General features: G+C 46.5%; 1 protein-coding gene across 1 annotated transcript; it reads left to right on the forward strand.

Moving 5' to 3' along the window:
• Positions 1–113,060: 113,060 nt before the first annotated feature.
• LOC141273744 (dual specificity phosphatase 29-like) lies at positions 113,061–218,638 on the forward strand. Its single transcript, XM_073686070.1, has 4 exons — positions 113,061–113,131; positions 190,226–190,442; positions 202,247–202,467; positions 218,264–218,638. The coding sequence occupies exons 2-4, from the start codon at positions 190,267–190,269 to the stop codon at positions 218,497–218,499; spliced, it is 633 nt and encodes a 210-aa protein (XP_073542171.1). The 5' UTR covers positions 113,061–113,131; positions 190,226–190,266; the 3' UTR covers positions 218,500–218,638.
• Positions 218,639–288,358: the final 69,720 nt, after the last annotated feature.

The raw sequence follows: 288,358 nt of genomic DNA on the forward strand, positions 1-288,358 counted from the left end.
TGACAGTGTTCAAATAACATGGGGACAGCATGGGAATCGCCCCAGGAAGCATTGCTGACCCCCAGGTCACTGCTGTCAACAACGTGGTCAGAGGTATTAAGCCACTTTTATGGGCTCACAATAAAACGTTCAAAAACTAAACTGAAACTGTTTTCCTGTGAAATATGTTAAGGAACTTCCTTTCCAGGGTAAAGACTTGTGTATAAGGTAAAATAAATAACCAAAAACAAAAATACTCCTCCACACCTTGGGCTATGTTCACAAGTAGCATTTTTTATGCGTTTTTGCACTTTTGTATTGCTTTCAACCGTGACAAATGCATTCACCGGGAAATGTCATTTTAACATTATACAACCTTATCTGGCCATGTGCTGTGTGACACATGCATACAGTGCTGAAAAGACATGGGAACAGCATGGGGAAGACCCCTGGAAGCATCTCTGACACCCAGGTCACTGCCTAAAAGTGTGCCCATCAGAAGTGATCCTTGCCGCATCAGCAGATGCAGACTTGCAACTATCCCCGTGCAAGTCCTTGTCCCAGGGCAGTGTTCAATTGTACCTTCCCCATTCCTTGCAATGCAAGCGCAAATATGCAGCCAACCACCCACCCGCAGGCTGAAATACTATACTGCTAGCTTGCACTTGAAATGGGGACTTTTAGTTTGGAGGAGGCCGAAGCTGGCCACTACCTCATGGCTGCTTCGGCAGTGAGGTCTCCATACTTAGTCCCCAACTGCCACTATTTGTCCCGGTAACCTTCCCCACACTTTTCTTAGCCTGGCCTGCTTTAGGGCAGCATTGGACAAGCCCACCAGACAACCAGACTCCTCCGATGGGCCCTGGCTTCTCCATCAGGGGAGTTGAGAGTGCCAAGGTGAGGAGCATGATGATGATGATAGAAGTTAGCATCTGCTTTGTTTTCTTGGAATGCAAGCATAAGTGTGCAGCCTGCCACCCACCCACCCCCAGGCTGCAATACCATACTGCTAGTTTGCTTGCACTTGAAATGAGGCCTTTTAGGCTTGTGGAGGCAGACGCCGGCCACCATGTCACGGCTGTGTCGGCGGCCTGGTATCCATACTCAGTCCCCAGCCGCCCAGCGGCCGGGTGTCCACACACGGTCCCCAGCCACCAGGGGGTGGCCGGGTGTCTATACTCGGTCCCCAGCCACCCCTATTTGTCCCGGTGCGCCTTGTACACAAGCGCGCATACCAAAACATTACCTGTGCCCTCTCCAGTGCATTTAGTGGGAAGGACAGCCTAACCACAAACACGTGGACAAGTGAATGTGGCCAGGGATGGTCCATCTCACTGATGCCTTCACACTGGGTTAATATTGTGGAAGCCGGGACACAGTTGGACACTGGTATGCAACACATCCTCCAGACATAGAGGATTGCGGGTCCTGTGTCAATCAGGCTTCAACACAAAGTTCAGAAGATAGACAGCAGCAGTGGTCGGCCTCCTACACAACGAGTAAATTATTCATGATCATGAGGCCATCCATCTCCTTAGCTTTCTGTTCCTTGGAATGCAAGCACATGTATGTAGTAGCGGCTAGGCCTGAGGTGGTCAGTCTTTTGGCACATATCCTACCTCCTCCGAGGATTGCTGGATGTTTTCCTGCTACTATCCCAGTTCTATGACTGCCGTTAAAACAAAGCTTCAGGTGATGAATGATGGATGAGGTGGTGGCAAAGGAGAAAGAGCAGGAGGAACAGGGACCATTCACATCAATATCAGGCCAGTCAACCACACATGTCGTGTAGGATATGTTTCTGTACCAAAAGGAGCGGTTCGGCTACACAGTTATAGGGCATACAGTGAGTGCAATGCCTACCAAAAATTTCGAGGCACTCCAATGCCCCTTGGAAGTGACATGGAGGTCAGAGGGCCTTAACTAAACCGTTTTTTCCATTTATAGCAACTGGGTCTCCTGTACACTGTTGGCCTAAGCAGTGAATGGAAGGCTTTCCAAAAAAATATGAGGAAATGCAATGCCCCTTGAAACAGACGTGGATTACAGCGTACTAAAAACCTTCTACTCATTATTGGGGAGTGGGTCTCCCTTAGCGTTCGCCTATGCATTGAAAAGCAAAAGCTGACTAAAATTAGGAGGAAATGCAATGCCCGTTGTAAGAGTCATGGAGGTTAGAGGTAATTATAAACAACATTTCAATGCCCCTTTGAAGAGCTGTGGAGTTCAGAGTGGTTTAACAAGTCACAGTAGCTTAACAAAATGGTTTTAATGCCCCTTGAAAGAGTGGTGGAGGTCGCAGTGAAATAAAAAGACAATATCAATGCCCCTTGGAAGAGTGTTGGAGGTCGCAGTGGAATAAAAAGACAATATCAATGCCCCTTGGAAGAGACGTGGAGGTCACAGTAGCTTAACAAGACGATTTTAATGCCCCTTTGAAGAGACGTGGAGTTCAGAGTGGTTTAACAAGATGGTTTTAATGCCCCTTGGAAGAGACATGGAGGTCACAGTAGCTTAACAAGACGGTTTTAATGCCCCTTGTAAGAGACGTGGAGGTCACAGTGGAATAAAAAGACAATATCAATGCCCCTTGGAAGAGACGTGGAGGTCCCAGTGGAATAAAAAGACAATATCAATGACCCTTGGAAGAGACGTGGAGGTCACAGTAGCTTAACAAGATGATTTTAATGTCCCTTACAAGAGCCATGCAGTACAGCATATTAAAAACATTATTCCCATTATTGGGGAGTGGGTCTCCCATAGTCTTTGCCTATGCCTTCCAAGCAAAAGCTGCCAAAAATTAGGACGGAGGAACTTGCAATGCTGGCAACATGGACCAAGGTCACCCTGGTGGTATAGTGGTGGTGGAGGCTGAGGATAAGGAGAAGAGCAAAAAACAGCCGAAATGAGGAAGCATATACCCATGTGTGGGTGTGAAGCGGTGCAAGGGAATACACCTCCCAAAATAACACAGTGGATTTGAGTTTATGTTACTCTGCTGTCATTTGGTGGTGATGAGAAGTCTGGCCCAATCCAGCCCTTGTTCATTTTGATAAGGGTCAGCTTGTCAGCATTGTCAGTTGACAGGCGAGTGCGCTTATCAGTTATAATTCCCCTAGCGGCACTAAAAACACGCTCCGATAACACGCTAGCGGCAGGGCAGGCCTGGACCTCCAAGGCGTACAGAGCGAGTTCATTCCAAGTGTCCAGCTTGGTTACCCAATAATTAAAAGGCACAGAGGAATCACGGAGGACGCTGGTACGGTCGGCAAGGTACTCCCTCACCATCTTTTGAAACTTTCCACTCCTTGTGAGAGTACCCCGCACCTCAGGGCCTGTAAGCTGAGCGGGTCTCAGAAAACTGTCCCAGAACGTTGACAGTGTTCCCCTGCCTCTGCTGGATTGGAGTTGCGTCTCTCTCACCTGTACGCCTTGGTTGGGCAACAAACTGTGACCTCTGCCGCTAGCGTGTTCAGATGGGAATTTTTTTTAACAGTTCTGCAGCAATGGCCTTCTGGTACTGCCCCATTTTTGTAGATCTCTCCACCTCAGGAATAAGAGAGTGAAAGTTCTCCTTGTAGCGGGGGTCTAAAAGTGTCACCAACCAGTAATGACTGTCACCCAACATTTTGACAACGGTAGGATCACGGTAAAGGCAGTGTAACATAAAGTCAGCCATGCGTGCCAGACTGGTAACGGGCAAGACTTCCGTGTCCTCACCAAGATGACGACTGACCATGCTCTCCTCCTCCTCTTCCTCCCCCCTGTCATCAGGCCACCCACGCTGAACCGATGGTATGACAGTTGTACAGGTACTACCGTCTACAGCGCATGATACCAGCTCCTGTTCTTCCTCCTCCTCCTCTCCCTCATTGTCCCCCAATGCACGTTGGGATGAGATGAGGCTGGGCTGTGTGTAATCGACCGGTACGGCTTCTTGATCCATCTCATCATACTCTGGCTGCAATGCCTCCTCTTTAATTCTCTGCAGAGAGCGTTGCAAAAGACAGACAAGTGTGATGCAGACGCTAATGATGGCGTCATCGCCACTCACCATCTTGGTGAACTCCTCAAAGTTTGTCAGGATGGTACATATGTCAGACATCCAGGTCCACTCCTGAGGTCTTATGTGTGGAGTTGTGACGCCCGGGTGGAGGAGAGAGATGGCATGATCATAATACGTCCGAGTTGGTTGGACTAGGGGACGCCTCTCTCCTTCCCCCGCTTGCTAGCCCACCCTGAGAGTTGGGGTACTCCAAGCCGGGCCAGGTGGATGTAGTCGCGGCCTAGGCCCGGTCCGTGCCCAGGGTTGTCACATTAAAAAGTTAAGGGCTAGGAGGGACGGTGACAGTGCTTCGAGTGGTGTGAAAGACTTCGCCACCTGTGGTGTCTGGTGATGGCCACCAGCGCTGCGGCAGTCCTCTGAGGCAGGATGTAGTGGCAGCTTTGGATGGTGCTACTCCCCACAGGCGGAGCAGGGCCTCAGGGCAGAGACGCGGATGGAGGGAGTAGTAGTGAATTCTGGTGCAGTGCGGTGCAGCGCGGGAATAAAGGACCGGAGGCCATATGGGTAGTCTTCCAGGTTTTACTCACGATAGAGCATGCAGCTGCAAGGCTTCTCCCTGCTCCTCACGGCGCTCTGCGGCCACCAGGACTGGGGGTCCGACAACTTCCGGGTAGTTCAGGTGCTTTGGTCAGGACCCTGTACCAGAGTGTTCCTAGACTTCTTACTAAGTCCTCTCCTGTCCGGGTGTACTACGTGTGGTAAGGCCGGGTCTCCCTCTAGTCTATGCACAGAACAAGGGTACGGGTGGCGAATCCGCTCCATCCGTTACCCGGTGGGATCCACTAAGCCTTCCGGGCTTTCCTGACTAGGGCGTGAAGTGACAAAGTCAGGTATCAGGGGCCGGTACCCCTTTTGCAGCAGGAGTCCCTCTGACTGGGCCAGAATAAAGAGTACAGGTGGCGTATGCCGCTCCATCCGTATTCTCTGGGATCCTTTTGCCTGTGGAGATCTACTCCTCCGCTCCCCTCCAGGCCTTCTTAAGTAAGGACCTTGACCGGAGAGAGACAGCCGTTAACTCTTGCCCGCTCCTCAACTCAAGGCCAGAGTACGAGGACTGTGTCCCCATCAACTGCAGGTTCACACAGAAAGCCACGTTCAGCGATGAAGATCACAATCAAAGACCTTGAACTTAAGATGGCTGACTATTAAATATGAATTTAGTACGTGTAACCTCTAAGTGTGTCCTCCACCCTCACCCACTACTAGGTTCCCCCATCTTTGGTTCCCCCATCTCCACTTATCCCGGCTGGGGCAGCACCCTGGTGCATATAAGCCTCCCCTACAGGTGGGAGGGATGTAGTGATGAATGCTGAGGTGGGGTCCTGACAGCTGCACCATCCTTACCTCGAAGGAGAGATACCACACCTCATTAAAGAGATGCAGTACCCCTGTGGCGATCGAACCCTCAGGGGCACCACATTCCCCCTGGTGAAACACAGCACGTCCGCGGGCTGCAAAGAGAGCAAAAACATGGTACAGACGTTTTTTTTTATGGTTTTTATAACAGTCTAAACTTTCTTCCCATTATGGGAGGCTCAGATTACTTGAACGTTGCATAACAAAATAATACCAAAGTATAAAACATGGAAATAGTAAAATGGAGAGACATTCAGCATGATGGCAGACCGATTAAAGTGCAGTAGGAAAGCGTCAGTTCAGAAGCAAGAGGGACCTGTCCCAAACCCTCAACGTAGGCCCTGGGGTGGCTGCAGGGCATGAAGATCCTGAGTTGGACCTCCAGGAGAGCCACTCCAGACAGGTTTTTATTCTGAGGTCTGAGGTAGTAGTAGAGCCGTTTTGCATAAAACCAATAGGGAGCACCTAAAGAGGTTCAGAACTATATACAAAGAAAGTCTGTCTTCTGCAAATGTCCGCAGGGACTAATGTCTCTCTAATGGGAGGAAAAAGGAAAAGAACATATTAAACCATAACCATTTAACTGCAAAAGTTACAGCCGCCGGGGCCGCTCACTCCAAGTACCCCCACCGGGGAAAAGGTTCATTCCTCCCAACAGAGGCTGGCTGATCCTCCACTGTCAAGCGCGAGGAGAAGTCACTCCTGGACACTTTATGCACATCCAGGGCGTACCACTCCCGCACCCCGTGGTGGCGGATGTACGAGACAAGGTCACCCGGGAAGAGGTTCCGGCCAGGGTGTCCGTTCTTTAGTTGCGGCTCGACGTCCCGCCGGCTGACAAAGACGTCGTGCTTGAACTGGGGACTCCGAATGAAGCCCCATCCCGCTTCCTGGTGGAAGCAGACTACTTGCCCTTCCTCCCGGGGGCTTGGAAAGGCTGCCTCCTCCTGGCGGGCTTTGGATTTTGCAGTCTTGGCGCGCACCTCCAGGCGCTCGCAGCGAATCTCCCTCTGCCGTCGCTCCCTGTCAAACTGGAGGATTTGCTGCTTACATATTTCGCTCCTCCTCCGCGCTTCAGCCCGGGTCTTCTGGGGGAAGCCCATCAGGTCCCCCCCCTGGCTGTCCCAGGCCATCTCCTCCGCCGCCGGCCAGGTAACTGGAGGTGCATGTAGCGGCGACAGCAGGGGTTGCTGCAGGTCCTCGGTACGTGCGGACCAGTCCGGGTTGGGGTCGGTGGACTCCCTAGCAGGCACAAGTTCCTCCGAGACGGGAGGCGGGAGGCAATGCAGGCCTCCGGTGATGGCGGAGGCTTCCAGCTCCGGGGCAAAGACTTGCTCCCAAGTTACAGCGCCAGGTATCAGGTATTCTGACATCAGATCCAGGAGGGGCACGGTGGGCTCAGCGGCCGGGACGGGGGTATCACTCTTACCCAATCCTGGGCTACACACGACCTCCGATGCTTCTTCCTCCTGGGTTGCTGCTCCTTGGCGGCGGACCCGGATCTTCTGCAGCATCCCTTCCCGCCACGCGGCGGATGTTGCATGCTGGGCCTCAGCAACCCTTCGGGCAAGGTCCTGTGTTTCCCTACGGAGGATTTCAGTATCCCCCGGGGTCAGGAACATGCCTCCCTCCTCTCCAACGGCCGTTAACTCTTGCCCGCTCCTCGACTCCAGGCCAGAGTACGAGGACCGTGTCCCCATAAACTGCAGGTTCACACAGAAAGCCACGTTCAGCGATGAAGATCACAATCAAAGACCTTGAACTTAAGATGGCTGACTATTAAATATGAATTTAGTACGTGTAACCTCTAAGTGTGTCCTCCACCCTCACCCACTACTAGGTTCCCCCATCTTTGGTTCCCCCATCTCCACTTATCCCGGCTGGGGCAGCACCCTGGTGCATATAAGCCCCCCCTACAGGTGGGAGAGATGTAGTGATGAATGCAGAGGTGGGGTCCTGACAGCTGCACCATCCTTACCTCGAAGGAGAGATACCACACCTCATTAAAGAGATGCAGTAACCCTGTGGCGATCGAACCCTCAGGGGCGCCACAGAGTCTGACTTGAATATCGACGGCCTTGTTGCAGCTGGTACTCCACAACCGCTCTCTTCTGCTCACAAATCCTTTGCAACACGTGGAGGGTAGAGTTCCAACGTTTGGGGACAACACACACCAGTCGGTGTGCCGGAAGCTGCAAATGCTGCTGCAACACAGCAAGGGCGGCGGAAGCTGTAGCCGACTTCCAAAAATGAGCTGACAGGCGGCGTACTTTGACGAGCATATCTGGCAACTCGGAGTACGATTTAAGAAACCGCTGAACCACGAGGTTAAGCACATGAGCCAGGCATGGTACGTGTGTGATCTCGCCTCGCCTCAGAGCCGCCACCAGATTGCGGCCATTGTCACACACGACCATGCCTGGATGTAGGTTCAGCGGTCTCAGCCACAGATCTGCCTGCTCTTTCACAGCTGTCCACAACTCACAAGCAGTGTGAGGTTTATCACCTAAGCTTATGAGTTTCAGCACAGCCTGTTTCCGCTTGGCTGAGGCAGTGCTGCAGTGTTTCCAGCTTGTAACCGATGTGGTGATATCTGAGATGGAGGCTGAACATGAGGAGGAAGAGGAGGATGCGCAGGAGCTGTACACAGTGGGGGCAAGTCTGACTGACATAGGGCCCGCAATCCTCGGTGTGGGGAGGATGTGTTCCGTCCCAAGGTCCAACTGGGTCCCGGCTTCCACTATGTTTATGACTAGCCCAGGGGGATGGGGACGACTCGGTACCCGGGCCTTTGCCTGGCCTTGGGAATGTCGCGGTGGTCGGCTCTCGGGCCCGTACCCTGGGGTCAGCTTTTAAAAGGGGATTGTTTGTTAATTTTATGAAAGTTCGTGATGCCACCTGTGGTTTCTGGTGAGAATCACCAGCGCTGCTCAGTCCACTGAGGCCGGTGATAAAGCAGCTCGATGGTATAGCTCCCCACAGGTGGAGCTAGGCCTCAGGGCAGCGTACGGAGAAGGGGATGCAGGACAGGCGAGACCCAGCCGGGTCAGAGCAAGAACGGGGACAGACACGGTAGTCACTTCAGTACCTTTTACTGGTGGTAGTTCAGGCACATCCCGGAGCACTGTATGGTGAAGGGAGCATATCAGGATCCTCCCCAATGAGCGGGTGTAGGGTCTCCTGTTTCTTGCCTCTGCGTAGTAAGTTTCTGACCTGCCTGAAGCTAGGACTAACTTTATCTCTGTCCTGCACCGGCTGACATTGTGGTAGGGCCTTCTCTTGGAGTTCATGCTTCCAGCTTATGGGGCTTATGTGTCTCCTGGCTCTGTTACATATCAGCTCTCTGGTGAACCTGGGACCTGTAGTTCTCCAGGGATTCTGGTTATGCCTTACTGGGTTGTAGAGATCCCGGTAAGCTCGGACCCAGTGTCCGGTTTAAGTTTCGGGGTGAGCTGGGTAAGATCCTCTGCCCCCACTGCTACTAACTTTCCACTCGCCTTCAGCCACGCTCGGGCCCTCACTAGGCTACTCACACTAACGGCAGCTTGCCGCGCTTCACCGATCTTATGGCGCCGGCACACCTAAAGCTCACTATCCTGAGCTACAACTGAGTCTGAACTATGCTCCACTGCAGGCTGACCTCGCTCAGGCTTCTCTACTGCAGGAACTCTCTCAACAGACTTGGCTCTCTGTCGACTCCAGACTGCACTACCTAGCTCCACCTTCCCTATTTATATCGCTAACGGGCTCCCTCTGCTGGTCTGAGGTGGAAGGTGGAGATGTGTGAATGTTTATGGGGGCCTCTTGTGGAGGATTCCAGCAATACACCCTTCTAGGATCTGTGGTAGCAAGCGCAGCTGGGCGCCACATTCCCCCCTAGCAAAGCTCAGCACTTCCGGGCTGAAGTACATTTTAAAACAACAATAGTAAACATTAACAATGCAATAACTCTTCCCTTTATGGGAGGCACATTTCTTAAACATTGCATAACAACATAAACAGGTACAAAGCGTCCTCAGAATTCAAGTCTCCTATGGTGAGGTTCCCAGACAGGATGTCCATCTCTCAGGGTAGAGTACTTGGTGGTTTGAGGGACCTGTCCCAAACCCTCAACGTAGGCCCTGGGGTGGCTGCAGGGCATGAAGATCCCGAGTTGGACCTCCAATAGAGCCACTCCAGACAGGTCTTTCTTTTGAGGTCACCTAAAAGGGGCACCCCAGGGAGCGCAACTATATACAATAAATAGTTCTTGGGCTGCACACAGTCCTCAGCCACGGAGTTGTTAGATAAATAAGGAAGTAAATAGGCAAAGTGTCCATATCACTTAAACTATTCAATAACAAAGCAAAGCACAAAATAATATACATATGCATGAAAATACACAATAATACAGTACAATAATACACAATACCCCAGGGGTAACTATCTACACTTGTCAGAAGTTTAACTATTTTACTCAGTGTATCTGACAGGGGGTTGACCTCTCGTTGTACGTGTAGATCTGCGTAGTGCGGTGATCTGTGTGGTGTCAGAGTCTGCATTCTCAGTTACCCTACCAGTTCTACGTGTGACTAAGTTGTAAAACTGCCTTAACCTCTCTCTGGGACTGGCAAGTGTACCATTGGCAGGGCCCTCTTACTCTGCTCCTACCGGGGATCCTTCGTCCGGGGATACTTCTTGAGCAGGCTCTTCTTCAGCACTTACAGGTTCCACTTGCTGTGGAGGGTCTTCTGTCTGTTCGAAAAATTGGAGTATGGGGATGATTACTACTCCTCCTAGTTGGGGCCAATCTGCCGGGAAATCTCCTAAGTCAGTGTGTATCACTGCTTCTTTAGGCTCTTCTGGGATAACGAGAGGCACTTCTTCTTGAGGCTTTAGCAGGTCTGGACACAACTTTAGGTGATCCCTGGACACTGTTGCAGACGTTCTTCCTCCATCTCGACTAATTATGCAGGTCTTCTTATTATCAAATCTTGAATTCAACACAGTGTAGGGTTCCCTCTCCCACTGGTCATCAAGTTTGTGATTTTGTCTTTTCCTTTACGCGGGCGCGTTTTTGTTGTAGTGCGCCTCCTGCTTATCTCTCACCCAAGTGAGACTGTCCTCGACACAGGCCTGTACTCTCCTGTACTGCTCCTGTCTGGTCGTGTCCCAGTCCTCAGTGGTCATATCAGCTTCAGGCTCAACAACACCAAGCTCCAGATCCATGGGCAGCTTTCCTGGCCTTGCCCGCATGAGATATGCCGGAGTGCAATTGGTGGAACTTACTGGTATATGATTATACAGATCTACTAGGTCAGGTGGTAGGTCTGGCCACTGGTTTCTCTCCTCAAGTGGTATGGTCTTTAGCAGGTCGATGATGATGTTATTCATCTTCTCACAGAGACCATGGGTTTGTGGGTGGTACGGTGTAGTTCTTATCTTCTTACACCCGTATAGATGGCAGAACTCCTTGAACAACTCAGCCTCAAAGGCCGGGCCTTAGTCCATCAGCACCTGCTCAGGATAACTATAGCGTCTACATAAATACGCTTGAAACATCTTTGCTGCTGTCTCTGCCGTCAGGTCTTTGACGGGGGCGACCACCAGGAAACGTGAGTAGTGATCCACCATGATCAGAGCATAAGAGTACCCTGACCTGCTGGGGGACAGCTTGACATGGTCCAGGGCCATGATCTCCAGGGTTCGAGTCGTCTTGATGGGTTGCAGGGGTGCCTTCTGGCTGCTGTAGTCTTTTCTTCTAAGACCACAGGGTCCACAGTCCTGGCACCACCGCTCAATGGAGTTGCGCATTCCTACCCAGTAGAATCGACACTTCAGCAGGGTCTCTAGCTTTTTCCAGCCAAAGTGCCCCGCCTGATCGTGGTAGGCCTCCAACACCATTTGGATGTCTGTCTTGGGAACTACTATCTGCCATACCATCTCATGGGTTTTTGGATTGACGTACCTCCGGCACAGCTTCTCACGGTAGATAAACAGCCGGCTTCTCTCGTTCCACAGCTGCTTTACTTGCAGAGACGCTTCTTTTTCCAGGGAGGAACCTTCTTGGGTTATCAGCTCCTTAATGCGGCTTACAACCGGGTCACTGTCCTGGGTCTCTTTCCAGCTGTGGTGAGGCAGGGGGTTTAACGTCTTTCCATGCTGCCTCCTGGAGGCTCATTGCTCGTGGATCATCCCATTCCGGTGAAAGGCAGGTAGCTCAATCTCTTCCAGGTCATCCACTTCTTCTTCCGTGTCTGACTGGTGAGGCATCCTGGACAGGGCATCGGCGTTGGCGTTCTTGCGGCCCGCCCGGTATTTAATTGTGAATTGATAATTTGACAGCCGAGCCATCCATTGTTGTTCCAGTGCTCCTAGCTTAGCTGTTTCAAGATGGGTCAAGGAGTTGTTATCAGTGAAGGCAGTGAACTTACTGGAGGCTAGGTAGTGCTTGAACCTTTCAGTGATGGCTCAGACCAAGGCCAGGAACTCCAACTTGAAGCTGCTATAGTTTTCTGGGTTCCTCTCGGTCGGGCGGAGCTTCCTGCTTGCGTATGCGATTACCTTCTGTTGGCCATTCTGCTTCTGACTTAACACAGCTCCCAGTCGTCCGTTGCTTGCATCAGTATACAGCAGGAATGGTTGGCTGTAGTCAGGGTAGGCTAGAGACTCACCCCCTGGGCCGTGGGGTACTCGGAACCGGGCCTTCTAGTGTACGGTGCTGATGGGGGTAGTAGTGGCAACCCGATCCCGTGGCTCAGGGTGGTCAGACCAGGGGCAGTCTTCTATATGTTTCGTAATGTCCGACTACGCCACCCGTGGATTGCGGTCAGAGTGAACCGCCACTGCAGAGCAGACCGCTGAGGCTGGTGTTGTGGGTGCAGCAGGGAACAGTACAACTCCCCACGGGAGGAGTGCAGCCTCAGGGCAGTGAGCGTAGATGGTGGGGGTCGTGGTGCAGGGCGTCCCAGTACCATTAGTGCTGGCGCGGTAAGGAACACAAAGACAACGTGTTGCAGTCCAGGGTCTTTTACTCACAGTTCGTATACTCCAAGCCACTGCTGTACAGGTAGTGACTGCCCAAGCCGTGCTGCGTCCACCAGGTGAGGGGCTCGGTCAACCCCCAGGCAATTCAGGAGTATGGCACAGAACTCCCTTCTATCCTTCCTTCGGCCGTGCCCCACCAGTGACCAAACTTCTGTCCGGCTGCCTCGGGCCTTCTCTGGGAGAACTTGGCGCCAGCTTCCCTGGCCCTATGTGGTGCCTTCCTAGTAGGTTTAGCGAGGGGTCGCACCAATAGATGATCGCGACCTCCGGTTCTTGGCTGAGGATTATTTGCCTCCACCAACTTGGGATCCGGTACCCTTTTCTTGCCTGACCCGTCACCCGTAATCTCCTGGGTCCTTAGGGTCCCTTCTACCTTCGTGTTCCTGGGCCTTTCTATTCTTTTGGTTCCTTCTCTTTCTGTTCTGTTCCTTTCTCCTTTCTCCCTCTCGCCCTGCCCGTGTCCCTAGGATTGGCTCTGGAGCAGAACTCCAGCGGAGCCTCTGCTCCCCTTCTCCTCCACTCTCACTTCCTCCTCACAGACTCGACTTCTTTCAGAACTAAGATGGTGCCCACCTTTTATACCTCCTCCTCCGTGTCGGAGCCCAGGTGACCTGCATCCAATGAGCTCCTTCCTATGCCCAGAAACCAGCCCCTATCTGCTCCCACATCACTAGGGTTCCCCCCCCTCCCCACTCCAGCCAGGGACATAGTCAGTTGTGGCACCCCAGGGGTCTGGTTGCCACAGTAATAGAAATATTACGTCTGAGAGCAGGTGGGAGGTTTCTCTGGTCAGGAGCCCTAAGCATGCAACACTTCCTGCCCAGACCTGGGAGGGGAGGAATCTGCCCTTATAAACTGGGTCTGGGGTGGGATTAGAGAGTTCAGTCAGAGCCTGGAGACAGTTCCAGACACAGGGAGAGTTACAGTAGGAGCTAGGAGCAGAAGACCAGGGGCTGGAAGCTAAGCAGAAATATAGCTCGCCCTGGCAGAAGAAACCAAGTACCGGACACCGGAGTCCGAGGCTGTGGGGACTGATATCCACCCAGCAGCAGAAACCAGCCGGCAGGGGATTCCAGGTCCTCTGGCCATAGAAGCCCGGAGGCTCAGTCACAAGGAAGGGACCAGCACCGCCATCCAGGAGCGGAGGCTAACAGAAGGCCCCAAGTCACCAGCCATACGGGTGAGCACCACACGGTATACTCAGGGACGTGGGCTACTTCTACCTGCTTACAGCAAGGTAGCCAGAAAGAGTGCAGATAGATGGGGAGGCCTACAACTCCACCTGGCCAGGGGAACTCCTGTTTGCTCGCAGACTGACCAGGCCCCTTATGTTAGCCAGTACGCCCTGGAGGGTCTGCCTTAATATCACCAGTAAAGACCCTGAACTGCACTGCAAAGACTCTGAGTCGTTCCTGCTTCATCGCCGCACCAGCACTACTAGTGCTGGGACTCCCATGCACTATCACCCTCACCATCAACTACACTGCCCTGGGGCTCCACTCTTCCCGTGGGGAGTCACACTACCTCAGCTGCACACACCATCAGCCCCAGCGGTCTGCCTTGCAGCGGCGGTCCGCGCTGACCGCAATCCATGGGTGGCGTAGTCGAACAATTAACCTAAAACCCCCACAAAATACCGCCATCGGCCTGACCACCCTGAGCCACAGGACCGGGTCACCGCCACGGATTCTACAACCCCCAGAGACCCGGCTCTGGGTATCCCACACACGTCCACACTAGGCCCAGGGGTCGAGTCACAGTCGTGCCTGCATACTAAAGGGAGCACCGTAGAGCTGTCCCCCGGAAATGAGGAGTGTATATGTGTGCAGCTAACTGAGCCCTGGTCCATACTCCATCCTTACCCGGGAGTGGAATACCACACCTCTGGTTGAGGTGCAATATCCCTGTAGCGGCCGAACTCTCGGAGCGCTACACTAGGATCTCATCGCCTGTCAGGATCTCCTTCATCTCCTGAAACAACTTGGCTTGCAGAGGGGCTGCTTTCTTAGTGTAGTCTTTAACAAACCTCCGGTAGTATCCTACTAGTCCCAAGAGCTGACGCACCTCCTTGAGGTTCTTCGGCTCCGGACACTTCTGGATGGCAGTGACCTTCTCCGGGTCTGGTGCTACCCCTTCCGGACTGACAATGTGCCCCAGGTACTGTACCTTTTTCTTGAGCAGGTGGCACTTTGAGGGCTTCAACTTCATCCCGTACCGGGACAGTAACTCAAATACCTCTGCCAGGTGCTTCAAGTGGTCCTTATACGTTTTGGAGTACACTATCACGTCATCCAGGTATAGTAACACAGTCTCGAAGTTGAGGTGTCCCAGGCAGCACTCCATCAATCTCTGAAACATTCCAGGGTCATTGCAGAGTCCAAACGGCATACTGTTGAACTCGCAGAGTCCCATCGGGGTAGTGAAGGCCGTCTTCTCCCGATCCTCCTCAGCCACAGCTACTTGCCAGTACCCACTAGTGAGGTCAAGGGTGGAAAAGTAATTTGCAGACTTTAAGGCAGCTAGGGACTCCTCTATGCATGGTAAAGGGTATGCATCTTTATGTGTAATGCGATTTACTTGTCGGTAATCTACACACATTCTCATGCTCCCGTCCTTTTTCCTAACTAGCACTAGGGGAGCTGCCCAGGGACTACAACTATCCCTTACTACCCCCGCCTTTCTCATGTCGTGCAACATTTCCTTAGCCTTCTGGTAGTGTGCTGATGGTATAGGCCTGTAACGTTCTTTGATGGGTGGATGGTCACCTGTGGGGATATGGTGTTGAACCCCCTTAATCCTCTCGAAGTCAAGTGGATGTTTACTGAACACCTGCGCGTATTCTTGAACCAACCGGTGTACACCCTGTTTCTGATGGGCAGGAGTGGTGTCTGTCCCAACATGGAGCTGTTGACACCACTCCTCCACCTGGGTTGCAGGGTCATTATCCTCCACTTCGTCTGGTGAGGTTAAGGACTCCGCCTTGTGAATGCAGTTGTTATTTACAGCATGTAATTTGGCAACAGTGGCATAACGTGGCTATCTGACCTCATCTTCCCCACAGTTGAGAAGACGGACGGGCACCCTCCCATTGCGTACATCTACCATTCCTCTGGCGGTCAAGAGCGTGGGTCTGTGCTCGGAGCAAAGGGGTTCTACTACCGCCTGGTAGCTCTGTCCTCTAAGACCTATGGCGGTTCTACACCAGATAAGCATTTCACTCATTGGGGGGATCACAATGGGTATGGGGTCCGTCACCCGCACATTACCGATTTCACCATCTGTTAACCTTACTTCCTGTTGGCACATCAGGACTCGGATCTCCTTCTGCAGCGCCCTCCTCTGTCCTGGTCTGGCAGTGTCAGCTATCTGTTGGAGCAAGAACACAACTTCTCCCAAACAGTTACCAACAATGTTAGTGCCTAGTACCATATACGGATTGGTATCATCAGGATTAGTCTCTACTACAATTAGTCCCTGGTCCTTCAGCTCCACTCTCCCCACTTTTACTGTCACATTCTTAACCCCGATTAGGTTAAGAGGGAGTCCATTTGAGGCATAAACAGAAAGATTTGGAGCTGGCGGACGTAGGTCGTCCATTGATCAGAACCTCTTGTAGAGGACGTCAGGCATTATGGTTACCTGAGATCCTGTGTCCAGCAGAGCGTGCGTTGGGATGCCGTCCAGCACAATGGACAGGAAAGGTCTTCCTCCGACTAACCTGTTGTACTAGTCTGATGGGCCTGGGGAGTTTACTCCTGGGTGTCGGCCCTCGGCCCCAGGGTTTTCTCGTTTAAAGGACAATTCTGGGTGGTGTGTCCGGTCTTGCAGCAGCGGTAGCAGGTAGGGTCCTTCTGTGGACGGCGCTGGTCACTGATCCTCGTAGAGGGTGGTGTTGTCCTCCTCCTCCTTCGCATCCAGGGGACATCCTCAGGGCTATCGGCTAACAGGATTTTCCCTCCTTCCTCGGGCTTCGTCCGCAGCTGCAGAACACTCAGGACAGTGATCAGGGTTTTGCTCAACTGGCGCACTTCAGAGCGCAGACTGTCCAGCTCTCTAGGGGACGTTGCTGGAACCTTGGCTTCAGCAGCCACTAGGGAAAAGGTGGGTGTAGCAGGCACTGCGGTAGCCCCACCCTGGTAACATTGAATGGCATTTGTTTCCAGGGGCTGCAGTCCTTTTATAGCCATGTCCTTAAGATTGTCAAAGATGGCATCTAGATGATCTAAGGACCACCAACGCACAGTCCTGTTCGCCTCTGGAGACCTCAGTCCCCGGACAAACTGTTCCTTCAGCATTTTGTTTTCATTTTCGATGCTGGTCGGACTAACCTGTTTCAGAGCCCGCAGGGCCCCTTGTAGACGCCAGGCATTGTCCCGAACATTGTCCTCCGGCTGTTGGGAACAGTTATAGAACCTCATCCGGAGGTCCGCCTCAGTATGATCCTCAAAAACAGTCTGTAGCTTTTTAAAGATTGCGGACACTGACTCCTGGTCTGCGGCTGACCATGTTTCCACTTCCCGTTCTGCAGCACCAGTCAGTTGTCCTAATACAACAGCGGCCCTCTGCTTGCCTGTCATATCGTACATGTCCAAGATACCGCATATCTTCCATTTGAATACAGACAGGGTATCTGGTTTGCCGTTATACTGGGGAAGCCACTTTGCTCCAGGAATGTACGGTAGAGTTATGGGGATGACAGGAGTTACAGGCGCTGCTGGTGGAGCGGCCGCCTCGGCCTGCCCGGCGTCGGGCGCGGGTTGAACATCAGGGCTGTTAACCGGTATTCCGGCGTCGTGCTGTTCCTCGGACATGCTGGTGCCCCCCTAGTGAACCGTGGCCTACCTTCTTTTTCTTTTCTTCCGGTAGGCCACAGCTCCGCAGGTGACGGTCTCTTTCAGGACCTTGCGTAGCTTGCGTCCTACATCAGAGCGTTCAGCGACGCTCCTTCCAGGACCTGGCGCTTCCTGGTTTGATGTCGAGGCATGGAGCGTGTCCGGGGCTTTGCGCGCTTTTGGAGGTACGCCCCTCAGTTTCCCACGGTTACACCCTTCTTCTCGCTCGGTGGCCCAACAATGGCGGCAATCTTCACCACAGTTTAACGTACACATTTTTTAATTAAAGGTGCACAGTAATCGGTGGCAATGGGCATAACACTCCATCGTTGCAGCGGGCACGCTATCCTGTTCGTGACGCCAGGAAAGATGACTAGCCCAGGGGGATGGGGACGACTCGGTACCCGGGCCTTTGCCTGGCCTTGGGAATGTCGCGGTGGTCGGCTCCCGGGCCCGTACTCTGGGCTCAGCTTTTAAAAGGGGATTGTTTGTTAATTTTATGAAAGTTTGTGACGCCACCTGTGGTTTCTGGTGAGAATCACCAGCGCTGCGCAGTCCACTGAGGCCGGTGATAAAGCAGCTCGATGGTATAGCTCCCCATAGGTGGAGCTAGGCCTCAGGGCAGCGTACGGAGAGGGGGATGCAGGACAGGCGAGACCCAGCCGGGTCAGAGCAAGAACGGGGACAGACACGGTAGTCACTTCAGTAGCTTTTACTGGTGGTAGTTCAGGCACATCCCGGAGCACTGTAGGGTGAAGGGTGCATATCAGCATCCTCCCCAATGAGCAGGTGTAGGGCCTCCTGTTTATTGCCTCTGCGTAGTAAGTTTTTGACCTGCCTGAAACTAGGCCTAACTTTATCTCTGTCCTGCACCGGCTGACGTTGTGGTAGGGCCTTCTCTTGGAGTGCACGTTTCCAGCTTACGGGCCTATGTGTCTCTTGGCTCTGTTACGTATCAGCTCTCTGGTGAACCTGGGACCTGTAGTTCTCCAGGGATTCCGGTTATGCCTTACTGGGTTGTTGAGATCCCGGTAAGCTCGGACCCGGTGTCCGGTATAAGTTTCGGGGTGAGCTGGGTAAGCTCCTCTGCCCCCACTGCTACTCATTTTCCACTCGCCTTCGGCCACGCTCGGGCCCTCACTAGGCTACTCACACTAACGGCAGCTTGCCATGCTTCACCGCTCTTATGGCGCCGGCATACCTAAAGCTCACTATCCTGAGCTACAACTGAGTCTGAACTATGCTCCACTGCAGGCTGACCTCGCTCAGGCTTCGGAACTCTCTCAACAGACTTTGCTCTCTGTCGACTCCAGACTGCACTGCCTAGCTCCACCTTCCCTATTTATATCCCTAACGGGCTCCCTCTGCTGGTCTGAGGTGGAAGGTGGAGATGTGTGAATGTTTATGGGGGCCTCTTGTGGAGGATTCCAGCAATACACCCTTCTTGGATCTGTGGTACCAAGCGCAGCTGGGCGCCACATTTACCCAGTGTGGCATCAGGGAGTTGTACCGTCCCTGGCCACAAGCACTTGTCCACGTGTCCATTGACAGGTGGACTCTCCCAGTAACTGCGTTGCTGAGGGCACGGCAGATGTTTTGGGACACGTGCTTGTGTAGTGCGGGGATGGCACACCGGGCAAAATAGTGTCGGCTGGGGACCAAGTACCTAGGGACGGCCACTGCCAAAAGGTTGCGGAAGGATTCCGTCTACACCAGCCTAAAAGGCAGCATTTCCAACGCAAGCACTCATGAAATGTGCGAATTTAGGATTGTGGCCTGCGGGGCGTTGGCTGCGAATTTGCACTTTCGTTCAAAGGTCTGGGATATGGACAATTGAACGCTGCGGTGGGACGTGGACGTGGACGTTGATGCTGTTTCTTGAGAAACTGCCGTAACAAGTGAAGGCTGAGAGGAGGGCACATCTTTGCATGCAGTATGGACAGGGGATTGCCTTGCACGCACAACAGGGGGTTCTCTTACACGCGCAACAGCAGAAGAAGCAGTGGTGACACCCGCTGACACTGGTCGTGGACCCTGGGGTTCGCCCCACAAAGTCGGGTGCTTTGCTGACATGTGCCTGATCATGCTGGTGGTGGTCAGGCTGGTAGTTGTGTCACCCCTGCTGATGCTGGCCTGGCAGGTGGTACAACTGGGCTTTTTGGGGTTATCAGCAGAGTCTTTAAAAAAATTCCAGACTCTGGAAGACCTACCGGTTGTAATGGCAGCGTCCCTCGTGTTGGTGTTATGGGGAACGGTTGCCCGACATCTGTCTGCGGCCACCACACTGCTTCTTCCTGCCTGTTTGGGTACTCTGCCTCCCTCCCCCTGTGTGCTTCTGGCCTCGCTCTGCATGTCCTCCTGCCACGTTGGGTCAGTTACTAGATCATCCACCACCTCTTCCTCTTCCACTTCCGCACCACGGTCCTCCTCCTCACTTCGTGGCAATTGTGTCTCGTCATCGTCCACCTCTTGTGACAAATTGCCAGCGTCGCCTTCCTGTGGCCGTGGCTGTTACAAATATTTGGGCACCGCTACATGGGATCTCCTCTTCCACCACTTCAAGCGGAGCAGGTGAGGGGCACAAATATGGAAATGGACCAGTGAACAGCTCTTCAGAGTGTTCAAGTGTGGGATCAGTTGCTGTCTGACGACACTAGGCATGGTGGGAGGAAGGAGCATCAAGGTGAGGAGGAGTATGCGGTCAAGACTCACAGTTACTAAGACTTGACCGTGTGGAAGACAGACCAGAGGTGTTGGTGCCCAGGTGACTGGAAGTATTATCTGCTATCCAATTAATAACCTGTTCACACTGATCAGTTTGCAATAGTGGTGTTGTCATGTGCTTCCCTAGTAAATCGGTCAAGAACTGGGAGCGAGAAGATGTGGCTGATGGTTGTGGCATATTTTCACTTTGGCCACAGCCCCGTCCTCTACACGCACCATCACCAGAACGTCCAGTTCCACGTCCCTTGCCACGCGCCTTGCCCATTGTAAATGAAGTAAAATAGCTTACACTCGCACTATCAATGGCAAAATGGTAATAAAAAGGAGATTAGAACCGTGGAAGAGGAAAACCACAGTTCTAGTTCTCTGGCCTACACTAGAATCTTTTAAACAGATATATTTGTGTCTGAACAGTCAGCGAGACACTCAAACTGTTTTTTTATGGAAAAAGGCAAAAAGGTGGATAACACCCAGATTTGAACCGTGGAAGAGGAAAACCATAGTTCTAATTTCCTGGCGTATAACCGACTTTTTTAAATAGATATATTTGTGTCTGAACAGTCAGCGAGACACTCAAACTGTTTTTTTTATGGAAAAAAGGCAAAAAAGTGGATAATACAGAGATTTGAACCGTGGAACTGCAAAAGCACAGTTCTAGTTATCTGGCCGAAACCAGACTCTTTTAAACAGATGTATTTGTGTCTGAACACTCACAGACACTCAATTTTTTTTTGGGGGGGGGGATACCAAAAGGTTAATAAGACGGGTATTTGTACAGTCTGACTGAGGAAAAAAAAAAAGAAGGATTTAGATAAAAAAAGGATTTTTCCTGGCCCCTGAGACCTGGGGCTAAGTCTAGCAATTTGAGCAGCAGCTGCACACAAGACTGTAATGCAGTGTTTGTTGGTATAACCACTGTGTCTCCTATACAGCCTGCCTGCCTGATATCTGGGAAGGATATTAGTCCTCAGAAGGACTGTTTGTTTGATTTTGCAGGCTTTAGAGACTCTACACTACCTATTTCACAGTATAAATCTCTCCCTAGCTCAGCAGCACTCTCCCTACACTGTCTGATCCGGAGCGACTGTGTCCAAGATGGCGACGCCCGGTTTTAAATACTCGAGGTGACGCTGTGCGGCCAGCCAATCACTGTAATGTCCACAACCAACATGGCTGCAGAATTACAGTGACTGGCTGGCAATCCCAGCATGTTCATTGGCTCTGTAAAGAGCGCCAAACATGCAGGGCGGAGACCCGAGCTCCCGCCACAGTAGCCAGAAAATGCTCGGTGCTCGTCGAACATCCCGAGTAGTGAGATGCTCGGGCGAGTACCGAGCAGAGTCGAGCATGCTCGCTCAACACTATTAATTTTAATATTGAGAGATAGAATATCCAAAAAAACATCAAGAAAATCACATTGTATAAATTTGATAAATTCATTTGCATTTTGCAGTGAGAAATAAGTATTTGATCCCCTACAATCCATTATGAGTTCTTGCTCCTACAGACCAGTTAGATGCTCCTAATCAACTCGTTACCTGCACGAAAGACAGCTGTCTTACATAGACACCTGCATAAAAGACTCCTGTCCACAGACTCAGTTAATCAGTCAGACTCTAACCTCTACAACATAGGCAAGACCAAAGATCATAGACCTGCACAAAGCTGGAATGGGCTACCAAATCATAAGTAAGACGCTGGGTGAGAAAGAGGTAACTGTTGGTGCAAATACAAAATGAATCAACATCAATTCGGGGCACCATGCAAAATCTCACCTCGTGGGTTATCGTTGACCATGAGAAAGGTGGGAGATCAGCCTAAAACTACACGAGGTGAACTTGTTAATGATCTCAAGGCAGCTGGGACCACAGTCACCAAGAAAACCATTGGTAACACATTACGCCTTAAAGGTTTAAAATCCTGCAGTGCCCCAAAGGTCCCCCTGCTCAAGAAGGCACATGTACAGACCCATCTGAAGTTTGCCAATGAACACCTGGATGATTCTGTGAATTATTAGGAGAAGGTGCTGTGGTCAGATGAGACAAAAATTGAGCTCTTTGGCATTAAGTCAACTCGCCGTGTTTGGAGAAAGAGAATTGCTGCCTATGACACAAAGAACACCGTACCCACTGTCAAGCATGGAGGTGGAAACATTATGTTTTGGTGGTGTTTCTCTACTAAGGGCACAGGACTACTTCACTACATCAATGGATGGAGCCATGTACTGTAAAATCCTGAGTTTCAACCTCCTTCCCTCTGCCAGGACATTAAAAATGGGTCGTGGCTGGGTCTTCCAGCAAGACAATGGCCCAAAACATACAGGCAAGGCAACAAAGGAGTGGCTCAAAAAGAAGCACATTAAGGTCATGGAATGGCCTAGCCAGTCCCCAGACGTTAATCCCATAGAAAACTTATGGAGGGAGTTGAAGCTCTGAGTTGCCAAGCGACAGCCTCAAAATCAGAATGATTTAGAGATGAGATGCAAAGAGGAGTGGACCAAAATACCTCCTGACATGTGCGCAACCCTCATCATCAACTACAAAAAATGTCTGACTGCTGTGCTTGCCAACAAGAGGTTTGCCACCAAGTATTAAGTGTTGTTTGCCAGAGGAATCAAATACTTATTTCCCACTGCAAAATGCAAATAAATTTACCTAATTTATACAGCCGACCACCCACCCACCCACAGGCTGCAATACTATATTGCCAAATTTTTGACAGCTCCTTGCACTTGAAAAGTGGCCTTTTAGGCTCGTGGAGGTGGAAGCTGTCCACAATCTTATGGCGGCAGCGACCGGGTATCCATACTCTGTCCCCAGCCACCACTATTTGTCCCGATGTCGTCTCCGCCTTCCACAAGCACAGGTCCTGCAACATTACCCATGCCCTCCCCAGTGAACTTACTGGGAAGGACCACCTACCCACAAACACGTGGTCAAGGTGGTCTGTGAATGTGGCCAGTCCACAGTTTTTTTTTTTGCTGAGAGGTGTATTTCACCACAGCCATATTGTTTAGCTTGGTGAAAGGACTTGGAAAACCATATCTACTCCTGCTGTCATTTCTCCCAGGAAGTCCTCTAAAGCTGCTTTCACTTGAAATTGGCCTTTTACTCTCGTGGAGGCGGAAGCTTTTCACAACCTCATGCCAGCGGCGGCTGAGTGTCCATACTCGGTCCCCAGCCGCCACTATTTCCCCCCGTATTGTCTCCGCCTTCCACAAGCACGGGTCCCACAACATTACCCGTGCCCTCCCCAGTGCACTTACTGGGAAGGTCCGCCTAACCACAAACACGTGGTCAAGTGAATGTGGCCAGGGACGGTATGGAGCCAGTCCACAGCTTTTTTTGCTGAGAGTTGTATTTCATCACAGCCATATTCTTTAGCTTGGTGAAAGGACTTGGGAAACCATATCTACTCCAGCTGTCATTTCTCCCAAGAAGCCCTCCAAAGCTGCTTGCACTTGAAATGTGGCCTTTTAGGCTCGTGGAGGCGGAAGCTTTTCACAACCTCATGCCGGCGGCAGCCGGGTGTCCATACTCTGTCCCCAGTCGCCACTATTTCTCCTGGTATCGTCTCGACCTTTCACAAGCACGGGTCCCACTACATTACCCGTACCCTCCCCAGTATACTTACTGGGAAGGACCGCCTAACCACAAACACGTGGTCAATTGAATGTGGCCAGGGACGGTACGGAGCCAGTCCACAGCTTTTTTTTGCTGAGAGTTGTATCACACCACAGCCATATTCTTTAGCTCGGTGAAAGTATTAGCATAGAGGGAAACCGTATCTACCCTGCATGTCATTTCTCCCAGGAAGTCCTCTAATGCAGCTTGTTGCAGAAGCAATGGCATCCTGTCAAACATCAGCTCGCACTTGTCGGTGGTGCTTCGACACACAAACATCTTTCTTTGCGCCTTTCATTTCATGACTACAGAGTTGGGCAATGGCCTGATCTGCAATGGGGTTTGAGAAATAACATGCATAAGCACATCCAATCCACATTAAAAAAGCAGCCATAAAGTGTCCGGAAACCTTCCCACACACTTTTCTTAGCCAGGGTTGCTTTTCAGCACAGTTGGACGGGCCCACCAGAGAACCGGAGACTCCTCCGGTGGGCCCAGGCTTCTCCTTCAGGAGAGTTCATAGTGCCGAGGTGAGGCCATGATGATGATACAGGCCACCATCTGCTTAGTTTTCTGTTACTTGGAATGCAAGTTCAAGTATGCAGCGAGCCAAACAGGCCGCAATACTAAGCTGCCAGATTTCTGGGCAGCTGCTTGCACTTGAAATGTGGCCTTTTAGGCTTGTGGAGGCAAAAGCTTTTCACAACCTCATATCGGCGGCAGCCGGGTGTCCATACTCGGTCCCCAGCTGCCACTATTTCTCCCAGTATTGTCTCCGCCTTCTACAAGCGAGGGTCCCTGAACATTACTGCTGGTACTTTCCTGTGAGAATCTGCTTGCCTCCTACCAGCCTGGAATATTTCCAGTAAACTATGGTACAACGCCATATTATTAGCACTGTCCCCAGTACCAGTAGTGACGCCACCCCCAATTTCCTTCTCAGAAATTTTATTTGGTAGACTGAGTGGCTGCTAAAATACATTAGTTTCTCACAAAGGAGCTGAAGATAGAGTGGCAATAGGTGCAAGTTTCTCCAGCCTGTTAGATATCAGAGGGTGAACGGCAGCACATTGCATCAGTGGTTAGCACTGAAGCTTTGCAGCGCTGGGATCCTGGGTTCTAATCACAGCAAGTACAACATCTGAAAGGAATTTGTATGTTCTCCCTGTGTTTGCGTGGGTTTCCACCTCAGTAAAAAAGCAGCCAGAGTGTGTCTGGGAACCTTCCCACACACTATTCTTAGCCAGGACTGCTTCTCAGCAGGGTTGGATGGTCCCACCAGAGAATCCTCTGGTGTGCTCTGGCTTCTACATCAGGAGAGTTCATGATAGTGCGGCGCCCCATGGGCCGGTTGCCACAGTAGTGCTGCCTCCTTCACCGGAGGTGATATTACGCTTGGAAGCAGGAGGAGCTCCCCACGTCAGGTAAACCCCTCATGCACACACAGGTTCTGATCCCTGACCTGAAGGGGGAGCTCTACACCCTATTTTGGGGAGCTGCCTTTTCCAGCTGGGGGGAGGAGTTAGTCAGTGAGTGTGAGAGGGAAGGAAGAGGGGGAGAAAGCAGCAGAGGGAGAAGGAGAAAGTTCTGGGGAGCAGAACAAGTGAAGAGCTCACCCCAGGCAGCGGAGCAGAGGACTCCAGAGTCCTGGGTTGTACGGACATTGCACGTCCCGGCAACCGAATCTGGGGAACAGGAGACTGCAAGTTTCCTGGCCACAAGCAGAGGCCCGGCAGCACCCAAGACCGCAGTACCCGTTATAGGTTCGCACCGCCTGCTAGTACAGAGTTTAGGGCAGAAGTGAAGAAAAGGGACCGCATGATAGCTCACAGGCAGCGAGGCCCGCAACGGAAAAGTGCAGCAGGCAGGCCTCCAAACCCACCTGACGGGGTGGACTCCAATTGCTTCCGGGCTGACTGGACCCTCCTGGACCTAGTGACCAGTGCCCCAGACTCCACAGCTTTCTCTGCAGTAAAGGTAACCAGACTGCATTCCTCGTGTTTGTCTTCTTCTGTGCCTCCCCACAGCTGTGCTACCACCGCGACTATCATCACTGCTGCTGCTCTCTGCATCCTGTTTCGCCCGCTGCCATTCTTCATATAAGCTTTCTCAATCCCTGGGGGCCCGCTTCATCTGTGGGAAGTGTTTCCTCCCAGCTGCTATACCATCTATCCCCCATGGTCCACACAGTAGCGCTGGTCATCCCTGAGCAGGCACCACAGGTGGCATCACATAGAGACTGCAAATCCCCTGTAAATACTCCCTTCATCTGCTCGGCCATGGCCACGGAGCTGGGCCACTTCCACCGTGACCTCCCTGGAAGACTGCCGGCTCGACTACCGAGTACCCTAGGCCCTTACGGCTGCTGCAACTGGCGTCACGAACAGGATTTACGGACCCCGTTAACTTGGTCCTGTGTGCCACAAAGACTGTGTATAACTGTATAAACCGCAGCCATTACTGTAGCACATGCAGAGTTAATGAGATGTGGGGTGTCCCATTGTGAGAGGAGCCTCAGAAACGGCGCCCAAATAGGCCCCTCCCCTTGCATAGACTGTACCAGAGTTGTCTGTCACTCAGGCTGAAAGGCGCCAGCCTTCCCCTTTGCATCAGACTGAGGGGGGAGATTGTCACCTCCCCCTGCAGAGGGCTGTGTGATCCCATTCATCCATCCAGCTGCTGCAGCCCTGTGCTGTGTGATTCCATCCATCCAGCTGCTGCAATCCTGTGCTGTGTGATCCCATCCTTCCATCCATCCAGCTGTTGCAGCCCTGTGCTGTGTGATCCATCCACCCATCCGACGATCCCAGCTGCTGCTGCCCTGTGAATACAATACAAGTGTAAGAAGCTGTGCTGCAAGAGTGCGGCTGTATAGTGACCAGCAGAGCAGTCTCAGTGACCGGCTGTGCAAGGATCAATGACATAAGTATCCGGAGCGGTGAGTCCTACCCCGGCAAGGGTGAACTAGGGGGGGAGAAAGATGCCCAACTTAGGTGAAGATCCAACGGCGGGTGCTGCCGCAGCCTGCATAGTTCTACTGTCTATGCCATATATCCCAGGAGCCTGGTTACCACAATACTCAGGGGAGTCGCATACCCGTAGCAATTTCAAAGAGAGACTGCGTAGCCTGTTTACCCATTGGCCAAAGGGCAGAAGGTCAGCATTCTAATCGGTCAGCTAATTGGTACCGCGCAGAGAGAAGTCAAGTCCTGGCCGGACACTGATAAACGGACAGTCAATCACATCTTAACAAAACTGCAAGACACTTTTGATACCCGCACTGCAGCAGAAATAAAAATGCGGTTCTTTGGCTGCAAACAAAGGGTGAAGGACAGTGTGAGAGGCTATGCCCTCAACCTCCCGGAGACTCTGCGAGCCATTAAGCAGATTGATGCTGACAGCGTACAGGAGGACAGACTATTAACAGTGCAATTTATAGAAGGACTGCTGTCTACCATGCATAATGTCCTTACAAAACCCTGACATGAAATTTGCTCAATTTAAGGACAGGGCAATCCATGTGCTACGAGAGACGACCCCTAATGATACCGCGCCCACTAAACGCCCAGCAATACTCTACCACCAGGAGGCAGTGTCTTTGCCCCAGGAACCTGTTGAGGCTGATGCCCTGACACTGTGTAACAAATCCTCTGCAGACTTACGCCTACAGGTACAAGAACTAACCAGAAGTGTGGCTGGTTGGCAAAAACAGTGCAGTCTCGGCAAGTGTCTTCCCCTACAGAGGAGATCCAGCTGGCCTCGAGTCCAGATGAACTGCCGTGGCGACGGCAGAAGATGATCCACCCGCACCAAAAGAAGAGGCACCAACTGCTACGACCCAACCGGGCGGCCCATCTGCCGATGCTGCGACAAGGTGGATCACATCGCAAGGTGGTGTCCATTAAACGAACAACCCCTGGGGCAGAGGACCAATGACCAACCCCCTAGGAGTAAAGCAACTTGGTCCACATAACGGGAGGGACAAGTACATAGGGGAATGGCCAATCCTGCCCGTCGTGATTGATGACATTCCATTGAACGCTCTCTTGGACACTGGTTCCCAAGTGACCACGATGCCTCATATCCTTTACAAACACTATTGGACTGACACTGACCTTACCCATCGCCCTGATGATGACTTGACTATAGTAGCAAGTAACGGTCAGCCCTTGCCTCAGGTGGGGTATAAAGAGGTGACCATTAAGGTGGGGAGAGTGGAACTTGAATCGCAGAGTTTGATAATTGTGGATATTGATAAACGTGAATGCCATCCCATGATCACCCTAGGTACAAACATTATTGAAAACTGTCTTGGTGAGATAATTGTGTTGTTACAGCAGGTAGCTGAAACCGCCAACTTCGGACAACAACGAGTCCTGCACAAAGAGATTAGAGCACTCATGCAAAGACAACAGGTAGAGTTGTCCGGTGGAGAGATTGGCAGCGTAAGGGTGAGTGACCCATACCCCATTGTGCTATCCCCCAAGAGTGAAATGATGATATGGTGTAGGGCAGCCATGGGCATCAGAGGTCAAGACTACCAGGCCTTGGTAGAGCCCGTTTACTCTGACAGCAGACCCACTATCCTGAAGTGGTGGATGTCAGAAAGGGGAGGGTTCCCATACGAGTATTAAATTGTGGGGAAAAAGAGGCCAACTTACCCAGGTATGCTACAGTAGCCAAGTTCTTTACTGTTAGTAATAACGCAATCCAGGCAGTAGAACCCTTGGACCCGTCTGAAACGACGGAAAACAATGGCTCCTCGGGACAGTTGGAGGACTGGTGTCAGAAACTGCACATTGGTACTGATTCCACCCCTTCACATCAGAAATATGGGGTCTACCAGGTAGTCCAGGAATACGAAAGGGTATTCAGTAAGAACCCCCTTGATTTTGGGCAAGTAAAAGGAATCTAACACCATATCCCTACGGGAGACCACCCCCCTATTAAAGAGAGATGCCGTCCTGTCCCTCCGGCTCACTATCAGTGTGCCAAGAGCATGTTGCGAGAAATGAAAGAGGCAGGAGTAATAAGGGATAGTTGTAGCCCCTGGGCAGCCCCCTTGGTACTAGTCAAAAAGAAAGATGGTACCATGCGTATGTGTGTAGGCAGATAAATCGCATCACCAATAACGATGCCTATCCCTTGCCGCATATCGAGGAGTCGCTAGCTGCCCTGAAATCAGCTAAATGCTTCTCGACCCTAGATCTCACCAGTGGGTACTGGCAGGTTCCCATTGCAGAGGCAGACAAGGAGAAGACCGCATTCACTACACCAATGGGCTTATGCGAGTTCAACTGTATGCCAACTGTAACGTCCCTGGAAGGTTCCAGAGGTTAATGGAGTGTTGCCTTGGGCATAAGAACCTTTGAAACGGTACTGTTATACCTGGACGATGTCATTGTCTATTCCAGAACCTATGAAGACCATTTGAAACACCTGGCCGAGGTGTTCGAAGCCCTATCCAACTTTGGTCTCAAGGTGAAGCCGTCCAAAAGTCATCTCCTGAAACCCAAGGTACAATACCTAGGCCATGTTGTGAGCGCGCAAGGCGTGGCACCAGACCCGGATAAAGTCACTGTCATCAAGGACTGGCTGAAGCCAACTACCATTCGTGAGGTACGACAATTTCTAGGGTTGGTTGGCTATTGCAGACGATTCATCAAGGGCTTTACCAAGATAGCCACACCCCTTCAGGACCTCTTGGTGGGCCACTCCAAAAAGGCGAAGACCAAGAGCCCTCCGATTGAGTGGGACGACAGGGTGGAAGAATCCTTCAACCACTTGAAGCTAGCTCTCAAGGGAGAAGAAATCCTGGCTTACCCCGACTATGGTCAGCCATTTATCCTGTACACAGATGCCACCAACGTTGGGTTGGGAGCCGTGTTGTCTCAAATGCAGAAAGGCAAAGAGAGGGTCATCGCCTATGCCAGTAGGAAGCTTCGCCCTACCGAAAGAAACCCCACCAACTACAGTTCCTTCAAGCTGGAGTTCCTGGCCATAGCCTGGGCACTGACTGAGAGGTTCAAACACTACCTTGCCTCCTCCAGATTTACAGTCTTCATGGATAACAACCCGCTGACGCACCTGGAGACTGCGAAGCTTGGTGCCCTAGAACAACGATGGATGGCTTGGCTGTCTAACTATGATTTTTTGATCAAATATCAGGCGGGAAACAAGAACGCCAATGCCGATGCTTTGTCCCGCATTCTGAACTTACCAGACTCGGGAGAAGATTTGGAAGACCTCAAAGAAATTGAGATGCCGGCCTTCCACCGCCAGGGTGCTTCCCAATGCTCCCATTGTGTGAAAAACAAGCAGTCGGCTGTTCAAGAAGTCTCTTTCAACCCATTGCCCCACCATGGATGGGCAGAAACGCAGGACAGTGACCCGTCCGTCCGCATGGTGAAAGAACTGCTGAGCCAAGTCAATTCGTCCCCAGCCCTGGATGCACCACCAGAAGCCTTGCAGCTGTGGAAGAAGAGAGCCAAGTTGTTCTTTTATGAAGGTAAATTGTGCAGAAGAACCTTCAACTCCCGCACGCAAGAGCTGGTATGGCAGATAGTGGTTCCATAGAAGGATGCGCCAATGGTCCTGGAAGCTTAGCACGACGGGGCAGGACACTTCGGGTGGAAGAAGTTGGAGGTCCTGATCCATGAGCGTTTCTTCTGGATGGGCATGAGAAGGTCTATCGAGAGGTGGTGTTGAGAGTGTGGCCCATGCAATCTAAGACGAAGAGATCGTGGTAGCCAGAGAGCCCCCTTACAACCCATCGTCAGAAGACAACCTCTTGAAACCGTGGCCCTGGACCATGTGAAGCTGTCTCCGAGTTGGTCGCGATACACCTACGCCTTAACGATTGTGGACCACTACTCCCGTTTCCTAGTGGTTGTACCAGTCAAGGACCAGACGGTGAGGATAGCTGCTAAAGCCTTTCAAGAGCACGTCTGTCGACCTCATGGCTATCCTGAGCAAGTCCTAACAGCTTTTGAAGCGGAGATATTTCAAGAATTCTGCAACCTGTACGGCTGTAAGAAAATTCGGACAACACCTTATCACCCGCAAACCAACGGTCTGTGTGAAAAGATGAACCTGGTAGTGATTGACTTGTTGAAAACCGTACCTCTGGAAGAGCGCAACCGGTGGCCCGAGAAGTTACCAGACTTGGTGGACCTGTATAATCACATTCTGGTGAATTCGACCAACTGTACCCCAGCCTACCTGATGCGGGCAAGACTGGGTAAACTTCCCATCGACCTGGACATGGGTGTACTAACACCAGCAGCAGTACAGCCAGACACAGACTGGGACACTGAAAGACAGCTACAGTACCGTAAAGTTCAACAGTGCGTGGAAGAGAGTCTATTGCGAGCCATACATAAACAAGAGAAAGATGACAATCAGCAAGCCCCTGCCGCTCCCTTGTCACCAGGATAACAGGTGCTGAAAAGAAAGCGGAGAATTTATAAGCTGGATGAGCAGTGGGAGGCTGAGCCGTATACCATCTTGCCCTCTCACTTTGACCACAGTAAGGTTTGCCTCATTACTAAAGATGGAGGGAGAACTTCTGCGACTGTATCTAGAGACCACCTGAAAGTGTGCCCAGATCAACTGCGTGAAGGAGGTAGAGGTCAAGACACTCCTCAACAGATAGAGGTCGAAGGGAAGGTCTGCACCGTATTAGGAGAATTTCCTCAGTCTTGGACTCAGGTAAACCAGGCAGTGGTAGTACCAGTCTTGACATTTCCACCGATGACTTCACGAGAAACAGCAGAGACCTTGGGTCCTCGTGAAGACCAGTCGGCCCCAGAAACAGATGCCTAATCAGCAGCGGATCAGGAAAATTTACCCCCTGCTAGCGGTGAATTTGTTGTGCTCATGGTGAGTCAAAGAGGTCGTAGAAGACTACCAAGTCTACCTGTGCTACGTCAGACTAACCGTAGTGTAGTCCACAGTGAGCCTACCACACCTGCAGTAGACACGTCAGATTAAGAAAGGTCAACAGAACCACCAGTGTTGCGTAGATCGCAGCGTAGTACACTAGGTCAGACCCCAGTTCATTACAAGCATGGTTTATAGAGTATTAAAAGAGTTAGCAAATGTACATATGACCAGGTTAAAATGTTGAAAAAGCTTGTGCCCACCCGTACTAGGTAATGAGAGACCCAGTAATCACTAGTCGTAAACTACCTACAGAGACTACTGTATAAACTTCTAAGCTAAATTGAATAAGTGTACATACTACCTGTTAATGGATAATTGGGCCATAGGACTAGGTGTGGCAAGGACAATGAAAAAAAAAAAAGGGAGGTTCGCATCCAACCCTGACCTCAAAAAACCGTCGGCGAGGCCGAAGAACCAGGTCAAACCATGGTCTTTGTGCCCTGTATCCACGCCCAGTGACGAAGTTTGAGGTGGATTGGGGCGGTTTCCACCGAGCTGCACTACAAACCTGTGAGATAACGCCCTGGATAGGCGTTATCACGGGCACCTTGTTGAATGGTTTATATTTTGCATTTTTCTGATTTTTTTGTACTTTTTGCATATTTGATAATAATGTATCGTTTAAGAAATGCGCCTACCCAACAGGGAAGAAATTGTTCATTGTTAACTTGCACCCTTATGTCTTTACAGTCCGCGACGTACTTTGCTTCACTAGGGGAGAATGTGGTGCCCCATGGGCCGGTTGCCACAGTAGTGTTGCCTCCTACACCGGAGGTGATATTACGCTTGGACGCAGGAGGAGCTCCCCACGTCAGGTAAACCCCACATGCACACACAGGTTATGATCCCTGACCTGAAGGGGGAGCTCTACACCCTATTTTGGGGAGCTGCCTTTTCCGGCTGGGGTAGGAGTTAGTCAGTGAGTGTGAGAGGGAAGGAAGAGGGGGGAGAAAGCAGCAGAGGGAGAAGGAGAAAGTTCTGGGGAGCAGAGCAAGAGAAGAGCTCACCCCAGGCAGTGGAGCAGCGGACGCCAGAGTCCTGGTTTGTACGGGCATTGCACGTGCCGGCAACCGAATCTGGGGGACAGGAGACTGCAAGTTTCCTGGCCACAAGCAGAGGCCCGACAGCACAGCGGTGTAACTAGAGCCCAGAGCTGCACCCAAGACCGCAATACCCATTATAGGTTCACACCGCCTGCTAGTACGGAGCTTAGGGCAGGAGTGAAGAAAAGGAACCGCATGATAGCTCACAGGCAGCGGGGCCCGCAACGGAGAAGTGCAGCAGGCAGGCCTCCAAACCCACCTGACGGGGTGTACTCCGTTTGCTTTCATGCTGACCGGACCCTCCTGGACCTAGCGACCAGTGCCCCGGACTCCACAGCTTTCTCTGCAGTAAAGGTAACCAGACTGCATTCCTCATGTCTGTCTTCCTCTTCTGCGCCTCCCTGCAGCAGTGCTACCACTGCGACTATCATCACTGCACCGTTTCCCCCGCCGCCATCCTTCATATAAGCTTTCTCAATCCCTGGGGACCCGCTTCACCCATTGGAAGTGTTTCCTCCCAGCTGCTATACCAGCTATCCCCCAGGGTCCACACAGCAGCGCAGGTCATCCCTGACCAGGCACCACAGGTGGCGTCACATAAAGACTACGAATCCCCTGTAAATACTCCCTTCATCTGCTCGGCTAGGGCCACGCAGCTGGGCCACTGTCACCGTGACCTCCCTGGAAGACTGCCGGCCCGACTACCGAGTACCCTAGGCCCTTACTGTCACTGCAACAGCGCTAACTTTGCAGCTGCTATGGGGCTCTTGAGCGGGGGAGAAAGGTGAGCCCTCAAAATCAAATCCCCTGTTGGGCCCAATGTTTTTCAATCTGAAACAGCTTCTCAGTGGGAGTTGTATTTCACCACAGCCATATTCTTTAGCTCGGTGAAAGGACTGGCATAGAGGGAAACCGGATCTACTCCGGCTGTCATTTCTCCGTAACCAGGTTCCGCCCATTGTCACACACGACCTTGCCTGGCTGTATGTTCAGCGGTGAGAGCCACAGATCAGGCTGCTGTGTTACAGCTTTCAACAACTCTGCAGTGCTGGGCAGTTTGTCACCTAAGCATTAAGCATGTTATCTTCAGCCCAGACTGTTGCCGCTTGGCCAAGGCAGTGCTGCAGTGCTTTCAGCTTGTGACTGATGTGGCAATTTCGGAGATGGAGGAGGAGGTGCAGGAGCTGAGCAATGTGATTACATTGAGGTTACATTGGCGACTCTGTTTTTTATACTAAAGAAAGATCCTACTGTTTTTATTTTTAACGTTATTTTTTAAGACAAATGCATTCATTGGGAAATGTCATTTTAGCATTTTACAACCTTATCTGGCAATGTGGTGTGTGACACATCATCAGACACATCCAGTTTAATTTACGATGGAGGGACTCTGAAAGTCACAAAGCCTATTTTTGTAGAGCCATCAGGCGGCCCTTACTATTCTTAAAAGGCCAGTAGTCGACCCTCGCTATTGTTAGAGAGCCATCAGCCGGCTACGCTTTGTTGTTCCCATTATTAACGAGTGGGTCTCCTATAGTGGTAATGCCCATGCTGTGACTGCAAGGGCTGCCAAAATTTGGGAAAAACCCCACTAACAATTTAAAGACACATAGAGCAAGGCCACAGTAATGACATATTTCCATTACAAAGGAGCAGGTGTGCTATACCGTTATAGGGTATGCAGTGAATCCAACTCCTGACCAAATTTAGAAAAAAAGCACTAAGAATTTAAAGACACATAGAGCAGGGCCACAGTAACGAGTACGACATGTTCCCATTAGAAAGGAGAGGGTCTGCTATACAGTTATAGGGTATGCAGTGAGTCCAACGGCTGACAAAATTTAGGAAAAACCCACATTAAGAATTTAAAGACACATAGAGCAGGGCCACAGTAACGAGTATGACATGTTCCCATTAGAAAAGAGAGGGTCTGCTATACAGTTATAGAGTATGCAGTGAGTCGAATGGCTGACCAAATTTAGGAAAAACCCCACTAAGAATTTAAAGACACATAGCGCAGGGCCACAGTAATGACAAATTCCCATTAGAAAGGAGAGGGTCTCCCATAGTGTTGGCATATGCAGTGAATGCAAGGGATGAAAAAAAAATAGGAGGCACTCCAATGCCCCTTGGAAGAGACTTAGAGGACCTCATAAAAAAATGTTCCCATTAGAAAGGAGAGGGTCTCCTATACTTGTAATGCCCATGCAAGTGTATGGGCTGACAAGCATTTACCCCTGGGGGGTATACATGAACATATTGTATAAAAAAAATTTTTTACGGGCATCATAAACGCCCTTTAAAAAAATTATGTGGGTGTTGCATCACGGACCACGGTCACCCTGGTGATATGGTGGTGGAGGATGAGGATGAGGAGAAGGAGGACAAGAGCAAATAGCCAAAATCAGGAAGCGTATACCCATGTGTGGGTGTGAAAACGTGCATGGGAATACACCTCCCAAAAAAAGACACTGGATTTGCGCTTATGTTGCACTGCTATCATTCAGTGGTGTTGAGAAGTCTGGCCCAATCCAGCCCTTGTTCATTTTTATAAGAGTCAGCCTGTCAGCATTTTCAGTTGACAGGCGGATGCGCTTATCAGTTTTAATTCCACCAGCGGCACTAAAAACCCGCTCTGATAAAACGCTAGCGGCAGGACAGGCCAGGACCTCCAAGGTGTAGAGAGCCAGTTCATTCCACGTATCCAACTTGGATACCGAATAATTATAAGGCACAGAGGAATCACGGAGGATGTTGGTATGGTCGGCAAGGTACTCCCTCAGCATCTTCCCAAACTTTGTACTCCTTGTGAGAGTACCCCGTGCCTCAGGGCTTGTGCAATGGGAGGGGCTGAGAAAATTCTCCCAGAACTTTGACAGTGTTCCCCTGCCTCTGTTGGATTGGAGCTTTGTCTCTCTCGCCTGTAGTCCTTGGTTGTCCAACGAACTATGACCTCTGCCGCCAGCGTTTTCAGATGAGAATTTTTTTAATAGTTCCGCAACAAGGGCCTTCTGGTACTGCCCCATTTTTGTAGACCTGTCCGCCTCAGGAATAAGAGATATAAAGTTCTCCTTGTAGCGTGGGTCTAGAAGTGTCACCAACCAGTAATGACTGTCACTCAAAATTTTGAGAACGCGAGGGTCATGGGAAAGGCAGCGTAACATAAACTCAGCCATGTGTGCCAGACTGCTAACAGGCAAGACGTCCGTGTCCTCACCAAGAGGACGAGAGACCATGGTCTCCTCCTCCTCCTTCTCCTCCTCCTCCTCTCTGTCCTCAGGCCATCCACGCTGAACAGACGGTTTGACAGTTGTGCAGGTAGTACCATCTTTAGCGCATGAAACTAGCTCCTGTTCTTCCTCCTCCTCCTCCTCTTCCTCATTGTCACCCAATGCACGTTGGGATGAGATGAGGCTGGGCTGTGTATAATCACCCTGTATGCTTTCTTGCTCCATCTCATCGTGCTCCGCCTGCAATACATCCTCTTTGATTGTGAACAGAGAGCGTTTCAGAAGACAGAGAAACAGGATGGTGGCGCTAATTATGGCATCATCGCTGCTCACCATCTTGGTGGAGTCCTCAAAGTTTTGAAGGATGGTACATAAGTCTGACATCCATGTCCACTCCTGAGGTCTTATGTGTGGAGTCTGTACTGAATACCGACAGCCTTGTTGATGCTGGTACTCAACAACTGCCCTCTTCTGCTCACAAATCCTTCCCAACATCTGCAGTGTAGATTTCCAACGCGTGGGGACATCACACACCAGTCTGTGAGCCGGAAGCTGCAAACGCTACTGAAACACGGCAGGGGCGGCGGAAGCTGTAGGTGACTTTCTAAAATGGGCACACAGGTGGCGTACTTTAACAAGCAGATCCGGCAGCTTGGGGTAGGATTTGAGAAATCGCTGAACCACGATGTTAAGCATATGGGCCAGGCATGGTATTGACGCGCCCCTGGGCCTGTGTCGCGCTGCGTTGCGCACGCGGGAGCTTACCCGGAGCCGGATCTGTTGAGGGTTGTAGTCTCGTGGCGGTGATCCGGTCCGTGCCCAGGGAGTCAGACTAAGTGGCGCTGTTTTAGCGGTAGATGTTGGACGACTACGCCACCCGTTGAGTGCAGCCAGGGAGCTGCTGCTGCAGGGCAGACCGCTGAGGCCGGTGGTAGGATTGTGCAGCGTGATAGTATAACCCCCAACGGGAGGGGTATGGCCTCAGGGCAGCCGACGTGGATGATGGGGGTAGCAGGAACCACTCGGAGACGGTACTGTGTAGTTCAGGGTCTTTACTGGTGACAAAGATAGACCCTCCCGGAGTACTGGCTAGCGATTGGGGCCTGGTCAGTCCTTGAGCAGATAGGATCTCCCCTGGCCAGGCGGAGTTGTAGGCCTCCCAAACTAACGATACTCTTCTGGCTACCTTGCTAGAGGCGGGTATAAGTAGCCCACGTCCCTGAGTGTACCGTGTGGTGCTCACCCGTATGGCCGGTGACTCGGGGCCTTCGGGTTTCTGGGCCAGAGGACCTGCAATCCCCTGCCGGTCGGTTTCTGCTGCTGGATAGGAGTTAGTCCCCACAGCCTCGGACTCCGGGTCCGGTGATAACTTCTCAGTCAGGGCGAGCTCTGCAGCTGCCAGCCCCTGACTCCTTGTAACACTGCTCCCACAGAGCTCCTGTTGTTTCTTCCTATATTTGCTTCTTTTCTCTGCTTCTTCTCTACTCACTAACCCTGCCTCAGCCCTAGGTTTATATAGGGGAAGTTCTTCCCCTCCCAGGACTGGGCAGGAGGTGTGGCATGCATAGGATCCCTGACCAAGAGACCTCCCACCTGCTCTCAGACATAACATTGCTGTTACTGTGGAAAACCAGACCCCTGGGGTGCCACATTCCCCCCTAGTGAAATTTAGTACTCCGGGACTAAACATATTTTAGAAAAACATAACAAGATATAACAATAACAATAAAGAAACACATAAAGGTGGTCACGGCATGTCCGTAACCGGGTGCAGTCTTTGAAGAAAGCAAGGTGTCCATTTCACCAAAACAGGGAGACGTAACCAGGTAGGGGTCTGTCCTGCCCCGAGTCCTTAACAGTCTTTAGTCCGTCCTGGGTTACGCTCCAACTATGTACAAAGGATTCCCGGTAAATCCACCAAGGACTCCTAAAAATAACTAGAAACACATAATTATACACAAGCAACAATAAACAGGTAACCACAAATAAAACAATTTATACACTTCAAATCCTCCAACGTGCGGGTAACTGGCCCCTAGTGGCCCTAGTGGACCTACGGAGCTGACTGTCTGGCCCTGAACTACAGGGTGTAGGAGCTGTTAAGGGTAAACTGGGCAGCGGTCTACGGGCCCTTTGGCTCACTAGGGATATGGCAGGCTCACTGCAAGCAGAGGGTTGATCCTCCTGGTCTGCTGGTGTGGGGTCTTCTGCCTCCTGGACCGGCTGTTCTTCCAGCTCTACCTGTTGCTCCGTAGGTGCTTGGGATGCTGGTTGGAGGAAGGTGAGTACGGGTACCACAACTGCACCATTGACTTGAGTCCAAGACTGAGGGAAGTCTCCGAGCACAGTACTAACCATATCTTCCCTTTCCTCTACAGGTCGATGGTCTTCTTGTTCCTCTTCAGGGTTCCGTAGCTGTTCAGGACACTTCTTCAGGTGATCCCGGGATACAATGGCTGTGGTCTCCCCTCCGTCTTTACTGATGGTACAGACCTTCGGGTTGTCGTGGCTTGAGGGCAGTACGGTGTACGGGTCCTTCTCCCACTGGTCGTCCAACTTGTGGAGCCGTCTTTTTCTCTTCAAGACCTGCTCTCCGGGTACCAGGGGAACAGCGGGAGCATACTGGTTGTAAGTTTTCTCTTGTCTTTCCCCTGCTGGATCTGGGACAGCACGGCTCCTAGCCCGATGTTACTTGCGTCGGTGTAGAGGATAAAGGGCTGGCTGTAATCCGGGTACGCCAGGATTTCATCCCCCGTGAGGGCCATCTTCAGCTGGCGGAAGGACTCCTCTTCCAACTTCTCCCATCTGAAGGGCGGCTTCTGGTTCTTGGCCTTCCGGGACTGGCCTATCAGGAGGTCCTGCATAGGAGCTGCCTTTTTGGTGAAACCGGGGATGAACCTGCGGTAGTAGCCTACCAACCCGAGGAACTGCCGCACTTCCTTTACACTGGAGGGACTTGGCCATTCCTTAATTGCGGTGATCTTATCAGGGTCGGGAGCCACTCCGTCAGCGCTCACCACGTGTCCCAGGTACTGCACCTTTGGTTTCAGGAGGTGACACTTGGAGGGTTTCACCTTTAGGCCGTAGCTTGCCAGAGCTTCGAACACTTCCGCCAGGTGTTTCAGGTGGTCCTCATAAGTCTTAGAATATACGATGACATCGTCCAGGTACAACAGGACCGTCTCGAAGTTTCTATGGCCCAGACAGCACTCCATTAATCGTTGGAAGGTTCCTGGTGCATTGCAGAGTCCGAACGGCATGCAGGTAAACTCGCTAAGTCCCATCGGGGTGGTGAATGCGGTCTTCTCCCGGTCCGCCTCTGCTACAGGAACCTGCCAGTACCCACTAGTGAGATCCAAGGTAGAGAAGAAGTTAGCAGATCTTAAAGCAGCCAAAGACTCCTCTATCCTTGGTAAGGGGTACGCATCCTTGTGTGTGATACGGTTGATTTTCCGGTAATCTACACACATCCTCATGGTGTTGTCTTTCTTTTTGACTAAGACTAGTGGAGCTGCCCAGGGGCTACAGCTATCCCTGATCACCCCAGCCCCCTTCATGTCTCTAAGCATCCCCTTGGCGTGTTGGTAGTGTGCAGGGGGTACGGGTCGATACCTCTCTTTTATGGGAGGATGGTCTCCCGTGGGGATGTGGTGTTCTACCCCCTTGACTCGCCCGAAGTCTAACGGGTGTTTACTAAACACTCTCTCGTACTCTTGAACCACCCGATAGACTCCCTGTTTCTGATGTGAGGGAGTGGAGTCAGTACCCAAATGTAGTTGCTGACACCAGTCCTCCATTGTTTTCTTAGAGCCGTTACCTTCCTCCGGGTGAGATGGAGGCAAGGGTTCCACAGATTGTATAGCATTTTGGTTAATGGTATATAATTTGGCTAGCGTGGCATACCGGGGCAGGTACACTTCCCTCTTCCCGATATTGATTATGCGAACGGGCACCCTCCCATGGCGTACATTAACCACCCCCCGTGCTGTCAAGATGGTGGGCCTACTGTCTGAGTAAACTGGTTCTACCATTGCCTGGTAATCTCTACCTCTCAGACCAATAGCTGCCCGGCACCAAATCATCATTTCACTTTTTGGGGGCATGGCAATAGGGAAAGGGTCACACATTCTCACGCTACCAATCTCACCGCCGGAGAGTTCCACCTGTTGCCGTCGCATCAGTGCCCGGATCTCTTTTTGGAGCACTCGCTGCTCGCCGGAGCTGGCGTTCTTGGCAACCTGCTGTAAAAGGAAAATCACCTCTGCAAGACAATTTTCAATTACATTAGTTCCTAGAGTTATCTTTGGGTGACTCTCGTGTTTGTCAATGTCTACAATGATCAGTCCCTGTGCTGCCAGTTCAACTCTACCAATTTTAATGGTCACCTCTTTAAATCCGATCTGTGGCACGGGCTGACCATTGCTGGCGATGATACTCAAGTCGTCGTCAGGGTAGCGGGTAATATCCGAGTCATTCCAGTACTGCTTGAAGAGCACGTACGGGATGGTGGTGACCTGTGACCCGGTGTCCAGTAGGGCACTTATAGGAATGCCATCCAGTACCACAGGCAAGACTGGACGTCCTCCCACATATTTGTCGCGCCAGTTCTATGGGCCTGATGATCTTTTTCCTAGGGGTTGGCCCTCTACCCTAGGTTGTGCCAGTTTAAAGGACAGTACCTTGCCATATGTCCGGGTTGATTACAGCGGCGGCAGATGGGTCGTCCGTCCTCGTTGTATCGGTCGCTGGGTCTTCCTCTGGCCGGTGGGGTCCTCCTTGGTCGACGCCACGGGATGTCCTCCGGTCCAGATGCCAGCTGGATCTTCCCTGGAGTGGAAACCTGTAAAGACTGCACAGTTCGGGTTAGCGCAGCAACGCTTTTAGCTAGCTCTTGGACCTGATGGTGCAGGTCTGGAGCCGAGTCATTGTTCAAAGCCTGCGCATCAGCTCCCACAGGCCCTGCCGACAAAGGCGCCGCCTTCTGGTGGTAGGTGGTAGTGGGGCGTCTGTGGGTCACAACGCCACCTGGTGCCGGTTCTCGGAGCACCCGGATGGCTCTGTCCTTGAACTGTGCAAATCCCAGATGAGGGTCCTGTAAGGCCATTGCCCGCAACTGGGTTCGGTGGGCATTGCAATATAAACCCTCTATAAATTGTTCAGTTAACAGCCTGTCCTCGTCTCCCACGCCGTCAGGGTCGGTCTGCTTAATGGCTCTCAGGGCCTCTTGTAGGTTCAGGGCATAGTCCCTTATACTCTCATGTGCCCGCTGTTTGCACCGGTAGAATCTAAGCTTGATCTCGGCTGAGGTGCGGGTATCAAAGGTGTCCCTCAGCCGGGTTAGTATCCCTGCGACAGTCCTCCCCCCAGGTGGCCAGGACTTTACCTCCCTTTGGGCTGCCCCGGTTAATTGGGCCACCAGGATGCTCACTTTTTGCTCCTCTGTGAGGGGGTACACCTGGAAGAGGCTATCCAGCTTTTCTCTAAAGTCATGCAGGGTATGTGACTCCCCTGAGTACTGGGGTAGCCAGGCTGCCCCCGGGATATAGGGCATGGTGAAAGGCATGACCGCAACAGCGGTTGTCGCTGGCGGGGGTTGAAGCGGTGAAGCTCTCCTCCGTATCCGACATCCTTCTCCCCCCTAGTGGACCGTGGCCTACCTTGCGATGATCCTCTTCCGTAGGCCGCGGCTCCGCAGTGGATCGTCAGGGTTGAGGACCTTCCGTCGCGCTCCTGTGACGTCGGCGTCTGCTGGGCTCCTTCCAGGACCTTACGCAACGTTCGGACGTGAGGCGGGGCTTCAGTTCTCGCGCGCTTTCGGAGTCCACGCCCCTCTTCTTCCCGCGCGGCGTCCTCAAGATGGCGTCCAATGGCGGGAAAACTCCACGTGTGGCGGGAAGAAGGCTGAAGATGGCGCCGGATGGCGGGAAAACTCCACCGATGGCGGGAAGGAAGCGGAAGATGGCGCCGGATGGCGGGAATCTTCACCACAGGTAAGTTTGAACAGTCTTTTTCAGGCACGCAGTACCCGGTGGTTGCGGGCACGAGATCCTGCCGACTACGCCAAAAGTTGACGCGCCCCTGGGCCTGTGTCGCGCTGCGTTGCGCACGCGGGAGCTTACCCGGAGCCGGATCTGTTGAGGGTTGTAGTCTCGTGGCGGTGATCCGGTCCGTGCCCAGGGAGTCAGACTAAGTGGCGCTGTTTTAGCGGTAGATGTTGGACGACTACGCCACCCGTTGAGTGCAGCCAGGGAGCTGCTGCTGCAGGGCAGACCGCTGAGGCCGGTGGTAGGATTGTGCAGCGTGATAGTATAACCCCCAACGGGAGGGGTATGGCCTCAGGGCAGCCGATGTGGATGATGGGGGTAGCAGGAACCACTCGGAGACGGTACTGTGTAGTTCAGGGTCTTTACTGGTGACAAAGATAGACCCTCCCGGAGTACTGGCTAGCGATTGGGGCCTGGTCAGTCCTTGAGCAGATAGGATCTCCCCTGGCCAGGCGGAGTTGTAGGCCTCCCAAACTAACGATACTCTTCTGGCTACCTTGCTAGAGGCGGGTATAAGTAGCCCACGTCCCTGAGTGTACCGTGTGGTGCTCACCCGTATGGCCGGTGACTCGGGGCCTTCGGGTTTCTGGGCCAGAGGACCTGCAATCCCCTGCCGGTCGGTTTCTGCTGCTGGATAGGAGTTAGTCCCCACAGCCTCGGACTCCGGGTCCGGTGATAACTTCTCAGTCAGGGCGAGCTCTGCAGCTGCCAGCCCCTGACTCCTTGTAACACTGCTCCCACAGAGCTCCTGTTGTTTCTTCCTATATTTGCTTCTTTTCTCTGCTTCTTCTCTACTCACTAACCCTGCCTCAGCCCTAGGTTTATATAGGGGAAGTTCTTCCCCTCCCAGGACTGGGCAGGAGGTGTGGCATGCATAGGATCCCTGACCAAGAGACGTCCCACCTGCTCTCAGACATAACATTGCTTTTACTGTGGAAAACCAGACCCCTGGGGTGCCACAGTATGTGTGTGAGTTTCCAGCCATTGTCACACACGACCATGCCTGGCTGTAGGTTCAGCGGTGTGAGCCACAGATCTGCCTGCTCTTTCAGAGCTGTCCACAACTCTTTATCATTGTGCGGTTTGTCACCTAAGCATATTAGCTTCAACACAGCCTGTTGCCGCTTAGCCGAGATAGTGCTGAAGTGCTTCCAGCTTGTGACTGATGTGGTCTTTTCAGAGCTGAAGGCTGAAGAGGAGGAGGAGGCTAAGGAGGATGAGGTGCAGGAGCTGTAGACTGTGAGGGCAACCCTGATTGACCTAGGGCCTGCGATCCTTGGCGTCGGGAGGACATGTTCCGTCCCAAGGTCCGACTGGGTCCTGGCTTCCACTATGTTAACCCAGTGTGCCGTCAGTAAGATGTACTGTCCCTGCCCACAAGAACTTGTCCATGTGTCCGTGGTTAGGTCGACTTTCCCGGTAACTCCACTGTTGAGGGCACGGCTAAGGTTTTGGGACACGTGATTGTGTAATGCAGGGATGGCACACCGGGAGAAATAGCGGCAGCTGGGGACTGAGTACCGAGGAATGGCCGCCGCCATCAGGTTGCAGAATGCTTCTGTCTCCAAGAGCCTAAAAGGCAACATTTCAAGCGCAATATGTCGTGAAATGTGGGAATTTAGTAGTGTGGCCTGTGGGGTGTTGGCTGCGTATTTGCGCTTGCGTTCCAAGGACTTGGGTATGGACAACTGAACGCTGTGCTGGGACAAGGACGTGTGCGTGCTTCCTGATGCTGCTACTTGAGAGTGTGCAATGACAGGTGCAGGCCAGGAGGCATCTTCGCATGCACCATGGACAGGGGATTGGCTTACATGCACAAGAGCAGACGAAGCAGTGGTGCCACCCGCTGATGTGGCACCCAGCTGCGCTTGGTACCACAGATCCTAGAAGAATGCATTAATGGAATCCTACACAAGAGGCCCCCATAAAAATTCACACATCTCCACCTTCCACCTCAGACCAGCAGAGGGAGCCCGTTAGGGATATAAATAGGGAAGGTGGAGCTAGGCAGTTCAGTTCCTGCAGAGTGAGACACAGAAACAGGTCAGTCTGCAGTGGAGCTCAGTTAGTCTGGAGTGCACAGAGAGTGAAAAGCTATGTGTGCAGAGAAGCACTTGGGTTGCTGTGTAGGCAGGCTAGGCCTCCAGCGGTCCTGAAGCCCAGTCTAGACTCAGGAGCTCAAGTAAGTGAGCCCAAGGTGTGCCGACGCCTGTAAGAGCAGTGAAGAGCGGCAAGCTTCCGTTAGTGTGAGTAGCCTAGTGAGGGCCCGAGCGTGGCCGAAGGCGAGTGGAAAGTGAGTAGCAGTGGGGGCAGAGGAGCTTACCCAGCTCACCCCGAAACATATACCGGACACTGGGTCCGAGCTTACCGGGATCTCTACGACCCAGTAAGGCATAACCGGAATCCCAGGTTCACCAGAGAGCTGATACGTAACAGAACCAGGAGACACATAGGCCCGTAAGCTGGGAGCGTGCACTCCAAGAGAAGGCCCTACCACAACGTCAGCCGGTGCAGGACAGAAATAAAGTTAGGCCTAGCTTCAGGCAGGTCAGAAACTTACTACGCAGAGGCAAGAAACAGGAGGCCCTACACCCGCTCATTGGGGAGGATCCTGATATGCACCCTTCACCCTACAGTGCTCCGGGACGTGCCTGAATTTCCATCAGTAAAAGGTACTGAAGTGACTATCGTGTCTGTCCCTGTTCTTGCTCTGACCCGGCTGGGTCTCGCCTGTCCTGCATCCCCCCCTCCGTACGCTGCCCTGAGGACTAGCTCCACCTGTGTGGAGCCATACCATCGAGCTGCCTTATCACCGGCCTCAGTGGACTGCCGCAGCGCTGGTGATTCTCACCAGAAACCACAGGTGGGGTGACGAACTTTCATAAAATTAACAAACAATCCCCTTTTTAAAGCTGACCCCAGGGTACGGGCCCGGGAGCCGACCACCGCGACATCCCCAAGGCCAGGCAAAGGCCCGGGTACTGAGTCGTCCCATCCCCCTGGGCTAGTCACAGACACTGTTCCTGGACCCTGGGGTTCGGCCCACAAAGTCGGGTGCTTTGCTGCCATGTGCCTGATGATGCTGGTGGTGGTCAGGCTGGTCGTTTTGCCACCCGTGTTAATACTGGCCTGGAAGGTGGTGCAAATGGCCTTTTTGGGTTATCGGCAGAGTCTTTAAAAAACAAACAGACTCGGGAAGACCTAATAGTTGTACTGGCAACTTCCTTTTTGTTTGTGTTACGGGGAACAGTTGCCTGCCTTCTGTCTGCGGCCACCACACTGCTTCTTCCTGCCTGTTTGGGTGCTCTGACTCCCTCTTCCTGTGTGCTGCTCTCCTCACTCTGCATGTCCCCTTGCCAGGTTGAGTCAGTGACTTCATAGTCCACCGCTTCGTTTTCCACTTTCTCCTGCCAGGTTGGGTCAGTTACTATATCATCCACCACATCGTCTTCCACTTCCGCACTCTGGTCCTCCTCCTGATTTTCTGGCAATTGTGTTTCATCATCGTCCCCTCTTGTGACACTTTCCCACCATCGCCTTCGTGTGACCGTGGCTGCACAAATATTTGGGCATCGCTACATGCGATCTCCTCTTACCCCTCTTCAAGTGGACTGGACGAGAGGCCCGAATCTATAAATGGAAAAGTAAACAGCTCTTCGGAGTCTCCAAGTGTGGGATCAGTTGTCTCTGGGCACTCGGCATGGTGGGAGTAAGGAGGTTCAGGGTGAGGAATATGCGGTCCAGACTCACAGCTACTGAGACTTGACCGTGTGGAAGACAAGGTAGTGGTGGTGGTGGCTAACTAACCGGAAGCATTATCTGCTATCCAACCAATAACCTTTTCACACTGCTCTGTGTTCAATAGTGGTGTTCTGCGGTCCCCTATTAATTGGGACAGGAAGGTTGAGCGAGAAGATCTGGGTGTTTGTTGGGGCACAATTTCAGCTTGCCTACAGTCTCAGCCTCTGCATGCACCATCACCATCACATCCAGTTCCCCGTTCCTTGCCATGTGCTTTGCCCATTTTAATGGAGGACAATATCTTCCATGTTCACTACAAATGACTGAATTTGAAGCGAACTTATATGTGATCCGTGTGACGGACAAACCAGTTTTAAATACCTGGCCTGTAGGTAACTATTTTGAACAGCAAACTGGTGTCAATAGCTTCACTGACACACTGAAAAAAATTTAATGGAGGACAGAAATGGCAGTATTTTCTGAAAACGTATATGTGATCCGTGTGACAGAGAAAACACAGTTTTACATACCTGGCCTGTAAGTATCTATTTTGAACAGCAAACTGGTGTCAATAGCTTCACTGACACACTGAAACAAATTTTTAATGGAGGTCAGAAATGGCAGTATTTTCTCAAAACGTATATGTAATCCGTGTGACGGACAAACCCCAGTTTTAAATACCTAGCCTGTAGGTAACTATTTTGAACAGCAAACTGGTGTCAATAGCTTCACTGACACACTGAAACAAATTTTTAATGGAGTTCAGAAATGGCAGCATTTTCTGACAATGTATATGTGATCTGTGTGACGGACAAACCATAGTTTTAAATAACTGACCTGTGGGTAACTATTTTGAACAGCAAACTGGTGTCAATAGCTTCACTGACACACTGAAATTTTTTTTTAATGGAGGCCAGAAATGGCAGTATTTTCTGAAAATATATATGTGATCCGTGTGACAGAGAAAACACAGATTTAAATACCTGGCCTGTAGGTAACTATTTCGAACAGCAAACTGGTGTCAGTAGCTTCACTGGCACACTGAAAAAATGTTTTAATGGAGGCCAGATATGGCAGTATTTTCAGCGCAATTATATGTGATCCATGTGACGAACAAACCACAGTTTTAAAATAGCTGGATTTTTAGCGCTGTAATATGGAAAGGACCTGGCTGTATTCTGCAGCGCCAACAAGCAAATGGCGCAGAAAAACAGTGTTCTCTGGATTGCTTTTTAAGCAAATAATAAGGATTAAGATCCAAAAAAAATTATTCCTGGCCCCTGAAACCTGGGCCTATTTCTAGAAATATCTAACGGCAGCAGACAAAACTGGAATGGAGCCTCTGGTGCTATATGCACTGCAGTCTGCTATATACCCTGCCTGCCTATATACACTGCCTGCCTGATATCTCTGCAGATGGATTAGTCCCCAGAAGGACTGTTTGTTGAGATGGATATGTGTCTCTAATATAATTTGGTACACCTACACTAACTAGAAACAAGCAAATCTCTCCCTAGCTCAGCAGCACCTCTCCCTACACTGTCAGATTCCGGAGTGACTGTGACGAGCATGGCGGTGCCAGGTCTGATATAGACCTGATGACGCTGTGCGGCCAACCAATCACTGTAATGTCACAACCAACATGGCTGCGGCATTACAGTGAGTGTCAGGCAATCCCTGCATGTTCATTGGCTCTGTAAAGAGCGCCAAACATGCAGGGAGGGGACCCAAGCTCCCGGCGAGCAACCCCAGAAATACTCGGCGAACGCCGAGTATCTCGAGCAGTGAGATGCTCGGGCGACCACCGAGCAGTAGCGAGCATGCTCGCTCATCACTAGTAATCTGTTACCAATGGTTTTCTTGGTGACTGTGGTCCCAGCTGCCTTGAGATCATTAACAAGTTCCCCCCGTGTAGTTTTTGGCTGATCTCTCACCTTGATCATGATCAAGGATACCACACGAGGTGAGATTTTGCAGGGTGCCCCAAATCAATGTCATTTTGCATTTCTTCCATTTTCTTACTATTGCACCAACAGTTGTCTCCTTCTCACCCAGCGTCTTACTTATGGTTTTGTAGCCCATTCCAGCTTTGTGCAGGTCTATGATCTTGTCCCTGACATCCTTAGAAAGCTCTTTGGTCTTGCCCATGTTGTAGAGATTAGAGTCTGACTGATTAATTGAGTCTGTGGACAGGAGTCTTTTATACAGGTGACTATGTAAGACAGCTGTCTTTAATGTAGGTAATGAGTTGATTAGGAGCGTCTAACTGGTGTGTAGGAGCCAGAACTCATAATGGTTTGTAGTGGATCAAATACTTATTTCTCACTGCAAAATGCAAATAAATTGATCTAATTTATACAATGTGATTTTCTTGATTTTTTTTAGATATTCTATCTCTCAATGTTAAAATTAACCTATCCTTAAAATTATAGACTGTTCATGTCTTTGTCAGTGGGCAAACTTACAAAAACAGGAAGGGATCAAATACTTATTTCCCCCACTATATACAGTATATATACAGTATATATATATATATATATATATATATATATATATATATATATATATACACATATACACCTAGTATACTGGACAGAAGTGGTACTGTTCAGCATATATATACAGATACTTAGATTTACACCCCACAGGCAATATATATATATATAAATATATATATATGTATATATATACTGTATATATATATATATATATATATATATACAGAACAGACCAAAAGTTTGGACACACCTTCTCATTTAAAGATTTTTCTGTATTTTCATGACTTTGAAAATTGTACATTCACACTGAAGGCATCAAAACTATGAATTAACACATGTGGAATTATTTACTTAACAAAAAAGTGTGAAACAACTGAAAATATGTCTTATATTCTAGGTTCTTCAAAGTAGCCACCTTTTGCTTTGATGACTGCTTTGCACACTCTTGGCATTCTCTTGATGAGCTTCAAGAGGTAGTCGCCGGAAATGGTTTTCACTTCACAGGTGTGCCCTGTCAGGTTTAATAAGTGGGATTTCTTGCCTTATAAATGGGGTTGGGACCATCAGTTGTGTTGTGCAGAAGTCTGGTGGATACACAGCTGATAGTCCTACTGAATAGACTGTTAGAATTTGCATTATGGCAAGAAAAAACAGCTAAGTAAAGAAAAACGAGTGGCCATCATTACTTAAAGAAATGAAGGTCAGTCAGTCTGAAAAATTGGGAAAACTTTGAAAGTGTTCCCAAGTGCAGTTGCAAAAACCATCAAGCGCTACAAAGAAACTGGCTCACATGAGGACCGCCCCAGGAAAGGAAGACCAAGAGTCACCTCTGCTTCTGAGGATAAGTTTATCTGAGTCACCAGCCTCAGAAATCGCAGGTTAACAGCAGCTCAGATTAGAGACCAGGTCAATGCCACACAGAGTTCTAGCAGCAGACACATCTCTTCAACAACTATTAAGAGGAGATTTTGTGCAGCAGGCCTTCATGGTAAAATAGCTGCTAGGAAACCACTGCTAAGGACAGGCAACAAGCAGAAGAGACTTGTTTGGGCTAAAGAACACAAGGAATGGGCATTAGACCAGTGGAAATCTGTGCTTTGGTCTGATGAGTCCAAATTTGAGAATCTTTGGTTCCAACCACCGTGTCTTTGTGCGACGCAAAAAAGGTGAATGTATGGACTCTACATGCCTGGTTCCCACCGTGAAGCATGGAGGAGGAGGTGTGATGGTGTGGGGGTGCTTTGCTGGTGACACTGTTGGGGATTTATTCGAAATTGAAGGCATACTGAACCAGCATTGCTACCACAGCATTTTCAGCGGCATGCTATTCAATCCGGTTTGCGTTTAATTGGACCATCAATTATTTTTCAACAGGACTATAACCCCAAACACACTTCCAGGCTGTGTAAGGGCTATTTGACCAAGAAGGAGAGTGATGGGTGCTACGCCAGATGACTTGGCCCACTTACTAAACCTGACAGGGCACACCTGTGAAGTGAAAACATTTCCGGCGACTACCTCTTGAAGCTCATCAAGAGAATGCCAAGAGTGTGCAAAGCAGTCATCAAAGCAAAAGGTGGCTACTTTGAAGAACCTTTAATATAAGACATATTTTCAGTTGTTTCACACTTTTTTGTTAAGTATATAATTCCACATGTGTTAATTCATAGTTTTGATGCCTTCAGTGTGAATGTACAATTTTCATAGTCATGAAAATACCGAAAAATCTTTAAATGAGAAGGTGTGTCCAAACTTTTGGTCTGTACTGTATATTGGTGTCTGACCAGTCAGGGAGACACTATTACAGGTTTTTTTTAAGCAAAAAATGCCAAAAGCAGGATAATACAGAGATTTGACCCGTGGAACTGCAAAACCACAGTGATAGTTATGTGGCGTACACCAGACAATGGCAAAAAAAGCAGGATTATTATCCTGACAAAAGCTGGATAATACAGAGATTTGACCCGTGGAACTACAAAACCACAGTTCTATTTTTCTGGCCTACACCAGACTCTTTTAAACAGATATATTGGTGTCTGAACAATCACAGACACACTCATCTTTTTTTTTGGGGGGGGGGATACCAAAAGGTTAATAAGACGCGTATTTGTACAGTCTGATTGAGGGGAAAAAAAAAAAGGATTTAGATGAAAAAAAGAAAGTATTTTTCCTGGCCCCTGAGACCGGGGGATAAGTCTAGCAATTTGACCAACAGGAGCACACAGGACTGTAATGCAGCGTTTGCTGGTATAACCACTGCGTCTCCTATACTGCTATATAGCCTGCCTGCCTGCCTGATATCTGGGATGGATATTAGTCCTGAGAAGGACTGTTTATTTGATTTGGCAGGCTTTAGAGACCCTACACTAACTATTTCGGAGTATAAATCTCTCCCTAGCTCAGCGGCACTGACCCTACACTGGCTGATCCGGAGCGACTGTGTACAAGATGGCGGCGCCCGGTTTTAAATACTCGAGGTGACGCTGTACGGCCAGCCAGTCACTGTAATGCCCACAAACAACATGGCTGCGGCATTACAGTGACTGGCTGGCAATCCCTGCATGTTCATTGGCTCTGTAAAGAGCGCCAAACGTGCTGGGCGGAGACCCGAGCTCCCGCCCGAGTAACCCGGAAATGCTCGGTGCTCGCCGAGCATCCCGAGTAGTGAGCTGCTCAGGCAAGTAACAAGCAGCGTCGAGCATGCTCGCTCAACACTAATTATTATGTTACAAGGATGATTGCGCAATCCAATAGAAAACCAGACGGAGGCAAAGCTCTGTATGGGGGGATTCAAGAATCTCTAACCCCGTTTATTTCTACTTAGCATTTTATATTGTTCAGAGTATATCAATAGCCAATCACCTACACCCATACTACAATCTTGAACCAATGTTAGTACAATTATTAAGGAAATACACATATGGTCATATTATCGTAAGTTCGGTGTACGATGGAAAGTTACAAGGTTACACATCCCGGCTCAGACTAGCTAGATAACAGGAGCAGGGTGTCTCATAGAATGTTCCTGAGAGAAAAGGTTAGTGTGGGAAAGTTGCATGTGAATCAAAAGGAAAGAAGGAAAGAATGTATGTTATGCAAAGAGCATAATAACATGATTTTGAAGCAAGCAGACAAAATGGAGTTGCCATAGCATGAATATCAATATGTCCTTTACATTTCCCCCCTAAAAATTATGTTATTATCAACGATAGAGGTGCTTTCCCAGGGTCATGCTTTGAGCCTGAGGGACATCGGTCTTCACTCAATTAGTGCCCTTGTTACCAATTGAGGCTGTCGCGGCATGTCCATCCCCCCCTTGTTCGTTGATATAATCATAAAGCTCTGATATTCAGACGTGAGGTTGGTCGGGGCAAGCAGGTAAAGGTCATCATTCCCTTGTCGTCCAGGTCCTCAATGCTGGTTACATCTGGGAGGTCTGTGTATAGTAGCACTGGATGTTGGTTGACAGCGTCCTCCTTGCTCTCTGATGATTGGCAGGTTTTCCTCATGCAAATCGGGATACAATAAAAGACTAGTTTTAGTAAAACATATATTAACAAGATGCAAGCAGCAATATGCAACACTCCTTGTAATATTCCAGCAATCCATCCACAAATCCCTTTAAACCAATTAGCAGGATTGAAAAAGGAAAACGTATCAGACCACCCACTGTCTTTGGTCAATTCATTATGTTTGTTATATTCTTCCCTGAGTTTCCTAATGGCTTCCATTTTAGTCTTTAACCGTATGGTAGAGTCGGTGTCAATATAGTGACAACAGGCTGGGCATTTAACCTGACACATCCCTCCTTGAGCAGCTGTCAAATAGTCCAGCACTAACGTATGTTGATTAGCTACTATAATAAGTTGATTCTGCACTGCAACAGTAGTATTAATTACTACCAATACACTACAAATCTGGTCATCTAAGTAACCAGTGACTTCCACTAATTTGTCCCACATTTGTGTTACCATATAGTAGAGGAAGACAGTACTGGCTATCTTATTGGGTATACTCATTTGTACTAAATGAGGTCTTCCTGGTGGGTGTGGGGTGTTGTCCTTAGCACGTTCATAGATGGTATGAAGAGGGATGGCTCTCAAATCTACTTTACTATGGGGAATAAGATAAGTGGCTGCAGTTAGCCGGGCCAACGTACAAGTCCCCCCTACTCCGACTGGGAGCCATTTATACGCATTATTCCCGCAGACCCAATATATAGCTGATGGCAGATCCCATAAAGCAATAAAGCAGAGTGCTGTAATACTAATTTATGTACCAAATCGATAAAAACGGTGTTATTTGATAACATGCACCATGAAGGCATTTGTCCCAGCGGGCTACAATATCCAACATCCGGATTGCCACATGTTGGATCACTAGGCTTATATTCAGAAAATTAATTTTTTACTGCTGTTGGGGTTGTCAGGAGCACTTGGTATGGTCCGTCATACAAAGGTTCTAGTCCGTGTTTCCAAACATGCCTCTTCACATACACATAATCCCCAGGCTTGGGGGTATGACAACCTTCTGCATCAGCTGGATCTGGAATAGAAGATGATACTAACGCATGGGTGTTAGTTAGTGCTTTGGCAAGCTGAATCACATACTGTACAAAATAATCCGTTTCTTCTGATAATTGTTTTGGGGTAAATCGAGCTATAGCTGGTTGTGACCCAAATAGTATCTCATAGGGTGACAGTTTGTGTTTCCCTATGGGGGTGGTGCGTATGTGATATAGTGCAATGGGAAGGAGCTCAGGCCACTGGGCCGTAGTCTCCTGCATCATTTTGGTTAATTGCCTTTTCAGTGTGCCATTCAATCTCTCCACCTTGCCACTTGACTGTGGATGGTAAGGAGTATGTAACGCCACTGTTGATCCGATCATGGTAAGTATTTCTTGATATACGCATGAGGAAAAGGCTGGTCCTTGATCACTTTCGATAACTTCTGGAACTCCATACCGGCAAACAACTTCAGAGACCAGCTTCTTGGCAGTGGTAAGGTTGCAGCCTCTACCAAGGTATCTTCAGTTGTGACAGCATATCCAGTATGAAACCTGCCAGAGGTATCGGCATTTCTGGATCCATCTGTATATCTTTGTAAGTTCTGGATCATCCAAGGGTACTTTCCCCACTAAAACAAGTGGAGTAGAGTCCGTAGTAATTTGTTCCAGATAATCATGCGGTGGAGCCTCTTTCCCCTCTCCTTCAGGTGCTGGTAGCAGGGTGGCCGGGTTGATGGTGGTGCACCGGTGTAATTTCACATTTTCTGGCAAAATCAATGAACACTGCAGCCGCAGGTGTCTCTGTGTGGACAGATGTTTAGGTTGCTGTGAAGCCAAAACAGACGCAATATCGTGTGGAGCATAAATGTGAGTCTCATGTCCAAGGATGATGTCCGCCATCTTCTCAAGTAACTGCTGTGTGGCGTGAACCGCTCGTAGACAGCAGCGGGAGGCCCTGGCTACCGGGTCCAGATACGCTAAGTAATAACCGACTGGGCGCTGCAGTGTCTCTGCGTGAGTACCCCGGCTGCATGCCCTCCTGTCTCTTAGACATACAAATGGAAAGGTTGAGCATAATCCGGGTTTCCAAGGGCAGGGTCTGTCATTATCTTTGTTCTTGGTGGTCCTTGTTATTTACATCAGCCAGAGTGTCTTCTTTTAGTGCATCATATAAGGGTTGCATCAGACGTGAGGCGTCTGGGATCCATTGTCTGCAATATGTACATAGTCCAAGGAACCGTTGCAGCTCTATGGGATCTTTTGGGAATGGTAGCAGGTAGATGGCCGTTTTCCTTTCTTCTGTGAGATGTCTGGCACCCTGAGTAAGGCAGTGGCCTAAGAAAACCACTTGACCAAGGCAAAACTGAAGTTTCGAGGCTGAGACTCGACAATTCAGTTTTGCTAGATGCTTGAGGAGGCTAACACTGGCCCTGATGGACATTTGCTCTGTGCGGGGCACACAAAAGAAGATCATCCACATATTGTAATAGTACTACCTCAGAGTTGTCCAGCTGCCACGGCAGCAGACAGCTAGACATGGAAACTGATTAGGGCTATTCTGCGCTCCCTGCGGCATCACCGTCCAAGTCAATTGCCTGCCCTGATATGTAAATGCAAACAGAAACTGACAGTCTTTGTGTAGTGGAATGCTAAAAAAGGCGTTTGGTAGATCAATTACTGTAAACCAGGCCGCGGTAGATGGTATTTGTGAGAGAAGTGTATGTGGGTTAGGCACCACAGGAGTTTCCAAGACTGTCGCTGCATTTACTGCCCTCAAATCCTGCACCAATCGATAAGCAGGCGGCTGCCCCGGCTGGGACTTTTTCTTTAAGGGAAACAACGTCGTATTGCAAGGGGAGATGCAGGGGATTAGTGCCCCTTTCTCTAACAAGGTCTGAATTTGCTGCTATAGACCTTGATCTTGTGCATGTGTGAGCGGGTACTTGTCACGCTGTCTCTGTATACTGGAGGTAGGGGGCCTAAGCTGACCCTAAGCTGGGGCCCTGACTAATCCCTCTACCTGGAGGTACTGTTAAAGGTACAGAGGTCCAGGCCGCCAGCGTAACCCCTACCTCCTGAGGATCCCTGCACCTAAGTAATCTAGTCCTGAGAAGGACCCCGATCACAACAAAGGGGACAGGTAATAATATGCCAACACTCAGTACTTAGACAAACGAGACAGTACAAGGGTAAAACCAAAACCACCTTGCATACAAAAACTACACAACTACAACAGAGGGAACACCAACGGGAAAGGAGATAAATGATAAAGCGAGGAAGGGAAAAATCACTCCAAATACACTTATCTCTGAAACTCCAAATACTACGATCCGCTCTGTTAGTCTGCATGAAATGCTTTCACCGACAACTTCCCTAACAGACCAGCAGACATATGAAGGAATCTCACTACTGCAGAATTGATTGCAGCTGGGCGAGGCTGGACCTTGTCTAGCACAGAGAGAGAGAGAGTTAACTCCCTCACTGCCAAAAAAGCACAAAGCACCAAAAACTCAGCTGCGAGAAGTCAGGCTGTGCAATCGTGACGATCTTCGTGGCGACACAACCATGACAGTACCCCCCCTTCTACGAGGGGCCTCCGGACCCTCAGGGCCAGGTTTATCCGGGTGAGTCGTGTGGAAGGCCCGAATTAACCGGTCTGCGTTAATATCTGACGCAGGAACCCACATCCTCTCCTCAGGACCATACCCCTTCCAATGAACCAGGTACTGAAGGGACCGACGATTAAAGCGTGAATCGATGACCTTCGATACCTGGAACTCCAAGTTACCATTGACCACCACTGGAGGCGGTGGTAAAGGTGACGGTATCACCGGCGCCACATACCTCTTAAGCAACGATCTGTGGAACACGTTGTGAATTTTAAACGTAGGGGGGGAGATCAAGACGGAATGCCAACGGATTAATTATAGAACTGATCCTGTACGGCCCGATGAACCTGGGACCCAGTTTCCAGGAAGGAACCTTAAGTTTTATATTCTTAGTAGTGTTGAGCCACCCCCGTAGTGTTCGAGTTCGGTTCGGTTCGTCGAACACCCATGTGTTCGCCGAACTGTTCGTCGAACTGTTCGTCGAACACCTTCGAACACCGTTAAAACCAATGGCAGGCAAACAAAAACACATAGAAACACATAGAAAACACCTTCAAAGGTGTCCAAAAGCTGACAAACTGCTCAGAAGACACAACTAACACATGGAAAAGTGACAAGTACATATAGTCATGCGAAAAGAAAAGAGGTGGAGGAGTAAAAGGAGGGGGAGACACAGATATAGGCATGTCATGCCCTTCTAAAATCCAAAAAGTGAGAAGCCGAGACGGCCAGTCCGCTCCTGCCCGTGCCACCTCCGTGTCGCCGGGTTTGTGCCAGAGCCGCGGTGAACCCTGATGGCCAGCCCCCCTCTCCCAATACTGGTGCCTGTCCGCTGGTGGGTCGAGAGAGCCCCCCTGTGGTGGAGGCAGCTCTAAGCTTTTTAATTTAAATTGTCCCTCTAATTTGAATGAATACACTTTAAATCCATTTACAAGGATCTATTGGAGGGCAAGTCTCATGCCAGCAGCCGCGTAATTCCAGCTCCAGTAGCGTCCACTAAAGCTGCTGCAGTTAAAAAGCTTTTATAAGGATCGAGCTCGGCTGTCCACCGCAAGGCATCCTACTGCCAGTCCCAGCCCCTATGCCTTGGGGTGCCTCCTGATGCTCTTCACTGAGTATCCCGTGGTCCCGAAGCATTTCCTTTGAAAAAATTAAGTGTCCAAACTACAGGTGGTGTAGCTTGCTTAACAGCCGGGATAATCCGCTGACTAGCAGACACTGCTACTAGGCACAAAGTATTTCCTGGGCTAGATGCAGTTAAAAATTTGTAAGTAGATACTCTCGTTGGATGCTGAGAAAGCATTCCATAGAGTCTCCTGGCACGCCATATATGATTCTCTTAAAAAGCTTGGGGTAGGGGTCTAGGGGACCCTTTTATAGCCAAAATCACGGCCCTGTATCACAATACGTCACCTAGGCTGAAGATAAATGGAACTGTAGCACCGAGGGCTCGGTTGCTACAGACGTATTGCACCTCACCCAGAGGTGTGATATCTCACTCTCAGATAAGGATGGAGTGTGGATCAGGACCCGACACCTGCATGCATTACACCACATTGCCGTGGGGCAGGGCGACCATTATGCCCCTGAGATGGGCACGACAGTCCCTGTCCCTGGCTGGAGTGGGGGGAGGGAACACTGAGGAAGGGGAACCCTGCAGTGCAGGAGCAGGGAGGAAGCAGTTCCTGGGTGCATTGAGAAGGGAGTATAAAAGGTGGGCACCATCTTAGTTCAGTGCAGAGAAGTCTGAGCAGAAGTGGCAGGGAGCAGGGGCTCTGCATGAGCTCTGCTCCGGAGGCGGGCCTAGTAACAGAGGCCCAGGCCTGCAAGAGGGAGAAGGAAGGAAGAGGAGCGGAGAAGGCTCCAGGAACGAGGAATGAAGGGATCCCAGGGGTGCGGACGGGCGAGTCGCCACCGCACGCCCGAATCCACCTGCGTGGAGGGGGTCAGGCCAAAGGGGGAGACCGGTCCCCGAACTAGTGGAGGCAGGAAACCGGAGGCTCTGACATTTTATGTGGCGCAGCCCCTTGCTCCACCCGCTAGGAAGGCACCACATAGGGTCAGGGAAACTGGCGCCAAGTTTACCAAGAGGAGGCCCGAGGCAGCCAGACAGAAGTGTTGGTAAGAAAGGCCAGACAAAGGACACACAAAGGGGGTTCTGTGAAGCGCTCCAAAGTTATCTGGGAGTTGTCTGAGGCCCTCACCTGGTGAGCACAGTACAACGTGGGCAGCCGTTACCTGCAGAACTGTGAGTAAAGGCCCTGAACTGCATCACTGACTCCGTGTCGTTACTGCTGCTGCCCTGCACCATCACCCCCATCCTCCGCATACACTGCCCTGAGGCTATACTCCTCCCGTGGGGAGTTATGCTACGCTCTGCTGCACCCACAACACCAGCCTTAGCGGTCTGCCCTGTAGAGGCGGTTCACTCTGACCGCAATCCACGGGTGGCGTAGTCGGACATTTAAACATCAAAACCACATAAATAGTTCCGCCACTGGTTTGACCGCCCTGAGCCACGGAACCGGATCGCCGCCACGAAGACTACAACCACCAGCATCCACCAAAAAGGGTCCGGCTCCGGGTGTCCCAAGGCCCAGGGGGTGCGTCAGAACATTTTCATCACCTTTCACAATCACCAATGGGACAAGGCAGGGATGTCCTCTGTCCCCTCTCTTATACATCCTAGTGACGGAGCACCTGCTCTCATCAATTCGCCATAACCCCAATATTAGGTGGATTGAGGTGGGAGGCACCGAGTACAAGTGCTCTCTATTTGCTGATGATGTCCTAGTATATATCACTCAATCACATATATCCATCCCTGCTGTTATGGCTGAAATAGATCACTTTGTTACATGGTAAAATTTTAAAATCAATGCAGCGAAGTCTGAGGCCCTCGATGTCTCCCTCCCTAAATCCATATAGGATTCCATCCAGTCCAACTTTCCCTTTGCCTGGCCCTCACAGGGTATCAAATACTTAGGAATTCCTATTCATAGAGACCTCTCCCATCTATGTTATCTTAATTTTGGGCCCTTTATTGAACAATTCCATACAGACCACGGTTGGCAAGTTAGAACTGTAAGATTCACTACGTGAACCACTGGTGTTTTGTGGAAAAGCACATGTACACCGCGTTCCAAATTATTATGCAAAAAGTGTTTAGGAGTGATAAGGGAAGAATTTGTTTGTTTGTCAGTTAAACTCATTGATGGTGATGTGTGTCAGGGCTCTTTATATCACTGTAAGCAATTGCAGACACCTGTGCTAATTAGTTTGGCAGGTGTGTCCAATGAAAGGCAAGACTACTTAAGAAGGCTCTCTCACATTATTAAGCAGCCTACATTTTCTGCCAAAATGGGAAAGAAAAAGGATGTGTCGGCTGCTGAGAAGCAACAAATTGTGGAGTGTTTAGGTCAAGGCATGACTACAATCAACATTGTGCGATGATCAGGATGAAGTGTCTTGGCAATCAAGAAGTATGTAGCTGATTCACAGTACACACGTGTGCGTGCTGTAGACTCTTTCCTACAGGCAATTACGTCAGGTTGAAAGAGCAGCGGCAAAAAAGCCTTGTCATAGCAGCAGACAAGTTTTTGAAGCTGCTTGTGCCTCCAACGTCCCCCGAACAACAAGATGCAGGGTCCTTCAGAGGTTTGCAGCTGTGCATACGCCATCCTGTCGACCTCCTCTATCCACTTCACACAAGCAGAAACGGCTCCAGTGGGCCAAACATTACATGAAGACTGATTTCAAAACTGTTTTGTTCACGGATGAGTGCCGTGCAGCGCTCGATGGTCCAGATGAATGGAGTGGAGGATGGCTGGTTGATGGACACCCCACGCAAACACGGCTACAGCGCCAACAAGGAGGAGGTGGAGTAATGTTTTGGGCTGGAATCATGGGGAGAGAGATTGTCGGCCCCTTTAGGATCCCTGAAGGCGCTAAAGATGAACTCCATAATGTATGTGGATTTTCTCAAACAGCACTTCCTGCCATGGTTCAAGAAGAAGAACCGTGTATTTCACAGCAAGATCATTTTTCTGCATGATAATGCACCATCTCATGCTGCACATAAAACATCTGCATCTCTGGCTGATATGGGCATAAAAGGGGACAAACTTATGGTGTGACCCCCATGCTCCCCTGACCTCTACCCCATTCAGAACCTTTGGAGCATCATTAAAAGGAGTGTCTATGATGGCGGGAGGCAGTTCACATCTAAGCAACAGCTCTGGGAGGGTATTCTGTCCTCATGCAAAACAATTGAAGCAGAAACCATCCAAAACCTGACAAATTCAATGGACGAGAGAGTTCAGAAGCTCCTTTCGAACAAGGGGTCCTATGTGAAAATGTAACATCACCTAGAATAAAGTTTTGAGTTGAAAACTGTTTGATTTCAGTTTCTAACAACCTGCTAATGCTTATAATTTCAAAAATGACCATTTTTTTGGTCTTTATTAAAATGAAAAGGTTGATCGAAAAGTTTGGGGGATCTAAGAGTGTGGCAACCCAGTAGTCATGATTACTTCGAATTCTGACAATATGAGGGTCATGCTGCAGGTACTGCAGCAAGAAGGCACTTATGTGTCTTGCGCATCTCGGAGCCCCAAAATTATTTTCCGGGCTAGATGCAGCTAAAAATTATTTTTAATTTTAAATCTGGTGAAGCTTATTATAGATGGCCTAATAGGATCAGTGCTGCACACTGCTACAAAGCCCAAATTATTTTCCAGCAAAGATACAGATAAACATGATTAGTAATTTGAAAGCTTAAAACGGTTGGTAGGGTGATTTTAACCAATCATCAAGCTTTTACTCTCCCCAGGATGACACAGGGGTAGAAAAGTCGTTTCGGATCCATGATTTGTTCATCTTTATGAACGTGAGTCTGTCTACATTATCAGTGGAGAGCCGCGTGCGCTTATCTGTCAGCACACCACCAGCAGCGCTGAACACACGTTCAGACAGAACGCTGGCTGCGGGGCATGACAAGATCTCCAAGGCGTAAGTGGCTAGCTCCGGCCATTTATCCAGATTGGAAGCCCAAAAAGAGCAAGGGTCCAGTGACACAGTCGTGGCTTCAATGTTTACTTGGAGATACTCCTGTACCATCGTCTCTAGGCGTTGACTATGTGTCAGACTTCTTGTCTCCTGTGGCCTTGCAAAGGATGGGCTAAAAAAGTGGTGAAATGATTCCGCAAAATTGATGTTACCAGCAGATACTGTGGTTCTGTTACGGTTTGAGTGCTGAACACTTGACGGTCCCACGGTTGGCAAGTTGGAACTGTGAGATTCACTACGTGCACCACTGGTATTTTGTGGAAAAGCACATGTAAGATTCTGCAACAGTCTCTGCTGATACTCCTGCATGCGTGCATCCCTTTCTATGGCAGGAATAATTTCTGCAAATTTACTTTTGTACCGGGGATCTAACAGTGTGGCAACCCAGTAGTCAGGATTATTTCTAATTCTCACAATTCGAGGGTCATGTTGCAGGTAGTGCAGCAAGAAGGCACTCATGTGTGTTGCGCATCCAGGAGCACCAAGTCCCTGTTGTGTTGGTGGCGAGGTAACAATCATGCTTCCTTCCTCTGTCCTCTCCCCCCAACCTCGCACAACAGAAATGTGATCAAGGTCTCCCTCATCTGATGAGTCTTCCATCAGTTCGTCCTCCACTTCTTCCTGGGCTCCTGCACCTTCCTCACTAGTTTGGCTGCTACCATGCGCCCTGGTAAAATCATCTCCCCCACCCTCACATGCCTGCCGCCTTGGTGCTGCCGACCGTCTGGACCTTGCAGATGTTAGCCCTTCCGCATACAACTCCTCCTCCTCTACTTCCTCCACCTCCTCTTGTGCCACCACCTGACTCCGAATTCTGTTTAACATGTGCTCCAGCATGTAAATCACCGGAATAGTCATGCTGATAATGGCATCGTCAGCACTAAACATCTTCGTCGCCATTTCAAAACTGTGCAGAAGGGTGCATAGGTCCCTGATCTGAGACCACTCCTCCAGCGTGATTTGCCCCACCTCTGAATCTCGTTGGCCCAGGCTATACGTCAGAACGTATTGCACCAGGGCTTGTCGGTGCTGCCACAGTCGCTGCAACATGTGCAGAGTTGAATTCCACCGGGTAGGCACATCGCATTTTAGCCGGTGAAGTGGCAGGCCCAACGACTTCTGTAGAGATGTAAGTCGCTGAGCTGCGGGATGCGAACGGCGGAAGTGAGCACACAGCGACCGTGCCCTCTGCAGAAGGCCATCTAGTCTGGGATAGTGGGCTAAAAATTGCTGGACAACCAGGTTCAACACGTGAGCCATACAAGGCACGTGTGTGACATTGCCCCGGCGAAGGGCCGCACCCAGGTTTGCAGCATTGTCGCACACGGCCTTCCCTGGTTTCAGGTCCAGTGGAGACAACCATTCATGAAATTGGTTCTCCAGAGCTGACCACAACTCCTCAGCTGTGTGACTCACATTTCCCAGACATTTCAATGTAAAAACCGCCTGATGACGTTGAGCCCTACTGCCAGCATAGTAAGGAGGTGTGCAGGATCCCTTCTGCGCAGTTAGAAAGCTTGTGGCATGACCAGACAGGCTTTGGGTGCAGGTGGAAGACCGAGAGGAGGTTGAGGAGGCAGAAGCAGTGGAGGAACTTTGACATAAAGAGGATTGACGCACAACTCGTGGGGACGGCAAGACTTGGACAGCAGCCCCTTGTCCTGCTGTCACCATAGTTACCCAGTGCCCAGTCAGCGACATGTAACGCCCCTGTCCATGCCTACTCGTCCAAGTGTCTGTGGTGAAATGCACCCTGTCACACACAGAGTTTCTCAAAGAAGAGGTGATGTTGTGTGCGACATGCTGGTGGAGCGCAGGCACACCTTTCTTTGAGAAGTAGTGCCGACTGGGCATCTGGTACTGGGGCACTGCGACGGACATAAGGTCTCGAAAATCCTCTGTGTCCACCAGGCGGAAAGGCAGCATTTCTGTAGCCAAGAGCTTGCAGATGGTGAAATTCAACCTCTTAGCTTTCTCATGGCTAGGAGGAAATGGTCTTTTACTTGTCCACATCTGAGGGACCGAGGGCTGGCTATTGTGCTTAGACGGGGTTGATAAGGGTGTCCCCGGCAAACTGCCGGTCTGTGAGGAAGATGCAGGCGGACATGTTAGGTTGCCTTGATCCAAAGGTGGTGCTATCGATGTCGGACAGCGCTCAAGACCAGCTGGTGTTACCACCTCCAAAGAAAATGATGACCTGCCAATCACGCTGGCTGTTGCGGGTAAAGAGGTGGCAGGTCTGCGCCCCAAAACAGGTGTGACTGCTGTCCCCCCAGTCACAGAGGATGAAGAGGCCGCGGATGCACAAGATATGGCAGACGGTGGTTGGCCCGGCCGGCTAGGCCGCATTGTAGCACACTGAGCTTCCCACTGCAACTTATGCTTCATGTCCATGTGCCGGTTCATGCATGAAGTACTCAAACTATGTATTTTTTGGCCTCTACTTAGCTTTTGCTGACAAATGTTACAGATAACACGAGTTGGGTCATCTTTATCGATCTGAAAAAATGCCCAGGCTATGCAAGGCTTAGCACCCATGCGACCTGAAGAGCCACCACGACTTGTGGTGAGAGGCAGAGTTGTGTTTGAGGATGCAGTTGTTGACGTGCTTCCAGTACTACGTCTCTGTCCAGGAAGGCGCAACCTGACCTCGTCGTCACTAGCATCTTCCTCCACCTCCTCTGCTGACCTCATCTCTTGGCTGACTGTGGGTTGACAGTAAGTGGGATCTCCGACCTCATCATCATCACCCTGTGCGTTATCACACCCGTCATCCTCAGAGCCAACCTGTTCCTGCCCTGACAAAAAACTAAAGTTGTCGCTCCAATCAGGTATTTGAGTCTTATCATCGTCTTCCTCATTGTCTCCACCAACAGGAGTTACAGTTTGGGAATGAGGGTCTACATTATGGTCAGAACCTTCTGCGTCTGGTCCTGGATCCGACTCATAAAGATTTTGGGCATCAGTGCAGATCATTTCCTCGTCTGGATTCACAGAAGCGCTGGAGTCGACCCCTGATTCCCAGGCTATAGTATGAGTAAACAGCTCTGCAGACTCAACCATCTGTTCTACCTCATACTCAGACGGGCAGCTGGAGATTTGGGAGCTGTGAGGAAGCAAGTGCGATTTGGGTGACACCTTTGAGGACTGGAGTATTTGTGATGTTGAAGTTGATGTGGAGGAGAGCCCACTTAAAGGAGCACTTGATATCCGTTGAAGCACCTGCTGTTTTTGTGCCTCATCTGGAATTTGTAGCGATTGGCGTGGCCGTAAGAAAGGGATCTTATCACATTGTCCGCTAAAAGAAGTAGACATTTTAGTTTGGCTGGAAGATGGTCTTTCTTCTGCACCTACCCCACGGACACAACCTTTTTTCCCCTTCCCAACACGCCTATTCCCCTTTCCACCAGCAGCAGGCCTTTTTCCACTCATTTTGGTGGTTAACTAATTCACAACTCTGGAGTTGTTTGCACAAAAAAACAATGGATGGTAACCGAGCAGAGCTGAGTGGCCAAACTGTGGTATTAGGCCAAAACTATTGGCTGGGTTAGATGCAGAAAAAAATTATTTTTAATTTGCAACCTGATGGAGGTCAGTATAGATGGACTAATAGACCAAGTCCCACACACCGCTAGAAGCCCAAATATTTTTTCAGAGCTAGATGCAGAAAATTTTTTTATTCAATTTGCAACCTGATGGAGGTCAGTATAGATGGACTAATAGACCAAGTCCCACACACTGCTAGAAGCCCAAATATTTTTTCAGAGCTAGATGCAGAAAAAAATTATTTTTAATTTGCAACCTGATGGAGGTCAGTATAGATGGACTAATAGAACAAGTCCCACACGCTGCTAGAAGCCCAAATATTTTTTCAGAGATAAATGAAGAAAAAAATTATTTTTAATTTGCAACCTGATGGAGGTCAGTATAGATGGACTAATAGACCAAGTCCCACACACTGCTAGAAGCCCAAATATTTTTTCAGAGCTAGATGCAGAAAAAAATTATTTTTAATTTGCAACCTGATGGAGGTCAGTATAGATGGACTAATAGAACAAGTCCCACACGCTGCTAGAAGCCCAAATATTTTTTCAGAGATAAATGAAGAAAAAAATTATTTTTAATTTGCAACCTGATGGAGGTCAGTATAGATGGACTAATAGACCAAGTCCCACACACTGCTAGAAGCCCAAATATTTTTTCAGAGCTAGATGCAGAAAAAAATTATTTTTAATTTGCAACCTGATGGAGGTCAGTATAGATGGACTAATAGAACAAGTCCCACACGCTGCTAGAAGCCCAAATATTTTTTCAGAGATAAATGAAGAAAAAAAATTATTTTTAATTTGCAACCTGATGGAGGTCAGTATAGATGGACTAATAGACCAAGTCCCACACACTGCTAGAAGCCCAAATATTTTTTCAGAGCTAGATGCAGAAAAAAATTATTTTTAATTTGCAACCTGATGGAGGTCAGTATAGATGGACTAATAGAATGATGCTATGCCCAAAAGATTTTACTTCACTAGGTGCAGTAAAAAAATTGGTATTCTATACACAGGTGGTATATCTTGCAACACAGATAGGCTACTCCACTGACTAACACACTCTGCAATAGGCCAAAAAGGATTAGCTTTGCTAGATTCAGCCAAATGCTGTGAAAAAAACTTGCACAGCACTGGCACAGACCTGCCTGGCAAAAACTGATAGGAACTGATGTAACCTAGTCCTGAAAAGGACTCCAATTACAATTAGTCTTTACTCCCACAATCTATCTATTTAAGAGCACAGACCTGCTTGATAAAAGTCGTAGGAAATGCTGTAACCTAGTCCTTAAAAGGACTGCAATCACAACTATTCCCTACTCCCAAGCTATCTGTATATTTGTGCGAAAATTGGCTTGAAATTAACAAGGTATAGCGCACACAGCAACAGCGGTGCCGTCTAACACGCAGCTGCAGCAGTGAGAAAATGGTGGCGACGGGGAAAATGGCTTGGTCTTATAGGGCAAGGACATGTGACATACACTGCCAATCACACATGCCCTTGCTTGTGTGAAAAAAAGCACTTCGCTCCGTGTGTGCGCTGCTGATAGGCTGACAGATTGCACCTCCCCACTGCAAATGCGGGAAAGAGAAAAAAAAATGGAGATCTTCATTGTTCCTGCAGAGATCCATCCCCTGCCCCTCCCCCCGCCCCGCTGTACACTCAAACTGCGTATTAACATTAATTTTCATCATTACTGAGAAAAAATCCAGTTATGATTTTGGTGCACGAACAGTTATCGAACATAACCTCGAACAGCCGAATTTTTCTCAAATTGTTCGTGTTCGCCGACCGGCTCGAACACCGCCCAAAACAGCTCGAATTTGAGATTGGCGAACAGTTCGAGTAGAACAACGCTCATCTCTAATTCTTAGTAGACAACCATACCAGATCGTTCACACTTAGGTCCGGACCAGACACTCTCCTCCTGTCAGCCATACGTTTGTAACGGTTCCCCATAGTACTCAGATTATTCAGCACCCCTCTCCATACAGAAGCGAGTGATGACGAAAATCGTTCCTCCTCAGGAACCCCCGAAGAGCCCCCTCTACTGAAAGTACAAAACTGGGGGTGAAAACCATATGCCCCAAAAAACGGGGACTTACCAGTGGACTCGCTCCGCCTATTATTAAGAGCAAACTCCACCAGAGGTAAGAAAGAAGCCCAGTCCTCCTGGTTCTCTGACACAAAACACCGGAGATATGTCTCCAAACTCTGGTTCAGACGTTCCGTCTGACCATTGGTCTGGGGATGAAAAGCCGATGAGAACGACAAATGCATCCCCCGCCGAGTACAAAATACCTTCCAGAACTTGGACACAAACTGAGACCCCCGATCCGACACCACATCGGAGGGTACCCCATGAAGCCTCACAATCTCCCCAATGAACACCTGCGCAAGAGTTTTATCATTAGGAAGAGCAGGAAGAGCGATAAAATGTGCCATCTTGCTGAACCTGTCTACTACAACGAGAATGACAGTTTTACCCGAAGACGGCGGGAGGTCCGTAATAAAGTCCATAGACAGATGAGTCCAAGGACGCTCCGGGATCTTCAAAGGTAAGAGGGCCCCAGACGGACGGGTATGTGGGGTCTTAGAGCGCGCACAAACCCCACAGGACGCAACAAAAATTACCACCTCCTTATGTAAGTTAGGCCACCAAAACCGACGCGAGAGGAGATCCACAGTTGCTTTACTCCCTGGGTGTCCTGCTAAAGCTGAGTTATGGTGTGCCTCGATCACCTTTTGTCGTAGCTGATCTGGAACAAACAGTCTCCCTGGAGGTCCAACAGGGGCGTCCTCCTGAGCCTCCAATACCCCCTCCTCAAGCTCAGAGCATACTGCCGACACCACCACACCCTCTTGAAGGATAGGAACCGGGTTATCCGTATTCCCGGCCCCAGGGAAACTACGAGACAAGGCATCCGCCTTCACATTTTTTGACCCAGGACGAAACGTAACGACAAAATTAAACCTAGTAAAAAACAACGACCACCTGGCTTGTCTGGGATTCAGACATTTTGCAGACTCCAGATAAAGCAGGTTCTTGTGATCGGTGATGACGGTGACCGGATGGACTGCCCCCTCCAAAAAATGGCGCCACTCCTCAAAAGCTAACTTAATGGCCAAGAGTTCCCTATTGCCGACATCATAATTCCTCTCGGCGGACGACAATTTTTTAGAGAAAAAGGCGCACGGATGCCACTTACCAGGGGACGAACCTTGTGACAACACTGCTCCCACCCCTACCTGGGAAGCGTCTACCTCTACAATGAATGGCTGTGACGCATCAGGTTGAATGAGTATGGGTGCCGAGGCAAAACATTTTTTCAAGGAGGAGAAAGCTTGACAAGCCTTGTCAGACCACCTAGAAAAATCCGTCCCCTTTTTTGTCATGTCAGTGAGAGGTTTAACCATGGACGAGAAATTACGAATGAACTTCCGGTAATAATTAGCAAACCCCAGGAAACGTTGTAGTGCCTTAAGATTCTCAGGCAGATCCCACTCAAGAACTGCCCGCACTTTCCCAGGGTCCATACGAAAACCAGACGCTGAAACCAGGAAACCTAAAAACTGGAGTTCCTGTACGGCGAACACACACTTTTCCCATTTAGCATACAGTTTATTATCCCGCAAGATCTGTAACACCTGCCTAACGTGCTCCTGATGAGACACCAGATCAGGCGAGTAAATTAAGATATCATCCAGATATATGACAACAAACTGTCCAACCAGGCGGCGAAAAATGTCATTAACAAAGTGTTGGAACACCGCCGGGGCATTAGTCAGACCGAATGGCATGACAAGGTTCTCATAATGCCCCTCCAGAGTGTTAAACGCCGTCTTCCACTCATCCCCCTCCTTCATTCTAATCAGATTGTACGCCCCCCTGAGATCCAACTTAGAGAACCATTTGGCGCCCACGATCTGATTAAAGAGATCGGGAATAAGTGGGAGCGGGTACGGATCTCGGACCGTAATCCGATTAAGTTCACGGAAATCCAGGCAAGGGCGTAGGCCTCCATCCTTCTTCTTCACAAAGAAGAACCCCGCGGCCACCGGGGAAGATGAAGGTCTAATATGCCCCTTAGCCAGACTTTCAGAAATATAATCCTTCATGGCCTGCCTCTCAGGACCAGAAAGGTTATACAACCTAGATTTAGGTAACTTGGCCTCAGGGTGCAATTTAACAGAACAGTCATACTCGCGATGAGGAGGTAGTTCCCGACACCCCTTCTCCGAGAATACATCCTCAAAGTCCACCAAAAATGGAGGCAAGACCCTAGGAGTGACAGCACCGATGACCGTATTCATGCAGTTTTTATTACAGAAATTACTCCATTGGCTTATCTCTCTGGATTGCCAATTAATAACCGGGTTATGCTTAGTTAACCAAGGAAGGCCCAACACTATAGGAGCGGGAAGACCCTCCAACACGTAGCAAGACAACAGTTCTTTATGTATCGCCCCCACTTGAAGTTTTACGTTATGCACAACATGCAAAAAACTTCCCTGACCGAGGGGCCTGGCATCGATCGAGAATATGGGGATGGGTTTAGCCAACTCACTCAAATGCATACCTTGAACCCGGGCAAGCCGAGCGTCCACCAGATTAGCCCCGGCCCCACTATCTAAAAGAACAGATATCTTCTCAGTTCTCGTACCCACCACCACCTCCGCCGGTACGAGAAACTGAGATGACCCCAGGGACGAAATACCTACTCCCAGATTGCCGTCCACCACACAACCTGGGATTAAAAGTTTTCCGACGACTCTTTACTCTGCAAAGGACGGGATGGACACCCCCCAATAAAATGTCCCTTTCTCCCGCAGAAGAAACACCTTCCAGTCTTGTGGTGTGCCACCGGTCCCCTCCCCCGAAATGATGTCCCTCCTAATTGCATAGGCTCCTCTGGACTGACCAGGGGAACCACCATAGGAGGGGACCTTGTAGGAGGTGGAGTCATCACAGGGGGTGGAGTTATCCCGCACCTCTCCCGAAGCCGTCTGTCAATGTGAATAGCAAGGGCCATAGCGGCTTCCAGTGACGCGGGAGAGTCATACTGTGCCAACACATCCTTTAATTTGTCGGATAAACCTTGACAAAACTGGCTCCTAAGAGCCGGGTCATTCCACTGGGTGTCAGTGGCCCACCTACGGAACTCCGAACAGAATTCCTCCGCCGGACGATCTCCCTGCTGGATCCTACGTAACTTAGATTCAGCAAGGGAGATCCGGTCCGGGTCATCATATACAATACCCAGAGCAGCAAAAAACCTATCCACTGACTGGAGAGCCGGGGAGCCCGGGGGAAGAGAGAACGCCCAAGATTGTGGGTCCCCTTGTAGGAGCGAGATGACAATTCCCACCCTTTGTTCTTCACTCCCCGATGACCGAGGCCGCAGCCGAAAGTACAACTTGCATGCCTCTCGAAAAACAAAAAACTTGTCCCGCCCCCCAGTGAACCTGTCAGGGAGAGCTACCTTAGGTTCTGGTCCGGCTTGCTCCTGGGGACACAAAACCTTGGACCTAACGTCCGCCAGCTCCATGGACAAACTCTGCAACTGCCGAGCTAGACCGGCTACTGGATCCATGGTAGCTGGAGAAAATCTAAGGGGTCGGTGAAAATGTCACGCTGTCTCTGTATACTGGAGGTAGGGGGCCTAAGCTGACCCTAAGCTGGGGCCCTGACTAATCCCTCTACCTGGAGGTACTGTTAAAGGTACAGAGGTCCAGGCCGCCAGCGTAACCCCTACCTCCTGAGGATCCCTGCACCTAAGTAATCTAGTCCTGAGAAGGACCCCGATCACAACAAAGGGGACAGGTAATAATATGCCAACACTCAGTACTTAGACAAACGAGACAGTACAAGGGTAAAACCAAAACCACCTTGCATACAAAAACTACACAACTACAACAGAGGGAACACCAACGGGAAAGGAGATAAATGATAAAGCGAGGAAGGGAAAAATCACTCCAAATACACTTATCTCTGAAACTCCAAATACCACGATCCGCTCTGTTAGTCTGCATGAAATGCTTTCACCGACAACTTCCCTAACAGAGCAGCAGACATATGAAGGAATCTCACTACTGCAGAATTGATTGCAGCTGGGCGAGGCTGGACCTTGTCTAGCACAGAGAGAGAGAGAGTTAACTCCCTCACTGCCGAAAAAGCACAAAGCACCAAAAACTCAGCTGCGAGAAGTCAGGCTGTGCAATCGTGACGATCTTCGTGGCGACACAACCATGACAGTACTGGATTGATCAGCCAACTTATCCTGAGCCCATATTTTAAGGGCTTGACAGAAGTCAACCTCACTCTCATACGTATTGGCATCTAATACTCTGTCACACACTGATCATTATGATCTTCCTCATACACATTCTGGGTGTAGTGTGTATTGCGGCCTGTATTCCGGGTGTGCCAAGATGGCCACCACCAGAAGGAAGCACACTACACGAAGGGTGCGTTCCACTGGGAAGGAGCACACCCACTGACATCTGGTCAGAGGCCGGAGGTGATGCAATGGGTATAGTAACATGGCCGCTGCAGGATGAGGATGGGGCACTAGGAGTGGCTTGGGTAGTAGCGAGGGGTGGGCCTCTTGGACGGGGTGCGTGACATGCAACACAATAATTTGCTAACAATGGATTCTGCTGGCCACAATTAGTACAGGTCAATCCCCCCCCCCCACGTCCGCCATTATCGGGCGGTGGCTGGAGAGCAGTATCTTTGTAATACACATAACATGGCATCTTTCCCTTATTGTGTGTATTTTCTTCCTCCACCCACCCTTCTTTGACAAATTCTCTGCTGTTCTATACCAAGCCAAAGCTGTTTGTAACAATCCTTTATCTTCTAGCTTGCCCTTTTTCTTCTTCATAATTAACCAGCCCTTATCTGGTAGCTCGCATATTTTAGTTAACTGTTTAAGTTTCTGCGCATACTTTTTCCCTTCCTACGATAAACTCAGCGCAGCCTTTTTTTCCACATCAGCCAATCTTTGTTACAGCGCTAGATAATTCTCCCTTCTTGACATAAAAATAATTACAACAACCAGGCTTCGTCTCCTCCTCTATTTCAACATACCCCTCACCACAAATCTCATGTGCAACTTTCCTAAACTTTTTCAGCATCATCCAGCAATCCACAGTCAACTAGTTAACAACTTAAACACTTTCGGTGCATTCTTAAATGATCTTTTCCCTTCTCGACTGACCATGATAGTCATCACATCCTCTCCCTCCTGCGGGGGAGACACTCTCTTTCTGCTCCACGGAAACATTGATTAAACACTGCACTGCTGCCTTTCAACTGACAAAAGATCCTTGATTTGTGCACAATACGAGTCCGGCCGGCCTCAGCTGCTGCTCGACTGACTTCACCCCTCCCATCGGGGGAGTCACGTATGGCTCTAGGTGAAAGGAGGAGAGTTCTCGTCCGCAGCTCTCCGGACACTAGATATAGTTATATCTGTGTGCGTGTCCTACCCAATATTCAATCACCTGCTGCGACTGAACTTAACAGTGTTCAGTCTCCTAAGGATCTTTGTCAGAAGTTAAGGCAGATTCATACAATATTCACTTGTCAATCCGAGGTGGTATTGTTTTAAAAGTTATCAATATCAGACCCCTAATGGGACTACACCCCTATAGTCTCACCTCTGACTATATCCAACCAGGAAGTCCGGAGATACTGCAAACAACCACGCACCACATGGAAACCACGCCAAGCGGTCAGTATCACTAGTAAATAACTCATGCACTTACCGTGGCTTTTGTGGGGGATGATCAGTCCCAATTCCAGTGGGGGAGGTCGAAAGCAAGTCTCTCTTTGTGGATGTCCAGGGGTGGTAGGGCGTCCCTGGTTAGGGATCCGAGTCACGGCACCAAGCTGTTGAGGGAGGGCAGTAATGACCCTTCACGGTTGACCAAGTGAGTGTCAAATTATTATGTTACGAGGTTGATTGTGTAATCCAATAGAAAACCAGACGGAGGCAAGGCTCTGTATGGCGGGATTCAAGAATCTCTAACCCCGTTTATTTCTACTTAGCGTTTTATATTGTTTTGAGTATATCAATAGCCAATTACCTACACCCATTGTTACGGATCAGGGTGGTGAAACCTCTGTGCTGCGGTGCACCAGAGGGGTGTAACTAGGTATCAACTCGGACTGACCAAGTCCGTACGGCGGCTCAATCGACTCTGTGACCAGGGAAGGACCAAGCAGAGGGACCAGGTGCTACTCTGGGGACTGACCTTGTATGAGAGCAGGTGACTCCCACAGGTCAGAAGGCAGGGACTGACCGGTACAGCAGATGAGCATGGCAGGCAGGCTGACGGGTGATCCGAGCAGACGGACTGGCAGGCACGGCAGGTAACAGGCAGGAGCCTATGGGTAGGCTGTCAGGCAGGCACGGCTGGTGACAGGCAGGGGCCTCTAGGTAGGCTGTCAGGTGGTCACGGCAAGTGATGGGCAGGAGCCTCTAGGTAGGCTGTCAGGTGGTCACGGCAAGTGACGGACAGGAGCCTCTAGGTAGGCTGTCAGGTATACACGGCAGGTGCAGGCAGGAGCCTCCAGGTAACAGGCAAGTTCTCCAGGTAGGCAAGCTAGCCTAGCCCATAGACAGACTGGTGGGTTTGACCGTAGGCAGACCGTCGGGCTGGAGAGTGTCCATGGCAGGCGGAGACAGGTAGCAGGTGAAGGCTCCGGATAAGCGGACTGGCCAAGCCCATAAACAGACTAGCAGACTGGGCTGTAAGCAGACTGTCGGGCTGGACTGGTAATCAGGCTGGCAGACTGGACTGATAGTCAGACGGACTGGACTGGTAGTCAGACAGGCAGCAGGACCTGTGGGGTGAAGCAGAGTTTAGCATACAGAGCAACAACTTTGCACGGGCACCTCCATATTGGAGGAGGTGCCTTTTATAGGGGAAGTCCTCCAGCCATTTGCCGGGGACATTTTAGGATGGCTCGCGCGGCCCCTTTAAGAGAGAGGGAGCGCGCGCGCGCCCTAAGCACAGAGACGGGGAGGCTGCATGCAGCAGCTGCAGGGAGGCCAGAAGACACCGGAGCAGGACCGCGGCGGTAAGGGGGACGGCGTCTCTGCCGGGCAGGAGGCAGAGACACCGATGCTGCACCCATACTACAAGCTTGAACCAATGTTAGTACAATTATTACGGAAATACACATATGGTCATATTATGTTCAGTGTACGATGGAAAGTTACAAGGTTACACATCCCTGCTCAGACTAGCTAGATAACAGGAGCAGGGTGTCTCATAGAATGTTCCTGAGAGAAAAGGTTAGTGTGGGAAAGTTGCATGTGAATCAAGAGGAAAGAAGGAAAGAATGTATGTTATGCAAAGAGTATAATAGCATGATTTTGAAGCAAGCAGACAAAATGGAGTTGCCATAGCATGAATATAAATATGTCCTTTACACCTGAAGCCCCTCCCACAAGTTGGATTGGCTTGATGGGCACTTTTTGCGTACCATACGGTCAAGCTGCTCCCACAACAGCTCAATGGGGTTGAGATCTGGTGACTGCGCTGGCCACTCCATTACAGATAGAATACCAGCTGCCTGCTGCCGGCTTCTTCCCTAAATAGTTCATGCATAATTTGGAGGTGTGCTTTGGGTCATTGTCCTGTTGTAGGATGAAATTGGCTCCAATCAAGCGCTGTCCACAGGGTATGGCATGTCGTTGCAAAATGGAGTGATAGCCTTCCTTATTCAAAATTCCATTTGCCGTCTACAAATCTCCCACTTTACCAGCACCAAAGCAACCCCAGACCATCACATTACCTCCACCATGATTGACAGATAACGTCAGGCACTCTTCCAGCATCTTTTCAGATGTTATGCGTCTCACAAATGTTCTTCTGTGTGATCCAAACACCTCAAACTTTGATTCGTCTGTCCATAAAACTTTTTTCCAATCTTCCTCTGTCCAATGTCTGTGTTATTTTGCCCATATTATTCTTTTCCTTTTATTAGCCAGTCTCAGACATGGCTTTTTCTTTGCCACTTTGCCCTGAAGGCCAGCATCCTGGAGTCGCCTCTTCACTGTAGACGTTGACATTGGCGTTTTGCGTGTACTATTATTTAATGAAGCTGCCAGTTGAGGAGCTGTGAGGCATCGATTTCTCATACTAGAGACTCTAATGTAATTGTCTTGTTGCTCAGTTGTGCAGCGGGGCCTCCCACTTCTCTTTCTACTCTGGTTAGAGCCTGTTTGTGCTCTCCTCTGAAGGAAATAGTACACCATTGTAGGAAATCTTTAGTTTCTTGGCAATATCTCGCATGGAATAGCCTTCATTTCTAAGAACAAGTATAGACTGTCGAGTTTCACATGAATTTCTCTTTTTCTGGCCATTTTGAGAGTTTCATAGAACAAACAAATATAATGCTCCCGATTCTCAACTAGCTCAAAGGAAGGTCAATTTTATAGCTTCTCAAATCAGCCAAACCGTTTTCAGCTGGGCTAACATACTTGTGCAAGGGTTGTCTAAATATCCATTAGCCTTCTTACACAGTTAGCAAACACAATGTACCATTAAAACACTGGAGTGGTGGTTTTTGGAAATGGGCCTCTATACACCTATGTAGATATTGCAAAAAAAACAAGAAGCTGGAATAATCATTTACCACATTAACAATCTATAGAGTGTATTTCTGTATTTCTGATTCATTTAATGTTAGCTTCATTGAAAAAAAAATCTGCTTTCCTTTCAAAAGTAAAAAAATAATGAAATTTCTAAGTGACCCCAACCTTTTGAATGGTAGTGTATATATATATATATATATACAGTACAGACCAAAAGTTTGGACACACCTTCTCATTTAAAGATTTTTCTGCATTTTCATGACTATAAAAATTGTACATTCACACTGAAGGCATCAAAACTATGAATTAACACATGTGGAATTATATACTTAACAAAAAAGTGTGAAACAACTGAAAATATGTCTTATATTCTAGGTTCTTCAAAGTAGCCACCTTTTGCTTTGATGACTGCTTTGCACACTCTTGGCATTATCTTGATGAGCTTCAAGAGGTAGTCACCGGAAATGGTTTTCACTTCACAGGTGTGCCCTGTCAGGTTTAATGAGTGGTATTTCTTGCCTTATAATTGGGGTTGGGACCATCAGTTGTGTTGTGCAGAAGTCTGGTGGATACACAGCTGATAGTCCTACTGAATAGACTGTTAGAATTTGTATTATGGCAAGAAAAAAGCAGCTAAGTAAAGAAAAACGAGTGCCCATCATTACTTTAAGAAATGAAGGTCAGTCAGTGCGAAAAATTGGGAAAACTTTGAAAGTGCCCCCAAGTGCAGTTGCAAAAACCATCAAGCGCTACAGAGAAACTGGCTCACATGAGGACCACCCCAGGAAAGGAAGACCAAGAGTCACCTCCGCTTCTGAGGATAAGTTTATCCGAGTCACCAGCCTCAGAAATCTCAGGTTAACAGCAGCTCAGATTAGAGATCAGATCAATGCCACACAGAGTTCTAGCAGCAGACACATCTCTACAACAACTGTTAAGAGGAAACTTTGTGCAGCAGGCCTTCATGGTAAAATAGCTGCTAGGAAACCACAGCTAAGGACAGACAACAAGCACAAGAGACTTGTTTGGGCTAAAGAACACAAGGAATGGACATTAGACTAGTGGAAATCTGTGCTTTGGTCTGATGAGTCCAAATTTGAGATCTTTGGTTCCAACCACCGTGTCTTTGTGCGATGCAGAAAAGGTGAACGGATGGACTCTACATGCCTGGTTCCCACCGTGAAGCATTGAGGAGGAGGTGTGATGGTGAGGGGGTGCTTTGCTGGTGACACTGTTAGGGATTTATTCAAAATTGAAGGCATACTGAACCAGCATGGCTACCACAGCATCTTGAAACGGCATGCTGTTCCATCCGGTTTGCGTTTAGTTGGACCATCATTTATTTTTCAACAGGACAATGACCCCAAACACACCTCCAGGCTGTGTAAGGACTATTTGACCAAGAACGAGAGTGATGGGGTGCTACGTCACCAGACCTGAACCCAGTCGAGATGGTTTGGGGTGAGCTGGACCGCAGAGTGAAGGCAAAAGGGCCAACAAGTGCTAAGCATCTCTGGGAACTCCTTCAAGATTGTTGGAAGACCATTTCCAGTGACTACCTCTTGAAGCTCATCAAGAGAATGCCAAGAGTGTGCAAAGCAGTCATCAAAGCAAAAGGTGGCTACTTTGAAGAACCTAGAATATAAGACAAATTTTCAGTTGTTTCACACTTTTTTGTTAAGTATATAATTCCACATGTGTTAATTCATAGTTTTGATGCCTTCAGTGTGAATGTACAATTTTCATAGTCAAGAAAATACAGAAAAATCTTTAAATGAGAAGGTGTGTCCAAACTTTTGGTCTGTACTGTATATATATATACTGTATGTACAGTATATCATAACTGCTGAGCGGCACGAAATCTTATTTTTTTACCAGATTGTACACTGACCTATGTTATTCAATGAGGCAGTGCAGATAAACATTTATTTTCTCATACCAATTCGGTGTGAGAAAAAAATCGTAGTATGCTGCGTTTTGACTCTGAAATTGGATAAGACTCACCCATTCAAGTCTATGGGTTAGAGAAAAAAAATCGGATGCCAGTTTAGCATCCGATTTTTATGGATACATTACACTTCTGTAATATAGGAAATTGTAAATGAACAAGTGAGAAGAAAATCGCCCCACTTTTCTGGATGAAAATTGGACCCATTATTTTTATACTGTCGTGTGAATCAATCCTAATTCCAATACTGATTACACCCAGTATACTGAACAGAAGTGGTACTGTTCAGCATATACAGTATATACAGATACTTAGATTTACACCCCACAGGCAATAAAAATATATATATATATGTATATATATATATATATATATATATATATATATACAGTACAGACCAAAAGTTTGGACACACCTTCTCATTTAAAGATTTTTCTGTATTTTCATGACTTTGAAAATTGTACATTCACACTGAAGGCATCAAAACTATGAATTTACACATGTGGAATTATATACTTAACAAAAAAGTGTGAAACAACTGAAAATATGTCTTGTATTCTAGGTTCTTCAAAGTAGCCACCTTTTGCTTTGATGACTGCTTTGCACACTCTTCGCATTCTCTTGATGAGCTTCAAGATGTAGTCACCGGAAATGGTTTTCACTTCACAGGTGTGCCCTGTCAGGTTTAATAAGTGGGATTTCTTGCCTTATAAATGGGGTTGGGACCATCAGTTGTGTTGTGCAGAAATCTGGTGGATACACAGCTGATAGTCCTACTGAATAGACTGTTAGAATTTGTATTATGGCAAGAAAAAAGCAGCTAAGCAAAGAAAAACGAGTGGCCATCATTACTTTAAGAAATGAAGGTCAGTCAGTCCGAAAAATTTGGAAAACTTTGAAAGTGTCCCCAAGTGCAGTTGCAAAAACCATCAAGCGCTACAAAGAAACTGGCTCACATGAGGACCGCCCCAGGAAAGGAAGACCAAGTGTCACCTCTGCTTCGGAGGATAAGTTCATCCGAGTCACCAGCCTCAGAAATCGCAGGTTAAAAGCAGCTCAGATTAGAGACCAGGTCAATGCCACACAGAGTTCTAGCAGCAGACACATCTCTACAACAACTGTTAAGAGGAAACTTTGTGCAGCAGGCCTTCATAGTAAAATAGCTGCTAGGAAACCACTGCTGAGGACAGGCAACAAGCAGAAGAGACTTGTTTGGGCTAAATAACACAAGGAATTGTTAGACCAATGGAAATCTGTGCTTTGGTCTGATGAGTCCAAATTTGAGATCTTTGGTTCCAACCACAAAGTCTTTGTGCGAGGAAGAAAAGGTGAACGCATAGACTCTACATGCTGGTTCCCACCGTGAAGCATGGAGGAGGAGGTGTGATGGTGTGGGGGGTGCTTTGCTGGTGACACTGTTGGGGATTTATTCAAAATTGAAGGCATACTGAACCAGCATGGCTACCACAGCATCTTGCAGCGGCATGCTATTCCATCCGGTTTGTGTTTAGTTGGACCATCATTTATTTTTCAACAGGACAAAGACCCCAAACACACCTCCAGGCTGTGTAAGGGCTATTTGACCAAGAAGGAGAGTGATGGGTGCTACGTCAGATGACCTGGCCTACACAGTCACCAGACCTGAACACAATTGAGATGGTTTGGGGTGAGCTGGACCGCAGAGTGAAGGCAAAAGGGCCAACAAGTGCTAAGCATCTCTGGGAACTCCTTCAAGATTGTTGGAAGACCATTTCTGGTGACTACCTCTTGAAGCTCATCAAGAGAATGCCAAGAGTGTGCAAAGCAGTCATCAAAGCAAAATGTCGCTACTTTGAAGAACCTAGAATATAAGACATATTTTCAGTTGTTTCACATTTTTTGTTAAGTATATAATTCCACATGTGTTAATTCATAGTTTTGATGCCTTCAGTGTGAATGTACAATTTTCGAAGTCATGAAAATGCAGAAAAATCTTTAAATGAGAAGGTGTGTCCAAACTTTTGGTCTGTACTGTATATCACAACGGAGCAACTCTTTATTAGCCCATGTGGCAACATCACAGTTCCATAGCAGAGAAATGTTCTGTTATGAATCCAAAACATTGCCACATGGGCTAATAAAGAGTCCTCCATGTAACATACCTGGCGGCGTCTTTGCATAGTGGTCCATCTCCCACTGTGCAAGAGCGCGCACTTGAGAATGTCTCTCTGGCTTCCCTCCATGCTGTTTGTTTGTGTCTGTTTCTGCTGCTTAAGGGCGGCGCCCGATCACTTCCTGCTTTTTGTACCTGCTGTGGGTCACACCCCTTGTGCGTCCTCAGCCTATTGCTGTCTGTCACCTGGTATTTAACCCAGCTGCTCCAATCAATCCCTGCCTGAGCATCTTGCCCTGTCAGTTGGCTTTTGTCTCTGACATGCCAGGTCCTGTCTATGTTACCTGTCTTGCAGTATCTGTTCCCATGTCTGTATTGTGTCCTATCTGTGTACCCTAACCTGCAGTCTGTACACGTTCCTTGCCTGTCTGTTCCACCTTCCTGGAGGCTGTATTTCCAGGCCAGTCTGAACACGCTCCTTGCCTGTTCGTCCCGCCTCTCTGGGGGCCGTATTCCCAGACCAGCTCCTGTATCCCGCTGCAGTGTCGGTCTCCTCCGTACACTCAGTTCCAGTCTGAACTCTCTCCTATCTTTTACCTGTTTTGCCTCTATGTCCGTCCCTTCCCTTTTCCTGCATTGTCTGAACCTGTACCTAACTCCCTCTTGTTGTCGCTGTACTTCAGTTGTGAGTTTTGTGCTCTCTCGTTACTTCTTTGTAAGTATCTAGTTTGTTTCTGGTTCCGCCTTTCCCTTCCTGCCTGTCCTGTGTGAACAGTGTCCTGTCTCCTCTGCCCAGCTCTGACCCTTTGCTTGCTGCTCCGGCAGTCTCGCTCTGCTCCCTCTTTCTCACTGCTCCGGCAGTCTCGTTCTGCTCTCTTCCTTTACCTCACTGCTCCGGCAGTCTCGCTCAGCTCCCTCTTTCTCACTGCTCCGGCAGTCTCGTTCTGCTCTCTCCTTCTTTCTCACTGCTCCAGCAGTCTCGCTCTGCTCCTTCTTTCTCACTGCTCCGGCAGTCTTGTTCTGCTCTCTCCCCTTTGCTCGCTGCTCTGGCAGTCTCGCTCTGCTCCCTCTTGCTCCGGCAGTCTGCTCTTACCCTTTGCTCGCTGCTCCGGCAGTCTCGCTCTGCTCTGACCCTTTGCTCGCTGCTCCGGCAGTCCTACTCTGCTCTGACCCTTTGCTCGCTGCTCCGGCAGTCCTACTCTGCTCTGACCCTTTGCTCGCTGCTCCGGCAGTCCTACTCTGCTCTGACCCTTTGCTCGCTGCTCCGGCAGTCTCGCCTTGCTCCCTCTTGCTCGCTGCTCCGGCAGTCTCGCCCTGCTCCCTCTAGATTGCTGCTCCGGTAGTTTGCTCGGACCCTTTGCTCGCTGCTCCGGCAGTCTCGCTCTGTTTCCTCTTGCTCACTGCTCCGGCAGTCCTACCCTGCTCTTACCCTTCGCTCGCTGCTCCGGCAGTCTCGCTCTGCTCAGACCCTTTGCTCGCTGCTCCGGCAGCCTCACTCTGCTCTGACTCTTTGCTCCGCTCCTGGCGGCCTCGTCTTGCTCTGCTCTTGCCCGCCGCTCCGGGCGGTCTCAACCTGCTGTGTTTGTATACCGCTTCTGTGGTTCTGTTCCAGAAGTCCCAGTCTGTACTGGGTCCTATCCTCTCTGTGCTCCAACCTGTTGTACCTGCCAGTACCTCCCTGTCTGCATACCAGTGTGCCAGCCTAAACCTTCCAGTTCCTGTATTCCCCGGTGTGGGCCAACAGCCGTGTCCGGAGTCTGACCTGGAGTAGACCCTGGTCCCTCTGCTCGGTTCCTCCCTGGTGCACTGGCGTCGTATGCCGTCGTGCGATCTTGGTCGGATCGGGCAGACACTTAGTTACGCCCCTCCAGGCACTCTCCGGTACGGTACAGTGGAATCACTACAATCACACGCACACGCCGCTCAGCCAGGGCGTGTGCATTACAGCATGCTCAGGCCATGGTTCCCGTTGAGCCCCACGGCCTTCGCTCTCTGAGACGTTTTCTAGTGAATACATGCATTAAAAATAAATAAATAATTTTTTTTTTCCTTAGCTGAGTTCCAGGCGAATTACGCACCCGTCCAGATGGATCTATCAGCTCTCGTTCCTGCGGATCCGCCACGTTACTATGGGGATCCAAGACAGTGTCGTGCATTTGTGGAGCAATGCATGCTACACTTCAAGTTCTACCCTCTATGTTTTCCCACAGATCGGGCTAAGGTGGGATTCATGATGTCTTACCTAGCGGGTGATGCCTTGAATTGGATCACCCCCCTATGGGACGTACAGGATCCTATCGTCCTGGACATAATGGCCTTCCTGGTGGCCTTTCTAATGGTCTTCGATGATCCTAACCCGGAGGCTCCTGCTGAAGCTTCACTTCCCAATATCCCGGAGCAGCCCCGATGGGTACTGTGTATGGGTAGCGCAATAGTCCTCCAGCCCAATGAGACTACTGCCCACCCAGAATCCTCACAGGGTGACTACTAGAGATGAGCGTTGTTCTACTCGAACTGTTCGCCAATCTCAAATTCGAGCTGTTTTGGGCGGTGTTCGAGCCGTTCGGCGAACACGAACGATTTGAGAAAAATTCGGCTGTTCGAGGTTATGTTCGATAACTGTTCGTGCACCAAAATCATAACTGGATTTTTTCTCAGTAATGATGAAAATTAATGTTAATACGCAGTTTGAGTGTACAGCGGGGTGGGGGGAGGGGCAGGGGATGGATCTCTGCAGGAACAATGAAGATCTCCATTTTTTTTTCTCTTTCCCGCATTTACAGTGGGGAGGTGCAATCTGTCAGCCTATCAGCAGCGCACACACGGAGCGAAGTGCTTTTTTCACACAAGCAAGGGCATGTGTCATTGGCAGTGTATGTCACATGTCCTTGCCCTATAAGACCAAGCCATTTTCCCCGTCGCCACCATTTTCTCACTGCTGCAGCTGCGTGTTAGACGGCACCGCTGTTGCTGTGTGCGCTATACCTTGTTAATTTCAAGCCAATTTTCGCACAAATCTACAGATAGCTTGGGAGTAGGGAATAGTTGTGATTGCAGTCCTTTTAAGGACTAGGTTACAGCATTTCCTACGACTTTTATCAGGCAGGTCTGTGCTCTTAAATAGATAGATTGTGGGAGTAAAGACTAATTGTAATTGCAGTCCTTTTCAGGACTAGGTTACATCAGTTCCTATCAGTTTTTGCCAGGCAGGTCTGTGCCAGTGCTGTGCAAGTTTTTTTCACAGCATTTGGCTGAATCTAGCAAAGCTAATCCTTTTTGGCCTATTGCAGAGTGTGTTAGTCAGTGGAGTAGCCTATCTGTGTTGCAAGATATACCACCTGTGTATAGAATACCAATTTTTTTACTGCACCTAGTGAAGTAAAATCTTTTGGGCATAGCATCATTCTATTAGTCCATCTATACTGACCTCCATCAGGTTGCAAATTGAATATAATTTTTTTCTGCATCTAGCTCTGAAAAAATATTTGGGCTTCTAGCAGTGTGTGGGACTTGTTCTATTAGTCCATCTATACTGACCTCCATCAGGTTGCAAACTGAATATAATTTTTTTCTGCATCTAGCTCTGAAAAAAATATTGGGCTTCTAGCTGTGTGTGGGACTTGTTCTATTAATCCATCTATACAGACCTCCATCAGGTTGCAAATTGAATACAATTTTTTTCTGCATCTACCTCTGAAAAAATATTTGGGCTTCTAGCTGTGTGTGGGACTTGTTCTATTAGTCCATCTATACTGACCTCCATCAGGTTGCAAATTAAAAATAATTTTTATCTGCATCTACCTCTGAAAAAATATTTGGGCTTCTAGCTGTGTGTGGGACTTGTTCTATTAGTCCATCTATACTGACCTCCATCAGGTTGCAAACTGAATATAATTTTTTTCTGCATCTAGCTCTGAAAAAATATTTGGCCTTCTAGCAGTGTGTGGGACTTTCTCTATTAGTCCATCTATACTGACCTCCATCAGGTTGCAAATTAAAAATAATTTTTTGTCTGCATCTAGCTCTGAAAAAATATTTGGCCTTCTAGCAGTGTGTGGGACTTTCTCTATTAGTCCATCTATACTGACCTCCATCAGGTTGCAAATTAAAAATAATTTTTATCTGCATCTACCTCTGAAAAAATATTTGGGCTTCTAGCTGTGTGTGGGACTTGTTCTATTAGTCCATCTATACTGACCTCCATCAGGTTGCAAACTGAATATAATTTATTTCTGCATCTAGCTCTGAAAAAATATTTGGCCTTCTAGCAGTGTGTGGGACTTTCTCTATTAGTCCATCTATACTGACCTCCATCAGGTTGCAAATTAAAAATAATTTTTATCTGCATCCAGCTCTGAAAAAATATTTGGCCTTCTAGCAGTGTGTGGGACTTTCTCTATTAGTCCATCTATACTGACCTCCATCAGGTTGCAAATTAAAAATAATTTTTTGTCTGCATCTAGCTCTTAAAAAATATTTGGCCTTCTAGCAGTGTGTGGGACTTTCTCTATTAGTCCATCTATACTGACCTCCATCAGGTTGCAAACTGAATATATTTTTTTTCTGCATCTACCTCTGAAAAAATATTGGGCTTCTAGCTGTGTGTGGGACTTGTTCTATTAATCCATCTATACAGACCTCCATCAGGTTGCAAACTGAATATAATTTTTTTCTGCATCTACCTCTGAAAAAATATTTGGGCTTCTAGCTGTGTGTGGGACTTGTTCTATTAGTCCATCTATACTGACCTCCATCAGGTTGCAAACTGAATATAATTTATTTCTGCATCTAGCTCTGAAAAAATATTTGGCCTTCTAGCAGTGTGTGGGACTTTCTCTATTAGTCCATCTATACTGACCTCCATCAGGTTGCAAATTAAAAATAATTTTTATCTGCATCCAGCTCTGAAAAAATATTTGGCCTTCTAGCAGTGTGTGGGACTTTCTCTATTAGTCCATCTATACTGACCTCCATCAGGTTGCAAATTAAAAATAATTTTTTGTCTGCATCTAGCTCTTAAAAAATATTTGGCCTTCTAGCAGTGTGTGGGACTTTCTCTATTAGTCCATCTATACTGACCTCCATCAGGTTGCAAACTGAATATATTTTTTTTCTGCATCTACCTCTGAAAAAATATTGGGCTTCTAGCTGTGTGTGGGACTTGTTCTATTAATCCATCTATACAGACCTCCATCAGGTTGCAAACTGAATATAATTTTTTTCTGCATCTACCTCTGAAAAAATATTTGGGCTTCTAGCTGTGTGTGGGACTTGTTCTATTAGTCCATCTATACTGACCTCCATCAGGTTGCAAACTGAATATAATTTTTTTCTGCATCTAGCTCTGAAAAAATATTTGGCCTTCTAGCAGTGTGTGGGACTTTCTCTATTAGTCCATCTATACTGACCTCCATCAGGTTGCAAATTAAAAATAATTTTTTGTCTGCATCTAGCTCTGAAAAAATATTTGGCCTTCTAGCAGTGTGTGGGACTTTCTCTATTAGTCCATCTATACTGACCTCCATCAGGTTGCAAATTAAAAATAATTTTTATCTGCATCTACCTCTGAAAAAATATTTGGGCTTCTAGCTGTGTGTGGGACTTGTTCTATTAGTCCATCTATACTGACCTCCATCAGGTTGCAAACTGAATATAATTTATTTCTGCATCTAGCTCTGAAAAAATATTTGGCCTTCTAGCAGTGTGTGGGACTTTCTCTATTAGTCCATCTATACTGACCTCCATCAGGTTGCAAATTAAAAATAATTTTTATCTGCATCCAGCTCTGAAAAAATATTTGGCCTTCTAGCAGTGTGTGGGACTTTCTCTATTAGTCCATCTATACTGACCTCCATCAGGTTGCAAATTAAAAATAATTTCTTGTCTGCATCTAGCTCTTAAAAAATATTTGGCCTTCTAGCAGTGTGTGGGACTTTCTCTATTAGTCCATCTATACTGACCTCCATCAGGTTGCAAACTGAATATATTTTTTTTCTGCATCTACCTCTGAAAAAATATTGGGCTTCTAGCTGTGTGTGGGACTTGTTCTATTAATCCATCTATACAGACCTCCATCAGGTTGCAAACTGAATATAATTTTTTTCTGCATCTACCTCTGAAAAAATATTTGGGCTTCTAGCTGTGTGTGGGACTTGTTCTATTAGTCCATCTATACTGACCTCCATCAGGTTGCAAACTGAAAATAATTTTTTGTCTGCATCTAGCTCTGAAAAAATATTTGGCCTTCTAGCAGTGTGTGGGACTTTCTCTATTAGTCCATCTATACTGACCTCCATCAGGTTGCAAATTAAAAATAATTTTTATCTGCATCTACCTCTGAAAAAATATTTGGGCTTCTAGCTGTGTGTGGGACTTGTTCTATTGGTCCATCTATACTGACCTCCATCAGGTTGCAAACTGAATATAATTTTTTTCTGCATCTAGCTCTGAAAAAATATTTGGCCTTCTAGCAGTGTGTGGGACTTTCTCTATTAGTCCATCTATACTGACCTCCATCAGGTTGCAAATTAAAAATAATTTTTATCTGCATCTACCTCTGAAAAAATATTTGGGCTTCTAGCTGTGTGTGGGACTTGTTTTATTAGTCCATCTATACTGACCTCCATCAGGTTGCAAATTGAGTATAATTTTTTTCTGCATCTAACCCAGCCAATAGTTTTGGCCTAATACCACAGTTTGGCCACTCAGCTCTGCTCGGTTCCCATCCATTGTTTTTTTGTGCAAACAACTCCAGAGTTGTGAATTAGTTAACCACCAAAATGAGTGGAAAAAGGCCTGCTGCTGGTGGAAAGGGGAATAGGCGTGTTGGGAAGGGGAAAAAAGGTTGTGTCCGTGGGGTAGGTGTTAAAGCAACAGTAACATCTGCAGAAGAAAGACCATCTTCCAGCCAAACTAAAATGTCTACTGCTTTTAGCAGACAATGTGATAAGATCCCTTTCTTACGGCCACGCCAATCGCTACAAATTCCAGATGAGGCACAAAAACAGCAGGTGCTTCAACGGATATCAAGTGCTCCTTTAAGTGGGCTCTCCTCCTCATCAACTTCAACATCACAAATACTCCAGTCCTCAAAGGTGTCACCCCAATCGCACTTGCTTCCTCACAGCTCCCAAATCTCCAGCTGCCCGTTTGAGTATGAGGTAGAACAGATGGTTGAGTCTGCAGAGCTGTTTACTCATACTATAGCGTGGGAATCAGAGGTCGACTCCAGCGCTTCTGTGAATCCAGACGAGGAAATGATCTGCACTGATGCCCAGAATCTTTATGAATCGGATCCAGGACCAGACGCAGAAGGTTCTGACCATAATGTAGACCCTCATTCCCAAACTGTAACTCCTGTTGGTGGAGACAATGAGGAAGACGATGATGAGACTCAAATACCTGATTGGAGCGACAACTTTAGTTTTTTGTCAGGGCAGGAACAGGTTGGCTCTGAGGACGACGGGTGTGATAACGCACAGGGTGATGATGATGAGGTTGGAGATCCCACTTACTGTCAACCCACAGTCAGCCAAGAGATGAGGTCAGCAGAGGAGGTGGAGGAAGATGCTAGTGACGACGAGGTCAGGTTGCGCCTTCCTGGACAGAGACGTAGTACTGGAAGCACGTCAACAACTGCATCCTCAAACACAACTCTGCCTCTCACCACAAGTCGTGGTGGCTCTTCAGGTCGCATGGGTGCTAAGCCTTGCATAGCCTGGGCATTTTTTCAGATCGATAAAGATGACCCAACTCGTGTTATCTGTAACATTTGTCAGCAAAAGCTAAGTAGAGGCCAAAAAATACATAGTTTGAGTACTTCATGCATGAACCGGCACATGGACATGAAGCATAAGTTGCAGTGGGAAGCTCAGTGTGCTACAATGCGGCCTAGCCGGCCGGGCCAACCACCGTCTGCCATATCTTGTGCATCCGCGGCCTCTTCATCCTCTGTGACTGGGGGGACAGCAGTCACACCTGTTTTGGGGCGCAGACCTGCCACCTCTTTACCCGCAACAGCCAGCGTGATTGGCAGGTCATCATTTTCTTTGGAGGTGGTAACACCAGCTGGTGTTGAGCGCTGTCCGACATCGATAGCACCACCTTTGGATCAAGGCAACCTAACATGTCCGCCTGCATCTTCCTCACAGACCGGCAGTTTGCCGGGGACACCCTTATCAACCCCGTCTAAGCACAATAGCCAGCCCTCGGTCCCTCAGATGTGGACAAGTAAAAGACCATTTCCTCCTAGCCATGAGAAAGCTAAGAGGATGAATTTCACCATCTGCAAGCTCTTGGCTACAGAAATGCTGCCTTTCCGCCTGGTGGACACAGAGGATTTTCGAGACCTTATGTCCGTCGCAGTGCCCCAGTACCAGATGCCCAGTCGGCACTATTTCTCAAAGAAAGGTGTGCCTGCGCTCCACCAGCATGTCGCACACAACATCACCGCTTCTTTGAGAAACTCTGTGTGTGACAGGGTGCATTTCACCACAGACACTTGGACGAGTAGGCATGGACAGGGGCGTTACATGTCGCTAACTGGGCACTGGGTAACTATGGTGACAGCAGGACAAGGGGCTGCTGTCCAAGTCTTGCCGTCCCCACGAGTTGTGCGTCAATCCTCTTTATGTCAAAGTTCCTCCACTGCTTCTGCCTCCTCAACCTCCTCTCGGTCTTCCACCTGCACCCAAAGCCTGTCTGGTCATGCCACAAGCTTTCTAACTGCGCAGAAGGGATCCTGCACACCTCCTTACTATGCTGGCAGTAGGGCTCAACGTCATCAGGCGGTTTTTACTTTGAAATGTCTGGGAAATGTGAGTCACACAGCTGAGGAGTTGTGGTCAGCTCTGGAGAACCAATTTCATGAATGGTTGTCTCCACTGGACCTGAAACCAGGGAAGGCCATGTGCGACAATGCTGCAAACCTGGGCGCGGCCCTTTGCCGGGGCAATGTCACACACGTGCCTTGTATGGCTCACGTGTTGAACCTGGTTGTCCAGCAATTTTTAGCCCACTATCCCAGACTAGATGGCCTTCTGCAGAGGGCACGGTCGCTGTGTGCTCACTTCCGCCGTTCGCATCCCGCAGCTCAGCGACTTACATCTCTACAGAAGTCGTTGGGCCTGCCACTTCACCGGCTAAAATGCGATGTGCCTACCCGGTGGAATTCAACTCTGCACATATTGCAGCGACTGTGGCAGCACCGACAAGCCCTGGTGCAATACGTTCTGACGTATAGCCTGGGCCAACGAGATCCGGAGGTGGGGCAAATCACGCTGGAGGAGTGGTCTCAGATCAGGGACCTATGCACCCTTCTGCACAGTTTTGAAATGGCGATGAAGATGTTTAGTGCTGACGATGCCATTATCAGCATGACTATTCCGGTGATTTACATGCTGGAGCACATGTTAAACAGAATTCGGAGTCAGGTGGTGGCACAAGAGGAGGTGGAGGAAGTAGAGGAGGAGAAGTTGTATGCGGAAGGGCTAACATCTGCAAGGTCCAGACGGTCGGCAGCACCAAGGCGGCAGGCATGTGAGGGTGGGGGAGATGGTTTTACCAGGGCGTATGGTAGCAGCCAAACTAGTGAGGAAGGTGCAGGAGCCCAGGAAGAAGTGGAGGACGAACTGATGGAAGACTCATCAGATGAGGGAGACCTTGATCACATTTCTGTTGTGCGAGGTTGGGGGGAGAGGACAGAGGAAGGAAGCATGATTGTTACCTCGCCACCAACACAACAGGGACTTGGTGCTCCTGGATGCGCAACACACATGAGTGCCTTCTTGCTGCACTACCTGCAACATGACCCTCGAATTGTGAGAATTAGAAATAATCCTGACTACTGGGTTGCCACACTGTTAGATCCCCGGTACAGAAGTAAATTTGCAGAAATTATTCCTGCCATAGAAAGGGATGCACGCATGCAGGAGTATCAGCAGAGACTGTTGCAGAATCTTACATGTGCTTTTCCACAAAACACCAGTGGTGCACGAAGTGAATCTCACAGTTCCAACTTGCCAACCGTGGGACCGTCAAGTGTTCAGCACTCAAACCGTAACAGAACCACAGTATCTGCTGGTAACATCAATTTTGCGGAATCATTTCACCACTTTTTTAGCCCATCCTTTGCAAGGCCACAGGAGACAAGAAGTCTGACACATAGTCAACGCCTAGAGACGAAGGTACTGGAGTATCTCCAAGTAAACATTGAAGCCATGACTGTGTCACTGGACCCTTGCTCTTTTTGGGCTTCCAATCTGGATAAATGGCCGGAGCTAGCCACTTACGCCTTGGAGATCTTGTCATGCCCCGCAGCCAGCGTTCTGTCTGAACGTGTGTTCAGCGCTGCTGGTGGTGTGCTGACAGATAAGCGCACGCGGCTCTCCACTGATAATGTAGACAGACTCACGTTCATAAAGATGAACAAATCATGGATCCGAAACGACTTTTCTACCCGTGTCATCCTGGGGAGAGTAAAAGCTTGATGATTGGTTAAAATCACCCTACCAACCGTTTTAAGCTTTCAAATTACTAATCATGTTTATCTGTATCTTGACTGGAAAATAATTTGGGCTTTGTAGCAGTGTGCAGCACTGATCCTATTAGCCCATCTATACTAAGCTCCACCAGATTTAAAATTAATAATAATTTGTAGCTGCATCTAGCCCGTAAAATAATTTTGGGGCTCCGAGATGCGCAAGACACATAAGTGCCTTCTTGCTGCACTACCTGCAACATGACCCTCATATTGTCAGAATTCGAAGTAATCATGAGTACTGGGTTGCCACACTCTTAGATCCCCCAAACTTTTCGATCAACCTTTTCATTTTAATAAAGACCAAAAAAATGGTCATTTTTGAAATTATAAGCATTAGCAGGTTATTAGAAACTGAAATCAAACAGTTTTCAACTCAAAACTTTATTCTAGGTGATGTTACATTTTCACATAGGACCCCTTGTTCGAAAGGAGCTTCTGAACTCTCTCGTCCATTGAATTTGTCAGGTTTTGGATGGTTTCTGCTTCAATTGTTTTGCATGAGGACAGAATACCCTCCCAGAGCTGTTGCTTAGATGTGAACTGCCTCCCGCCATCATAGACACTCCTTTTGATGATGCTCCAGAGGTTCTGAATGGGGTAGAGGTCAGGGGAGCATGGGGGTCACACCATAAGTTTGTCCCCTTTTATGCCCATATCAGCCAGAGATGCAGATGTTTTATGTGCAGCATGAGATGGTGCATTATCATGCAAAAAAATGATCTTGCTGTGAAATACATGGTTCTTCTTCTTGAACCATGGCAGGAAGCGCTGTTTGAGAAAATCCACATACATTATGGAGTTCATCTTTAGCGCCTTCAGGGATCCTAAAGGGGCTGACAATCTCTCTCCCCATGATTCCAGCACAAAACATTACTCCACCTCCTCCTTGTTGGCGCTGTAGCCGTGTTTGCGTGGGGTGTCCATCAACCAGCCATCCTCCACTCCATCCATCTGGACCATCGAGCGCTGCACGGCACTCATCCGTGAACAGAACAGTTTTGAAATGAGTCTTCATGTAATGTTTGGCCCACTGGAGCCGTTTCTGCTTGTGTGAAGTGGATAGAGGAGGTCGACAGGATGGCATATGCACAGCTGCAAACCTCTGAAGGACCCTGCATCTTGTTGTTCGGGGGACGTTGGAGGCACCAGCAGCTTCAAAAACTTGTCAAGGCTTTTTTGCCGCTGCTCTTTTAACCTGACATAATTGCCTGTAGGAAAGAATCCTCAATTTGCCCTTATCAGCACGCACACGTGTGTACTGTGAATCAGCTACATACTTCTTGATTGCCAAGACACTTCATCCTGATCATCGCACAATGTTGATTGTAGTCATGCCTTGACCTAAACACTCCACAATTTGTTGCTTCTCAGCAGCCGACACATCCTTTTTCTTTCCCATTTTGGCAGAAAATGTAGGCTGCTTAATAATGTGAGACAGCCTTCTTAAGTAGTCTTGCCTTTCATTGGACACACCTGCCAAACTAATTAGCACAGGTGTCTGCAATTGCTTACAGTGATATAAAGAGCCCTGACACACATCACCATCAATGAGTTTAACTGACAAACAAACAAATTCTTCCCTTATCACTCCTAAACACTTTTTGCATAATAATTTGGAACACAGTGTACATGTGCTTTTCCACAAAACACCAGTGGTTCACGTAGTGAATCTTACAGTTCTAACTTGGTCTGTATGGAGTTGTTCAATAAAGGGCCCAAAATTAAGATAACATAGATGGGAGAGGTCTCTATGAATAGGAATTCCTAAGTATTTGATACCCTGTGAGGGCCAGGCAAAGGGAAAGTTGGACTGGATGGAATCCTATATGGATTTGGGGAGGGAGACATCGAGGGCCTCAGACTTCGCTGCATTGATTTTAAAATTTGACCATGTAACAAAGTGATCTATTTCAGCCATAACAGCATGGATGGATATATGTGATTGAGTGATATATACTAGGACATCATCAGCAAATAGAGAGCACTTGTACTCGGTGCCTCCCACCTCAATCCACCTAATATTGGGGTTATGGCGAATTGATGAGAGCAGGTGCTCCGTCACTAGGATGTATAATTCTTCACTTTCTGATTCTTCACTTTCTGACTCCGGAGGGTGTGGACATGCCTGTCTGCCTCTCTGCTAGATTGTGGAGACAATACGGCGCCGGACTACTGGCAGCCCATTGGAGCAGCAGAAGCTTCTTCTTTATTTCAGTTACAGTTTTGTTACAGTTATTTTATTTTATTATTTTATTACCTTCTCTGGATTGCAACGTTCCTGTATACTCGTCTATTGGGGATGGAAGATACAACACTTCCCACACTATCAACTGCTGCTGGGCACACAGCACGAGATCTGCACCTGGATCTTCTTCCACCATTTACAAGTCTCCTGCAGGTACAAACACTCTGGGGCACGCAATACGGACCATCTCAGCTAATGCTACTGAAGGATGCATGCTGCTACCCACAGCCTGTGACAGGGATACAGCCATATGTGAGTGGTGGAGGTCACTGCATACGATTTGCCATGGAGAGGACTGGTGTGACGGGTGGAAACAATGACGGGATGGTGGACCCTAGGTCTGTTGCTAAACGAGCAGTGTATTCTAGGGATCGTCTTCTGGAACTGCGCAGGATAAAGTCTTCTCCAGCAGTGGCAATACTGAATGTTCCACGGGAAATAAGGAGACCTTTCAGAGGCTGCAGAGCAGGCAAGAAGATCAAGTCCTGGAGGAGAAGGTTTAAACCAGTGGTCCCATCCATTATCATGGGTAACGTACGATCGCTGGGAAATAAGTCGGATGAACTGCTGGCTCTGAGTAAGACCCAGAAGGAGTTTAGGGAATGCAGTCTCATGTGCTTTACAGAAACCTGGCTGCATGAGGAGGTCCCAGATTCACGTTTCTCGGTACCAGGGTTTCAAATGGTTCGGGCTGATAGAGAGAGAGTTAGATGTGGCAAGAAAAAAGGTGGAGGAGTGATACTCTACATTAACAACAGATGGTGCAATCAGGGGCATGTAACTGTTAAGGAGAAACATTGCTGTCCAAATATTGAACTGTTAGCAGTGGGCCTCAGGCCTTACTATCTGCCTAGAGAATTCACTCTTGTTATTGTAGTTGTGATGTATATACCACCATGTGCGAACCCAGAGGCTGCTGGGGATGTGTTGTCAGGGGTGATGGCCCAGCTTCAGACTAAACACCCAAACTCTCTAACTGTAATTTCTGGGGATTTCAATCAAGTAAAGATCTCATCTGCAATACCAAAGTTCTATCAATATGTCAAATGTCCTACACGGGACAACAACACACTGGATCTCCTCTTTGCTAATGTTAAGAATGCTTATTCATCAGCTGCATTACCCCCCTGGGGAAATCTGACCACAACCTCATACTATTGTCTCCTGCTTACCAACCAGACGTCCGCAAACAACCAGTGACAATTAAAAAGATAAGGAAGTGGTGTCCAGCAGCAGAGGAGGCATTACAAGACTGCTTTGATTGTACAGACTGGGAGGTGTTGTGTACCATTAATGAGAATTGTGATGTTAATGAGATTACTGGCAGAGTTACTGATTACATCAACTTCTGTATGGACATTGTAGTACCTGTTCAAGAGATTCGGTGTTATGCAAACAATAAGCCATGGATTACGAAAGAGTTGAAACATTTACTAAACATGAAAAAACTGGCTTTTAAAAGGAAGGACAAGGAGGCATTGAAAATTATACAGCGAGACCTAAAGGGGAAAATTAAGATTGCCCGTGAGGCATTCAGAGTTAAATTAGAAAATCAATTTGCACAAAAAAGCTCCAGAGAGGTGTGGGCTGGAATGAAGCTAGTGACTGGGTTTAAGGCAAGGTCGGAGCAGGGGGGTGGTGGACTTAGAATGGCTAATGAAATGAATGAGTTCTTCAATAGATTCAGCAATAAAGGTGCGGTAGCAGCAGGGAAGGGGGAGGAGGCCGGGGAATAACTAGCTAAATTAACAGGGGGTGAAATAGATCATTTCTCGGTCTCCAAAAATGTCGTGAGGGACCAGTTTAGTAAGCTGGCCATTGGCAAAGCAGCAGGGCCTGACGGTCTCAGTCCACGTGTCCTCAGAGTGTGTGCAAATGAGTTGTGTACTGTCTTCCAGCATCTCTTTAACCAGAGCTTACAATCAAAGAGAGTACCAGTGCTATGGAAGACTTCCTGCCTGGTGCCGGTTCCCAAGACTACCTTCCCGGCTTCCCCGGGGGACTATAGACCGGTGGCCTTAACATCGCATGCGATGAAGTCCTTGGAGAGAATAGTACTTGCTCACTTGTGTCCGAGGGTGATGGCGCATACTGATGCTCTTCAGTTTGCGTACCGGCAGGGACTGGGGGTGGACGATGCTGTAGCGTCTCTGCTACAAACAGTACATTCCTTTTTGGACAATGATTGAACCACAGTGCGTGCTTTGTTCTTTGATTTCTCTAGTGCGTTCAACACATTACAGCCACTCTTACTGCGTGGAAAGTTGATTAAAATGGCGGTGGATGAGGGACTTGTGAATTGGATAATTGACTACCTGTCGGATAGGCCACAGTTTGTTAGGTGGGGGACGGCTACATCAGATAGTGTACTGAGCAGTGTCAGAGCCCCGCAGGGAACAGTGCTGTCGCCATTCCTCTTTACATTGTACACAGCTGACTTTCAGTATAAATCAGACCGTTGTCACCTCCAGAAGTACTCGGATGACTCTGTGATAGTTGGCGGTATTGGGAAGGACCAGGATGAAGAGGAATATAGAAGGGTGGTTGCGGACTTTGTAGTATGGTGCCAGGCTAACCATCTAGAACTAAATGTTAAGAAAACCAGGGAGTTGGTGATGAGCTATGGAAGGTGCAAGAAGGTATGCCTACCTGTTACCATTGACGGTCAGGATGTGGAGATGGTGGACAGTTTCAAATATTTGGGGGTTTACCTGGATAGCAAGCTAGACTGGAAGTGCCACATGGAGAAGGTCTACAAGAAGGGGATGAGTAGATTGTACTTCCTAAGGAAGTTAAGGTCTTTTAATGTGTGTGGCAAAATGCTTGAGGTGTTCTACCAATCCATTGTGGCTAGTGCCACCTTTGCGGCAATAATTTGCTGGGGTAACAGTGTGCGTGTTGCTGACGCCAACAAGCTCAACAAACTTATAAAGAAGGCTAGCGCAACGGTGGGCCTACAGCTTGGGACTTTTGAAGAGGTGGTAGAGGATAGGATTAAGAAGAAGTGCAGAGCTATAATGGGCAACAACACACACCCGCTTTATGAACTGTTTGCGAAACAGAAGAGCACATTCAGCAATCGCCTAATACAACTAAGGTGTAAAAAGGAAAAACACAGGAGATCGTTTGTTCCAACAGCTATGGGGGTGTTTAACAAATGTCTGAAAAGCAATGTCTAAAGCATTCCAAATGTTATGTTATCATATGTGTCATGTTCGAGATCTGTGTTCTGCTGCTGTGATACCGCAATTTCCTCCGGGATAAATAAAGTATATCTTATCTTATCTTATAAGAGAGGGGACAGAGGACATCCCTGCCTTGTCCCATTGGTGATTGTGAAAGGTGATGAAAATGTTCTGATGCACCCCCTGGGCCTTGGGACACCCGGAGCCGGACCCTTTTTGGTGGATGCTGGTGGTTGTAGTCTTCGTGGCGGCGACCCGGTTCCGTGGCTCAGGGTGGTCAAACCAGTGGCGGAACTATTTATGTGGTTTTGATGTTTAAATGTCCAACTACGCCACCCGTGGATTGCGGTCAGAGTGAACCGCCGCTGCAGGGCAGACCGCTGAGACTGGTGTTGTGGGTGCAGCAGAGCGTAGCATAACTCCCCACGGGAGGAGTATAGCCTCAGGGCAGTGTATGCGGAGGATGGGGGTGATGGTGCAGGGCAGCAGCAGTAACGACACGGAGTCAGTGATGCAGTCCAGGGCCTTTACTCACAGTTCTTATTATCCAGACCACGTCTGCAGGTAACGGCTGCCCACGTCGTACTGTGCTCACCAGGTGAGGGGCTCAGACAACTCCCAGATAACTTTGGAGCGCTTCACAGGACCCCCTTTGTGTGTCCTTTGTCTGGCCTTTCTTACCAACCCTTCTGTCCGGCTGCCTCGGGCCTCCTCTTGGTAAACTTGGCGCCAGTTTCCCTGACCCTATGTGCTGCCCTCCTAGCGGGTGTAGCGAGGGGCTGCGCCACATAAAATGTCACAGCCTCCGGTTTCTAGCTGAGGGTCGTTTCCTGCCTCCACTTGTTTGGGGGACCGGTCTCCCCCTTTGGCCTGACCCCTCCATGCAGGTGGATTCGGGCGTGCGGTGGCGACTCGCCCGTCCGCACCCCTGGGATCCCTTCGTTCCTCGTTCCTGGAGCCTTCTCCGCTCCTCTTCCTTCCTTCTCCCTCTTCCAGGCCCGGGCCTCTTTTACTAGGCCCGCCTCTGGAGCAGAGCTCATGCAGGGCCCCTGCTCCCTGCCACTTCTGCTCAGACTTCTCTGCACTGAACTAAGATGGTGCCCACCTTTTATACTCACTTCTCAATGCACCTGCTTCCTCCCTGCTCCTGCACTACAGGGTTCCCCTTCCTCAGTGTTCCCTCCCCCCACTCCAGCCAGGGACAGGGACTGTCGTGCCCATCTCAGGGGCATATTGGTCGCCCTGCCCCACGGCAATGTGGTGTAATGCATGCAGGTGTCGGGTTCTGATCCACACTCCATCCTTACCTGAGAGTGAGATATCACACCTCTGGGTGAGGTGCAATACCTCTGTAGCAACCGAGCCCTCAGGGTGCTACAGTTCCATTTATCTTCAGCCTAGGTGATGTATTGCGATACAGGGCCGTGATTTTGGCTATAAAAGGGTCCCCTAGACCCCTACCCCAAGCTTTTTAAGAGAATCATATATGGCGTGCCAGGAGACTCTATGGAATGCTTTCTCAGCATCCAACGAGAGTATCTAATTACAAATTTTTAACTGCATCTAGCCCAGGAAATACTTTGTGCCTAGTAGCAGGGTCTGCTAGTCAGCGGATTATCCCGGCTGTTAAGCAAGCTACACCACCTGTAGTTTGGACACTTAATTTTTTCAAAGGAAATGCTTCGGGACCACGGGATACTCAGTGAAGAGCATCAGGAGGCACCCCAAGGCATAGGGGCTGGGACTGGCAGTAGGATGCCTTGCGGTGGACAGCCGAGCTCGATCCTTATGAAAGCTTTTTAACTGCAGCAGCTTTAGTGGACGCTACTGGAGCTGGAATTACGCGGCTGCTGGCATGAGACTTGCCCTCCAATAGATCCTTGTAAATGGATTTAAAGTGTATTCATTCAAATTAGAGAGACAATTTAAATTAAAAAGCTTAGAGCTGCCTCCACCACAGGGGGGCTCGCTCGACCCACCAGCGGACAGGCACCAGTATTGGGAGAGGGGGGCTGGCCGTCAGGGTTCACCGCGGCTCTGGCACAAACCCGGCGACACGGAGGTGGCACGGGCAGGAGCGGACTGAACGTGTCGGCTTCTCACTTTTTGGATTTTAGAAGGGCATGACATGCCTATATCTGTGTCTCCCCCTCCTTTTACTCCTCCACCTCTTTTCTTTTCTCATGACTATATGTACTTGTCACTTTTCCATGTGTTAGTTGTGTCTTCTGAGCAGTTTGTCAGCTTTTGGACACCTTTGAAGGTGTTTTCTATGTGTTTCTATGTGTTTTTGTTTGCCTGCCATTGGTTTTAACGGTGCTCGAAGGTGTTCGACGAACAGTTCGACGAACAGTTCGGCAAACACACGGGTGTTCGACGAACCGAACCGAACTCGAACACTACGGGGGTGGCTCAACACTAGTGACTACGCTCTCCGGAATACTTCTCCCAACCTCAAGAGGCAGTCCAGACGTGCTAGACGTAGAGGCAAGCCGTCACGCCAGGGTCTGTCCTCCCTGAGACCTCCTGACCCCAACCTTGAAGTCCCTACTGAAGCTTCATCTCCCTGTATCCCGGAGAAGCCCCAACGGGTAATGTGCGTGGGTAGTGCACCAGTTCTCCTGCCCGAAGAGACTGCTGCCCACCCAGAATCCACACCGGAGGACCCCCTGTTGCCTCCTGAATCCCCCGGGATACCACTTGATGACAATTGGAGAGAGACTTCCCTATACTCTGCACCTGATACCTCGCCCGCTTCGTCCAGTGAGTCCGACCTGGTGTTCTCCGAAGCAGAGGTTACCCCCGAGTCTCTACACCCCTCCGATCAGGCGGAGGATCTCCAGTTGTCTCCTGAACCCTTCAGGGTGCTACCTGGTAGCGAATGGACAGAGACTTTCCTATACTCGGTACCTGATACCTTGGCTGCTTCATCCAGTGAGTCCGACCTAGTGTACTCCGAAGCAGAGGTTACCCATGAGTCTCTTCACCCCTCCGACCTGGCGGAGGACCTCCAGTTGTCTCCTGAGCCCTTCGGGGTGCTACCTGGTAGCGAAAGGACAGAGACTCTCCTATACTCTGTACCTGATACCTTGCTCGCTTTGTCCAGTGAGTCCAACCTAGTGTACTCCGAAGCAGAGGTTACTCCCGAGTCTCTACACCCCTCCGATCAGGCGGAGGACCTCCAGTTGTCTCCAGAACCCTTCAGGGTGCCACCTGGTGGTGAATGGACAGAGACTTTCCTATATCCTGGATCTGATACCTCGCTCGCTTCGCCTAGTGAGTCTAACCTAGTGTACTCCGAAGCAGAGGTTATTCTTGAGTCTCTACACCCCTCCGACCAGGCGGAGGACCTCCAGTTGTCTCCAGAACCCTTCGGGGTGCCACCTGGTGGTGAATGGACAGAGACTTTCCTATACTCGGCACCCGATACCTCGCCTGCTTCGTCCAGTGTGTCCGACCTAGTGTACTCTGAAGCAGATATTTTCCCCGAGCCTCTGCACTCTTCTGACCCGGCGGAGGTCCTTCAGTTGTTTCCTGAATCCTCCGGGGTACCACCAGATAACAAAGAGACAGTGACTTTTTCTCAGCCTGTACCTGATAACCCGTCTATTTCTTCCTGTGAGTTTGACAAGATGTACCTCGAAGCAGAGATTACCCCCAAGTCTCTGCTCCCCTCCAACGCGGTGGAAGACTTCCAGTTGTCTCCTGTACCCTCTGGGGTGCCACCTGAAAATATGTGGAGAGAGACTTCCTTGTGTGCTGTTCCTGGTACTCCACCCGTTTCGTCTGTTGCTGAGGAAGGCTGGATAGGAGGTAGCATCCTAGCTAACCAGATGAGACCAGTTTTTCCTGTGGACAGTGGAAGTGATCTCCTTGAAGTGAAGGATTGGCCCTCGAATTCCCTGCGGAAGATTCTGGCAGGCCTGAAGAAGGGGGGGTACTGTAACATACCTGGCGGCGTCTTTGCATAGTGGTCCATCTCCCACTGTGCAAGAGCGCGCACTTGAGAATGTCTCTCTGGCTTCCCTCCATGCTGTCTGTTTGTGTCTGTTTCTGCTGCTTAAGGGCGGCGCCCGATCACTTCCTGCTTTTTGTACCTGCTGTGGGTCACACCCCGTGTGCGTCCTCAGCCTATTGCTGTCTGTCACCTGGTATTTAACCCAGCTGCTCCAATCAATCCCTGCCTGAGCATCATGCCCTGTCAGTTGGCTTTTGTCTCTGACATGCCAGGTCCTGTCTATGTTACCTGTCTTGCAGTATCTGTTCCCATGTCTGTACTGTGTCCTATCTGTGTACCCTAACCTGCAGTCTGTACACGTTCCTTGCCTGTTTGTTCCGCCTTCCTGGAGGCTGTATTTCCAGGCCAGTCTGAACACGCTCCTTGCCTGTTCGTCCCGCCTCTCTGGGGGCCGTATTCCCAGACCAGCTCCTGTATCCCGCTGCAGTGTCGGTCTCCTCCGTACACTCAGTTCCAGTCTGAACTCTCTCCTATCTTTTACCTGTTTTGCCTCTATGTCCGTCCCTTCCCTTTTCCTGCATTGTCTGAACCTGTACCTAACTCCCTCTTGTTGTCGCTGTACTTCAGTTGTGAGTTTTGTGCTCTCTCGTTACTTCTTTGTAAGTATCTAGTTTGTTTCTGGCTCCGCCTTTCCCTTCCTGCCTGTCCTGTGTGAACAGTGTCCTGTCTCCTCTGCCCAGCTCTGACCCTTTGCTTGCTGCTCCGGCAGTCTCGCTCTGCTCCCTCTTTCTCACTGCTATGGCAGTCTCATTCTGCTCTCTTCCTTTACCTCACTGCTCCGGCAGTCTCGCTCAGCTCCCTCTTTCTCACTGCTCCGGCAGTCTCGTTCTGCTCTCTCCTTCTTTCTCACTGCTCCAGCAGTCTCGCTCTGCTCCTTCTTTCTCACTGCTCCGGCAGTCTCGTTCTGCTCTCTCCCCTTTGCTCGCTGCTCTGGCAGTCTCGCTCTGCTCCCTCTTGCTCGCTGCTCCGGCAGTCTGCTCTTACCCTTTGCTCGCTGCTCCGGCAGTCCTACTCTGCTCTGACCCTTTGCTCGCTGCTCCGGCAGTCCTACTCTGCTCTGACCCTTTGCTCGCTGCTCCGGCAGTCCTACTCTGCTCTGACCCTTTGCTCGCTGCTCCGGCAGTCTCGCCCTGCTCCCTCTTGCTCGCTGCTCCGGCAGTCTCGCCCTGCTCCCTCTAGATTGCTGCTCCGGTAGTTTGCTCTGACCCTTTGCTCGCTGCTCCGGCAGTCTCGCTCTGTTTCCTCTTGCTCACTGCTCCGGCAGTCCTACCCTGCTCTTACCCTTTGCTCGCTGCTCCGGCAGTCTCGCTCTGCTCAGACCCTTTGCTCGCTGCTCCGGCAGCCTCGCTCTGCTCTGACTCTTTGCTCCGCTCCTGGCGGCCTCGTCTTGCTCTGCTCTTGCCCGCCGCTCCGGGCGGTCTCAACCTGCTGTGTTTGTATACCGCTTCTGTGGTTCTGTTCCAGAAGTCCCAGTCTGTACTGGGTCCTATCCTCTCTGTGCTCCAACCTGTTGTACCTGCCAGTACCTCCCCGTCTGCATACCAGTGTGCCAGCCTAAACCTTCCAGTTCCTGTATTCCCCGGTGTAGGCCAACAGCCGTGTCCGGAGTCTGACCTGGAGTAGACCCTGGTCCCTCTGCTCGGTTCCTCCCTGGTGCACTGGCGTCGTATGCCGTCGTGCGATCTTGGTCGGATCGGGCAGACACTTAGTTACGCCCCTCCAGGCACTCTCCGGAACGGTACAGTGGAATCACTACAATCACACGCACACGCCGCTCAGCCCGGGCGTGTGCATTACACTCCACTTTTTTCACAATTAATCAAAGTGCTCTTATTTTCATACACTGTATACATACACACACAAGAGCAGATATTGAGAATAACACAATGTACACAGGACAGGAGAAGTATACACAGCATACACAGCTCCACAATATATGCTACAATCAATTATATACACAGCGCCACACTATATACTGTGCTAAAGAATATAGTGTGGAGCTGTGTATATAGTGTAGAGAAGTGCCCGTGTATATAGTTTGGATTATACACTATATACTATACACACAGCACCATACTGTATAAACATCTCTACACTCATAGGCGAATGAGGGCACATATTGTAATGAGGGCAATCTGGGCTACCGCCCGGGGCCCCGGGGCTTCGGGGGGCCCGGGACTCTAGGGGGTCCATGGCCAGATTGCCCTCATTATAATATGTCTAAAAGCAAGGAAAGTGAAAAACCTGCACCACCTGCAAGCAGCTGCAATAGTCAGTGCAAAGCTGAACATGTACAATGCAGACACCTAAATAGGACTTGGTAACATTTCAGGTGAAAAAGCTCATAAAAAAATTTAAACAGTCCAAAACAACCATAAGAAAGAAAAATGAGCTGCACTCATCAGTCCTTAAAAGCAGTATCTTTATTCCATAAGAATAAAAAGTCCGGCAAGCAGGGAGAGCGGGGAAGAAAAAAGCAGACAACAGCTGTTTCGCGTGAAGAGGCTTCTACAGGTCTGTGTTACACACAAAACATGACATCACATCCTTTATATGCAAATTAAACAAGAACACATGATCACAAAAATAAAAAAACACAAATCAGAACAGAATCATAAAAACATAGAAAAATCCAGACAATCATTTAAGCCCAATGGACCATTAGCATTCAGGCGAATGATCCATTTAGTTTCGATTTGAAGCAGCAGCTTATTCAGATTGCCGCCTCTACTGGGAAAATGAAGCTGTTCTAAGCCAGCAAATCTCAATGATTTAGGGTCAGCATTATGAAATTCAGTAACATGCTTAATAAATCTTTTGGAGCCCTTTTGGGTTTCTAGGGAATGTAAATGCTCCCTGATCCTAATAAATAAAGAACGTATAGTCTTCCCTATGTAAAAAAAAATTACAAGGACAAAAAATTACATAAACAATATTCTTGGACCTACAGGTAATGAAATCCTTAACAAAATGTGTAATCGGGCCAATACGCAAGGGATTAGTCGTGAGGTGCAGATTACAAAAAGAACAAGAAAAGCATCTAAAATTCCCAGAGGGAATGTTTTTCTGCAACCAATTTTAGATTCCACTGGAAGTCTGTGTTTACTGACTAAGTCTCCTATATTCTGACTACACATGTAGGATACTATAGGTTTGTTTTTGGCCACTGATAATAAATCTGGATCAGACTCCAAAAGATGCCAATTGTTCAAAATGGCTTTTTTAATCGTGTCATTAATGGGACTATGTTTGAAATGAAAAACAAACCGTTTAGTAGCCGTTTGTGCATGATGGAAGGGTGAATTATAGCGTTTTAATAAAAGACTATCTCGTGTAAATTTTTGTGCTTTCTCAAGTGCGGTATTTAGTTCATATCTAGAATAACCACGAGCAAGAAAGTTGTTTTTCAACTCTTAAGCCTGATCAAGAAAGGTTTGGTCAGAAGTATTCAATTTAAGCAGACAGAGAAATTGTCTGTATGGAACCCCAGATTTAGTCTGCACTGGATGAGCACTATTATAATGTAACAAAGTGTTACCAGCTGAAGGTTTTTTAAATAATTTTGTGTGAATGGTATTATTTTCAATTGAAATGGAAACGTCCAGAAAATCAAGAAAAAGTCCTCCAAAATTCGCAGTAAAATTCATATTAGCTGTATTTGTGGTGTTCAAAAACTGAACAAAAGACGTAAAATCTTCTGTGGTACCCGACCAAACGATGAAAATATCATCAATATATCTTAAAAAAGATCTAATATACTTAATAAACGGATTTTTGCAGGAAATGATAAATTGCGTTTCAAAAAAAGATAAAAAAATATTTGCATAGACACACGCTGCGGGTGTGCCCATCGCAGTCCCGATATTCTGGCGGTACCATTGGTTCTGGAACTGAAAACAGTTATTTGAGAGCACAAAATCAAGACTTTCTAAAATAAAGGAGGAAAATTCCTCACTTTTATTAGACTGCATCAGGAATTTTTTTACTGCCTCCAACCCTAGTGCTTTGGGGATGCGAGTGTATAAACTGGTAACATCTATAGAACATAGAGAAAAATCAGGTTGCCAGTTTACCTCCTTTAGAGCAACCAGAAAACTATCAGTGTCCTTTATGAAAGAAGGTATTTTTTGTAGAAACGGTTTTAAAAGCCAATCTATATATCTCGAGAGAGGCTCCAAAAGGGAGCCCACCCCTGAGACAATAGGGCGGCCTGGGGGCATTTTGGTACACTTATGAATTTTTGGTATAGTAAGTATACCAATAAGGTCTCAATGGGAATTCTGGCAGAAGCTTTTCAGCAGTAGATTTAGATAGAACGCCTTTCTCTACGTATTTTCATAATAAAGATCTCAATAAATTTTTATTTTTAAATGTGGGGTCACTAGATAAAGGTGTATAAGTATTGGAATCTGCCAATTACGACAATGACTCTGCCACATAGAAATCTCTATTAAGTAATACTATTTTACCACCTTTATCTGCTTTACGTACAACAACATCCTTCCAAGATTTAATTTCATTCAAAGCCGATTTCTCATTTTGTGACAAATTAGAAAGCGGGGGTACATAAATCAATGATTCAACCTCCCGGATAACACGATCCTGAAAGGTGTCAGTAATATTACCAGGACTAATGGGAGGTAGAAAAGAAGACGAGATGCCACCAGTGAAGGCTGCATTCTCATTACCGGCAGGTAAGTCAGACAAAACCTCATAATCAGCATCAAAATCAGCATCAAAATCAGCAGGAGAAAGCAAGTTTCCTGGAAGAACTAGTTCCCACTGACTGTGGCCTTAATCTTACGGATCATGCGTCATCTGTCTGTGCTGTCCAAGGGACTAAATTTTTGTTTACCTGGAGCTTTTGATCCAGTGGATTTCAGAGTCAATTTGTTTAAAGCCGTCAGAAAGATACATCTGCACAAATATTTTTCTAACAAAAAAAGTGATAGCCGTGTTTATGCACCTCTTGAGTGTGAGACTCCTTGCAGCTCTGACATCCTTGGCTTTTATGTCAATGATCCTGCAGACCAGCATATTATGGATGATGCACTTGTTTTGGCTAATTTGAATACCATTCCACCAGCTGATTTTGATGCTGATTTTGATGCTGATTATGAGGTTTTGTCTGACTTACCTGCCGGTAATGAGAATGCAGCCTTCACTGGTGGCATCTCGTCTTCTTTTCTACCTCCCATTAGTCCTGGTAATATTATTGACACCTTTCAGGATCGTGTTATCCGGGAGGTTGAATCATTGATTTATGTACCCCCGCTTTCTAATTTGTCACAAAATGAGAAATCGGCTTTGAATGAAATTAAATCTTGGAAGGATGTTGTTGTACGTAAAGCAGATAAAGGTGGTAAAATAGTATTACTTAATAGAGATTTCTATGTGGCAGAGTCATTGTCGTAATTGGCAGATTCCAATACTTATACACCTTTATCTAGCGACCCCACATTTAAAAATAAAAATTTATTGAGATCTTTATTAAGAAAATACGTAGAGAAAGGCGTTCTATCTAAATCTACTGCTGAAAAGCTTCTGCCAGAATTCCCATTGAGACCTTATTGGTATACTTACTATATCAAAAATCCATAAGTGTACCAAAGTGCCCCCAGGCCTTTTGAAGCCTCTCTCGAGATCTATAGATTGGCTTTTAAAACCGTTTCTGCAAAAAATACCTTCTTTCATAAAGGACACTGATAGTTTTCTGGTTGCTCTAAAGGAGGTAAACTGGCAACCTGATTTTTCTCTATGTTCTATAGATGTTACCAGTTTATACACTCGCATCCCCAAAGCACTAGGGTTGGAGGCAGTAAAAAAATTCCTGATGCAGTCTAATAAAAGTGAGGAATTTTCCTCCTTTATTTTAGAAAGTCTTGATTTTGTGCTCTCAAATAACTGTTTTCAGTTCCAGAACCAATGGTACCGCCAGAATATTGGGACTGCGATGGGCACACCCGCAGCGTGTGTCTATGCAAATATTTTTTTATCTTTGTTTGAAACGCAATTTATCATTTCCAGCAAAAATCCATTTGTTAAGTATATTAGATCTTTTTTAAGATATATTGATGATATTTTCATCGTTTGGTGGGGTACAGCAGAAGATTTTACGTCTTTTGTTCAGTTTTTGAACACCACAAATACAGCTAATATGAATTTTACTGCGAATTTTGGAGGACTTTTTCTTGATTTTCTGGACGTTTCCATTTCAATTGAAAATAATACCATTCACACAAAATTATTTAAAAAACCTTCAGCTGGTAACACTTTGTTACATTATAATAGTGCTCATCCAGTGCAGACTAAATCTGGGGTTCCATACAGACAATTTCTCTGTCTGCTTAAATTGAATACTTCTGACCAAACCTTTCTTGATCAGGCTTAAGAGTTGAAAAACAACTTTCTTGCTCGTGGTTATTCTAGATATGAACTAAATACCGCACTTGAGAAAGCACAAAAATTTACACGAGATAGTCTTTTATTAAAACGCTATAATTCACCCTTCCATCATGCACAAACGGCTACTAAACGGTTTGTTTTTCATTTCAAACATAGTCCCATTAATGACACGATTAAAAAAGCCATTTTGAACAATTGGCATCTTTTGGAGTCTGATCCAGATTTATTATCAGTGGCCAAAAACAAACCTATAGTATCCTACATGTGTAGTCAGAATATAGGAGACTTAGTCAGTAAACACAGACTTCCAGTGGAATCTAAAATTGGTTGCAGAAAAACATTCCCTCTGGGAATTTTAGATGCTTTTCTTGTTCTTTTTGTAATCTGCACCTCACGACTAATCCCTTGCGTATTGGCCCGATTACACATTTTGTTAAGGATTTCATTACCTGTAGGTCCAAGAATATTGTTTATGTAATTTTTTGTCCTTGTAATTTTTTTTACATAGGGAAGACTATACGTTCTTTATTTATTAGGATCAGGGAGCATTTACATTCCCTAGAAACCCAAAAGGGCTTCAAAAGATTTATTAAGCATGTTACTGAATTTCATAATGCTGACCCTAAATCATTGAGATTTGCTGGCTTAGAACAGCTTCATTTTCCCAGTAGAGGCGGCAATCTGAATAAGCTGCTGCTTCAAATCGAAACTAAATGGATCATTCGCCTGAATGCTAATGGTCCATTGGGCTTAAATGATCGTCTGGATTTTTCTATGTTTTTATGATTCTGTTCTGATTTGTGTTTTTTTATTTTTGTGATCATGTGTTCTTGTTTAATTTGAATATAAAGGATGTGATGTCATGTTTTGTGTGTAACACAGACCTGTAGAAGCCTCTTCACGAGAAACAGCTGTTGTCTGCTTTTTTCTTCCCCGCTCTCCCTGCTTGCCGGACTTTTTATTCTTATGGAATAAAGATACTGCTTTTAAGGACTGATGAGTGCAGCTCATTTTTCTTTCTTATGCTCATTATAATATGTGCGGCGGCGCCGCGGCACATACCGGCAGTCAGAGGCGGGGGGCCCCCGGACCGCTCCCCCAGCAACGGCGCACGGCAGCAGCTTCTTCTTTAGCCAGGCCAGCACTGCACCTGTTAACTTCCCTGTGTGCTGGCCCGGCACTGCTACTTACCACCGAAGAGGAGCTGGACGACGGGAGCTGGGGGATGGTGAGTGAGTGTGTGTGTGTGTGTATGTGTGAGTGAGTGTGTGAGAGTGTGTGTATGTGTGTGTGTGTGCAGGTAGATATCATTGTGTGATGTCTGTTTATATGTATTTTTGTGTTTCAAATCTGTTTATGCGTGTATGTATGTAAATGTCTGTATATGTTTGTGTGTGTGTGCGTGACTGCATGCTGTCTCTGGGGGGGCACCGTGCAGCCTCCTGCTGTCTCTGGGGGAGCGCCGTGCGGCCTCCCGCTGTGTATAGATGGTGCCATGCGGCCCCCTGCTGTGTATAGATGGCACCGTGCGGCCCCCTGCTGTGTATAGATGGTGCCGTGCGGCCTCCTGCTGTGTATAGATGGCGCCGTGCGGCCCCCTGCTGTAAATAGATGGCTACATGCGGCCCCCTGCTGTGTATAGATGGCTATGTGCGGCCCCCTGCTGTGTACAGATGGCTACATGTGGCCCCCTGCTGTGTACAGATGGCTACGTGCGGCCTCCCGCTGTGTATAGATGGTGCCGTTCGGTCTCCCGCTGTGTATAGATGGCGCCGTGCGGCCCCCTGCTGTGTATAGATGGTGCCGTGCGGCCTCCTGCTGTGTATAGATGGCGCCGTGCGGCCCCCTGCTGTGTATAGATGGTGCCGTGCGGCCTCCTGCTGTGTATAGATGGCGCCGTGCGGCCCCTGCTGTGCATAGATGGCTACGTGTGGCCCCCTGCTGTGTATAGATGGATACGTGCGGCCCCCTGCGGTGTACAGATAGCTACGTGCGGCCCCCTGCTGTGTACAGATGGCTACGTGCGGCCTCCCGCTGTGTATAGATGGCACCGTGAGGCCTCCTGCTGTGTATAGATGGCACCGTGCGGCCCCCTGCTGTGTATAGATGGCGCCGTGCGGCCCCCTGCTGTGTATAGATGGCGCCATGCGGCCTCCTGCTGTGTATAGATGGCTACGTGCGGCCTCCCGCTGGGTATAGATGGCTACGTGCGGCCTCCCGCTGTGTATAGATGGCATCGTGCGGCCACCTGCTGTGTATAGACGGGTGCGGCCCCCTGCTGTGTATAGATGGCGCCGTGCAGCCTCCTGCTGTGTATAAATGGCTATGTGCGGCCTCCCGCTCTGTATAGATGGCGCCATGCGGCCTCCTGCTGTGTATAGATGGCGCCGTGCGGCCTCCTGCTGTGTATAGATGGCTACGTGCGGCCTCCTGCTGTGTATAGATGGCTATGTGCGGCCTCCCGCTGTGTATAGATGGCACGGTGCGGCCTCCCGCTGTATATAGATGGCTACGTGCGGCCCCCTGCTGTATATAGATGGCTACGTGCAGCCTCCCGCTGTGTATAGATGGCAAAGTGCGGCATCCTGCTGTGTATAGATGGCGCCGTGCGGCCCCTTGCTGTGAATAGATGGTGCCGTGTGGCCTCCTGCTGTGTATAGATAGCTATGTGCGGCCTCCCGCTGTGTATAGATGGCTACGTGCAGCCTCCTGCTGTGTATAGATGGCTATGTGTGGCCTCCCGCTGTGTATAAATGGCTACGTGCGGCCTCCCGCTGTGTATAGATGGCTACGTGCGGCCTCCCGCTGTGTATAGATGGCTACGTGCGATCTCCCGCTGTGTATAGATGGCACCGTGCGGCCCCCTGCTGTGTATAGATGGCACCGTGCGGCCTTCCGCTGTATATAGATGGCTACGCGCGGCCTTCCGCTGTGTATAGATGGCTACATGCGGCCTCCTGCTGTGTATAGATGGCACCGTGCGGCCTTCCGCTGTGTATAGATGGCTACGTGCGGCCTTCCGCTGTGTATAGATGGCTACATGCGGCCTCCTGCTGTGTATAGATGGCTATGTGTGGCCTCCCGCTGTGTATAGATGGCTACGTGCGGCCTCCTGCTGTGTATGGGAGGATTGTGGCAGCTCATATTGTGTGTAGGATCTCATACTGCATATAGGGGATGTCAGCATACTTAATTGTGCTCAATATTAAGTCATACAATTAATGTAAAAAAAAATATTATAATTAATATATTAATATTGTGCCAAATTAATTTCACGTGAATTATCACATGATCTATCACAGGGGATCATGTGACATGTCACGTGATACATCAGGTGTGTGTGTGGGTGGGGGGCCCGCGCCTTTTAATCTGCCCGGGACCCTTGCTACTCTTAATCCACCCCTGTCTACACTATATACTATATATACACACAACTCTACATTATACACTATATTAAGACAGGATTAAACTATATACTATATTTTGCTGAATACATCCCATAGGAGACACACATATATATCATATAGGAGACATCGCAACATTATATAGGTGATACTGCGACTGCTGTATGTACAATATATAGGTGTTAATAAAGAAGAGTTGAATCAATTGGTGTGTTATACCCCTACATGAAGTGTTTCAGTGCGGGTTATCTGCAACTATCACTGGGTATCATAAAAACGACCATGGAAAAAAGGTTCAGTACCAGAAAAACTCAATTCATATAAAAATAAAGTACTTAAGAACCAAGATATAAAAAGTAGAATATTTTATTAAATACAAAGAATCAATAAACTTAAACACTTAACATTAAAACTTACAGTGGGAAACCACAAGATGGCAGCACAAACCCATCAAAAAGGATCATACATTACCTATTACTGGGCAGTGCTACCAGCTCCTTACGCCAAAACGTGCGTAGGGGCTGGTAGCACTGCCCAGTAATAGGTAATGTATGATCCTTTTTGATTGTTTAGTTTATACTTCTATGCAGGGACAACGGATTGTCCTGTATGTCAGTTTACTATATTAGAAACTAGGTTTCTCCCCATGACTTAAGTTCCCTGCTTCACTACAAACTTTACTTCCTTTCTCTTGCTTTCAGTATTATGGGCTTGTGCTGCCATCTTGTGGTTTCCCACTGTAACTTTTAATGTTATGTGTTTAAGTTTGTTGATTCTCTTGATGATTGACCACAAGTTCTCAATGGGATTAAGATCTGGGGAGTTTCCAGGCCATGGGCCCAAAATCTCTATGTTTTGTTCCATGAGCCATTTAGTTATCACCTTTGCTTTATGGCAAGGTGCTCCATCATGCTGGAAAAGGCATTGTTGGGCGCCAAACTGCTCTTGGACGGTTGGGAGAAGTTGCTCTTGGAGGACATTCTGGTACCATTCTTTATTCATGGCTGTGTTTTTAGGCAAGACTGTGAGTGAGCCGATTCCCTTGGCTGAGAAGCAACCCCACACATGAATGGTTTCAGGATGCTTTACAGTTGGCATGAGACAAGACTGGTGGTAGCGCTCACCTCTTCTTCTCCGGATAAGCTGTTTTCCAGATGTCTCAAACAATCGAAAAGGGGATTCATCAGAGAAAATGACTTTGTCCCAGTCCTCAGCAGTCCACTCCCTGTACCTTTTGCAGAATATCAGTCAGTCCCTGATGTTTTTTCTGGAGAGAAGTGGCTTCTTTGCTGCCCTCCTTGAAACCATCCCTTGCTCAAAGAGTCTCCGCCTCACAGTGCGTGCAGAAGCACTCACACCAGCCTGCTGCCATTCCTGAGCAAGCTCGGCACTGCTGGCAGTCCGATCCCACAGCTGAAACAGTTTTAAGATACGGTCCTGGCGCTTGCTGGTCTTTCTTGGGCGCCCTGGAGCCTTTTTGACAACAATGGAAGCTCTCTCCTTGAAGTTCTTGATGATGCGATAGATTGTTGACTGAGGTGCAATCTTTGTAGCTGCGATACTCTTCCCTGTTAGGCCATTTTTGTGCAGTGCAATGATGGCTGCACGTGTTTCTTTAGAGATAACCATGGTTAACTGAAGAGAAACAATGATATTAAGAACCAGCCTCCTTTTAAAGTGTCCAGTGATGTCATTCTTGCTTAATCATGACTGATTGATCGCCAGCCCTGTCCTCATCAACACCCACACCTGTGTTAATGGATCAATCACTAAAACGATGTTAGCTGCTCCTTTTAAGGCAGGACTGCAATGATGTTGAAATGTGTTTTGGGGGTTAAAGTTCATTTTCTGGGCAAATATTGACTTTGCAAGTACAGTAATTGCTGTTAAGCTGATCACTCTTTGACATTCAGGAGTATATGCAAATTGCCATTACAAAAAATGAAGCAGTAAACTTTGGAAAAATTACTATTTGTCTCATTCTCAATACTTTTGGCCATGACTGTACACAGCAGTCGCAATATCACCTATATAATTTATAAAGACTACTGTATATTATACCTTATATAGGTGATACTGCGACTGCTGTGTATAATCGCAGTATCACATACCATATACACAGTAGTCACAGTATCACATACAGTACAGACCAAAAGTTTGGACACACCTTCTCATTTAAAGATTTTTCTGTATTTTCATGACTATGAAAATTGTACATTCACACTGAAGGCATCAAAACTATGAATTAACATATGTGGAATTATATAGTTAACAAAAAAGTGTGAAACAACTAAAAATATGTCTTATATTCTAGGTTCTTCAAAGTAGCCACCTTTTTCTTTGATGACTGCTTTGCACACTCTTGGCATTCTCTTGATGAGGTTCAAGAGGTAGTCACCGGAAATGGTCTTCCAACAATCTTGAAGGAGTTCCCAGAGATGCTTAGCACTTGTTGGCCCTTTTGCCTTCACTCTGCAGTCCAGCTCACCCCAAACCATCTCGACTGGGTTCAGGTCTGGTGACTGTGGAGGCCAGGTCATCTGGCGGAGCACCCCATCACTCTCCTTCTTGGTCAAATAGCCCTTACACAGCCTGGAGGTGTGTTTGCAGTCTTTGTCCTGTTGAAAAATAAATGATGGTCCAACTAAACGCAAACCGGATGGAATAGCATGCCGCTGCAAGATGCTGTGGTAGCCATGCTGGTTCAGTATGACTTCAATTTTGAACAAATCCCCAACAGTGTCACCAGCAAAGCACCCCCACACCATCACACCTCCTCCTCCATGCTTCACGGTGGGAACCAGGCATGTAGAGTCCATCCGTTCACCTTTTCTGCGACACACAAAGACACGGTGGTTGGAACCAAAGATCTCAAATTTGGACTCATCAGACTAAAGCACAGATTTCCACTGGTCTAATGCCCATTCCTTGTGTTCTTTAGCCCAAACAAGTCTCTTGTGCTTGTTGCCTGTCCTTAGCAGTGGTTTCCTAGCAGCTATTTTACCATGAAGGCCTGCTGCACAAAGTCTCCTCTTAACAGTTATTGTAGAGATGTGTCTGCTGCTAGAACTCTGTGTGGCATTGACCTGGTCTCTAATCTGAGCTGCTGTTAACCTGCGATTTCTGAGGCTGGTGACTCAGATAAACTTATTCTCAAAAGCAGAGGTGAATCTTGGTCTTCTTTTCCTGGGGCGGTCCTCATGTGAGCCAGTTTCTTTGTAGCGCTTGATGGTTTTTGCAACTGCACTTGGGGACACTTTCAAAGTTTGCCCAATTTTTTGGACTGACTGACCTTCATTTCTTAAAGTAATGATGGCCACTCATTTTTCTTTACTTAGTTGCTTTTTTCTTGCCATAATACAAATTCTAACAGTCTATTCAGTAGGACTATCAGCTGTGTATCCACCAGACTTCTGCACAACACAACTGATGGTTCCAACCCCATTTATAAGACAAGAAATCCCACTTATTAAACCTGACAGGGCACACCTGTGAAGTGAAAACCATTTCCGGTGACAACCTCTTGAAGCTCATCAAGAGAATGCCAAGAGTGTGCAAAGCAGTCATCAAAGCAAAAGGTGGCTACTTTGAAGAACCTAGAATATAAGACATATTTTCACTTGTTTCACACTTTTTGTTAAGTATATAATTCCACATGTGTTAATTCATAGTTTTGATGCCTTCAGTGTGAATGTACAATTTTCATAGTCATGAAAATACAGATAAATCTTTAAATGAGAAGGTGTGTCCAAACTTTTGGTCTGTACTGCATATATAGTATATACAGCAGTCTATATATATTATATAGGTGATACCGCGACTGCTGTGTATACATTATATAGGTGATACTGCAACTGCTGTGTATACATGTTACATAGGTGATACTGCGACTATACACAGCAGTCACAGTATCATCTATATAATGTATATACAGCAGTCTATATACATTATACAGGTGATACTGTGAGTGCTGTGTATACATAAAAAAAGGTTCCCTCTTGGGACTCACCCAGATCTCTGAGATGGGTGGAGGATGAAGAACTAAAGCGGGTCCAGCTTCAGACATGCAGAGGAGTGAATCCCTGGGATTGGTGAGTAGTGCTCAATGTTCTGAAGCTGGTACTGGCCAGCATCAGACAGGAAGAGGCTGAGCCATGTACGCGCCGCGGTGGCCTTTTCAAACTTCTGAGTAAAGGCCCTGTGTGCGCGCGCTCAAGGGCTGCTGCTGCAGCGTGCACGCGCTGACAAGGGAAGCTGCTGCGGTGCGCACGTGCTGACAAGGGCAGCCACAGCCCTTGTCAGCGTGTGCAAGTAAGACAGCGTGTGCAAGCAGGGCCTTTATTGAGAAGTTTAAAAGAAATGGAGACCCACTTTGTAGTTCAGAGCCGCTGCCTCTGCTGCTACTCCTGTGTACCTGAACTGTATCCTAATTAGTTTTGTGACCAGAGTGACAGTGACTTGCCTGCGCACAAGATCCCTGCAGTTTAATGACCATAGACAGGAGGAATAAGTGCGCCCTTGTGTAAAAAGTGAAGTGCGCAATAGTAGGTCAGATAAGTTCCAGGGGGTTACATGGTCTGTCTAGATAACAGTACTGTTTCTTAACTTGAAGATAAAAGTTAACATGACATTTATTGTCTGTAGAAAATAAGTGTGATTTAAGGGCCTCCTGGCCCCTAACAGGCTTGTCTAAGAAGCATAGATGAGTTCACCCCCCCCCTTTCTGCAAGCTGCTCCACCTCATCACCAAGGTCAGAGTCAGCAAATCCAACCCTAAAAATAGCCCTGCTCCCAGTAGCAAGTTTTTCAGAGTGGCTCAGTCAGACTGGGTCTGCAGAACACTCAGGTACATGGATGGGGGTCTTTGGGAAAATAGAACGATGGGGTTAAAACTGGTACTAGGAAGACTAATCTAATTAACTCTGGCTTTTAATCTGTTCTTTTGCGCAAGGCCACAGCCCCACTATCAGTATTTGGTCAGTATTCGGTCAGTATTTTTTCTTAGGAGTGGGAGATAAAATCAGTTGAGGAACAATCAGAGAAAAGGTATAATAGAAACAATTCTGCATTTATCATCCACTCCTGGTTTTGGTTCCCACTCCTGAGAAAAAATACTGACCGAATACTGGCTAAATACTGATAGTGGGGCCGTGGCCTTAGATAGACAACTGCAGATAGACAATATATGATATTATGTTCTTGTACATTCTGAGAAACTTAAGTGGCCAACTATAGGAACTGTACAGAGGGGTGGTTTTCTAGCTGAAGTATGTCCTGTAGATATCCATGTAAATCTCGGAATATAGCAATGCACTTGTCAGTAAGTGAAATACATGTAGCCAACTGCAATGTCAATGCTATTATTGTATTAATGGACCTGTCGCAAAAAATGTGAGCATCTACATTACAACAATTTATTTCTTCATCTGTTCACAATTAATGAGATATTTGTCTGTTAAGATACTAATACCTTTTGGATTTGTAGGTTACAGCCAAATAATATATATATATATATATATATATATATATATATATATATATATATATATATATATACAGTGGGAACGGAAAGTATTCAGACTATTTAAATTTTTCACTCTTTGTTTCATTGCAGCTATTTGGTAAATTCTAAAAAGTTCATTTTTTTCTCATTAAAGTACACTCTGCACCCCATCTTGACTGAAAAAATCAGAAATGTAGAAATTTTTGCAAATTTATTAAAAAAGAAAAACTGAAATATCACATGGTCATAAGTATTCAGACCCTTTGCTCAGTATTGAGTAGAAGCACTCTTTTGAGCTAGTACAGCCATGAGTCGTCTTGGGAATGATGCCACAAGTTTTGCACACCTGGATTTGGGGATCCTCTGCCATTCTTCCTTGCAGATCCTCTCCAGTTCTGTCAGGTTGGATGGTGAACGTTGGTGGACAGCCATTTTCAGGTCTCTCCAGAGATGCTCAATGGGGTTTAGGTCAGGGCTCTGGCTGGGGCAGTCAAGAATGGTCAAAGAGTTGTTCTAAAGCCAATCTTTTGTTATTTTAGCTGTGTGCTTAGGGTCATTGTCTTGTTGGAAGGTCTTCGGCCATGTCTGAGGTCCAGAGCATTTTGGAAGAGGTTTTCATCCAGGATATCTCTGTACTTAGCCGCATTCATGTTTCCTTCAATTGCAACCAGTCGTCCTATCCCTGCAGCTGATGAACACCCCCATAGCATGATGCTGCCACCACCATATTTCACTGTTGGGATTGTATTGGGCAGGTGATGAGCAGTGCCTGGTTTTCTCCACACATACCGCTTATCACCAAAAAGTTCTATCTTCGTCTCATCAGACCAGAGAATCTTTTTTCTCATAGTCTGGGAGTCCTTCATGTGTTTTTTGAGCAAACACTATGTGAGCTTTCATATGTCTTGCACTGAGGAAAGGCTTCCTTCGGGCCACTCTACCATAAAAGCCTGACTGGTGGAAGGCTGCAGTGATAGTTGACTTTGTGGAACTACATTTCTGTTTTTTTCGGTCAAGATGGGGTGCAGAGTTATATACTGTATATATATATATAAATATTTCTGTGTTATGTTACCAATTACTAATAGATTAAAGGTCTTTAAGCTGTGATGTTTTTTTTTTGTCCCTAACAAATTGGTGGATGTGGTTGTGTTTTTATTTTTTGGTTTGTTTTGTTTTTATTTTGTTTTGTTTTTTTAAGAAAATTATTATCTATGACTGCAGATGGGGGAATGTTATGGTATTTTCAAAAGTTTTAGAATTCTATGGACAAGTAGTAAATACAGGGATTTTTTTTTAATATAGTTTTCAAGACACTACCCAAAACTATTAGGAGGTTCCCCCTTTTAAAACATCGTTCTGTGTTATACGGATATAATTAGGCACTTAGAGTGATGCATGGGGCCTTTTTGTACATTGGAATGTTGTCAATTACGTACAAAAGTGTGTATAGAAAATTGTGGCATGCACCATCACATTCTGTGTTATGGAGGAATTACCCTCTAAAATCATCATTTCTAGGGAGGAAAATGTCTATTGTAGGCTCCATGATAGGTAGCCACAGACTTTTGTATCACAGTAATGCTTCCCACACACAGATATACTATGTGCATGATGCGTTGACACAATATTTTACAGAACATTTAACAAAAAACGCAATTTATCAGCATTGCTTCGAGTCTTGTACTCTGCTGTATTGCACTAACATGAGGGTTCATCAGCTATTTTGACTTAAAATATTCATGTGTAAGTTTATCACCATAACATATGCATTATAAAAGCACGCTATAAATGTAGCACAGAATCAATGGAACATGAGTTGACAGATAACAACAAGTGATGAGTGAGCCTGCTCGCCACTACTCGGTACTTGCCTGAGCATCACTGTGCTCGACATGCTCAGCTCTCGGTGAGTATTTCTGGGGTTGCTCGGCGGGTGCTCCGGTCCCTGCCCTGCATGTTTGGCGCTCTTTAGAAAGCCAATGAACATGCAGGGATTGTCTGCCATGCACTGTAATGCCGTAGCTATGTTGGTTGTGGCATTACAGTGATTGGCTGCCCGCACAGCGTCATCAGGTCTATATAAGACCTGGTGCCGCAAAGCTCGTCACAGTCTAACCCAGAAACAGGCAGAGTAGGGAGAGATGCTGCTGAGCTAGGGACAGAATTGGTGGTGTAATGGTTAGATATAGGTATTCTACAGCAAGATATATATCCATCTGAACTAACAGTCCTTCTGAGGACTAATCCAGCTGCATATATTCAGTGGTGAAGGTGATAGCAGGAGTTAGGCAGGCAGGCAGGGTTTGTGGCAGTATATACAGCACAACAGGGTCCATTGCACGTTCTGTCTGCTGCTGCTGTTACAGCTATCCGTAGACATAGCCCCAGATATCAGGGGCCAAGGCTAATTTTTTTGTTATCTTAATCCTGATTATTTGCTTAAAAAGCAATCCAGAGTATACCATTTTACTGTTCCATTTGCTTGTTAGCAGAATACAGCCATATTTTTTTCATTTTATTTGCATGACTGTATTGTGGAAGCAGAGAAACTTTTTTCAATGATCAGACGTGATCCCATATGACTGCCGTAATAATGCAGATATTTTGTGGAGCGTGCCAAATATTCCACTGAATTTAAAGTCAGCCAGCTGTGTTTTTTTTGAACCAATTGACACTTGGTCGCTGACAAATACCATACTATTAGGTGACTGCCTGAAACCGTGGCCATCAGACGTGATCACATATGACTGCCGTAATAATACACAAATTTTGTGGAGCATGCCAAATATTCCACTGAATTTAAAGTCAGCCAGCTGAGTTTTGTTGAACCAAATGACACTTGGTCGCTGATAAATACTATACTATTAAGTGACTGCCTGAAACCGTGGCCATCAGACGTGATCTCATATGACTACCGTCATAATACAGAAATTTTGTGAGCGTGTCAAATATTACACTCCATTGTATATAAGGCCAAAGAAATAATAAAAAAAAAAGTTATGGACTGTGGAAGATATGACCAGAATGAACATTCATCTTGAGCTGATGATACCACCTAGCAGCATGCAGTATAAGGCAATAATACCTGGCTGGATCGGTGTAATACGCTATCCATACTGCGATACCTTACCCATAAAAGAATTTACAATAAGACAGTTAATATTCTAGATTATAGAATCTATTTGAATTGTCCTTCCCATTATTAAGGAGTGGGTCTTCTATACTGTTATTGCATATGCAGCAATTTCAAGGGCTGCCAAAAATTAGGACGCACACCAATACACATTTGAAGAGACGTGAAAAAATAAATAAATAAATAAAAACACAGTAGGATCTTTCTTTAGTATAAAAACCAGACTCACCAATGTAACCTCAATGTACTCACAATGTTCAGCTCCTGCACCTCCTCTTCCTCCGGTTCGGCCTCCATCTCCGAAATGACCACATCAGTTACAAGCTGGAAGCACTGCAGCACTGCCTTGGCCAAGCGGCAACAGGCTGTGCTGAAGATAATATGCTTAATGCTTAGGAGACAAACCGCACACTGCTGCAGAGTTGTTGAAGGCTGTAACGCAGTGGCAGATCTGTGGCTCTCACCGCTGAACATACAGCCAAGCATGGTCGTGTGTGACAATGGCCGGAACCTGGTGGTGGAGAAAATGACAGCCAGAGTAGATGCGGTTCCCTGTATGCCAGTCCTTTCATCCGACATAAAGAATATGGCTGTGGTGCAATACAACTCTCTCCGAAAAGCAGCCCTGGGTAAAAAGAGTCTGTGTGAAAGTTCCTAGACACTATATGGCTGTTTTTTTACTGTGGATTGGACGTGCTTATGTATGTTATTTCTCAAACCGCATTGCAGATCAGGCCATTGCCCAAGTCTGTAGTCGTGAAATTCAAGGCGCAAAGAAATATCTTTGTGTGTCGAAGCACCACCGAGAAGTGTGAGCTGATGTTGGGCAAGTTGCCATTGCTTATGCAACAAGCTGCATTAGAGGACTTCCTGGGAGAAATGACAGCCGGAGTAGACATGGTTTCCCCTGAATATGGCTGTGATGAAATACAACTCTCACCAAGAAGCAGTGTCAGACTGAAGAGCATTGGACCCACCAGAGGATTTGATTCTGAGGGCCCACTTTTCTACCCCACTCAAGAGCCCCATAGCAGCTGTAAAGTTTGCGCTATGATTGAACTCTCCTGAAAGAGAAGCCAGGGCCCACCGGAGGATTCTCTGGTGGACCGGTCCAACCCTGCTGAGAAGCAGCCCTGACTAAGAAAAGCCTTTGTGAAGATTCCTGGACACTCTATGGCTGCTTTTTTACTGAGGGGAAAACCCACGCAAACACAGGGAGAACATACAAAATTCTTACAGATGTCCTTGGTGGGATTTGAACCCAGGACCCCTGCGCTGCAAGGCTTCAGTGCTAAGTTAACCACTGAGCCACAGTGCTGTCCTCTCTGTTCTCCCTCTGATATCTAACATGCTGGAGAAACTTGCACCTACTGCCACTCAGTATCTTCAGCACCTTTGTGAGAAACTAATGTATTTGGGCAGCCACTCAGTCTACTAAATAAAATTCCTGACAAGGAACTTGTGCATGGCTTCGCTACTGGTACTGGTGGCACTGCTAACACCATAGTGTCGTGCCATAGTTCACTGGAAATATTACAGGCTGATAGGAGCCAAGCTGATTCCCACAGAAAAGTACCAGCAGCAAGCTAAGGAGATGGTGGCCTTTATCATTATCACGACCTGCAAGGTTTGCACAATGAACTCTCCTGAAGGAGAAGCCAGGGCCCACCGGAGGAGTCTCCGGTTCTCTGGTAGGCCCATTCAACCCTGCCGAGAAGCAGCCCTGGCTAAGAAAAGTCTGTGGGAAGGTTCCTGGACACTCTATGGCTGCTTTTTTTACTGTGGACTGCGTTCAGAAATCTATAAGATTGCAATAATCCTGACATTTTTGGGACCGTGCCAAATATTATACTCCATTTAAACTGTGCCAGTTGTGTGTTGTTCAACCTATTTACACTTGGTCACTGACCAATACCATACTACAAGGCCAATGCCTAAAACTGTGGTCATCAGATGTGATCCTTTATAGTACTGCGGTACTAATCCTGACATTTTTGGGACCATACCAAATATTATCCTCCATTTAAAGTCTTCCAGTTGTGTGTTGTTCAACCTATTCACACTTGGTCGCTGACCAATGCCATACTACAAGGCCACTGCCTAAAATCGTGGTCATCAGACGTGATCCTATATTACTGTGGTACTAATCGTGACATTTTTGGGAGTGTGCCAAACATTATACTCCATTTAAAATGGGCAAGGCGAGTGGCAAGGGACAGGGAAGTGGACGTGACGGTGAACGCAGAGGCCGAGGCCGTGGGCAAGCTGAAATTGTGCCTGCTGAAGGAGCACAACAAGCACCCACATCATGTCACCCTACCTGTCCCACTTTATAGGGGGCCGCGGAACACCACTATTGAAGTCAGAGCAGTGTGAAAAGGTTGTTGGTTGGATAGCAGATAATGCTTCCAGTCAGTTTGCCACCATCACCACCCTGTCTTCCACACGGTCCAGTCTCAGTAGCCATGAGTCTGGGCCACATATTCCTCACCCTGATCCTCCTTCCTCCCACAATGACTAGTGCCCAGAGACAAGTGATCCCACACTTGGACACTCCGAAGAGCTCTTCACTTTTCCATTTATAGATTCAGCCTCTCGCCCAGCCCGCTTCATGCGGGGCAAGAGGAGATCGCATGTGGCGATGCCCAAATATTTGAGCAGCCATGGTCACACAAAGGCGACAGTGAGAAAGTGAAATTACTATCGCAAGAGGTGGATGATGATAATGATGAGACACAAATGCCAGCAAGTCAGGAGGAGGCCCAGGATGCGCACCTGGAAGACGAGGTATTAGACGATGAAGTCACTGACCCATCCTGGCAAGGTGACATGCATAGCAAAGATAGCAGCACAGAGGGGGAGGGAGGTGTAGCACTACAACAGGCAGGAACAAGCAGTGGGGTGGCCACAGGAACAAGGCGGGCAGCTGTTCCCCGGAACTCCAACACGAGGGAAGTTGCCAGTCCAACTGTTGAGTTTTCCAGAGTCTGGCTTTTTTTCAAAGACTGTCCAGTTAACCCAAAAAAGGCCATTTGCAACATCTGCCATGCCAGAATCAGCAGGGGCAGCAAAACTACCAGCCTGACCACCACCAGCATGCTCAGTCACATGACAGCAAATCACCCGACTAGTTGGGCCGAACGCTAGGATCCAAAAACAGTGTCTGCGGGTGACACCACTGCCGGTTCAGCTGTTGTGCGTGCACGCCAATCCCCTGTCCATGGCGCAGACGAAGATGCCTCCTGCCCTGCACCTGTCATTGCACACTTGCAACCACCACCTTCAGCAACCACGTCCATCTCCTTGTCATAGTGCATCGTTCAGTTGTCCCTACCCCATCCTTTGAATGCAAGCGCAAATACGCAACCAACCACCCACAGTCCACAACACTAAACTGCCACATTTCTCTAATGATTGCACTTGAAATGTTGCCTTTTAGGCTCCTGGAGATGGAATCTTTCCGCAACCTAATAGCAGCTGTCGGTACTCGGTCCCCAGCCGCCACTCTTTTTCCTGGAGTGCCGTCCCAGCCTTACACAAGCACGTGTCCCAGAACATTACCCGTGCCCTCAACAACACAGTTACTGGGAAGGTCCACCTAACCACGGACACGTGGACAAGTGCTTGTGACCAGGGACGGTACATCGCACTGATGGCACAATAGGTTAATATAGTGGAAGCCGGGACCCAGTCGGATCCTGGGACGGAACACGTCCTCCTGACACTGAGGATTGCGGACCCTGGATTAATCAGGGATGCCACCACATTCTACAGCTCCTGCACCTCCTCCTCTTCAGCCTCAGTCTCCAAAATGACATCAGTCAGAAGCTAGAAGCACTGCAGTACTCCCTCGGCCAAGTGGCAACAGGCTGTGCTGAAGTTAATATGCTTAGGTGACAAACCGCACACCGCTGCAGAGTTGTTGACAGCTGTAACAGAGCAGGCAGATCTGTGGATGTCACCGCTGAAACTACAGCTAGGCATGGTCGTGTGTGACAATGACCAGAACCTGATGGCGACTCTGAAGCTTGGTAAACTTGCACACGTACCATGCCTGGCACATGTGCTCAACCTAGTGATTCAGCGGTTTCTCAAAACCTACCCGGATCTGCCTGAGCTGCTTGTGAAAGTAGGCCACGTGTGTGCCCATCTCAGAAAGTCACCTACAGCTTCCGCCGCCCTCGCCGTGCTTCAGCGGCGTTTGGAGCTTCCAGCTCACCAACTGGTGTGCAATGTCACCACACTTTATAACTCAATGTTTATAACTCAATGTTGGGAAGGATTTGTGAGCAGCAGAGGGCAGTTGTTGAGTACCAGCTTCAACACGCTCATCTGTATTCAGGTCAGCCTCCGCACATAACAGCTGGAGAGTGGGAATGGATGTCTGACATCTGTGCCGTCCTCCAAAACTTTGAGGACTCCACCAAGATGGTGAGCGGCGATGACTAGAGATAAGCGAATATGTTCGAAAAACTATCGCCAATTTCAAATTCGGCATGAATACTGCACATTCGGATTCGTGTTCGGAAACACAAGCATTTTTTCTTAAAATCTGTAAAATTCGGTAAAAGTACAGGAAATGATTGCGTTGCCACTAAAGAATTTTTATTACTTTGTGTCACGGGTGTGTCAGATGTGACAGACAGTCGCCCTGCAGTTCGTTGCAGAAGATCTCTTCGTTTGGCATTACAGACACCTTCTTAGATGTTTCACACTAGGTCCCAGTGGCTACCTCCCTCCTGCTCTAATTGACACCCTTCGCTGGGTGTTTGAATAGTTTCACATTGCTACAGGGCGGTGCCGGTGATATTCACATGTTTCCTTGTGAAAGCTTGGAGCAAGTGCAGTCTGTTTACTTCCTCTCTGGTGCTAAGAGGACATATGTGTTATCTCTCTAAAGTCGGCTCAAGCTATCTTTCCCCGTGTCTGTCTACCCTGTTGTCTTTAGCTGTTAGTGGGGATCAACTAGCTCTCATCCTCCCCCCTTCCTTATCCATGGCTAAGTGCTAGGGAAACACAGGGATAGGTTTCTGTACGACGATTGGTGAAGAACCAATATGGGGACGGTGGGGGACACAGGGTAATATCAGATAAGCCTAGGAGGTCTCCACTCCCCCCCTTTCCCTAGAGTCTGGGCTCCCTTCCCCTCTTCCCTTTGTGTTGCACTTAGTCTTTCCCACACCTTGCGTGACACTTTGGCTATGGTAGTAGTGGTGTTCGATGAGCGGGGAGGACGTGTTTGATGAGAGGAGGGGCTGGTGAGAGCTCAGAGGAGCTCAGAATAGCAGCATGAATGTAATTTTTTTTTCCCTAAGGTTATGTGGGAAAATTGCGGCTAGCCAATCAGGGCGCAGGAAGCATCCACAATCTAGAGACACAAGGACTGGTGCCATTGGCTGCTGAAATCACATGTTCCTATCTATATAAAGAGCGGCCATGTTCTTTTAGTGCCATTTTGTGACTATAAGAAATCAGAGAGGATACTCCTGGTCTGCTTTTTTTTTCTTGTGCCATTAGTGAGGTCCATACAAAGACAGCAGGGCACATTTCATAGAAGTCTGTTGTGCACTGCTTCTATTGTGCTCCATGCATGAGTAAACCTTTAAAAATCTATTTTTTTCTCTTACTAACGTGAAGCAGCAAGCCATATCTCACCTTCTCACTTTGTGGTGGTGAAATTCAGATGTATGCACAGCTCATGCAGAGTAAAAAAATCATTTTTTTTCTATATCTAATGTGATGCAGCACACCATAGCTCACCTTGCCATTTTGTGGTGGTGAAATTGAGCTGTGTGCAGAGCTGGTGCAGAATAAAAACATCTATTTTTTTTCTGTGACAAACGTGATACAGCAGGCTAAATCTGAGTTTGAAATTTCTTGGAGCATATATTCTATTATATACAGACCTCATCCACAGTAACAAATAAACTTTCATCTGTTACTTACATGATATAGCAGGCTAGATGTCAGTTTGAAATTGTTTGGAGCATATCTTCTATGTTATACAGGCCTCATCCAAACTAAAAAAATACTTTCTTCTGTTACTAACGTTATTTAGTAGGCTAGATGTCAGTTTGAAATTGTTTGGAGCATATATTCTATGCTATACAGGCCTCATCCACACTAAAAAAATACTTTCTTCTGTTACTAACATGATACAATGGGGGAGATCTCAGTTTGAAATTGTTTGGAGCGTATTTTTTATGTTATACAGGCCTCATTCATTCTAAAAAAAACATTCTTCTGTTACTAACGCCATACAGCAGGCTAGATGTCAGTTTGAAATTATTTGGAGCATATCTTCTATGTTATACAGGCTTCATCCACACTAAAAAATACTTTCTTCTGTTACTAACGTCATACAGCAGGCTAGATGTCAATTTGAAATAGTTTGGAGCATATATTCTATGATATACAGGCCTCATCCACACTAAAAAAAATACTTTCTTCTGTTACTAACGTCATACAGCAGGCTAGATGTCAGTTTGAAATTGTTTGGAGCATATATTCTATGTTATACAGGCCTCATCTACACTAAAAAAAATACTTTCTTCTGTTACTCACGTGATAAACTAGGGGAGATCTCAGTTTGAAATTGTTTGGAGCTTATCTTCTATGTTATACAGGAATCATCCACACTAAAAAAATACTTTCTTCTGTTACTAACGTCATTCAGTAGGCTAGATGTCAGTTTGAAATTGTTGGAGCATATATTTTATGCTATGCAGGCTTCATCCACACTAAAAAAAATACTTTCTTCTGTTACTAACATGATACAGTGGGGGAGATCTCAGTTTGAAATTGTTTGGAGCGTATCTTCTATGTTATACTGGCCTCATTCACACTAAAAAAAACTTTCTTCTGTTACTAACGCCATACAGCAGGCTAGATGTCAGTTTGAAATTGTTTGGAGCATATATTCTATGTTATACTGGCCTCATCCACACTAAAAAATACTTTCTTCTGTTACTAACATAATACAGTAGGGGAGAGCTCAGTTTGAAATTGTTTAGAGCATATATTCTATGTTATACAGGCCTCATCCACAGTGAAAAAAAATACTTTCTTCTGTTACTAACGCCATACAGCTGGCTAGATGTCAGTTTGAAATTGTTTGTAGCATATATTCTATGTTATACAGGCCTCATCCACACTAAAAAATACTTTCTTCCGTTAATAATGTCATTCAATAGGCTAGATGTCAGTTTGAAATTGTTTGGAGCTTATCTTCTATGTTATACAGATGTCATCCACACTAAAAAAATACTTTCTTCTGTTACTAACGTGATACAGTAGGGGAGATCTCAGTTTGAAATTGTTTGAAGCATATCATCTATGTTATACAGGCCTCATCCACACTAAAAAAAATACTTTCTTCTGTTACTAACATAATACAATAGGGGAGATCTCAGTTCGAAATTGTTTGGGACATATATTCTATGTTATATAGGCCTCATCCACATTAAAAAAAAATACTTTCTTCTGTTACTAACAGCTGTAAGCTGTTGCTGACTAAAAAAAAATTTTTTTTTCAGTTGCCAACTTGATACAGCAAACCATATTTCACCTTGTCATTTAGCACCGCTGAAATTCAGCTGTGTGCAAAGCTGGTACAGAGCAAAAAATCTATTTTTTTTGTTGCAGATAGCGTGCTACCACACTATCTGAGCAACATGAATGGGAAAAAGAGAGGTCGTGGTGGAAGGGGGAATAGGCTTGGTGTTCAAGGTATACGTAGGGTAGGTGGTAATGTTAGTGAAAGCACTAGTGAACCAACACTGTAACGTCCTATCCAAAGACAGCTGACAATTTCTCTTACTGGATGGGCTACTCCACTCCCTTTCTTTGGCAGCCGCACAGCGGTACGTCTTGTTGAGGGCCAGAAAGAATATGTGCTCCAGCGGATGACAAGCGCTGCATCAAGTGCCCTCTGCTACTCTTCCTCCACCTTAACATCACACACAGTACAGTCCTCAGAGGTGGCACCCCAATTACCCATGTTTTCACCCGCATCACATCTCTCCAACTGCCCAACTGACTGTGGGGAACCACAGATGGGCGAGTCTGCAGAGCTGTTCACACATTCTATTCCGGTGCATCAGAGGTCTGATCCAAAGCATCACAGACTCAAGAGGGGGAAAGCATATGTAGCAATGCCCAAAAATTTTTTCAGTTGATCCGGGCCCGGACTAAGTAGGGTCCGAGCAGAATCCAAATCCTCATCACCAGACGTTAACCCCTGGGGGTGGGCATGGATGGGTTGGAAAACTAAACAAATACACACCAGAACATGGATAACTAAATAAATAGACAACAGGCTTTGGAAACTAAACCACTAGATACCAGAAGATGGAGAACCAAACTAATAGACAACAGGGGTTGGAGAACTAAGCTACTAAACAGCTAAGGTTGGAGAATGAAACAAATACACACCAGAACATGGAGAACTAAACTAATAGAAAACAGGGATTTGAGAACTAATAGACTACAGTGGTTGGAAAACTAAACTACTAAACAGCTAGGGTTGGAGTACTAAACTACTACACACCAGTGGATGGAGAACTAAACCACTAGAAACCAAGGTGTCACTAGACAGCAAGTGTTGGAATCCCCAAGGTTTGTGGGAGAAACCTCTGTATCTAACACTTCCTCCACTGCTTCTGCCTCCTCCACCACCTCAGGGTCTCCATCTGTGCCCTCAACCTCTGCCTTAATGAGACACACCTTCCAGCAGTGCAGATAGAATTCCCCCTACCTCCGCACTGCGCAGCCAGGGCTCACCGCAATCAGGCAATGTTAAAATTAATAGGCCTTGGAGATCGCAGTTATACAGCTGAAGAGTTGTGGACAGCTCTCCAGGCTGAGTTTGACCAATGGCTGTCTCCGTGTGCAATAATGGTGCAAACCTGGTGGCGGCCCTACACCAGGGCAACCTCACACACGTGCTTTGCATGGCTCGCATCCTCAACCTGATGGTACAGCAATTTCTCAGCCACTATCCCGGCCTGGATGCGCTGCTGCAGAAACCACGGTCTCTGTGTGCTCACTTAAAACTATAAAAATAGGAAGTTTAGTATAAAAACCAGACTCGCCAATGTAACCTCTTAATCCTCGCAAGCTTCAGCACAATGTTCACAAGGTAGATAGCAGCAGTGGTCGGTCATCTAGACAACGAGCAAACTCCTTCAAGATGATAGAGGACACCATCTCCTTAGCTTGCTGGTACTTTTCTGTGGGAATAAGCTTGTCTCCAACCAGTCAGGAATATCCAGTGAATGGCACGCCACGGTTTGGTATTAGCACCCAGTACCAGAAGCAAAGCCATCCACATTTTCCATATCTCAGGAATTTTATTTGGTAGACTGGCTGGCCAAACATTACTTTCTCACAAAGGAGCTGAAGACACTGAGTGGCAGTAAGTGCTAGTTTCTCCAGCATGACCTGTTTGTTAGTGTTAGATATCAGAGGGAGAACAGAATTGGGCTTTGCCAATGTGCGAGATTGCTCTTACGTCTTATAGATTGCTGGAGCCAGTCCACAGTAAAAAAGCAGCTAAACAGTGTCCGGGAACTTTCACACAGACTTTTCTTAGCCAGGGCCGCTTCTTGGCAGGGTTGGACGGGCCCACCAGAGAACCGGAGACTCCTCCAGTGGGCCCTGACTTCTCCTTCAGGAGAGTTCATAATGCAAACCTTGCAGGTCGTGAATGATGATAGAGGCCACAATCTCCTTAGCTTGCTGCTGGTACATTTCTGTGGGAATGAGTTTGTCTCCAACCAGCCTGGAATATTTCCAGTGAATTATGGCACACCATGGTTTGGTATTAGCACCCAGTACCAAAAGCAACGCCATCTACAATTTCCTTCTCAGGAATTTTATTTCATAGACTGAGTGACTGTCCAAACATTAGTTTCTCGCAAAGGAGCTGAAGATACTAAGTGGCAGTAGGTGAAAGTTTCTCCAGCATGTTAGACCAGAGATTACGTAAGGAAATATATCGGGAGATTAGTTCACAGATGTACGCAGGAAAAGGCTTATGGATAGCTTTGTAGGTCAGTGTTAGTGGTTTGAACTGGATACACTGGGCAAATGGGAGCCAGTGAAGGCATCTTATAGATTGCAATCTTATAGATTGCTGGAGCTAGTCCACAGTAAAAAAGCAGCCATATAGTGTCCGGGAACCTTCCCACAGACTTTTCTTTGCCAGGCCTTCTTCTCGGTAGGGTTGCACAGGCCCATCAGAGAATCAGAGACTCCTCCGGTGGCCCTGACTTCTCCTTCAAGAGAGTTCAGAGCGCAAACCTTGCAGCTGCTATGGGGCTCTTGAGCGGGGGAGAAAGTTGGGCCCTCAGAATCAAATCCTCTGGTGGGCCCAATGTTCTTCAGTCTGACACTGCTTCTCAGTGAGAGTCGTATTTTACCACAGCCATATTCTTTAGCTCGGTGAAAAAACTGGCATAGAGGGAAACCGTATTTACTCCAGCTGTCATTTTTCCCAGAAAAGTCCTCTAATGCAACTTGTTCCATAAGCAATGACAGCCCGTCCAACATCAGCTCACACTTCTCGGTGGTGCTTCGACACACAAAGATCTTTCTTTGTGCCTTGAATTTTATGACTACAGAGTTGGATAATGGCCTGATCTGCAATGCGGTTTGAGACATAATGTGCATAAGCAAAGCCATGGTTTAAGCCACTGAAGGTCATCATTAAGCGAAACTCATACAGCTTTCGCACCGCCTGAAAGAGGGGTGTCAAGACTTCCAAAACAGCCAAGACTTCCCTGTCCTAACCAAGAGGACGACTGTCCATGTTCTCCTCATTATCACCCAATCCGCGTTGAGATGAAGCTGGGCTGTGTAACATCACCCTGTATAGTTCCTTGCTCCGCCTGCAATGCCTGCACTTTAATTATGAGCAGCGAGCGCTTCAGTAGACAGAGAAGCGGTATGGTGACGCTAATTATGGCATTATCGTCGCTTACCAACTTGATGGAGTCCTTAAAGATTTGGAGGACAAACAGATGTCAGACGCCCATGCCCACTCATCAGCTCTTATGTGCGGAGGCTGACCTGAATTCTAACGGGCATGTTGAAGCTGGTACACAACAACTGCCCTCTGCTGCTCACAAATCCTTCCCAACATCTGCAACGTTGATTTCCAACATGTGGTCACATCACACAGCAGTTGATGAGCTGGAAGTTGCAAATGCTGCTGAAGCACTGCCAGAATGGTGGAGGCTGTAGCTGATCTTCTGAAATGGGCACACAAGCGTTGGACTTTCACAAGCAGCTCTGGCAGATCTGGGTAGGTTTTTAGCAACCACTAAACCACTAAGTTAAGCACATTTAGTGCTCGCTCATCATTAATGTGTACCCCTGTATGGAGAACAATATCAACATCAAAGAATTAAAAGATGAAATATAGCCTGCTTTATATACCACAGTAGAAAGAAAACCAATTTTTATTTTATCATGTGTACCCCTGTGAGAACAATATCTGCACCAAAGAATTAAAAGATGAGATGTAGCCTGCTTTATATATGACAGTAGTAAGAAAACCAATTTTGATTTAGTCATATGTACCCTTGTATGGAGAACAATATCAGCACCCAAAAATTTGAAACTGACATCTGGCCTGCTGTATAACGTTAGTAATTGAAGAAAGTATTTTTTTTTTACTGTGGATGAGGCATGTATAACATAGGAGATATGCTCCAAACTATTTCAAACTGAGATGTCCCCTACTGTATCACATTAGTAACAGAAGAAATATTTTTTTTTTCTGAGGATGAGGCCTGTATAACATAGGAGATATGCTCCAAACTATTTCGAACTGAGATGTCCCCTACTGTATCACGTTAGTAAAAGAACAAAGAATTTTTGTCCCGTATGGAGAACAATATATGCACCAAAAGATGAAATATAGCCTGCTTTATATACCACGGTAGTAAGAAAACCAATTTCTATTATATCATGTGTACCCCTGTGACAACAATATTTGCACCAAAGAATTAATTTAACTAGAGTAGAAGTAGTATAATAGAGACCGACAACTCTTCCACTACAACCAACCCAGTAGATGGAGACCCAATCAGGATTTTCCACATTTCCAAAAATTTGTGGCAGACACCAGTAAAGTGGCATCAATTTCAGTACAGTAGAAATAGTAAAAGTAGGACCAACAACTCTTCCACTACAGCCAACCGAGCAGATGGAGACCCAATCAGGACAGTTCACATTTTAAAAAATTTGTGGTAGACACCAGCGAAGTGGCATCAATTGCAGTAGAGTAGAAGTAGTATAATGGAGACCAAAACCTCTTCCACTACAGCCAACCCAGCAGATGGAGACCCAGCAAGGAGTGATCACATTGCCCTAAATTAGGGCCTAACACCAATGAAGTGGCATCAATTTCACTAGAGTAGAAGTAGTATAATGGGGACAGACACCTCTTTCACTACAGCCAAACCAGCAGATAGAGACACAATCAGGAGTCTTCAAATTGAAAAAAAAATAGGGCCTAACACCACCAAAGTGGCATCAATTGCAGTAGAGTAGAAGCAGTATAGTGGGGACTGACACTTTTTCCACTACAGCCAACCCAGCAGATGGAGACACAATCAGGAGTCTTCAAATTTAAACAAATTAGGGCCTGACACCACCGAAGTGGCGTTCATTTCACCAGAGAAGAAGTAGTATAATGGAGACCAAAACTTCTTCCACTACAGCCAACCCAGTAGATGGAGACCTAACTAGGAGTGTTCACATTTCCCTAAATTAGGGCCTAACACCACCGAAGTGGCATCAATTTCACTTGAATAGAAGTAGTATAATGGAGACCAACACCTCTTTTACTACAGCCAACCCAGTAGATGGAGACCCAATCAGGATTCCCCACATTTTCAAAAATTAGTGGCAGACACCAGCGAACTGGCATCAATTTCAGTACAGTAGAAATAGTAGAATTAGGACCGACACCTCTTCCACTACAGCCAACACAGTAGATGGAGACTCAATCAGGAGTGTTCACATTTAAAAAAATTAGGGCCTGAAACCACCAAAGTGGCATCAATTTCACTAAAGTATAAGTAGTATAATGGGGATTGACACCTCTTCCCCTACAGCCAACCCAGCAGATATAGACACAATCAGGAGTGTTCACATTTAAAAAAATGATGGCCTAAGATTACCATTTCCATGGCCAACAGATTGCAGATGGTGGAGTTCAACCTCTTAGCTTTGTCATGTGTAGAAGGAAACAATCTTTTATGTGACCACAACTGCGGGACCAAGGGATGGCTGCAGTGCTGAAAGAGGGTGGAGTACGGTGAATCAGACAAACTGCTGGACTCTGAGTGAGGAGATAGTAACATAGTAACATAGTTTTTAAGGTTTATCCAGAGGAAGGCAAAAAAAAACCATGTGGCAAACACTAAGCTCCACATTGGGGAAAAAAATTCCTTCCTGAATCCACATATGGAAATCAGACTAGTTCCCTGGATCAACGCCCTATCAAGGAATCTAGTATATATAACCTGTAATATTATACTTTTCAAGAAAGGCATCCATGCCCTTCTTAAATTTTAGTAGTGAATCACTCATTACAACATCATGCGGTAGAGAGTTCCATAGTCTCACTGCTCTTACAGTAAAGAATCCCCATCTGTGATTATGATTAAACCTTCTTTCCTCCAGACGTAGAAGATGCCCTCTTGTCCCCGTCTCAGGCCTCAGAGTAAAAAGATCAGTAGAAAGGTCTTTGTACTGTCCCCTCATATATTTGTACATAGTAATAAGATCATCGCTAAGCCTTTGTTTTTCCAAACTAAATAACCCCAAGTATAATAACCTGTCTTGGTATTGCAGACCCCCCAGTCCTCTAATAACCTTGGTTGCTCTTCTCTGCACCCGCTCTAGTTCAGCTATGTCTTTCTTATACACCAGAGACCAGAACTGTACACAGTATTCTAAGTGTGGTCGCACTAGTGACTTGTATAGAGGTAAAATTATGTTCTCCTCATGAGCATCTATGCCTCTTTTAAAGCATCCCATTATTTTATTTGCCTTTGCAGCAGCTGCCTGACACTGGCCACTAAACGTGAGCTTGTCAACCACCAATACACCCAGGTCTTTTTCATTGACAGTTTTGCCCAGTGTTTTGCAATTAAGCATATAATTATACATTTTATTTCCTCTGCCCAAGTGCATTACCTTACATTTATCCCCATTAAAGCTCATTTGCCATTTATCAGCCCAAGCTTCTAGTTTACATAGATCCTCCTGTAATATAAAATTGCCCTACTCTGTATTGATTACCCTGCAGAGTTTAGTGTCATCTGCAAATATTGAAATACTACTCTGCATGCCCTCTACAAGGTCATTAATAAATATGTTAAAATGAAGCGGGCCCAATACTGACCCCTGTGGTACCCCACTGTTAACTGTGACCCAGTCTGAGTGTGTTCCATTAATAACCACTCTTTGTTTCCTATCACTGAGCCAGTTCTTAACCCACTTACATATATTTTCCCCTATCCCCATTGTTCTCATTTTATGTATCAACCTTTTGTGTGGAACCATATCAAAAGCTTTTGAAAAGTCCATATACACAACATCCACTGCATTTCTTTGGTCCAGTCCGGAACTTACATCTTCATAAAATCTGATCAGATTAGTTTGATAGGAACGGTCCCTCGTAAACCCATGTTGATATTGGGTCATGAGGTTATTCTTCTTCAGATACTTTAGTATAGCATCTCTTAGGAAACCCTCCAGGATTTTACCCACAGTAGAGGTTAAGCTTACTGGCCTATAATTTCCAAGTTCGGTTTTTGTCCCCTTTGAATATTGGCACCACGTTTGCTATACGCCAGTCCTGTGGTACAGACCTTGTTATTATGGAATCTTTAAAGATTAAAAATAATGGTCTATCTATGACTTTACTTAATTCAACCGTTGGAAATTTGCCTTCCTGAAGTTTAGTGTCTTTGTAACCCCTGTACTGCACATCTTATTAAAGGATACATGAAAACGTATTATTTTGTGATCACTATTACCCAAGTGTCCCGCAACTCGTATATTTGATATGCAGTCTGGCTGTTGGTTAATAACAATAATAATAATTTTTATTTTTATAGCGCCAACATATTCCGCAGCACTTTACAAATTTTAGGGGGGACTTGTACAACAATACAGAATAAACATAACTCATATCGAAAGGAGTGAGGGCCCTGCTCGCAAGCTTACAGTCTATGAGGAAATGGGGGAGACACAAAAGGTAGAATGTACATATATTGTATAATGCAGCCTTGATATACTATATAGGATAAATAATACATGGACTGGTCGCCTGCCAGTATGTGTGCAGTCCTGACCGAGGCTATTATGTGCATGGTTGGTATGAACCTGAAATTGAAGAAGATTTTAATATGAGGGAAAACTGGGAAGGACAACTGGGATGGACAGATAGTGTGTGGAGGCGATTCGCCAGTCTAAAGAAATGGGTTTTTAGGGTCCGCTTGAAACTGTGGGTATTGTGAATTAATCGAACTGTCCTGGGTAATGCATTTCAAAGAATTGGCGCAGCACGTGAGAAATCTTGGAGACGGGAGTGGGAAGTTCGGATTATGGAGGATTTAAGTTTTAAGTCACTGGCAGAATGGAGGGCACGTGTAGGGTGGTAGACTGAGACAAGGGAGGAGATGTAGGGGGGTACTGAAGCATGGAGCGCTTTGTGGGTAAGCATAAAAAGTTTAAATTGAACTCTATATTGGATGGGTAACCAATGCAATGACTGGCACAGGGAAGAGGCATCGGTGTAGCGGTTGGCGAGGAATATGATCCTGGCTGCTGCGTTAAGGACGGATTGGAGAGGGGAGAGTTTAGTAAGAGGGAGCCCGATAAGTAGAGAGTTGCAGTAGTCCAGACGAGAATGAATAAGAGCTACAGTAAGAGTTTTTGCTGAGTCAAAGGTGAGAAAAGTCCTGATTCTTGAGATGTTTTTGAGGTATAGATGACATGAACGAGCGAGTGATTTGATGTGAGGAGTGAAGGAAAGATCTGAGTGAAAAAATTACCCCAAGACAGCGGGCTTGTTGCTGGGGAGTAATGGTTGAGCCACAAACGGAAATGGCAATATCGGGCACAGGTAGGTTAGTGGAGGGAGGAAATACGAGTAGTTCAGTTTTTGACAGATTCAGTTTTAGACACAGGGAGGACATAATGTTAGACACAGCAGAAAGACAATCACTGGTCTTTTGTAGTAATGCAGGGGTGATGTCCGGAGCAGAGGTTTATAATTGGGTGTCATCAGCATATAGATGGTACTGAAAACCGAATCTGTTGATTGTTTGTCCAATGGGAGCGGTGTATAAGGAGAAAAGAAGGGGGCCTAGGACTGATCCTTGAGGAACCCCTACAGTAAGGGGAAGGAGAGAGGAGGAGGAGCCGGCGAAAGACACAGAGAAGGAGCGGTCAGAGAGATAGGAGGAGAACCAGGAGACAACAGTGTCCTTGAGGCCGACAGTGCGGAGCATAGAGAGAAGGAGCTGGTGATCCACAGTGTCGAATGCTGCAGAGAGATCCAGGAGAATCAGCAGGGAATAGTGACCATTAGATTTAGCTGTTAGTAGATCATTAGAGACTTTAGTGAGGGCAGTTTCAGTAGAATGTAAACAGCGGAAACCAGATTGTAAAGGGTCAAGAAGAGAGTCGTCTGAGAGATAGCGGATTAGACGGGAATGGACCAGGCATTCCAAGAGTTTAGAGATAAATTGTAGATTAAAAACAGGTCTGTAGTTGGCCGTGCAGTTCTGGTCAAGGGATGGTTTTTTAAGTAATGGATGTATGCTGGCGTGTTTAAAAGAAGAGGGAAAGATACCAGATGAGAGGGAGAGGTTGAAAATTTTAGTTAGGTGAGTGGTGACAGCTGGAGCAAAGGACTGAAGGAGATGTGAGGGAATAGGGTCACTGGTGCAGGTGGTAGGGCGAGAAGATGCAAGGAGTCTGATCACTTCATCTTCCGTGACTGGTTCGAAATCAGAAAGTGAGCAAGATACAATGTGGCGGGGGAGAGCATGCAAAACGTTTGGGGATTGGGAGAAAATTTCCTGATGGATATAGTCAATTTTTTCTTTGAAATAATTGGCCAGATCGTCTGCGCTGAGGTCGGTGATCGGGGCCTGTGCTGTTTGATTGAGGAGAGAATGAAACGTGTCAAAGAGTCGTTTAGGATTATTGGAAAGTGAGATTATGAGGTTGTTAAAGTAGGTTTGTTTGGAGAGGTGAAGCGCAGAGTTATATGTTTTCAGCATAAATTTATAATGGAGGAAATCTTTGGGCAGATTAGATTTTCTCCACAGCCTTTCAGCGCACCTGGAACACCGCTGGAGAAGACGTGTTTGAGGCGTGTGCCAGGTTTGTCGCCATCTATGTCAAATTGTTCTTTGTGTAGGAGGTGCGGCTTCATCCAGGGCGCATAGCATTATTTCGTTATAATGCTTCAATGCAGAGTCGGGACATGAGAGGGAGGAGATTGGGGCCAATGATGATTGCAACTTTTTCATAAATTTCTGGGTGTTAATGGCCCGTATAATTCTATAAGTGTGGAAAGTGGGGGTTCTTGAGTAGAGTCACAGTTCTTGACAGAGAATGAAAGAAGATTATAGTCAGTACAAGTCATGTACTGAGCAAAGCCAGGAGAAGATCAGGTCCAATGTGTTCCCGTCCTCATGTGTAGGAGAATTAGCAAGCAGTGAAAGGCTGAAGGAGGAGGTTAGTGATAAAAGGTGAGCGGCAGATGGGGAAAGAGGATCGCCAATTGGGATGTTAAAATCTCCCATGATTATCGTGGGGATGTCGCAGGATAGAAAATTTGGAAGCCAGGCAGAAAAGTGATCCAGGAACTGACGGGAGGGACCCGGAGGGCGATAGATAACCGCCAATCGCAGGGCGAAGGGCCGGTAGAGTCTGACTGTGTGAGCCTCAAAAGAAGGGAAGATAAGGGAGGGTACTGGGGGGATAACCTGAAAAGTACATTTTGTTGAAAGAAGCAGACCAACACCTCCACCTGATCTGTTGTCAGGTCTCGGAGTATGAGAGAAGTGTAGGCCACCATAGCAGACAGCTGCAGCGGCGGTGGTGTCCGACTTCTGGATCCAGGTTTCAGTGAGAGCCAGAAGGTTGAGGGAATTAGAGAGGAAAAAGTCATGGATGTAAGACAGTTTATTACATGCTGAGCGCGCATTCCAAAGGGCACAGTTGAATGAGACAGAAGATATGCAGGGAATATTAATGAGATTAGCAGGGTTTCTGAATGTAACCGGGAAAGAGTTAGTGTTATTACTGGAGGGTCCTGGATTAGGAGAAATATCACCTGCGACTAAGAGAAGGAAGATACAGAGAGTGAGCAGATGGTTGAGTGATTTGTGAGAGTGTTTGGTGGGAATGAATGGATCTGTGTGGTATAACATTGTGAAGAGAGCATGACAGCTGTACATAGGAGAAGAGAGGAGTGAGGGGTTAATATGGATGAAGTGTGCCGAATTTGTGGGAGAACGGTGAATGTGGATGATTGTAGCAGCCAGAATATAAAAGGCACAGATACAAATGGTGAATACTGTTTGCCAAAAAGATGACCTGGAAGCAAGTTTGTTTAATTGTCTTGCATGTCTTACCTGTCTCCTGCCCTGTCCAACTGCCATATCTAACTGCCGCAGCACTTTGATAAATTATGGCACTTCAATAAAGTATGCATAAATGCTATATGCATAAATGCCCCCGCATAAATGCTGCCCCTTGACTATGTCTCAATATATAGGGACGTATCTGCTTAGATCTACACAGATTTAACTCGTTAGCAATCAATCAACTAGCTTAAGACTACAGGAGACCATAAAACTGCAGAAAAAAAACAGACTGGCAACTCTACATGGATCATAAACTGTTAAAGTAAGTGTGATGACCTTAAAGTATCATGGATTAAACAACGTAGAGGAGTGAGAAATATATACCAGTGATAGGCTGCAGAGCATTGCATGGAGGTACAAGGCAGTTTTCAGAATAGATCACACATAGGAGTGAGAAATATATACCAGTGATAGGCTGCAGAGCATTGCATGGAGGTACAAGGCAGTTTTCAGAATAGATCACACATAGGAGTGAGAAAGGTCTAGCAATGCCCCTCTTCTTGTTGGGTCCTGAACCAGTTGTGAAAGGTAATTGTCTCTCATAGTTGTCAAAAACCTATTACCTTTGCTGGAACTACAGGTTTCTGTAGAGATGTTACTGTCGATTGCAAAAGATATGGTGTGCTCGTTGATACAAACACAGCAGGAATGTCCGCTTCTATTACAACTGACGGGCTCTCATTCAGCCTGACTGGAGTGCGTATACAACTTTCAGGTATACAACGGGTATACAACGTGCAAAAAGAGGTAAAGTGGTAAAAGAGGAGGAAAAAGCAGCAGATGCGTTTGATGGGGCGGCTGATGGTTGTTTATTGAAAACCAATTTTGAGTTTATCATGTTTGTGTACCCCTGTGTGGAAAACAATATCTGCACCAAAAAATTAATTTCACTAGAGTATAACTATTATAGTGGAGACCAAAACCTTTTCCACTATTGGCAACCCAGCAGATGGTAGACCCAGCCAGGAGTGTTCACATTAAAAAAATTAGGGCCTGACACCATCGAAGTGGCATCAATTTCAGTAGATTAGAAGTAGTATAATGGGGACCGACACCTCTTCCACTACAGCCAAACCCAGCAGATGGAGACTTAATCAGGAGTGCACCATCCTCTCCAGTCTTTCACTACATGTCAGACTTGTACTCTGTTGTGCTGGTGCACGAGCTGGTCTGGAAAATATATGAAAGCACTCACAGAAATTGCTTCGGCCACTTATACTACTGCTGCTGCTAATATTTTGTCATTGACAAATTGACGTACTGGAGGTTGGAAGTTTAGAGCTGCGATGCACACTCTGTGCCTCATTGCTGTCTTGGGAAAACCTATCTTAAGGTTTGTAAAAGCGTGTTTCGATACTCCAGCATCCACGGGTCCTTTTCCAGGGTGGTAAGCATCTGGCAAAATTTACTCTTATAACGTGGATCTAACAGTGTGGCAACCCTGTAGTCAGCACTATTTCGAATCATAACTATACGGGGATCATGTTGCAGCAAGAAGGCACTCATATGTGGGGCTCTTCCATGAGGTTCAAGCCCATGCTGTGTTGGTGGCTGGGTAACTCTGATGCTTGTTTCCTCTGTCCCCTCCTGCCAAACATGAACAAAGAGGGGATGATTATCCTCTTCATCTTTTGACTGTTGCTCGCCCATCACCTCTTCCTCCCCCATTTGTTCCTTGACTCTTGCACCTTCACTAACAGTTTGTCTGGTATCAACAACCCCCCTCAATCACAGTGATCCACTCTCCCTTAACACCCTGAGATGTCCCCTACTCTATGACATTAGTAACAGAAGAAAGTATTTTTTTAGTATGGATGACTCCTGTATAACATAGAAGATATGCTCCAAACTATTTCAAACTGAGATGTCCCCTGCTGTATCACATTAGTAACAGAAGAAGGTTTTTTTTAACGGTGGATGAGGCCTGTATAATATAGGAGATATGCTCCAAACTATTTCAAACCGAGATGTCCCCTACTGTATCACGTTAGTAACAGGAGCAAGTATTATTTTACTGTGCATGAGGCCTGTATAACATAGGAGATATGCTCCAAACTATTTTGTCCCCTGCTGAATCACATTAGTAACAGAAGAAAGTATTTTTTTTACTGTGGATGAGGCCTGTCACACCTTGGAGGTTTTATCATGTCCTGCCGCCAGTGTTCTCTCAGAACGTGTCTTCAGCACTGCTGGTGGTATCCTGATGCATAAGCGGAGCCGGCTGGCCCCTTAAAGTGTAGACCGCCTAACTTTCATCAAGATGAACAAGTCATGGATCTCCAAGGACTTTTGCTCCCCAATGGCAGACAGTACAGACTAGACAATGTTCTAGTTTTTAGTGTGCTGCATTGATCTCGCGTAATTGCAGTCTTTGATATCTTTAGTGTGGCTTCTGTGCCTGCTGTTGCTGCTACTGCAGATGTTAACACTAATTTTGGGAAATGTGAACACTCATGGTTGGGTCTCCATCTGCTGGGTTGGCTGTAGTGGAAGAGTTGTCAGTGCTAATTATACTATTTCTACTCTAGTGTTATTGATGCCACTTCGGTGGTGTCTTACACTAATTTTTGGAAATGTGAACACTCCTGTTTCGTTCTCCATCTGCTGGATTGGCTGTAGTGGAAGAGGTGTCAGTCCTAATTATACTATTTCTACTCTAGTGAAATTGATGCCACTTCGGTGGTGTCCACCACTAATTTTTGGAAATGTGAACACTCCTGGTTGGGTCTCCATCTGCAGGGTTGGCTGTAGTGGAAGAGGTGTCAGTCCTAATTATACTATTTCTACTCTAGTGAAATTGATGCCTCTTCAGTGGTGTCTGCCACTAATTTTTGGAAATGTGAACATTCCTGTTGGGTCTCCATCTGCTGGGTTGGCTGTAGTGGAAGAGGTGTCAGTCCTAATTATACTATTTCTACTGTAGTGAAATTGATACCACTTCGGTGCTGTCTGCCACAAATTTTTAAAAATGTGAACAATACTGGTTGGGTCTCCATCTGCTGGGTTGGCTGTAGTGGAAGAGGTGCTGGTCCTAATTATACTATTTCTACTCTACTGAAATTGATGCCACTTTGATGGTTTCTGCCACTAATTTTTGGGAATGTGGAGGCTCCTGTTGGGTCTCCATCTGCTGGGTTAGCTGTAATGGAAGAGGTGTCGGTCCTAATTATACTATTTCTACTCTACTGAAATTGATGCTACTTTGGTGGTGTCTACCACTAATTTTTGGAAATGTGGACTCCTGTTGGGTCTTCATCTGCTGGGTTGGCTGTAGTGGAAGAGATGGCATTCCTAATTATACTATTTTTACTCTGGTGAAATTGACGCCACTTTGTTGATGTCTGCCACTAATTTTTGGACATGTGAACAACCCTGGTTGGGTCTCCATCTGCTGGGTTGGCTGTGATGGAAGAAGTGTCGGTCCTAATTATACTATTTCTACTCTAATGAAATTGATGCTACTTTGGTGGTGTCTACCATTAATTTTTGGAAATGTGGAGACTTCTGTTGGGTCTCCATCTGCTGGGTTGGCTGTAGTGGAAGAGGTGGCATTCCTAATTATACTATTTTTACTCTGGTGAAATTGATGCCACTTTGGTGGTGTCTGCCACTAATTTTTGGGAATGTGAACACTTATGTCATATGGAGACTCCTGTTGGAACCCCATCTGCTGGGTTGGCTGTAGTGGAAGAGGTGTCAGTCCTAATTATACTATTTCTAATCTAGTGAAATTGATGCCACTTTGGTGTATGCCCCTAATTTGGTCTGTTTTGGCAGCTTTTGGGCTTGTTTGAAGGTGTGTATGCATTTGATTCTTGCCTCCCATTTAATAGAATGGCGTTCGGCTATGTTCGGCGAATATTTGAGGAATAAATTGGCGAATATTGCAAAAATCGGCGATCGTAATCAGAACCAAACATTGAAATCAGTTTACAATCGTCGAGTTCTGGTTAGTAAAGAGGTGATATCAGGTCCAGAAAGGTAGATCTGCGTGTCATCAGCATAGAGGTGATACTGAAAGCCGTGAGACTCTATGAGCTGTCCCAGACCAAAGGTGTAAATGGAGAAGAGCAGGGGTTCTAGAACTGAACCTTGGGGGTTACCGACACATAGGGGACGAGATGAGGAGGTGGTGTGTGAATGGGAGACACTGAATGTCTGGTCAGTTAGGTATGAAGAGATCCAAATTAGGGCCAAGTCTACGATGCCTAGACAGTGGTACACTTTGTAGATCAGGGCCAGAAAGAACATGGGAGGAGTCCTGAGGAGATAATTTGCATATTCCCACTGCATTTTGGGGTAAGTGAAGAGTCTCCACGAGCTCAAAGAACACTGGATTTTGGCTGTTGGAGCTGAAAAGAGGACATCGGCATTTTGAAGCTTTTTTTTTAAGCTTTTTTCACTGTTTTCAGAACATTAACAATAAGAACATGGAAGAGTCCAGGAGCCATTTGGTGAGCTGCATATCCTGCTACATGTTCACAGACTTGCCAGTGGAAAAGCCAAACTTCACATGCCAGAAATGCAAGCTTGTGTCCCTGTTGGAGGAAAAGTTGCGAAATCTAGAAGAGAGGTTAACTACCTTGAAAATCATTAAGGAAGGTGAAGAGTTCTTAGACAGAGCAGAATTATCTCTTCATGATTCAGAAAGAGAAGAAATTCGAACTGCACCTGACGAAACAGAGGAATGGAAGCATGTGACCCACAGAAGCAGGAGGATCGAGAGGCAGTCAGCACCCATACTGCTCTGGAACCAGTACCAGGCTCTCATGCAGGAGAACCATGAAGAAATACAGCAAAATAAGACTTTGCCAGCAATGAATAACCTTGTAAGCCCTCAGAATCCTCCTGGATGGAGAAAGAAGAATGTTGTGAAGAAGAAACGGAGAGTGGTGGTCATGGGGGATTCCCTGTTAAGAGGAACAGAGGCCGCTATCTGCAGACCAGACATAACCTCAAGAGAAATGTGCTGTCTTCCAGGAGCAAAAATTAAAGATGTGTCTGACAGGATATCAAGACTCTTCAGACCTACAGATCACTACCCATTCCTGCTAATACATGTGGGGACAAATGACACCGCAAGAAAGGACCTGGAAACCATCTGCAGTGACTTTGAAGACATAGGCAAGAAAGTGAAAGAATTGGGAGCGCAGGTGGTCTTCTCATCCATCCTCCCAGTGGATGGCCATGGAACAATGAGGTGGAATAAGATTCTACAGGTGAACAACTGGCTACGTCGATGGTGCCGTCAACAAGGATTTGGATTTCTGGATCACGGAATGAATTACCTATACGATGGACTACTTGCTAGAGATGGGGTGCACCTTACGAAGACTGGAAAACATGTATTTGGAAGTCGCCTTGCTACACTCATCAGAAGAGCTTTAAACTAGAACAATGTGGGAAGGGAAGCAAAAGGCCAGAAAAAGCCACACAGCTGACAAATACTATTGAGATCTCTGCTACTGGAAGTGGAAAGGAAGAACAAAGACAAAAAAATCTAAATAATAAAAATATGGGAGGAAGAGAAACCAATCACAAACTAAAATGTTTTTATACAAATGCACAAAGCATGGGCAACAAACAAGGAGAATTGGAACTACTAATGCAGGAAAAGGAATATGATGTCATTGGAATCACTGAAACTTGGTGGGACGATACACATGATTGGAATAAAAGGCTAAAAGGATACAACTTATTTGCAAGAAACAGACTTGATAAACGAGGAGGAGGTGTCGCATTGTATGTTAGAAAAGCGTATATCTGCACAGAGATTGAAGCTTCAGAGACTGGGAGTTCTGTGGAAACTGTTTGGGTAAGAATACAAGGAGAGAACAACGGAAAGGACACCATTGTAGGCATTTACTACAGGCCACCTGGGCAAGCTGAAGATATGGATGAACTCTTTATGTATCAAATGACCAAGTTCTCCAAAAAATATGACGTAGTGGTCATGGGAGATTTCAACTATCCAGACATTTGTTGGGAATCTCTCTCAAGTAAAACTAACAGGTCAAGCAAATTCTTATCCTCTCTTGCTGACAACTTTATCTTCCAAAAGGTAGGGGAGAAAACAAGGGGATCTGCTACTTTGGATCTAATCCTTATAAACAGGGAGGAAATGGTTGAGGAGGTAAAGGTGGCTGGGACCCTAGGAGGCAGCGATCATGCTATTATAGAATTTTGGATAACTAGAGGAGGAAGACATGTGAAGACTCAAACTTCAAGGTTAGATTTTAGAAAGGCAGATTTTAAGAGACTCAGAAAGAGAATAGGAGGGATCCAATGGCTGGATGTCCTTAAGGACAAAAATGTCCAGGAAGGATGGGAAATTTTTAAAAATGAGATTCTCAAAGCACAATCGTTAACAATCCCGAAAAGTAGGAAGAATGGGAAGCATTTAAGGAAACCAGGATGGATGAACACAGAACTTAAACACATGCTAAAAAGAAAGAAAGAAATGTTTATTAAATGGAAAGAGGGAGGCATATCTAAAGAAGATTATAATGCAGTCTGCAGATCCTGTAGGGCACGTATCAGGTTAGCTAAAGCTGACAATGAATTAAGGCTTGCAAGAGATGTCAAAAGCAATAAAAAAGGATTTTGGGGGTATGTCAAAAGTAAAAGAAAAGTCAAAGATGCTATAGGATTTTTACAGGATGAAAATGGAGAAATGGTAAGAGAGGATGTTGAGAAGGCCGAACTTTTTAATTCCTATTTTGCATCTGTTTTCTCTCAGAAAGAAAATGTAACATCAACTGATCTTCACTGTCCTTTTAAAGGAATAGAGGAATCCAAGTTATCTGTAAACAGAAAGATTGTGAGGGAATATTTAGCTAACATAAATGAGTTCAAGTCTCCAGGTCCAGATGAATTACACCCCAGAGTACTGAAGGAGATCGTAGAAGAAATTTTAGAACCACTCTCCATAATCTTTGAAAATTCTTGGAGAACAGGAGAAGTCCCAGAAGACTGGAGAAGAGCAAATGTTGTTCCTATCTTCAAAAAGGGGAAGAAGGTGGACCCAGGGAACTATAGGCCGGTGAGTCTGACTTCTATACCAGGAAAGATCTTTGAACAAATTATTAAACAACATGTATGTAAGTACATGGATAAGAATGAAGTGATTAACCAGAGTCAGCATGGGTTTGTAACTAACAAGTCATGTCAGACTAACTTAATTTCCTTCTATGACAGAATCACTGACTGGGTGGATCAGGGAAATGCTGTAGATATAGTATATCTTGACTTCAGCAAAGCATTTGACAAAGTATCTCACACCATCCTTATTGAAAAAATGACCAAGTATGCAATGGACCAGGCAACTGTTAGGTGGATTCATAACTGGCTTAGTGATCGGACTCAAAGGGTGGTTGTAAATGGCTTCACATCCAGCTGGATGAATGTCTCAAGTGGGGTACCACAGGGCTCCGTCCTGGGACCTGTATTGTTCAACATCTTTATCAATGATTTAGATGAAGGAATTGACGGTAAACTGATTAAATTTGCTGATGACACAAAGCTAGGAGGGATAGCTAATACTAGAGAAGAGAGAGAGAGGATTCAAAAAGACCTAAATAAACTGGAGCAGTGGGCAGCAACCAACAGAATGGTTTTTAACAGGGAAAAATGCAAAGTACTACATCTGGGCAATAAAAATGAAAAAAGCATATACAGAATGGGAGGAATAGAGCTAAGCAACAGTACATGTGAAAAAGACTTAGGTATACTAATAGATCATAGACTGAACATGAGTCAACAGTGTGATGCAGCAGCAAAAAAGGCAAATACAATTCTGGGATGTATTAACAGAAGCATACAGTCTAGATCACGTGAAGTCATTATCGGTCTTTACTCCTCTTTGGTCAGACCTCATCTGGAATACTGTGTACAGTTTTGGGCACCACATTTTAAAAAAGACATAGACAAACTGGAGCAAGTTCAGAGAAGAGCGACCAGAATGGTGACTGGTCTGCAAACCATGTCCTATGAGGAACGGTTGCAGGATTTGGGAATGTTTAGCTTGCAAAAAAGAAGACTTAGAGGAGACTTAATAGCTGTCTACAAATATGTCAAGGGCTGTCACATTGTAGAAGGATCATCTTTATTCTCATTTGCACAAGGAAAGACTAGAAGCAATGGGATGAAACTAAATGGGAGGAGACACAGATTAGATATTAGAAAAAACTTTTTGACAGTTAGGGTGATTAATGAGTGGAACAGGCTGCCACGAGAGGTGGTGAGTTCCCCTTCAATGGACGTCTTCAAACAGAGGCTGGACAGACATCTGTCTGAGATGATCTAGTGAATCCTGCTTTGAGCAGGGGGTTGGACCAGATGACCCAGGAGGTCCCTTCCAACTCTACCATTCTATGATTCTATGATTCTATGATTCTATGTGCTCCACTACATGACAAGCGCTGCATCAAGTGGCCTCTGCTCATCTTCCTCTACCTTAACATCACACACAGTACAGTCCTCAGAGGTGGCACCCCAATTACCCTTGCTTTCCCCCGCTTCGCCCACAACTCTCCAACCGCCCAACTGACTGTGAGGAACCACAGATGGGCGAATCTGCAGAGCCATTCACACATTCTATTCCGGGGCATCAGAGGTCTAATCCAAAGCTTCACAGACTCAAGAGGGGGAAAGCATGTGCAGCGATGTCCAAAATTTTTTTCAGTTGATCCGGGGCCGAATGAAGTAGGGTCCGAGCAGAATCCAAACCTTCGTCACCAGACCTCAACCCCTGGGCATGGATGAGTTGGAGAATGAAACAAATACACACCAGAACATGGTGTTGCGCGACCAAGTGCAACAATCAGACATAGATCTCCTGTTGAGTCTAGAGGAACCATTTTCCACAAATAAATGTCACCTAATTCCAACCCCCATTCTGCCATTTACAGGAGGTACAAGCTCCACATTTATGCCACCAGTCAGCCCAGGGAATTTAATAGATCTCTTCCAGGAGAAAGTGATCTCGGATGTAAAGGCTCTATTATATAATAAATCTCATGATAATTTAAATACTGGTGAGAGAATCGCCCTCAGAGAAATTCAATCATGGGAAGATGTTGTCGTCTGCAGGGCGGACAAAGGAGGCAATATCGTGCGTCTTAAAAAAAAAACAACACAATACGTGGCTGAATCAATGAGACAGCTTTCTGATTTGAATACTTGCAAGAAATTAACACAAGATCCTACACAAAAGTTCAAAGGAAAATGATGCACTTTATTGCAAACCTTTGTGGAAAACGGTACCCTATCTACGAAAGCTGCAGAAAAACTAATATCGGATTTTCCAGAAAAGCCGCATTGGTATTGCCTCCCGAAAGTCCATAAGTCCCTCCATAATCCCCCCCGGCCGCCCGATTATTTAGGAAATAGGCTCCTTAACAGAATCCCTTTCTAAATATTTAGATTGGTTACTGAAATCTCTTTTAGAAAGCATACCTTCTTTTGTAAAAGATACAGGGGAATTCTTGAGGATACTACAAGGTTTTGACTGGCAGGAAGATTGGTCTATGGCGTCCATTGATATGGAATGCCTGTACACCCGCATCCCCCAAGATGCGGGTGTACAGGCGATCTGCAATATTCTGGGAAAGATAGGGAAAGATACATTGATTTTGCCAGGGAAAGCTTACTGTTCATACTGTCCCATAATGCCTTTAAGTTTGGTAATACCTGGTATACCCAAATCATTGGAGCAGCAATGGGTACTCCCGTCGCATGTACCTTTGCAAATTTATTAGTGATGAGCGAGCATGCTCGCTACTGCTCGGTGCTCGCCTCGGGTCCCCTCCCTGCATATTTGGCACTCTTTAGAGAGCCAATGAACATGCAGGGATTGCCTGCCATGCACTGTAATGCCGTAGCCATGTTGGTTGTGGGCATTACAGTGATTGGCTGGCCGCACAGTGTCAGACCTGGCGCCGCCATGCTCGTCACAGTCACTCCGGATCAGACAGTGTAGAGAGAGCTGCTTGTGTGCCAGGGACAGATTAAAAAGCCATACAGAGAACTCCGTTTTTCTGCGCCATTTGCTTGTTTTGGGGGAGGTGCTGCTGCGTCAGGGACAGATTTGCTTGTGTATTAGGTAGTGTAGGGAGAAAAAACGTACATTACACATATCCATCTTAACAAACAGTCCTTCTGAGGACTAATCTATCTGCAGAGATATCAGTCAGGCAGGCAGGGTGTATAGGCAGGCAGTGTATATAGCAGACTGCAGTGCATATAGCACAAGAGGCTCCATTCCAATTCTGCCTTCTGCTGCTGTTAGATATCTCTATGCAAAGGCCCAGGTCTCAGGGGCCAGGAATACTTTTCTTTGGATCTTAATCCTCATTATTTGCTTAAAAAGCAATCCAGAGAACACCATTTTTTCTGCGCCATTTGCTTTTTGGCACTGAAGAATACAGCCAGGTCCTTTCCATATTAGAGCGCTAGAAATCCAGCTATTTAAAAATGTGTTTTCTCCGTCAAACGGATCACATATACGTTGTCAGAAAATACTGCCATTTCTGGCTTCCATTAAAAATTTCCTTTAGTGTGTCATTGAAGCAATTCACACCAGTTTGCTGTGCAAACTACTTACCTACAGGCCAGGTATTTAAAACTCTGTTTTCTCCGTCACACGGATCACATATACGTTGTCAGAAAATACTGCCATTTCTGGCCTCCATTAAAAATTTCCTTTAGTGTGTCATTGAAGCAATATGCAAATTGCCTCTTCAGAGAAAAAGAGGACTTGCACTATATAGCGCCACCTATTGGAAGTAGCAATCCTACAAGTCACAATCAACCCTTTAACGAGTCGTGCAATATGACTTAGGATAAAAGCCAAATCAGAATCTCAATTTGCAGACATGGTATTTCGGGCTGTTGGCCCTCGTCAGTGCAAAGTATAGCTGATTTGGCTAGGTGAGAGGCTCTGGACTGAGGTCTAAGGGGTAGCATTTCTCCTTATGGAGAGTGACACACCAGCTCTGGAACGTCAAGGTAAGGAGGCTTATTCGCCATGCAATGATCCTCTGGGAAATTTAATATGCAAATTGCCTCTTCAGAGAAAAAGAGGACTTGTACTCTATAGCGCCACCTATTGGAAGTAGCAATCCTACAACTCACAATCAACCCTTTAACGAGTCGTGCAATATGACTTAGGATAAAAAGCCAAATCAGAATCTCAATTTGCAGACACAGTGTTTCGGGCTGTTGGCCCTCGTCAGTGCAAAGTATGAGAACTGATTTGGCTAGGTGAGAGGCAATTCACACCAGTTTGCTGTTCAAACTAGTTACCTACAGGCCAGGTATTTAAAACTCTGTTTTCTCCGTCACACGGATCACATATACGTTGTCAGAAAATACTGCCATTTCTTGGCTCCATTAAAAATTTCCTTTAGTGTGTCATTGAAGCAATTCACCGCAGTTTGCTGTTCAAACTACTTACCTACAGGCCAGGTATTTAAAACTCTGTTTTCTCTATCACACGGATCACATATAAGTTTGTTCCAAACTCAGTCATTTGTAGTGAGCGTGGAAGATACTGTCCTCCATTTAAAATGGGCAAGGCACGTGGCAAGGGACGGGGAACTGGACTTGATGGTAATGGTGCATGCAGAGGCCGAGGACAAGGCCGTGGGCAAGCCGAAATTGTGCCACAACAAACACCCACATCCTCTCGCCTGACCTTCCTGTCCCAATTTCTAGGGGACCGCAGCACACCACTATTGAACCCAGAGCAGTGTCAAAAGGTTGTTGGTTGGATAGCGGATAATGCTTCCAGTCACTTAGCCAGCATCACCACCACCCTGTCTTCCACACGGTCAAGTCTCAGTAGCCGTGAGTCTGGACCGCATATTCCTCACCCTGATCCTCCTTCCTCCCACCATGCCGAGTACCCAGAAACAACTGATCCCACACTTGGACACTCTGAAGAGCTGTTTATGTTTCCATTTATATAGATTCAGGCCTCTCGTCCGGTCCACTTGAAGCGGGGCAAGAGGAGATTGCGTGTAGCGATGCCCAAATATTTGAGCAGCCACGGTCACACGAAGGCGACGGTGGGAAAGTGTCACAAGAGGTGGACGATGATGAGACACAATTGCCAGAAAGTCAGGAGGAGGACCAGGGTGCGGAAGTGGAAGACAAGGTGGTGGATGATATAGTAACTAACCCAACCTGGCAGGAGGATATGCAGAGCGAGGACAGCAGCACACAGGGGGAGGGAGGCAGAGCACCCCAACAGGCAGGAAGAAGCAGTGTGCTGGCCGCAGACAGAAGGCAGGCAACCGTTCCCCGTAACACCAACATGAAGGAAGTTGCCAGTACAACTGTTAGGTCTTCCCGAGTCTGGTTGTTTTTTAAAGACTCTGCCGATAACCCCAAAAAGGCCATTTGCACCACCTGCCAGGCCAGCATCAGCAGGGGTGGCAAAACGACCAGCCTGACCACCACCAGTATGATCAGGCACATGGCAGCAAAGCACCTGACTTTGTGGGCCGAACCCCAGTGTCCAAATACAGTGTCTGTGGGTGGCACCACTGCTTGTTCCGCTGTTGTGCATGCAAGCCAATCCCCTGTCCATGGTGCATGCGAAGACATCTCCTACCCTGCACCTGTCGTTGCACACTCTCAAGTAGCAGCATCAGGTAGCACGTCCATGTCCTTGTCCCAGCGCAGCATTCAGTTGTCCATACCCCAGTCCTTGGAACGCAAGCACAAATTTGCAGCCAACGCCCCACAGGCCACACTACTAAATTCTCACATTTCACGACTGCTTGCGCTCGAAATGTTGCCTTTTAGGCTCGTGGAGACGGAAGCATTCCGCAACCTAATGGCGGCGGCCGTCCCTTGGTACTCGGTCCCCAGCCACCACTATTTCTCCAGGTGTGCCATCATTGCATTACACAAGCACGTGTCCCAAAACATTAGCCGTGCTCTCAACAATGCAATTACCGGTAAAGTCCACCTAACCACGGAAACGTGGACAAGTGCTTGTGGGCAGGGACGGTACATCTCGCTGACGGCACACTGGGTTAACATAGTGGAAGCCGGGACCCAGTCGGACCTTGGGACGGAACATGTCCTCCCAACGCCAAGGATTGCGGGCCCTAGGTCAATCAGGGTTGCCCCCACGGTGTACAGCTCCTGCACCTCATCCTCCTCAGCCTCCTCCTCCTCTTCAGCCTCAATCTCCGAAATGACCACATCAGTCACAAGCTAGAAGCACCGCAGCACTGCCTTGGCCAAGCGGCAACAGGCTGTTCTGAAGATAACATGCTTAATTGACAAACCGCCCAGTGCTGCAGAGTTGTTGAAAGCTGTAACACAGCAGCCTTATCTGTGGCTCTCACCGCTGAACATACAGCCAGGCATGGTCGTGTGTGACAATGGGCGGAACCTGGTGACAGAGAAATGACAGCCGGGGTAGATACGGTTTCCCTCTATGCCAGCCCTTTCATCAAGCTAAAGAATATGGCTGTGGTGAAATATAACTCCCACTGAGTAGCTGTTTCAGATGGAAAAACATTGTGCCCACCAGAGGATTTGATTCTGAGGGCTAACCTTTCTCAGCCGCTCAAGAGCCCCATAGCAGCTATAAATTTAGCGCTATCATGAACTCTCCTGAGGTAGAAGCCAAGGTACACCAGAGGATTCTCTGGTGGGACCGTCCAACCCTGCTGAGAAGCAGTCCTGGCTAAGAAAAGTGTGTGGGAAGGTTCCCAGACACTCTATGGCTGCTTTTTACTGAGGAGGAAACACATGCAAACACGGGGAGAACATACTAAGTCCTTGCAGATGTTGTCCATGCTGGGATTTGAACCCAGGATCCCAGCGCTGCAAGGCTTCAGTGCTAACCACTGATCCATTGTGCTGCCGTTCACCCTCTAGTATCTAACAGGCTGGAGAAACTTGCACCTGCTGCCACTCTATCTTCAGCTCCTTTGTGAGAAAATGTATTTGGGCAGCCACTCAGTCTATCAAATAAAATTCCTGTGAAGGAAATTGGGGATGGCTTCGCTACTGGTACTGGGGGCAGTGCTAATACCATGGTGTCGTACCATAGTTTGCTAGAAATATTCCAGGCTGGTAAGAGGCAAGCAAATTCCCACAGAAAATTACCAGCAGTAATGTTCAGGCCACATTTCAAGTGCAAGCAGCTTTAGAGGACTTCCTGGGAGAAATGACACGCAGGGTAGATACGGTTTCCCTCTATGCTAGTCCTTTAACCAAGCTAAATACAACTCTCAGCCAAAAAGTTGTGGACTGGCTTCGTACCGTCCCTGGCCACATTCACCTGTCCTGAAGAAGAAGCCAGGGCCCACCGGAGGAGTCTCCGGTTCTCTGGTGAGCCCGTCCAACCCTGCCGGAAAGCAGCCCTGGCTAAGAAAAGTGTGGGGGAAGGTTCCCAGACACTCTATGGCTGCTTTTTTAATGTGGATCTGCCATGCTTATGCAAGTTATTTCAAAGCACCACCGACAAATGCGAGTTGATGTTGGACGGGCTGCCATTGCTTCTGCAACAAGCTGAATTACAGGACTTCATGAGAGAAATGACACGCAGGGTACATACGGTTTCCCTCCATGCCAGTCCTTTCACCGAGCTCAATACAACTCTTAGCAAAAAAAGTTGTGGACTGGCTCCGTACCGTCCCTGGCCACATTAACCTGTCCACGTGTTTGTGGTTAGGCGGTCCTTCCCAGTAAGTGCACTGGGGAGGGCACGGGTAATGTTGTGGGACCCATGCTTGTGGAAGGCGGAGGCGATACCGGGAAATATAGTGGCGGCTGGGGACCGAGTATGGACACCCGGCCGCCACCGGCATGAGGTTATGAAGTGCAAAGAGCTGCCCAGAAATCTGGCAGTTTAGTGTTGCGGCCTGTGGGTGGGTGGGTGGGTGGCTGTTTTTGCATACTTGCACTTGCATTCCAAGTAACAGAAAACTAAGCAGATGGTGGCCTCTGTCATCATCATGGCCTCACCTCGGCACTATGAACTCTCCTGAAGGAGAAGCCAGGGCTCGCCGGAGGAGTCTCCGGTTCTCTGGTGGGCCCCTCTAACCCTGCCGAAAAGCAGCCCTGGCTAAGAAAAATGTGGGGGAAGGTTCCCGGACACTCTATGGCTGCTTTTTTTAATGTGGATCGGCCATGCTTATGCATGTTATTTCTCAAAATGCATTACAGAGCAGGCCATTTTCCAACTCTGTATTCAAGAAATTAAATGTGCAAAGAAAGATGTGTGTGTGTGTGTGTGTGTGTGTCAAAGCACCACCGACAAGTGCGAGTTGATGTTGGATGAGCTGCCGTTGCTTCTGCAACAAGTGCAATTACAGGACTTCCTGGGAGAAATGACACGCAGGGTTTCCCTCTATGCCAGTCCTTTCACCGAGCTAAATACAACTCTTAGCAAAAAAAGTTGTGGACTGGCTCCATACCGTCCCTGGCCATATTCATCTGTCCACGTGTTTGTGGTTAGGCGGTCCTTCCCAGTAAGTGCACTGGGGAGGGCACGGGTAATGTTGTGGGACCCGTGCTTGTGGAAGGCGGAGGCGATACCGGGAAATATAGTGGCGGCTGGGAACCGAGTATGGACACTCGGCTGCCACCGGCATGAGGTTGTGAAAAGCCTCCGCCTAAAAGGCCACATTTCAAGTGCAAGCAGCTGTCAAAAATTTGGCAGTATAGTATTGCAGCCTGTGGGTGGGTGGCTACCTGCATACTTCAGTTTGCATTACAAGGAATGGGGTAGGGACAACTGAACGCTGCAGTGGGACAAGGACGTGGACGGTGATTGTTGCAAGTCTGCAATGACAGGTGCATGGCGGGAGGCATCTTCACATGCGCCAAGGATCCCTAATGATGGGCACACTTTTAGGCAGTGACCTGGGAGTCAGAGATGCTTCCAGAGGTCTTCCCCATGCTGTTCCCATGTCTTTTCAGCACTGTATGCATGTGTCTGATGATATGTCACACACCACATGGCAAGATAAGGTTGTAAAATGTTAAAATGACATTTCCTGGTGAATGTATTTGTCTTGGTTGAAAGTAATTCAAAAGTACAAAAACGCATCAAAAACGCTACGTGTGAACATAGCCCAAGTTGTGGAGGAGTATTTTAGTTTTTGGTTATTTATTTTGCCTTATATACAAGTCATTACCCTGGAAAGGATGTTCCTTTACATCTTTCCCAGGAAAATCCATTTTGGTTTCGTTTTTGTCTGTTTTATTGTGAGTCCGTAAAAGTGGAGTAATTCTCTGACCACTTTGCTGACAGCAGTGATCTGGGAGTCAGAGATGCTTCCAGGGGTCTTCCCCATGCTGTTCCCATGTCATTTGAGCACTGTTCCCATCAATTTGGACAATTTTTAGGCGCTCTGCAGACCGCCGGGGGGAGCCACCGGAAAAATGCTTGAGTTTCCCATAGACTTATATTGGGCTCGTTGCTCAGATCGAGCACCCGAGTATTCCAATTTGCTCGACCCAAGCAACGAGTACCCGAGCATTTTAGTGCTCACTCATCACTAAAATTTATTTTTGGCTATATTTCAAGAAATACAGTACAGACCAAAAGTTTGGACACACCTTCTCATTTAAAGATTTTTCTGTATTTTCTTGACTATGAAAATTGTACATTCACACTGAAGGCATCAAAACTATGAATTAACACATGTGGAATTATATACTTAACAAAAAAGTGTGAAACAACTGAAAATATGTCTTATATTCTAGGTTCTTCAAAGTAGCCACCTTTTGCTTTGATGACTGCTTTGCACACTCTTGGCATTCTCTTGATGAGCTTCAAGAGGTAGTCACTGGAAATGGTCTTCCAACAATCTTGAAGGAGTTCCCAGAGATGCTTAGCACTTGTTGGCCCTTTTGCCTTCACTCTGCGGTCCAGCTCACCCCAAACCATCTCGACTGGGTTCAGGTCTGGTGACGTAGCACCCCATCACTCTCGTTCTTGGTCAAATAGTCCTTACACAGCCTGGAGGTGTGTTTGGGGTCATTGTCCTGTTGAAAAATAAATGATGGTCCAACTAAACGCAAACCGGATGGAACAGCATGCCGTTTCAAGATGCTGTGGTAGCCATGCTGGTTCAGTATGCCTTCAATTTTGAATAAATCCCTAACAGTGTCACCAGCAAAGCACCCCCTCACCATCACACCTCCTCCTCAATGCTTCACGGTGGGAACCAGGCATGTACAGTCCATCCGTTCACCTTTTCTGCATCGCACAAAGACACGGTGGTTGGAACCAAAGATCTCAAATTTGGACTCATCAGACCAAAGCACAGATTTCCACTAGTCTAATGTCCATTCCTTGTGTTCTTTAGCCCAAACAAGTCTCTTGTGCTTGTTGTCTGTCCTTAGCTGTGGTTTCCTAGCAGCTATTTTACCATGAAGGCCTGCTGCACAAAGTTTCCTCTTAACAGTTGTTGTAGAGATGTGTCTGCTGCTAGAACTCCGTGTGGCATTGATATGATCTCTAATCTGAGCTGCTGTTAACCTGAGATTTCTGAGGCTGGTGACTCGGATAAACTTATCCTCAGAAGCGGAGGTGACTCTTGGTCTTCCTTTCCTGGGGTGGTCCTCATGTGAGCCAGTTTCTCTGTAGCGCTTGATGGTTTTTGCAACTGCACTTGGGGGCACTTTCAAAGTTTTCCCAATTTTTCGCACTGACTGACCTTCATTTCTTAAAGTAATGATGGGCACTCGTTTTTCTTTACTTAGCTGCTTTTTTCTTGCCATAATACAAATTCTAACAGTCTATTCAGTAGGACTATCAGCTGTGTATCCACCAGACTTCTGCACAACACAACTGATGGTCCCAACCCCAATTATAAGGCAAGAAATCCCACTCATTAAACCTGACAGGGCACACCTGTGAAGTGAAAACCATTTCCGGTGACTACCTCTTGAAGCTCATCAAGATAATGCCAAGAGTGTGCAAAGCAGTCATCAAAGCAAAAGGTGGCTACTTTGAAGAACCTAGAATATAAGACATATTTTCAGTTGTTTCACACTTTTTTGTTAAGTATATAATTCCACATGTGTTAATTCATAGTTTTGATGCCTTCAGTGTGAATGTACAATTTTTATAGTCATGAAAATACAGAAAAATCTTTAAATGAGAAGGTGTGTCCAAACTTTTGGTCGGAACTGTATATGTTTACAGTAGTGCTAATCCCTTCCTTAAATTTATCAGGTCATACCTACCATAGATACGTCGCTGACGTGTTCTTGGTACGGTGTGACACAAAAATGAAATTTGATGAATTTGTCTGCTATTTAAACACACAGAACACCGTGAATATGAAGTTCACCTCTGTTTTTGTAGGGAATAACTTGGACTTCGTGGATGTGCGTATTTCCATATCAGAAGGTCAGATTATAACGGAGTCCATTAGAAAAAACACTACAACAAACATGCTGTTGCATCATAATAGTTATCATCACACAAAACATGGGCTTCCCTATAGCCAATTTTTAAGATTGCGTAAAATAAAAAACATAAATGAGAAGTTCACGGATCAGGCAAGTGATCTAGCAGATAGACTATGCAATAGAGGTTAACCTACAAAAGTTATTAGTGAAGCTCTCTCTAATGCAAGCAAAAAAACTCAGAAAGAATTATTAACCAATCGGAAAAAATTCCAGAGTGTTAAAGAACAAAAATTCATATTTAATTTTAAATTTAAGCCCATGACTAACATTGCGCTATCAGAAAAAAATTGGTATTTATTGGAAAATGATAAAGATCTTGCAGACAGAGCTCCACTAAAACCCATCATCTCCTATAGAAGATGCCATAATCTCGGAACTTCACTAGTTCACAATAGATTCGTTGAAAAAAACATCGACATGGTTGGAAAAAATCCCCTGACAGGGAATTTTAAAGTCCGACATTGTTCTTTCTGTAATCTTCATAATACCGGAAAGGTAATCAGAATAGGTGCTACCACACACATGTTGAAAGAATATGTATCATGTAGAACGAAATTTGTTGTTTATGTGTTATTATGTCCCTGTCCATTCTTCTATATCGGCAAAACTATTAGACCGTTATTTATTAGGTTCAGAGAACACCATAACTCGATTATGTCAGGTAAAGGCTCTCCAAGACTAATACAACACATAAGAGAGTGTCATGATGCCAATGCTTAACGCATTAAACTACCAGCTCGAGGAGGGAATCATAATAAATTATTATTAAGATGGGAAGCTAGATGGATATTAAATACCAAAGCCCAAGGTCCGCTCGGACTGAATGAAAAGTTAGATCTGTCTGTTTTCTGTAAGATGCTAGAAATTGTAATGCATGTCTGCAATTATTGGAATTGTTTTAGAACTGTTTATGTTTTAATTATTCACACATGTGCACTTAATATTTAAAAGGAAGTTGTGATACGTCACACTTACCTTTGGACCCGTAGAAGCATCGGAAGGTTGCGAAATTGCCATAGTCCTCTGCTCCCCTGTCCCCCGCACCTCCCTCCAAGGATCCTGCCACATGCCGACCGCCACCATGTTTTGCATTTGAAAATAAAGGATTTTTCCATGAAGATTCAGTGAGTGCTGCCTTTAACTTTTTTTTTTTGGGCTACCTGCACCAGCAGACGAAACTTCGAGCACATGAGCTGAGACGTATACAGGTGTCTGCTGAGAGTGATCAACAGTGTGGTGCTGTAGTACTTCTCTCACCCTGAACAGAACATGGAGAACTAAACAAACAGACGACAGGGGTTGGAAAACTAAACAAATAAACAGCTAGGGTTGGAGAACTAAACTACTACACACCAGGGGATGGAGAACTAAACCACTAGGCACCAGAAGATGGAGAACTAAAATACTAGATGACAGGGGCTGAAGAACTAAACTACTAAACACCTAGGGTTGGAGAATGAAACAAATATACACCAGGGGATGGAGAATTAAACCACTAGACACCAATGTGTCACTAGACAGCAAGTGTTGGAATCCCAAAGGCTTGTGGGACAAACCTCTGTATCTAACACTTCCTCCAGTGCTTCTGCCTCCTCCACCTCCTCTATGGCCTCCACCTGCGCCCTCAGCTACTGCCTTAATGAGACACACATTCCAATAGTGCAGATAGAATCCCCCCACCTCCGTACTGCGCAGCCAGGGCTCACTGCAATCAGGCAGTGTTTCAACTAATATGCCATCAATATCGCAGTCAACCTGATCAAGAGCTGTGGACAACGTAGTGTGGTGGTGTTCACACTGTGCGGTAATGAGGCAGTGACCCAAGGAAAATTCAACTGAAATGTAAAAATTGAAAAAACTCACAACTTAAATGAAAATGATGTCCTTTTCTTAAATCCGGTTTGGTCAAATAGCATGACCAAGTCCAAACTTTTACTTTTATTTTTCACTGCAAGCACAGCTGTTTCTGTAATTGCAATGCACTCCAACGTTGCCACTCAATATGCCTCTATGCGTATCCTGGGGTATACATACCATCCCTCGCATATGATCCACTTAAATGCCTCACAACAGCTATCCATGCTGAGTTTGAGCAATGGCTGTCTCCACTGAACCTGGAGCTCGGGAAGGCCGCGTGCAATAATGGTGCAAACCTGGTAGCGGCCATACGCCGGGGCAACCTCACACGTGCCTTGCATGGCTCGCGTCCTCAACCTGATGGTACAGCAATTTCTCCTCCACTATCCTGGCCTAGATGCTCTGCTGGTCTCTGTGTGCTCACTTAAAACTATAAAAATGAGTAGGATCTTTAATATAAAAACCAGACTACTAGACAACGAGCTAACTCCTTCATGATGATAGAGGCCACAATCTCCTTAGCTTGCTGGTTATCAAGAATAATTTGGAGATTTGTGTCAGCTCTGGTTATGCTGTAATTTAAATGTATTTTTTTCCTTTTGGTCCAGCAAGAGTTAATGTAAGTCCCTTGCTGTCAGCCTTTTGTTAGCGGTCCGCTGATGTTGGTTGGTGCCACTCCCACCTCCCTTTAAATAGCCACATGATCCATCAGCTGACCACCGGTTATAGTCCATTCTATGCTGACCTCTTTGAAGGAGCCAGTCTCTGGAGAAGATGTGGTGTCCCTAGTAATTACAACGGTGAAGTTTTCTGTTGGAGAGATAAGTGTATTTTATGTTGTTATCGTCCCATTGTTTGTCTTCCCCTCCTTGTGTTGTCCTACTGTAGTGGTGAGACTAGTGTCTTGCTGGCCTGCGCACTAGCCAGGTTAAGTCCAGGGCTAGCTAGGGCTTAGGCACGTGATCACGCACGGGGGGACGGACCCGTCCAGGGACGATAGGGGAGCTTAGGGACAGACACAGATTGTCAGGAGGTGTGCCTTCCCTTGTTCGCTACCGCTAGGGCCCTTCTATCCCCTCTGTCTCCCATTGCATTCGTATGTTGACACTGGTACTTTTCTGTGGGAATGAGCTTGTCTCCAACCAGCCAGGAATATTTCCAGTGAATTATGGCACGCCATGGTTTGGTATTAGCACCCAGTACCAGAAGCGAAGCCATCCACAATTTCCTTCTCCTGAATTTTATTTGGTAGACTGAGTGGCTGCCCAAACATTAGTTTCTCATAAAAGAGTTGAAGACATTGAGTTAGATATCAGTGGGAGAACAGAGAGGGCAGCACGGTGGCTCAGTGGTTAGCACTGCAGCTTGCAGCACTGGGGTCCTGGGTTCAAATACCAGCAAGTACAACATCTGCAAGGAGTTTGTATGTTCTCCCCGTGTTTGCGTGGGCTTCCCCCATGTTCTCCGGTTTCCTCCCACACTCCAAAAACATACAGAATGGAATGTTGATTGTGAGCCCCAATGAGGACAGTACCAATAATGTCTGTAAATTGTCTGAATTGTAAAGCTCTGCAGAATATGTTGGTGCTGTATAAATAAAAACATTATTATTATTGTAGATCTTAACTGTTAGAGATAGCTGGAGCTAGTAAACAGTAAAAAAGCAGCCATACAGTGTCCGGAAACCTTCATACAGACTTTTCTTAGAGAGGGCTGCTTCTCGGCAGGGTTGCATGGGCCCACCAGAGAACCAGAGAATCCTCCCGTGGGCCCTCGGCTTCTCCTTCAGGAGAGTTCATAATGCAAACTTTGCAGGTGCTATGGGGCTATTGAGTGGGGGAGAAAGGTGGGCCCTCAGAATCAAATCCTCTGGTGGGCCCAATGTTCTTCAGTCTGACACTGCTTCTTGTTGAGAGCTGTATTTCACCACAGCCATATTCTTTAGCTCAGTGAAAGGACTGTCATAGAGGGAAACCGTATCTACTCCAGCTGTCATTTCTCCTAAGAAGTCCTCTAATGCAGCTTGTTCCATAAGCAATGGCAGCCCATCCAACATCAGCTCACACTTCTTGGGGGTGCTTCAACACCCAAAGATCTTTCTTTACGCCTTGAATTTCATGACTACAGAGTTGGGCAATGGCCTGATCTGCAATGCGTTTTGAGAAATAACGTGCATAAGCAACGCCACGGTTTGGTCCCTGAAGTTCATCATTAAGCAAAACTCATACAGCTTTCCCACAAACTGAAAGAGGAGTATCAAGACTTCCAAGACAGCCAAGACTTCCCTGTCTTCACCACGACTGTCCATATTCTCCTCCTCATTCTCCTCCTCATTATCACCCAATCTGTGTTGAGATGAGATGAGGTTTGGCTATGTAGCATCACCCTGTATAGTTCATTGCTCCACCTACAATGCCTCCTCTTTAATTGTGAGCAGCGAGCATTTCAGTAGACAGAGAAGCGGTATGGTGACACTAATTATGGCGTCATCGCCGCTCACCATCTTGGTGGAGACCTCAAAGTTTTGGAGGATGGCACTGATGTCAGACATCCATGCCTACTCATCAGCTCTTATGTGTGGAGGCTGACCTGAATTCCAACGTTTGTGTCGAAGCTGGTGCTCAACAACTGCCTTCTGCTGATCACAAATCCTCCCCAATATCTGCAACGTTGATTTCCAACGTGTGGTGACATTGCACACCAGTCGGTGAGCTGGAAGCTCATCACTAATGTGTACCCCTGTATGGAGAACAATATAAGCACCAAAGAATTAAAAGATGAAATGTAGCCTGCTCTATATACCATGGTACAAATAAAACCAATTTTGATTTTGTCATGTGTACCCCTGTGTGGAGAACAATATCTGCACCAAATAATTAATTTTACTAGAGTATATCTATTATAATGGGAACTGACACCTCTTCCACTACAGCCAACTCAGCAGATGGAGACCCAACCAGGAGTCTTAAAATTGAAAAAAATTAGGGCCTGACACCACCATTTCTGTGGCCAACAGATTTTAAATGGTAGAGTTCAACCTCTTAGCTTTGTCATGCGTAGGAGTAAGCAATCATTTACGTGACCACAACTGCGGGACAGAGGGCTGGCTGCAGTGCTGACAGAGAGAGGGCGGAGTACGGTGAACCAGACAAACTGCTGGACCATGAGTGAGATGCAGGCGGAGATGTTACGGTGGATTGATAAAGTTCTCCGAGATCGGTCAAAAACAGCAGGCATGTTCGCTTCCATTACAGCTCACGGGTTCTTACTCAGCCTATCTGGAGTGGGTAAAGAACCAGATGTTCTGTGGTCGGAGACCTGCGTGACAATATTTGGCACGGTAACAGAGGAGGAGGAAGAACCAACAGATGTGGTTGATGGGGCAGCAGATGCAGTTGATGGGGCGGCTGATGGTTGTTGAGGTCCACTGATCTGCATTTTATCGCAGTGAGATTGCCAGAGCAACGCATGTTGATTGTGCATGTGAATGTTCATGCATGTAGTAGTCAAATTATTGCACTTTTTCCTTCTACTGAGTTTTTTCTTGCAAAATTGCCAGATAACGTGAGTTGGTTCATCCTTTGCAGTGTCAAAAAAGGCCCAGGCTAGGCAACCCTTGCCGCCCCTGCGAGCTGCAGATCCGCAACCAGTGCTGGTCACTGCCACAGTTGTGGCTAAGGATGCAGTGCTCGTCGCGGTTGCATCACTGCGTCAAGTTACTCACAGCAAAAAAATTTTTTTTACTCTGCATACAGCTGAATTTCAACACCACAAAATGACAAGGTGACATATGGCGTACTGTATCACGTTTCTCACAGAAAAAAAATTTTTTTTTACTCTTGCTAGCAATTGAAAAAAATTTTTTTACTTAGTCTGCACACAGCTGAATTTCAATGCCCCAAAATGACAAGGTGGCTTTTGGTGTGCTGTGTCACGTTTCTCACAGAAAAAAATATTTTTTTTCACTCATGGTAACAACTGAAGAAAATTGTTTTTTTTTCTGTCAGCACCCAGCTGAATTTCAATGCCACAAAATGACAAGGTGACATATGGTGTACTGTATCACGTTTCTCACACAAAAAAATAGATTTTTTTACTCAGCATACAGCTGAATTTCACCCCCACAAAATGACAAGGTGGGCTTATATGGCTTGCTGTATCACATTAGCAAGTGAAAAAATAGATTTTTTAAGGTGTACTCGTGCATGGAGCTCAATAGAAGCAGTGCACAACAGACTTCTATGACATGTGCCCTGCCCTGCTGTCTTTGTGTGGACCTCATTAATGGCACAAGAAAAAAAAATCTGCTGAAAGGTCGATTTCACAGCCACACAGGACACTAGCTATCTAAACCATCTGACTTAGAAGCAACCGCCTATCTAACTAGCTGAAATTTCTCAGTATGCAGTAGCAGCATCAGCATGCAGCCTCAGTGACCTGTTGTAATCACAAAATGATGCTAACACTACATGTCCGCTTTTTATATAAAGAGGACGTGTGATTTCAGCAGCCAATGGCATAAGCCCTTGTGTCTGGAGAGTGTGGATGCTTCCTGCACCCTGATTGGCTAGCCGCGATTTGCACACATAAAGTTAGGGGGAAAAAAATAAAATAAAAATTACAAGTGCACCGCTCCTCTGAGCTCTTCTGAGCTCTCCCCAGCCCCTCTCCTCATCAAACACGTCCCCCCACTCATCATACACCCCCACTATGCTAGCCAAAGTGTTAAAAATACTTTCGCTGCAACGCAATAATTTCCCGCACTTTTTCACCAAATTTTACAGATTTTTGCCCATTTTAATAAAAAATGCTTGTGTTTACGACCACAAATTCAAATGTGTTATATTCGTGCCGAATTTGAAACTTACGATCGTTTTTCGAACATATTGCTCATCACTAGTCTGGGACAGTTTTCTCAGCCCATCCCAGCGCCCAGGCCCTGAAGGAGGGAAAAGTTTTGGAAGATGCTGAAGGAGTACCTTGCCGACCGTACCAACATCCTCTGTCATTCCTCTGTTCCTTATTACTATTGGGTATTCAAGCTAGAGACGTGGCATGAACTGTCTCTCTACGCCTTGGAGGTCCTGGCCTGCCCTGCCACTAGATTTTTGTCAGGGCGAATTTTTAGTGCCGCCGGGGGTATTATAACTGATAGGAGCATCCGCCTGTCAACTGAAAATGCTGACAGGCTGACTCATCAAAATGAACAAGCGCTGGATTGGGCAGACTTCTCAACAGCACCAGATGATAGCAGCAGAACATAAAGTCAAATTCAATGTTTTTTTGGGGGGGGTTATTCCCATGCACCTCTTTACACCCAGACATGGGTATGCGCTTCCTGATTTTGTCTATTTTATGCCACCCACCTCCTTCTCCTTCTCCTCATCCTCTACCACCATATCAACAGGGTGGCCATCATACAACACCCACATTTTTTTAAGGGTGTTTCTCATGCCCACAGGAAATTTTTTTAGAGGCCTACCTCTAACATTCTGTATGTTATACAGTATGTTCATTACCGCAGGGGCAAATGTTTACACTTATGCATGGGCATTACCAGTAAAGGAGACCCACATCTTAATGGGAACATTTTTTTTTAATGAGGACCTCCTCTACGTCTCTTCAAAGGGGTATTGGAGTGTGTCCACATTTTTGGCCGCCCTTGCAATCACTGCATTAGTATTACCAGTATAGGAGACACACTCCTTAATAATGGGAACAATTTTTTAATGAGGCCCTCCTCTACATCTCTTCAAAGGGGTATTGGAGTGTGTCCAAATTTTTGGCATCCCTTGCAGTCACTGCATGAGCATTACCATTATATGACACCCACTCCTTAATAATGGGAACAATTTTTTAATGAGGCCCTCCTCTACGTCTCTTCAAAGGGTTATTGTAGTGCGCCCAAATTTTTGGCAACCCTTGCAGTCACTGCATACACAATAACAGTATAGGAGACCCACTCCTTAATAATGGGAACAGCAAAGCATAAGCGGCTGATGGCCCTCTACCAATAATAAGGGACGACTGCTGGACCTCTAACAATAGTGAGGGGCACCTGATGGCCTTGTAAAACTAGGCTTTGTGACTTTCACAGTCCCTCCTTCATAAATGAAACAGGAAGTGTCTGATCCTATCTCACACACCACATGGCCAGATAATGTAGTAAACTGTTAAAATTACATTTACTAGTGAATGTATTTTTCATCGCTAAAATCAATGCAAAAGTGCTAAAACGAATCAAAAACGCTACGTGTGGAGGAGCATTTTTGTTTTTAGTCATTTATTTTGCTTTATATAGAAGTCATACCCTGGAAAGAATGTTCCTTAACATTTTTTCCAGGAAAATCCACTTTGGCTTTGTTTTTGTCAGTCCATAAAATTGGCGTAATACTCTGACAACATTGTTCATAGTAGTGTCCTGGGAGTCAGAGATGCTTCCAGGGGTCTTTCTCATGCTGTTCCCATATCATTTGAGCACTGTTTCAATCAATTTGTCCAATTTTTAGGCCCAATTTTTAGGTCGGAAAAATGCTCGAGTTTCCCATTGACTTACATTGGGCTCGTTGCCCGGGTCGAGCACCCGAGCATTACGATTTGCTCGACCCTAGCATTTTAGTGCTCGCTCATCACTAATGAATACATACTGTATGTACATGCCATTTTTTTGTTATTTGATCCCATAAATTTAATTTCTGCCTATGTTTCTTCACTTCACCAACTTAAACTATTTAGTGCTGATGCATCACACACAAATTGGATTACAAAAATATTTAAACACAGGTTGTAATGTAATAAAACAGATAAAAAGAATAGGGGATGAATACTTTTGCAAGCCACTATAAAATGTTTAGAGATCCACTATTATCACTGGGGAATGTGGCATATAATTATCCATTTCTCAAGTGAATGAAGTGAATGGCCTACAATTTTAATATGAGATCGGACCTAGTCTGCCAAAGTAGGAGCTGCTAATAGTTAGCAGCTCTCCACTCTGGCTCATAGGGAGGTCCCAAATTCTTTATTGCAGTATAACTTATGAACTAGGATGGTCTTTGCAACACGAACCCTGTAGAGAGGCGATGAAGGTATGATAAATTGGTTACCTTTTTTAATTATGGAACAATAGTAGAGCTCTCTCAATCAAACCATTCTTTATGGTATTCATATCATAGGTTGCATGTAGGGACTGTGTCAATGATTTATGGTTCATCTAACAGATAAAAGGAAAAACTCTTTTCTAAGGTGATGGTGGGCTTCTTTGTTTACATGTCTGGTACAAATGCAATTTTCCTATAAATTTAAGTAGCGGTATTGGAAGTGTTTCTGCGCTCTCTGGAATACGACAGTACTATTTTCCTATAATTAACATTTATACAGTAGCATATGAATTTGATGTCTAGCTGTTCTGTCTCAAGAAAATATGTGTCAGCTAAGTATGGGTTGTACTTCGGTATTAAAGGGGTTATTCCAAGGTTACAATTTATCTTTGATCACTAGAGACCACTGCTGGTACCTCCACTAATTAAGCTAACAGGGGTCCAGTGTTCCCTATACCACCTATATCGTTTGTATCAGCATAATCATATAGCAAAGTTATATTATGAGCTATATAATCATGGCAATAAATCATATTCAGCATTTTCTATATATTATTTGATTAATGATAGTACATGAGCACATTAATATTAGAGTGCCTAATTATAACCTCAGGAATAGTACAGCACAGAAATTCTGTTCCCTGGAGATTTTTTCAATTACAGTTAATCTATAGCACTAGCTTACAACCCTCTAGACACAATATTAATTTTTTATGAGAGCAAAATAAAAAGGTACACATACAGTTGACCATGTAAGCGTCACGCCAGTGACTCACACAAGTGGTAAGTGCCGCCCTACTCATTGCGGTCATCGCTCTGCTCTCTTGGGCTGTCTCGTTGAGCTGCTTCTTGCAGCATTTCCAACACTGCTGCATCCTCCTGCTGCTGGTGAGTGTCCACCTGGCTATAGGTAGGCACGGCCAGATTCTGCAGGAATTTAATACCACTGTGTCCTACAAAGGTTAACCTTCCTTTGCCTATCCCCAAGCAGTAGGGGGTTTATTAGACGGCTTCTCCTATCATTCCTCACCTGATCTAGGTTCTAGTTCAGTTCTTGTCTAGTTTAGTGGAGGATGCTCTCTTGTATTGTCTCTCCTGTTTTCTGACCCGGCTAACCTACTCATTTATTCTGATTTTATTCTGATTTCTCTGTTCCTAACCTCAGCTACATATATTGCACCTAACCATAGAAGAACATCACGATCAAAAACCCAAAAATATTTTTGAATATAAAAATATACTTTTATTAAATAAGATATAGACAACTGATACACAGGTGGTGCAAAACACATACAAAAATTGTAAGGAAAATAAGATGTTTTTTTCAACAAATATTTTTCATGAATATTTCATGAACCAAGGGGTGGACGTGCGGCCCCGCTGTGAGCTCCCATATCCTGTGGTCCCGTGTCTGGGTATGATATTTTCTATATATCAAATGTATACAATTGAATGCACTATTTAGTGATTATTAGTATGCACTTGCCACCATTACTAATTGCTATACCTTGGACACCTAAACTCTAAGATCTACAATGATTTGACCTCAGTGTCTATCTACGGGGTACTCATTGGTCGTACACATGGCTATGGAGCTTCATGTGGATTGCACACAAAGGGCTTCACATGTCCCGTACTAAGATTAATTTTTATAGTGTATGTGTTTTGCACCACCTGTGTATCAGTTGTCTGTATCTTATTTAATAAAAGTATATTTTTATATTCAAAAATATTTTTGGGGTTTTGATCCCTGATGTTCTTCTATGGTTATGTATCAGTTGCGATTTTAGCCTTGCTACTATAATATCCACAGGTGCGATTTACCTTGAGTTATGCATAAAGTAGTATAAATATGCACCAGTTGAAAAATACAACCATATATATTGCACATGTGGTGCCTGCCCTGACCTCGCTCGGATTGTCTCACCACATCTTTGCCTTCATCCACCTGTTCCTTTTAATCATGTCTCTGGCCCCTACAGTCAAATGCTGCACACCCAGGGACTGCCCTGGATTGGTACCTGCTGCGGCATAGACTATCCTCAATCTTCAGAGGCTCTGAGGATTACCAGGTAGTACTTACCCTCCCGGGTAAGCCCGGCCTGTAGCACAGTGGGTCCATACCCACGAGCGTTACAGTAACCACATCAATTAAATGAAGAATCAGGGAAGATAACTGGCTCATTGGGGAACAGGTGAATTCCCCGAGGGCCCCTGTGCAGGCGTGTCCCTCCTCTCTATATGAGCAGTAGTTGGCACAATACACTTCATTCACTATGTACAGACAAAGAAAGAATCACATCATTCATTTAATAAACTACCCAGTGTATTATATAAAAGTAGAGGTAAATTTGTGAATGAGGATAATGTAATATTTGCATGTAGCCAAAAGGTGTGCGTCCAGAGTCAATGTTTCTGGTGGCTCTTGGCATCCCAGTTGGGCACTATATATTCACATGTACTTTTTGGAGCAGATTCTGCTCTAAAATATTCATGAAAAATATTTGTTGAAAAAACATCTTATTTTCCTTACGATTTTTGTCCATGTGGAAAAATAAGCAACATGTCCATATTTGTGCCTTTTCTTCTTGAGAAAAAAAACACTCCAAATTTGACTACCAAATCAATCGAAGCAGAGAAAAATACCCCATACACACACTGCATCAAAAAAATCTAAAAATAGTTATGTTTTTTATGTCACAAAAACCTATCATATGTGTAATAAGAAGCAGTGATATCACTGATGAGCCCTTGAAGGATGTGCCATTAATGAGGAAAGACTGCCATCTGCTGGCCACGTGAAATCAAGCGGAACCAAATTGTGCTGGAAGATTTGCAGGGGAACCGACTTTGTGTGCTGGACCTGATCAGGTGACCCAGAGGAGGACTTCCTTGATATAAAAGCCCTCTATGCCAGATCGCAGGGGGCTTTGGCGCCAAGAGAGCACAAGATGCAGATGTGCACAGGAGAAGATGCTGCAGACAGAGTGACAGGCAACAGCAGGAATCGCGTGCCAGCAGGGTGCTGGCTGCTTGCAGACAAGGTATAGACGACATCCAGTGAGATTCAGGGTCCAGACTGTGCTGGTCAAAACCAGGACCTGTGCCCTACACTGGTGAAGCCTCGAAGACCAGACGTCGCCTGTCAGGAGCCGTCATCCAGTGCTTTCGCCCTAAGCCCAAAAGACTTCCGCCGAATGTCAAGCTGAGAAGATCCGCCAGAAAAGGCACGCCTGCGATTGCGGAGAGACAATGCAAGTGAGCAGGGATGTCACAACCAACTATAACCTACGGTACCGGGGTCGGCTGGGATTAGGACAACAGGTTGGGAGGGGGCCGGTTGGTGCGTGGGAAGCTCAACATGCTTTAATAGACTACGTCAGAGAAATACGGTACTTGCGGCCTAGTAGAAAAACCCGATGACCCCTGCTAGGGCCAAAGCTGCAGAAGGAACTTGCGTGGTGACTCCTACGAATGGGTGGACCACCCTGTTAAAGGGACATTAACGTTATATAGTGAAAGACTTTATTTGATATTCCAAGCTTATAGTTATTTGGTTAATTGTTTATTTGCCTAGTTACTAACACCAATTGTTAAGAGTTACTTTAACCCCTTCACCCCCGAAGGTGGTTTGCACGTTAATGACCAGGCCAATTTTTACAGTTCTGAGCAGTGTCACTTTATGAGGTAATAACTCTGGAACGCTTCAACGGATCCAACGGATTATGAGACTGTTTTTTCGTGACATATTGTACTTCATGATAGTGTCAAAATTTATTCGATATGACTTGTTTTTATTTGTGAAAAAAAATCTGAAATTTGGCGAAAATTTTCAAAATTTTGCAATTTTCAAAATTGTAATTTTCATGCCTTTAAATCAGAGAGATATGTCACACAAAATAGTTAATAAATAACATTTCCCACATGTCTACTTTATATCAGCGCAATTTTGGAACCAAATTTTTTTCTCGTTGGGAAGTTATAAGGGTTAAAAGTTGACCAGCGATTTCTCATTTTTCCAACAAGATTTGCAAAAACACTTTTTTAGAGACCACATCACATTTGAAGTGACTTGGAGCAGCCTTTATGACAGAAAATACCAAAAAGTGACACCATTCTAAAAACTGCACCCTTCAAGGTGCTCAAAACCACAATCAAGAAGTTTACTAACCCTTCAAGTGCTTCCCAGGAATTTTTGGAATGTGGAAGAAAACAATGAACATTTAACTTTTTCTCACAAAAATGTTACTTTAGACCCAATTTTTTTTATTTTTGCAAGGGTAACAGGAAAAAATTGACCCCAAAATTTGTTGTGCAATTTCTCCTGAGCACGCCGATACACATATATGGGGGAAAACCACTGGTTTGTCACCAGGCAGGGCTTGGAAAGGAAGGAGCGCCATTTGACTTTTTGAATGTAAAATTTGATTGAATAATTAGCGGATGCCATGTTGCATTTGGGGAGCCCCTGATGTGCCTAAACAGTGGAAACCCCCCACAAGTGACATCATTTTGGAAACTCTACCCCTCCGGGAACTTATCTAGATGTGTGCTGAGCACCTGGAACACCCAGGTGCATCACAGAAGTTTATAACATTGAGCCGTAAATAAAATTTTCACATTTTTCCCACAAAAATGTTTTTCAGCCCCCAATTTTGCATTTTTATAAGCGTAACAGGAGATATTGCACCATGCAACTCATTGTGCAATTTCTCCTGAGTAAGCCGATACCCATATGTAGGATAAAACCACTGTTTGGGCGCACGGCAGGGTTCGGAAAGGTAGGAGCACCATTTGACTTTTTTATTTAAAATTTGCTTGAATAATAAGCGGACGTCATGTCGCGTTTGGGGATCCCCTGATGTGCCTAAACAGTGGAAACCCCCATAAGTGACACCATTTTGGAAACTATACCCCTCAATGAACTTCTCTAGATGTGTGGTGAGCACCCTGAGTCCCCAGTTACTTCCCAGACATTTGTAACGTAGAACCGTGAAAATAAAAAAATCTAACTTTTTCCACAAAAATGATCTTTTAGCCCCAATTTTTTTATTTTACAAAGGGTTAGAGGAGAAAATGGACCCCAAAAACTGTTGTTCAATTTCTCCTGAGTAAGCCGATAGCCCATATGTGGGGAAAATACACTGTTTGGGCTCACGGCAGGGTTCAGAAGGGAAGGAGCACTGTGCGACTTTTTGAACGCAAAATTGGCTGGAATTGAGAGCGGATGCCATGTCGCATTTGGAGAGCCCCTGATGCACCTAAACAGTGGAAACCCCCCACAAATGACCCCATTTTGGAAACTAGACCCCTCAAGGATTTTATCAAGGGGTATAATGAATATTTTGAACCCAGAGGTACGGCACAGAATTTAATAACATTAGGTCATCATATTGAATAAGTTGTCATTAGTCTTGAGTGCACGTGCTCGCTACTTGAGTTTGCTTCGGGTTTGCACCATGTATTGCGGGTGCTCAAGTGACATGCTCGAGTCCCCGCCCTGCATGTTTCACCGTTGTTAAACATCCAAAAAAAAAACATGCGGGGATCGCTTGTGCATGGCAGGCAATCCCCGCAACATTTTTTTGGGCTGTATAGCAGCTGCGAAACATATGGAGACTCGAACATGTCACACGAGCACCCGCGATACAGTGCATACCCGAGCACCCGATGCATCATAATTTTTTTTCTTTACTTTTGAAACAATCCCAACCCCAACACAACCCTAACCCCAACCCTAATACAACCCCATCCCTAGCACAACCCTAACCCTAGAACAACCCTAACCCTAGCAGAACCGTAGAGTTTATTTTTTACGCCGTTTCTCGTGCGGTATAAGTGATTAGACGACTTTATTCTTTGGGTCGGTGCGATTACAGCGATACCAGATTCATATCGAGTTTTTATGTTTGGCAGCTCTCACACACTAAAAGACACTTTTTTTTGCAAAGCCTAGTTTTTTCAATCATGTTTCCACATTTTGTCCGACAGCCATGTAAGGGCTTGTTTTTTGTGGGACGAGTTGAAGTTTTTATTGGTGCCATTTTTGGACAAATTATATTTTTTGATCGCTTTCTATTCCGATTTTTGGGGAGGCAAAATAAACAAAAACCAATAATTCAGGAATTGTTTTTTGTTTTTTTTTATGCCGTTCCACGTGTGGTAAAATTGATATGGCAGCATTATTCTTTGGGTCAGTACGTTTACAGCATTACTACATTTATATCTTTTTTTCATTTTTTGGCGCTTTTACACAATAAAAACTCTTTTATAGAAAAAAAAAATTTGCATCGCTTTATTCTGAGAGCTATAACTTTTTTATTTTTCAGCTGACGGAGCTGTATGGTGGCTTGTTTTTTGCGGGAAAGATGACGTTTTCAGCGGTAACATTTTTATTAACATTCGTCTTTTTGGTCACGTTTTATTCCATTTTTTGTTTGGCGGTATGATGATAAAGCATTGTTTTTTATTTATTTTTTTTACCGTGTTTACTAAAGGGGTTAACTAGTGGGCCAGTTTTATAGGTCAGGTCATTTTGGATGTGGCTATACCAAATATGTGTACTTTTATTGGTTTGGTTTTTTTTTCCTAATAATATTTATTTATGGATACAGTATATTTTTATTTTTCTGGATTATTTTTTCCTTTCATTTTTTTTTCACTTTCTGACATTGTTTTTCACTTTTATACTTTGTCCAACTATTGGACTTTCATTTTTTTTTTTTTTTGCAGGCTGATCGCTTGGAAAGCATAGAGATGCAGCAGCAGCAGCATCTCTATGCTATGCAGGCTCTCAGCCCTGCAGCACAAGTTACTTTGATCGCACAAAGTTATCAAAGTAACTTCTTGATGCCTGGTGACCCGGATGTCGTCACAGCGTGGGTCCCAATTCAAGGTAAGATGGTCTCTCTTACCTCTCCTTGCTCCTGGAATGCTGCGATCAACTTCAATCACAGCATTTTGAGGGTTAATGTGCCGGGAGCAGTGCGGGACCACTCCTGGCACATAGCACCGGGTGTCAGCTGTCAGAATCAGGCGGCGATCGTCCCGCACAGCTTTTGTGCAGGCGTGATAACATTGTGCGTAATAGTATGTACCTGGTTCATAAGGCCCAGGGCACAGGAACGTACTATTACTGACAAGTCAGTAAGGGGTTAAATTACTGTAAAATTACTACTGCATTTAAATAGAATTATATCTATCACTGACTGTTTGACAGCTCTAATACATGTGAGGAATGCTGGAAAAACAGGCATTCCTCACATGTATTAAATCTGTCAAACAGTCGCAAATCATGTTCACGGAGCGACAAAAACTTAAAGCCCGAGCACGCTATAAATACTCGGTGCTCGGCAGAGTATACTCGGCGAAAGGGTTAACAAAACATACTCGCTCCTCACTACTGACTGTTATTGCCTTGTGTTCTCTGTGGGTTGCATCCAGACACCTGCATAACATATGTCCTGGACAACCCAAGCAGCTGCTCTTCACCATCAACTACAGCCTGTTATGCAATATTTTATGACAGCTAAACTGCAGTGCCAGTAAGACTATATTTTGGGCTTATTCACGAATAAATCCACATGGAATTTCACAATATTTAATCTAAAATGAAGATGAACTTTTTATGTAAATGAAAATACATTTAGTATTAAAACAGTAGATTTCTGAGATCAATAAATAATTTGACCATTTCCATATTGAGCATGTTGCTGTATTACAGGTATTAGTTTACCAACTATAATTAGACTCGTTGTACAGCTTAGAGTATGTAGAGCTGAATCATGTCAGCTATGAATCATTGTCAAAGTCTTGAGTAAGGAGGTTGCTGACCTTGTCACTCAGTGATTTTAAGATGATTCTTTAGTAATACCAATCTGAAGCCCACTCATTCATTGAACTGCCAACTACATACAACTATATTTCAGAAAAACAAGGACAATGACAGCTGCTTTCAAATAGAACCTAATTCCTAAACCTCTTCAGCCTTGGATGGCTGTTCATAATAAAGTTTGTATTTGGACAAGAAACAAATAAGAAGTGTGCCTCTGCTTTTAAACCATATCCTCCTGTACGCTATGCTTCTAAAATGTCACTACTTGTATGTATTCATACATTTGGAAAAGAAATAACAGAGGAACCAGAATTAATGGAAAAATGATAATAACTTGCCTGCTTACAAGATTAATGATTTCTTAATAACCAGGCACAGACTATACTAGAGATGAGCGGATCTCTTGAAATTCAAATTCACCAACTTCGTCAAATTTTCCCAAAAATTTGATTTTCAGCGAATAATTTCGGGCGAATCACATAAATAAAAAGCCTCTAATTACCTGAAAAATATGTGGAGCACACTGTGAGTTCCCCCTGAAGTAAATTGAACATGTTTTGAGCTCTGTAATACAAGCACAACCTTTCTAATGTCTAAACGACTTCCACTTATCTGTTAGGGGAAAGCAGATGTTAAAGTGAATCTGTCAGCAGATTTTAGCTATATAGTCTGAGGGCAACATGATGTAGGGGGAGAGAGCCCGATTCCAGTGATGTATAACTTACTGGACTGCTTGGTGTATCCCTGCTTTCTCTCTTGTAGATGTAGGAAAGGAAAGAATACTAAGTTGTGTATAACCCTGCCCACACTCCTGATTGGCAACCTCTTGTGCACACCAAATTGCCAGCAAGCTGGTAATCAGTGATGGCAGCAGGGTTGCACACATTAACCAGACTGCCTTGTATGCAAGATGTAGCTCTGTAGTGTTAATTTCCTTTTAATAAAATACTGATTGCATTGAAACTACAACACGCAGCCTAATAAATGACACATCAGGCTCTTGTGTCCTATAGTATGCTGCTCTAATCAGAAATAGCGAAAACCTGCTGACAGATTCCCTTTAACCAGAGGTAACTAACAGCCTATTAAACAACACACTGCAGAATAAGACTTTTTAGACTACCTGAATTGTATAAATGGTCTAAAAATTACCACTTTGGGGGAAGACAAATTCATGTATTTCTGTTGTTTATAGGCAGGTGGTGCAAACACAAAAAGCTTTGGTATTTTCGCACAGTTGGTTGCAGCAATTATACCTGTTTGGAGGGTATGAAGAGTTTTGCACTTTGCTAAATAAAGAAGCAATAGCTTTTTTATGACCCGTCCAAAACTTATCCTTTTAACAGGGAGACAAAATAGGTGTGCAATACTGTTTTGAATGGAATGTGAAGAAGTAATGATCTGCAATTGATTTGGTCGGCAACTGGTTTGCTAATAATAAAATCATTAGGCAATTACAAAGGCTTTTCATTAACCATCCAAAAATGATCTCTTATTTCTGGAAACAAAACAGTGGCACTGTTTTGAACGTGAAGAAATTCTGGCTTGTTGTTATCAAGCCTTTTCAAAAACTAGCACTATTTTCTGAGTGGTTTCTTGATGGTACAAAAACATGAGCTTCCCAGCATCAACACTATGAAACACTGTGGGCAGTCAAGAAGTGTGTTGTTGGTGTGTTTGTGCAGGGGTTGTGGCAAGAGAGTCAGATAAGACTAGGCAGACCATAAAATGTTTGAAAGTGTAGGGCCAGCAACAGCCCCTGTAGCAGCAATACATCCTAGCACTATGAAACACAGTGGGCAGTCAGGACGTGTGTGGATGGCATGGCTGTGCAGTGTCTGTGGAAGGAACAGCATGGCAGGGAGTTTAGAGGCGGCAGGAAATTAGATTTTTGGCAGTTTAGCACCAGCATCAGCAGCCCTATTGTAAAAAAAAAAAAAAAGTTTTGGCACCGTGTTAATCAGTTAAAAAGAGATTGATTACTGTTGTAGTTATGAGACCTTTTAATGGCTAACAAACATAAAAGAAAGTGATGTTAAAAAAGCAAACTTTCGAGACTACTTAGGACTCTTCATACCATGCCCGATGAAGAGACCTAAGAAGTCTCAAAAGCTTGCTTTGTAATGTAAGGGGTCCAGAGACTGTGGCTGAAGGTCACATCTGTGCCCCACCACACTACAGAAAAAGGGGTGTCCTGGCTAGGATTGTGTGTTGTTACCTTAGCTAACTGAAATTGCAAACTGAATACTGACGATTGACAAGGCATGCCAGGACCTAATGGATAAGAGATGAATGAGAGAGACCAGTGTACAAAAATAAACTTTCCTTTACTGAACAAACTACTAAAACATATGTACATCCAGTAGCGGGCATGGCACTTTACAAATACATTCCCTGCGTAGATCAGAGGTATGAGCTTGACGGTTACATGTGGTGGCACATTTCTGACTTTGCTTGTTACACTAAAAGATCAAGTTACTATGAGGGCCTCCAACTTCTCTTCTTCTGAAGATCCCACCAGTCATGGTGGGTCAATACAGCCATTCACCACTATACTCGACTTCCCATTAATGTGGGCCACCTGGATGTGGGTGCGTCGCTGCATTCCCATAAATGTACAAGTATTATACTTGTTGCAACTCCATGGAGTTAATGTGTCCCAGCCTGGTCAGTCTCTGTTTAGACTCTGAGGTCCAGCTACACTCTTATCTAGTATAGATAACGCTTGCTGCAGGTACTCACTTGCCTACTTTGAAGGATTTCTTCTGCCACTTGATACTCGATTACTTCAGAACTTACTACCCGGATATGGTCCTCTCTCTTTAATACACACAACAACCTTAAAATGGTTGTCAACTACAAGGACAAACCTTTCTCAATTTGAATGCTTGCTCCCGTTAAAATAAAACACTTATAGTCACCTCCGGTCTTGGCACCATTCCAGAGGTGTCGGCACTCGCGTTCCCTGGGCTCATGTGAGGTTGTTACATCATGCGAGCCCTATGCCCAATCAGCACTGGCTTCACTGTCCATGCCTTCAGACAAATCGAACATCAACAGGAAGTCAGGGATGCAGCTGCTGTCTGACTTCCTGTTGATGTTTGATTCGTTCAAAGGCGATTTGACCACTGTTTTGGTACCTCAGGGGCTCTGCCAATGTGAAATGGCACCCTCAAACCATTCTAGCAAAATCTGAACTTCAATATGGCGCTTCATCCCTTCTTGGCTTACTCAGGAGAAATTGCGTAACAAATTGTACCAGTCATTTTCTCCTTATTACTTTAGTAAATTAAAAATTTGGGGTCAAAGCAACATTTTGGAGGAAAAAAATGATAATTTTTCATTGACTCAGCCCAATGTTATACTGTTCTGTGAACTGCCTGAGGGTTAGAATGCGCACTACACCCCATAATGAATTCCTCAAGAGGTGTAGTTTCCAAAATTGGGTCACTTGTGGGCAATTCTGCTGTTTTAGCATGTCCGGTGACTCTTCAAATATGACATTGCATATTCCAGCCAAAATAGAGCTCCAGATATTCAATTGGCGCTCCTTTCCTTCTGAGCCCTGTCATGTGTCCAACCAGTAGTTTTCCACCACATATGAGGCATCGGTGTACTCAGGAAAAATTACACAACAAATTATATTGTCCATTTTCTTCTGTTACCCTTCTGAAAATGAAAAAATTGGGGCTGAAGCAACTTTGTTTAAGAGAAAAATATATTTTTTAATTTTCACAGCTCAACTTTATAAAATTCTGTGAAGCATCTATGTCCAAGGTACTACTAGCACGCACAGTTCAGTGTCTCTGCTGCTTGACAGGCTGAAAACTAACATCATGCCAGCGTTCAGCCTGTCAAGCAGATGTAGCAGAGCTGGCACACCGCGGGACATAAATGGATTATTATCTGCATGTCAGAAAGGTGAGGAATATGGTTGTTGTTGTTTTTTAACTCATTTATAGGGGACAAGGGCATCTGGAGGATTATCTTCCCATCGGGGACAGGTGAGTATTATGTTGCTTCATTATTTTATTTTTGTTACAACAGACATGGGCTTCAATTGAATGGGCATACAGGTGAGTAGAAGTGTGCTTTTATTTTTAAATAAAGGAGTCTGTGTCATTATTTAAAATAAAATACTTCATTCTGGGTATTTTTTTTTTACAATTTGATTATGTAGTTAGTAATGGGTGCCTCTTAAAGACGCCTCTCCATTACTAACCTGGGCTTCATGTCAGCTGCCAATAAAAGGCTGACATGAACCCCAACCCTATTAGCCCACTTGCCACCGCATCAGGGCAAATGGGAAAAGCGGAGGCTAAGCGCTAGAATTGGCGCATCTTATGGATGCGCCATTTCTGGGACCGCTGAGAACTGATATTTTTAGCTTTGGAGGGGGCCAATATCCATGGCCCCTTCCTAGGCTATTAATATCAGGCCGCAGCTTTCTGCCTAGCCTTTGCTGGTTATTAATTATAGGGGGGCCCAACGTAAACAGCTGTAGGCTTAATGTTACGCACAGATTAGGAAAGACAAAGCAAAGGGATGAGGGGAAGGAAGCCCAGACACTAGGGAAAGGGGGAAGTGGAGACCTCCTAGGCTGATCTGCAATCACTCTGTCTTCCCCTACCGACCCTATATTGGTTCCTCACCAATCTCCGCACAGGAACCAATCCCTGTATTTTCCTAGTGCTTGGCCCTGGATAGGGAAGGGGGGATGAGCGCTAGTCGATCCCCACTGACAACTAAAGACAGCAAGGTGAGATAGACACGAGGGAAGTAGCTTAGCTTGAGTCAACTTCAAAGAGATGGCATGTCCTCTTAGCACCAGAGAGGGAGTAAGAACTGCACTTGCTCCAAGCCTTCACAAGGGGTCATGTGAATATCACCGGCAACTTTGTGTAGCAACCAGGAAGTATTTAAACACTCAGGCCTGATTGTCAATTAAAGCAGGTGGGACGTAGCCACTGGGTCCTAGAGTGAGACAGCTAAGAAGATGTCTGCAATGCCAGACGAAGGGATCTCCTGCAACCAACTGCAGGGCGACTGTCTGTCACATTTGACACCCCTCCTCTACAAGTGGCCTCCGGACACTCAGGACCAGGTGTCTCAGGATAAGAGGCGTGAAATGAACAAACCAACCTGGGAGCTTTCACCTCTGAGCGTTCACCCCTGATGCTGAAACCCACATCCTCTCTTCTGCACAATAACCCTTCCAGTGCACCAAGCATTGTAGGGAAAGATGTTGGAGACTAGAATCTACAATCCTCGAAATCTGAAACTCAAGCTTACCATCAACCATTACTGGGGGCAGCAATAGGGGTGAGCGCTCAAGAGGTTCCACATATTTTTTGAGTAAGGACCTGTGGAAAACATTGTGGACCTTAAGGGCCTGAGGAAGCTCAAGATGAAACACTGCAGGGTTAATGACGGCGGTTATTTTATAGGAACCAATAAACCTAGGTCCCAGCTCCCAAGAAGGAACTTTTAATCTTATATTTCTGGTAGACAACCACACAAAGTCATTCACATTCAGGTCCGGACCAGGCAAGCGTTTTCTGTCTGCCATACATTTAGGTTAAGTGCCAACGTAGCGTTTTTGTAGCGTTTTTTGCGGCGTTTTTATGGCTGCGAAAACGCTTGAAAAACAGTCTGCCATGCAAAGCAATGTGAATTCGGATGTGCTGTGCACATGATGCGCTAATTTGCGCGCCGAATTCGCATTGCGTTGCAAAACGCAGCATGACCATTTCTACCACGATTACGCTACAAATTCGCGGCCATTGAGGAACATTGAAACGCAGCAAACCCGCAGGTATATGTGGATTTGCTGCGTTTCAATTTAATTCAATGGCCGCGAATTTTCAGCGTAATCGCGGTGCGTGTAGTACCCGGGATGAAGAGGAGACTATAACTCCTCTTCATCCCGGCTACCACGCGGTGAAAAAAAGAAATAAAAAAGTAAAAAATAAACAAAACCTGTATATTCACCTCTCCGGCGACCCCCGGCCACGTCCTCTCTGCTTGGTGTCCCGCGGTGTACTGTCAGGACCTGCGGTGACGTCATTTAGTCACCTGATAGTCACGTGACCGCTGACGTCGGCATACAGGTTTTTTTTTATTTTTAACGTTTTAATTCTCTTTTTTTTACTATAGATGCTGCATTTAAAGCATCAGTTGTTCACACATTATAAATCCATGCCGGTTGCATGGATTTATATTGTGTGACCAACTTGTCAAGCACTTTTCCAAGTGATGCTCAAAATCGCTTGGAAAACTGCTTGAAAAAACACATGTAAAAACGCTGAAAAAACGCTTCTCTCTGGCAGAAAAAACGCATGTGAAATCCGCATGCAAAAACAATTTTTTTCTGCCAGAGAGAAGCATGTAAATCTGCATGCGTTTTTTTCTGCCAGAGAGAGGCAAAAACGCTCTGCATCAAATCTGCTACGTGGGCACATAGCCTTATACCTGTCTCCCATGATCTTTAAATTACTTAGGATCCCCCGCCACACCGAGGAGAACAACGAAGCAAAACGTTCCTCCTCAGGAACTCCCGAAGCTCCTCCCCCACTAAAGGTACCAAACTGTTGGTGGTAACCGTATGCACCAAAGAACGGTGACCTGCCAGTGGATTCTTGACGATGATTATTAATGGCAAATTCTGCCAGCGGTAAGTAGGATGCCCAATCCTCCCGAGTTTCGGAGACTAAACACCTGAGGTAGGTCTCCAAATTCTGATTGACACGCCTGGTCTGTCAATTCACCTGAGGGTGGAAGGCAGAGGAAAAGGACAGCTGCACCCCCAGTCGAGAACAGAATGCCTTCCAGTACTTGGAAACAAACTGGGTCCCCCGATCTGACACCACATCGGAGGGAACCCTGTGAAGCTTCACGATCTCAATTATGAACACCTGAGCAAATGTCTTGGCATTTGGAAGTGGCGGTAATGCGACGAAGTGAACCATTTTACTGAACCTACCTACTACCACCAAAACCACCGTTTTGCCTCCAGAAACCGGTAGGTCAGTAATAAAATCCATGGACAAGTGTGTCTATGGCCTACTAGTGATAGATAGCGGAAGAAGAGTACCAGACGAATGGGTATGCGAAACCTTAGAACGCGCGCAAATACTACAAGATGATACGGGTTCAATCACATCCCGATGCAACCCTGGCCACCAAAAACGATAATTTTTATTTCAAAATTAAATTATCTTTGAATCCGAATATCAAGTTCCATCATCATCCTTCAGGAGAGCATATTGCTGGGAAAAACATTTACAAAGTGGTATCGCCCATGAAAGCACTGTCCAGTGCTCTCATCAGCTCCCAGATTTCTGCAGCAAACTGAATGGAAAGAGGAATGGAGTGATCCACTGATTGGATTTACATGCTTTACCTCAAGACACCAAGTAGGTGAGTGGATTTATACTGAGTATATACCCTTGGAATCTAACTACTACACTTAGAAGCCTGCGCTTCCTATTTTCTCTCCCTACAATCCCCTCTTGTTTCGCCAAAAACTATGAGAGAGGAGGTCCACGGTTGCCTTACCACCTGGATGAGCAGCAAGCACAGAGTTCTTTAATGATGTTCCTTAATTACTTTACGGTAAAGATTAGATGGTACAAATAACCTTCCTGAAGGGCAGGAGGCAGGGGCATCCCCCTGAGCCTACAACACCTCACCCTCCAGTTCAGGATATAATGCCGAAATGACTACCCCCTTCTGTAATATCGGGGCAGGGTTCTCATGGTCACCGCCACCAGGGAAGCTCTGGGACATAGCATCAGCCTTGACATTTTTGACCCCTGGACGAAAAGTGACAGCAAAATTTAATCTAGTAAAAAACAGGGACCATCTGGTTTGCCTAGGGTTGAGATGTTTAGCTGACTGGAGATATGACAGGTTCTTATGGTCAGTAATAATAGTAATAGGATGGACAGCCCCCTCCAACCAATATCGGCATTTTTCGAACACCAATTTGATCGGCAAAAGTTCCCTATTACCCACGTCATAATTTCTCCAAGCCGAAGACAATTTTTTAGGAAAGAAGGCGCATTCATGCCATTTACCAGGGGACGGACCCTGAGACAACACAGCCCCAACCCCCACATCCGACGCATCAACTTCCACAATAAAGGCTTGGGAAACATCGGGTTGACTGAGTATAGGTGAAGTGGCAAAATGATTTTTTAAGGAAGAAAAAGCCTGGAGAGAGGCATCCGACCATTTGGAAAAATGAGACCCCTTCTTTGTCATGTCAGTAAGGGGTTTCACAATTACTGAGTAATTTTGGATGAATTTACAGTAAAAATTAGTAAAGCCCAGAAAGCGTACAGCCTTCGGGTTCTTGGGATGGTCCCAATCAAGGATTGCACGGATCTTCTCCAGATCCATCCAAAAACCTGAAGATGACAACAAGTACCCCAAAAACTGCACCTTCTGAACGGCGAAAACACATTTTTCCAGTTTGGCATAAAGTTTGCTGTCCCTTTATATCTGGAGCACCTGTTTAACATGCCCCCAATGTGTCTCAAAATCAGGTGAGTAAACCAAGATATCGTCCAGACAGACCACTACAAACCTCTCCACCAAATTATGGAAAATATAATTTATGAAATACTGGAATATCGCAGGTGCATTGGTCAAACCGAAAGGCATAACCAGACTCTCGAAATGCCCTTCAGGGGTATTGAATGCTGTTTTCCATTCATCCCCTTCTCTGATTCTAACTAGATTCTAGACTCCCCTTCAATCCAACTTGAAGAATACCTCAGCTCCTACAACCTGGCTGAACAAATCAGGAATCATAGGAAGAGGGTATGGATCTCGGATGGTAATTTGATTTAATTCCCGGAAATCTAAACAGGGACGTAGACCGCCATCTTTTTTCTTCACAAAGAAGAACCCTGCCGCCACAGGCGAAGATGAGGGCCTAATGTGTCCCTTCTCCCGACTCTCTGCAATTAAATCCTTCATGGCTTCTCTCTCAGGGCCAGAAAAATTATGCAGTCTGGACTTTGGTAGTTTAGCTACGGGGGTCAGATTAATAGGACAGTCATATGCACGATGAGGAGACAAATCCTGAAACCTCCTCTCAGAAAAAACGTCCTCAAAACCAGACAGAAAAGCAAGTAATATTTCTGACAGTAGCAAGGGAAATATCTAAACAGTTCTCATGACAGTAATCTCCCCATTCAATAATCTCCCCAGTTTGCCAATCCACCAACGGATTATGTTTCACCAGCCAGGGAAGACCCAAAACAATTGGGGTGGGAAGACTGTTCAGGACATAGCAATGGATTATTTCACAATGAACCGACCCCACCCTAGTTTTATATTATGTACAATGTGAGTGAATGCTTTCTGCAACAGGCACCGAGTCGATGGTGAAGATAGAAATAGGTTTAGCTAAAGTACAGCAAGCCAGACCATGAGTTTTCACAAACTCAGCATCAACCATGCTGACTCTGGCTCCACTGTCAACTAACACAGAAATGTTCTTGATTTTCCTCTCTAGCACCATCTATGCTGTCAGGACAAACCAGGAACTGCAGGTTGGCAACAAATTCACCCCTTGCTTATCCAACTCCAGACTACCAAGAGTTAATCGAGGCTCTTTTTGTTTAAGAATTGAAAGACAGGTCCCAATAAAATGTTCCTTTTTCCCACAAAAAAAATACTCCTTTTTTCTTAAGAATTTCTGGGGAAACGTATGATGTAAAGGCACTCCCTAAATACATGGGCTCCTCCATCACCCCCAGTACTGGTTCACTGCCAGACCGCTCCCCCATCAGAGGTACACAACCCCAACAAGAAGGCCCCAGGGAAGGTGGTCTCACCCGTCTATCCCAAAGGCGTCTATCAAGACGTATGGCCAATGACATGGCAGCCTCCAAGGCCTGAGGGGTTTCATATACTGCCAAGGCATCTTTCAACCTTTCAGTAAGACCCTCACAAAATTGTCTTCTAAGTGCTGAGTCATTCCATTTAGAATTCGTTGCCCATCTACGGAATTCAGAACTGTACATCTCCTCTGACCGATTCCCCTGCTGAAGGCGACATAGCCTAGACTCAGCTAAGGCGACTCGGTCAGGGTAAAGAGACTGCTATTCACAGGCACCGGGTGACTGAGACGCTTATCAGAGCCACCGAGTCTCACTGGTAGTGTTGAGCGAATTTGTTCGGCATTTCAAATTCATGTTCAGGGTTTCGGCTTGTTCACGCCAAAAAATCAACTCCGCCCACGAACATCCCTGATTTGCCACGCTGTAACGCAAATAACATCTGCATGACAGCGTGGCAAATCAGGGATGTTCGTGGGCAGAGCCAATTTTTTGGCGCCAACAAGCCGGAACCCCGAACACAAACACAAATTTGAAATGCCGAACAAATTAGCTCAACACTATTCACTGCGCTCAGCGAGACCCGGCAACGATGATGAGCGTTGATGTCCCTACCCGGCGCCTGTGAATAGCAGGAACCATTCATTCCACAGGTAAAATTATTTTTGAGCTTAGTGAAAGGGAGTCATCAGTCAGTCTAATGACAATTAGACTGCATAAACATTTATATAGGGGACATAAAGCCAGGCATATATAGTTCAGCATAATATTTGTTGGAAAAGCAACATTTATTTATTATGCAAATGAGGACACTTCTGTGCACTCTTGGTGTGGCCTAAGCACTTATTTATATTGCTTTTGCTTATATAGCGCGATCATATTCTGCAGTGCTTTACATACATTATTATCACTGTCCCCATTGGGGCTCACAATCTAAATTCTCTCTCAGTAAGTCTTTGGAGTGTGGGAGGAAACCAGAGAACCCGGAGGAAACCACACAAACATGGGGAGAACATACAGTCTCCTTGCAGAGGTTGTCCTAGATGCTTCATTATGACCTAATATTTGAAAATTAAAGCCAGTCCCTTGTTGTGACGGGAGCTAGTTACCCCATCCGCAGATGTCCAATCTTCTTCTGCAGGCCCCTGACATGGAAAGGCTTCTCTTACACTGGGATATATAAAATATGACTATCGCACAGTGTCTCCAAGATTGCCTTAACTTTTATTCTCACAAGCAGGTTTTATAGAGAATCACACAGGCTATTTTTAGCACCCATTGTTCTCACCAAGTAATACCCACAGTAGGCTCCCAGACAGCAGTTATGCAACAACCCATTAATCAGCACATTGTCTGTTTGCCACTGCTAAGTGAGCACAGGAAGGTGGGGGCCAGGAGTGCTTCGGTCACATCACAGCATGTCCAACAATATGCGATCACAATATTCACCCCACTTTATAACATTATGTCCCATTATCTGCATAGGTGCTACGACAACCCCCATGGGGCAAAATCCTGGAGTACGGGGTTGATCCGTCACACATGTCTTGATTGAAAGTAATCCGTTGCTAAGACCTAGCACTATCTAATGTCAGCTCCCCGACTGCGCTTGCGCACCGACATTGGAGGAACACAGCAGCATGCTCCAAGTGTCAGTCCGGGTGTGCACAAAATGTGGCTGTGGGCCCTTTCTGACACCTAGATCCTGTCTGTCTGCAGCTGCCACTCGATGCACCTGGAAGTAGTGAGCAAGCGGCTTCAGTAAGGAGGGGGACAAGGCAGTGTGATGTGCTGTCTGCTCACTTCAAAGCCCTTCGTCCTCATTGAATCTGCAGCCAAAAACAAGCATCAAGTAGGCATCAGAACACACCTGCAGTCACATTGTGTGCGAACCCACAATGACACTAAAAATGCTACTGTGCTCTTTCAGTGTCAGGGTACAAGCGCAGAAATGTGAAGTAATTTTAGACAGCATTTACTCTTATCAAAGGACCTCTGTCAATTAAGACAAGGGACTGGTTTTAATAAGCAAATAGGAGGGGGTAATGGGACACCAAGGCATAGGCCATGCTAAGGGTGCACAGAAGCTCTCTCATTTGCATATAAAAAATAAAATATTACATTAAAACTCTATATGCCTGGGCTGTGTCACCTATATAAATGCGAATGCAGATTAATTGTTATTTTAGGGGTGAAAGACTCCCTGTAAATATCATTGTTCTCATCGACACATTGTGCCGTGTACACATGTGCTGCAGAGAACTATGCTTTTATATGTGCACAGGACGATCATGTTAACGATCATTCTGTGCACATGAAAGTGAGGCCACAACAGGCTATTAAGCGACTACCGATTGGCGTCATATAGCAGATCAGCGGTCGTTTAAAGGCTGCAACTGACCAATGTCACCTTAGATCTAAGTTCTCTGGTCTTCTGTAGCACATTCCAAAACAGTGTCATTATAATGCCTCCTGAATAAAAATAACCACCCATGCTGTGCCCTAAATAAGCCCTATGCTATGCCCCCAAATAAATAATTGCCCATCACTGTGCTTCCTGAGCAAAAAATGACCCCACACTGTCTTATTCTTGTACATGGTCTCCACAGTATTCTCTTCTATAAAATGTTCCCTCATACTGAGCCCGCGTTTTCCATTACGAGCCCTCCATTCTACTCCATTCTTCATACCAAGCCACCCATGCTACCCCTTCTCCATACAGAGCTCCCCTAAGCTACCCCATTTTCCATACCGAGCCCCCCCCATTCTCCATACGGAGCCCCCCATTCACCATACTGAGCAATGATGCAATGAGCATCCGCACTTGGTTTGAACAGTCGCACTTGGTTTGAACAGTCATTCTGTGCTGACAATGTCCCTTTAACATTTTTAGGCTACATTCACATCACAAACATGGAATGGAAGCACTCCAGACATACTGTATACGCTAAACATGTCAATTCTCTCCAAGAGAGTGAACTTTTCTTTCACATCATACTGAAAAGCTCTGTGAAATAATCACTTTAATAAAGGGAGACCTAAAAAAACTTTTACTGTACAGTTTTTAAAAATAGTCTGTCAAGGATCATTTGTTAGTGATCTGTACCACATGGATGATGTCAGGGGTCACACAGCTGAGTGGAGGGGGGGCTACTTAGTAACATTTGCTTGTAAAGACTGAAATTACACTCCTAAGTCCTGCTCAATAGTTCTTTGGTCACTTGACCTAACACTGAGCAGGATTTTTAGTGATCAGCAGAATGAATGCTGTGGGGAATATCTCGTAACACACATGCATAATTAGTTACACCACGAAACAACTGTTTATGGGCTTTAATAGTGATTACTTCGGACAACCATTAATAACCTCATTGATAGCAGCCAAGACATGAAAGTGTGTGTATTTCTGGACCTGGTGCTCATACTCGATGCTGAATAAATCACACTGTTTTAAACATTTTGTTTCCAATTTTTAACCATTTGCATATCAGTAACATGTGTAGCCATCCTGTGATTTCCACAATTTCATGACTTTTCTTTCTTGGTGCTGCAATATCAGTGTTGACGAGTATAGTTTTAAACTTGTTTTTTTTCATCTTTTAATTTATTTTGTAACCTACTTATGGCAATTGAACATACAAGTGCTTCTCACTAAATTAGAATATCATCAAAAAGTTAATTTATTTCAGTTCTTCAATACAAAAAGTGAAACTCATATTATATAGTCATTACAAACAGAGTGATCTATTTCACAACTCGGCACAGACGGCAACAACCTTGGCACACACTGCAAACACGGCGCTCCAGGTGTACCGAACGGATGAGGAGAAAATCTAATCTGGCCGAAGATTTCTTTCATTATAAATTTATGCTTAAAACATATAACTCTGCCCTTCACCTCTCCAAACAAACCTACTTTAACAATCTCATAACCTCACTGTCCAATAATCCTAAACGCCTCTTTAACACTTTTCACTCTCTCCTTAATCAAACAGCACAGGCCCCAACCACCAATCTCAGCTCTAATGATCTGTCCAATTATTTCAAAGAAAAAACTGACCATATCCGACAGGAAATTTTCTCCCAATCCCCAACTGTTAGGCATGCTCCTCCCTCCCACATTGCATATTGTTCACTTTCTGATTTTGAACCAATCACGGAAGAAGTGACCAGGCTCCTTGCTTCCTCTTGCCATACCACCTGCACCAGTGATATCTTCTCCAGTCCCTTTCTCCAGCTGTCATCACTCACCTAGCTAAAATATTCTCCCTCTCTCATCTGCTATTTTTCCCTCCTCTTTTAAACACGCCAGCATACATCCATTACTTAAAAATCCATCCCTCGACCAGAACTGTGCTGCTAACTACAGACCTGTTTCCAATCTTTCCTTAATCTCTAAACTCCTGGAACACTTGGTCCACTCCTGTCTAATCCACTATCTCTCAGATAACTCTCTTCTTGACCCCTTACAATTTGGTTTCCGCTCTTTACATTCTATGAAACTGCACTCACTAAAGTCTCTAATGATCTACTAAAAGCCAAATCTAATGGTCACTACTCCCTGCTGATTCTCCTGGATCTCTCTGCAGCATTTGACACTGTGGATAACCAGCTCCTGCTCACTATGCTCCGCTATATTGGACTCAAGGACACTGTTCTCTCCTGGTTCTCCTCCTACCTCTCTGACCGCTCCTTCTCTGTGTCTTTTGCTGGCTCCTCTTCCTCCACACTTCCCCTTATTGTCGGGGTTCCTCAAGAATCAGTCCTAGGCCCCCTTCTTTTCTCCTTATACACCACTCCTATTGGACAAACAATCAGCAGATTCGGTCTTCAGTACCATATCTATGCTGATGACACCCAATTATACACCTCTGCTCCGGACATCACCCCTGCATTATTACAAAATACCAGTGGTCTTTCCACTGTCTCTAACACTATGTCCTCCCTCTATCTAAAATTGAATCTGTCAAAAACTGAACTACTCGTATTTCCTCCCTCCACTAACCTACCTGTGCCCGATATTGCCATTTCCGTTTGTGGCTCCATCATTATTCCCCAGCAACAAGCCCGCTGTCTTGGGGTCATACTTGATTCCGATCTTTTCTTCACTCTTCACATCAAATCCCTTGCTCGCTCGTGTCATCTACACCTCAGAAACATCTCTAGAGTCAGAACTTTTCTTACCATTGACTCAGCAAAAACTCTTACTGTAGCTCTTATTCATTCTCATCTGGACTATTGCAACTCTTTACTAATCGGTCTCCCTCTTTCTAAACTTTCCCCTCTCCAATCCATCCTGAATGCAGCAGCCAGAATCATATTCCTCGCCAACCGCTACACTGATGCTTCTTCCCTGTGCCAGTCATTGCACTGGTTCCCATCCAATACAGAGTTCAATATAACCTTATCACTCTCACCCACAATGCTCTCCATGATTCAGCACCCCTCTACATCTCCTCCCTTGTCTCAGTCTACTACCCTACCCGTGCCCTCCGTTCTGCTAATGACTTAAAACTAAAATCCTCCTTAATCCGAACTTCCCACTCCTGTCTCCAAGATTTCTCACGTGCTGCGCCAATTATTTGGAATGCACTACCCAGGACAATTCGATTAATTCCCAATACCCACAGTTTTAAGCGTGCCCTAAAAAACCATTTCTTTAGACTGGCCTATCACCTCAACACACTTATCTAACTGTCCCAGTTTGACCCATATTAAAATTTTCTTCAAAATCATGTTCATACCATCCTTGCACTGAATAGCCCCTGTCTCTACTGTACACATACTGGCTGGCGACCAGTTCATGTAGTGTTATATACTTACCCTATTTAGTATATTAAGGCTGTATTATACAATATATGCACATTTTACTTTTTGTGTCTTCCTATTTCCTTATAAACTGTAAACTTCCGAGCAGGGACTTCACTCCTATTAATATCTGAGTTATGTTCCTTCTGTAATGTCTTTTTGTCTGTTCAAGCCCCCCCCTAAAATTGTAAAGTATTGCGGAATATGTCAGCGCAGTAAAAATAAAAATTATTATTATTATTATTATTATTTCAAGTGTTTATTTCTGTTAATGTTGATGATTATGGCTTGCAGCCAATGAAAACAAAAAGTCATTATCTCAGTAAATTAGAATACTTTTTTGAGGAGCTGCCCACTTACTAAAGGCTATGATACTTTTCCAGCACGGACCACCATTTTCATCAATATTATTATTGTGTGTTATTAGTGATTTACTTTTTATGTTTTACATAGTTCTGCTTACTTGTTAGTATGTAAGATTCACTTGTAAAATGTCCAGCATTCGACTAATCTCATCTTAATCTCAGGAGTCCATTGTTTCAACAGCCAATAATCTCATTAGGTGAGTGTAGATTGTAGACACAGTGGAGCCATTGCCACAGGGGGTCTTACAGGCAGTCTCAGATGAAGGCTTCTAGAATATTCTTCATTGTTTTAGCAAACAGTAAATGCTTAAGGGGAAGGCTGTCATCACCTCTGAGCTGGGAGGGGGCTGACCCCAGGGAAGGAGAGGAGAGACATTTTTTAGTCTAGGGTTGGTGGAAGGATGCCAGAGGGTTAGGATCTGTGGCTGTGGACCTGGAGCTGATGGATGGATGGCTTACTGAGTGTTGAAGATCTGTTATGAACTAAAATGGATAAACATGCTTCAGTTGTGGATATGTCATTTGGATTTTAACTTTATTCAAGGACTGCTGCTACTGGATATCTGTGCTTTCATTGTTTTATCTGTCGTCTGGAGGATCATGGACTGTGGCTACAGACTATACTGGCTGGAGATACGAAATCTGTGGGCCAAGCAAAAGTTGGGAGACAGTGGGTATCACCTGATACAAAGCCAGTGGAACTACTGATTCCAGGTTGACAACTTAAGGACTGAGAGAACAGTATTTTGGCCATTTTTTTGGAATTGCTGCATTACCATGGAAGTGATTAATAAAATATTGTTCCATTGTTAACCTGCCTAGGTGATTACTTACAACCCACAACCTCAGATCTCTACAACTTTATAACAGCTTGAAAAATGTTTTTAAAATCCGAAATGTTGGGCTACTGAAATGTATGTTCAGTAAATGCACTCAATACTTGTTTGGGGCTCCTTTTGCATCAATTACTGCATCAATGCGGCGTGGCATGGAGGCGATCAGCCTGTGGCACTGCTGAGGTGTTATGGAAGCCCAGGTTGCTTTGATAGCAGCCTTCAGCTCGTCTGCATTGTTGGGTCTGGTGTCTCTCATCTTCCTCTTGACAATACCCCATAAATTCTCTATGAGGTTAAGGTCAGACAAGTTTTCTGGCCAATCAAGCACAATGATACTGTTCTTTTTAAACCAGGTATTGGTACTTTGGCCGTGTGGACAGGTGCCAAGTCCTGCTGGAGAATGAAATTTCCATCTCCAAAAAGCTTGTCGGCAGTGGGAAGCATGAAGCGTTCTAAAATGTCCTGGTAGACGGCAGCGCTGACTTTACTCTTGATAAAACACAGAGGACCTACACCAGCAAATGATATGGCTCCCCAAACCATCACTGATCGTGGAAACTTCACACTAGACCATTTTCTCCTGTTACCCTTTTGGATATAAAAATTTGGGGCCAAATAACATTTTTGTGGGAAAAATTTAAATTTTCATTTTTTCCTTCCACATTGCTTTAATTCCTGTGAAGCACCTTAAGGGTTAATAAACTTTTTGAATGTGGTTTTGCGCACTCTGAGGGGTGAATATTTTAAAATACTGTCACTTTTGGATATTTTCTGTCATATAGACCCCTCAAAGTCTCTTCAAATGTGATGTGGTCCCTAAAAAAATTGGTTTTGTAAATTTTGTTTAAAAAATGAAATATTGCTGATAAACTTTCAACCCTTCTAACTTCCTAACAAAAAGATATATATTTAAAAAATGATGCTGATTTAAAGTAGACATGTAGTAAATATTATTGATTATCTATTTTGTGTGGTATGACTATCTGGTTTAAGGGCGTAAAAATTAAAAGTTTGAAAATTACAAAATGTTCACTTTCTTTGTCAAAATTTTAATGTTTTCATAAATAATTGCAAATCATATCGACTAAAATTTACCACTAACAATAACCACAATGTCTCATGAAGCAAAATCTCATAATCACTGTTGCAGCGTTCCTGAGTTATTACTTCATAAAATGACACTGTCAGAATTGTAAAATTTTGCCTGGTCAGGGAAGTGAAAACAGGCTTGGGGTGAAGGGGTTAAAAATGAAAATGGATTTTCTTTTTCATTCAAGTGTAGCACCAAAATAGTTAACAAACTTCATATATGTAGTTTTAAATACTACGAGAGGTACAGTTTTTAATATGGGGTAATTTATGGGGCTTCTAATATATAATCCCTCAGAGCCACTTCAAATCTGAATTGGTCCTCAAATCTGAATTGGTCCAAAAGAAATAGGTTTTGAAAATGTAATTGAAAATAGAAATTGACGCTAACTTCTTCTAACATGTTAAAGTGTCCTACCATCCCAAAAAATCCTTAAAAATCAAAGTATGTGTGTAAAAATGATGCCAACATAAAGCAGACAAATGGTAAATGTTATTTGTTAAATATTTTGTGTGGTTTAACAATCTGTTGTAAGTGCATAAATAGTAAAAGTTTAAAGATTGCAAATGTTTCTAGAATTTCAGCAATTTTCAGATATATTGACTTTGGCCATGGCCCCACTATCAGTATTTGGTCAGTATTTTTTCTCAGGAGTGGGAGCCAAAACCAGGTGAGGAACAAGCATAGAAAAGGTAGAATAGAAACAAGTCACCAATTCTGCATTTATCACCCACTCCTGGTTTTGGCTCCCGCTCCTGAGAAAAAATACTGACCAAATACTGATAGTGGGGCCGTGGCTTTAAAATCAGAATAATTTGGGTCTGGCAAAGCATTCAATAGATACTTATTACCACATAATGTAACAGGATTTGGTTCATTAAAGCTTTTACAACAGTATTCTGGCATAAAAAGCTATGAAAAGTCGAAAAATATTTGCACTACTCAAGAGTACACTAAATTTTTCTACTTTTGTCATTTTCATCCAACTCTGACAAAGTGGGTGAAGCTGAGTGGGTCAGGGGCGTGGCAACCCATATTTATGACAAGCATTGGTGTTTGCAATGTCACAAATCTAACTCTAGGAGGGACCAGACAAGGATTTGGGTTGAGGCGCAGGCAACTTGTCCGATGATCAAGCACACCTCCTCATCAAAAACGGTTGGGACCACAGAATTGAAAAAACTGGTCTGTGTCAGGAAGGTCAAAATTGGTTGCAATGAAAAGGGACTAATTTTACAAACCCATTTATGTGATTGCTTCTTGGCATACATTTTGACCTAGCATTGAGAGCTATTACTAATATGTTTTGGGTTTACATTGAACAGTCACAGCATTTGTAAAATGGAATATAGATGTATTCTATCTGCCACAAACCAAATTGGCTAGTCACAACTTTAAATTGCACATTTTTACCTATATAGGGACCATAGGACATTATTCTATGCCAGGTGCCTAAGCAAGAATGCCGGCTGACACAGTGAACCGGAAGAAGACAAATGCATATGCAGCTGTGGCTGTGGATCCTGATACTGGATACAGCACTCCTGGGGCATTCGAGCTAGAAAGACTATTTTGGCATGGAGCAGCTAAATTTTCCCATGTTGATGAAGTTTTCCCCAACTTGTATATTGGAGATGAGTAAGTATAGTCATATTGAGCTTATGCCATAATTATGTAGAAACCAAAGGTTATTAGAATTTCTGACATATACATTTTTTTAAAGTTCATTTGTACATTTATAACACTGTTCAACACTGGTATGTAGCAGAAACATAATTAATCTTATGTAATTTTCAGATGTTCAACATGAAAATGACATTGAAAATGCTAGATCAGTTCTTCTTTGGAAGTTGCAGAAGGAAAAAGGAAAAAACACAGAGTTTTCTTTTGTTAGAAATGTACATGCTTCAAATACGATATCTTTTTGTTTGCCTCTTGTATTCCATTTCTAAAGTGTCTCTTTTGATCAGCGGCGTAACTAAAGTTTTATGTGCAAAATTTGAATCAGGGTTCCCACCAGCAAGTTGGTCAGATGTAGGGGCCACTGTAATAATTTCCCACGTCTTGGTCCATTCCTGTAATAATGTCCCTCGTCCTGGCCCCTTCCTGTAAAAATGTCTTTCGTCCTAGGCCCCCATCTTGTAATAATGAATTCCAAAACTATTGGGACTCCACAGTAGAGGTGGGGCACAAGGAGGGTAAATAGTGCAAAATCAGAGAAGTCCCAGCACTCACAGAAGGTGTAACCTTTAATCTTTATTACATCACACTAATCCAACTGAAGGTTCAGCCCGAGCTTTCCACAGCAGTACACAGAGAAAGGATATCTATACAATGTATAATGAAGTTTAAAGGAAATGACATCACAGAAATCAGTGTTAATTGAGGAATCTCGAGAAAATACATGGATAGAAATAATGATATTAGCAAAACAGAGTTGTAGTGGCGATACAAATCTATAATATAACGGGAGATGCGTGTCTCTGTCTGTAGCCTTTATAGACTGCACAAGCGCAACATGCCTGCACAGTCTGGCTCCAGACAGAAGCATGCATGGAGCCGTTACAGGTAAGAGGAGTGTATGGCACCGGAGATCACGGTATGCGTAGGCACTGAACGCATACCGCGATCACCGGCGCCATATTTACATACTTATCTGACCGGGAGGAGCGTTGCCGCAGTGTCTCTCTTTGCTGGAGACCAGGGCAGGAGTGAGGTGTCAGAATCGGCCATGCGCATAGCGCTATCCTGCGCCATTTTACTAAGGACACATTTGCAGTGTGTCTTCAGCAAAATGGTGCCGGACAGCACGGTATGAGCATGCGCGTACTCCGACGCAACACTCCTCCCACGGCCTCTGGCAGAACAGGACATCGCAACGCTGGAGCACATGGAAGAAAGGTGAGTATAAGAGTTTATTTTTTGTATGTCTGCAGCGTGAAAGGGATGAGGGGTGCCATACATAACAGGATTGGGGGGTGAGGGGGCCACACATACCAGGATTGGGGGATGAGGGGGCCACACATACCAGGATTGGGGGATGAGGGGTACCATACATACCAGGATGAGGAATGGGGTGCCATGCATACCAGTATGAGGGGTGCCACACATACCAGGATTGGGGGGTGAGGGGACCATGCATACCAGGATTGGGGGGTGAGGGGACCATGCATACCAAGATTGGGGGGTAAGGGGACCATGCATACCAGGATTGGGGGGCGAGGGGACCATGCCTACCCGGATTGGAGGGTGAGGGGTGCCATGCATGCCAGAATAGGAATGCGGGGTACCATGCATACCAGGATAGGGATGAGGTACCATGCATACCAGGATAGGGATGAGGGGTACTATACATACCAGGATAGGAATGCGGGGTACCATGCATACCAGGATGAGGGATGGGGTGCCATGCATACCAGGATGAGGGGTACCATACATACCAGAATTGGGATGAGGGGTACCATGCATATCAGGATAGGGATGAGGGGTACCATGCATAACAGGATAAGGGATGGGGTGCCATGCATACCAGGATAGGGATGAGGGAGCCATATATACCAGGATTGGAATGCGGGGTACCATGCATACCAGGATGAGGGATGGAGTGCCATGCATACCCGGTTTCTGGGATGAGGAGGCCATACATACCAGGATTGGGGGATGAGGGGTATCATGCATAGCAGAATGAGGGATGGGGTGCCATGCATACCAGGATGAGGGGTACTATACATACCAGGATAAGGATGAGGGGTACCATACATACCAGGATGAGGGATGGGGTGCCATTCATACCAGGATTGGGGGATGAGTAGTGCCATGCATACCAGGATAAGGGATTGGGTACCATGCATACCAGGATTGGGGGATGAGGGGTGCCATGTATACCAGATTTAGAATGAGGGGTGCCGTGCATACCAGGATGAAAGATGGGGTGCCATGCATACCAGGATTGGGATGAGGGGTGCAATGTATACCAGATTTGGAATGAGGGGTTCCATGCATACCAGGATTGGGATGAGCGGTGCCATGCATACCAGGATTGGGATGAGGGGTGCCATGCATACCAGGATAGGGATGAGGGGTACCATGTATACCAGTATAGGGATGAGGGGTACCATGCATACCAGGATGAGGGATGGGGTGCCATGCATACCAGGATAGGGATGAGAGGTACCATCCATACCAGGATGAGGGGTACCATACATACCAGGATAGGGATGGGGTGCCATGCATACCAGGATAGCGATGAGGAGTGCCATGCATACCAGGATGGGGGTGAGGGGTGCCATGCATACCAGGATGAGGGTGAGGGGTGAAATGCATATCAGGATTGGGTATGAGGGAGCCATGCATACCAGGATGAGGGGTGCCATGCATACCAGGATTGGGGGTGATGGGTGCCATGCATAGCAGGATTGGGGGTGATGGGTGCCATGCATACCAGGATAGGGGGTGAGGGGTTCCATGCATTCCAGGATTGGGGATGAAGGGTGCCATGCATACCAGGATTGGAGGTGAAGGGTTCCATGCATACCAGGATTGGGGATGAGGGGTGCCATGCATACCAGGATGGGGATGAGGGTTGCCATGCATACCAGGATAGGATGGTGGGGACAGGATGGGGGCAGCACAAATACCAGGATGGGGGCAGCAGAAATACCAGGAGGGGGCAGCACATACCAGCATGGGAGACCATATACCAATAAAAATGCTCGCCACCCAGGCGTAGAATGGGTTCAATAGCTAGTAATATATGACCACATAATTCCCAGTAATTTAGAGAAAAAAAAATGATCTGAGAAACATAAATAACACAGAAATAAATATAGTACAGTATAAATCACGGTTTATATTAAAAAGTTATTGTTTTATTCATATATAGAAAGGAACTTAGATCAATGATTACATATAAATCAAGAGGGGAAAATGTTTCTGACCCTGAAACCTTAAGTATCAGAATGCTGAAAAATAATACAAATTCATACTGTCTGTATATAAAAAAAAAATCTGCCTAGGTGTATGTAGACTTTATTACTAAATATCAACTAATTAATTAATTGATCAGAATCTTCTGACAAAAAAGTAATAATATAAAAAATTATGTATTTATCATGTCCCCTAAATACAACAAATATCAAATGTCAACACTAAAATGCCATAAATACATTTATTTTACATACTCCTGAACAGTGTATAAGTACAGATTGTGTGGTATCCTAAGGGAAACTAGGAGAGAGGAAGGTCATGTAAATAGCTATGAATATATGATTCTGTGCTAGATTCAGTACTTCTTGAATAATAGTAAATGGTATACAGAAAACTACCCATTTAGTTACAGTAAATATACAATCATCACAGTCTATTATATATATTAAATCTTCAAAACAACATTGTTAATTGAGATATTATCAATAACGATCCATCAGAAGAGTTAGTGTCGTATATGTTGTATTGATATACCGCCAACATGTCTTTAGAGTCTAGAGAGAAGGGAAAAAAGGAGAAATGGGATTTTACATCAATCCATTCAATTCATACTCTCGGTTTAATCCCTTTGGGTGCAGGGTTTGCAATGTATGGATCCAAAAGGCTTCTTGATAACTTCTCCGCCTTCCTGGCCTCTTCCTGTAATAATGTATTTTGTCATTAGTCCCATCCTATAATAATATCCCTTGTCCTGGCCCCTTCCTGTAATAATGTCTTTCTTGCTGGGCCCCATCTTGTAATAATGTCCCCTATCCTGTAATATTGTCCCCCATCATGTAAAAATGGAATTAGTCCTGTAAAAAAGTCAACCATCATGTACAGTTGAAACCAGAAGTTTACATACACTATATAAAAAGACACATATGCATGTTTTTCTCAATATCTGACATGAAATCAGAATAAACTTTTCCCATTTTAGGTCAATTAGGATTACCATAATTTTTAACATTTGCCAAATGCCAGAATAATGAGGGAGAGAGAATGTTTTAAGGCATTTTTATTTATTTATTTATTAATTTATTTTTATTTATTAAAAAATTGCAGATTTAATAATTTTTGTTCATGCCTACTACTATAGAAAAAAATAAACAGTGATCAAAAAGTAGCATGCACTAAAAACTGGTACTAATAAAAATTAAAGCCCTCATACAGCTCTATCTATGGAAAAATAAAAAAAGGTATGGGTATTTTGTTTGTTTTGTCTCCAAAAAGTTAATATAAAGTGATCAAAAAGTCAAATGTACTACAAAATGGCACCAATGAAAATTACAGCTTGTCCTGCAAAAATAATCCTGTGCACCACATGCCCAATTTTTCCTCAGACCAAGTGGTCCATGTAAAATCACGGAGACATGTCCAATATTGATCCAAGTGTCAGATCAAACTCGGTAATTCAAGTTTATGGGTCCGTGAGAAAAATCCGTCACCTCTTGGATGCCATCCATGTATTGTCCAATTTTTCACCGACTGATAGGAGAAGCTTTAGAAACTTTTTTTTTTCTCATAAGTAAACCAAACTCTGATCAAAATCACTGATGCAACTCATTTTGTTTTTCTCGTACATCAAGAAAGCTGATGTCTGAATAAGGCCTAATCCTGAAAAAAAACAAGGTTTCATATAACTATGTTGCCAAAAAAATAAAAAAAGTTATGGCTCCTGGAACGCAACAATAGAAAAGTGAAAAAAGGTCAGTTATAAAGGCCAAAACTGGCTGTGACGCCAAGGGGTTAAAGAGGAATTCTCACCAGTTCTAACATGTCCAGTTTTTGCTCTTATTTTTTTCCTGCCGCTCCTCTGAGTATTAAATTTTTTGTTGCTTTTTTTTACATCTGCCATACGGCTTCATAGATCTAGGCCTTTTTATGTATCGCTAATTGCCAGGACGTCCCTCCTGACAGCACCACCAGGAGGTAATCCTTCTTATCCTTGATAGAGACAGGAAACACATAAAGGTTAAATAGCCCTTCCCCACCACCACCCTCCAGTGTTTTTCCTGTCCCTATCAGGGACAAGACACAAGAAGAGAGATTCTACAACTTCAAGATTTCTGGAGGCTCTAGGTTATCAGGGGGTTCAAAAACCTTACCTTCCCCATTGAAAAGTCAAGCCGATACCTCCTAAGGTCCCTCCTCAGTGCAGTAGAGCCGGCTGCTCTCAGAAACAGCCTATATCTCTCTAGAGGGCTCTGGGCTCCTGCTGCCATGCCAGAATCAGTGCAAGTTTGCTGGTGATTCGGGCGGCTGGACCACGTGGGACGCGCTCCGGAGGTTTTCCGGCGGGGGCGTGTATGGATTCAAGGACCCACGTGGCTGGCACGCACTTCCAGGCACATGCACTCCCCGATGACGGACTTCGGGTGCGCATGCTGCGGCTGGAAGTTGCGATGCCAGCCGGTGCTTCTGGGAATACCAGCAGCCCCTGCGTTCTGGCCTGCTTTCCAGCCTGGAACGCAAATGGTGTGGGGGGATAGTCCCAGGGCAGTGTCAGTCGGCATCCAGATGAGTCAGGCTTCCACTCACTGGAGGACCAACATCCTTTGTGCTCGTCGTGCGTTCCACAATGGGATGCACAGGGCACAGGGGAAGGATATTGACCTAGGATGCTGTAGCAAAGGGACCTAATCCAGGATTGGCAGCAGATGGGGCTCAGAAGGATCTGACGAATTAGATGATCTGAAGCCAGGTGAGACAACTATTTAAAGCAATAATTGGTTAGCTAGGCTATCAGGCTTCCCTTATCATGGAAGGCCAGACAGCTAGCCGGTCAGTGGTTCAGTCCATAGAACCATCCCTGGAACACGTGAGTAGGGCCCAAGCAGGATCACTCTAACCTTTTGTTGTAGCATAGCATAAATAGTGTTTATATTTCTTTTTAGGGGGAAACACCTAGGTGCTCCACTTCAGCTACTAGGAAGAAAGCTAGCAGATGTGCTACTTGTAATGTTAGACTCCCAGGGGGCTACAACAAGAAGCTCCACGAGGACTGTATTGCTAAAGTCCTCAAAGACGAACAGGCCTCACTCCTAACCAGTATGAAGGCTATAATTAGGGAAGAGGTGTAGAGTACAGTATCTGCCCTCATGCCACCGCAGTCCCCGAGGCCTAAGAGATCTAGGTGGAATATAGACTCTAGTTCAGAAGAAGGGGAATTATCCTACTACTCTGACCAGGAGACGGAAGAGGGTAAAAGCCCACGGCATTTCTACCTGAAGGGAAAAAGAAATACCTGTTTGCATCAGAGGATACAGACGCACTCCTACAGGCAGTCAGCGACATTATGAAAACAAAGGATCTCTCTGAGCCATTATCTGTCCAGGACCAGATGTTTTGTGGCCTAAGAGTCCGCAGGAACAGGGTTTTTCCGGTAAATAAACATATCCGGGCAATGATCCTGGAGGAATGGGAAGATGTGGGAAAAAAGTTGGTCATCCCAAGGGATTTTAAATCAAGGTATGGGAAGAGACTCCGAGGATCGACATCCCAGTGGCCAGGGTAGCTAGGAAGACCGCTATACCCTTTGAGGATTCTTCCAGTCTAAAGGATCCAATGGATAAAAGATTGGAGGATCTTCTTAAAAAGAACTGGGAATCCTCTTCAGCCATTATTAAGACAAATATTGCTGTTACCTCAGTCGCCAGATCAATATCTCTTTGGGTAGAGGAGTTGTCAGATCATTTAAGAACAAAACTCCTAGGAAAGAAATATTCTGAAATCACTTCCCTTGCTGAAGATGGCAACTGATTTCATGGCTGATGCCTTGGTGGAGTCGATTCAGTTTGCTGCAAGAAACAGTGCACTGTCCAATGCAGCAGGTAGAGCTCTCTGGCTGAGAACTTGGTCAGGGAATACGCATTAAAAAAATAAACAGGTATTTTGGCCAGTCCTGGATGAGCTTCTAAAAAAAGCTTCCAATAATAAGAAAGGATTCCCTGAAGAAAAACCAAGGAGGATGCCTTTCTTTAGGAAAACATGCTCTCATCCCAGACAAGACTATAAAGGAAAGGGGACATTGGGAAGCTGGAGCTACCCCAAAGGCGGTAGAGGAAGAGGCTCCTTTCATAAATAAGGATCCGGCACCAACAGACAATGACGCCAGAGGAGTCGGGGGAATACTTCTATATTTTTCTGGAGGCTGGCAAGAGATAACCAAAAATCAATGGATTCTGCAGACAGTCTCTGAGGGATACAGGATCGAGTTCACCTGTACACCACCTGAAAAATTATGCCTAACATTGGGCCAATCTCCAAAAGACCATCAGAGGCTCCTAGAGAACATGAAAGAACTCATGAGTTTAAAAGTAGTGGTACAGGTACCACGTGCCCAACAATATCAGGGCCACTACTCACGTCTATTCTCCATAAAGAAACCAGGAGGAGAGTTCCGAATGATAACTTAAAACCACTATTCAGTGAGTTCTTTACAAACAGTTCAAGATGGAATCCCTAAAATCCATCATACTTTTAACAAAGAAGAATTCAGTAATGAGCACGTTAGACCTAAAAAGTGCCTATTATCATGTCCCCATACATCCGTCATGCTAAAAATTCCTCAGATTCGCAGTAAAGGATCAAGGGAAAATACAACATCTTCAATTTTGATGCCTTCCGTTCGGTCTCTCCTCTGCACTCCAAATCTAGCTGATGGTAGAGATAATGGCTTTTCTAAGGAAGAAAGACATCCTAATCATCCCATATTTAGACGACCTGCTACTAATAACAGACCAGATGAGCTCCCATCTATCCACAACCATTTCAGCTGTGGAAGGTCTGGGATGGCTGATAAATCTAAAGAGAATCAAAACCAGAACCAGAAAAGAGGAATATTTTCCTGGGAGTTTTTCTGGATTCCGAGCTGCAGTGCTCCTTCCTGCCAAAATAGAGACAATCAGGAGAGAAATTCAATCTATCCAGAAAAAGAAAAGGATCTCGATAAGGAAAGCAATGAGGGTTCAGGGCCTGATGGCCTCATGTATCTCCAGCATCCAAGTAAAGTAAATTCCATTCAAAGGCTCTACAACGATAGATTCTATCTTCCTGGGATAGCAGAACAGTGACACTGGACATCAGGATGAGATTATCAGCAGAAGCAAAAAAGTCTCTATCCTGGTGGACGATTCCAACAAATCTCACACGAGGCAGACCCTGGTTCATCTCACCTTCTGTAGACATCACTACAGATGCAAGCCACACGGGCTGGGGAGCTCACATAGAAGGCCATTATCTTCAGGGAATATGGCCTGCAACAGTAAGAGGACGATCTTCAAATTACAAAGAGCTCAGGGCAGTGTGGTTAGCATTACACAGATGTCAGGCACATCTAAAAGGTCAGCACATCAAAATATTTTTGGACAATCAAGTCTCCTTCCTCCTTCATCAGGGAGGGCCAAAGCATTATCATCTTCAGTCGATATCAGAAACAATATTTTGTTGGGCAGAAGACACGGTCAGATCAGTCACTCAATCACAGCAGTATACCTAAAAGGAACAAGAAATCAGGTGGCAGATTACCTGAGCAGGAAAACAGCTCACCCCTCAGAGTGGTCTCTGAGCGAAGAAGTTTTTCTTCAATTGACACGTTGCTGGGGTATGCTGAGAGTAGATCTATTTAACTCAAAACAAAACACAAAGACAAAGAGGTTCTTTTCACTGAACCCAAGAGACAATCCAGCTGGAATAGATGCTCTGTCCCAGAGATGGGATATGGATCTAGCATACGCTTTTCCACCCCTCACATTAATTCCAAAAGTGTTTAAAAAAATTCAAGAAAACCTGGCAACAGTGATTTTAATAGTTCCCTACTGGCGCAAAAGGAGCTGGTTTTCCCTGTTAAGGAGAATGTCGCTAAAAGACCCGATACTTCTGCCCACAAGACAGGAGCTTCTGTTTCAGGGTCCACTGTACCATCATTATCTGGAGATGCTACGTCTATCGGCCTGGATCCTGAGAAGGAGATTCTAAGATCAAAAGGTCTCTCAGAGGCAGTCATTTCCACAATGCAAGGAAGCAGGAAGCCGGTGATTTTAGCCATCTATCTGAAGATCTGGAAGAAGTTTTCTTCGCAGAGTAAGAATCCAGTTTCCATCACATCAGGACCAGACATTCCAGAGATACTAGATTTTCTTCAAAAAGAGTTTGATAAGGGGCTGAGTCCCAATACTCTATGGCTGTGTGCCCACGATGCGTTTTTTAAGCGTTTAGGCAGCGGCAAAAACGCTGCAGAAACGCTTAAAAAACGCATGGCAGAAGGTATGCCATGTTCCTCAATGATAATCCGCATGTGCTGTGCACATGCTGCGGAAATTTCCGCTGCGGGTTATCATTGCGGAAAAAAAAGCAGCACTACCAACTATTTTGCGGAAGCGCTGTGTTTTCGCCGCCATTGACTTTCATTGGAACGCTTGGATTCCGCATCACTGGATCTGTACATGTGAAATCCAAACGTTTCAATGTGCGGATGGTACCCAGGTCTAGAGGACAGGAGACTCTAATCTGGACCCGGGTACCACAGAACCTGTAAAAAAAAGAATAAAATAAAAGATAAATATTATATTTACCTTCTGATGGCCGGTGGATCAGTGTAGTGTACTGCTAGCTGCCGGCAAGCCAGGACGGATCGAATAAAGACTGCGGGGGCCATCGGAATGGAAGTATAGATGTATTTTTTTAATGTTTTACCATTCTTTAAGGTCACACTATATAAAAAATCCATGCCGTTTGCATGGATTTATATAGTGTGACCAAGTTGACAAGCACTTTCCAAGTGATGCTAAAACCGCTTGGAAAGCGCTTGTCAACCCGCATGCGGAAATGCATGTGAAGAACGCTTCACATCCGCATGTCCCTGGCAGGAAAAACGCATGTACAATCCGCATGCGTTTTTTATGCCAGGGAGATGCAGAAATGCTCAGGAAAAAATCCTGAGCATTTCTGCATCGTGGGCACATAGCCTAAAGGTACAAGTATCAGCCTTGGGGTCTTTCTTTGACTATCCACTAGCAAATCACCCTTGGATAGTCTGATTCATTAAAGCTATTAAACATCTCAGACCCACAATAAGGTGCTCGGGGCGCCCATGGGACCTGAATCTAGTATTAAACGCTCTATGCAAGAAACTATACAAGCTTTTGGATCAGGCAGAATTACAATTCATGACCTTTAAGGCTGTCTTCCTTGTTGCAATAACTACAGCAAGATGCATTAGTGAGATCCAGGCCCTTTCTATTAAAGATCCATACCAGATGATCCAGGAAGATTATCTCGTCCTAAGATTAAACCCAGCATTCCTACCTAAGGTAGCTACCGATTTCCACAGGAGTCAGGAAATTGTCTTGCCTTCCTTCTGCCAAAATTCTACCAATCAGAAAGAACTTTCTTTCCACTCCCTGGATGTTAGAAGAACGATTCTGCAATACCTGAAGATCACAGAAGACTGGAGAATTGATTCAAACATTAATATCCAATTCGGTGGAAGAAACAAAGGAAGGAAAGCATCAAAATCTACTCTCGCTAGGTGGATAAAATCAACGATCAGCTCAGCTTACATTGAAGCAGGAAAATCTCCCTGGAGAACATCAGAGCTCACTCAACACGAGCAATGTCTGCTTCATGGGCTTCTGTGGATCAGATCTGCAGAGCAGCGATCTGGTCAAATCTAAGTCCTTTTTGTAGACATTGCAAATTGGACGTTCTGTCAAATCAACAGCCGGCCTTTGGGAGGAATGTCCTCCAAGCAGTAATCACACCCTAAAGGAGTTATTTGATATTCCGCCTAGTGGTGCTGTCAGGAGCAACGTCCTGGAAAGTAGGAATTAGTCCTACCGATAATGGTATTTCCAGGAGTCCATCATGACAGCACCATTACATTCCCTTCCCTTGGATTTTCTGTCTGTTACGTGAAGTAGACGTGTATGGAAGGAAATTCAATAAACATATTTGTTGCATCCATCCTGGTGTGATACTTGAGAAATCACTGGAGGGTGGTGGGGAAGGGCTATTTAACTCTTCTGTGTTTCCTGTCCCTATCAAGGATAAGAAGGATGACCTCCTGGTGGTGCTGTTATGATGGACTCCTGGAAATACCATTACCGGTAGGACTAATTCCTACTTTTATGATCTTTACCAAGGCGGCGTAGCTCACACAATTCTTTGGCATGTGTCTTTAAGCTGCTCTGCATTATTACCCAAAGATGGTAATGACAGTGAAAATTTGTACTAAATTTAAATGCCCATATCTCTGGAACTGTATGGTGAATAAAAAAGAATAGAATAATCAGGGGAGCAGCGAGAATAAGATTAAAACTCGCTGCTACTTTTGACCTGATAACATGTCCTCTTTAAACTGTCATAAATACCCTCATGCTCAGAGGTACTGCACAGGGAATAAGCAAAGTTTTGGTGGAAAATCTGCAATTGTTTAAGTCAGTTTAGTTCATTATTGTCATTAAATTTTGCTTTAGGAAAACTGCATTGGACCGCTATGGTTTGGAGAAAAATGGCTTCACTCATGTTCTGAATGCAGCACATGGGCGCTGGAATGTGGACACTGGAGCAGAGTATTACAACGATATGATTGTGGAGTATTATGGGGTAGAAGCAGCAGACCTACCCAGCTTTGATCTTAGTCAATTTTTCTATCCTGCAGCTGAATTCATACACATGGCACTAAACAAATCAAACAGTAAGTATAAGTTTTAAGTAAGCAACATGTACTTTTCGTGCGCCCATTATTGAAAATAATAGCACTCCAAATCCTCTACTTTACATCTCACTTTAAATGAAAAATACAATGCAGCTATCACTAGGGGATGCTCAGTGTACAGGGATCTATGTAGCTCAATGGAAGCCATAAAAATCCCTATGCAGCGAGTTCCCCCTAGAGGTAGCTGTAGGCAAACACTATTACTATGCGATGTTGCGCTGCAGCAGTTTTCTCCCAGAAAGCATTCCTCAGGTCTCTGTGTTTGAGGCCAAGCAGACTTGATTTAGTACATTTTACTGAGTCACGTGATATGATATGATTATTCAGAGTGGATGAATGTCTGAGAGGAATCATTTGTATATCATGTGACCATTGAAATGATTTTTAAATCATTAAAAAGGTTCTCCACTTTCAGGAAAATAACAGCGCAGCTAGTCATCCTCTCTGGTCTAGCCCTAGCTCCCTGCTGCTTCTCCAGTCTCAGTATTTTGGCTGCAGTGGCAACATCATGTCACCAGTGTGCATCACCACTGCAGCTAATCACTAGTGTCTGTGTTGAAGTAGACAGCATAAGCCACTAAGCTCAATGATTAGCTGCAGCAGTGATATATGCTGTCAACGTGTCAACACCACTGCAGCCAAAACTCTGAGGACTGCTCGTCACAGTCTATGCCATCAAACAGGCAGAGTAGGGAGAGGTGCTGCTGAGCGAGGGAGAGCATTGGCACTTATTTTAGGCAGGAATTCCACGCCACTATTATTTATTTCATCTACAGTAACAGTTTCTGATGAACATTAATACTGCTGACAGCAGTAGATAGGCAGAGTTTGTGGAGAGCTATTATAGTACAGAAAAGGGTTCATTGCAAGTTTTTTCTGCTGCTGGAACTCATATCAATAGCCCTAGATATCAGGGCTAATAATATTCTTTTTGCTCTTAATCCTGATAATTTTTCTGAAAAGCAATATAATACACCATTTATACTGGTCCTTTTGCTTTTTAACAGCATACAGACAGATTTTGTTGATTTGAATAGCATTGCTGTTTAGTGCAAGTAGAGAAACTGGTCTATCATCAGAGGTGATGAAATATTACTGCGGTAATAATCCTGAATTTTTTTGGAAGCTGTCAAATATTATACTCCATTTAAAGTGTGCCAGTTGTGCGTTCAAAACATATCAAGACTTGGCCGCTGACCAGTAGCATCGCTATAACGCCACTGCATAGAAACTTGGTCATCAAATATTACTGCAGTGATAATCCTGACATTTTTTTGGAAGCTGCCAAATATTATACTCCATTTAAAATGGGCAAGGCACGTGGTAAGGGATGGAGAAAGTGAACGTGATGCTGATGGTGCATGCAGAGGCCGAAGCCGTGGACAAGGTGAAACTGTGCCTGCTGCGGGAGCACAAGCACCCACATCATGTCGACCTAGCTTCCTTTCCTACTTTCTAGGGGCAGCGGAACACCACTCTTGAAGCCAGATCATGAGAGGCATGAGGAGATCGCATGTAGCGATGCCCAAATATTTGAGCAGCCACGGTCACAAGAAGGCGACGGTGGGAAAGTGCAATTACTGTCGCAAGAGGTATATGATGATGAGACACAATTGCCAGAAAATCAGGAGGAAGATCCGGGTGAATACGTGGAAGACAAGGAGGTGGACGATGAAGTCACTGACCCAACCTGGGAAGGTGATAAGCACAGCAAGGACAGCAGTGCAGAGGGGGAGGGAGCCATAGCACCACAACAGGCAGGAAGAAGCAGTGGGGTGGCCACAGACACAAGGCAGGCAAGTGTTCCTCAGAACACCAACAAGAGGGAAGCTGCCAGTCGAACTGTTAGGTCTTCCCGAGTCTGGCTCTTTTTTAAAGACTGTCCAGTTAACCCAAAAAAGGCCATTTGCAACATCTGTGATGCCAGCATCAGCAGGGGCAGCAAAACTACCAGCCTGACCACAACCAGCATTCTCAAGCACATGACAGCAAAGCAACCGACTAGTTGGGCCGAACACCAGGGTCCAGAAACAGTGTCTGCGGGTGACACCACTGCCTGTTCCGCTGTTGTGCTTGCACACCAATGCCCTGTCCATGACGCAGGAGACGATGCCTCCCACTCTGCACCTATCGTTGCACACTTGCAAACATCAGCAACCACGTCCATGTCCTTGTCACAGAGTACAGTTCAGTTGTCCCTACTCCAGTCCTGGGAACGCAAGCACAAATACGCAGCCACCCATCCACAGGTCACAATACTAAACTGCTACATTTCCAGACTGCTTGCACTGGAAATGTTGCCTTTTAGGCTTGTGGAGATGGAAGCTTTTCGCAACCTCATGGCAGCGGCCATCCCTCAGTGCTCGGTCCAAAGCCGCCACTATTTCTCCCGGTGTGCCATCCCCATCTTACACAAGCACGTGTTTCAGAATATTACCTGTGCCCTTCCCAACGCAGTTACTGGGAAGGTCCACCTAACCACGGACACGTAGACAAGTGCTTGTGGCCAGGGACGCTACATTTCACTGACGGCACACTGGGTGAATATTGTGGAAGTCAGGACCCAGTCGGACCCTGGGATGGAACACCTGCTACCAACTCCGAGGATTGCGGGCCCTGGTTCAATCAGGGTTGCCCCCACCTTCTACAGCAGTTGCTGCAGTTCCTCCTCCTCTTCAGCCTCCATCAACGAAATGACCACATAAGTTGCAAGCTGGAAGCACTGCAGCACTTCCTCAGCCAAGCGGCAACAGGCTCTGCAGAAGCTAATCTGCTTAGGTGAAAAAACGCACAACGCTGCAGAGTTGTCGAAAGCTGTAACAGAGCTGTGGCTCTCACCCCTGAACCTACAACCAGGCATGGTCATGCGTGACAATTCACCAGAACCTAGTGGCGGCTCTGAAGTTTGGCAACCTCGCACACGTTCTATGCCTGGCACATGTGCTCAACTTAGTGGTCCAGCAGTTTTTCAAAACCTAACCTGATCAGCCTTAGCTGCTTGTGAGAGTATGACGCGTGTGTGCCCATTTCCGAAAGTCAGCTATAACTTCCGCCGCCCTGGCAGTGCTTGAGCAGCGTTTGCAGCTTCCTCCCCACCGACTGGTGTGCGATGTCACCACGCGTTGGAACTCAACGTTGCATATGTTGGAAAGGATTTGTGAGCAGCAGAGGGCAGTTGTTGAGTACCAGCTCAAACACGCCCGACGGTATTCCGGTCAGCCTCCGCACATAAGATTGGATGAGTGGGCATGGATGTCTGACATCTGTGCGATTCTCTAAAAGTATGAGGACTCCACCAAGATGGTGAGCGACGATGACGCCATAATAAGCTTCACCATCCCGATAGGTGCAGAGTGGGAGGCACCGTCTCCTGCGTCATGGACAGGGCATTGGTGTGTACTGAAATGCTCACTGCTCACAATTAAAGAGGAGGCTTTGCAGGCAGAGCACGATGAGAGGGAGCGAGAAACTATACAAGGTGATGCTACACAGCCCAGCCTCATCTCATCTCAATGCAGATTGGGTGATAATGAGGAGGAGGTGGAGAAAGAGGAGGAGGAACAGGAGCTTGTTTCCTGCTCTACAGATGGTACTAACCACACCACATTCACCCCGTCTGTTCAGTGTGAATGGCTTGAAGAGGGGGAGGAGAGGGATGACTACGAGGAGGACCAGGAGGATGATGAGGTGGAGAACATGGACTGTCGACCTCTTGATGGGGGCAGGGCAGTCTTGGCTGTTGGAAATCTGGCACACAGGGTCGGCGCCAGCACCCAGTGCACCCGGGCAAGTGTCGGGGCCCTGGACTAACATGGGGCCCATTCACTGTTGGGGACACCATTTGCGCGGAACTACTTCTTCAGGTGGAGGGAATCCAAATGCCTTCAAGGAGGAAGGCTACCACATGGTTGTGCACAACTTTGACACATGCTGTGCACAACTTTGACGAGCCAAAGCATGTGGACGTGTAGAACATCATGCACTCCATCCAGAACAAGGAGGGAGGTAACATGTGCTGGCAGTGCAGACAGCAGAGAGGAACTTGACACTGCTTCCCCTCCCCCTGGGCAGAGGATCAGAGCTCTGCAGTCTGCAACACTCCTGTGTCTACTTTGCCTGGGCAAGAAAAGTGGTGTGTGGTGTAGGGACCCCTCAGGAAGAGCATGGTGATGGTGGCTGTGCTGATGAGCCGGCAGGGATTTTTACATAGTGTCTGCAGATAAGGATGCATCAACAAAGCACACAAGAAACCCAGGTCTGCTGCAGCTGTATGTAGAATATTAACCCTTCACTTCCAGAACTGAGAGCACTGTAGCTACTTGATTGCTAGATCTGGCCCAGATCTCTGCATTACCAGTCGTGTGACTACATACCCTGAGCAAGGCTAAGTGTCTTGTTAGTGTCCCCTCCTAGTTCTAGGGAAATCATTTTAAGTGTGACAATGAGTGTGCATGTACTTTTATATAGGACTGACGGCTAAGCTGATGATAGTGAAGCAGCTTTAAAGTACATGAGAAACTTACTTCTGCTCCATCTGTGTGTAGTTCCAAAATATTAACCCTTCAAATCATACACTACACATCCAGAACTGAGAGATAGGCACTGTAGCCACTTATTTGCGCTTATCCAAGTAGGTGATTCAAGTACAGAGATGCAGCAGAGCTGAGTTTGTCCTTGGCACGGTTCAGTCTTAGCTTCTCCCAGGGCAAAGGTTCAGGTCTCTGCACCAGTCCTGGATCTTCATACCATGGTCACGGCTAAGTGGTTTATTAGTGTCCCCTGTAGTTATATGGAGATCCTGATGACTGACAATGAGTGTGCATGTAGTTTTACAAAGGACTGACTGTTGATGATCATGATACAGCTTCAACATACATGAGAAACATAGGTCTGCTCCATCTGTACTATCCCATGTAGTGTACGCTCCAGAATGAATCCATCCAGAGAGGTAAGAGACCCTTGTCTGGGCAGAGGCAACAGAGCTTAGTTTGTCATTCGCACAGTACAGTGTGAGCTCTGCTTTCCTACACTTGGGGCACAGTCCAGATCTCTGCACCAGTTCTGTGTCTACATACCCTGGTCAGGGTACAGAGACTTGCTAGTGCCCCCCTTGCACCCAGGCACATTCCTTGCTTGCAGCCTCTAGCTGGACCTCTAGTATTGGAGATGACGATGATTGTGATCAGGGGTGGATTAAGAGTAGCAAGGGCCCCGGGCAGTTTAGAAGGCGTGGCCCCCTCACACACACACACACACACACACACCCACACACACTTGATGTATCACGTGACATGTCACATGATCCCCTGTGATAGATCATGTGATAGTTCACGTGAAATTAATTTGGCACAATATTAATTATAATATTTTTTTTTAGGCTGTGTGCCCACTATGCGTTTTTTAAGCATTTCCGCAGCGGCAATTCCGCTGCAGAAACGCTTAAAAAACGCTTGGTAGAAGGTCTGCCATGTTCCCCAATGATAATCCGCATGTGCTGTGCACATGCTGCGGAAATTTCCCCTGCGGATTATCATTGCGGAAAAATCCGCAGCACTACCAATTATTTTGCGGAAGCGCGGCGTTTTCACCGCCATTGACTTTCATTGGAACACATGGAATCCGCATCACTGCATCTGTAGATGCGGAATCCAAGCGTTTCAATGTGCGGATGGTACCCGGGTTTGGAGAAGAGGAGACTCTCCTCCAGACCCGGGTACCATAGAACCTGTAAAAAAAAGAATAAAATAAAAAATAAATATTATACTTACCTTCTGATGGCCCCCGGTGTCTTTATCCGATGCGTCCTGGCTTTCCGGCAGCTCGCGATGGTCTGAAAAGGACCTGCCGTGACGTCATTTAGTCATGTGACGGGTCACGCGACCGCTTATTATATATATATATATATATATATATATATATATATATACAGTACAGACCAAAAGTTTGGACACACCTTCTCATTTAAAGATTTCTCTGTATTTTCATGACTATGAAAATTGTACATTCACACTGAAGGCATCAAAACTATGAATTAACACATGTGGAATTATATACTTAACAAAAAAGTGTGAAACAACTGAAAATATGTCTTATATTCTAGGTTCTTCAAAGTAGCCACCTTTTGCTTTGATGACTGCTTTGCACACTCTTGGCATTCTCTTGATGAGCTTCAAGAGGTAGTCACCGGAAATAGTTTTCACTTCACAGGTGTGCCCTGTCAGGTTTAATAAGTGGGATTTCTTGCCTTATAAATGGGGTTGGGACCATCAGTTGTGTTTTGCAGAGGTCTGGTGGATACACAGCTGATAGTCCTACAGAATAGACTGTTAGAATTTGTATTATGGCAAGAAAAAAGCAGCTAAGTAAAGAAAAACGAGTGGCCATCATTACTTTAAGAAATGAAGGTCAGTCAGTGAGAAAAATGGGGCAAACTTTGAAAGTGTCCCCAAATGCAGTTGCAAAAAACATCAAGTGCTTCAAAGAAACTGGCTCACATGAGGACCGCCCCAGGAAAGGAAGACCAAGAGTCACCTCTGCTTCTGAGGATAAGTTTATCTGAGTCACCAGCCTCAGAAATCGCAGGTTAACAGCAGCTCAGATTAGAGACCAGGTCAATGCCACACAGAGTTCTAGCAGCAGACACATCTCTTCAACACCTGTTAAGAGGAGACTTTGTGCAGCAGGCCTTCATGGTAAAATAGCTGCTAGGAACCCACTGCTAAGGACAGGCAACGAGCAGAAGAGACTTGTTTGGGCTAAAGAACACAAGGAATGGACATTAGACCAGTGGAAATCTGTGCTTTGGTCTGATGAGTCCAAATTTGAGATCTTTGGTTCCAACCACCGTGTCTTTGTGTGACGCAGAAAAGGTGAACGGAGGGAATCTACATGCCTGGTTCCCACCGTGAAGCATGGAGGAGGAGGTGTGATGGTGTGGGGGTGCTTTGCTGGTAACACTGTTGGGGATTTATTTAAAATTGAAGGCATACTGAACCAGCATGGCTACCACAGCATCTTGCAGCGGCATGCTATTCCATCCGGTTTGTGTTTAGTTGGACCATCATTTATTTTTCAACAGAACAATGACCCCAAGCACACCTCCATGCTGTGTAAGGGCTATTTGACCAAGAAGGAGAGTGATGGGGTGCTACCCCAAATGACCTGGCCTCCACAGTCACCAGACCTGAACCCAATTGAGATGGTTTGTGGTGAGCTGGACCGCAGAGTGAAGGCAAAAGGGCCAACAAGTGCTAAGCATCTCTGGGAACTCCTTCAAGATTATTGGAAGACCATTTCCAGTGACTACCTCTTGAAGCTCATCAAGAGAATGACAAGAGTGTGCAAAGCAGTCATCAAAGCAAAAGGTGGCTACTTTGAAGAACCTAGAATATAAGACATATTTTCAGTTTTTTCACACTTTTTGTTAAGTATATAATTCCACATGTGTTAATTCATAGTTTTAATGCCTTAAGTGTGAATGTACAATTTTCATAGTCAAGAAAATACAGAAAAATCTTTAAATGAGAAGGTGTGTCCAAACTTTTGGTCTGTACTGTATATATATTGTGACCAAGTTGTCAAGCACTTTCCAAGTGATGCTAAAATCGCTTGGAAAGCGCTTGTCAACCCGCATGCGGAAATGCATGTTAAGAACGCTTCACTTCCGCTTGTCCCTGGCAGGAAAAACGCATGTAATATCCACATGTACAATCCGCATGCGTTTTTTCTGCCAGGGAGATGCAGAAATGCTCAAAAAATATCCGAAGCATTTCTGCATCGTGGGCACATAGCCTTACATTAATTGTATGACTCAATATTGAGCACACGTAGCCATCTATACACAGCAGGGGGCCGCACGGCGCCATCTATACACAGCAGGGGGCCGCACATAGCCATCTATACACAGCAGGAGGCCGCACGGCGCCATCTATACACAGCAGAGGGCCGCACGGTGCCATCTATATACAGCAGGGGGCCGCACGGTGCCATCTATACACAGCAGGGGGGCGCACGGTGCCATCTATACACAGCAGGAGGCCGCATATAGCCATCTATACACAGCGGGAGGCTGCACGGTGCCATCTATACACAGCAGGGGGCCTTACGGCGCCATCTAAACACAGCAGGTGGCCGCACGGTGCTATCTATACACAGCAGGGGGCCGCACGGCGCCATCTATACTCAGCAGGAGGCCGTACGCAGTCATTCACGCAGTCACACACACACACAAACATATACAGACATATACATACACGCATAAACACATTTGAGACACAAAAATACATATAAACAGACATCACACAATGATATCTGCCTGCACACACACACATACTCACACTCTCACACACACACTCTCACACACTCAGTCACACATACACACACACACACAGACTCATCATCCCCCAGCTCGGCTCCAGTCCTCCTGCTCTTCTATACACATCAGGAGGATGCACGGTGGCATCTATACACAGCAGGGGGCCACACGTAGCCATCTATACACAGCAGGAGGCCGCACGTAGCTATCTATACACAGCGGGAGGCCGCACAGCGCCATCTATACACAGCGGGAGGCCGCACGTAGCCATCTATACACAGCAGGAGGCAGAACGTAGCCATCTATACACAGCAGGAGGCCGCACATAGCCATCTATACACAGCAGGAGGCCGCACAGTGCCATCTATACGCAGCAGGGGGCCGCACGGCGCCATCTATACACAGCAGGGGGCCGCACGGTGCCATCTATACACAGCAGGGGGCCGCACGGTGCCATCTATACACAGCAGGAGGCCGCACGTAGCCATCTATACACAGCAGGAGGCCGCACGGTGCCATCTATACACAGCAGGAGGCCGCACGGTGCCATCTATACACAGCAGGGGGCCACACGGTGCCATCTATACACAGCAGGAGGCCGCACGGCGCCATCTATACACAGCAGGAGGCCGCACGTCACCATCTATACACAGCGGGAGGCTGCACGGCGCAATCTATATTCAGCAGGAGGCTGCACGCAGTCTCTCATGCAGTCACACACACACACAAACATATACAGACATATACATACACACATAAACACATTTGAAACACAAAAATACATATAAACAGACATCACACAATGATATCTGCCTGCACACACACACACATACACACACTCTCACACACACACTCTCACACACTCACTCACACATACACACACACAGACACACACAGACTCACCATCCCCCGGCTCGGCTCCAGTCCTCCTGCTCTTCTCCGGTGCAGCACTGATGGCCGGGCGCGCACTGTGTGACGTCTCAGCTAGGAGACACGGCCGCGCACAGGGCCGTGTCTCCTACCAGTGACGTGGCCGGGCCTGCACAGGGAAGTTAACTTCTGCAGTGCTGGCCCGGCCGAAGAAGAAGTAGCGGCCGTGCGCCGCTGCTGGGGGAGCGGTCCGGGGGCCCCCCCGCCACTGTCTGCCGGTATGTGCCGCAGCGCCGCACATATAATGAGGGCAATCTGGCCATACACACCCTGGAGCCCCGGGCCCCCTGGAGGCTCGGGGCCCCAGGCGGTAGCCTAGATTGCCCTCATTATAATCCGCCTATGATTATGATGAACTGACAGTTGATGATAATGTTGCTTCAAAGTAGATGTACAGTATATAGATGTAGAACATTAACCATTTGCATCATTCACTACATCCACAAATAAGGAAAGGACCTATAAGTGCCACTTGCTTGTAGGCACTTTTTATTTATAGAAGAATACACTACATGACACAACTACAATACTGTACATTACAGGATACAAAACATAAGCACAAAGTTCCAGAACAGAACAAGAGGACACAAAACACCGAACTAGAAGCAAAATAAATTAACCAGAAATAGGAGAAGATTTGACCTACTGAGAAGGACAAAAACAAACAAAAATTAGAACAAAATTAAAGAAACAAAATAACCATCACCACAGGAACATATACACTTTTTTTTTTTTTTTTACATAAACAATAATAAATGTTATAAAATCCTATAAAACCACCGGCCCAGCTTCATTCATACTACTATATACAAACCCACACAACAGTCACACTATCCTATATACACTTAAAACACGCCGTCCTATATACAATATTATATACAATAAAACCACTATAAACACAATACACTAACTCTAAATATACAATACAAAAACAACAACGTATATACAACCGGAAATAGAACTAATACTAACCAACTGGTCCCACTGCCTTACCTTACAGTCACACACCCTTATTGCACCTCATTGCCACTTGCTTGTACCCACCCCCTGCAGATGGGTGACTGGTGTAGAAAGAAGCTGCAGGGCTGAGTTTGTCATTTGGTACAACTCATATTGTCATCATATGTGTGCTGTTTAACACATGACTGAGATTTGACGATAAGGACTTGCATAAATTCCCCCTGCTGTACGGTATTGTAGAATTTACAATGGATATCGTGATATCATGTAATGTAAGAACTAAGTGAAATCTTGGCCTTGGACTATATCTATATTGCTCTGCAGTATCTCTGCATCATGAATTGTGGTATGAGTTAAAGGGGCCACTGAGACTCTCTTGCCAAGGGCCCACGAAAACCTGGAGCCGGCCCTGCTGGCATATATGGCTGGGTTTATGTTCCGCTGCCTTTCCCGTGACCCTCGCGTTGTAAGCATTTTGGGAAACAGTATTTACTGGTTGGTCACACTGCTAGACCCACGCTATAAGGAGAACTTTCTATCCCTCATTCCCGTAGGTGGAGAGGTCTAATAAAATGTTGCAGTACCAGAAGGCGTTTGTGGAAGAATTATTAAAAAAATTCCCATCTGACAACGCTGGCGGCAGAGGTCACAGTTCCTTGGACAACCAAGGAGTACAGGCGAGGGAGACACAAACCAGATGCAGCAGAGGCAGGGGAACACTGTCAAAGGTCTGGGACAGTTTCCTCAGACCTTCACAGCACCCAGGCCGAGATGCGCAGGGTCATCTGATAAGGAGGGATAAGTTTTGGAAGATGCTGAAAACTACCAGTATAGGAGACCCACTCCTTAACCCCTTACTTACCGGGGACGTATTAGTACGCATATTTGCGTACCCTCCGTTCAGTGAGGGCTGCTGCGCTGAGCCCTCACTGAACGGAGCACATGTCAGCTGATTCTTACAGCTGACATGTGCCCGCAACAGCCGCGGGTGGAATCGCGATCCACCCGCGGCTGTTAACCAGTTAAATGCTGCTGTCAATCTCCGACAGCAGCATTTAACGCGCGCTTCCGGGTAGCGCGTCATAAGCCCCGCCCACCGGCGACCCCGTCACGTGATCGCGGGTCGCCGATGGGCGTGCATGACAACCCAGGGTCTGCAGCAGACGCCTGTGGTTGTCATGATCTTGTCGCTATGAGCGCCACCTAGTGGTCGGCGCTCATAGCACAGGACCATTTCTGCTGCATGCAGGGGACCTGCTCGTCCCCTGTATGTAGCAGAGGCGATCGGACAGTTGCTGCTTCCAGTCTCCTATGGAGACTATAGAAGCATGCAAAAAGTAAAAAAAAAAAATTTTTAAAAATATAAAAAAAAATAAAAAAATATAAAAGTTTAAATCACCCCCTTTTCGCCCCATTCAAAATAAAATATATATAAAAAAACCCACATACACATATTTGGTATCGCCGCGTTCAGAATCGCCCGATCTATCAATATAAAAAAAAAAATATTCTGATCGGTAAACGGCGTAGCGAGAAAAAAATTCTAAACGCCAGAATTACGTTTTTTGGGCGCCGCAAAATTGCAATAAAATGCAATAACGGGCGATCAAAACATCGGATCTACCCCAAATGTTATCAATAAAAACGTCAGCCTGGCACGCAAAAAATAAGCCATCAACCAGCCCCACATCACGAAAAATGGAGACGCTACGGGTCTTAGAAAATGGCGCTATTTTTTTTTTTTTTTTTTTTACCAAATTTTGGAATTTTTTTTCACCACTTAAATATAAAAGAACCTATACATGTTTGGTGTCTATGAACTCCTAATGACCTGTAGAATAAGAAGGGCAGGTCAGTTTTAGCATTCAGTGAACATGGTAAAAAAAATAAATAAAAAACAACTGTGGTATTGCACTTTTTTTGCAATTTTACCGCACTTGGAATTTTTTTCCCGTTTTCCCGTATAGGATATGATAAAACTAGTAATGGCGTTGAAAAGTACAACTCGTCCCGCAAAAAATAAGCCCTCACATGGCCATATTGACCAAAAAATAAAAACGCTATGGCTCTGGGAACAAGGGGAGCAAAAATGAAAATGCAAAAACGAAAAATGCTCCGGGGCTTAAGGGGTTAATAACGGGAAGGCCAATTCAAATCGATTCTATATTCTACAATATTACCTCTCTTATCTGCAATTTGTGTACGGGTGAGCTATTGCACTAGGGATAGCGTATTACACGCATCCAGCCAGGGATTTTTGCCTTCTACTCTTTGCTGCTGCAACCAAACAAAAAATAAATAAATAAATTATATTCCCTATTGATACCACTGTTAGCTGCATTTACAATAGGGACAGGTGATAGGTGGTAAAATCGGCTGGAAATGAGTGTTCATTCAGGTCACATAATCTCTTCCACAGTGCATAACTTGATTGACTTTTTCCATGCACTCATTGACTGATTCTTAATTTTTCATGGTGATCTGTACCCACAAATTCATGAAAGCATGCAGGGTTGCTTGCATTCCCTCCCAGTTTGTTGCTGCCACGTACCCAAATAAACTCTTCGGAGCCTGTTAAAATCTATTTTATATTCTCCCATATTATCTGCAATTATATTCTCTCTTATCTTCAATTCATGTACGGGTGAGCTATCGCACTATATATATCGTATTACACGCATCCAGCCAGAGATTATTGCCTTACACTCCTTGCTGCTGCAAGCAAGTCAAAAAATAATAATTCTATTCCCTATTGATACTGCTGTTAGTTGCATTTAGAATAGGGACAGGTGCTAGGTGGTAACCTCTGCTGGAAATGAGTGCTCATTGTCGTCGCATACATCTCTTCCACAGTCCATAACTAGATTGTTTTTTTTCCATACACTCATTGACCGATTCATAATTTATAAGGTGATCTGTAGTCAGAAATTCATCCATATTGGTAGAAATTTTTACATTTTGACAGAAATTAATCAAAGTTAACAAAATTTAATGTGTCATTCGCAGTTTCTCTACAGCTTCTGTATGTAAGAGGTAGTGGTGGGAGACTTGACGCTACTGGAGCTGGAATTACCACTTCAGAACTCTCCAGTGCTTTGATGCCATAAATTTCTGGGTGCTTCTTGAAGTATGTTTGGGGTCATTGTCCTGCTGGAAGACCCGTGACCTAGGATGCAAACCCAGCTTTCTGACACTGGGCAGCATATTGCGACCCAAATTTTTTTGGGAATCTTCATATTTCATGATGCCTTGTACACAGTCAAGGTACCCTGTGCCAGAAGCAGCAAAACATCCACTAAATATCTTTGAACCTCCACCATAGTTGACTGTAAGTACTGTGTTGTTTTATTTGTAGGCCTCAGTCCATTTAAAGTAAACAGTTGAATGATGTGCTTTATCAGAAAGCTCTATCTTGGACTCATATGTCTCCAAAACACCTGCTGACCCTCTAAAAATAGTGGAGACCGTATGCTGGCTCTCTATAAATTGTGAGGGCCGCCTGCTGGACATCCAAGTTTCAAACTTTACAGAATATATCCTAAAAATAAAATTTGACCACCTCAGATGGATACGTTATATTTCATTAGCAATATATGGCCATGCAAAGAATAGCCACCTGCTGGCCCTCCAAGTTTCGAACTTTACAGTATTAATACGAAAAAGAAAATTTGCCCACCTCAGATGGATAAATTATATTGCAGTAGCAATATACCGCTATGCAATGCATAGTTGGCTGCTAGCCCTATAACAATAGTGAGGGCCAACTGCTGGCCCTCTAACATTTGTAAGGGCCGCCTGATGGCCCTCTGCAAATAGTAAGGGCCACTTGATGGCCCTGTAAAAATAGAGTTTGTCACTTTCAAAGTCCCTCCTTCAAAAATGAAACAGGATGTGTCTGATCATGTCTCAAACACCACATGGCCTGATAAGGTAGTAAAATGTTAAAATTACATTTACTGGTGAATGTATTTTTCACCATTGAAAGAAATGTGAATGTACAAAAACACTGCATATGAACATAGCCCAAGGTGTGGAAGAGCATTTTTTCTGTTATTTATTTTGCCTTATATACAAGTCATTATCCTAGAAAGAATGTTTCTTAACATTTTTTCAAGGAAAACCCATTTTATCTTCATTTTTGTATGTTTTATTGTCTGACTGTAAAAGTGGCGTAATACTCTGACAACATTGTTCACATATAACATTAATTATCCTTATATCCGAATAGCCCTAATAAACAGGACATCACTTCTTATCAATTAACACATTCAAACAAAAATTCTCCTGTAGTATATTTTCAATCTTAACAAAAAAAATAGAAGTGACCACAATATCAGCTCATAAAAAATATTTTTTCTTAGAATTTATTTAAAACATATTTAAAATCAAGAAAAGGGTACTAGAAAAATAGTAGTACTATAAGCAATATAGGTAAACACAACAGGCTTGTGGTCTAATTTGCTCTACTGTGAACTGCAAAGCACAGCACAAAAGATTTTCACTATAGGGCTATACCCCTAAAGTAACTGCCCGTGTAATGACAAATTGAGTTTATAAATGAGCTAATGGGGTAGAAAATAGTCTAAATTGAAAAAAAGCTATATGCTCTTAATGTAACATGTTTAAACCACCAATTGAATGCAATTTAGTACTTCTATTTTTTTGTGAGCACTATATGGCGGTTTAAACATGGTATATTAAGAGCATATAACTTTTTTTCAAACTAGACTATTTTCTACCCCGTTAACTCATTTACAAACTCAATTTGTCATTACACGGGCAGTTACTGTAGGGGTATAGCCCTATAGTGAAAATCTTTTGTGTTGTGCTTTGGAGTTCACAGTAGAACTAATTAGACCACAAGCCTGTTGTGTTTACCTACCATATATTGCTTATAGTACTGCTATTTGGAGCACCAGTCCTTCAATTTTTCTAGTCCCCTTTTCCTGATTTTAAATATGTTTTAAATTAATTCTAATTAAAATATATTTTATGAGACGATATTGTAGTCACTTCTATTTTTTTGCCAACTTTGAAAATATACTTCAGGAGAATTTTTGTTTGAATGTGCAACATTGTTCACAGCAGCAACCTGGGATTCAGATATGCTTCCAGGGGTCTTCCCCATGCTGTTCCCATGCCATTTCAGTACTGTTTCCATTGATTTGACCAATTTTTAGACCCCCTCCTGACCTCCAAGGGGGGGCGGCTGGAAAAATGCTTGAGTTTCCCATTGACGTCCATTATACTCGTTACTCGGGTCGAGCACCCGAGCATTACGATTTGCTCGACCCGAGTAACGAGTACCCGAGCATTTTAGTGCTCGCTCATCACTAATCAGCAGTAATAGAAGAATTGCAGCCGCCTGAAAACCACATTTTTTTTAAATGACATTCACTATAGTGTAGGGTACATCAAAACCATTGTGTGTGAGAACCTTGCCAGATCACTGTCACTTCTTGTGTTACCCTTAGAGCAACAATATAGTCCATATTCAATTAAAGAAAAACTACAGGTTTTTACAGTAAAACTAGAAGCTTTACACAGTAAACAATGCCATTTTTTTTGCAGGTAAGGTGTTAGTCCACTGTGCGATGGGCCGGAGCCGCTCTGCCTCTCTTGTTTTGGGTTATTTGATGATCTATGAAAAAATGACAGTTGTTGATGCAATTACACAAGTTTTGAAGCATCGCTGTATACTTCCCAACCGCGGTTTCCTCAAGCAGCTACGTCAGCTGGACATTCAACTGGCCTTGGAGAAGCGAGCTGCACGGGATGGTGAAAATAGTTTTGACAAGAGTGAATGATAAAGGAGAATAATCCAAGATCAGAGTTTGTGATGTAAATCTAACACGCTGCAAATTTAGTTTAGTTTCTCTTTCAATTTTATGCTTCCATCATACAGGTACACCTTCATTGCAATCATGAGATCTGTCAGGTCCCAAACTATGTTCTGTTGTAGGTATGGGAATACTTCAATACTGGCATTGAGAAAGATTCGTTAGATTTCCAAATTACATCATTTTAAGAGAGTATGTTTACCTATAGTCTTACAGAAAGTTGTTGTCCACCACTTCTGAATATCCTGATGATGGAATACCAAGGGGCAGCAGGAAATGTCACAAAAATGTATACTAAAACTGTGCTGAATTAAAAGTATTTTTACTTGATTTATCTAATTGTTTATACGTCTGATATCCTGTGACGCACTCTCTATATTTGTTTACATTATTTATATATTTAATTACTATTAAAGTGACTTTATAACTGCATTATTGTGTATGTATTGATAACAAATAGAGTTTCCCCCTACAAAACACTACACAGTGTTTTCACTTGGCCATAACTGTGTACCAATATTCAAAGATCAGACAGTCTATTCTTTCATTACACATAATGAAATGGCACATTTATAAATTATTGCAGAATTATGGTAACACAGCTTCACAGGCTAAGACAAATGTGTAATGGATGCGGGATTGGCATCTTCTGATTCTAAATTGGAAAGAGACTTACATATGTAGCCACCTCTCAACTCAAGTTCCAAAATGCACAAAAATAAAAATGAAAAATGTATACTCATCTTGGGTGATTCTTAACTATGAGTTGAGCGAATGTTTCAATATTCGGTTCGGATTACGATCGGCGAATTTGCAATATTCGCCAATTTATTCGTCGAATATTTGCCACACATTGCCGAACCCCATTGGATTCAATGGGGGGCAAAAACAAACGCATACACAACACCTTCAAGTGCCATCAATTGACCCAGAGTACAAGTACTATAATTATTATTTATTATTATAGCGACATTTATTCCGTGGCGCTTTACATGTGAAAAGGGTCACCAACTGTTACAAGAGGAGAGAGAACCCTGCCCGCGAGGGCGCAAAAACAATCTACAAGGGATGGGTGAGGATACAATAGGTCAGGGTATAGCTTGTAGTGCAGCGGTATGGTGGAGCAAGTGTTGCTGCAGATTGTATGCTTGTCAGAAGAAGTGGGTCTTCTTCAGCTTCCTTTTCAATGTTTCCTCGGTAGGCGATGGTCTGATGTGCTGGGGTACAGAGTTCCACAGTAGGGGAGATGCACGGGACAAAACTTGTATGTGATTGTGGCAAGAAGAGATAAATGGGAAGTAGAGAAGAAGATCTTGGAAGGATGGGAGGTTGCATGCAGGCAAGTACCGGGAGACTAGATCACAAATGTATGGAGGAGACAGGTTTTGAATGGCTTGGTATGCCAAAATTAGGCTTTTCAACTAGAGTCTCTGGCCAACGGGGAGCCAGTACAGGGATTGACAGAGGGGAGAAGCCGGGGAATAGAGGGGTGAAAGGTGGATTAGTCGGCCAGTACAGTTTAGGATAGATTGGAGGGGTGCGAGAGTGGTAGAAGGGAGACCACAGAGCAGGAGTTTTCAGTAGTCGAGGCGGGAGATGATGAGGGCGTGCACTGGTGTTTTTGTAGATTCATGGTTGAGGAATGTGCGGATACCAGAGATATTTTGGAGTTGGAGTCAGAAGCAAGTGGAAAGGACTTGGATCTGATGTTTGAAGGACAGATCGTAGTGAGCAGCCATTGACTTTGATGGATGGGTTAGTTGGGGGGGTGAATGAGATGGTGGAAAGATGATGAATTTGGTTTTATCTATGTTAAGTTTTACAAATCTAGCAGAGAAGAAAGATGAAATAGCGGACACACATTGTGGGATTCTGGTTAGTAAGGACGTGATATCAGGTCCAGAGAGGTAGATCTGTGTGTCATCAGCATAGAGGTGATACTGAAAGCCGTGAGACTCTACGAGCTGTCCCAGGCCGAAAATGTAGATGGAGAAGAACAGGGGTCCTAGAACTGAATCTTGGGGGACACTGACACATGGGGGGCGAGATGAGGAGGTGGTGTGTGAGTGGGAGACACAATGTCCGGTCTGTTAGGTAAGAAGGAATCCAAGATAGGACCAAGTCGGTGAAGCCAAGACAGCTGTACACTTTGTAGATTAGGGCCAGAAAGAACATGTGCTCCAGTAGATGACAAGCGTTGCATCAAGTGACCTCTGCTCCTCTTCCTCCACCTTAACATCACACACAGTACAGTCCTCAGAGGTGGCACCCCAAATACCATTATTTTCCCCCATGTCACAACTCTCCAACTGCCCAACTGTCTGTGGGCAACCACAGATGGGAGAGTCTGCAGAGCTGTTCACACATTCTATTCTGGGGCATCAGGGGTCTGATACAAAGCTTCACAGACTCAAGTGGAGGAAAATATGTGTAGCGATGCCCAAATTTTTTTCAGTTGATCTGGGGCTGAATGAATTAGGGTCCGAGCAGAATCCAAACGATCATCACCAGACGTTAACCCCTGGGCGTGGGCATTGATGGATTAGAGAACAAAACAAATACACACCAGAACATGGAGAACTAAACAAATATACAACAGGGGTTGGAAAACTAAATTACTAAACAGCTAGGGTTGGAGAACTAAACTACTAGAAGCCAAGGTGTCACTAGACTGCAAGTGTTGGAGTCCCCAAGGCTTGCGGGACAAACCTCTGTAGCTAACACTTCCTCCAGTGCTTCTGCCTCCTCCACTTCCTCTAGGGCCTCCACCTGTGCCCTCAAACTCTACCTTAATAAGACACACATTCCAACAGTGCAGATAGAATCCCCCCACTTCCATACTGCGCAGTCAGGGCTCACCGCAATCAGGCAGTGTTAAAATTAATATGCTTTGGAGATCGCAGTCATACAGCTGAAAAGTTGTGGACAGCTCTTCAGGCAGAGTTTGAGCAATGGCTGTTTCCACTGAACCTGGAGCAAGGGAGGGCCACATGCGATAACGGTGCAAACCTGGTGGCAGCCCTACGCCGGGGCAACCTCAAACACGTGCCTTGCATGGCTCGCATCCTCAACCTGATGGTACAGCAATTTCTCTGCCACTATCCTGGCCTGGCTGTGGTGCTGCAGAAACCACGGTCTCTGTGTGCTCACTTAAAGCTATGAAAATTAGCAGGATCTTTAATATAAAAACCAGACTGCTAGACCAAGAGGTAACTCCTTCATGATGATAGGCCACCATCTCCTTAGCTTGCTGCTGGTACTTTTGTGTGGGAATGAGCTTGTCTCCAACCAGCCTGGAATATTTCCAGTGAATTATGGCACGCCATGGTATTAGCAGTGCACCCAGTACCAAAAGCGAAGCCATCCACAATTTCCTTATCAGGAATTTTATTTGGTAGACTGAGTGGCTGCCCAAACTTTAGTTTCTCACAAAGGAGCTGAAGACACTGAGTGGCAGTAGGTGTAAGTTTCTCCAGCATGACCTGTTAGTTATTGTTAGATATCAGAGGGAGAACAGAATTGTGCTTTGCCAAGATGCCAGATTGCATCTTAAGTCTTATAGACCCTGCCTTTGTGGGCTTACATTCTACAGGATGGTGGGAAAGAAGACAGTAGGTTGGGGGGTTGCAGTAGCTCTGGTGGTGTTGGGGTGGCAGCGAGGTAATGGCAGGCTGTAGGCTGTCTTGAAGAGATGAGTTTTCAGGTTCCATCTGAAGGATCCGAATTTGGTGGCTAATCGGACGTGTTGAGTCACAGAATTCGAGAGGATTGCGGATATTGGGAGAAGTCTTGGAGGCGATTGGGTGAGGAACGAATAAGTGTGGAGGAGAGAAGGAGGTCTTGGGAGGACCGGAGATTATGTAAGGAAATATATCAGGAGATTAGTTCAGAGATGTGCAGAGGAGAAAGGTTAGTTATGGATGGCTTTGTAGGTCAGTGTTAGAAGTTTGAACTGGATACACTGGGCAATTGGGAGCCAGTGAATGGATCTTATAGATTGCTGGAGCCAGTCCACAGTACAAAAGCAGCCATAGAGTGTCCAGGAACCTTCCCACAGACTTTTCTTAGCCAGGGTTGCTTCTCGGCAGGGTTGGACGGGCCCACCAGAGAACCGGAGAATCCTCCGGTGGGCCCTGGCTTCTCCTTCAGGAGAGTTCATAGCGCAAACCTTGCAGCTGCTATGGGGCTCTTGAGCAGGGGCAGGGTCGGACTGGGGTGTCTGGGACCCACAGGGGGAATTGACTCTAGAGGCACACCCTACAACTATATGCAAATGGTTAACCATATATTCATCAGGTGCATAGTAATAAACCACTCTACCCAAGTTTGGGTCCCAAAATATGAGAAAGTGGAAATATATGCCACTCCATACGATAAATATGCATGCTACCACAAACCACAGGAGTTTTGTTGGCAATAGTAAAAAGGCAAATATTTTATTAAACATATACAGACATGGGACATACAAGAAGGAACAACCCGGCATGAGAAGTGGGGCTGCATAAATGCATATATGTAGATAAACCAATCATAAAGAGTAAAAGTAACAATGGATAAAAACAAGTGCCACAATATTAAACCCTTCGTGGGATAGTTGTCTGAGTGCTGTATACGGTAAAAGTCTAAAGAAAGTCTAAAGTCTAAAGAACATTTTGTATATTTAGTATAACAATCGTATCAGCACATAGACTCCTAAAATCAAAATTCAGATCATGATATTGCACGCTTACCCATTGTTAAATAGCAGCCACACAAGAAAAAAATCCCCAACGCACGTTGTTGCGCCCAAACCTAATCCTTTTGGGTCAAGGGGACCAAGAAAGGGATGCGTGCCATGTGGTCACTGTCTGGCATGCACCAATGTCTCTCGCAGTACTGAGTTCTCTAATTCCTCGGGAAGCCGCAATTATAAAATTAATGAATACATCTCATGTGGGACCTCTAATGTTGTATACCATGCAACCTGCGGGTGTGGAAAAATATACATCGGACTCACATCTAGAGAAATGCGGGTGAGGATTAGGGAACATGTGAGAGACATTGGTGCAGCAAGGACGGTGACAGACATCCCTTCTTTAAAAACTATCCCACGCCATTTTAGGCAACATCATGATAGTAACCCCAAAACCTTCATGGTACGGGGAATTGAGGCCATCCATGGTGGCATCCGAGGAGGCAATATAAAAAAACTTCTAGCTCAGAGAGAGGCCAAATGGATAATAGAACTGGGAACTATGTTTCCCAATGGCCTTAACGAAACGTTAAGCTTCGCCCCGTTTTTGTGAACAACAGTAACCCTTTGGTACATTTATTTTTATTATTTTATGTTTTCACATTTTTAATGTTTTATTATGCTTCTTGTCCTGTGTATATTTATTTTTTTCTTTTTCTTCCATAGCTTGATTTATTATCCTGCATCATGAATTGGCATCACCCTTCAATTTATGAATTCATACCACTCTGACTGGATTTACAATTGTCATTTGGTGCCTTCTCTTTTAAATATATGTATTAGTTGTTGCCATTAATCTGTGTTGAATGGTGTGCGCGTGTGTGCTGCGCTGTCTGTTGTCCCCGCTCCGCCCCCGGCATCTTTATGGAGCCTGTTTGTTGTCTGGGAGCTATGGTTACGAGATATTATACGAGATATTCGTCTACCACCACAGGGGGAACTGTGACAGTGGCATCCCTATTAGATACGTCAGCCTTTTTCAACAAGGAAACATGAAACACAGGATTAATCTTCCAGGAAATAGGGACATCCAACCTAACAGCAGACGGGTTAACAACCTGAAGCACTTTAAATGGACCCACAAACTTAGGATCCAGTTTTTTAGAGGGAATCCTCAACCGCAGGTTCTTCGAGGACAACCAAACCATGTCACCCACAGTAAACAAAACCTCTTTACGTTTCCTGTCAAAATACTTCTTGGACTTCTTGTTAGCCTCTTGCAGGTTACAACGTACATTAGTCCAAACTCTCTCCAAATCACCGGAAAAATTCTCCTCCTCCGGCACCGCCGACCCCAATTTGGAGAACGAACCAAAAGACTGATGTCTCCCAGTACAACAAAAAAAGGAGAACACCCAGCAGAGGAGGATGTATGATTGTTAAGAGCAAATTCTGCGAGAGGTAGAAACTCAGACCACACCTCTTGATTGTCTGCCACAAAACAACGCAAAAACTGTTCTACATCCTGGTTCTTTCTTTCAGTCTGTCCATTCGATTCAGGATGATAACCAGATGAAAATGACAAATGGACTCCCAACCTGTCACAAAAAGCACGCCAAAAGCGAGCCACAAACTGAGGTCCTCTATCAGAAACAATATCCGTGGGAACGCCATGGAGCTTGACAATCTCCTTAACAAACGCCTTAGTAAGTGTCTTGGCGCAGGGCAACTTAACGAATGGAACCAAATGACACATCTTACTAAAACGGTCCACGACCACCCAGATGACAGTAAAACCCTCGGACACTGGAAGATCAGTAATAAAATCCATAGTGAGATGCGTCCAAGGCACACTAGGAACCTCCAGAGGGCAAAGCAACCCAGCAGCAGGAGTATGTGAAGCCTTTGACCTAGCACACACAGTACACTGACGCACCCACTTGATGACTTCCTTCTGCCATCCAGGCCACCAAAAACTGCGACTGATAAGTCTCTTAGTCTCCGAAACTCCTGGATGACCTGCCAACAGAGATTCATGACACTCCACAAACAAATCTCTCCTAAAGGCTCTAGGCACGAACAACCTCCCATGGGGAGTGCTAGATGGAGTATCATCTTGAGCATTCAGAATCCCATTCTCCAAAATGGAGTCCAAAGCCGCCACCACAACTCCTTTCTGCAAAATGCTCTCCTCCTCCTCGGAGCCGACCGTAGGAGAGAAGCTGCGAGATAAAGCATCGGCTTTAACATTCTTAGTACCAGGGATATAGGTAACAGAAAAATGAAACCGAGAAAAAAAAAGTGCCCACCTAGCTTGACGGGCATTCAAGCGCTTGGCAGCATCCAGATAGATCAAATTCTTATGATCTGTGAAAACTTGAATAGGAAATCTAGCGCCTTCCAAAAAATGACGCCAATGTTCAAACGCAAGTTTAATAGCCAGCAACTCCCGATTTCCAACATCATAATTCAGTTCGGTGTCCGAAATTTTTTTTCGAAAAGAAAGCACAAGGATGTACTCCACCCTTGTTCTCCTGAGACAAAACTGCTCCGACCCACACCGATGAAGCATCGACCTCGACCAAAAAAGGCTTGGTCTCATCAGGCTGCATAAGGATAGGGGCAGAACTGAACCTCTCTTTGAGATACTCAAACGCTTCAATGGCCTCAGCAGTCCACTGGGCCGTATTCGCACCTTTCCTGGTGAGATCGGTTAGAGGTTTAACAATTACAGAAAAATTCTTAATGAATTTCCTGTAATAATTGGCAAAACCCAAAACTCTCTGTATAGATTTCAAACCAATAGGCCTAGGCCATTCCTGCACAGCCTGAACCTTCACAGGGTCCATCTCAAAGCCCTCGCTGGAGACAATGTAGCCCAAAAAACGAATTTTCTGCACAGCGAACTCACATTTCTCCAGCTTAGCAAAGAGTGAATTGTCACTCAATAACTGCAAAACTTCACGTACACTCTGCCAATGGGACTCTAGATCTGGCGAATAAATCAAAATGTCATCCAAATACACAACCACATTCTTACCAATCAAAGGTTTCAGGATGTCATTAATAATGTTTTGAAAAAAATGCAGGTGCATTGGTAAGACCGAAAGGCATCACCAGATTCTCAAAATGACCTACCGGAGAGTTAAAAGCAGTTTTCCATTCATCACCCTCCTTCACACGTAACAAATTGTATGCCCCCCAGAGATCAATCTTGGAGAACCACTTGGCTCCCACTAACTGGTTAAACAAGTCAGGAATTAACGGCAATAGGTAGGAATTGCGTACGGTAATCTTATTAATTTCACGAAAATCCAAACATGGACGTAAACCGCCGTCCTTTTTTTTAACAAAGAAGAATCCAACATCCACAGGTGACTTAGAAGGTCTAATGTGACCAGCAGCCAGGCTAGTCTGTATGTACTCCTCCAAGGCCTTTCTTTCAGGGATAGTCAAATTAAACAAGCGACTTTTGGGAAGAGTAGCACCCGGAACAAACTCAATGGCGCAATCATAATCCCATAAGCACCTGGCTAGAGAGACAGTCAAAACAACACTGCAGTCCAGCAAAGCCAGAAGGGCGGAGCTGGAATATATAGGCAGCTGGTCATGTGACCGCAAAACACAAGAGAGCAAAAACTAACAGGAGGGTTCTAACAATTTGCAGGCCATGACATTGACCTTATGTGTCTTCTTTGAAGGAATGTTTTCACAGTTTTTGCTCTATGGCAGGATGCATTATCATCTTCAAAAATGATGTCATCATCCCCAAACATCCTTTCAATTGATGGGATAAGAAAACTGTCCAAAATATCAATGTAAACATGGGCATTATTGAAGATGTAATGAAAGCCGTCTCTCCAGTGCCTTTACCTGACATGCAGCCCCATATCATCAATGACTGTGGAAATTTGCATGTTCTCTTCATGCAGTCATCTTTATAAATCTCATTGGAACGGCACCAAACAAAAGTTCCAGCATCATCACCTTGCCCAATGCAGATTCGCGATTCATCACTGAATATGACTTTCATCCAGTCATCCACAGTCCACGATTGCTTTTCCTTAGCTCATTGTAACCTTGTTTTTTTTCTGTTTAGGTGTTAATGATGCCTTTTGTTTAGCTTTTCTGTATGAAAATCCCATTTCCTTTAGGCGGTTTCTTACAGTTCAGTCACAGACATTGACTCCAGTTTCCTCCCATTCGTTCTTCATTTGTTTTGTTGTGCATTTCCTGTTTTGGAGACATATTGCTTTAAGTTTCCGGTCTTGACGCTTTGATGTCTTCCTTGGTCTACCAGTATGTTTGCCTTTAACAACCTTCCCATGTTGTTTGTATTTGGTCCATATTTTAGACACAGCTGACTGTGAACAACCAACATCTTTTGCAACATTGCGTGATGGTTTACCTTCTTTTAAGAGTTTGATAATACTCTCCTTTGCTTCAATTGACATCTCTCGTGTTGGAGCCATGATTCATGTCCGTCCACTTGGTGCAACAGCTCTCCAAGGTGTGATCACTCCTTTTTAGATGCAGACTAACAAGCAGATCTAATTTGATGCAGGTGTTAGTTTTGGAAATGAAAATTTACAGGGTGATTCCATAATTTTTTCCTCAGAATTGAGTGATTCCATATTTTTTTCCCTCTGCTTGGTCTGAAAAAAATTACCCTTACTGAGTACCACATTTTTTATCTTGATTTCTTTTAGTGTTTCTTAAAGCCATAGAGTTGCCATTTGAAATGACTTTAGTTTTGTGCCATGTCTGTGATCTGCTTTTTTTCAACAACATTAAACAACTGAATGAACATCATCCGAGCCCAGTGATTCCATAATTTTTGCCAGGGGTTGTAGTATACATCTAATACAGTGATCACCAGTGCCATGATACACAGAAGCTCTGTATATAGTGTCAGTGTACAGGTAATACAAAGATCACCAGTGACATTATACACAGGAACTCTGTAAATAGTGTACAGTGTATAGCGTAAGTGTACAGGCAATACAGGGATCACCAGTGACAGTATACACATGAGAACTATACATAGTGTCAGTGTACAAGTAATACAGAAATCACCAGTGACATTATACATGGAGCTCTGTATATAGTGTACAGGTAATACAGGGATCACCAGTGACATAATACACAGGAGCTCTGTATATATTGTATAGGTAATACAGGGATCACCAGTGACATTATACACTGGAGCTCTGTATATAGTGTCAGTGCACAGGTAATACAGGGATCACCAGTGACATTATACATACACAGGAGCTCTGTATATAGTGTATAGTGCACAGATAATACAGGGATCACCAGTGACATTATACACAGGTGCTCTGTATATACTATATAGTGTATAGTATAAGTGTACATGTAACACACTGTCTCACCAGTGACGTCTCTAGGTGAAGTCCTTCATCTTTGCTTTTCTTTTTCATCCAGCACAGACCACCATCACTTCTTACAGCCAGGACTAGTCTCTGCATAAAATAACACAGTCATCAATAGCTGATCACTTCTAGAGCACATTCCACCCCCCCCCCCCCCAACTTCTACACTACATTAGATGAAGAAAAAAGCGGCATAGTGCTGCCCTGCACAATAACAGGACCTCCCTTTTGTCCCCTTCCCCATGAAAAACAATATCCTCAAAAGTAAATTAAAATTAAACTGCAGCAGTAATAATGTACCCTGAGTGGCCCCTACAGTAATTATTTCCCCCACTTGCCACCATAAACCAATAATGTATGTTCCTCATCCTGATTCCCATACAGTAATTTTGTCACCCCTTTATTTAATAAGGTCTCAGATCCTGGGCCCCTTTATTCAATGCTTCGATCCTAGACCCCTATGTCCACTTTAATAAGGTCTCTGTTCTGAGCCTCTTTATTTAATATTGTCCCCATCCTGGGGCTCTTTATTTCTTTATTTAGCAATATCTCCATCCTGGGCCCCTTTATTTAGCAATGTTCCCATCCTGGGAGCCTTTATTTAGCAATGTCTCAGATTCTGGGCCCCTTTATTTAGCAATGCTCCACATCCTGGGCCCCTTTATTTAGCAATATCCCTATCCTGGGCACCTTTATTTAGCAATATCTCCATCCTGGGCCCCTTTATTTAGAAATGTTCCCATCCTGGGGCCCTTTATTTAGCAATGTCCCCATCTTGGGGCCCTTTATTTTGCAATGTCCCCATCCTGGGGCCCTTTATTTAGCAATGTCCCAGCTACTGGGCTGCTTTATTTAGCAATGTCCTAGATCCTGGGCCCCTTTATTCAGCAATGTCCCAGATCCTGAGCCCCTTTATTTAGCAATGTGCCACATCCTGGGCCCCTTTATTTAGCAATGTCCCAGATCCTGGGCCCCTTTATTTAACAATGTCTCAGATCCTGGGCCCCTTTATTTAGCAATGTCCCAGATCTTGGGCCCCTTTATTAGCAATGTCCAAGTTCCTGGGCCCCTTTATTTAGCTATGTCTCAGATCCTGGGCCCCTTTATTTAGCAATGTCCAAGTTCCTGGCCCCCTTTATTTAGCAATATCCCAGATCCTGGGCCCCTTTATTTAGCAATGTCCCAGATCCTGGGTCCCTTTAATCAGCCCTGTCTCCATCCTAGGCCCTTTTAATCAGTCCTGTCCCAATCTTGGGCCCCTGTAATTAGTCATGTCGCTATCCTGGGCCCCTATAATTAGTCATGTCCCCATCCTGGGCCCCTATAATTAGTCATGTCCCCATCCTGGGCCCCGATAAATAGTGATATCCCCATCATGGGCCTCTCTAATTAGTCATGTCCCCATCCTGGGCTCCTCTAATTAGTCATGTCTCCATCCTGAGCCTCTCTAATGAGTCATGTCCCCATCCTGGGCTCCTCTAATTAGTCATGTCCCCATCCTGGGCCCCTATGACACCTTGTCCTGGGCTTCGTTGCTTTCATCCTGAGCCCCTCTGTCAGACCCCTTGTCCTCTATCTTGTCCAAACACAGAGGGTGGGGGGGGATATAAAAAAAAATATTTCTTACCTTCCTGCGCTCCCCCGGTGTCCTCTTGCGGCTTCATATTTGGTGCTGTTGTTAAAATGGCCGCCGAATGCCGCTCTGACAGGCCGCACTCTGACTCACATAGCAGGAACATTGAAAGGCCGCCTGCCTATCAGAGACTGCAAGCTGACAAGTGCGGCCTCTGATAGGTCACTGCTATGTGACGTCGGCGCGTGGCCTATCACAGAGTAGAGCACCCTCAAACCGCTGCTGCCCGCGTTCATCTTGATGTGCGTCGCTGCAGCGGGTCAGGTAAAAACCCTGCATGCACGCTCCCCAGCTTACGATTTTAAAGGGCCCGTGCCCTGAAAAACTTTTTTTTTTTTTTTTTTTTAGTTTTTTTTTTCTCACCTTCTCTGGGGCCCACTGGGCATTCCACCGATATCCCGCCAGGCCAGTCCGACCCTGAGTGGGGGAGAAAGGTGGGCCTTCAGAATCAAATACTCTGGAGGGCCCAATGTTCTTCAGTCTGACACTGCTTCTCGGTGAGAGTTGTATTTCACCACAGCCATATTCTTTAGCTCGGTGAAAGGACTGTCAGAGGGAAACCGTATCTACTCCGGCTGTAATTTCTCCCAGGAAGTCCTCTAATGCAGCTTGTTGCATAAGCAAGGCAGTCCGTCCAACATCAGCTGACATTTCTCGGTGGTGCTTCGACACAAAGATCTTTCTTTACACCTTGAATTTCATGACTACAGAGTTGGGCAATGGCCTGACCTGCAATGTGTTTTGAGATATAACATGCATAAACAAAGCCACGGTTTAGGCCACTGAAGGTCATCATTAAGCAAAACTCATACAGCTTTCACACAGACTGAAAGAGGTGTATCAAGACTTTCAAGACAGCCAAGACTTCCCTCTCCTCACCAAGAAGACGACTGTCCATGTTCTCTCCCTCATCATTATCACCCAATCTGCGGCGAGATGAGAAGAGGCTCAGCTGTGTAGCATCACCCTGTATAGTTCCTTGCACCGCCTGCAATGCCTCCTCTTTACTTGTGAGCACGGAACCTTTCAGTAGACAGAGAAGCGGGATGGTGACGCCAATTATGGCATCATTGCCGCTCACCATCTTGGTGGAGTCCTCAAAGTTTTGGAGGATAGCATAGATGTCAGACATCCTTGCCCTCTAATTAGCTCTTATGCGCGGAGGATGGTCCGAATACCAACGGGCATGTTGAAGCTGATACTCAACAACTGCCCTCTGCTGCTCACAAATCCTTCCCAACATCTGCAACGTTGATTTTCAATGTGTGGTCACATCGCACACCAGTCGGGGAGCTGCAAATGCTGCTGAAGCATTGCCAGGGTGGCGGAAGCTGTAGCTGACTTTCTGAAAAGGGCACAGACGCAGCATACTTTCCCAAGCAGCTCTGGCAGATCTGGGTAGGTTTTTGGAAACCGCTGAACTACTAAGTTGAGCACATTTAGTGCTTGCTCATCAATAATGTGTACCCCTGTATGGAGAACAATATCAGCACCAAAGAACTAAAAGATGAAATGTAGTCTGCCTTATACACCACGGTAGTAAGAAAACCAATTTCGATTTAATCATATGTACCCCTGTGTGGAGAACAATATCTGCACCAAAAAATTAACTTCACCAGAGTATAACTATTGTAATGGAAACTAAAACCTCTTCCACTACAGCCAACCCAGCAGATGGAGACTCAATCAGGAGTGTTCACATTTAAAAAAATTAGTTTACACCTGCATCAGCAGCAGCAAGAGCAGGTACAGAAGCCATGCTAAAGATATCACAGACTGCAATTATGCAGTACACTAAAAACTACAACATTGCCTAGTCTGTACAGTCTGCGTTTGGGGTCCAAAAGTCCTTGGAGATCCATGAGTTGTTCATCTTGATGAAAGTTAGGCAGTCTACAGTTTCAGGGGACAGCCGGCTGCACTTATCTGTCAGGCAGCGCTGAAGACACGTTCTGAGAGAACGCTGGCTGCCGGGCATGATAAAACCTCCAAGGCATGACAGGCGAGCTCAGGCCACTCATCCATTTTTGAAGACCAAAATGTCAAAGGGTCCAAACCCTCCTTGATGGTATTGATATTGAGTTCTAGATACTCCTGCACCATCCTCTCCAGTCGTTCACCACGTGTCTGACATGTACTCTGTTGTGCTTGTGCACGAGCTGGTCTAAAAAATGTGTGAAAGGGTTCACAGAAATTGCTTCTGCCACTTACACTGCTGCTGCTGCTAATATTTTGGCGATGACGAATTGACGTGCCGGAGGTTGGAAATGTAGAGATGCGATGCACACTGTGTGCCTCACTGCTGTCTTGGGAAACCCTATCTTAGGGTTTGTAAAAGCGTGTTTCGATACTCCAGCATTCGCAGGTCTCTTTCCAGGGCGGGAAGCATCTGGCAAAATTTACTCTTATAACGTGGATCTAACAGAGTGGCAACCCAGTAGTCAGCACTGTTTCGAATCATAACTATACAGGGATCATGTTGCAGATAGTGCAGCAAGAAGGCACTCATATGTCGGGCTCTTCCATGAGATTCAGGCGCATGCTGTGTTGGTGGCAGGGTAACTCTGATGCTTGTTTCCTTCATCCCCTCCCGCCAAACATGAACAACAGAGAGGGGATGATTATCTTCTTCATCTTCTGACTGTTGCTCTCCCAATCACCTCTTTCTCCTCCATTTGTCCCTCGCCTCTTGCACCTTTACTAACAGTTTGTCTGGTATCACCAACCCGCCTCGATCGCAGTAATCCACCGTCCCTTGGCACCCTGAGATATCCCTTACTGTATCACGTTAGTAACAGAAGAAAGTATTTTTTTAGTGTGGATGACGCCTGTATAACATAGCAGATATACTCCAAACTATTTCAAACTGAGATGTCCACTGCTGTATAACGTTAGTAATAGAAGGAAGTATTTTTTTTACTGTGGATGAGGTCTGTATAACATAGAATATGCAGTACAGACCAAAAGTTTGGACCCACCTTCTCATTTAAAGATTTTTCTGTATTTTCATGACTATGAAAATTGTACATTCACACTGAAGGCACCAAAACTATGAATTAACACATGTGGAATTATATACTTAACAAAAAAGTGTGAAACAACTGAAAATATGTCTTATATTTTAGGTTCTTCAAAGTAGCCACCTTTTGCTTTGATGACTACTTTCACACTCTTGGCATTCTCTTGATGGGCTTCAAGAGGTAGTCACCGGAAATGGTTTTCACTTCACAGGTGTGCCCTTTCAGGTTTAATAAGTGGGATTTCTTGGCTTATAAATGGAGTTGGGACCATCAGTTGTGTTGTGCAGAAGTCAGGTGGATACACAGCTGATAGTCCTACTGAATAGACTGTTAGAATATGTATTATGGCAAGAAAAAAGAAGCTAAGTAAAGAAAAACAAGTGGCCATCATTACTTTAAGAAATGAAGGTCAGTCAGTCTGAAAAATTTGGCAAACTTTGAAAGTGTCCCCGAGTGCAGTTGCAAAAACCATCAACCGCAGAAAAGAAACTGGCTCACATGAGGACCGCCCCAGGAAAGGAAGACCAAGAGTCACCTCTGCTTCTGAGGATAAGTTTATCCGAGTCACCAGCCTCAGAAATCGCAGGTTAACAGCAGCTCAGATTAGAGACCAGGTCAATGCCACACAGAGTTCTAGCAGCAGACACATCTCTTCAACAACTGTTAAGAGGAGACTTTGTGCAGCAGGCCTTCATGGTAAAATAGCTGCTAGGAAACCACTGCTAAGTACAGGCAACAAGCAGAAGAGACGTGTTTGGGCTAAAGAACACAAGGAATGGACATTAGACCAGTGGAAATCTGTGCTTTGGTCTGATGAGTCCAAATTTGAGATCTTTGGTTCCAACCACCGTGTCTTTGTGCGACGAAGAAAAGGTGAACGGATGGACTCTACATGCCTGGTTCCCACCGTGAAGCATGGAGGAGGAGGTGTGATGGTGTGGGGGTGCTTTGCTGGTGACACTGTTGGGGATTTATTCAAAATTGAAGGCATACTGAACCAGCATGGCTACCACAGCATCTTGCAGCGGCATGCTACTCCATCCGGTTTGCGTTTAGTTGGACCATCATTTATTTTTCAACAGGACAATGACCCCAACACACCTCCAGGCTGTGTAAGGGCTATTTGACCAAGAGGAAGAGTGATGGGATGCTACGCCAGATGACCTGGCCTCCACAGTCACCAGACCTGAACCCAATCGAGATGGTTTGGGGTGAGCTGGACCGCAAAGTGAAGGCAAAAGGGCCAACAAGTGCTAAGCATCTCTGGGAATTCCTTCAAGATTGTTGGAAGACCATTTCCGGTGACTACCTCTTGAAGCTCATCAAGAGAATGCCAAGAGTGTGCAAAGCAGTTGTAACATACCTGGCGGCGTCCTTGCATAGTGGTCCATCTCCCACTGTGCAAGAGCGCGCACTTGATCTCTTGTCCAGAATGTCTCTCTGGCTTCCCTCCATGCTGTCTGTTTGTGTCTGTTTCTGCTGCTTAAGGGCGGCGCCCGATCACTTCCTGCTTTTTGTACCTGCTGTGGGTCACACCTCTTGTGCGTCCTCAGCCTATTGCTGTCTGTCACCTGGTATATAGCTCAGCTGCGCCCATCTATCCCTGCCTGAGCATAGTGTTTCTTTCAGTGTGTGCTTGCACTCTGAAGGTGCCAGGTCCCGTTCTGTGTTCTCTTGTCTGCCTTTCCTGGAGGCTGTATTTCCAGGCCTGTCTGAACACGCTCCTAGCCTGTTCCTCCTGCCTCTCTGGGGGCGGTATTCCCAGACCCGCTCCTGTATCCCGCTGCAGTGTCGGTCTCCTCCGTACACTCAGTTCCAGTCTGAACTCTCTCCTATCCTTTACCTGTTTTGCCTCTATGTCCGTTCCCTTCCTTTTTCTGCAGGGTCTGAACTCGTACCTAACTCCTGCTTGTTGTCTCTGTACTCCCGTTTGTGAGTTTGTGGTCCACTCGCTACTTCACTGCAAGTACCCTGTGGGTGTCTGGCTCTGCCTTTCCCTTCCTGTCAGTTCCGTGTGAACGGAGCCCTGTCCCCCCTACTCAGCCTAGCCTGCTCTGACTCCTTGCTCACTGCTCCGGCAGTCCTGTCCTGCCCTGCTTCTGCCCGCTGCTCCGGCAGTCCTGTCCTGCCCTGCTTCTGCCCGCTGCTCCGGCAGTCCTGTCCTGCCCTGCTTCTGCCCGCTGCTCCGGCAGTCCTGTCCTGCCCTGCTTGTGCTCGCTGCTCCTGCAGCCCTGTCCTGCTCTGTTCTTGCCCACCGCTTCGGGCGTTCCCTCTCTGCTGTGGTTGTCTACCGCATCTGCGGTTCTGTGACCCAGTCTGTACTGGGTCTTAACCTTTCTGTGCTCCAGCCCGTCCTTTCGGCCAGTACCTCCCTGCCTGCATACTCGCCTGTATCCACCCATCTGCATACCTGCCGTGTTTGCTTATATCCACCAGTCTGTGCCAGCCTAACCTGCCTGTTCCTGAGTCCCAGTGTGTACTGGGTCCTATCCCGCCTGTGTTCCTACCTGCTAGTGCCTCCCTGTCTGCACTCTAGCTGTGCTTGCCTGTACCCCTCTACCTGTATTGTTCCTGAGTCCCAGTGTGTACTGGGTCCTATCCCGCCTGTGTTCCTACCTGCTGGTGCCTCCCTGTCTGCACTCTAGCTGCGCTTGCCTTTACCCGCCTGCCTGCTTACCAGTCGTGCCTGCCTATACCCTCCAGTCTGTGCGCCAGCCTAACCAGCCTGATCCAGTAATCCCTGTGTGGGTCAACCCCGTGTCCGGAGTTTGACCTGGAGTAGCACCTGGTCCCTCTGCCCGGTTTCTCCCTGGTGCACTGGCGTCATATGCCGTCGTGCCATCTTGGTCGGATCGGCCAGATACTTAGTCACGCCCCTCCAGGCACTCTCCGGTTCATGGTCCAGTGGAATCACTACAATCACACGCACACGCCGCTCAGCCCGGGCGTGTGCATAACAGCAGTCATCAAAGCAAAAGGTAGCTACTTTGAAGAACCTAGAATATAAGACATATTTTCAGTTGTTTCACACTTTTTTGTTAACTATATAATTCCACATGTGTTAATTCATAGTTTTGATGCCTTCAGTGTGAATGTACAATTTTCATAGTCATGAAAATACAGAAAAATCTTTAAATGAGAAAGTGTGTCCAAACTTTTGGTCTGTACTGTATATATATATACATAAGGGAGATCTATCCTCTAATTCATACATATGAAATCTTTTTCTGTCCAAATTTAGCAGGTGTGCAAGAGCAAAAAACATGCAATAAGAAACAAAAAGTGACCAATCAGTATATGCAAGCGAGATCTATGCTGTAGTTCATTCATATGAAATATTTTACTATCCAAATTTAATACGAAGCATCGAGCGCATAGTAATGTACATAGAATGACAAATTAATGCATAAAAAAGATCGCTCTCATAATTCATACCTTTGGGATGTTTGCTATCTAAGTTTAATATCCAGAACGCTTCTCACAGCATGGAGCGTTTTTGCCAACTACCTCCTCTGGGGGGACATGGCACTCTTTCTATACCGAAGAATTTAAAGTGCGTTGAATCACCATTATGGATGGTAACAAAATGTTTGACAGCACCAGAGTACGATCCATTTTTTGTTAGATATATTATTTAAGTGTTCAGAAATTCGCTGTTTTAATTCTCTAGTGGTACTTCCTACGTATTGTATTTTACAGTAAATCACAGAAAATAGAATATACTACATGGTGGGTATCGCAGTTAATGAGTTCTTGGATATAATGAACGTCTCCTTGAGAAGAGTGAAAGCTTTTTTTTTGTCCGCAGCAAAGGCGCACATGTTACATTGGTTTCCGTTATATTTGAAAAAAACTTTGGGTTTTAACCAACAGGTTTTTTTGGTCGGACTTTGGAACAGGCTTAGAGAAAGCATGTTGCCCAAGGTTCTTTTTGCCACAAACCTGCAGCCCTGAGATATGATTTTTCTAAATTTGTCATCTTGGTTGATGACTGGAAGATTTTTTTGGATAATATTTTAGACTTGATTATATTGTAGGCTGTAGGATGTGGAAAAAGTAACAGATGCGCCATTATTCATATTTGGTGGAATATTTTTCCTATTAGATAGGAGTTGATTTCTTGTTTTGTTTTTTACTTTGATGAAAAAATAGTGAAACTCATATATTATATAGAGTCAAGTGATGAGCGAGCACTAAAATGCTCGGGTACTCATTGCTCGGGTCGAGCAAATTGGAATGCTCGAGTGCTCGGTCCGAGTAATGAGCCCAATGTAAGTCTATGGGAAACTCGAGCATTTTTCTAGCGGCTCCCCCCGCTAGAGGGGGCCTAAAAATTGCCCAAATTGATGGGAACGGTGCTCAAATGGCATGGGAACAGCATGGGGAAGACCCCTGGAAGCATTTCTGACTCCCATGTCAAGGGACGGGGAAGTGGACGTTATGGTGATGGTGATAGTGCACGCAGAGGCCGTGGGCAAGATGAAACTGTGCCTGCTGAGGGAGCCCAACAAACACCCCGTCATGTCGAACTACCTTCCTGTCCCAATTTCTAGGGGGCCGTGGAACACCACTATTGAAGCCAGAGCAGTGTGAAAAGGTTGTTGGTTGGATAGCAGATAAAGTTTCCAGTCAGTTTGCCACCACCACCACCCCGTGTTCCACATGGTCCAGTCTCAGTAGATGTGAGTCTGGATCATATTATTATTATTACTTTAGTGCCATTTATTCCATGGCACTTGTGAAAAAGGGGTACGCCTGGCAAAAACAATTACAATAATCTTGCACAAAAATGTGACAGCGACTGGTACAGGAGAGGAGAGGACCCTGCCCGAGAGGCAGGGCCGGCTCCAGGTTTTTATGGGCCCCGGGCGAAAGAGTCTCAGTGGGCCCCTTTAACACATACCACGATTCATGATGCAGAGATACGGCGGAGAAATATATATATATATATATATATATATATATATATATATATATATATATATATATATATATATATATATAGTACAATGCAAAGATTTCACTTCTTACATTACATGAGTGATATCTATTGTAAATTCCACAATAGCTCAGAAACCGGTGAATCGCTCCACACAGAATACTGGCCCCCATATTAGGCTCCATACGGAATACTGGCCCCCATATAAGGCTCCATACGGAATACTGGCCCCCATATAAGGCCCCATACGGAATACTGGCCCCCATATAAGGCCCCATACGGAATACTGGCCCCCATATAAGGCTCCATACGGAATACTGGCCCCCATATAAGGCTCCATACGGAATACTGGCCCCCATATAAGGCTCCATACGGTACGGAATACTGGCCCCCATATAAGGCTCCATACGGAATACTGGCCCCCATATAAGGCTCCATACGGAATACTGGCCCCCATATAAGGCTCCATACGGAATACTGGCCCCCATATAAGGCCCCATACGGAATACTGGCCCCCATATAAGGCCCCATACGGAACACTGGCCTCCATATAAGGCTCCATACGGAATACTGGCCCCCATATAAGGCTCCATACAGAATACTGGCCCCCATATAACGCTCCATACAGGATACTAGTCCCCTTATAATGCTCCATGCCGGCTGTTACCCCCCACATAATGCCCCATACAGCCCCCCCCCCCTTTTAATGCTCCATGCAGGCTGTTACCCCCCACATAATGCCCCATACAGGCTGCCCCCCCCTTTATAATGCCCCATGCAGGCTGTTGCCCCCCACATAATGCACTATGCAGGCTGCCCCCCCCCTTTATAATGCCCCATGCAGGCTGTTCCCCACCTTATAATGCCCCATGCAGGATGTCACACCCCCCTCTTTATAATGCCCCATGCAGGATGTCCCCCCCTCTCTTTATAATGCCCCATGCATGATGTCCCCCCCTCTCTTTATAATGCTCCATGGAGGATGCCACCCCCCCCTTCTCTTTATACTGCCCCATGCCTCCATACATTAAAAAAAAAAATCAAATACTCACCTCCCTCCTCCTCACCTGCTACCTGCTGCAGCTGCTCGGGTCGGGACTCCAGCGTTGGCGGCGTCTTTCCGCTCTGCGCTCCCTGTGACGGCTCAGGGGAGGGCGCAGTGTAAAGACGTCACCGCGCCCTCTGACCTGAGACGTCAAAGGGAGCGCAGAGCAGGAAGACAGCTGATCTGTGGAGGCACGGGGAGAGGTAAGTATCCAGCTGCCGGGGCCCTGAGCAAGCGGCGGAGAAGGGCGGGTGCTGACACCGCTCTCCTCCGCCCATAGCCCAGCGGGGTGCGCGACCGCCAGTGGGCTCCTCTGCCTGCTCAGGGCCCCGGCATTTGCCCGGGTGCGCCGGGTGCTTGAGCCGGCCCTGCCGAGAGGGCTCAGTCTACAAAGCATGGGTGAGGATACAGTAGGTGAGGATAGAGCTGGTCTTGCAGCAGTATGGTGGAGCGAGGGTTACTGCAGGTTGTATGCATGTCGCAAGAGGTGGGTCTTCAGCTTCCTTTTAAAAGTTTCAACAGTAGGCGAGAGTCAGAAATGGTGGGGTAGAGAGTTCCAGAGAAGGGGGGATGCACGGGAGAAATCTTGTATGCGATAGTGGAAAGAGTAGATAAGAGGGGAGTAGAGAAGGACATCTTGTGAGGATCGGAGGTTGCATGCAGGTAAGTACCGAGAGACTAGGTCACAGATGTATGGAGGAGACAGGTTGTGGATAGCTTTGCATTCCAAGGTTAGGGTTTTGAACTGGAGTCTCTAGGCAATGGGGAGCCAGTGAAGGGATTGACAGAGAGAAGAGGCCAGGGAATAGTGAGGGGACAGGTGGATTAGTCAAGCAACAGAGTTTAGGATAGATTAGAGAAATGCAAGAGTGTTAGAAGGGAGGACACAGGGCAGAAAGTTGCAGTCATCGAGAAGGGTGATGATGAGCACGTGCACTAGTGTTTTTGTAGATTTGTGGTTGAGGAATGTGCGGATCCGGGAGATTTTTTTTTACTTGGAGTCGGCATCTTCCTCACCCTGATCTTCCTTCCTCCCACCATTCCGAGTGCCCTGAGACAACTGATCCCACACTTGGACACTTCGAAGAGCTGTTTTGTTCATCTTTCCATTTATAGATTCTGGCCTCTCGCTCAGTCCGTTCAGAAGTGGAAAGAGCTTGGATATGTGGTTTGAAGGAGAGTTCAGGATTCCCCAAGAGCTGTTCACTATTCCATCAATAAATTTGGGCCTCTTGACCGGCCAGCTTCGAGCAGGGCAACAGAAAATCACATGTAGCGAATTAAGGAGCCATGGTCACCCAAAGGCGATGGTGGGAAAGTGCAAATACTGTCGCAAGAGGTGGATAATGATGAGACACAATGGACAGAAAATCAGGAGGAGGACCAGGGTGCGGAAGTAGAAAAAGAAGTGGTGGACGATGAAGTCACTAACCCAACTGTAACATCCCTGGCGGCGAGCTGGCATGGCTTACCATCTACCACCATGCAAGACCGCCAACTTACCTATCAGTCCAGGCTGCACACTTTGCTCCAGTACTTGCTGTGTGCATGTCTCTTGTCTGATTGCTTAGGGCGGCGGCGCGGTCACTGCCTGATTCTTAAAGTTACAGTGTGCGCACTCCTAATGCGTCCCCAGCCTATTGCTGTGAGTCACTGGATACTTAAACCCCCTCCACCCAGTAGGAGGTGCCTGAGCAACATTTTCTTTCAGTGTGTTCTGTGCAACTGAGTTGCCAGGTCCTGTCCTGTTTCTTGTCTGTTCTGCCACCCTGGGGGCTGAATACCCAGACCTGTTTCCTGTATATGTGACTTCAAGTCTGTTCCGCCACCCTGGGGGCTGTATACCCAGGCCTGTTACCTGTATCTGTGACTTTTAGTCTGTTTCCACCACCCTGGGGGCTGAGTTCCCAGGCTCGTTCCTGTTTCTTCTTCCTGGTTTAGTTCCTGTCTGAACAGTGTACTACCCGTTCACTCGCTACTTCATTGTAAGTACCTTGTGTGTATCTGCTCTGATTGTCCACCGCACCTGCGGTTTTGCTCTGCTCTACTTGTCCACCGCACCTGCGGTTTCGCTCTGCTCTGCTTGTCCATCGCACCTGCAGTTTTGCTCTGCTCTGCTTGTCCACCGCACCTGCGTTTTCGCTCTGCTTGTCCACCGCACCTGCGGTTTAGCTCTGCTCTGCTTGTCCACCGCACCTGCGGTTTCGCTCTGCTCTGCTTGTCCACCGCACCTGCGGTTTCGCTCTGCTCTGCTTGTCCACCGCACCTGCGGTTTCGCTCTGCTCTGCTTGTCCACCGCACCTGCGGTTTCGCTCTGCTCTGCTTGTCCACCATACCTGCGATTTTGCTCTGCTCTGCTTGTCCACCGCACCTGTGATTTCGCTCTGCTCTGCTTGTCCACCGCACCTGCGGCTCTGTTCCTGTATCCCAGTCTGTTCTGGTCCCTATCCAGCCTGCGTTCCTACCTGCCAGTATCTGCCTGTCTGCATACCAGCCATGCCTGCCAGTACCCGCCTGTCTGCATACAAGCCGTGCCTGCCAGTACCCACCTGTCTGCATACCAGGTGTGCCTGCCAGTACCTGCCTGTCTGCATACCAGCCGTGCCTGCCAGTACCCGCCTGTCTGCATACCAGCCGTGCCTGCTAGTACTCACCTGTCTGCATACCAGCTGTGCCTGCCCATTCCTGCATTCCCCCGGTGTGGGTCAACAGCTGTGACCGGGGTCTGACCTGGAGTAGCACCTGGACCACCTCCCACGTCCCTCCTCAGACCACGGAGTCAATTTAGTTGCTGTGTATTCGTGGTTGGATCTGGTGAGGCCCCTAGTCACGCCCCTCCAGGCACTCCTCGGTTCGTGGCCCAGTGGGACCACTAATCATTCTCACGCCAGTCAGTCCGGGCGTGAGCGTAACACCAACCTGACAAGGGGACATGTAACAGTTTGCTCAGGCCATGGTCCCCATTGAGCCCTACGGCCCTTCGCTCTTGGCAACATTTGAATCCTTGTCTGGTGAATACGTGCACCAAGGAAATTTTTTTTCTCAAGCTGAAGTCCAGGCGATTTACGCACCAGCCCAAATGGAACTATCAGCACTCGTTCCTGCGGATCCACCACGGTACTATGGGGATCCAAAACAAAGCCATGCATTTGTGGAGCAATGCATGCTGCATTTCAAATTCTATGCTCACTATTTTCCCACTGATCGGGTTAAAGTAGCATTTCTGATGTCCTACCTAGCGGGTGATGCCTTGAATTGGATCACCCTCCTATGGGAAGCATGGGATCCTATCGTCTCTGACCTGCAGGCCTTCCTGGTGGCCTTTCTAATGGTCTTCGATGACCTTAACCCTGAAGCTTCCGCTAAAACTTCCCTTCCCAATATCCTGGAGCAGTCCCGATGGGTGATGCGTGTAGGTAGCCCACCAGTTCCCCAGCCTGAAGAGGCTGATGCCCACACAGAATCCACACAGGATGACAATGCTCCACAGAATACTTCTCTTCCCAACCTTAAGAGGCAATCCAAACGTGCAAGGCGTAGAGGTAAACCGTCACGCCAGGTTCTGTCCTCCCAAAGACCTCCTGTTCCCCAGCCTGTAGAGGCAGCTATCCACACAGAATCCATGAAGATTGACCATGTTCGTCAGGCAAAGCAGAGGCCGGAACTCAGTCACAAAATCGGATTGCAGTCCCGCTGCGGTTGTTTGGGACACCCTGACGGTCTTTGTCCAGTGAAGGTAGGAGAATCCCAAGACATTAGGCCTTTAGGAGAGGCTACCCTTGGCATTAGTGTTTCCTCTCCACAGATGACCATGAATGTCTCCGTGGCAAGTGAAGGCCTCGGATTAACCGGAAGGTTCGGGCTTAAAGCCTTGAAAAGTCGATGTCTCATTCCCGGCCGACAACTCCAGAATTCGGTTTGGGCATTGTCAGCGGAAGGACGAGCCCTACTCAGAAACAGTCAAAATATGTCTGTACAATTTAAGCTCCAGATTGGAGCATTACACATGAAGAAGTTCACATTCCAGGTGCTGTCTGGTTTACCCACAGGTCGTTCAGAGCTGAGAGATCTAGTGCCCGCTCTGGTCTGGAGATCCTGCATGGTGTTTCCTGGGGGACTGCTGAGGTACAAGGGGTGTCCAGTCCCCATATCTTCAGGACAGTCAGCAATGTCTTCTTCTTCTTCACCAGATCTGCTAGTCACTGACTCGCTGTGCGCTGAAGTCTCCGAAGGGAGGGAAGCGGAGGCAATGTCCCCACACAGTCTCGACGATTGTACCAATGATCTGGATTCAGGTACCGCCCCGCCTCGCAGACGTGTCATCTCAGAAACCAGACTGAAGATGGTCCCAAAGCAAGGATCCTCCATCTCTAATAAATCTGGCAATAAGTCCATCAAGGCAGTGGCTACCTCCAAGTCTATGCACCCCCCCAACCAGGCGGAGGACCTCCAGTCGTCTCCTGAATCCTCTGGGGTGCTACCTGATAACAAATGGAGAGAGACTTCCCTACACCCTGTACCTGGTACTTCACCCACTTCATCCAGTAAGCTTGGCAAAGTGTACGTCAGGGCTGTGGTTACCCCCGAGTCTCTGCACCCCTCCAACCCGGTGGAGGATTTCCAGTTGTCCCGTGAATCCTTTGGGATGCTACCCGATAATAACAAATGGAGAGAGACTTTCCTGTGTCCTGTTCCTGGTACTTCGCCCACTTCATCTGATGCTGAGGATGGCTTGATGGGAGGAAGCATCCTAGTCACCAAGGTGGTGAGACCAGTCTCGTTCCCTCTAGTGGACAGAAGAGGTAATCTTCTTGAAGAGAAGGATCGGCCTCCAAATTCTCTGCAGAAAATCCTTGCAGGCTTGAAGAAGAGGGGGCGTAAAGTGGGGTGGACTGTAACATCCCTGACGGCGTGCTGGCATGGCTCACTATGCAAGACCTCCAACTTACCTAGCAGTCCAGGCTGCACACTTTGCTCCAGTACTTGCTGTGTGCATGTCTCTTGTCTGATTGCTTAGGGTGGCGGCGCCGTTACTGCCTGATTCTTAAAGTTACAGTGTACACATTCCTAATGCGTCCCCAGCCCATTGCTGTGAGTCACTAGATTCTTAAACCCCCTCCACCCAGTAGGAGGTGCCTGAGCAACACTTTCTTTCAGTGTGTTCTGTGCAACTGAGTTTCCAGGTCCTGTCCTGTTTCTTGTTTGTTTCCACCACCCTGGGGGCTGAGTACCCAGGCCTGTTTCCTGTATCTGTGACTTCTAGTCTGTTGCGCCACCCTGGGGGCTGTATACCCAGGCCTGTTACCTGTATCTGTGACTTTTAGTATGTTTCCGCCACCCTGGGGGCTGAGTTCCCAGACTCGCTCCTGTATCTTCTTCCTGGTTTAGTTCCTGTCTGAACAGTGTCCTAGCCCGTTACTTGTTTGTCTCTATGTTCATATTTTCCCTTTTCCTGCAGTGTCTGAACCTGCACTTAACTCCAACTAGTTGTCTCTGTACTTCTGTTTGTGAGTTTAGTGTCCACTCGCTACTTCATTGTAAGTACCTTGCGTGTATCTGCTCTGCTTGTCTACTGCACCCGCGGTTTTGCTCTGCTCTGCTTGTCCACCGCACCTGCGGTTTCGCTCTGATCTGCTTGTCCACCACACCTGCGGTTTTGCTCTACTCTTCTTGTCCACCGCACCTGCGGTTTCGCTCTGCTCTGCTTGTCCACCACACCTGCGGTTTCGCTCTGCTCTGCTTGTCCACTGCACCTGCGGTTTTGCTGTGCTCTGCTTGTCCACCGCACCTGCTGTTTCACTCTGCTCTGCTTGTCCACCGCACCTGCAGTTTCGCTCTGCTCTGCTTGTTCACCGCACCTGCGGTTTAGCTCTACTCTGCTTGTCCACCGCACCTGCGGTTTCGCTCTGCTCTGCTTGTCCACTGCACCTGCGGTTTTTCTGTGCTCTGCTTGTCCACCGCACCTGCGGTTTCGCTCTGCTCTGCTTGTCCACCGCACCTGCGGTTTCGCTCTGCTCGTCTGCATACCAGCCGTGCCTGCCAGTACCCACCTGTCTGCATAACAGCTGTGCCTGCCCGTTCCTGCATTCCGCGGTGTGGGTCAACAGCTGTGACCGGGGTCTGACCTGGAGGAGCACCTGGGCCACCTCCCACGTCCCTCCTCAGACCACGGAGTTGATTGAGCCGCTGTGTGTTCGTGGTCGGATCTGGTGAGGCCCCTAGTCACGCCCCTCCAGGTACTCCTCGGTTCGTGGCCCAGTGGGACCACTAACCACTCTCACGCCAGTCATTCCGGGTGACGGAAGTTGCAAGTACAACTGTTAGGTCTTCCTGAGTCTGGTTCTTTTTTTAAAGACTGTTTAGATAACCCCAAAAAGGCCATTTGCAACTTCTGCCAGGCCAGCATCAGAAAGAGCACCAAAACTACCAGCCTGACCACCACCAGCATGCTCAGACACATGACAGCAAAGCACCTGACTAGTTGGGCCGAACACCAAGGTCCAGAAACAGTGTCTGCGGGTGCACCACTGCCTCTTCCACTGATGTGCGTGCACGCCAATCCCCTGTCCATGGCGCATGCGAAGATGCCTCTCGCCCTGCACCTGTCATTGCAACTATCACTGTCCACGTCCTTGTCCCTTTGCAGCATTCAGTTGTCCCTACCACAGTCCTTGAAATGCAAGTGCAAGTATGCAGCCTGCCAGCCACCCACCCATAGGCCGCAATACTAAATTGCCATATTTCTGGACTGCTTGCACTTGAAATGTTGCCTTTTAGGCTCGCAGAGGCAACATTTTATATGCTACCTAAGGTCCATAAGGACCTTAGTAACCCACCCAGAAGACCCATTGTCTCTGTTATAGGAAACCTGACTGAAAAAGCCAATCAGTGGCTGGATCAGGAACTAAAAGAATAAGTTTATGATCTTCCCTCCTATACCAGAGACACTATGCAGATACTCGAGGAATTTCAGGATAATAGATTGGGTCAGAAAGAAATACTTGCAACGTGCGATATTTAAAGTCTATACACTAGCATAGGCCAAGAAAAAGGCTGTGCAGCTGTGGATTTTTTTCTATTCAAAAATCAGGAATACAACCCGACACGCTGGAATTTTGTTCTGTACTGTTACGCTCACGCCCGGACTGTTTGGCGTGAGCGTGGTTAGTTGTTCCACTGGGCCATGAACCGAGGAGTGCCTGGAGGGGCGTGACTAGGGGCCTCGCCAGATCCGACCACGGACACATGGAGGCTTAATCGACTCCGTGGTCTGAGGAGGGATGTGGGAGGTGGCCCAGGTGCTACTCTAGGTCAGACCCCGGTCACACAGCTGTTGACCCACACCAGGCAATGCAGGAACGGGCAGGTTTGGCTGGTATGCAGACAGGTGGGTACTGGCTGGCACGGCTGGTATGTAGACAGGCGGGTACTGGCAGGCACGGCTGGTATACAGACAGGTGGGTACTGGCAGGCGCGGCTGGTATACAGACAGGCGGGTACTGGCAGGTAGGTAAACAGGCTGGATAGGGACCAGTACAGACTGGGATACAGGAACAGAGCCACAGGTGCAGAGAGGAAGCTGAGCAGGGCAGAGCCGCAGTGCAGGGAGCAAGCAAAGCAGGGCAGAGCAGAGCCGCAGGTGCGGAGGACAAGCAGAGCAGGGCAGAGCAGAGCCACAGGTGCGGAGGGCAAGCAGAGCAGGGCAGAGCAGAGCCGCAGGTGCGGAGGGCAAGCGGAGCAGGACAGAGCAGAGCCGCAGGTGCAGAGGGCAAGCTGAGCAGGGCAGAGCGGAGCCTCAGGTGCAGAGGACAAGCGGAGAAGGGCAGAGCAGAGTCGCAGGTGTGGAGGACAAGCAGAGCAGGGCAGAGCAGAGCCGCAGGTGTGGAGGTCAAGCGGAGCAGGGCAGAGCAGAGCAGAGCCGCAGGTGCAGGCAGATAGGAAAGGGCTCTCTTCACATGGAACAGACAGGGAAACACAGGAAGATAGCTAGAACACAGGAGGTAGATACGGAGGCAGGGAAACGGGACAAGCAGAACCAGATACACTCAAGGTACTTGCTATGAAGTAGCGAGTGGACACAAAACTCACAAACAGAAGTACAGAGACAACGAGTAGGAGTTAGGTACTGGTTCAGAGACTGCAGGAAAGGGGAAGGATCGGAAATAGAGACAAACAGGTAATGGGCTAGGACACAGTTCAGACAGGAACTGACACAGTCACAGATACAGGTAACGAACCTGGTTACTTAGCCCCCAGGGTGGCAGAAACAGACTAGAAGTCACAGATACAGGTTACGGGCCTGCGTACTCAGCCCCCAGGGTGGCAGAAACAGGCAAGATACAGGACAGGACCTGGCAACTCACAGTGGCACAGAACACACTGTAAGAAAGTGTTGCTCAGGCACCTCCCACTGGGTGGAGGAGGTTTAAGTATCCAGTGACTCACAGCAATAGGCTGGGGACGCATTAGGACTGCGCACACTGTAACTTTAATAATCAGGAAGTCCCAGCTCCGCGGCCCTAAGCCAGCAGACAAGAGACGAGACATGCACACAGCAAGTAGAGGAGCATAGCGCACAGCCTGGACTGGTAGGTAAGTTGGCGATCTTGCATGGTGAGTGATGGTAAGCCATGCCAGCACGCCACCAGGGATGTTAAATGAACCTTTTGTGATTTATCTTAAGACGTAATTTATTTTTTTTTGATAGTCGCTTCTATTTAAAAACGCGGGGGACCGCGATGGGGGCGGCCGTCGAACCAACTTTTGCTAATTTGTACCTAGGGTGGTGGGAGGAGGAGTATGTATTTTCAGAAGATATGTCCTTTTTCGTTGATCAAATTGACGTGGAAACGTTACACTGTTGACGTTTTGATCATCTGGAGAGGCACTTAGAACACCCTGATGGATTTCATTGATATTTTGAATAATATTCAGCTAAATTTAAAACTTACTCTTTCCTTCCATAAAAAAGAGATCCCCATTTTGGACATGATTTGGAGAGGGATTGATGATGTCATAGAAACCGATCTCTTTAGGAAACCAACAGTGACAAACAGTATTTTGGATGCAAGAAGTGCTCAGTCGCTGGCAACTATTAGAGCTATACCAAAGGGAGAATTCCTGCGTCTGTGATGGAACTGCTCCACATTTGAGGACTTCAAATCAAGAGCTGATGATTTGAAAAAGAGACTAATAAAAAGGCACTATCCAAAAAAAGATGATAAAGAGAGCATATAATATTGCTCTGAGAACAGAGAGAAAAGATCTTCTGACTCTCAAAACTCGTAATCCAAATCAGTAGAATGTTGTGAGATTCATCACAGAATATCATGAGGATTGGCCAACGATGTTGAATATTCTGAATGAATATTGGGGTATTTTTAGATAAGATTGTGATCTTCGGAAGTATTTACCACCTAAGGTGTCCTCTGGATACCGAAAGGCTACATCCATTTCAAGTCTTTTAGTGTCCAGTCATTTTAGACGCATAGATAGAGACCCAACAATAAGGAATCCTGGATTTTTTCAGTGTAAAATGTGTAGGGCTTTTCAATTTCTCATTCCTAAAAAATTATTAACTGATGCCTTTGAGAAAAACTTTCAAATCCGACATAGGGAGCATATCAGAAGTATTATAAATTTTGACAAAGATGAAAAGGCCAATCAGGAACAGAAAAAAATATTTGTCCCCAACCCTATTGCTAAACAGTTTAAAATCAGACATAGCTTACGGTGGAAAGAACTCAAGGGATAGGCTATTCTTCAACACAAATTAGATATCATGGGGGAGATCTGGACTCAGTACTGTTGAAAAAAGGAGAGTGAGTGGATTTTTCGACTCAATACTGTCAATCCCTATGGACTAAATGAGAATTTCAACTTTGGTTTCTTTTTTATAACATTGAGATTCCCTAATTTGGGTTTGGAATATCTTTGTCCAAATACTGGACGCTGGAGGACTATAATATACCATTAATACAGACTACATAATTTAGAAATGAAGTACTATGTTGTCTCTATATGCTAAGTGCCCCCATAGGTATGACAATATATCCCTATATTTTATAGGGCTACTCTCAATCATTTGGAATACCAATTTCTTCCTAAAGACTCAAATCTATCTGATGTGACATAATACTCTCATGCCCTATTCTATATATATATTATATATAAATTATTATATATATTATATATATATATATATATCTATATATATATATATATACTGTATATATATATAAAAAAAAATCCTCTTGCTGTTTGAAACCATGTTACATTAAAATTTCTTTGACATCTTATATGGATTGATACCATTAATAATTTGCCGTGAGGAATGAAATTGATAGTACATTTAATAGAATTCAGTGGTAAAATGAAGATGGTGATATACCCTATTACTATGCATAATATGGATACATTAGTATGAACATGGATAAACCATCCTGTATTTGTGATTTGAATAGTAGTATGGATATGATTTACCTTTGTGTGAGGAATGTGAGTCTTTCTAGTAGGATTTTTCAATCCATTTGCAAATCCTCTATTCCCATTATGGTTTTTTTAATGAAAAACTGAAATACTGATATCTACCATTGACAATCTTGTGGAGACTTCTTTATTTTTATGTTGGAATTTAAAGATGCACTCTCATTGGTTGATACACCTATCAATCATGATGAGACCTATAAATAGTTTGGAAGTACGGCCGATCCCGCACTTGGAAAAGGCCGGAACCCCCGGCGAAACGCGCGTCAGGGACGTAACCCTGATAGTTTTGTCAGACAGTGTCATTCCATAATATTTGACCGCACACTGCAGAGTGCGGTGTTACAACGTTGCACGATATACATCTACCCCATTTAGCTGTCTGTCAGCTGTATTTAGACCTGACAGATTGCAGACATAGCTGAATTCCTAACAGTCTCTCCCGCTGATCCCACTCACACACGTGCTGACAATGTGGGAGAAGCCGACAGCGGCACATGTGAGCTGCATCTGACATCAAAGTCGGCAGAGTGTGTGCTGGATCTCCTGCATAACCAGGGGGTCGTGATCCATATATATTATCGGCCTCCCCCGCTGACTGCTAATGCTTGTGTGGACAGCTTGTGAGAGGCTGTCAGTGGCATAAGTGAGCCAGCCACACGTACATCTAAGCCGGCTAAGCCTGTGTTAATGCTTGGGTAACTTTTACTGCCGACAGCAATAATGTAGCTGCGGGCAGAATAACTTAGGATTAGTGATGAGCGAGCATGCTCGCTACTGCTCGGTGCTCACCCAAGCATCTCACTGCTCAAGATGCTCGGCGCTTGACGAGTATTTCTGGGGTTGCTCGGCGAGAGCTCGGGTCCCCTCCCTGCATGTTTGGCGCTCTTTAGAGCGCCAATCAACATGCAAGGATTGTCTGCCACACACTGTAATACCGCAGCCATGTTGATTTTGGCATTACAGTGATTGGCTGACCGCACAGTGTCATCAGGTCTATATCAGACCTGGAGCTGCCGTGCTCGTCACCGTCTACTCTGCAATCAGGCAGTGTAGGGAGAGGTGCTGCTGAGCTAGGGAGAGATTTGGTTGTTTATTAGTTAGTGTAGGTATTCTACAAGATTCTCTACATACCGTCACAGGGATCACATATACGTTCACTCGAAATTCCGCCATTTGTAGTGAGAGTGGAAGATATTGTCCTCCACTTAAAATGGGCAAGGCATGTGGCAAGGGACGGGGAACTGGACGTGATGGTGATGGTGCATTTACTGGCCGAGGCCGTGGGCAAGCTAAAATTGTGGCACAACAAACACCCACATCTTCTCGCTCGACCTTCCTGTCCCAATTAATAGGGGACCGCAGAACATCATTATTGAACACAGAGCAGTGGGAAAAGGTTATTGGTTGGATAGCAGATAATGCTTCCAGTCACTTAGCCACCACCACCACCACCCTGTCTTCCACACGGTCAAGTCTCAGTGGCCGTGAGTCTGGACCGCATATTCCTCAACCTGATCCTCCTTCCTCCCACCATGCTGAGTCCCCGGAGACAACTGATCCCACACTTGGACTCGCCCAAAAGCTATTCACTTTTCCATTTATAAATTCGGGCCTCTCGCCCACTTGAAGCGGGGCAAGAGGAGATCGCATGTAGCGATGCCCAAATATTTGAGCTGCCACAGTCATACAAAGGCGAAGGTGGGAAAGTGTCACAAGAGGTAGACGATGATGAGACACAATTGCTAGACAGTCAGGAGCAGGACCAGGGTGAGGAAGTGGAAGACGAAGTGGTGGATGGTATAGTAACTGACCCAAACTGGCAGGAGGACATGCAGAGCGAGGACAGCAGCACACAGGGGGAGGGAGGCAGAGCACCCCAACAGGCAGGAAGAAGCAGTGTGGTGGCCGCAGACAGAAGGTGGGCAGCCGTTCCCCCGTAACACCAACACGACGGAAGTTGCCAGTACAACTGTTAGGTCTTCCCGAGTCTGATTGTTTTCTAAAGCCAATAACCCCAAAAAGGTCATTTGCACCACCTACTAGGCCAGCATCAGCAGGGGTAGCAAAACTACCAGCCTGACCACCACCAGCATGATCAGGCACATGGCAGCAAAGCACCTGACTTTGTGGGCCTAACCCCAGGGTCCAGGAACAGTGTCTGGGGGTGACACCACTGCTTCTTCCGCTGTTGTGGGCGCAAGCCAATCCCCTGTCCATAGTGCATGCGAAGATGCCTCCTGCCCTGCACCTGTCATTGCACACTCTCAACTAGCACCATCAGCAAGCACGTCCTTGTCCCAGCGCAGCGTTCAATTGTCCATACCCCAGTCCTTGGAACGCAAGCGCAAAAACGCAGCCAACGCCCGACAGGCCACACTACTAAATTCCCACAATTCGTGACTGCTTGCGCTTGAAATGTTACCTTTAGGCTCGTGGAGATGGAAGCTTTCCGCAACCTGATGGCGGCGGCCGTCCCTCGGTACTCGGTCCCCAGCCGACATTATTTCTCTCGATGTGCCGTCCCCGCATTACACAAGCATGTGTCGTACAACATTAGCCGTGCCCTCAACAGTGTAATTACTGGGAAAGTCCACCTAACCACGACACATGGACAAGTGTTTGTGGGCAGGGAAGGTGCATCTCGCTGACGGCACACTGGATTAACATAGTAGGAGCCGGGACCCAGTCGGACCTTGGGACGGAACACATCCTCCTGACGCCGAGGATTGCGGGCACTAGGTCAACCAGGGTTGCCCCCACAGTCTACAGCTCCTGCACCTCATCCTCATCAGCCTCCTCCTCCTCCTCTTCAGCCTCAATCTCCGAAATGATCACATCAGTCACAAGCTGGGAGCACTGCAGCACTGTCTCAGCCAAGTGGCAACAGGCTATGCTGAAGCTAATATGCTTAGGTGACAAACTGCACAATGCTGAAGAGTTGTGGACAGCTCTGAAAGAGCAGGCAGATCTGTGGCTGACACTGCTGAACCTACACCCAGGCACTGTGTGACAATGGCAGGAACCTGGTGGCGGCTCTGAGGCGAGGCGAGCTCACACATGTATCATGCCTGGTCCATGTGCTTAACCTCGTGGTTCAGCAGTTTCAAAAAACCTACCCGGAGCTGCCGGATCTGCTTGTCAAAGTACGCCACCTGTGTGCCCATTTTAGAAAGTCAGCTACAGCTTCCGCCGCCCTTGCCGTGCTTCAGCAGCATTTGCAGCTTTCGGCTCACCGACTGGTGTGTGATGTCCCCACGCGTTGGAACTCTGCACTGCAGATGTTGGGAAGGATTTGTGAGCAGAAGAGGGCAGTTGTTGACTACCAGCATCAACAAGGCCGTCGGTATTCAGGTCAGACTCCACACATTAAAATCTCAGGAGTGGACATGGATCTCCGACATCTGTACCATCCTCCAAAACTTTGAGGACTCCAGCGCAGATGATGCCATAATTAGCGTCACCATCCCGCTTCTCTGTCTTCTGAAATGCTCTCTGCTCACAATCAAAGAGGATGCATTGCAGGCAGAGAATTATGAGATGGAGCAAAGAACCATACAGGGTGATTACATACAGCCCAGCCTCATCTCATCCCAACGTGGATTGGGTGACAATGAGGAAAAGGAGGAGGAGGAGAAGGACGAACAGGAGCTAGTTTAATGCGCTATAGGCGGTACTACCTGCACAACTGTCATACCGTCTGTTCAGCATGGATGGCCTGAGGACATGGAGAAGGAGGAGGAGGAAAGTATGGTCAGTCGTCCTCTTGGTGAGGACACGGAAGTCTTGCTTGTTAGCAGTCTGGCACACATGGCTGAGTTTATGTTACGCTGCCTTTCCCGTGACCCTCGCGTTCTCAAAATTTTGGGTGACAGTCATTACTGGTTGGTGACACTTCTAGACCCACGCTACAAGGAGAACTTTATATCTCTTATTCCTGAGGCGGACAGGTCTACAAAAATGGGGCAGTGCCAGAAGGCCCTTGTTGCAGAATTATTTAAAAAAATTCCAACCTGAAAACGCTGGCGGCAGAGGTCACAGTTCGTTGGATAACCAAGGAGTACAGGCGAGAGAGACACAACTCCCATCCAGCAGAAGCAGGGGAACACTGTCAAAGTTCTGGGACAGTTTTCTCAGACCCTCCCATCGCACAGACCCACAAGGAGTGCAAAGTTTGGGAAGATGCTGAGGGAGTACCTTGCCGACTGTACTAACGTCCTTCGTGATTCCTCTGTGCCTTATAATTATTGGGTATCCAAGCTGGACACGTGGAATGAACTGGCTCTCTACTCCATGGAGGTCCTGGCCTGCCCTGCCGCAACCGTTTTATCAGAGCGGGTTTTTAGTGCCGCTGGTGGAATGATAACTGATAAACACATCCGCCTGTCAACTGAAAATGCTGTCAAGCTGACTCTTATAAAAATGAACAAGGGCTGGATTGGGCCAGACTTCTCAACACCACCGAATGATAGCAGCGTAACATAAACTCAAATCCAGTGTCTTTTTTTGGGAGGTATATTCCCATGCACCTTTTCACACCCAGACATGGGTATACGCTTCCTGATTTTGGCTATTTGCTCTTGTCCTCCTCCCTCTCCTCATCCTCATCCTCCACCACCATATCACCAGGGTGACCGTGGTCCATAATGCAACACCCATATAATTTTTTTAAAGGGTGTTTATGATGCCCATAAAAAAATTTTTTATATAGTATGTTCATGTATACCCCCCAGGGGTAAATGTTTGTCAGCCCATACACTTAGTGCATGGGCATTACAAGTATAGGAGACCCTCTCCTTTCTAATGGGAACATTTTTGGGGGGCACTCCTCCACGTCTTTTCCAAGGTGCATTGGAGTGCCTCCCAATTTTTGGCAGCCGTTGCATTCACTGTATAGGCCAACACAATGGGAGACCCACTTACTAATAATGAGAACTTTTTTTCATGAGGCCCTCTACGTCTTTTCCAAGGTGCATTGGAGTGCCTCCCAATTTTTGGCAGCCCTTGCACTCACTGCATAGGCCAACAGTATGGGAGACCCAGTTACCAATAATGGGAATATTTTTTCATGAGGCCCTCTACGTCTCTTCCAAGGTGCATTGGAGTGCCTCCCAATTTTTGGCAGCCCTTGCATTCACTGCATAGGCCAACACTATGGGAGACCCAGTTCCCAAAAATGGTAATATTTTTTCATGAGGCCCTCTACGTCTCTTCCAAGGTGCATTGGAGTGCCTCCCAATTTTTGGCAGCCCTTGCATTCACTGCATAGCCCAACTCTATGGGAGACCCAGTTATTAATAATGGGAATATTTTTTCATGAGGCCCTCTACGTCTCTTCCAAGGGGCATTAGAGTACCTCCCAATTTTTTTTTCAGCCCTTCCATTCACTGCATAGGCCAACACTATAGGAGACCCATTTCATAATAATGGGAACATTTTTTCATGAGGCCCTCTTCCAATCTCTTCCAAAGGGCATTGGAGTGCCTCCAAATTTTTGGCAGCCCTAGCATTCACTGCATAGGCAAACACAATGGGAGACCCACTTCTTAATAATGGGAACATTTTTTCATGAGACCCTCTACGTCTCTTCCAAGGGGCATTGGAGTGCCTCCCAATTTTTTCAGCCCTTGCATTCACTGCATAGGCCAACACTATGGGAGACCAACTTCCTAATAATGGGAACATTTTTTCATGAGGCCCTCTACTTCTCTTCCAAGGGGAATTGGAGTGCCTCCCAATTTTTGGCAACCCTTGCATTCACTGCATAAGCAAACACAATGGGAGACCCACTTCCTAATAATGGGAGCATTTTTTTGTCAGGAGGCCCTCCTCTACGTCTCTTCCAAGGGGCATTGGAGTAGGTCCAAATTTTTGGCAGCCCTTGCATTCACTGCATAGGCAAACAGTATGGGAGACCCTCTTCCTAATAATGGAAACATTGTTTTCGGGAGGCCCTCCTCTAAGTCTATTCAAAGGGGTATTGGGGTGCGTCCAAATTTTCAAAGGGGTATTGGGGTGCGTTCAAATTTTGGGCAGACCTGCAACTCACTGCAGTATAGGAGACCCACTCTTTAGTAATGGGAACAACAAAGCGTAGCCAGCTGATGGCTCTCTAAGAATAGCGAGGGCCGACTGCTGGCCCTTAAAGAATAGTAAAGGCCGCCTGATGGCCCTATAAAGATAGGCTTTGTGTCTTTCAGAGTCCCTCCTTCATAAATGAAACAGGATGTGTCTGATCATGTCTCACACACCACATGGCCAGATAAGGTTGTAAAATATTAAAATGACATTTTAGGGCGAATGCATTTGTCAAGGTTGAAAGCAATGCAAAAGTGCAAAAACGCATCAAAAACACTACGTGTGAACATAGCCCAAGGTGTGGAGGAGTATTTTTGTTTTTGGTTATTTATTTTGCCTTATATACAAGTCATTACCCTGGAAAGGATGTTCCTCAACATATTTCCCAGGAAAATCCATTTTGGTTTCGTTTTTGTATGTCCGTAAAAGTGGCGTAATACCTCTGACAACATTGTTGACAGCAGTGCCCTGGGAGTCAGAAATGCTTCCAGGGGTCTTCCCCATGCTGTTCCCATGTCATTTGAGCACTGTTCCCATCGATTTTGGCAATTTTTAGGCCCTCTGCAGACCGCCAGGGGGAGCCGCCTGAATAATGTTTGCGTTTCCCATAGACTTACATTGGGCTCGTTACTTGGGTCGAGCACCCGAGTATTCCAATTTGCTCGACCCGAGAATCGAGCACCCGAGCATTTTAGTGCTCGCCCATCACTACTTAGGATCAATCACACAGACTGTGTGATAGGTATAATAGTGTGCCCTGACAAACTAACTATTATAATAAGTCTCATATATCTATTATACCTGTCACACTCTCCTAGTCATCCTGCGTTTAGTATGGGGAGAGTATTCCTTGGGCTAGGATAATTTGATTATTATTAATTACACATTGGCCATATGAGCCTTCTGTTATGTTCTGCTACCAGAGCTAAGGAAAGAGAGGAGATCTGTCCCTACGATAGAACTCAGCTGAATCCCTACGATGTAACAGGGAACCTGATCCTGCGATAAGACCTGCTAAAGTCCTAAGCTAGTCTGTACGAAGACCTATAGATGTGGGGGAGGAATCCCTACAAGTACTAAGGACTGGGAGGAATATGGGACACCTCCTAACTGAAATAGTAGCAGACAGACGAACAAACAAAATATAAAGAACATAGAGGTCAGTAAACCAAGCAAACTAACAGAGCAAGACACAGAGCACAGGCTAGCTAGAAAGTAGATATACAATGAAGTCCAGCAAAGCCAGAAGGGCGGAGCAGGATTAAATAGGCCAACAAGGTCATGTGACCAGCAAAGGAAAAAAAACCTAACAGCAAGGTTCTAACAGTACCCCCCCTTCTAAGAGGATCCTCCGGATCCCCTAGGACCAGGCTTATCAGGAAATCTCCTGTGAAACGCTCTGATAAGTCTGGACGCGGAAACATCATCTGACCTCACCCAAGAGTTATCCTCGGGTCCGAAACCTTTCCAGGCCACAAGATACTGCAAACTACCTCTATACCGTCTAGAGTCAAGGATGCGAGAAATTTCATATTCCCCGTCCTCCACCACCGGAGGAACAGAGGCAGAGGCGTCACCATCCGACACAACAGCTTTTTTTAACAGAGAGACATGAAAGACCGGATTAATTCTCCAGGAGGTAGGAACCTCCAACCTAACAGCAGATTGGTTGACAACCTGAAGCACCTTAAAGGGCCCTACAAACTTGGGACCCAATTTCTTAGAAGGAATCCTCAACCGCAGATTCCTAGAGGACAACCAAACCATGTCACCAACAGCGAACAAAACCTCCTGTCGTTTCCTATCAAAGTAGTCTTTAGATTTTCTGTTGGCCTCCTGAAGATTACCACGCACATCCGTCCAAACTCTTTCCAAATCACCGGAAAAATTCTCCTCCTCAGGCACGGCAGATCCCAACTTGGAGAACGACCCAAACGACGGATGTCTCCCAGAACAACAAAAAAAAGGCGAACAACCAGCAGAAGAAGATGTATGATTGTTCAGAGCAAATTCGGCAAGTGGCAGAAACTCAGACCACCCCTCTTGATTGTCTGCCACAAAACAACGCAAGAACTGCTCAACATCCTGGTTTTTCCTTTGCTTCCTCTGATCCATGTTGAGTGTGGTACACACCATGTCACTGTGGCACCCCAGGGGTCTGGTCTCCACAATAATAGCAATATTATGTCTGAGAGCAGGTGGGAGGTCTCTTGGTCAGGGATCTTATGCATGCCACACCTCCTGCCCAGTCCTGGGAGGGGAAGAACTTCCCCTATATAAACCTGGGGCTGAGGCAGGGTTAGAGAGTTCAGAGGGAGAGTGCAGCCAGGAGGGCTGACAGGGAGCTGTGGCTCCGGCTGGGCCCAGCTCCTGGGCCATGCCAGAAGTAGAGAAGAGAAGCAGCATAGGAAGAAACAACAGGAGCTCTGTGGGAGCAGTGTTACAAGGAGTCAGGGGCTGGCAGCTGCAGAGCTCGCCCTGACTGAGAAGATTTCTTACCGGACCCGGAGTCCGAGTCTGTGGGGACTAACTCCTACCCAGCAGCAGAATCCGTCTGTTATGTTCTGCTACCAGAGCTAAGGAAAGAGAGGAGATCTGTCCCTACGATAGAACTCAGCTGAATCCCTACGATGTAACAGGGAACCTGATCCTGCGATCAGACCTGCTAAAGTCCTAAGCTAGTCTGTACGAAGACCTATAGATGTGGGGGAGGAATCCCTACAAGTACTAAGGACTGGGAGGAATATGGGACACCTCCTAACTGAAATAGTAGCAGACAGACGAACAAACAAAATATAAAGAACATAGAGGTCAGTAAACCAAGCAAACTAACAGAGCAAGACACAGAGCACAGGCTAGCTAGAAAGTAGATATACAATGAAGTCCAGCAAAGCCAGAAGGGCGGAGCAGGATTAAATAGGCCAACAAGGTCATGTGACCAGCAAAGGAAAAAAAACCTAACAGCAAGGTTCTAACACCTTCACTTTGACTAAACTTTCTCCTGGCTGAGGATACTAGTATAATATAGTGCACTTTTATACAATTTATGGCATTCATTTTGAAAATATAAACCCAGCCATTAATTATAAGGGACATTGGCTAGGGAGTTATTTTATTAATTTGATTCACTGTCTGACCCTATCTGGAATCTAGTGGATCATGGTTTCACAGGAACTATAATTTATAATAACAGTGATTCAATAAACAGTACAGACCAAAAGTTTGGACACATCTTCTCATTTAAAGATTTTTCTGTATTTTCTTGACTATGAAAATTGTACATTTACACTGAAGGCATCAAAACTATGAATTAACACATGTGGAATTATATACTTTACAAAAAAGTGTGAAACAACTGAAAATATGTCTTATATTCTAGGTTCTTCAAAGTAGCCACCTTTTGCTTTGATGACTGCTTTGCACACTCTTGGCATTCTCTTGACGAGCTTCAAGAGGTAGTCACTGGAAATGGTTTTCACTTCACAGGTGTGCCCTGTCAGGTTTAATAAGTGGGATTTCTTGGCTTACAAATGGGGTTGGGACCATCAGTTGTTTTGTCAGAAGTCTGGTGGATACACAGCTGATAGTTCTACTGAATAGACTGTTAGAATTTGTATTATGGCAAGAAAAAAGCAGCTAAGTAAAGAAAAACGAGTGGCCATCGTTACCTTAAGGAATGAAGGTCAGTCAGTCCGAAAAATTGGGCAAACTTTGAAAGTGTCCCCAAGTGCAGTTGCAAAAACCATCAAGCGCTACAAAGAAACTGGCTCACATGAGGACCGCCCCAGGAAAGGAAGACCGAGAGTCACCTCTGCTTCTGAGGATAAGTTTATCCGAGTCACCAGCCTCAGAAATCTCAGGTTAACAGCAGCTCAGATTAGAGACCAGGTCAATGCCACACAGAGTTCTAGCAGCAGACACATCTCTTCAACAACTGTTAAGAGGAGACTTTGTGCAGCAGGCCTTAATGGTAAAATAGCTGCTAGGAAACCACTGCTAAGTACAGGCAACAAGCAGAAGAGACTTGTTTGGCCTAAAGAACACAAGAAATGGACATTAGACCAGTGAAAATCTGTGCTTTGGTCTGATGAGTCCAAATTTGAGATTTTTGGTTCCAACCACCGTGTCTTTGTGCGACGCAGAAAAGGTGAACGGATGGACTCGACATGCCTGGTTCCCACCGTGAAGCATGGAGGAGGAGGTGTGATGGTGTGGGGGTGCTTTGCTGGTGACACTGTTGGGGATTTATTCAAAATTGAAGGCATACTGAACCAGCATGGCTACCACAGCATCTTGCAGCGGCATGCTATTCCATGCAGTTTGCGTTTAGTTGGACCATCATTTATTTTTCAACAGGACAATGACTCCAAACTCACCTCCAGGCTGTGTAAGAGCTATTTGACCAAGAAGGAGAGTGATGGGGTGCTACGCCAGATGACCTGGCCTCCACAGTCACCAGACCTGAACCCAATCGAGATGGTTTGGGGTGAGCTGGACCGCAGAGTGAAGGCAAAAGGGCCAACAAGTGCTAAGCATCTCTGGGAACTCCTTCAAGATTGTTGGAAGACCATTTCCGGTGACTACCTCTTGCTTGCTCATCAAGAGAATTCCAAAAATGTGCAAAGCAGTCATCAAAGCAAAAGGTGGCTACTTTGAAGAACCTAGAATATAAGACATATTTTCAGTTGTTTCACACTTTTTTTGTTAAGTATATAATTCCACATGTGTTAATTCATAGTTTTGATGCCTTCAGTGTGAATGTACAATTTTCATAGTCATGAAAATACAGAAAAATCTTTAAATGAGAAGGTGCATCCAAACTTTTGGTCTGTACTGTATGTGACACCCCAGGGGTCTAGTTGCCACAGTAATAGAGATATTATGTCTGAGAGCAAGTGGGAGGTTTCTCTGGTCAGGAGCCCTAAGCATGCAACACGGTCCGCCCAGACCTGGGAGGGGAGGAATCTGCCCTTATTAACTGGGTCTGGGGCGGGATTAGTGAGTGAAGCTGCAGACAGAGACAGAGCCTGCAGAACAAGCAGAGCAGTCAGAGCCTGGAGAGGGAAAGTGAGAGCAGGAGCTCTGTAGGAGCAGCAGCTGAAGGCCAGGGGCTGTGAGCAGAGATATAGCTCGCCCTGGCTGAATTTGCTAAAACCGGACACAGGAGTCCGAGGCTGTGGGGACTGATATATACCCAGCAGCAGAAACCAGCCGGCAGGGGATTCCAGGTCCTCTGGCCATAGAAGCCCGGAAGCTCAGTCACAAAGAAGGGACCAGCGCCGCCATCCAGGAGCAGAGGCTAACAGAAGGCCCCAAGTCACCAGCCATACGGGTGAGCACCACACGGTATACTCAGGGACGTGGGCTACTTGTAACCGCTGACAGCAAGGTAGCCAGGAAGAGTGCAGATAAACGGGGAGGCCTACAACTCCACCTGGCCAGGGGAACTCCTGCTTGCTCGCAGACTGACCAGGCCCCTTATACTAGCCAGTACTCCCGGGAGGGTCTGCCTTGTACCATCAGTAAAGACCCTGAACTGCACCTCACGTCTCTGTGATTCCTTGCCGCACCAGCACCATTAGCACTGGGACCCTCACACCATCACTCCCATCATCTCTCACATTAGCTGCCCTGAGGCAATACTTCTCCCATGGGGAGTTATCCCATACTCGGCTGTGCAAACAACATCAGCCTCAGCGGTCGGCAGCGCAGCGGCGGTCCCCACTGACCGCAATCCACGGGTGGCGTAGTCGGACATTTGCTATACATTAAGACTGCCACTGGTTTGACCACCCTGGGCACGGACCGGGTCAACGCCACACGGAGACTACAACCCCCAGCATTCTACAACAGGCCCGGTTCCGGGTTCCCCTGCACAACACAGGCCCAGGGGGCGCGTCAACTTTCGCGTAGTCGGCAGGATTTTGTGCCCGCAACCACCGGGTACTGCGTGCCTGAAAAAGAGACTTTTATACTTACCTGTGGTGAAGTTTCCCGCCATCCGGAGCCGATTCCCGCCATCAGACGCCATCTTGGACCGTTTCCCGCCGTCTTCTGCCTTCTTCCCGCCATCCGCAGCTGCTTCCCGCCTTCGGACGCCATCTTCGGGACGCCGCACGGGAAGAAGAGGGGCGTGGATGCCGAAAGCGCGCGAGATCCGAAGCTCCGCCCCACGCTCTGACGCTGCGCAAGGTCCTGGAAGGGAGGAAGAGCGACGCTGATGTCATCGGAGCGCGACGCCAGGTCCTCAACCCCGACGATCGACTGCGGAGCCGCGGCCTACGGAAGAAGAGCATCGCAAGGTAGGCCACGGTCCACTAGGGGGAGGAGGATGCCGGATACTGAGGGAAGCTCCACTGCCACAGCCACCACCAGCGCAACCGCTGCAGCAGTCATGCCATTCACCATGCCCTATATCCCGGGGGCAACCTGGCTACCCCAGTACTCAGGGGAGTCACATACTCTAAATGACTTTAGAGAAAGACTGGATAGCCTCTTCCAGGTGTACCCCCTCACAGAAGAGCAAAAAGTGAGCATCCTGGTGGCCCAATTAATCGGGGCAGCCCAAAGGGAGGTAAAGTCCTGGCCACCTGGGAGGAAGAGGACTGTCAGAGAAATACTAGCCCGGCTGAAAGACACATTTGATACCCGCACCTCAGCCGAAATAAAGCTCAGATTTTATGGGTGTAAACAGCGGGCACATGAGAGTATAAGAGACTATGCTCTAAACCTACAAGAGGCCCTGAGAGCCATTAAGCAGGCAGACCCTGACAGCGTGGGAAATGAAGACAAGCTGTTGACTGAACAATTTATTGAGGGTCTACTGTGCAATGCCCACCGAACCCAGTTGCGGGCAATGGCCTTACAGGACCCTGACCTGGACTTTGCACAGTTCAAGGACAGAGCCATCCGGGTGCTCCGAGAACCGGCACCAGGTGGCGCTGTGACCCACAGGCCCCCTGCTATCACTTACCACCAGGAGACGGCGCCCTTGTCTGCAGGGCCTGTGGGAGCTGATGCGCAGGCTTTAAACAGTGACCCGGCTACAGACCTGCACCATCAAGTCCAAGAGCTGACTAAGAGCGTTGCCGCGCTAACCAGAACTGTGCAGTCTTTACAGGTCTCTTCTCCAGGAAAGATCCAGCTGGCCTCCGGACCGGAGGACGTCCCGTGGCGCCGACTGAGGAGGACCCCACCGGCCAGAGGAAGACCCAGCGACAGATACAACGAGGACGGACGACCCATCTGCCGCCGCTGCAATCAACCCGGACATGTGGCAAGGTACTGTCATTTAAACAGGCACAACCTGGGGTAGAGGGCCAACCCCCAGGCATAAGACCATCAGGCCCATCAAACTGGCATGATAAATACGTAGGGGGACGTCCAATCTTGCCTGTGGTACTGGATGGCATTCCTATGAGTGCCCTACTAGACACTGGGTCACAGGTGACCACCATCCCGTACGTGCTCTTTAAACAGTACTGGAATGACTCGGACATAACCCGTTACCCAGATGACGACCTGAGTATCATCGCCAGCAATGGTCAGCCCGTGCCGCAGGTGGGATTCAAAGAGGTGACCATTAAGATCGGTAAAGTCGAACTGGCGGCACAAGGACTGATTATAGTGGACATAGACCGTCATGAGAGTCACCCTAGAATAACCTTGGGAACTAATGTGATTGAAAATTGTCTTGCAGAGGTGATTCTCATTTTACAGCAGGTTGCCAAGAACGCCAGTTCCGGCCAGCAGCGTGTGCTCCAAAAAGAGATCCGGGCACTGATGAAGCGGCAACAGGTGGAACTATCTGGTGGTGAGATAGGTAGCGTGAGAATGTGTGACCCGTTCCCTATTGCCATGCCCCCAAAAAGTGAGATGATGATTTGGTGCCGGGCAGCTATTGGTCTAAGAGGTAGAGACTACCAAGCAATGGTAGAACCCGTCTACTCAGACAGTAGGCCCACCATTTTGACAGCACGGGGGGTGGTCGATGTACGCCATGGGAGGGTGCCCGTTCGCATCATAAATATCGGGGAGAGAGAAGTACACCTGCCCCGGTATGCCACGCTAGCCAAATTGTTCACCATCAACCAGAACTCTGTACAGGCCGTGGAACCCTTGCCTCCATCTCAACCAGAGGAAGGTAACGGCTCTAAGAAACCAATGGAGGACTGGTGTCAGCAACTGCATTTGGGTACTGACTCCACTCCCTCACACCAGAAACAGGGAGTCCATCGGGTGGTTCGAGAGTACGAGAGAGTGTTTAGTAAACACCCGCTAGACTTCGGGCGAGTAAAGGGGGTAGAACACCACATCCCCACAGGAGACCACCCTCCCATAAAGGAGAGATACTGACCCGTACCCCCGGCACACTACCAACACGCCAAGGGGATGCTTAGAGACATGAAGGAGGCTGGGGTAATCAGGGACAGCTGTAGCCCCCTGGGCAGCTCCACTAGTCTTAGTGAAAAAGAAAGACAACACCATGAGAATGTGTGTAGACTACAGGAAGGTCAACCGTATCACACACAAAGATGCGTACCCGTTACCAAGGATAGAAGAGTCCTTAGCTGCATTAAAATCTGCTAACTTCTTCTCTACTTTGGATCTCACTAGCGGGTACTGGCAGGTTCCTGTAGCAGAGGCGGACCGGGAGAAGACCGCATTCACCACCCCGATGGGTCTCAGCGAATTTAACTGTATGCCGTTCGGGCTCTGCAACGCACCAGGAACCTTCCAACGGTTGATGGAATGCTGTCTGGGACACCGGAACTTTGAGACGGTCCTGTTATACCTGGACGATGTCATCGTCTATTCCAAGACCTACGAGGACCACCTGAAACACCTGGCAGAAGTGTTCGAAGCTCTGGCAAACTACGGCCTAAAGGTGAAACCCTCCAAGTGTCACCTCCTGAAACCAAAGGTGCAATACCTGGGACACGTGGTGAGTGCTGACGGAGTGGCTCCTGACCCTGATAAGATCACCGTGATTAAGGACTGGCCAAGACCCTCCAGCATAAAGGAAGTGCGGCAGTTCCTCGGGTTGGTAGGCTACTACCGAAGATTCATTCCCGGTTTCACCAAAATGGCAGTCCCTATGCAGGACCTCCTGATAGGTCAATCTCGGGAAGCCAAAAACCAGAAGCCGCCCTTTAGGTGGGAAAAGCTGGAAGAGGAGTCCTTCTGCCAGCTGAAGATGGCCCTCACGGGGGATGAAATCCTGGCATATCCAGACTACAGCCAGCCCTTTATCCTCCACACGGACGCAAGCAACATCGGGCTAGGAGCCGTACTGTCCCAGATCCAGCAAGGGAAAGAACGGGTAATCGCTTACGCCAGCCAAAAGCTACGGCCCACGGAGAGGAACCCTGAGAATTATAGCTCATTCAAGCTGGAGTTCCTGGCAGTAGTGTGGGCAGTGACCGAACGTTTCAAGCATTACCTTGCCTCCTCCAAATTCACCGTGTACACGGATAACAACCCGTTGACACACCTGGACACTGCAAGCCTCGGTGCCCTGGAACAGAGATGGATGGCCCGCCTGTCCAACTTTGAATTCACCATCAAATACCGGGCAGGACGCTCAAATGCCAACGCGGATGCCCTGTCTAGAATGCCGAACTTACCGGACGTAGGGGAAGATCCAGAAGATCTGTAAGAAGTTGAGCTCCCTGCGTTCCACCATCATGGGATTACCCTGTATTCCCACCGTGTGAAGGACAGGCGCTCCGTGACGTTCAATCCCTTGCCCCACTACAACTGGGCGGAGACGCAAGACAGTGATCCCGCAGTTCATTTGGTGAAGGAAATGCTGACCCAGGCCGATGCCCGTCTTGACTCAGATGCTCCGGAGGAGACCAAGCAACTGTGGAAGGAGAAAAGTAAGCTGTTCCTCTACAGGGAGAAGCTGTGCCGGAGAATGGTTAACTCTCGAACACATGAGTTGACCTGGCAGGTAGTGGTCCCAAGACGAGACGCGGCTATGGTTCTGGAGGCATACCACAACGGAGCAGGGCATTTCGGATGGAAGAAGCTGGAGTTCTTGTTGCGTGAACGGTTCTACTGGGTAGGCATGAGAGGAGCCATCGAGAGGTGGTGCAGAGACTGTGGCCCGTGCCACCTGAGAAGAAAAGACCGAGCCAGCCAGAAGACTCCCCTGCAGCCCATCATCACCAGACAGCCACTGGAACTGGTAGCCCTGGACCATGTGAAACTGGCTCCAAGCAGATCTGGGTATGTCTACGCCCTCACAATCGTAGATCATTACTCCCGGTTCCTGGTGGTGGTCCCGGTCAAGGACTTAACGGCTCAAACAGCAGCTAGAGCCTTCCAGCAGCACTTCTGCCGTCCACACGGGTACCCGGACCAAGTGTTGACAGACCAAGGACCAGCCTTCGAAGCGGAGGTCTTCCAGGAGTTCTGCAACCTGTATGGCTGCAAGAAGATAAGAACAACGCCCTATCACCCTCAAACCAATGGACTCTGCGAGAAGATGAACCAGGTGGTGATAGATCTGCTAAAAACATTGCCCCTGGAAGAACGCAGTCTGTGGCCTGAGAAACTGCCCGATCTGGTGGACCTGTATAACCACATCCCTGTAGGTTCCACCAACTGTACACCGGCTTACCTAATGAGAGCAAGACCTGGTAAGCTGCCTATTGACCTGGATATGGGAGTCCTGACGCCTGAGGACACCTCGCCAGAGGCAGACTGGGATACAGAACGGCAGCAGCAGTATCGGAAAGTACAGGAGAGCGTCGAGCGAAGTCTGTCTCAAGCTAGAGAAAGGCAAGAGAAGGCTTATAACCAGTATGCTCCCGCTGTTCCCCTGGTACCTGGAGAGCAGGTCTTGAAGAGGAAGAGGCGGCTCCACAAGTTGGACGACCAGTGGGAGAAGGACCCGTACACCGTACTGCCATCAAGCCATGAGAACCCAAAAATCTGCGTAATCAGTAAGGATAGAGGAGAAACCACAGCCATTGTCTCCAGAGACCACCTGAAGAAGTGTCCTGAGCAGCTGCAAAGCCCTGAAGAAGATCAAGAAAACCCTCAACCCGCAGAGGAAAGGGAAGAAATGATCAGTACCGTACTCGGAGACTTCCCCCGGTCTTGGACACAAGTAAACGGCGCTGTCGTCGTACCCGTCCTCACCTTTCTCCAGCCAGCCCCGCAAGTGCCTACAGAGGAACCGGTAGAGCTGGAAGAGCAGCCGGCCCAAGAGGCAGAAGAGTCCACACCAGCAGTACAGGAGGATCAACCCTCTGCTAGTAGTGAGCCTGCCGTGCCCCTAGTGAGTCAAAGAGTGCGCAGACAGCTGCCCAGCTTACCCATAACACCTCCTACACCCTGTAGTGCAGAACCAGTTAGTGAGCTCCGTAGGTCCACTAGAGTCACTAGAGGTCAGATGCCCGCTCGCTGGAGAATCTAAACTAATGCACTGTGAATTTATCTGTTTAAATGTTTATGGTTTATGTTTGTTGCCTGTTATTAATTATGTTTCTCAGTTACCCTGCAGATTTTTATGGACTAACAGGTTATGGACGCTGGATAACCGGAACAGTTTTGTAGATAGTTGCACCTTGGTGCCTCTTGTGAAGACGGCCGCGGAAGAGAAAACCTGTCTGGCGTGGCCTACTTGCGGCCCAAAGTAGCTAGCTCCAGCCTTGCAGCCACGCCCGAGGCCAACGCAAGGGGTTTGCTTTGGACAGGTCCCCTACTTCGCTTAAAGTTTCACCTTGGGTGACATGGACACCCCCTTGTTTTACAAACTTCACCTTGGGTGATATGGACACCCGGTTACGGACACGCCGTGACCTCTACAGACTAAAGCTTCTTGTAAATATGTTATCGTATTGTTGTTATACCCTGTTATTATGTTTTAAAAATGTGTTTAGTCCCGGAGTACTAAAATTTACTAGGGGGGAATGTGACACCCCAGGGGTCTGGTTGCCACAGTAATAGAGATATTATGTCTGAGAGCAAGTGGGAGGTTTCTCTGGTCAGGAGCCCTAAGCATGCAACACGGTCCGCCCAGACCTGGGAGGGGAGGAATCTGCCCTTATAAACTGGGTCTGGGGCGGGATTAGTAAGTGAAGCTGCAGACAGAGACAGAGCCTGCAGAACAAGCAGAGCAGTCAGAGCCTGGAGAGGGAAAGTGAGAACAGGAGCTCTGTAGGAGCAGCAGCTGAAGGCCAGGGGCTGTGAGCAGAGATATAGCTCGCCCTGGCTGAAGTTACTAAAACCGGACACAGGAGTCCGAGGCTGTGGGGACTGATATATACCCAGCAGCAGAAACCAGCCGGCAGGGGATTCCAGGTCCTCTGGCCATAGAAGCCCGGAGGCTCAGTCACAAAGAAGGGACCAGCGCCGCCATCCAGGAGCGGAGGCTAACAGAAGGCCCCAAGTCACCAGCCATACGGGTGAGCACCACACGGTATACTCAGGGACGTGGGCTACTTGTAACCGCTGACAGCAAGGTAGCCAGGAAGAGTGCAGATAAACGGGGAGGCCTACAACTCCACCTGGCCAGGGGAACTCCTGCTTGCTCGCAGACTGACCAGGCCCCTTATACTAGCCAGTACTCCCGGGAGGGTCTGCCTTGTACCATCAGTAAAGACCCTGAACTGCACCTCACGTCTCTGTGATTCCTTGCCGCACCAGCACCATTAGCACTGGGACCCTCACACCATCACTCCCATCATCTCTCACATTAGCTGCCCTGAGGCAATACTTCTCCCGTGGGGAGTTATCCCATACTCGGCTGCGCAAACAACATCAGCCTCAGCGGTCGGCAGCGCAGCAGCGGTCCCCACTGACCGCAATCCACGGGTGGCGTAGTCGGACATTTGCTATACATTAAGACTGCCACTGGTTTGACCACCCTGGGCACGGACCGGGTCACCGCCACACGGAGACTACAGCATTCTACAACAGGCCCGGTTCCGGGTTCCCCTGCACAACACAGGCCCAGGGGGCGCGTCACTGTATATTAGATGTTATAGTGTCTCCATAATCATAATGACCAGAAGAATAATGTTAATTAAGGCATTTTTTTAATACTCAATGAGCACCATAAATACTAGACCCAAAAAACAGGGAAGGTATTATGTTTTAGTTCTCCATTTAACTTCACTTGGAATACATTTTTTTGGTATATTACATGGTGATATGAATGATGTCATTTAAAATGTGGCACCCCAGGGGTCTGGTTACCACAGTAATAGAGATATTATGTCTGAGAGCAAGTTGGAGGTTTCTCTGGTCAGGAGCCCTTAAGCATGGAACACTTCCTGCCCAGACCTGGGAGGGGAGGAATCTGCCCTTATAAACTGGGTCTGGGGCGGGATCAGAGAGTTAGAGCCTGGAGACAGTTCCAGACACAGGGAGATTTACAGCTAGGAGCTCTGTAGGAGCAGGAGCTGAAGACCAGGGGCTGGAGCTGAGCAGAGCTCGCCCTGGCAGAAGAATCCAAGTACCGGACACCGGAGTCCCAGGCTGTGGGGACGTATATTCACCCAGCAGCAGAAACCAGCCAGCAGGGGATTCCAGGTCCTCTGGCCATAGAAGCCCGGAGGCTCAGTCACAAGGAAGGGACCAGCACTGCCATCGAGGAGCGTAGGCTATCAGAAGGCCCCAAGTCACCAGCCATACGGGTGAGCACCACACGGTATACTCAGGGACGTGGGCTACTTCCACTCGCTTACAGCAAGGTAGCCAGGAAGAGTGCAGATAGACGGGGAGGCCTACAACTCCAGCTGGCCAGGGGAACTTCAGTTTGCTCGCAGACTGACCAGGCCCCTTATGCTAGCCAGTACTCCCGGGAGGGTCTGCCTTAATATCATCAGTAAAGACCCTGAGCTGCACTGCAAAGACTCTGAGTCGTTCCTGCTTTCTCACCGCATACAGCACTACTAGTACTGGGACGCCCGTGCACCATCACTCCCATCATCCACATTCCCTGCCCTGAGGCCATACTCTTCCCGTGGGGAGTTATCCCATCTTTTGCTGCGCACACCACACCAGCCTCAGCGGACTGCCTCGCAGCGGCGGTACACCCTGACCGCAATCCACGGGTGGCGTAGTCGGACAACCAACCTAAAACCCATAAAAGACTGCCACTGGTTTGACCACCCTGAGCCACGGGACCGGGTTGCCGACACGGAGACTACAACCCCCAGAGACCCGGCTCCGGGTAACCCACACACGTCCACACTCGACCCAGGGGGGGCGTCAAAAACATGCCCTTGTATCAAAAGAAAATAAAGGATTATAGCGCTAGAAAGCAGAGGAGAAGATTAAAGAGCAAAAAATGACCCAGTTCTGAATGGCATTAAGAAGCCTTGGGGACCAATGACTTTGTCAATGTCCCATCTTGGACCATTTTTGATAAGTACAAACAACTGCATAGCAGGAACACCCAATAAGACCTGCCATTTTGGAGACGTTATGACCCAGTCATCTCATCATCACAAGCTGACCCTTGTCAAAGTCGCCCGAATCTTTATATTTATATTCTTCTCTTGCTCTTATATTTCCCACCAATTGACAGATGCCTGTTTTAAGATATGCAGGGTTATTTACATTACCTGTCAGGCAAAATTTTAGTTATAGCCGATTGGCATATATCACTCATTAGGGTCATCTGGCTATTGTATAGATGTTGCAGCTTGCTTTAAAAAAATCAAATATTTTTGATATTTTAATTCTTTTATTATAATATTATAATACAATATAGTCATAGTCAGTGGCATAATTAGAGTCCAATGTGTCCTGGTGCAAAATTTGGACCTGTGACCCCTGCTCCCCGCATGTTAGTCAGATGTATGGGTCCTTGTAGCGTTCTAAATAGTATAAAGACATACATGTTGCTCCCCTCCCCCATTATGTAGTAATGTACTCCATCCTGTACTAATCTTTCCCCTCTTGGGCCCCAGGTATATATATACAGGTATATATGTTCCCCACATACAGTAATTGAATAACTACCACTAAGCAAAATGATGAAAATTTAAGACAAAATTTGTTAAAAATATATAAAACCTTTATTGCAAACAATTAATTATACACAAAAGCAAAACCCATTAAAAAAAACACGTAAAGCCCACATAAAAGGACAACTTGGGCAGTGTGGACACAAGAGTATTAGCAAATTAAGATTTCATATATAAATGTAAGGACATAGGAGAATATGTAGTAAGAATCAGTAAACAAGGACTTAGTACAATATAACCAATATTTTTCAAGTATTAGATCAAGCCTCGTTCCATAAGAAGTGTTAGAACCAGAAATAAAACTAATATATAACCAGACAGGACAATGAGAACATATAAACCCCCTGCACCAACACTCCTTCAATCAATAGAAAATTACCTATACCCACCATATGCCATTATAAGTCAAACCACACTGCCCAGTACCTGGAGTCATTTAATAGAATGCTCACTATGTAAGATCCAATATGTAGGATGCATATTTTAAAAAAAGAATTAGGAGACATATGTCAGATGCAATTAACCCTACGACACTTAACATCTCAGCGGTTTCTAAACATTTCTCTCAAGTTCACAAAGGAGACATTACAACCCTAAAATTTATGGCAGGGATGTTTAATATGCAAATTGCCTCTTCAGAGAAAGAGAGGACTTGTATTCTATAGCGCCACCTATTGGAAGTAGCAATCCTACAAGTCACAATCAACCAGGGCAGGGATGTCAAACTCAAAGACACAGAGGCCAAAATGAAAAACTTGGACAAAATCGCAGGCCAACCAGTATACAGGATAATGGGCCCCACACAATCTTCCATACAGAATAATGGTCCCCACTAGTGATGAGCGAACGTGCTTGGTGCTCCCCCGAGCATCTCACTGCTCAAGATGCTCAGCGCTCTGCGAGTACAGTGGGTACGGAAAGTATTCAGACCCCTTAAAATTTTTCACTCTTTGTTTCATTGTAGCCATTTGGTAAATTCTAGAAAGTTCATTTTTTTCTCATTAATGTACACTCTGCACCCCATCTTGACTGAAAAAAACAGAAATGTTGAAATTTTTGCAAATTTATTAAAAAAGAAAAACTGAAATATCACAGGATCATAAGTATTCAGACCCTTTGCTCAGACACTCATATTTAAGTCACATGCTGTCCATTTCCTTGTGATCCTCCTTGAGATGGTTCTCCTTCATTGGAGTCCAGCTGTGTTTAATTAAGCTGATAGGACTTGATTTGGAAAGGCGCACACCTGTCTATATAAGACCTCACAGCTCACAGAACATGACAGATCAAATGAGAATCATGAGCTCAAAGGAACTGCCTAAGGAGCTCAGAGACAGAATTGTGGCAAGGCACAGATCTGGCCAAGGCTACAAAAAAATTTCCGCATCACTCAAGGTTCCTAAGAGCACAGTGGCCTCCATAATCCTTAAATGGAAGAAGTTTGGGACCTAGTCGTCCAGCCAAACTGAGCAATCGTGGGAGAAGAGCCTTGGTGAGAGAGGTAAAGAAGAACCCCAAAATCACTGTGGCTGAGCTCCAGAGATGCAGTAGGGAGATGGGAGAAAGTTCCACAAAGTCAACTATCACTTCAGCCCTCCACCAGTCGGGCCTTTATGGCAGAGTGGCCCAACGGAAGCCTCTCCTCAGTACAAGACATATAAAAGTGTGGAGAAAACCAGGCACTGCTCATCACCTGCCCAATACAATCCCAACAGTGAAACATGGTGGTGGCAGCAACATGCTATGGGGTTGTTTTTCAGCTTCAGGGACAGGACGACTGGTTGCAATTGAAGGAAACATGAATGCGGCCAAGTACAGAGATATCCTGGATGAAAACCTCTTCCAGAGTACTCTGGACCTCAGACTTGGCCGAAGGGTCACCTTCCAACAAGACAATGACCCTAAGCACACAGCTAAAATAACAAAAGAGTGGCTTCAGAACAACTCTGTGACCATTCCTGACTGACCCAGCCAGAGCCCTGACCTAAACCCAATTGAGCATCTCTGGAGAGACCTGAAAATGGCTGTCCACCAACGTTCACCATCCATCCTGACGGAACTGGAGAGGATCTGCAAGGATGAATGGCAGAGGATCCCCAAATCCAGGTGTGAAAAACTTGCATCATTCCCAAGAAGACTCATGGCTGTACTAGCTCAAAAGAGTGCTTCTACTCAATACTGAGCAAAGGGTCTGAATACTTATGACCATGTGATATTTAAATTTTTCTTTTTTAATAAATTTGCAAAAATGTCTACATTTCTGTTTTTTTCCAGTCAAGATGGGGTGCAGAGTGTACTTTAATGAGCAAAAAAATTAACTTTTTAGAATTTACCAAATGGCTGCAATGAAACAAAGAGTGAAAAATTTAAAGGGGCCTAAATACTTTCCGTACCCACTGTATTTCCTGGTTGCTCGGGCGGGAGCTCGGCTTCCCTCCCTGCATGTTTGGCGCTCTTTAGAGAGCCAATGAACATGCAGGGATTGCCTGCCACACACTGTAATGCTGTAGCCATGTTGGTTGTGGCATTACAGTGATTGGCTGGCTGCACAGCATCATTAGGTGTATATAAGACCGGGCGCCGACATGATTGTCACAGTCTAGCCTGGAATCAGTCAGAGTAGGGAGAGGTACTGCTGTGTCAGGGAGAGATTTGCTTGTTTAGAGTTAGTATAGATATTCCACAACATATATCTATAATATTCATCTGAACTAATAGTCCTTCTGAGGACTAATCTAGCTGCATATAATCAGTGATGACAGCAAGAGTTAGGCAGGCAGGCAGTGTATGTGGCAGACTGCAGTGCAGTGCATATAGCAAGAGGGTCCATTGAACGTCCTGTTAGTCTAGGTATTCCACAACATTGATATATATATATATATATATATATATATATAATATATATATATATATATATATAATATATATATATATATATATATATATATATATATACACTGCTCAAAAAATAAAGGGAACACTCAAATAAGACATCCTAGATCTGAATGAATGAATGAATGAAATATTCTCATTGAATACTTTGTTCTGTACAAAGTTGAATGTGCTGACAACAAAATCACACAAAACTCATCAATGGAAATCAAATTTATTAACCCATGGAGGACTGGATTTGGAGTCACCCCCAAAATTAAAGTGGAAAAACACACTACAGGCTGATCCAACTTTGATGTAATGTCCTTAAAACAAGTCAAAATGAGGCTCAGTATTGTGTGTGGCCTCCACGTGCCTGTATGACCTCCCTACAATGCCTGGGCATGCTCCTGATGAGGTTGTGGATGGTCTCCTGTGGGATCTCCTCTCAGACCTGGACTAAAGCATCCGCCAACTCCTGGACAGTCTGTGGTGCAACGTGACGTTGGTGGATGGAGCGAGACATGATGTCCCAGATGTGCTCAATCGGATTCAGGTCTGGGGAATGGGCGGGCCAGTCCATAGCTTCAATGCCTTCATCTTGCAGGAACTGCTGACACACTCCAGCCACATGAGGTCTGGCATTGTCCTGCATTAGGAGGAACTAGGGCCAACCGCATCAGCATATGGTCTCACAAGGGGTCTGAGGATCTCATCTCGGTACCTAATGGCAGTCAGGCTACCTCTGGCGAGCACATGGAGGGCTCTGCGGCCCTCCAAAGAAATGCCACCCCACACCATTACTGACCCACTGCCAAACCGATCATGCTGAAGGATGTTGCAGGCAGCAGATCGCTCTCCACGGTGTCTCCAGTCTATGTCACATCTGTCACATGTGGTCAGTGTGAACATGCTTTCATCTGTGAAGCGCACAGGGCACCAGTAGTGACTTTGCCAATCCTGGTGTTCTGTGGCAAATGCCAAGCGTCCTGCACGGTGTTGGGCTGTGAGCACAACCCCCATCTGTGGACGTCGGGCCCTCATACCACCCTCATGGAGTCGGTTTCTAACCGTTTGTGCAGACACATGCACATTTGTGGCCTGCTGGAGGTCATTTTGCAGGGCTCTGGCAGTGCTCCTCTTGTTCCTCCTTGCACAAAGGTGGAGGTAGTGGTCCTGCTGCTGGGTTTTTGCCCTCCTACGGCCCCCTCCACGTCTCCTGGTGTACTGGCCTGTCTCCTGGTGGCGCCTCCAGCCTCTGGACACTACGCTGACAGACACAACAATCCTTCTTGCCACAGCTCGCATTGATGTGCCATCCTGGATGAGCTGCACTACCTGAGCAACTTCTGTGGGTTGTAGAGTCCGTCTCATGCTACCACGAGTGTGAAAGCACAACCAACATTCAAAAGTGACCAAAACATCAGCCAGAAAGCATTGGTACTGAGCTGTGGCCTGTGGTCCCCAACTGCAGAACCACTCCTTTAATGAGGGTGTCTTGATAATTGCCAATAATTTCCATCTATTGTCTATTCCATTTGCACAACAGCATGTGAAATTGATTGTCAATCAGTGTTGCTTCCTAAGTGGACAGTTTGATTTCACAGAAGTTTGATTTACTTGGAGTTATATTCTGTTGTTTAAGTGCTCCCTTTATTTTTTGAGCAGTGTATATATATAAGCTAGGCAGGCAGGCAGTGTATGTGGCAGACTGTAGTGTATAATACAGCACAAGAGGCTCCATTCCAGTTCTGTCTGCTGCTGCTGTTACAGATATTTCTACAAATAGCCCCAGGTATCAGGGTCCAGGGATAATTGTTTTTTTGATCTTAATCCTGATTATTTGCTTAAAAAGCAATCCAGAGAACACCGTTTTTCTGCTTCATTTGCTTGTTGCCACAGCAGAATACAGCCAGATTCTTTCCATATTACAGCGATATTTAAATTTAAATTTTGTTGCAGTGTGTCAGTGAAGTTATTGACACCAGGTCACTGTGAAAAATAGTAACCTATAGGCCAGCTATTTAAAACTGTGGTTTTCCGTCACACGTATCACATATAAATTCTCTCCAAATTCAGCCATTTGTAGTGAACATGGAAAATACTGTCCTCCATTTAAAATGGGCAAGATGCGTGGCAAGGGATGGGAAGTGGACGTGATGGTGATGAAGGTGCATGCAGAGGACGAGGCCGAGGCCGTGGGCAAGCTGAAATTGTACCACAACAACACCCACATCTTCTCGCTCGACCTTCCTGTCTCAATTAATAGGGGACCGCAGAACACCACTATTGAACACAGAGCAGTGTGAAAAGGTTATTGGTTGGATAGCAGATAATGCTTCCAGTCTCTTAGCCACCACCACCACCACCACCCTCACCACCCTGTCTTCCACACGGTCAAGTCTCAGTAGCCGTGAGTCTGGACTGCATATTCCTCACCCTGATCCTCCTTCCTCCCACCATGCCGAGTGCCCTGAGATAACTGATCCCACACTTGGACACTCTGAAGAGCTGTTCACTTTTCCATTTATAGATTTAGACCTCTCGCCCGGTCCACTTGAAGCGGGGCAAGAGGAGATCGCATGTAGCGATGCCCAAATATTTGAGCAGCCACGGTAATGTAAGGTGCCCCAGCGAGGTAGTCATGGGCGAGTTGTAGCCCCTGCTCGCTCTGGCACCCTACAGACAATACGTGTCCTCTCTCTGATGTGTGGTTGTGTATGTGGCGTTCTCCACTTACTTCGAACCATCCGATCGCGGCTGTTTCCAGGCATTTCTCTTCTGGGACCAAGGCAGCAGTAAATTCAGAGGACATGAGGTTCTTAACCATAACTTGGACTTTACTTGGGGAAGAGGAATATGTACAGTATTTACAGGCAGATATAATGGATAAGGCCCGACAGGTTATTATCTCTCTCACAGGCGCTGGCAACATCTTCAGCCCTGGTTCCCTCTTTGAGTGAAGCATCTCTGTGACTCTATCTCTAGCCCAAGAGACTCTTCTGCAGTACCAACAGCGTTCCAAATCTGATATCTCCCCCATGTCTTAGCCTGGAGTCCTATTTATCTTCCTCTGCTTCCTGCAGACTAGAAGTGCCCCGGGTCCTCAATACCTCTGAGTTTCTCCGGCCGGCTAACAGGACTCTTGCGCAAGGAGACTTTTGCACTATTGATCCCACTGTCTGAGGGTATGGAGCTCCTGTCTACCCTAGCAGCCACATATAGTCAGGCTGCCCGTACAGTTCACTGTCCTATCTCGTACTGATCATCACTTCCTGCTTCTGGAAACTAAGCATGGATTTTCCTAAAGTGCCCACCCTCTGTGGACTGTCATCACACAGCATTAACCCCATCACTGTCTGTAACAGTGCTAGCAGACTCAATCTGACATCTGCACCCAGGACAGTGGCATCTTGTGGCTGATTATAAGTACTGCAGCTCACAAGGAATTATGCCAGGAACAAGCTCTATAACTCTCAAGGCTTGATTAGGGCACTAAGTTCCCCCTCAACTCTACTGACTGGACCACTGAAGCCAACCCCTTAGCTTGGCCTACCAACAGTTCAGAGAGGTCTAACTACAGGGACACTTCCTTTAACTACTTAAATGCCAAGGGAAGGCTACGTCCTTCCCCACTATTACACACGGTCACACAAAGGCGACGGTGGAAAACTGTTACAAGAGATGGATGATGATGACACACAATTGCCAGAAAGTCAGGAGGAGGACCAGGATGCGGAAGTGGAAGATGAGGTGGGGAACGATGAAGTCACTGACCCAACCTGGCAAGGTGACATGCAGAGCGAGGACAGCAGCACAGAAGGGAAGGGAGGTGTAGCACCACAACAGGCAAGAACAAGAAGTGTGGTGGCTGCAGACAGAGGGCGGGCAACCATTCCCCGTAACATCAACACGACGGAAGTTGGCAGTTCAACTGTCAGGTCTTCCCGAGTCTGGTTGTTTTTTAAAGACTCTGCCAATAACAAGGCCATTTGCACCACCTGCCAGGCCAGCACAGCAGGGGTATCAGAATTAGCAACCTGACCACCACCAGCATGATCAGACACATGGCAGCAAAGCACCTAAGTGAGCCGAACCCCAGGGTCCAATAACAGTGTCTGCGGGTGACACCACTGCTTGTTCCGCTGTTGTGCATGCACGCCAATCCCCTGTCCATGGCGCTTGCCAAGATGCCTCCCGCTCTGCACCTGTCGTTGAACACTCTCAACTAGCACCATCAGCAAGCACGTCCACATCCTTGTCCCAGCGCAGCGTTCAGTTGTCTCTACCCCAGTCCTTGGAACGCAAGTGCAAATACGCAGCTAACGCCCCATAGGCCATACTACTAAATTCACACATTTCATGAATGCTTGCGCTCAAAATGTTGCCTTTCAGGCTCATGGAGACAGAAGCTTTCCGCAACCTGATGGAGGCGGCCGTCCCTCGGTACTCAGTCCCCAGCCGCCACTATTTTTCCCGGTGTGCGGTCCCCGCATTACACAAGCACGTGTCCCACAACATTAGCCGTGCCCTCAACAATGCAGTTACTGGGAAAGTCCACCCAACCACAGACACATGCACAAGTGCTTGTGGGCAGGGATGCTACATGTTGCTGACGGCACACTGGGTTAACATAGTGGAAGCCGGGACCCAGTTGGACCTTGGGACAGAACACGTTCTCCTGATGCCGAGGATTGTTGGCCCTGGGTCAATCAGGGTTGCCCCCACATTCTACAGTTCCTGCACCTCCTCCTCCTCCTCTTCAGCATCCATCTCTGAAATAACCACATCAGTCGCAAGCTGGAAGCACTGCAGCACTGCCTCGGCCAAGCGGCAACAGGCTGTGCTGAAGCTAATATGCTTAGGTGACCAGGGCCGGCGTCAGCACTCGGTGCACCCGGGCAAGTGCTGGGGCCCTGAGCAGACGGGGGGCCCACTCGCGGTCGGGCACCCCGCCGGGCTATGGGTGGAGGAGAGCGGTGCCAGCGCCCGCCCTTCTCCCCCGCTTGCTCAGGGCCCCGGCAGCCGAATACTTATCTCTCTCCGTGCATCCGCAGATCCGCTGTCTTTCTGCTGTGCTGTGACGTCTCAGGTCAGAGGGTGTGGTGCTTTCTTTCCACCGCGCCCTCCCCTGAGCCGTCACAGGCAGTGCAGAGCGGGAAGACGCCAACGATGCTGGAGTCCAGACCTGAGCAGCGGCAGCAGGTGAGGACGAGTGAGGTGAGTACTTGATTTTTTTTATTTTTTTTAATGTATGGAGGCAAGGGGCTTTATATGGGGGGGGGGTGACATCCTGCATGGGGCAATATATGGGGCGGTAACATCCTGCATGGGGCATTATATGGGCGGGAGGGACATCCTGCATGGGGCATTATATGGGGGGGGAACAAGTGACATCCTGCATGGGGCAGTATATGGGGGGAGAAGTGACATCCTGCATAGGAAATTATATGGGGGGGAGAAGTGACATCCTGCATGGGGTATTATATTGGGGGTGACATCCTGCATGGGGCATTATATGGGGGGTGACATCCTGCATGGAGCATTATATGGGGAGGAAGGGACATCCTGCATGGGGCATTATATGGGGGGAAAGGGACATCCTGCATAGGGCATTATATGGGGGGGGAGAGGTGACATCCTGCATGGGGCATTATATGAGGGGTGACATCCTGCATGGGGCATTATATGGGGGGGACATCCTGCATAGGAAATTATATGGGGGGGGGAGTGACATCCTGCATGGGGTATTATATGGGGGGTGACATCCTGCATGGGGCATTATATGGGGGGTGACATCCTGCATGGGGCATTATATGGGGAGGAAGGGACATCCTGCATGGGGCATTATATGGGGGAAAGAGACATCCTGCATAGGGCATTATATGGGGGGGAGAAGTGACATCCTGCATGGGGCATTTATATGGGGGGTGACATCCTGTATGGGGCATTATATGGGGAGGAAGGGACATCCTGCATGGGGCATTATATGGGGGGGAAAGGGACATCCTGCATAGGGCATTATATGGGGGGGGAGAAGTGACATCCTGCATGGGGCATTATATGGGGGGTGACATCCTACATGGGGCATTATATGGGGGTGACATCCTGCATGGGGCATTATATGGGGGGAGAAGTGATATCCAGCATGGGGCATTATATGGGGGGGGGAGTGACATCCTGCATGGGGCATTATATAGGGGGTGACATCCTGCATAGGGCATTACATGGGGGGTGACATCCTGCATGGGGCATTATAAGGGGGGAACAGCCTGCATAGGGCATTATGTGGGGGGAACAGCCTGCATGGAGCATTATATGGGAGCCAGTATCCTGTATGGAGCGTTATAAGGGGGTCAGTATCCTGTACGGAGCGTTTTATGGGGGCCAGTATTCTGTATGGCGCATTATATGGGGGCTAGTATTCTGTATGGAGCGTTATATGGGGGCCAGTATTCCGTATGGAGCGTTACATGGAGGCCAGTATTCCGTATGGAGCAATTTATGTGGGTCAGTATTCTGTATGGAGCATTTTATGGGGGCCCATATACTGTATGGAGCGATTCGCCGGTTTCTGAGCTATTGTGTAATTTACAATAGATATCACTCATGTAATGTAAGAAGTGAAATCTTTGCATTGTACTATACTTATATTTCTCTGCTGTATCTGTGTATCATGAATCGTGGTATATGTTAAGGGGTCCACTGAGACTCTTTCGCCCGGGGTCCAGAAAACCTGGAGCCAGCCCTGTAGGTGACAAACCACACAACGCTGAAGAGTTGTGGACAGCTCTGAAAGAGCAGGCAGATCTGTGGCTGACACCGCTGAACCTACAGCCAGGCATGTTCATGTATGACAATGGCCTAAACCTGGTGGCGGCTCTGAGGTGAGCTCACACACGTACCATGCCTGGCCCATGTGCTTAACCCCGTGGTTCAGCGGTTTCTCAAAACCTACCCAGATCTGTCAGATCTGCTTGTCAAAGTACGCCGCCTGTGTGCCCATTTTAGAAAGTCAGCTACAGCTTCCTCCGCCCTTGCCGTCCTTCAGCAGCGTTTGCAGCTTCCAGGTCACCGACTGGTGTGTGATGTCTCCATGCGTTGGAACTCTACATTGCAGATGTTGGGAAGGATTTGTGAGCAGACGAGGGCAGTTGTTGACTACCTGCATCAACAAGGCCGTCGGTATTCAGGTCAGACTCCACACATAAAACCTCATGAGTGGACATGGAACGTGGATGTCAGACATCTGTACCATCCTCCAAAACTTTGAGTACTCCACCAAGATGGTGAGCGGCGATGATGCCATAATTAGTGTCACCATCCTGCTTCTCTGTCTTCTGAAACACTGTCTGCTCTCAATTAAAGAGGATGAATTCAGGCGGAGCACGATGAGATGGAGCAAGGAACCATAGAGGATGATTGCAAACAGCCCATCCTCGTCTCATCCCAATGTGGACTGGGTGACAATAAGGAACAGGAGGAGGAGGAGGAAGAACAGGAGCTAGTTTCCTGTGCTATAGAGGGTACTACCTGCACTACTGTCATACCGTCTGTTCAGCGTGGATGGCCTGAGGACAGGGAGGAGGAGGAAGAGGAGGAGGAGGAAGAGGAGGAGGATGAGGACTAGAGCATTGTCAGTCGTCCTCTTGGTGAGGACATGGAAGTCTTGCCTCTTTGCAGTCTGGCACACATGGCTGAGTTTATGTTACGCTGCCTTTCCCGTAACCCTCGCGTTGTCCAAATTTTGGGTGACAGTCATTACTGGATGGTGACGCTTCTAGACCCACGCTACAGGGAGAATTTTATGTCTCTTATTCATTTGCAGGACAGGCCTAATAAAATGTGGCAGTACGAGAAGGCCCTTGTTGCGGAATTAGTGAAAAAATTCCCATCTGAAAATGCTGGCGCAAGAGGTCACAGTTCCTTTGACAACCAAGGAGTACAGGCGAGAGAGCCACAAATGCAATCCAGCAGAGGCAGGGGAACACTGTCAAAGTTCTGGGACAGTTTTCTCAGACCCTCCCATCGCACAGGCCCTGAGGCAGGGGGTACTCTCACAAGGAGTGCAAAGTTTCAGAAGATGGTGAGGGAGTACCTTGCCGACAGTACCAACGTCCTCCGTGATTCCTCTGTGCCTTATAATTATTGGGTATCTAAGCTGGACACGTGGCATGAACTGGCTCTCTACAACTTGGAGGTCCTGGCCTGCCCTGCCGCTAGCGTTTTGTCAGAGTGGGTTTTTAGTGCCACCGGTGGAATGATAACCGATAGGCGCATTCGCCTGTCAACTGAAAATACTGACAGGCTGACTCTTATAAAAATGAACAAGGGCTGGATTTGGCCAGACTTCTCAACACCACCAAATGATAGCAGCATAACAAATAGTGTTGAGCCACCCCCCCAGTGTTCGGGTTCGGTCCGGTTCGTCGAACACCTTAGAACACCGTCGAACACCGTTAAAACCAATGGCAGGCAAACAAAAACACATAGAAAACACCTTCAAAGGTGTCCAAAAGCTGACAAACTGCTCAGAAGACACTCTCCGGCAATTCAGCAGCGGCATACACCAGTACCCGACAATTTAGACAAGAAGGAATAGAGCATCACACATAGATTAGATAGATAGAAACATGTCAGTCACATATATAAGAAGTAAAGTGACAGTGTTGGTTACTGTACTTGTCATTTAGTGTTAAAGGATTTATTAAAAAAAATAGTGTTTTCATGCACCGTCTCTTTAAAAAAGCCGGCCGGCAATTCAGCAGCGGTACCCGACAATTTATAACAGAAAGAATAGAGCATCACACATAGATTAGATAGATAGAAACATGTCAGTCACATATATAAGAAGTACAGTGATAGTGTTGATTACTGTACTTGCCATTTAGTGTTAAAATAAAGGATTTATTTAAAAAAAAATTGGCGTGGGGTTCCCCATAATTTTAGTCTCTAGCGGAGGTTAAGCAGATGGCTGGGGCAGATGTTTGAAGCCTGGGAAGGGGGTAATACCCACGGAGCTTCCCAGGTTACTAATATCAGCTCCCAGCTGAATACCTAGCCTTTACTAGCTATTAAAATGGGGGACCCCCAAAAAATGATGTGGGGTCCCCCCTATTTTAATAGCTAGCAAAGGCTAGGCAGACAGCTGGGGGCTGATATTAATAGCCCAGGAAGGGTGCCATGAATATTGGCCCCCTCCCAGGCTAGAAACACCAGCCGTCAGCAGCCCCAGAAATGGCGCATCCACAGTGTTTCTGTTCTTTTTGTGCACAAGGGTGTTTAATAATTAGAAACAGTTTGTGATAGTATCACTTTTACATGTGATCATGACAGTAAAAGTATTTAAAAAAAACTGATTGTCCATATGCATATGATTAACTCCACCAGTGCATGCACTGTGCTCTGTGGGGATTTTCCGGTTTCAGATACGGTAATGGAAGGTATGTATGCGTTGAATGGCCGGGGGTATGCATAACTTATACATAGCCTCCGGTCCCGGGTCTCATACCAGCAAATCCCCGCAGCGCACAGTGCATGCGCTGGGGGGGATTCATAAGTCTGCAGTCACACAGAGTAACTGCAGACTTATAACTTTTGACCAGACAACCCCTTTAACCACCAAAGTGCGTCAGTTTGACCAGTCCTCTGTGGTGTAACAATGTATGAAGCTTTTTAATTGAAGAAATAAAGGCAAAGTTTTATTCACATTCATCTTGTTTTCAAAGCTGGAGATTTTTTTTTTTTTCTCTGCAATTTACTCTGACCCGCACCAGGGCAGCTCTGCGCGTTGACTGTGTCATATCCAGGTGCATCAATTATGGTGAGCTGACTTTCTCTCTTTTTGTGTCCTGGTATATATGACCCCCATCTGGGCCCATCCTGGTATATATGTTCTCCATCCTGGCATATGTCTCCAATCCTGAGCCCATTCTGGTATATATGTCCACCGTTTTGCGGCTGTTCTTTAATGCATAAAAATTCTAATCACCATGACCTTCTTCCAACGCCATACGGTGTCCTCTTCTGAAGCCGGCAGCTGACTTCTGTGTACAAGCAAGGAGTAGCGCATGATGTAACTGCTATGTACAACTTGTGACTGGCTGAAGTCAGCTGCTGACCGCTGATTGGCCAGTAGCATGTTTTGCAGTGCAGGGACCTGTGGTGTCTCTGCGCTGCAATACACTTCAGCTGATTGATGTACATCCGAGGACGCACAAACTGAAGTAGGCACTGGGGTTGACAGGTTCCCCCTCCTGCACAGGCCCGGTCGTAACCTCTGCGACCTCGATTGTTATGCCCCTGGTCATAGTTACATTGGTTGAAAAAAAGACAGGTTGAACTTGAAGGACCTTTCTCCCCCAGTTATACATTCTCTATTACTTGTTTATTTATAACGCACAATGCCATTTGTTGTGAGAAAAGCATCCAACCCTTTTTAAAATGCTGATCATATTTGTCATTACTATCCCTTACAGCAGGGTATAATCTCAGTCTCACTACTCTAACTGTAAAGAACCCTTTCCTATTTAAGTGCCAGAATAGCCTTTCCTCCACATGTAATGAATACACCCCGATCCTTTGTAAGGTCCTAGGAATGAATAAATCATGGGCTCCAATGGAGTCCTTTGTATTGACCACACATGTACTTATGCATATAAATGAGATCTCCTCTGAGGTGTATTTTTCTAAGCTAAACAAACTCAACTTTTCTAACCTCTTATTATAGGAGAAACCTCCCCTCCCATGTAATAACCTAGTTGCTCACTTTTGAACTGACTCTAGCTTTCCAATACTCTTTTCAAGATCCCATATTAAAGATGTTGCCTTAGAAGTAGTGTTGAGCGAGTATGTTCTATTAACCCTTTCGGCGAGTATGCTCGGCCGAGCACAGAGTATTTACAGCTGCTCGGTGATATGGTTGAATCGCTCCCGTGTACATGATTTGCGACTGTTTGGCAGCTTTGATACATGTGAGGAATGTGTAAGAAGCAGATATTCCTCACATGTATTAAAGCTGTCAGTCGCAAATCATGTTCACGGAGCGACGAAAACTTAACCCCCGAGCACGCTGTAAATACTCGTTGCTCGCCCGAGTATACTCGGCGAAAGGGTTAACAGAACATACTCGCTCATCACTACTTACATTGAGATCACTGGATTTTCTCTCTTTTTATACGCCCTAAAATCTTGTTCGCTTTTGCAGCTGCTTTTTGGTATTGAGTACTGCTACTTTGTAACCAGAATACCCAAGTCCTTCTCCTGTTCTGTAGTACCTACTCTATTTCCATATAATGTATATGCAGCAATGTGATTACTCTGTCCAAGGTGCATTACTCTACATTTACCAACATTAAACCTCATCTGCCATGCATTTGCCCATGCAGACATCTTATCTAGGTCCTTTTGTAATATTATACTCAGTTTTTATTATCCTACATAGTTTTGTGTCAGCAAAGACTGACACTTTACTCTCAATTCCATCCACAATCTCATTAATAAAGAGATAAAAAAGAATTAGACTTAAAACTTTTCCCGATATAGATTATTTTGGTCTCCACTGCTCCAAGTACTAATCCTTATGGTCTCCCCTGCTCCCGGTACAGATCTTTGTGGTTCCCACTGCTCCCAGTGCAGATCCCTGTGGTCTCCACTGCTCGCATTATAAATTTGTGTGGTCACCAATGCTCCCAATACTGATCCTTGTGATTCTCACTGCTTCCAGTATAGATCCTTGTGCTCTCCACTGCAGACTTTAGCCCAATTAGAGAATGTACCATTTACAAGTATTCTGTTTCCTGTCCAGTTTTTTACATATCTGCATATAGTGTCCCCTAGTTCCTGCTTCTGAAGTTTCGGTGGTACAAGTCTGTTGTGTGGTTCAGTATCAAATGCGTTTGCAAAATCCACGTATATCACATCACCAACATCCAGATTTCTACTTACCTCCTCACAGAAATCCAGCATGTTGGTTAGACGCGACTTATCTTTTATGAATCCATGCTGGTTGATGGTTATTATATTATTCTCTGCAGTTTACAATTTATCTTTTATATTGCCTTCAAAAATGTTGCACACCACTGATATCAGATGGTCCCGGGTATCCCGGGACCAGGAGCTCCTTCTCTGTCCCTAACGCTAGGGGGCGCCCTAGATATCCCTGTTCCCCGGAATACTTTTAAAAGGTGAAGACGCCGGGGCCATGTACCTTGCTGCGCTCCTGAATCTGCCCTCAGTCTGTTCCCTCCCCCCACCCAATACCAATCATACAAATATATGCACACACAAACAACAGAGGAAAACACAGTGGAGTGGAGGATGGGGAAAAACCAAAGTAGGATAAAGAGGATTTGCACACAAGCAAAACCACGGGACAGTCTTCGATAAATCCACCAAACGCCTTCTCAAACAATAACTTTGACTAGCTGGCATTGCTAGCATCATTGCTGCATAGTTCAGGAGCTGGCGCAGAGTCCAGTATATATACAGTACAGACCAAAAGTTTGGAGACACCTTCTCATTTAAAGATTTTTCGGTATTTTCATGACTATGAAAATTGTACATTCACACTGAAGGCATCAAAACTATGAATTAACACATGTAGAATTATATACTTAACAAAAAAGTGTGAAACAGCTGAAAATATGTCTTATATTCTAGGTTCTTCAAAGTAGCCACCTTTTGCTTTGATGACTGCTTTGCACACTCTTGGCATACTGTATCAGAGAGGGGAGTGGCCAACAGTGAACAGCTGAGAGCCTTAATGGAGGTAATTTCCCAGCTGCTCTCAACTGAGCAGATTAACCCCTGCACTGCTAGAAGAAACCTGAATTTAATATGAAGGAGAAGTGCTTCTAGTCAGTGCAGGAGTTGGAGAAATGAGACGGCGTGGTCTTCTGGCTCCTCTCTATTGCGGTAAACCTGTGACATCAGACTTATCAGACAATAGTTGCTTGGATCCACCTTCTTACTCTTTTTAAATTTTTTATTGCAGTACCGATATACAAAGTATTATCTTTTAAGGGTGATTTAACAATTTTTTAAAGGAAAAACTGTATTTTTTGCATAAAAAGTGATGCAACCAGATGTTAGTGGAATCGGATAGAGATGTACGAAATGTAATTTGTTTCTTTTTTTGTTGCGTTTGTGCACTTTTACATTTTATTCCTTTTTTCCAAAATGCAACATGCTCCTGTTATGGCATTTTTTTATGTTTCCCATAGGATTGTCTATGGCTGGAGGAAGTGTGTGTGTGTGTGTGTGTGTGTGTGTGTGGGGGGGGGGGGATAAATGCAGGCATGAATAACCCTACCCCCACCTCTCCCCCCCAAAAAAATAATAAAACACAAAAAAGCAAGAAAATACTGAAAGGCTGTGTGCCCACAATGCGTTTTTTAAGCGTTTCCGCAGTGGCAAAAACACTGCAGAAACACTTAAAAAACACTTGGGAGAAGGCCTGCCATGTTCCCCAATGATAATCCGCATGTGCTGTGCACATGCTGCGGAAATTTCCGCTGCGGGTTATCATTGCGGAAAAAAACACAGCACTACCAATTATTTTGCGTTAGTGCTGCGTTTTCGCCGCCATTGACTTGCATTGAAACGCATGGATTCCGCATCACTGCATCTGTAGATGCGCATTCCAATGTGCGAATGGTACCACGGTCTAGAGGACAGGAGACTCTCCTCCGGACCCGGGTACCATAGAACCTGTAAAAAAAAGAATAAAATAAAAAATATACATTATACTTACCTTCTGATGGCCCCCGCTGCGCTCATCTCCCTTGCCGGCAGATCGCGGTGGACTGAAGGACCTGTGCTGACGTCATAGTCATGTGACGGCAGGTCCTTCAGTGTACCGCGAGCTGCCGACAGCCAGGACTCCGGGGGCCATCGGAAGGTAAGTATAGATTTATTTATTTTTTTTTAACCATTCTTTGGGGTCACACTATATATGCTGTTTGCATGGATTTATATAGTGTGACCAAGTTGATAAGCACTTTCCAGGTGATGCTAAAATCGCTTGGAAAGCAATTGTCAACCCGCATGCGGAAATGCATGTGAAAAACGCTTCACGTCCGCTTCTCCCTGGCAGGAAAAATGCATGTACAATCCGCATGTACAATCCGCATGTACAATCCGCATGTGTTTTTTCTGCCAGGGAAATGCAGAAACGCTCAGGAAAAAATCCGGAGCATTTCTGCATCGTGGGCACATAGCCTAAAAGTGTTTGCAAATGTTGATTGCTTTGGTACTGGGTAATGCTAAATCTTGTATTCAAAGAGAGTAGTGTCCTTCATCAGTAAAATAATCTGCTTGTTGACTGTTTTAATGTAGCAATAGCCTAAACTAAAAATTCTTATAAGAAATACATAGTACAATGACACCAGATTTTTTTGTCCACAAAATAGCTTTATTTTAGTGCTAGTCTTTTAGGGATGTTTATAAATCCATTCGGTAAAAAAAAAATTCCCTCCCGCCTGTGCCCACTGAAATAAGAGTTTGTACCCGAAATCCTTCCTCAGTTTTTATACTGCATGGGACACCCATATATTCCTCAGAAAGTCTTTCTGCTGTGGGTAAGGCATTTCCAACTGCAGCCATATTGCAGGGTCCATAAATAGGGATCGGGATCGCTAACATACCAATAAAAAGCCACATATCTATTTTAGTAAGAAATTGTAGTGTCTGTGAATTAAC

Source organism: Phyllobates terribilis, unplaced genomic scaffold, assembly GCF_046119375.1.
Source record: "Phyllobates terribilis strain yellow unplaced genomic scaffold, ASM4611937v1 Scaffold_5__5_contigs__length_657084704, whole genome shotgun sequence".
Classification (NCBI taxonomy): Eukaryota; Metazoa; Chordata; class Amphibia; order Anura; family Dendrobatidae; genus Phyllobates; species Phyllobates terribilis.

Excerpts from the sequence above, each read along its gene's own strand:
- LOC141273744 (XM_073686070.1), top strand. The coding sequence starts at position 190,267 with ATGCCGGCTGACACAGTGAACCGGAAGAAGACAAATGCATATGCAGCT. Across the intron at positions 190,443-202,246 it reads AACTTGTATATTGGAGATGA|GAAAACTGCATTGGACCGCT; the intron begins GTAAGTATAGTC and ends ATTTTGCTTTAG. Across the intron at positions 202,468-218,263 it reads GGCACTAAACAAATCAAACA|GTAAGGTGTTAGTCCACTGT; the intron begins GTAAGTATAAGT and ends TTTTTTTTGCAG.